At 40.7% G+C, this 288,358-nt stretch overlaps 4 protein-coding genes across 5 annotated transcripts; 1 reads left to right on the top strand and 3 right to left on the bottom strand.

Moving 5' to 3' along the window:
* Window positions 1-47,199: 47,199 nt before the first annotated feature.
* On the bottom strand, window positions 47,200-52,488 carry TRIB1 (tribbles pseudokinase 1). The gene is made up of 3 exons (XM_040086043.1): window positions 52,183-52,488; window positions 51,503-51,795; window positions 47,200-49,440 (listed from the first exon to the last, which is right to left on the bottom strand). The coding sequence occupies exons 1-3, from the start codon at window positions 52,486-52,488 to the stop codon at window positions 48,972-48,974; spliced, it is 1,068 nt and encodes a 355-aa protein (XP_039941977.1). The 3' UTR covers window positions 47,200-48,971.
* A 9,401-nt stretch (window positions 52,489-61,889) lies between these two features.
* On the bottom strand, window positions 61,890-191,390 carry NSMCE2 (NSE2 (MMS21) homolog, SMC5-SMC6 complex SUMO ligase). The gene is made up of 7 exons (XM_040060249.1): window positions 191,187-191,390; window positions 187,441-187,588; window positions 165,053-165,159; window positions 130,224-130,377; window positions 65,923-66,008; window positions 65,482-65,588; window positions 61,890-62,305 (listed from the first exon to the last, which is right to left on the bottom strand). Exons 1-7 carry the CDS (start codon window positions 191,388-191,390, stop codon window positions 62,185-62,187), a joined length of 927 nt encoding a protein of 308 aa, XP_039916183.1. The 3' UTR covers window positions 61,890-62,184.
* Window positions 191,391-191,418: 28 nt separating this feature from the next.
* Window positions 191,419-216,386, top strand: WASHC5 (WASH complex subunit 5). 2 transcript variants are annotated; one of them, XM_040060228.2, is made up of 29 exons: window positions 191,419-191,513; window positions 192,332-192,634; window positions 194,475-194,620; window positions 195,673-195,757; window positions 195,927-196,027; window positions 196,926-197,118; window positions 197,682-197,834; window positions 200,309-200,422; window positions 200,964-201,135; window positions 201,951-202,078; window positions 202,351-202,480; window positions 203,306-203,418; window positions 204,054-204,220; window positions 204,845-204,920; window positions 205,781-205,891; window positions 206,005-206,145; window positions 207,553-207,633; window positions 208,297-208,398; window positions 209,000-209,179; window positions 209,578-209,702; window positions 210,083-210,245; window positions 210,935-211,037; window positions 211,145-211,224; window positions 212,562-212,665; window positions 213,123-213,252; window positions 213,373-213,469; window positions 213,871-214,024; window positions 214,645-214,732; window positions 215,833-216,386. In XM_040060228.2, the coding sequence occupies exons 2-29, from the start codon at window positions 192,449-192,451 to the stop codon at window positions 215,887-215,889; spliced, it is 3,480 nt and encodes a 1,159-aa protein (XP_039916162.1). In that variant the 5' UTR covers window positions 191,419-191,513; window positions 192,332-192,448; the 3' UTR covers window positions 215,890-216,386. The 2 variants fall into 2 exon arrangements, with proteins under 2 accessions (XP_039916162.1, XP_039916170.1); XM_040060236.2 differs by having other exon boundaries at window positions 191,502-191,513; window positions 192,379-192,634.
* Window positions 216,387-230,405: 14,019 nt separating this feature from the next.
* SQLE (squalene epoxidase) lies at window positions 230,406-246,009 on the bottom strand. Its single transcript, XM_040062085.1, has 11 exons — window positions 245,311-246,009; window positions 243,359-243,611; window positions 242,886-243,066; window positions 240,155-240,251; window positions 236,867-236,980; window positions 235,062-235,233; window positions 234,165-234,260; window positions 233,468-233,610; window positions 232,235-232,331; window positions 231,671-231,758; window positions 230,406-230,940 (listed from the first exon to the last, which is right to left on the bottom strand). Exons 1-11 carry the CDS (start codon window positions 245,596-245,598, stop codon window positions 230,748-230,750), a joined length of 1,722 nt encoding a protein of 573 aa, XP_039918019.1. The 5' UTR covers window positions 245,599-246,009; the 3' UTR covers window positions 230,406-230,747.
* Window positions 246,010-288,358: the final 42,349 nt, after the last annotated feature.

Genomic DNA, 288,358 nt, shown 5'->3' on the forward strand with positions numbered 1-288,358 from the left:
GTCGCGGGTGTTGATTATTGGCACCCGCAGTGAGACAGCCACAGGAGGGAAGGCTTTCCCGTGAACCAGTAGCAGGCTGGTATGTCCTCTAAGCTGATTAAATAACACAGTATTGACTCTGCCCCTTGGCTGGGCATCTTAGGTAAGAGTGAATTGTGAAATCCCAGCCCAATATTACCCTCTGACACTTGCTTTTGAAGAAGTTACCACAGAAACCTCAAAAGCAGGTTTCAGTGAAACACATACAAGGCTTTGGTTCTGCACCGGCCCTGTGCAAGAAAGTGTATTTCATCCTTCCCAAGGCCCAGAACTCCTTGGGAACAGGGGTCCTTGTCCCAAAGTCAGAACTGCCTTGATCCCATAGAAATACCCATGGATGCAGTGAGACCATAAAACCCCAGAGGAGACTCAATGAATCTGAGAAAAGAGCTGGTTGAAAACACCAAGTAACTGCCATGCATTTTTACAAACCCCAGTCCAGGTCTGAGTATCTGGCTGATGAATAGGGATGTCAGCAAATGGCTGCAGGGGTTCCCATCTTCACCTTTGAGCCCTGCCCCTGCTTCGAGACAGCTCAGCTTCTGCTGTGGCAGTAATTGAACCACTTCAAATTACAGCTTGGTGTATTAAGGAGAACCAAAGCCAGTGCCAGTTTTTCTGTTAATATTACTGGTCTGAAAACTGTGCTGGTTCAACAGCTGCTTCCCAAAGAGCTGAGCCACCTCCACAGCGTGAACGAACACTTCCAAGAGAGAGGTGGGGCAGACAGCCGGCGGCAGGAATCACTGCAGCCATCCCCGGGTAAATCATCATTGCCCGTGAATCAAAGGACTTACAAACTGGATCCAAGACAGGATGTAAAATATTACACATAGCTCTAATAACTCTGGGGGTTTTTGAGCCTCATGATGTATGGCGTTCCCCTGTGGCACAGACTAAATCCATGACTGCATGCTTTCTAAGAAGCTTAGGAAATGATTGTATAAAATTAGTATTAACTAGTTTCACTATTATTAAATGGAAAATTAAAGCTTTCAACACTAAGCTATTCAAGGTGTTTGCTACACGAATGCTCCATAATGCCCTCATCAACAATAACCATCATTACGGTTGCTCCTTAAAAGCTGGGGAAAAATGCATAATCTCTTGTAGTATAATCCACTTTCCTAGAGCAGGCATGAATTTAAAAATCTATTAAGAATGGTGTGTACAGAAAGCAATTTCCTGTAAGATCACAGAATGGCTTAGCCATAAATAGAGCAAACTCCATCAGTTAAGTTGCAAAAGATAATCAGACATATCCTGTCCCAGATTTATAACTTTAATTTATCTGTTTGGCTGACTTTGCTTCACTTACCATATTAAAATTTGTGGTTCCAATGTACCAGGATACCTAAGGAAATAAAAAACCATGAATGATGTTTTCTTTGCACCACATTTTGGTAATCTTAAAAATAATTCGCTTTATTCTCCCCTTTTCTCTTATTTTTTTATGTCCTCAGCACTTACAGGCTTCAGATCCATTACGTTACCTTTAGCTAGGAAAACAAGCACAGATTCCTCCTCCTGGTCCTGCTAAGATAAAACAAAGGAGAGAGCTAATATCACAGCCAGCAGGATAAAGCACTGCTACCAGAATAAGGGGCAGCAACTGTTGCTGTGTCAGAGACTCAAAGTTGTCCATTTGCAAGAGGAGAAAAAGAAGGTAAAAATACCCCAGGGCTACAATGAAGCAGCAAGCTGCCAGGCAGACCAGAGAGCTTTATCTGAGCAGAGCACAATGGAGAGGGTCCCCGTATTTTCCCTATTTTGCAGATGAGAACATGGGGACCAAATTATTTAAGGCCATCCAGTGGGTCAGTGGTAGGGCCAGGACTAGTTTTCTCACAGCCTCTGATCTGTACACAGTCTTCTAGAATACCAAATTCTACATATGGCATTCAAAGTTAAATGATAAGGCCTGAGACACCAAGAACAAAGAACAGTTCAGATTTGCTGCTCTAATGGGTTCTTGATTGCCTTCTTTGCTAGTATTCATAAGAAAGGAACAAGAGGGAAAAGGGACAATCTAAAATGCCTCCAAAAGTTTCAGATTCTTGCAAATATTTGGGTGGGAAAAAAAATTTATTGGACAGCCCCATGTTCACTGAACACAGAGGCAGTAAGTTCTCAAAGGCAGAGCAGCCTGCCAGTGACCCAGGCAAGGTTTTAACAGATGAAGCTCTATGTTCAGCAGAAATTAACTGATTGTGAGATGTTTGAAGTGAGACACTTCTGTCTCAGTCAACATCAGAAGAACACACCTCTGTGCTCCCAGGATTGTCAGTCTTGAGTTGCTCCTGGAGTGAAGTTCCCAAACCAGCTTTTTCTTATTAAAACAGTAATTTAAAGAAAAAAACTTCATCGTATATTTATAGTTCTTGGGTTCAGATATCTGAAATTTCAGATTTTTGTTGGGGGGATGGAATGGCCTTAAATTTAGAGCTCCTTTGTGGCAAAGAAAAAATGTTGCACCATTGTATGTGCAATATTCACTAGCCAACCTTCTAGACAACACCAATAAGCTTTCTCCAAATTCACATTATAGGAGGCACAGTCCTTGAACTCTTCCTAAGATGCTGTGTAGCCAAATATACCCCAGGAATGCAAATCTGAGAATCCTGTGAAGTGCCAACGTGAGCAGAGGCTGTGACATACCCCGTATGTCAGCCCTCGGACACTTCTGCCTGTGTTCACCTGCGGAAACTGAGGCATCAGGAATTCTCACTGTCACCTCGGAACAGCCCTTCTCTCTCCCCCACACTCAGTGCAAAGCACTTTCCCTGAATATCCTGGCCTAGATTTCGCCATCAAATATCTTAGTGCCAACTTAATTTTGATGAAGCAGGGTCTGTTCTTTCATAAAAAGAGCTTTAAATAAATCTCCTATGTGAATACTCAGGGTACAACAAGCAGGAAAAATCGGATTTTTCAGGAGCTCTTACTGTTGTTTTTCATTAAAATTAGAAGCAAATGCTCCCATTAAACCTGAGGAGAACACTGGAACCAGTGCTAAGCTATTTTAAAATATCCTGTCTGTATTGACTAAAACCTACAGTCTTACTCCAAATGAAAATCAGTTCTGTGCAAGAGGCTTAAAGGAACTAGACTATGAAAAATCCATAAATTAGCTCATAGGCTAATCATCTTTTCAAAGTCCTTCTTATTTGTTTCCTTGGAAATGTAAATGCAGCCAGAAGAAAAAGTCCTCAAGCTCATGAAAATGTTCTCTCTATAACTACATGAAAAAGATCTGAGGATTTAAGCAAACGATGAGTGCTCAGTAATAACCTCTTCAAAGTGTGCCCTGTATACTAATGTCCTTGACTGTGATAGTCAGAGGAATAATAAAATTATACTGACTAAGATTTGCTCATTCAAGTGGTGCCTGCTTGAAGCTAATTCTTTGCATGGAAGTCAAATTCAAGCCACTATAAAACTAATAACCAGACAGTGCAGCAGTTGGTTGGAAACCCTGCCAATGTTTCTGAAATATATGGCTGATACCTTTCTCTTGGTTTCCACAGATCACTCTTTTTCCTGTTCAGATTGTAAATTAAGAGGATTTGGAGGATTGGAGCTTTAGTCTGCTAGATTTAATCCAGCATAAATCCCTGCTTCCTCAAGGAGATACCTAGTAAGTGGGCAGAGACCGCTGTGAAACAAGTTCGTGGGAACATCTGGGGGGAAATTTCTTAGAAGATCATTGTCTCAGAGGATTTTAAAAGGGCAAAGTATGATGAATTCCCTCACAATAGGCACCACTGAGAATAATGATATTCTGGTTTAAATCTATATGTCCCTTCATATTTCCACATTTTACAGAGCTTATACTATAACATATAACCTCAGGAACTGGCACAGAAGCTTTATATTTTTGTTTGGCTTTTTCTACATGACAGGCAGAAATTGAGCCCATTTTAAAAATAACAACACACCTTCTGTTATTTTGCTAATCAGTTATATTCTTGGGTTCCCTCGTAGTTCAAGAACCTGTTGATTTTACTGACATATGATTTTTTCACTCAATCAGCAAAGAACAACGTTTTAAAAACATGTAATTTTTAATGTTTTCAGTCCTCTCTGGTGAGGAAAGCAAAACTGCAGTTCTTATTCCCCCATCCCACCAAGACTGAGCTATTCCTAAAGAACCTTCTTCTATACAAGCATTTGTAAGTGGCTACCTCCTAACATCCCTAACCAAAACCTTACTTGAGAATTAGGCCACCCTACCACTCTACCCAACACTATACCAAGACATTCTAAAATTGCTTCTTCAGCAAATCTATCATATTACTTAACTCTTTTGTCAGACAAAAGGGAGCATGACTGCCCACTTAGATAGTCCTAACTACATCTTCCCAGAAAGTGAAATGTCCAAGCTTCCCTCTAGCAGCTGAGACTCCTGTGTCTCCTGAGCAAGAAAAAGGCAAAACCCCATACTAGAATGTCACTTGATCTCCAAAGGATTACTTATTGCCCACATCATGGAAGCATTTTCACAGTGCATTCCCCAAAGAAATTCCCTCTTTGGGACTTCTGATGCCTTTGCTCAGCCAACTCAGAGGTCCTTGTGGATAATAAAACAAAACTACAGTGTAACTCCTACCCCCGAGTGGCTCTAGGAGAGTAAAGCTAACCTCCCTAGGCACCTTTGCTGCCTCTCAAGAGGCTTCTAGGAATGTGGAGTCTCATGTACTTTTCTCTTTCATGGGAAAAGAATAACAAAACACCTAATGGTCCTCTGCTTACAAAGAAAGTAAGTTCAGTCTGTGTGTCAGGAATTTCGTCCACTCTCTTATTCCAGTTTTTTCCACTAAAGGGTTGGCTTGAGGAAGCTTGGCTATTGCCAGGGCACTTGAACTCTTCTGTTGGCTTCGCTGAGAGTCTGTCCTGCCCAGATGAGCTTCTCCCGCCCTGAGACAGCAGCAAGGACTGTCCCCCAGACCCACCGCCTGCAGCTCTGCACTGCCTTTGTGTGTCAGACCTCGCTCCACGCTCACGCCCATCCCGGCAGTGTCCACCCCAAACCAGGATGTTTCTGGAAGCCTCAGCCTCCTTCCAGTCAGGACCCTGAGTGCTGCTTGCGGAGGAGTTTCCCTGGCATCATGAGCACCCTCCCCATCCTTCAGAGACCACACGCAGCAGCAGCATGAAGAACGTCCCACCCTGAGATATCTCTTAACCCACTGACTGTGAGAGTCATACGGGAGATCTGGCTCAGATCTCCTCTGGTAAAGAGATGGCGGTTGTATGTCCCACACCGCAGGAATATCGGCGTGAAACTTTTAGAGGGAAGTTCTGGTTTCATATGTGTGCTCCATGATGTCTTCTGACTCAGGTCCTGAGCAACAAATAGGAGCAGGAGGAATTGTGGATCATGGAGGGTAGTAGGCACTCCTCTACTCAAAGCAAAGCAGAACCAAAAACAGAAACAAAGCAGACATGCCTAGAAGCAGAGATGTCGGGGACTGCTAGAACTTTGTTGGTAAAAACCTGATGCCTACTAGCTTTATATACCTCCTAATTTGTAGTAGATTCATTTGTTTAATGTCTGGGCTTGTTCTTCTCAAGGGCTGAGATTTCAATGCTGAAGTTGTTCTGTGAATTCATCTTGACTATAATTAAACGGCTGGTGTACTAAGAGCACCATTCCAACATCTGGGAGAGTCACGTTCCAGTCCCTGCTCCAAATAGTTGTGTTTTGGTTTTTTAATGTGAAACAGGAGCCCACCATCCAGGAGCACTCACAATGATTCCCAAAGTCCCAGCTGACATGGAGTTGCATGCATATCCCAGTGCTCCACCAACAGCCAAAAGCAGATCTGAGCCCTGGCTTTCCACATGCCATAAACACTTCCCAGCATTCTCATGCTCTCAGACATCAGTGGATTTTTTTCATATGCTGTTTTCTGGATCAGATGGCACCATCACAGACAAACAAGTAGAAGTATACTTACCTTGTAAATCACATCAATGAAGAAGCACACATTCTCCACAGAATAATCCAGAAATGCAAACATAGAAGAAATGAAGCAACAGAGACATTCCTGGAAGAAATGGTAGTCCTCAGATACAAAAAATGAGAGAGGTGCTTTGAGAGCTTAACTTGACAATTAGCCATTTAAATGTGCCTTTCAAGCTTATCTCCATGCTTCTAGTTCATGAGGATCTTTGGCATACTTCTACCTACAGTAGCTCAGCACTTTTCCACACTACCAGTGTTTGTTTAGTAGAAGAAATACTGATGTTGTTATCTCCATACATCACCTTTGCAAGGAATGGAGCTGAGTAGAAATGAGGTCATTAAAAACTGGTAAATAAGCTATTATATCCATTAAATGTGTGGATATAAATGCATGTAGTCAGGCAGGACAATTAGTTCAAGGCATCATTATATCCTGTACCTCAAACACAAATATAATGCTGGACCCTGCCTGGAAAAAGTAACAAGATGAAATAGAAAGTGGTTATTGGGTTGAGGGGTACTATTCCCCAACATATTACATAATTACTCTGTTTTCTGGTGCATTATAATTAACATCACAATCTTGCACACAGGTAAATACAGGGAGAATACTTTGTGCTATACTCCTTGGGGGATTTAAAGGCATTTTTTCATAAGCATTAGGTTTGACCTGTGCTTTCTGTCAAAATGCAGTGGATTTGGAGCAACACTGGGATAAGCGGAGTGTTCAGAAATGCTCAACAACAATTCAGCGTTCTTAATGCACTTCTGTTCTTCATAATGGGTAAAGGAGAGGAGGGAGAAGTAGTAAAACTACATTGTCATAATCCCTTTTTGATTTTTCCTCAGCTCCTAGAGATACAATCTTAACAGAAGGGTGGGCGAAAAAGAGAGCATGTGACATCTGGGTGAAAAGTTTCTTGCACTGTGGGCTGGTAAGGAGCAGGCTAAGTTTTGAAAGCAGACTCTTTGACACAGGGTCTTGCATTTCATCTTGCTGTCACGCTGTTACCACACCACATCACACTGTGTGACATAACCAACAAACCCTGTTGTAACCTGCCTTAGCATGTGTCACGGGAAGGCAACCTGCTGCTTGGTGCTTGTAAGGGTGCTTCAGGAAAAAGGCAATCCTGCTACTTCCCTGCATTCTGAAGTGTACCAGAAAGGAAGTCACACATAAAGAGCTGCTGTCCTGCTGCCCATCCACAGTCAGCTCCAAGCAGTCACCACTTGTCCCCCAGAACATTTCAGAAATTCCACCGTACACAGCAATATGATGCCGTTGAAATGGAGTAACGTCCAATGAAGAAAGAGGTCGCCTGTTGAAACCTACTATTTCATATTCAAGTAGGAGGTGGTATGGTAGAGTACACCACAGCAGTTCTGGAAATGCTCATCAGGAAGGACAAGTGAACTTTTTAGTGCTGACTCAAGGCATTTGAATGTTGTCTTCCACAGAAGTTTGCTGCACTAATACTCTTCACACCTTGCCCTCTTCACAGCAGTGCTATCAGAAAGCGAAACCAAGTAACTACTCAGAACCTGAGAAATTTACCCTTTCCTTTTTGCTACATTCCCCAGAAATTTCCACTTGCCTCACTTTCTGGATGTCCCCACAGACGACATTCAAACAAGGCACTCTCCTGATTTATCTTGCCCCTGGGGGATTTCCAACCTGTGTGGGCTGCATCTGTGGATAATGAAATACATTGTCATACCTCAAATTAAACACTTTAAACTAAATTACTGTCTCTCACACTCTTTCTCACTTTGTAAACTAGTCAATATGTATCATTGTTCTGACATCTTCAATATTACAGACTCACCTTTAAATTCAGAGAAGTAAATTCCATCCCACAGCTCAATAAGGTTTTTTTTATATTCACCAAGCAAGTCTTTTGCCTCTAGGTGCCAACTCATCCAAATGGTGAGACATCCCCTTGCACCTTAGCACAAGGGTGGATTTCATCCCACAAAAAAATTTTGCTTCTCCAGTGAACAGAATTTGACTATAAGCCATGTAAGTAAACAGTCAAATTATTTCTCTTCTCAACATCCTCCCAAAACAGTTTTGTGTGGTGTTTTTTTTGTTTGTTTGTTTGGGTTTTTTTTTTTTTTGTCAACATGCATCTGTAACACACTCATTGCAGAAGAACAGAATATTCACATCTTTGAATATTTATAGTTTAGAGTGAACAAGATGCAGGTCACATTCTCCCATCCAACCTGCATTGCAATGCACTGAGCTCAACTCACAGGGCCTTGTTCCTCCACTCCCTAGTTGAATTTCCTCAGGAGACTGTACAGCATGACCATGACAGAGCTGTTGGCAACCTGCCTGGGTCTCTGCCTCCAGCAGCACACAGGGACCATGCAAAGCCAACACATCCTTGGGTCCCTTCATCAAGTGCTGAGAGTCCTTCAGTGCATCGAGGCAGGAATTTCACTGCATGCAGGAGCAGCCCAGTGTGACATCAGTGCAAATGGCATGGGAAGGAGAGCAGCTCACCCCCTATGTGTGCAGCAGTCGCTGAAGCGAGCGGCTGTGGGCACTGGGATTAGTAAGGGCTGGGATGTGTGGCTGTCTAAGTGAGAGAAGCAGACTGGATTGCAGCTTGGGTTACTGTTCACATATTTGCAGGGAGAAAGAACAGTGTTAATGTTTCCAGGGACAAATGGAGAGGATCACAGCCCCAGCCCTATGACCAGACACCTTCAAGAGCCCCAGGATGCTGCAGCCATGGGCAGGTAATGAAGAAGAGTGGTACTGTGGGCTGAGGCCTGGGGGGAGCAGGACTGAAATCGCTGCTGGGCCAAAGGCCTGACAGTGGTGGAGGGACTCTACAGTCAACATCCTTCTTAGCTTTGAGGCTGCAATATGGGCCAGATGCTGCTGATACCATGGCCACAGACCTGAGGCAAGGCTGGGATGGTGGCTGGCACTTGGCCCACGGACTTGACAGAGCCCTGTGCTGGTGGCAGGTGTGGGATGCTAACACAGCCACTGTGGCCAAGCAGCCATCTGCCCTCAGGAGCAGGACTGGGACCAGCATCTACAGAAAACACAGTCCCAGCTGCTGGCAGGAGGCTTGCCCTGCTTGTGCTGCCATCTCATCGGATCACCTCAGAGAAAATGGCTGAGGGTCTTGGCCAGCGCCCAGGAGGGACAACAAAGGGCAAGTGCAGGTGACTCAGGCTGTGCCAGACACATCTCCCTTACCAGCTGTGCCCTCCTCGAGCTGCAGCGGCACCCACTCACCCCAGCCGTGGGCACTACTGCGCTCCACTCCACAGGGACCCCATGACAACATTTTTAAGGTTTTAGTGCCTGTAAACCATCTCAGCTCCATCCCCTCTCAGATGTTACAGGAGCTTCTCAGTGCCAAAGACTCCCACCTACCCAGAAGTGCTGGGCTTCATGCAGCCCCTCTCAGCCCTACTTTACTCTTCAGACTGTGGTTTCAATGCACGGTTTTGGTGAATGAAATGGAAGCAGATTGCTTTTAATTACACCACTAAATTTTGTTTCCCACAGTTTCTTCCATGTGTAGCTCCTACTGCAAATCTTCAGTCCCTACAGGGTCCAGGCTGCTATAATTAGTATTAGGCAAGATAAGATAAAGGATAGATGGCTGGCTAATTTATTAGGGATCCAAGAAGGAATGCACCCTGAATGTTGAGGCATGTGACAGTTAAGGTCTATTGTTTCTCACATCTTCACCATTTTGGGGATTCATTAGAGCAGCAATTGCATCAAACTCACTGGGTATTTGAGATGCTCATCTCTAAAAGCACTGAAACAACATTCATGATTTTCCATCCTATTTCTCAGCAGCCTTTATATACCAATTTCCCAGCTTTCAGAGTCAGCAAAGCATAGAGGAAAGGATTGCGGAGAAAGTTTACAACCTTTGTTTTCAAGGAAATTAAAAATCCTGTGGTTTCTTCAAAAAAAAAGAAATTAAAATTATTCAAGAAAATGTGCATATGATTGGAGGGGAGCAGAAGTCTCACAGCTGGAGAAATTTTATTGAATCAGATCATATCACATTCAATAAAATACAAACATCAATACATATCAATGCTTAGAGAGTCCCAGACATCCAGCCCTCTAACCCACAAGCCCATGTTTTGTTCACTGTGTGTCCACTGCTTTGAGATTAGTGCAGTTACATATTATAGTAAGCAGACATGTGCACCTCTATTGCATTGTAGTTATCATATTCCTATCTCATACATAGATTTTATATTTTGTGTTCCCTGTGGGTATGCTCGTTTTTAAAAGCAGAATATTTCACTACATTGCTATACAGTGTTTTTACAAATAGAAGCAGTATTAGTAATGGAATATCCTATTCCAATTTACATTCAAGCATCTTTTGCTTCTGGCTGAAAAAACGTTTGCAGTGACTTCACAGCCTCCTAAACTCTAACTACAGCTATACATCCTCTGTGAAAATATAAAAACAATTTGTCATGATTCATGGATAACTCTCTCTGTTAATCCTAATAATAGGGTTAGGAGAAGCAATTTACAACCTACTTTAACTTTTAGATTTAAGGATCTTCAAAGTGTGTCCTTCTGCTGCTCTTCAGCACAAAGGCAAATGGATAGTGAGAGAGAAGCAGCACACTTGGCCATCCAAAGCCAGAAGTGCCAGATGAAAACAGGAAACCAATCCAGTCTAAGAGCAGCAGCAAACTGTAAATATGCATCTCATTGGAAACAGGTTCTCAATCTGCAGTGTTCTGAGCACACACCCTTATGCTTCAGAAATGCCTGGAGGAGAACAGCAAAGCTATAAAACCAACTGCAAGCAATCTCATCTTCCAAGCTATGGTCTGGCAGTCGTATAAATGGCTCAAGAATGACATTCCTTTGTCACTTGCCACTGAGTCACTGATTCCCACATCTTAGCTGGGGAATGGAGACACAGTCTCTTCTGACCCTGTGTTCTATGGTTCCCTGACACCATTAATGCCTGCACAACCCTTGCAGTAATAAGAGAAGGGAACAAGCACAGCCTTTGCATGACAGCAAGTCTCATCCATCCCTGTACCTGTGTGTCCCAGCTAATGTCATTTCTGCTTCCCAGTCCCCATCATTTACTAGCCTCATGCCTGCTTCTTGCTACTTGAGCGAGACTCCCTGGCTGGAGCCCATCTCCGTAATGCACTGCAGTCATCAAATTGCCGTGATGCATCCTGTCAGTGCAGACAGCACGGAGACTACAGCACGGTAAGTAAGGGTAATGTAATGCGGCCACGGAGCCAAGAGGCACAAGAGGAGCCGGGACTGGAAGCACAGGAAGCCTTCTCCATGAGGCATTAGAGATACTCATGCAGCCACACTGATTAATGCTGCCTCTCCCAAAATGAAATATGCCATCTCAAGGTCAGCACATGAATGAAGAAGCACACCAGGATAAAACTCCCAGCTTGCTCATATTGAAAGAAGGAAAAAAGGAGTGCAGATCAGGAAAGCAAGCGGGAATAGCAATAAAGATTATAGAGGAACTTAATAGGCCTGTCATATAGTAAAAAGGGTAGCTTTTTCTCTCCCTTTTCCTCTTTTAATTCTTTCTAAATAAACAGCCTAGACTGATGATTGTGCAGATGGGCACTGAACAATAAGCCACTCTCAATTCAGGAAGAAGATCTCATTACAGTTGGCAAGGCATGCAGATGGAAGAAAGTTCAAAAACCTCCACAGGAAAATTGGACAAACAGTAAAATGTGTACAGCAGTTGCCTCAAATACAGACCTCTAAGGGTTTTAGCTGACCTTGAAGGCAAGTGGAAGGCACTTAAATAATGTGCAGATGAGGAAGGAAGGGAGTAATACAGCACGTTGTGATTTGAACAAGTTTTTGCCTCTAGACTCCTGGCAGGGATGTTTTTAATGGTCTGTGGGGGTGAGGTTTTTGCAGGAAATCCAAGGAGGCTACAGGAATTGGTAATTGCTTGCAGGAGATTTGCTTCAGCGAATGCTGTGGTTTCATTACACCTCTGTAGAATCACGCCCCATCATGTCTGTGAGTGACACCAGCTCACCGTGCTGTCTAAAGGCAGAGGTAATTATTAGCATCCATACACCATGGATGTACAAGCTTTAACCACTCAGGCCCAGCCTTTGGGAAGAAACTGACTGTGTTTAGCTGTGTGCATTTGCAATGATTCATGAGATTGTCTGCAATCACTGTAAAAATAGTACTTATGCAACTCAGGAGCTACTACTGAAATCCTGACATTATTGGGTCTTCCCCTCTTAGTCACACTCATTTCAATTAATTTCCATGCCACCAAGAGAACTTCATGAAGAAAAGGCATAAACCTGAAAGAGGAACTGGGGGAGTTAGGAAATGCAGCAAAAGGGGATGATCATTTCTTTGCAATTGTGATGAGGAAAGATTGCAGCTGTTATTCCCCTGTAGAAGTGAAATGTGCAAACTCAACGAAAAAAGGGAGACAAATTTGTAGAGAGTGTATTCCCTTTTTTTTTTTTTTTTTTTTTTTTTTTTTTTTTTTTTTTTTTTTTGCCAAGCTGACGTTTTTCTTTACTTTTAAGCTGAGCAGCTAAGACAAGGCTAGGAGGTATAAAGGAATCTGTGTTTTTCCATCTATTTTTTTCCACTCAGCACCTACTAGTACTGTCCAATCTCTTCTCCACTTCCATCCAGACCCAGCTCTGCACTTTTTGCTGCATTCACAACATAGGGTGTGCCATCTCAGCAATACCCTGGTGTGGATCACTTGAAGGATAGCTCAGAGCACCCATAGGCACATTAGGTTTATTCCAGTCACACATAAGGAACCTGCCAGACCTCATCCACTGAGCTGTGGTTCACACCTGTGGCCCTTGTCCCCCACACCTTGGAGATTTTCCCAGCCCAGACCTCATGTGTCCACCACAAAACCACAAACAGACAGAGAAGAGAAACGGGCTCCTTAGAGTCTTCACAGCTACTCTTAAAACTCTTTCAAAGTAGAACCTGTAGGACCTGAAGATGAGCCCCTTTCCTACACTGGCAAAATATCTACAACTGCTGATAAATCATTTAAACCCATGGGTATTTCATGCAGGAGCAACTCCCTACTGTGAAGAGCACCCAGAGCAGCTCACAGGCCCAGGCCATCAGGACAAGGGCACCTTTGGCACAAGAGCTCTGTGAATTCCTGTTCACTCCCGTGTTAGCTGAAGCCTGTGCTGTTACATATCCACACAATTACACTGGTGTGAAAGTTTAGCCTCAGCACTGCAGAGTGGACTGGATTTGTTCCTGGTTTCTTTTACAAGACAACTGAAATCCAGCCGGAAATTACACAGCTCTGTGCATTTGGCCCACTGGAAAACAAGGGCACTCTTTCAAAATGCCCATTGGCTGACTCTGGAGCAGAATATCATTTGTGTGTGAAGGAGATGTAGATCAAGGCCTTCAGAAAGTTCTTGCCAGAAAGTTTGTCATGGACAGTGAAATAAAGCCAGATGGCAAACTGCTATAGGGAAATCGGACCTCAGGGTGTACTCCTCAACTCCACAATCAGTAAAGCAGGGGCGCAAAATGGAATTGAAAAAGAAGGAGATGTACCTGGCCCAACTCATACAATAAAATGTGGTGCATAAACCAAATTTATGTTCTTTAGCACAGTAGGTGACAATAATCTGATGTCTGCTCGCATGTCACTGTAGTACTACTGTGGCTTCCAGATCATTTCTTCACTCTGGGATTCCTCCTAATTCTTCATCTTGGCATGGAAATGGGATTTCAGAATTCAAGGTGCCCTACACAAGCAAAAGCAGTGTTTCTGCTTCCTAATAGGTTAAATAAAACATACCTCACCAAGCCAAAATTTTACTCTTCAGGGCTACGTGGTAGAGGATTCAAAGAAAAATGGGGTTTTTAGAAAAATAAGAACATAGCAATCTAGCACATATACACAAGACACTGAAAGATCCTTTAATTGTACCCTGAGGTCTCCAACCTGTTAGACCTGCAGGTGTTGTGAAGAGGAGCATTTAAACAGAGATACACAGTCAGGACAAAGCTCTGACTTGAGCTCTGAAAGATTTTTAGGGCCATCACATTAGGCTGGATACCTTCTATATGAGCAGTGTTTCAAAAAAAAAGTACAAGATTACGAGATTAGATCACAGCCTGTCAGAATACTTGACCAGACAGCAGTGTAAAAAGCAGAGGCCCCAAAACCTGCTCAAACAATGAGCAACAGTAGAGATGTGAAAGAGCTAGATAGGACATGGAGAAAAAAGCTCTTCTCTAATGCTTCCTGTCCTTTCTAGCAGTTTGATACTAGTTAAGGACTTTGGTGTAATCTAGCTCCAAAATGCCTATTTCCAAGATGCTCTCCGCAAAGACAAGAGATGTAGCAGGTCAATGTTCTTGTTACTCATCTCTCTCCTGATACTGAGACAGACAAATGTCCTCCAGAGAGACATCCTCTGTACCAATTCCATCAGGTCTCTAATGCAAACAGAGGTGATGATTTACATATAAACAGTTTTCTACTGGAAAATTGCTCTTTTTTGAAGAGCTGAGAGCAGTCTTCCTTTGGTAATTAATGATCTGTGTTTGGTAGTCAGCCAGCATTCAATGCAGTGGTGCCATACTCACCACTCAGGTGTGGCACAACCATTTGGAGGTCATGTTTTTCTGTCCCACAACTGGACTTCTGCAAGCAGAGACCCCTCATTAAAAAAAAAAAAAAAAAAAAAAAAAAAAGCAGCTCAGGATTGCAGAAGAAAAAGAGAAGACCATGAAGAAGAACAGGAAGGATGACAGGGAACGATACAGATTAAGAAACATCTGGACAGTTTACTGTGAAAATATTCCCACATGTGAGACAAAATAACAGAAAGGGTAAATCTCGTTTGTGTTCCACCTGCTCCTCTGTGTAACAGCCTGACTTAGGTCTCTCTTGTCCAGAGTACAATCATGGACACCTAGTTCATGGCAATCAAAAAGCCAAAAGTATCCAAAAATAATCAAAACCTGAAGTAGCAGAAGGAAGTATGAGATACTGGATTTTCTCTGCACACAGGTAAGCTTAGGTAAGAAGCAGACACACATTGAAGCACCATATCTTAATAGCAAGTTCTTCCTTTCCAGTCTGCTCTCAAGAAGGGAGCTCCCACTGATTCAACACTCAGAAGTAAGCATGGAATTTCAGTGTGGTTTGGGTCCTCGTTGCATGAGCTTCTTGCTTCAAAACTCATTGTCAGAAAGCTTTTTCCTGAAATCCATCTTCATATACCCTTTCTCTAACTGTCTGCTGTCTTCCCATGCTGCATATTTTCCCTTAGTCAGAGGAACAAAAAACCTGTGTTTGCCCACCAACCATATTGGCTTTCCTTTAAAGTTGCAGTTACCACTCTCACCAAGCAGCACAGGCATGGGGAGCTCAGGGCAGTGGGAAAGAGAGCTGAGGTGTTCATGGCACAGCAGTGAGCAGTACCACTGGGAGCCACACAGTACTGGAGAGCCCTAATGAAATACATTGGCACCAGTATAAACCATTGTCTCTCTGATTACAAAATGGCTGTGTTGAAATGACTGCCAGCCCTGCTAAAACACCAAGCTCTTATATACCACTTGTCAGCCATCATTTTCAAAGCACTTTCAGAGGGTGGGAAATGATTTATGCAAGGTCACTGAATAGAAGCAAAATTAAACCCCTCTGTGTCTGAGTCATCTGCCAGCATCTTAACCACTGAGATACTCCAGGAAACCCTGGCTTCTTTGTCATGTTAGCCATCTACAGCACAGGATATAACAACAGCTAGCTATATAGCCAGAATATCCCCAGAGTTATCAGGACAGATTTAGTGGTGCAGCTATGAAGCACTACATGTGAGAAACAGATCTTCTTTTCATATGCAGCAAAGTAATGCAAATCACAGCATATTTTTTTCTCTGAAATCTATGCAACAGAGATTCTCAGTTAGGCCACATCAATATAACATTGACGCTTAAAGTCGTCAAAGCAGGAAACACATAATTTGTGAGGTAGAAGAAAAACTGCAAACTCTACAGTTCCATGTGGTTAATGATCCTTCTATGACCTTTCAGTTTTGCACCATATCTTTTATTGAAACTATTTATTTAGAGCCATAGGGTTTTATTTGAAGCATACACTTGTATCCCTTTTCTTAAAGCATTTCAAGATTAAAGTGAGATATTTTGGTAAGGAAGTTAGAGGAAGAGACAATGTTTTTCTCTAAGCAGTTTTACAAAGCTAAGCAGGGATTCTGCGCAGTAAGGCACATTGAAGCTGGGGAATAAGGCTGAAGTTTTGGGATCACCAAGTAATGTCCGGTTAGCCATATCCTCACTCAGCTTTTTGTACTTTGCTTGGCTGGGGAAATGGTTATCTCCTCGCCCTGTACTGTGAATGGAAAGAGGTAACAATGCCAAATTGCAGCCTAAACTCAGAGGCAGAGCTATGCAAAACTTAGGGTAATATGTCCATCAACTATAGCAACACTCACTGCTAAAGATGGGTGGCCTGGCTTCACTCTTTTATCCAAGGCCATCCGTCTTAAGTACCTCCATTTGTTTGACAGAAAAATTAGGAACCATATAATAGTTCTCAAGATACCAAAAGGTATTTTCTTAGAGGAATAGACTGAAAGACTGAATTGGACAGGATTAAAAAAAAAAAAAAAAAAAAAAACAACTAAACTTTCAATCAATACACACAGTATTCAGGAAGCTCTGGAAAGCTCACTTTAATCTGCAGGTTATTTGCACATCATGTCACCTAGCAGGAGCCAGAAACTCAGGCTGAGGACATCACTTTGAATATCTCCTTGGGAAGCACCTTCATCCAGCGTCTAACGCACTCCCACTGCACAGCCTCCACTGAAGGACTGTGTGTCACTCCCTCAGTTTGCTGAATCCATAAACTCATCCCATTCATTCTTCTGGGAACTGTTTTGATGTTAAAAAATATAAATAATAGTAGCTAAGAAACTAACCCATAAAAAGCTTTGAAGTTTGCTTATAAACAAAATGCCTTCATAAACTCTCCCAATCATGTTCATGCTGAAATATTGACTTTCAAGGGAGGTAAATATTTCCACGCTGCTTGTTGCATAGAAGCTCATTCATGCTGTTTATTCACATGCCAAGGCCAGTTAGTACCAGTGCAGAGCATAAAATCCCAGGCTAGAGGCTTCAGTACGGTTCCCAGCTTGTTCCCCCTGAAGTTAGCCAGTGGCAATACTTTCATTAACTTTGGGGAGAGACAGGTTTTATTTGCCCGCCTGTAGTCCTTCTCTGTGCCTTGCAGAGGCCTTCAAAGGCTGTTGTGGTCTTTAGAAAGACCTTTTGCAAGCAGAGTGCTGGTCTCTCTTGTGTCCTGTTGTGGTGCCTTGCACAAGCCATTCTACAAAGTTCCAATCATTTGTTTTTCCAGTGTAACAATCAATTATGGAGGATAGTTGCAGCTGAGTCACCTCTAGCAAGGGCAAAACGTAACGCCTGTTTGTGCAAGTGTAAGCCATATCCCTTCTTGGGGCCATGCCATTTGACAATGGAGGGTGATCATTTTGCCCATCCTCCTCTCCCTTATATCTTGTTCAGGTTTTATTTTTCATGTCTTATTTGCAGAGTAAGGGAATTTTGACTTCTTTTTTTTTACTTTTATTCCTGTGTCTACATCTCAGAGTGACCATCTCAGGCACTGGACAAGTTTTTATAAGGTGCAGCTATCAATGCAGAGGAATAACCTCTCCTATCTGCCCTGGCAGAAAAGAAAAAAATTTCCCAGAAACAGAAGAATGGACCAACCTATTGTCTTCCCCTGACCGAGTCACTTCCATATCCTCCAACTCACCTCACTCATTTCCAGCCTCCCAAACATCCTCCCTCTCTGCTAAGCCAGGAAAAGAAAGGCCACTAACAACACTGAACTCAGGCCATTCCCAGGCACGGAGAAGACGGACCAAAACCAGCATTTTCAATCCAGGGCTCAACCAGAAGACTGTTGGAGCCTGTGGTCACAGCCTTATTGCAAGAATGAGGAAAAGCTCCTGCAGCTGACGAGTTTTTGCATCACATAGAGGCAAGGAGGGAAGAGAGCTACACAGCCACGCAACTGCTGACCTCATGATGGGGGCACGTGCTTACTGTGTGCAGGCTTGGCAGAGAGGAGGCAGAGATAGATCTTCCTCAGCCAAACCCTTCCTTTTCCCTCTCTTGCCCTCAGCACTTCTGCAGCTGAAGGGAGGGGGTCAAACAGCCCGAAGAAACAACAGGACTTAACTAAAGATATATTGCAAGTCAGTAGTGGAGGTATGACTTGAATCAGCCTTCTGGATACCCTTGTTCTACACACAGAAAAGTTTTCTTGTCATGTTTTTTTCTTTCTTCTTTTTTTTTTTTTTCTTTTTACCTTCTTTTTGCCTGTTTTCTCTTATTCATATCCTTTGCAATCCCCATCCCCACCATCTAACCAGACATGCTACCTTCCCTCACAACCCCAGCAAGAGTTTCTGATGATTCTCCTTGCCAAGTTGAGATGGAGGATTTTGGGAAAGGTGAGTCAACTTGGCTGAACTCAAAAGTTCAATGCAACACTTGCCCAACCCTGCTGGCATTCCTGCCAGATAGAAACATTAAAAACATTAAGTCAGAGCTAACTCCTGTGCAAAGGCAGTGGCAAATACGTGGGATGGACAGATGGGCTGAAAATAAGGAGATCCATACCCTAATTCTCTATTTTTTTTCAGACCACAGTCAGGAAGTTATTCTGACTGCTGAATTTTCCCACATTGTGGTTTCCCCTTTCCCCACACACTGACACACCTTTGTGCAGCTTCAGGCTTCATGTTTGCAAACAGGGAAAGACTGACCTGGGATATGAAGATCAGGGGCAGTCTTGACTATAGTGAACATAAAATGATGGAGTACAGGATCACAACCTGGACTTTGGGGTTTCTGCAGTTATATAACTAGCAAAGGGAAAACCAGGGGAAAGGTACACCTGGTGCTGAATGGGGCAGAAGGCCTGGTGAAAAGGGCATGGAAAATACCAAGGTATTTGGTGCTCATTTCATCTCACTTTTTACTGGTGATACCTGCCACCAGGAATTGCAGGGCCCTGAGATTAGAGGGAAAGTCTGGACCACGAAAGACTTACCACTGGTGGGTGAGGACCAAGTTAAGGAGTTTAATGCAAACATGCACAAGTCCATAGAACCTGATCTTCAAGTACTGAGGGTGCTGGCCAGTGTCATTGTGAGGCCACTTGTAGTTATCTTTGAAAGGTCATGGTGAACTGGCATGTTTATGTGGGCTGGAAAAAAGTAAATGTCACTACTATCTTCAACAAGAGCAAGGAGGAAGAGCTGGGAAACTAAAGTCTCACTTCTGTCACTGGGGTGGTGATAAAACAAATAATCCTGGAAATCATTGCCAAAAATATGAAGAACAAGAAGATGACTAGACTTATTCAGCATGGATTTATGAAGGAGAAATCGAGCTTAAACCAGACTTCTGTGATGAGATACCTGGCTTGGCAGATGAAGGGACAGTAATGGATGTTGTTGATCTTCACTTTGGCAAGACTCTTGATACAACTTCATATGAAGTCCTCATAGATGAATTGATGAATCACAGATCAAACAAATGGATAGTGATACAGACTGACAGTTTGTTAAATTGCCAGATTTAATAAGTTGTGATTACTGTCACAAACCCAGCTGGAGGCCAGTCACTAGTGGTATGCCTCAGGGGTTGATACCGCAGCCAAAATGCCAAGATACTGGAATAGTCTGACTGGGGAGGTGGTGGAGTAACCATCCCTGGACGTGCTTCAAAAAAGATTGGATGTGGCACTCGATGCCATGATCTAGTTGAGGTGTTAGGGCATGGGTTGGACTCGATGACCTTGAAGGTCTCTTCCAACCTAGACATTCTGTGATTCTGTGATTCTGTGATATTCACTGATGACCTGGATGATGAAGCATCATCAGGAGTTGTTCCTATCCCTTTGCTCAACCACTGGTGGGACACAGTTGGAGTGTTGTGTCCAGTGCTGGGTACACACTGAAGTGAATCCAGAGAAAGGTTATGAGGTTGATTAAGGGATTGGAGCATATGCAGTATGAGAAGAGGCTGAGAGAACTGGGGCTGTTCAGCCTGGAGAAGAGAAGCCTCAGAAGCATCTTATCCATGTGAATGAATTCCTGATAAGGGATTGTAAGGAAGACAGAGCCAAACTCTTCTCAGTGGCATCCAAGGACAGCAGAAGAGGCAATGCAGTAAATTCCAATAAGTGAGAATAAAAAAGTGTGGTCAAACATCGGAGAAAGTTGTGCAGAGGCATTGTGGTGTCTAAACATCTGGAGGTGTTCAAAACCTGACTGGACTGTGAGCCACTGTTTCTAGTTTTCCCCACTTTGAGCAGAGGGTTGAGCTAAGCCATCTCTGGAGGCTCATTCCAGCCTCAACCATGACGTGGTGCTGTGATAATGGATTACCTTAAATATGCTGTTCCATACACCCCAAGTAAGGCAAAGCAGAAGGATCTCCAAAACTGATTCTTCTTGTTTCAAAACAAGGCCCTCTAAAAACAATAAATGGTATCTGTGTAATTCCTGTCCTGTGTTTCCCAGCTTGTCTTTCAAGCTCTGCTGTTGATTCTAGTGTTTCATTTTCTTTGTTCATATGGTTGCTTGGGTTTTTTTCCCAATGAGTAACCTGCATCTTTTCTAATGACATTTAAGCCACTCTTATATTGCACTATTAATTTAAGAAAGATTAACTACACTTTCTGTATTTGGGGAATGCTCTTTTGCTCTCTTTCAGTCTTCTCTAAGTTGAGTACAATTTTTTCAGTCTCAGCATGACAGTACAACTCTTTCCAGATCTCTGATCATTCCCATTTCCCTCTTCTGGCCTCTCCCCATCTGACCCAAATCTTTACTGGGGTGCCCCAGACTCGACATAATCCTGAAGCCAAGGCCTCACCAATGATAAGTGGAGCAGAAGGATGACTTCATCTGTCTCGCAAGCTGCATTCCTGTTACCAGAACCCAACACAATATCTGCCTTTTTTGCAATCCCATGACACAGCTGGTTCATGTTCAGCATGTGATCTACTATAACCCTAGAGTTTTCTCTAAAGAGAACTGCCAGCTAAACAATTGTTCCCTGTTCCAAATTGGTCTAGTTGCTCTGTTTCAGCTCGGATGTAGCATTTTGCACCTGCACCACTGAGCTCTGCCTTTTTTAACCAATTTCTCCTACTTGTCACAAACATTTTGAATTCTGACCATGGCGTCTGACATACACTCAGCCTTGTCATCACCAGCTGGTTATAGAAGAGGGTGAGCCAGCACAGGCCCTTGCAGAATTCCATCAGCTACAGTTTTCTATATAGATGGTGATTAATCTATAGTTAAACTAATAGTGTACTGCACAAGCACAAGCCAACAGTCACTATTACATAGTGACTTATTCTAGAGAGCATTTGTCTGCCATGTCAGACTACATCACAACAAAAACAAAATTCAAGATAGAAGTTCCTTACCTTCTCCCCATCCCCTAAACCATTTGCCCTACTATAAAAGGAAAGATCTGCTTTACATGACTTGCTTTTGATAAATCCGTGTTGACTGCAGCCCATCTTGGGCTTGCAAACAATTTGTTTAATACTTTTTTCAGAGTTTTCTAGGGTCTGGAAAGTGAACGTCAGTCTGCCTCTTCCTTCTCTTCTCCTCTGTTCCCCATTTTAAATAAATAACCAGTAATTATTGCTCAAGAATATTTACTGTATGGAAGAATCCAGAGGAAAAGTATTCAGGAATTCATGTCAGAGCTTCAAGCAGGAACCTTAGGCCTGGCCAGGTCTGTGAGACTTTTATTCCAGCTCCAGGTCTCTGATCCATGAGTTGACTCTCCTGTCTGGCATAAGACAGAGGACACTGATCTACTTATGCATGAGTAAGATTGAATAGGACTTTCAAAATTCCCACCTCTAAATGTCAGTTCTTAAAGAATGATATCTGACTAGTAGAAACTGATAGTTCCTGTGCCAAAACCAGGAAAGATCAAGAATTCTAATATGCAGGTATCTTACACTTATTACTAGAGAGTAATTAGGTTCAAAATAATATATCTATGTTCTGGCCTTTTATTATTAATCTTTTCCTTATTAGTGCTCTGCTTTATGGCTTTCTTGAGATAAACTGGTACATTTTATCAGAGGTCTCATTTATCAGATATAGTCTTAAAAGTAAATGATGCATGTCCTCGCAGAACTTGTGCACTTCCGTGCCAGGCTGCCTTAAGCAGTCAAACCAAATCAAGCTGCTCCAAGCTCTGCACTGGATGTAATCAGTTACAGAGAAGGGCAAAATCTCCCATTAAACTTTTCCCCTCTCTCACCTTTCCCCCAATTGGCAGGTTTTCTCTCCAGTTTTACACTTGATGGCTGCCTGTCAGGTTTTGTTTTCCAGCAACCCTACTGTCACTGTCCCTGTTTTCCCAGAGATAATGTTTCTGTACGTCAGTGTTCACTATCTATCCATGTCACATCCTTCCTTAGATTTTTGTTCCAGGCTTTTGCAGTCAGTACCTGTTGCAACGGGGGTCTTGCAAACTTAGTTAGGCAACCTGATTGTGTTTGATGGAAGTATCTTGAGTAAACAGCTCGTTATGTACATGGCCACTTGCTCAAGAGGTTGAACAGTTGCATTACCCATTTACACATGGGATGTTTTGAAAATAAAGCCCAAAACACTGCCTTCTTATCAGATAGTGTTTAACTCATTCATGTTTGCAAGGGATGATTCTGAAATTCCCTTTCTGTAGTTCCTTTCCTCTTATGACTGTTTATAAAATGTGACCAAGTTTATGGCTACTCCGGGGAGGTAGCTGTAATTAATAAAAGCACAATTGAGGTACTAACATCCCACCTACCTGAAATCTCCCTCTAGTTTCAATTGAACAAGGCTTTCCTTTCCACTTCCTAACCTAAATGGTTGCTCAGGAATGTTAAATATTTGCCACAGATCACTCCAAAGCTGGCAGTACTTCAGCAGGAGATAAAGTGGCCTCTGGGAACTATTTGCAACACTTTCAAGAGGTTCTGAAATCCTACAAGGAGGTTAAAAAAAGGATCTTTACACAGAATAAGCTTTTCTTCATGATTAATTAATAAGCATTATACTAATTTTGCAAACAGATAAACTGAATCATAAAACACTCAAACTTACCTGTATACCTAAACTAGAGCCTACTGGAACTGAAGAACACCTTCAAAAATTTGACACTAATATCATGATGCCCACTCAAAGGGCTCAAAACCCCAACTGAAGTGTCTACAATTGCAAGTGAGTCTGACAAAAACTCAGTTTCTGTCAATATATCCCACAAATCAGGATATATCTTGGTCCTGGGATTGTGCTGAATGACCAGCACAGAAGAGAGAGTTTGAAGAATATAGTCTCCAAGCAATCACGCTGATCAAGAGAGAGCATGCTAAAATGAATCGAGTTGCATTTGAAATCTTCCTTGTAATTAATATGACATGAATCTAAGGACAGCAGGGATGTAATAAGCTGAAAAATATGAAAAAGGCATATTTTCCTAACAGAAAAAGAATCCTATTGTGATACTCAGTGGGAAAAAATAAGGTTTTTGTTATAGTGCTAATTAGCATTTTTCAAATAAGCAGTTTAAATCACCTGCTGCTATTTTTTTAGTGGTTGGACCAGAGACCAGTAGCCCCAGTCCTCCATTTTTAACCATTCCCAGTTTTCTTCCCTCCTGGACTCTCAAGGATCACATTTTCTAGCTCAGCAATTTTCTGTGAAAAAAGAGTTGAGCAGCCAATTTTCTTTACTCTGACATCCATCTGGCCAGCCACAATAAGCCACAAATTTCAGAAACTGCAATAAATATTAAAAAAAAAAAAAAAAAAAAAAAAAAGGAAATAGCAAATTCAACTACTCCAATTGAATTCTGCCACTTTAAACAGACCCCTGGAGCCAGGTTTTCAAGTGTTTATTGTACTCATTTACTTTGGCTTTTGTGTTTTTTTTTAAAAAAAAGGTCCATATTGAGTGCTGAGCACCCATCCTCTTGTAAAGACCTGTCATATGCAATTAGACCAAGCAATAATTTCAAAATCCTAATTACCTGTTTACACGCATTTAAATAAGTGGTCACCACCAAAGGCCATGCCTATACTGGTGAAATAAATGTTCCTGGGACCATTTCTGGCCCTAAGGCCAACTGGCATGTCTGTACAGTTAAATTTCCTTATCCATCAAGACAGAGCAGCCATATCCAACTTTTTCATTGAGCGCTGAATAGCTTGTATGGACTTCCAATGCTTTGGAATTGTTTGGAAGCCTGCTGGTTAACACCATCCAGCATTGCACAATGGAACATTTTAACTATTCAATACCATGGATGATTGTGTATCAGAGGCCAGGAATGTGTGCTGCTTAATATACTAATATGGAAATAGCCTGAGAATCAACTATGACTTGAAAATTTCATGTTAGATTACAATTATTTTTTTATTCAGAACAAAAAAATGTCCCTCTCTAAAACAAATGCAGGCTGTCTATGCCTCTCTAAGGACTTAATTTAATTTTGGCTTGGCTGCTAGAAAATATATATATTTATAGTGCATATTGTTAATATTTATGTTGCAGATTGGCCAAAAAGTACCAGTAAGGGACAAGGACCTTTTCATGAGCTGCAAATGCAAAACAAGAAGTTTCTACTTCGAAGGTTGCAAACTCAGGATATATTATCGACATGTATGGGACTGACTGCCTTGGCTGGTGCAGGTGCTGATGCAGATAGATGGCAGCTCCCACTGCCCCTGCTAATCCCAGGGTTGGACACGTGGGAAGCACGGTGTTGAAAGATTCATTTGAGCTGGCCAGGAGCCAGCTCAAGTCCAGATGTAGTCTAGACAAATCAGGCTGTAGCTGCCAAGAGCCGGGGCTTGGGAGCTCGTAGGCAGCGCTGTGTAAATACAGCCTGGCTTCTCCAACCTGGAGCTAGACAGAATCTTAGCTGTGCCCTGTGGCTGTGCCCTGTGGCTGTGCCAGCTGGGTCTCAGCTACCTCGGGCAGCCCCACACTGAACCCTGTGACATGTCACAGATGTGCTCCCGCCCTGCATCGATCTCCTGCTGCAGCTCCCGACCACTGGGGGCTGGACATGTCCACATTAGAGCAGCTGGGTCAGTGTGTAACCACCTGCCTTCAGCCAGAGCTGGGTGCAGGCTGCCAGACTCACCTGTGGAGCTCCCCCAGCTATTTCTGTTCTATGGGCAGCACCACAGGACTGCCCAGGGCACAAAGACACGGCTCTGGTGGGGAGAGCCCTTAGCTAATGCATGTGGCTGAGGCAGAGGGTGACAAGTTAATGGATGCACAAACCTAAATTAATCTTAGTACTTGGGCGTAAATGAGGTTGATTTGTGCCTCACCCATGCATGAATGAGAATGATATTTTCCCATAGTCATTAGTTTTATTATTGAAAATTATATATTTTATAAAAGAAAAAAAGGGAAGGTATTTGCTTTTTGTCATGCCCTTTCAAAATTATTGATTTTCTCTCTCTCTCTATGACTAAAAAAAAAAAAACAAAAAAAAAAGCACACAACAAAAAAACAGCAGCAAGCAATCTGTAAAAATGACACAATTTGGTCATAGCAGGATTCAACATCACAGCCTTGGCTGCTGCTGGCCTATTCACACCCTCCCAAGGCACTGATTACATTCTCCATATCAATTCATGGGTTTCATTGAGCTACTGCTCCTGAGAAACTCCTGATCTTGTAGGTCCGCCGTGGAGCCACTGTACACCCACGTGAGCCCCTTCTTATGGCTGCAACGTTGGGAGCTGCTGTTGCCTCCAGGGCCGCTCATCCTGCAGCTCCCCAAGAGCCTCTGCTTCCTACTGCTTCTTCACTAGAAAAAGCCATTTAGTCTTAACTCCTCAGCTGATTTCAGAACTAGGCATTTTGATGTCCTCTACTGTAAAGGAGCTTTAGGAAGGTCTGAGCCCAGGTGAGGGCTGCCAGCTCTGTCCTCTTGGCACGGCTGCATTTTTTGTTCAGAGTTCTGTAGCACTGCTGCATCTGCTGAGTTTCTGTGCTCAGTAACACTGTGTGATGAACCCAGGCTTACAGTAGCTCAGAAGGACAGCTATAGAGTTGGTTCCTTATTCCCTCTAATTCTAGTGCTTCTGAAGGAGCTTGGAGTAATTAGTATTATTTACAAATATGGCAGGAGAAGTCTTAGCATGCAGCACACTGAGGTGTCTGTGTACCAGATGGAGACAGAGAAATGCTGCTGCACCAGGACTCTCACATCAACCTGTGCTCTTGAAATTTGTGTTAGACTCTACCTAGAGGAAAAATATTAGTCAGAACCCCCATTCACTCTCACAGTGAATGACCTCCATCAGGAGCAAGTACTGAGATAGACATTATTTTGTTTAAATTTAGTTTCAGGTTCAGTACCATACCAGGGACTTTCAGGAATGGGTAATTCCCACTCAGACAGGTACTTGAGAGGAAGGAGGAAGATTGACCATCCACATGTGAAGGACAGTATGTGAGTGTTCATCAGACAGGGACAGAGATGAGCCCCAAGGTGGTAAAGAGGGGCTTTATTCAACCAAGATCTATCAGACCAGAAGCAGCACATGTTCATGACGTCCAGGACAAATTCTGCAGTTTTGTCCTAATGTGAGCAAGGGTGGTCTCCATCTCCACCCCTTAGAAATGAGTCCTGGCTCTTTTTTCCCACTGTACATCTGTGCTTTTTTCCTGCATGTCCTGGAGCTCCAGTGGGGGTGATTTTGAGATAACTGGAAACAATAAGGCTTTCCTCACTCAAGGGTGTGGTGAGTGAACAAAGAGGGTATTGAGACACCTCAGCAAGTGCCCCGGTCCCCTGCACAATGCCAGCAAAGCCTCCTTGCCAAGCCACCCTGCCTCCACAGGGGTGTCTCCGATAACCAGGGGAACAGACTCACAGTGCAGCAGCAGCACTCCAGCCCAGGGTCCCCGGGGATCTCCCAGCCCTGCCACATCTCCTTCAGCTATCACCATGTTCAGGTGCCAGGGCCTCCTGAAAAGCTGATCATTGCCACTGTGAGAGATGTCCAGGGGCAGAGCCCTGTGCTGGGATCTCAGGAGGCTGCAGCAGGCTGTGCAGCTGCATACCTGGGCTTTGCTGCAGTCTGAGTTTCTGCTGGTTTTCCTGGCTGATTGGCTGTAATTACAGCATGGAGAGTTACTGATGAAAACAAATGCCAGGCACATGTTGCAGCAGGGCTGCAGGCAGGAAGGGCTTCCCGATTGGCATCCGAGATCGTCACCTCAGCCTCCATGCGGGCAAGCACTGAGTTCCAGCTCCCCAGCTCTTGAGGACCACTGCACCCAAGGGGAATTTCTATCCACATCTTCACCGCCTCTGCTCCTGCCATTGTCCCTGCCTCAGAGGTATTCGCCTTCCTCAGGGGTGGAAATGACCTTTTCATCACTGAAGTAGGCACAGGAGCCCAGTTCTGAGCCCTGTATTCCCAGAACATCCCCAGCATGACACTTTCTGCCCTCTGTTTTGGTTATTAATCACAAGTTTTCATGGTTTTGTTTCTTTTCTTTTTTTTTTTTTTTTTTTTTTTATGAAAGGCCCAAGCGGGTCCAGCTGTTGGCTATTCCTGTTCTCTGGGTTGTTGATCCTAAGGGAGATGTCATAGCTGGCAGCTCTCCTATGTCAAGCACAGACACTGCAAAGGAAATAAAATGAATCTTGCTGCTTTCCAACAGATAATTAAATATTTGCAATATTTCCAATTATTTTACCTCTTTTCCCATTTTTTTTTAATAAAGACTACTTCACCATCACCTTCAGAACAGTTATTGTTCCTCCCCTCGCCACGCACTAGCCTGGCAGAAAGCAGGATTTGGAAGGAGAGTGCAGAGCAGCTTTGCCATAAGAATCACATCCCTGAGAGATTTCTCATTTCCTCTCCAGCCTTCCCAGGACAATACAGGGTTCTGCTTGCAGCCTCACAGACAGCCTACAGCATTAAACCAGGTATCAGCTGCTGTTGACAGGGTACTGGGAAAGTCTGAGACACAAGCTTTCCTCTACCGACTGCAGAATTAACAAACTGATGCCTACAATAAACTTTACCTTATCGACCTTTTCCTTACAACTGTGTGTAACAGTCACATCATGATATCCTGCAAGGTGACACTTCCTGTGAATAGTCAAGGTGTCAGGAAAGACAACAAAGCAAGAGAAGTGATAAATTAGGAGCAAATACTTGATGAGCACATTAGCATACAAGAACTTGTTTCTTTAATCTTATATCAAACATTTAGTAACAGGGTGTGGGGAATGTTAAATGAAGTGCTGTTCCAGTTATTTGCTGGTGGAAGTTGATGCATGTGCTGGGAGGAGAGCAAACTGTCAGTGCTGGCCAGCGGGAGTAGATCTTTCTGGCCCTGCTGATGTCAATGCCTGCTCCCTGCATGGAAAAGATGCAACATGTGTTAGATAAGTGAGTCATCCCAGGTCAGGCCTGCAGCCAGCAACTGCTGAGCACTTTTCCAAGCTCTGCTACTGATTTGCTTGATGGCCTTTCTGGGTTTGTCAGGCCAGAAATTTGCTACTGCACTCTCAAACTGCCCCTTAAGACAGCAACTGGTTTCTTAGCATCCACTGCTTCTCACAGCTTCCTAAAATAGAAGCCTGTCTCTCTTACCTCCTTGCTTTCCTACCTGGATAATGGAGACAATTGTTCCAATGTATCCTAGCGGTGTGCAAACAGAAAAGATCTCGCCAAGACAAATGTGTAATGTCAGGGTCTCTAACCCTTTGCTGTAGGATGGAGATGTTTGAGTCACACAGATTGAAGCTACAGAAACACTGAACTCCATGTGGCTGACTCCACCTCCTTCAAGCATCCCTGGGCTGTTGTTTTGCCATTAATCCCCCATTAATAACTACTTTTTTACATCTGTCACTTGGCCAACTGTTAGCTTATACCCTATTCATCCTGTGTAATGTGAGCTCATTAATCAACTTGTCGTGTGGTGGAGAAAGCCAAGAATACTGTGTGAACCAGATCTCTAATCTTGTCCAAAGGAAAAGGCAACAGGTTTCTTTGACAAGACTTACCTTCCACAAAACCCTGCTGATTAGCATTGGTCTTATTCTTAATCTCTAGTGGCTTGTTGGAGGCCTGAATGAACTTCTGGTGATTGTGTTGAGGGATACTCACCAGCCTATTGCTCTCTGGAGTGCCCCTTTTACACCAATTAATTTTCAGGCCTACTCTGTCAGTTTCCCAAGTCTTTAGAATTCCCCCAGATCTGTAAATATAAAACTTTGCCAGGCATTTTAATCTTCTCCTTTAAGACACAAAGATAACCAGGCCAGATGATGCAAAAAATGTTTCATTTTAGCAGATGCTGCCTCACATCCTCCATTGTTCCAGATGGTAAATGATGTACTCACTCCATCGGCAATATCATAAGGGATGAACATCCATCCCCTTCCCAAAAGCAGAATGGAGATAGACTTTTTTTTTTTTTTTTTTTTTTTAAACAGTTTGTGATTTTAGCATCTGCATTTGGCACTTGATCTATACAGCCATGGGGGTGAGTTTGGGAGAAGAGGCAGCATTGTTCCTGATGTGATTATGTCGATGTTTCCGCATTTCTTTCGCTCTCTTGGCTGTTCATGGTCTATTAATCTTTTGGTTTCCTTTTATCAATCACTTACATTATTTTAACTTGTAATTTATCTTCATCGTTGTTGTATTTCCTGTGGGTTCTGCCTGATTTATACATCATTTCTTCATGTTATATTGCTCTTTCTACATCTCATATAAAACAGGCTATTTCTTACCCCACATATCTATTTTCCATCTCCATGATATCATGGTTTGTTGAACAACCAGTAGAATAGTCTTGGATATTTTTCAGTTTTCATTAACACTTCACATTTTATGTTTACGTTCCCAGTCAACTATGCCAGCAACAGCTTTAAATATGTGCAAACACACACATGCATGAACACATAAACACAGCACAACCTTGACACTCAGACATAAGGGGACCACCAAAAAAAGGTCACGTTAGCAATAATTTGTATTAAGTGGGAATGCTGAAGAAGAATAAACTTGGCAATGTGTTGTAATGAGATCAAAGTGAGAGACTGCATGTAACCCACCCTCAATATGGTGAACAGGCTTTCAGTCATGTCATTTCTAAAAAAAAAATTGTGATCTTTGTCTCTTGGATGGTGCTCTCTGCTGCTCCACAGAGTCCTCTGTGAAGTAATGTGCTGTACCAGCCCATGTCTCTTAGAAGTGACAGTCAGCATGTGCTTGGGCTTCTGACAATGACACATGTCCTTCAGGTCTGCTGATTTCACCAAGGGCACCAGCATCACTTAGATTTTCTCCTGAAGAGGCTACAGCTAGAATTTTGACCTCAAGGTCACAAGGGCTTAACTTGCCCCATAGCTACTAATGTTTCATTGGCAGAAACCCAATCTTCGATGCAATCTCTTCCAGTCTTACCGAGCCATGCTCTTGTCTATGGCTTAACTGTTGTTCCACCACAAGCTTTGCCAAATCCTACACCTCCAAGATACCATCTTCATGGACAAGCCCAGATGTCATGAGCATTAAAAGCCATTGATTGTCAAGTATCATAGATACAGATCCTCCTCCCCAGACAGGGCAGCAATAACATCCCATTGGGTTTTGGGTTCAACTTTGTTTCTATTTCTGAATATAGAAACATATGGGTATTTATGTTCACAGATATGTCTGTGCACACTACATACATAGGCTGATAATTAGTGCTCTAATCTACTCGAGTGAGATAAAACTAATTTGATTATGGTCTGTGGTACAAAAACAACTTCTAATTTTTAGATTGAGTGATTAGTCCTTCCATTTCTGTCAGAAGGAGTCTCTCTTTTGAGCTAGTCAGTGGTCTTTGAAGTTTAAGCAATGAACCCCTACTTTTTGAAACTCTGGGGAATTGCTGTTGGCTGTATGAAATGATCCAACTAAGAGTGAATTAAAATCCTAGTGTGGTTTCTGTCTCTGAGCTGTGAAGAGGTGACTGGAGGGCTGAATGCCCTGTTCTCTTGTGCAGTGTGGTGGTCTTTTCAGCCAGCCATCAGTATGTCATTTCCAGTTTTATTAAGTGGAACTTCACTCCATAAATCACATCTCATCAGTACCAGAAGGAAGACATTTCCTGCTGGTACTGGGCATAAATGTTGTGCAGGCTTTTAGAGCTTGGCAGCTGTACAGAGCCCATCCTGGTGCAGGAGGACAGAGGTCTTGGGTTTCTGAGAGCATCAAAATGCTTTTGACTCTGCCCATTTACAACTGACCTGAGTAGAACGCATGAGTCCATGTGGATGCTATTCAATAGATTCAAATCAGGAAGGTAGGATGAGCTAACAGCAGTATGAGAGGAGAACAGCAGACAAGCTGCTCCTCTGCTAGGCACCTGCCTCAGTGCCCAGAACACCTATGTGCAGTCTGGGGTTGAGTTTCTGTGTGCTTTTCAGGTTGAACATTTACCTGTACTTAACCACCCTGTGTCAGTATCTGCTGCATTTCCCCCTCAGTGTCCCAAAGAGTTCCCTCAATAGTACAGTAAACAGTTGCTTTGTCTTTTGTCTTTATTAGTCCCACGGGAGACAATATTGCCTTTGCTTATGACCCTGTGCTCTTGCTGGCACGCCTGTGTTCCTGCCAGGGCACGTATTAGTTCCTGAGCTCAGGGTGCTTACAATGTGTTTTGTTATGTGCTGACATGGACACACACACGCTGGCTTATCCCAGTGACGTGAGGCTCTCAGAAAACTGAGAGCTAAATTCCAGGTGGCCACAGGGGCTACACAGGATCCAAAATACTGTAGGATGTCTCCCGACATCTCAGAATTGATTTCAAAGGAACAGAGAGGCCAGAGCAGGGGTGGGAAGAAAGAAAATAGGAAAGGTGATTTACAGGCCTAAACAGTCTTCTGGCACTGGTCATCCTGGTCTGGCTTTCTCTTGCCAGAGAATGGTCTTTGCCTAGCTGAGCTGCCCATCCTGAGAGCACAAGGGTGTCTGAGGTGCTCTCGGGTGCTGCTCCAAATCCCCAGTCATGGTGACACAGGCCCTGCACTCCGCTAGCTTCGGTTTCATCATTCCACACGACTCCTGGCGCAGGCAGGCATGGGAAGCAATTCTTGGCAGCTGCCTCTGGAACCACATTAGTACTGTACTATAGGACTTACTGCCACCCAGATGTCCTCATCTTCATCTGGCTCTGTCAAAGGGAACCACTGCCCTTCCTCCAGGAGAGACCACAGTAGTCAGCAGCACAACAAGTACAGAAAGGGAAGCCCAGCATCAAGAAGGGATAGACAACTGCTTCATCTGGGAAGCCTGGCTGTCTACAAAGCAGCTTAAAAGGTTATCCTAGGTAAAAAAAGGCAAACAAAGCAAACTTGTGGGCTTGTTTCCGTGGATACTTGCCTGGAAGTGGAGGCATCCTTTAGAAGTCTTCATAGCCGCTGTGCCATGGATTGTTATGAATCACTTGGGACAAATACATCCTCAAAGCAACAATGACTTTTTAGTCCATTGTAAGTAGCTCATGTGTTGATGTTTTAGAGAATAACATTGCTTAATGTGTTTATACTTTCTGAAGGATGACGCAAGAATATCTCTTTATAAGGTAACTAGCTCTTGTGGAAAGATCCATATGGCAGGTACAGAATTCACAGCACTATTATCCAGAGCATCCTTTTGTCATATGCACAGTTTGGGGGTTTTTTCAGGTGTTTGGCCGTGTACTTTGTCACTGTTAATTTTTTTTACTCCAGCAGATGCATGCATGGCACTCTTTTATAGCTCCTTCCAATTTTGCTTGCCGCAGGGGTAAAACATTTTTCAGAACTTCCAAAAAAATTTATTAAGGGCCCTTATGTGTGTTTATGTAGCCTTTCATCAAAGACTATAGAAAGAGGCCATGTGGTCCTGTGGCTAGATCAAAGCTAGAAAACTCCTGAGATCTAATCTGGGCTGAGCCAGTGACTCACTGGGTGGTTTTGGCAAGTCACATGATCTGTTTGCTCAAGTTCTAGCCAGCTGAAAAAAGCAGGCAAGAAATACATGTGGAATCCAACCTGAGCTTTCCAGCACAGATGTATTTACAGGAAATCATCTAAATTGATATACCACACATGCAGGCTGCAGTTAATATTCTGTAACAAAGGTACCAGGCTTCTGCAAATACATACTGACTTTGGGCCTGTGCCTCTTTCTTTGCATCTGCAGTTCTCAAACAATCTCAATACCTGCAGGACTACCTGAACCAGAGCCTATATATATGGGTGAATACTTAGGATCTCACCCTGCAGACATGCTTTTAATTCCATTTTTAACCCAACTCCAGTAGTGGGTATCACACATTGTCCCCTGCACTGGCAAAGGAGTGTGCTCAGTTCTCTTTCCAGGCTGATGAGTTAAGAGAGTTGGGGCTGTTCAGCCTGGAGAAGAGAATACTCTGTGGAGACCCTGTAGCATCTACCAGCACCTAAAGGAGCTACAAGAGAGCTGGAGAGGAACTTCTTGCAATGGCACATAGTGATAGGATAAGGAGGGAATGGTTTTACACTGAAAGAGGGTTTGTTTAGATTGGACAGGAGGACGAAATTCTTTACTGTCAGGGTGGTGAGACAGTGGAACAGGCTGCTCAGAAATGTTGTGACTGTCCCACCCCTGGTAGTTTTTAAGGCCCGACTGGAGGGGCTTTGAGCCACCTGGTCTAGTGGGAGGTGTCCTTGCCCATGCTGGAACCAGATGATGTGTAAGGTGCCTTACAACCCAAACCATTCTGTGGTTCTGTGATTCTATTATTCTATTACCCTTTTACCATGCCTTCTTAGGACTGAGTGTGTGAGTGCACAGGTCCTTCATGCATGCATACAACAGCACTTTTCCTTTGCTTGTGCCTACAGCCTGTAATGCTGCTCTCAGGCTACCTCTGACTGGGGAAAGCCCAACCTAGCAGCTGCCTGATCCCAACCTCCAGTTAGTATTTATCCAACAATTCCTCCTGGAGAGATTCTCCACTGGCAAATAATTTCCCTCATGTCTTTTTCCCTTGCACCTGTTTGGAGGCTGAAAATGTTTGGAAGGCAATCCTGATCCTAATCTTTATTGTAATCCTTTTAGCCCAGCATAGGATGGTGTGAGCAATCTGTTTGCCTGACAGTCATAATACCTGGAGGATGATTGTGTGCCTGAGGTTACACTGTCATGTGCAGTGGTGTTGAGTCACAGGCCAGGGGGTAGGAAGGGGAGTAAAAGGCTAAAAGTAAAAAGTTCCTACACAAATCCAAGATTTTCACTATTACTGAAGACCTCCTGTTGTCTGCCCATGCTTGAAAGCCCAGTTAATGAGTCCTAGGGTGCTTCTTTGCTTTCATTAGGCTGGGTGCACCCTCAGGGTCATGCAAGCACATCCCTCGCCACCCCTTTCCTCCCTTCCCCAATCTGAATAATCCAGGAGGCTGAGCTGCAGGCACTTATTAAAACAAGGGGCAGCAGGAGCAAAGTGGCCAATGGCCAGCCATCACCCACACAATCATAAAATACAACCAGCATTCCAGGCACTCCTGGCATCATCTGGAAAATTCCCACCCTCAGTTGCTCCAGTCCCAAGTCTCCCCTCCACATCCTCACTCTTCCTCCCCTGTGGTGGTGCAGAACTGTTTTATTAGATTTTTGTAAGAAGTTTATGTTATGGTTCGTTTCACTGTATCCCCAATTCTGTATCCCTTTTGTGTTGTCTGTATATTAAGGTATTTTGTGTCAATCATCCCATACCTCACATGACATGTAACATCCCCTCTGCCCCAACCTCCCTCTCTGGGGCAGCTTGCCTATCACTCCCGGGGTCCCTCCCAGATTGTGAAATCTCCGGCAGAGGGCTTCAGGTGATAGGCAGCCTGGGGGGAATTCCTTTGGCTCTGGATTTTAGTGGTCTGAAGCTTGGGGGTGGGCACACCTTGTTACCCCCTGAAACCCCTGATTTGTGGTCTTTTTTGTATCCTCCCTGGGACCCTCCCCCGCTTATAGGGGGTCGGAGGGAGGAGCAAGCTCTCTCAGCCGCCAGGTTCTCAGCCTGGAAACTCTCTCAGCCGCGGGGTTCTCCACCTAGAAGCTCTCAGCCGCGGGGTTCTCAGCCTGGAAGCCCCGAGCCGCTCGCCTCGGAGCTTGGAGATCTCTGCTAATAAACATCCTTTAACCTGCTAAGCTGAGAGCCAGCCTTTTCTCTTCTGCTGCTGTTGACTGTCACCTTTGGGTCCAGCTGCCAAGCCGAGAAGCCAAAACGAACTGGAAACTTTGTGTCTGTGTTGACCCGAGCTAGCTGGAGGTCAGCTCCCACCCGGAGCGGGGACACAACCGGACATAATTGGCGCCCAACGTGGGGCGCCAATTATGTCCGGTTGTGTCCCCGCTCCGGGTGGGAGCTGACCTCCAGCTAGCTCGGGTCAACACAGACACAAAGTTTCCAGTTCGTTTTCTCTTCTGCTGCTGTTGACTGTCACCTTTGGGTCCAGCTGCCAAGCCGAGAAGCCAAAACGAACTGGAAACTTTGTGTCTGTGTTGACCCGAGCTAGCTGGAGGTCAGCTCCCACCCGGAGCGGGGACACAACCGGACATAATTGGCGCCCCACGTTGGGCGCCAATTATGTCCGGTTGTGTCCCCGCTCCGGGTGGGAGCTAACCCCCAGCTAGCTCGGGTCAACACGGACACAAAGTTTCCAGTTCGTTTTCTCTTCTGCTGCTGTTGACTGTCACCTTTGGGTCCAGCTGCCAAGCCGAGAAGCCAAAACGAACTGGAAACTTTGTGTCCGTGTTGACCCGAGCTAGCTGGGGGTTAGCTCCCACCCGGAGCGGGGACACAACCGGACATACTCCCCCTGCCAAAACACTGGTGGGTTCTCGAGCACGTCTTGTGCCGACACACACCCTAACACAATGCAACATTTCCAGTGCCAGAATATCTCATGGTGCTGAATATGGGTGTTCCCATGCCTCTTAAACCTCCATGGGCTGGTTTTACTTTCAAAAATGGCCATGGTTCTCTTGTTTTCACAGTCATTTGCAAGTGAAGCTGCAGCTGAAGAGCTGCAGCTGAAGAGCCCAGAGGATATCTCATTGCTGGGAGTAAGATTTGAAGATGTTTTAGGGAGCAAAAAGAGATTCAGACCCTAAGTCTAACCCTCAGAAGCTGTTTTGAAGCACTAAGGAGCCATCCAGATTCATCTGCAGTGAAGGGAAGGGAGTTTGAACCAAAACTAATCAAAGCTCTTAAAAGGATTAAAACCCACTCCTACTTAACACCCTGTCACTGGCCATCCTGCTGATTTTATTCTACACCCAAAAGAAAAGATTCATGTGCTTGCCCCAGGGGAAATAAAACCAGTTTTCCCTGAAAATATGCCTGGATTTTCTTAATGGGCTGTGAGGAGATTTTGGTAGTGGGAAGGCAGGCTTCAGGGATGGATGCTGTGATAGGTTACCAGAAGTTTTTCCAGTGTCAAGCAGAGCCAATGCCAGATGTCTCCAGGATGGACTCACTTCTGGCCAAGGCCAAGCCTTTCAGAAATGATAGTAACACCTCTGTGATAGCATTATTAAGAAAGAAAAAAAGTTATTGTGCGGGTGTAACTGCAGGCAGAGATGAGCAAGGCGAGAACACAAGAGAAACAGCCCTGCAGACACCCAGGTCAGTGCCCCCAGAAGGAGGGGCAGGAGGTGTTCCATGCACCAGAGCTGAGATTCTTCTGCAGCCCATGGTACAGCCCACGGTGAGGCAACTGTGCCCCTGCATCCCGTGGAGGACCACAAGTATGCAGAGAAGCACCTGCAGCCCGTGGAGAGACCTAGGCTGGAACAGGGAGATGCCTGAAAAAGGGCTGTGACCCTGTGGGAAGCCCGTGACCTCTGGGCAGGGACCTATGGAGCCACGGAGAGAAGAGTCATGCTGGAGCAGGTTTCCTGGTACAATTTGTGACCAGGTGGGGCCCCACGCTGGGGCAGCCTGTCCCTGAAGGACTGCACCCCTCGGAAGTGTGGCCACACCGCAGCAGTTCGTGGAGAGCTGCAACCCATGGGAAGGACTCACACTGGAGAAGTTCGAGGAGAACTGACTCCCATGGTAGGGACCCCATGCTGGAGCAGGGGAAGGACTCTCCCTGAGTAGTGTCAGAACCAACCTGTGATGAACTGACCATAATGCCCATTCCCATCTCTATGTGCCACTGAACACATGGGGGAAGGTAGAACTTGGGATGGAGGTAGGGGTGGAGGTAAGGTGTTTATTTCTCATTATCTTGCTCTGATTTTGTTAGTAGTTAATTCATTTAGTATCTCCAATTTGAGTCTGTTTTGCCCATGGCAGTATTTGGTGAGCGATCTCTCCCAGTACTTCCATGGGCACAACAGGGCTGCAGTCACTCCTCAGTGCTGGGCTCGTCCTGCCCGTCGCAGCAGCCACAGCCAGACACCCATCCCCACTGCCCAGGCTGGATCTGGAGCCACAGGGCTGCACAGTGCAGGTTTACAAGTCAGAGTCTGAAACTTGAAACAAAATATCATCAAACTCCAGTAGTTTTGGCATCCCCTGTGCTCTACTGAATATATTAACAAGTAGTAGCACAGTAAATTCCAAGATGCAGTGAAGTAATTAAAACAATAAAATCTTTAAGATTGAGGTGATGCCTTTTATTGTCCACGTACAAGGTGAACAGAAAAAAATATCTTTATATCTGTATTAGGTCTTCAAAAGAGATTCCTGAAAACAGCCTGGGAAACAGGACCTTTTCCCAGCATAGAAACAAGAAGGGACAGAAAGGACAGAAAGTTCAGTTCTCTGCAAGGGTGGAATCCTGTCCTGCTTCTTCCCATCTTATCAACCGGTTCCCCCAAAGCCTCTCCAATAAACCTTCCACACTGGGAATCATTTGATCTGAGATGAGCAATTCTTGCATTTTGCATGTGGCTGAATTTCAGTCCAATGAGTAAAAAACAAACACAGAAACAAAAGCAAAACAAAACAAAACAAAACAAAACAAACAAACAAACAAAAATCCCACCAGCAGTTGAATTTGATAAAAGGAGCTTCCTATCTGTGTGTCAAGTATGGAAAGAGTCACAACTTCTGCCCCCAGCTCATATGGCTCTGCCCTGGACAGAGAGCCCAGAGCAGTGCTTTACTTTGCACAAAATGCTGATGCCAACAAATACCATAGTAGTGGAAGTAACTTTAACAAAACCCTGCTGCCTAGCATAGCCCTTCTGAACTCCAGCTGCCTTTTTTTTTTTTTTTTTTTTTTTTTTTTTTTTTTTTAATTGTTTTGAAAGTTAATTGTTGAGCCTCACAAAAAAAAGTAAAAAATTGGAGTTGGGCAACTATGCCAAGGTTAAACTGGGTCAAATCCTGAAATCTTGACTTCAGGCCAGACTCGACAGTTTCCATTGATTTATACAGGAATGTTGCATACACTGGAGAATTTCTCCCTGGTTTGCTCCTCAGGCTCTTCTGGGTGAAGGCTGAGTTTGAATCTCTAGGTTGGACCCAGTAGAATGGCATCACAGAGTGCAGGCGAAGCCTGATTTGCTTCAGATTACAGTGGTTGTGTTAAAATTTATGCCAGAGCAAAACTCCTGAGTATAATACTGAATGTAGCTGCATTATAGTACATGTCAGAGCAAAATTTCTAGATACATCCCTACGATGTGGGTGGGGATTTTCTGCATGTGGAATCTGTGGAACAAGATACCCCAAGCATGGAAACTAGATCATCCCTGCAGAAGGCTTGGTGGAGCTGCCAGGGTTTAGCTGCAGCTCTCTGCTTGCTCAGAGACATCTGGTTTGAGTGAAGCCTCTCTAACTCCCACCAATGGGGTGGGACCCACACGGCCTCACAGCAGAGAGCTCAGGGCCCTGCTGGTCGCTCAATCCCTGTCTGCCTTTGCTTCCATAACTCCCTGGCATTTTCTGACACTTTGCCAGCCAAGGAGGAGAAACTGGGATTGGAGTTGTCTCCATTGGTACCATGCTGTGTGCTCTAGTCACCAGAAGCATCCTCAGCTGGCCCATAAAGGAAAGACCCAGCTCAGTTCCCTCAGGCTGCCCAGCATAAAAACAGATATGAGATTAAAAGCTCCTTTTGTGCGATTTCTGAGCATGTATTTTCTATACATACTCAGAGTGATTCCTTTCTCCTTCTTTTGAATGGCTGCAACAGTCCATATCAAGGCTGTATCACCATCCACATACTTTTTTTTTTTTTTTTTTTTTGGTTGGTTGATTGCTTCTCAATTTTACTCCTCCCTATTAGATCTTTAACTGAAAAAATTCTCCCATTGTTTTTGAGGACAAACTACATCCCTTGGTAGCTGCAAACATGTATAAGGAAAATGCATTATCCAGTTCATTGGTAGCTTATCCTGTTGGGTGTTTTATGTGATGATCACTGGAAGAATCACAGTGCTGTACTGTATGTTTTCTGTGTTTGGCATGTGGTGAGGCTTAATAATCCGATCTGTTACAGAGTCACTCATGCTAGTTGTTTCCAAATGAATCAATAACCCTTTTAAAGCCACAGCTCTGAGACCATCTACTGCTGTGATCCATCTACCACTGGCTTTTGAACTGCCTACAGTCATACCCAGAATCTGTTACTTTATGCAAGTCATCCCATTGACTCTGAGAAGAGCTGGGGGTGTTCAGGGCTTTGTGTTTAATTGGCAAACCATGGACACGCTTCCACTCCTGTGCTGCTGGGAGTCCATTGCAGCTGGTGTGCTTTCCAAAATGATTCATCCTGACCTTTGCTTGAGACATGCAATGGCTTCCTAGCAAAGATGAACCAGATTTCTGGAAGAAACACTATAAAACCATAGTGGAAATTTTCTAGAAATAATTAAATTCAATCATTTGCAAGGATCAAAATATCTGGACACCTGTTTCCTGGAAAAGCAGCGAGGAGGGAGGGGGCAGCTTGACCATTTCTCAGCTGCCCCAGTCCCCAAGGAAGATTAGCACCTGGGTAAAGGGCAGGTGGCAGGTGCTGAAGACAGCAAGACTGTGGTCAATCTGACGGGAAGAAGAGACATAAAGATGGTATTGCTTCTCTAGAGGCCTCTGCACAGCAATGACTTGTGTTGGTAGGGACCTTAAGCATCATCTTGTTCCAACCCCCCTGACATGGGCAGGGACACCTTACACCAGACCAGGTTGCTCAAAGCCCCATCCAACCTGGCCTTGAACACTGCCAGGGATGGGTCATCCACAGTTTCTCTGAGCAATCTGTTCCAGTGCTTCCTGAGCCTCACAGTAAAGGTTTTCTCCCTAATAGCTAATCTAAATCTGCCCTTCTTCAGTTTAGAACCTTTCCCCCCCGTCCTAGAACCATTCAAAGACAAAGAGTCCCTCCCCATTATTTCCTGTAAGGCCCCCTTTAGGCAGAGGAAGAGGCTGCAAGGTCTCTCCAGAGCCCTCTCTTCTCCAAGCTGAACAGCGCCAGCTCTTTCAGCCTGAAGTGCTCCAGCCCTCCGATCATTTTCACAGGAGCGGTGCCCCGGCCCTCTGGTCATTTTAAGGACTGTCCTCTGGAATTGCTCATCAGGTCCATGTCCTTCTTATGTTGGGGCCCCAAAGCTGAATATAGTATTTCAGGTGGGGTCTCACAAGAGCAGAGGGGAATGCATGAGGGTCTGATCAATCTCGCTGGGCCTTCATGTTGTGGAGAGACTGCCAGCAGCTTGGGGTGTGTGTGCTGGGAGTCCTCAGCAGCTCCTTCAGCTCTAAGATTGCAGATGCTGAAGGCAGCCACTGAGCCACCTCGACAAATCCAACCTGTAGAGGTTCCATTGAACCTCTGACCACGAGGTGGGAGACCTGGTTAGCATCAAACCCCTTTCCCAGTGTCACAGGTGCAGGGATTTCGCCGAGGGAGGCTGTCAGCTATAATAAGTAATCTCTTTTATCAGCGCACAGCCTGAGCTCCCTGCACCACTCTGCCTGTCACTGGGTGAGGCCTTTTCCTCTCAGGCTCTGACTCATGCCCACATGCGTGAGCAGGATGTGCATCACGGGCCAGTCCCAGGTCAGCAGCTCAGCCCACGGCGCCCTGCGGAGCAGCCCTGCCTGTGCTCAGCAGCCAGAATGCTGCCAGCCATCCAGAGCCATGCCCAGCGCTGGGGACGAGCTGCATGCCACTGCAGCATCTTCTCTCCAGCACACCCAGACGCCCCAGGATGGACCCTCTCCTGCCAGTGGCTAATACTGGCAGTACTGTCTGTCTGCAGGCAGCAAGGCTTGTCCGAGGAGCCTGCAGGCAGCGGGGTACCACCTACCTGGGGTACAGGCACCATCCTGACAAGACAAAAGCACTCTCCCTGCAAAGCTACCCCTGCCCCTCGCTGGAGAGAAATTGCTCAGGGCTTTGGCTGTGGTTGGCGCACACACATGTAGAGATTGGGCCACAGCACAGCTGATGCTCCCTCTCTGCCCAAAACACAAATCCTTTTCCCCATGTGCCCAGAAAGAAAGAAGAAGAGGAGATTGAGAAAAATCAGTCAGGAAACTAAGTCAGGAAATCATTCTGGAGGAGGGGCAGTAGTTCCTCTAACCTTGCACATGGGGAAAGGAAACTATTTGCTGACTTTGCCTTATTTTTTAATTTATTGTTTTGCCAGCTACTCAGATGAAAGGACAGGGCTGCCTGCTGTAATGAGGCAGCCAGTCAAGCATGTCTTTGCAGCACAAAGCATCAGACTGGGACACTAGTAACGAGCAGGGAATAGTCCAAAGGGCACATCCTTTCAAATTCCTCTTTGCAACAGAGAAACTGGACATTTGCTTGTTCTTCCTCACATGAAAATCCAAAATCTCCTGGAGATCATTGCCTTCAGCAGACAGGGCCCTTACATATCAAGGATCACAAGATGAGAAAAAATCCCATGAGTTTGCTGATTAAGCCTTTCTGTCCACTGGGCTCAAGTCTTCAGCACTGTGGGCACTGCAGCTGCCTCAGAAGGCTACTGACCTGCATAGAGCACAAGGTCACCTCCAGTCCCCATGGGGAGTGAGGGCAGCAAAAAGATCCTCCAAAGCTGGGCCAGCTGCTCCTCTTCATCATTCCTGTCATATTGCTGTCATTTGAAGCATATTCCCTCTCCAAGCAAGGTAATTTATTGAAGCAGCACCAAGCTCTGCTGTGGAATTCATTGCTGCAGGGTTTTGAGACCTCAAGGTACAGATAGAGTCAAAGCAAGGGCCAAGCAAGGCTTCCAGTCATAGGAAGGTCCTTGGAGGATGCTTAAATACCAAGGTGGGTATCAGTGGGCCACAGTGTCACAGAATGATGCAATGCTTTGGTTTGGAAGGGACTTTGAAGACAATCTAGTTCCAAACGCTGCACTGTGGGCAGGAACACCTTCCACTGGATCATGTGTCTCAAAGCCCAATCCAGCCTGGCCTTGGACACTTCCAGGGTTGGGGCATCCTCAGCTTCTCTGCGCAACCTGTTCCAGTGCCTCACTACGCTCACAGTCAAGAATTTCTTCCCAGCCTAAATCAACCCTCTTTCAGCTTAAAGCTGTTACTGCTTGTCCTGTCACTACAGTCCCTAATAACGAGTCCCTCTCCATCTTTCCTGTGGGTCCCCTTTAGGTACTGTGTCCCTGTGCTGCAGGGAAACACCACAGGAGGTGCCTGATGGGCACCTGCCATACTGCCACGCACAGCTGTAGGCATCAGGCAGGTGCAGGTGCTTCTCCTGGGGCCAGATGGACCTGTTGGCCTGACAGCATCCTGCCTTCCCCCAAATCCAGGCCGCTTGGGCACAGGCACGAGGGTGTGGAGGAGCAGGGCTCCCCACCATTCTTGTCAGCCAACAATTTCATCCATGCACCAGGTGGGTTTTACACTTTCGCCTGATGTTTGAGGGTCGCCGCCGCCCTGCTTAGCAACAGAGGCTGCTGGCTAAACTTTGTGAGCCTAAATCTGCTGCCATTAGTCACTGGAGGGAACACTTGCTCACACCAGGTATCCCACTGCCCATCTGCAAAGTCCTTCTCATTGGGTGTGTGAGCCTTGCACAGCCTTTTGCCCCGAATTATGTGGATATTTTGTCTCCAGCTGTGAGTACAGCAAAGGAAACTCGTGGTATTTGAGCCTCAGCGAGGCTATGAATCTGACAAGTTGAGACTCGACATGGATGTTATCACAGGGCCCAACACAGGGCTTTACACTCACTTACATTTATGGTTTCTGCGATTCATCTAAATGTTTTATGACTTTTTCACTACCAGGAAGTTAAGAAACATTAAAAAAAAAAAAAATCATGAAAAGAAAAATAAAGTTCTGTAATGAACAATTTGCTGATGCAAGGCTCTGTGTGAGACAGGAAAGAAACTGAGCAACTACCTTGGGTGGTGGGGAAGAGTCATTTTCTGTGGTGACCAGAGCTATATTTGATTTCTTAGGCAATGTCAGCTTTTGCATGCTACATTCCTTGGCTAATTGCCAGCACGATGTGTAATACTTTAGCCACACTGTTGTTACTTAATCCTTTCCTAATCTGCAATTTGCGCAAGAGGAGTAAAATCTAAGCAAAGCCACTAAGAACATCTCCACTAATAATTTATCAAACTCAACTTTTGTTGTTGGCAGGAGACGGTAGTTGATGGAGGTGAATGTTTTCCCACAACAGCGCCGTATCGTAAACACAGGGCAGCTGATTCATGCCACACTTATTTTCTGTCACCCACCCTTCATGTCACCCTGATATTTCTTCGAATGATAAGCCTGTGCGTGTGTGCTCACAACACACCGCCGAGGTCCCAGTTTCATCTCTTTCTGCAAATTACACATTAATTAACCATTAATAACAGTGGGAGTTGCATGCAGAAATCCACACCCGCCGTGATGAGACCGTGCCCTTGGTGAGCAAGTGCCTTATTAATCACCTCCACCTCAGAGCTGGAGCTGCCTCCACAGCCCTGCGAGACAAACGGCCCAGGCATTCGCCAGCCCTAATCCTGCCTTAAAGAAAAGCGTTACCTCTTGCTCTATGAATTTTATTTATTTTGGTCCTCTGGGCAGTGCTTGCTGTTGTTAGAAACATGATTGCTTCATACAGTTATGTTAATGTTTGCATTTGACAGAATGTAATTGATACTTCGGCTGCTCCAGTTTCAAAGCCAAATTAGGAAATGAAGTGCTGCACATTAGCTTGTTTAGCTGGTTAAATACTGTAAATAAATACATGCAGGGCAATGAAAACTAATGAGTTTTCTTTAAGGCATTTTCTAAATAGCTGGCTTCACAGAAAGAAGAAAAAGATGCTGCTGTGAACTCATATCCTGAAGGATTTCTCATTTTGCTGCAACAAAGTTGATCCTGTCTGAAATCTGAACTCTGGATTTCACTTGCAGAAAAGGATTTTGCAAGTTATGGAGGAATCATGGCAAGAACTGTTGCAAATTTCATGGTACTTTTATCAACAATATTTCTGAGACATTGCATTTAACAAAGCCATTTTTTGCAAGGGATTAATTCAGACTGTGGTTATATGTCAAGTTATTCTTCTCAATGCTCACTAGAAAAACATCTTTGTAAGAAGTATTTGCATAGGATATTTCTTTGTGCTGCTAAATCTGTGCACTTCCATAATGTTAAATATTTGGCTTTTTTCCCTGACAGAATGCAACAGCATGAAAAAAGTAGGGAAAAAATTTGGTTTTCTATAAAGAGATAATGTGTTGAGAATTTCTTGACAGAGTGCACTCAGCACTGCTGGAATAAAAAGTGTTTCTCAGGTTATCTGTCAGGCCTCAGTGCATTAAAGGAGAACTAGACGAGAGTATTGCACTGGCTTTGTGATCCAGCCAAGGGCAATGAATTTTCCTCTTGTACATCGGTAAAATAACCCTGTTCTTCCACCCCTTTGCTTTCATAAATACTACATTGATGCAGAAGTGCCTTTGCCTGACTTGAAGGTGTTCTACTAAAATTAGGGCACTATTTAGCATAGGTAGAGTTGAACCTCTACCAGTCCTTTTTGACTGCAAATAACCTCAGTATCACCTGCTTGGCAGAGATGTTGACCTTAAACCTGAGCTAGCTGAGCTGGCTGTTTTACCTGGCACTTTCAGAGGAAGCTGGTTTACAAATTCTGCTGTGCTACTTCAAAAGAAAAATATTGAACTGATGCCTAAAATGCAGCTGAAGTATTGAGAGTTGATAAAAATACATACTTAGGATGTAAGATCTATCCTGCCTGGGAGGTGGTTCGATGTCGGCTTAGGACGGAGACCAGGATGTTGTGAAAAACCTCAGCTTTTCCTGTGTTTTTAGCAACAACAGAGGACTGAAGTCTCCCAGCACTTTTCAGAGAGGTCAATTTGAAGGTGAAAATGGTGACCAGGTCTGCAAAATGAATAAAAGATTCATGTGGTCCTCAGCCAAAAGGACCATTTAAAAATAGACAAACTATGACTCTCTCAAAAAGAAATGTGTGCATTGCATAAATCAAAGTTCTCACACCCACCATCAAAGTTTAATCACTTAATATGCTGGTTCTTTCAACACGTTCTGAAACTTTGTATACAATAATACAAACGATGGGGTAACGAAGCAATAGCAATTTATTCTGCTGTACAAACGGATGTTGCATTATAATCCCTAAAGCAATACAGAGGCTGTTTGCAGATGTTACTACAATTTGGCATTTATTTTAATTGCTCTGCAGTGCAGCTCATGTGAAACAAAGTCACGGGATGACCTACACATTCACCTACTAAGGGTGACTTAACTGCAAGGGGGAGAAAAAAGCATTTTGAAAGTTTTCAAGGTTCCACTAAAATACAAATCTCCTGCAGTTGTTTTGAAAGGATGCATCAGGGCTTCTGTCCAAGCCTGAAAGCATGGTAGGGCAGGGGGTAATTTAATCAGCCAGGCTATGCAGCACGCACATATTTTTACAAGTCTTGCAAGAATGACATCAGTAAAGTAACTTGAGATATTTTGGTGTCTGACATTCACTCAGCAAGTGCTAAGAAAATATGCTTACTGCACAGATCACTGGCTTCTCAGAGTGGGAGTTGAGGTAACTCATGAAAGTCAGTGCACTTTGCTTTATCACTGACCAGGTCCCTCTTCCCTCCTTTTCACTTTCCACTCCCCTTCCTAAAGTAAAACTCTTTTTAAAGTTGCCCCTGCTCAAGGAGCTGCATAGATGCCGTTGCTCCACTGAACAGATTTCAAGCAAAAGGACAAAGTTAAACATGAGGCAAAGTATAAATAAAAATCAAGACTCTCTTCCTCCTCCTTTCCACTTGTGAGCGATGATCTCACCGCTCCGGGTGGATTGCAAGGGTGGCTTGATCTCTTTCAGGAAAGCACATTCTCTAACCTTGATACTGCAGCTATTTATACTTCTCTCTTCTCACCACAAAGAAAAGCAGCTCTAATAATCTTTCCCTTCATTTTAATGAGAGCGCTGTGCTGCCTCCCAGCAGCGGGGTCAAGCCTGTGCCCGCAAGTTCCAGCTCCCTGTAACACCAGTGCTCTTGGTTGCTGCCTCTCCTTGTGGCTGCTCACTTTTAGACATCTGAGATCGGATTTTCCACTGGCTGGAGCATCACATTGCCAGGCACACAGGTGCAGGATGACAGCCCTGCTATGCCACAGCATCTTCTGCTCACAGGGCATAGAGGGAAACAAATGCATGGGCTGAAAAGCAAGAGGGTTTCTAAAATTCAGAGGCAGAGCTTTAACTCCTCTCCTCCCCCTTGTTCGTCAGAGGAGTATGATACCCCATTTCTCAGAACGCTGGGAACATCTCAAGGCCTTTCCACCCCACAAGAGGCAGGATCCATCCCCTGTCCCCACTCTCCCTGGGGATTCAACCCCAGGCTCAGCTGGGAGAGTTCAGGATAAGGCATGATGGAATTCATATCGAGACGACAGAGGAGCTGATCGTCTCTGAGGCCAAACCCCAGTTTTTCAGATTAAACCAGACACACTGAGCTGCATTCCTCTTGAGACACCACAAGAAATGGGGACAAACATTAAGAAACCAAGTTTATTAAAACTTTCTACAAGTCAGACTTTATCATCCACGTTTCCACAGACATATACATATGTACAAATTGGACATAGTGTTTTTAGCTTTTCTGGCAGAATTTCCTACCAATATATACAAATGTACTGTTTTTCATAGAAGGGTTAAACTGTATCACAGATACAAATGTCAAGCAATCATGAGAGGTTTAGTGCAATGGAGAGCTTTAGTGCTCTGCTCTTAATGCTCATGATTCTGTCAAGTTAGTATTGCCAACAATAATTCACATTAAACTGCTCTTCGACACCTCCTATTAGGACAAAGTACAACAAAACAAGAAAACAAAACCCCAAACAGTAAGGTATGTACAAAGTACACAGTCCATGAGGTATACATGGTATTCTCACAACGTGTGGTGGGACTGCAGCTTGCCAGGGTTAACCTTTAAAATGACTCCACTCGAACTGGGTGGTGTTGGGAACATGCATCACCCACCTCACGGCCATTTCAGAAGCTGCACTCTTGCCTAAGGTGAATGGACATCTCTGCATAAACCACTGGACACATGTGAAACAAAGCAGAAATTTTAGGCAGGACTAAGGTTTACTTACCCCCAACCCAGGAAGCTAATGATTCAGATATATTCATTATCCACACATATTGGAAAGACTATGAATAATAATTAAAAAAAAAAAAAAAAAAAAAAAGTGGGGGGGGAAGGGAGGCTGGAGGCAAACAGCATACCTGAATAATCAGCTACGGGTGTACGGCGATTTTACTCTTAAGACTAAATTTTTGGGGGGATGGAGGGGGAAAGAGGAGGCGATGTGGTATTTTTAAGAGTTAAGCTGGTTGAAAAACATGGCCATGTTTACAGGTACTGTACAAGACACCACTCATCCTTTCGCAGGGAAAGGCGCCCCAGCGCAGATAGTGTTACGGTTTGGTAAACGGATACATTTTGGCACTCGGAGCTAACGAGACCTGCTACTTGACAAGCTCGCTGAGGGCACGACGTTATATAGGCTACACTGCGCTAACAGGAGGCTTAAGTCTATTTAAAATGCTTTCCTGGTCAGCAAATGGAATCAGAGGGGATCCAGCTGGGAGATCCACTGGTGTCTGCCTTAGAAAGAGCCACAGCAGTGATTTGTCTTACGGGTGGATCCAGGAGCTTCATGCCTCTGAAAGCAGGATCAGCTGGAGGAGCAGCAGCAAGCAGAGAGCTGGCCGTGGTGGGCGAAGGCCTCCTTCCCTCATTAACGTGTGCTTACAGTCAGAGAGCTGCTTTGTGAGCTGGCTGCTGGGGCACGCCGAGTCGATTCCCCTTTTAACCATTTCTGTCAGATTCGTTCAGATAGAGGTGCACCACGTGCCCCTCTACCCCGACACATCGTGGCCAGGGCTCCACACCGCTGCAGCCGCTGCAGGAAAGGAGAAGGAGCTGCCTTTCTATCCCACACCTTGCCAGATGTAAGACTCTGCAGCCAAGATGTGACCAGTTACAACGGAGGAGGATGTGGGAGGCAGAAGAGCCAGACAGTTCTAACAAAGCTGCACGGGTCCTCCGGGGCTGGAGGGACCAACCAGCAGAGCAAGAGCATGGAATTCTGAGTACACTTAGGGAGTGGAGATCTCCAGGTTGGCATTCATTTACACAAGGTCACTTTTCTGACCATACTGGCACTTTAAGATGCTGTTGAGTTTGCAGACATGGAAAAACAAAACTCTACGAAGATGCCGGAGGTAAGAACTGACGAGGTTTTTAAGATTTCAGGGTTAGCAGAAGAAGGAACTAATATCATCACTGTCTCCATGATATTCTGGGACAATCTGATCCGAAGTTCCCGTCTCCTGGTCTGTATATCCTGGCTCCAAGACTGCCTCAAACCAAGGGTGAAGCAAGATCTCTGGAGCAGTGAGTCTTTCAGAAGGCTCCCGCCGCAGGAGGCTGCGGATGAGGCAGCGGGCTTTGGGGGAGACGTGGTCAGGAATACAAAACTGTCCACGCCTGATTTTTGAAAACAGAGTGCTAGGGTCCGAGTCATGGAAGGGATAGCGTCCCACCAGCAGCGTATAGAGCATCACTCCCAAACTCCACACATCGGCCGATTTTCCAGAGTAAGTTCCCATCGTGTTTAGGATCTCGGGACTGACGTACGCCGGGCAGCCGTGCTTGTCTGAGAGCGCATCGTCTTCGCCTTTGATGATGTGCGTGTCTTCCAGGCTCTCTAGACGCAGCTGAGTCCTAGGGAGGCAGGAGAGGGTGCCACAGGTGAGAAATAGCAACACGCTGTCCATAAGCAAGCACAGCAAGCCCCTGCCATGGCCCCATTCCCTCTCACACTGGCCCTGAGAAAGGAAACACCTCTTAACTTGCAGCACAGAAGTTGCCCAGGCTCCTGGGAACTGGAGTGTAGTGGAAGTGCCGCTCTGTGCATCGGGCCAGCATTCAGTGACACTCATGTTTTTTTATTAACTGGGGATTTTAACAGCACAGAGGACTATTGAGGAACACCAAGTCACTGTCTACCCATGCAGGTGGCAGTGCCACTGCAGGGGATTAATTGGTGACGTGGCACCTTACAGCCACTATGTGCGATTCAGGCTTTGAGCAAACAGCACCCAGCTGTGTGATTCCACAAACCACAAAGCCCAGCTCCCCTCTGCATTGGTGAGAATCATTGCCTTTCCTGAGCTTTGTATTTGGTTGGTTTTGTCTTTTTGGTTTTTTGTTTTTTCATTTTAATTTGTAATCTATCCTCTTTGCCTTTTGGAGCATATCACCGCACCCACCATCTCCAGGTGGAGATGAGTCCACCCCACCCTCCTATTTTGGAGGATAAGGGGAGCTCCCGTTGGCAGGGAAGCAATCAGCCAGCCCTGGAAGGGCTCTGCACTGCCTGGCAGCCTGCTGGGGTGTAGATATGTTGGCTTCAGCCTGTCCTCAGCCTGACCTCGGCAAATACCCATTGGTTCTGCAAACGGAAAATATGACTCAACGAGAACCGTGGGCCCGGGATTGGCTGCGGGAGCCCTGAAACTGCACCTGTGCGAGAGCCCGCGTCGCCTGCCATTGCTTAACCCTCTTCTTGCCAAATGTGATGCACATGACATCGCCTGTGCAACACGTTATTTCCAAATGAGCGAGACTGTGTGCAACGTAACATTTCAACAAATGTTTCATCTTCTTAAGGGAGGGAAAAACTGCAATAGTTTCCTTCAAAGGAATGGCTTTCTTTACGTGTCAACATTTGGCTGTTTCTATTTCAGAGGAGCACTGTTGGTTAATTTCTTATCACATTCATAAAAGGTATCCTGAAGAATCATTAGCCTAGTTTAACAAAACAAACAAAATCTCTTTTCTTTTGCATCAGTAATATCACCTTATGTTTTTATGATATTAAGCACAACTCCATTACAGCTTTTTCTTAGTTTTTTAACATTCTTTGGGATAAACAGCTAGTGAAGAGTCAGTTTTGCTATATTTCTGACTCTGCCATGTGCAGTGAAGCACTGCAAGAACAGCAAACACTCTAGGGGAATACTGAATTATTTCCCTAATCTAAATTTAACAACTAGATTCTATGATCTCTATGAACCTAGGCTTTAGGCTAAGTTTTACTAAAGTGATTTTCTTTGACGCAGGATTCCCAAAGCATTATTTAACCATGTCCCACCTTCCGTCCTGTGTGTGCCAACAATCCACGGGCATAGGTGGCATGGAAAGCACAGCAGCTGAGGAGGGATAAAAGCCTCGAAGGGCACAGCAGCATCACTCTCATCAGCAGAGTGGTTCAGCAAGAAGACCCTTCCCAAGTGCTGTGGCTCCACCGTGGCTCACAAGGCAACTCTGCCGAGGAGGGATCAGAGCTCCAGCTCCTCTCACCTCCTGGTCTCCCAGCCGGGCTGCTCCCTCCTCCCGGCGCAACACCTCCGCCTCCCCCCTCTCCCTCTCTGCCTTTTAGTCATTTCACACTGAATGAGTGGCACACATGACATCTTCTGGCGCTAAGGAGCATCCGAACTAGCAGCCCTTTGTCTGCCAGAGGGTTTCACTGAACTTCTGCTGAATGAGAGGAAGCTCCCGGCGAGCTTCCTCCCTTTCATCAGTCAAGATCTAAGAGGGAGTGCGCACCAGTTAGATCCGTGACCTACTACACACACGTGATGAGGACCTACTCGGATTGCTCGCAGGTGATGCCCGGCTGACGGGGCTGTTTCCACTCCCTGGGACGCTTTTTGTGTCTCGGGATGTGGCATTCCTCCCTCCCCACTCACCCCAGGGCTGGCTGCTGACAGACACTTACCTTTCTTCATTAGAGAAGACAAATTTCCTGAGCTTGAGGTCACCAAGTACGATGGCTGACTGGTGGCAGTGAGCTACAGCGGAGACAATCTGCTTGAACAGCCGGGCAGCCTCTTCTTCTCTCAACCTCTTGCAGCTCCTCACGTAGGAGTGCATGTCCCCAAAGTCCTTTTCAAAAAACACGTAGGCCTTGGTGTCCCCGAGAATAACTTCGACAACCCCGGTGATGTTTCTATGTGACGGCAACTGAATGTAAGGTCGGATCTTGTCCTGGTAGTGTTTGAGGGGGAACACCTGTATAGAGGAAATTAAACCCAAATTCATTCTCAAGGGCGTTAAAAGCTACAGCTCGCGTAGCAACTCTCCCCAAACAATGACGAGGGAGCTGGAGGGGAGCCAGGGCTCGGCAGGACCGGCAGAAGCGGCTACCGAGACCCTTCCTGCTCGCTTTATATTAGGTTGGGGGGGGAAAACTAAAACAAACCACGGTTCCCACAGCCTTTAGGGGAAAGGCGCTCCGAGGTAAGCCGGAGTCCGGGCTCACTCGCAGGGCGTGCAAACGCCGCCGGGGGCCGGCCGGGCGTTCCCAGCCGGAGAGCAGCGGGAGGATGTTCGGCAGGGCTGTCCCCGGGCCGGGCGCGCCGGCAGCACCCGCTCCCCACCCGCGCAGCTCCCGCTCACCTTGCAGCGCAGCTCCCGGCCCGAGCTGACGCTCAGCGCCCTGGACACCTGCTCCCGCTCGGCCAGCGGCAGCAGCAGGTAGGAGGCGATCAGGCTGGGACCCGCCGCGCCGCCGCCGCCGCCGGGGCAAGCGGGGGCACACGGCGACCCGGGAGCGCTCAGGCAGTCGGGGGGGCCGCATTCGGCGAGCCGAGGGCACTTGGCGGCCGGCGCTTCCTCGGCGGGGCCGTCGTGCAGGGGCTGGAGGCGCTTGGCCGGGGCGCTGCGGCAGCGGGCGGCCGGCAGCAGGGACGCGGGGCGGCTCATGGGGAGCGCGGAGCGGGCGCGGAGCTACAGGCGGCCGCTGCGCGCTGGGCGCATCCCTTCGCTCTCCCCGCCGAAACCTCGGGCCGTGTCCACCATCTGCTGCCGAGTCCGCGCTAAAGTAGTTGGAGGCTTTTAAAAAAAAAAAAAAAAAAAAAAGGTGATTCTCCTCCTCCTCCCGGCCCTGACGCACGGGGAAATGGGAGGAGGGAGGCTGGGACACGCCCGCTCCGCTCGCTGCTCTCCGCGCCCCGGCCCTGCTGGCGCGCAGCCGGGCGGGGCGGCGGGGGAGTCACCGCGGGACTTGGCGGGGCCGGGCGGCGGGGACCCCGCTTCGACCTTAAATAATTGTGTCGAGAAAGCGAGGCCACCTTCCTTTCCAGCGTCTTGTCCATGCAATTGCAGGCTCCCAGCCCCAGTTCTTACTTTTCACTGATCACTAAAAAGCCATCCCTTACCCCAAGGTTTGCATCACGACGCTGTTGTGTGAGCCATAAGCGTTTGCTCATAAGCGTAGACGTAACGTGCACCATCAGGAATACTTGGTACTGGGTGTTTCCCATGTTAAAACTATCTGCTGTCCGAAAAAGGAATAGCTCGGAGATCCAGGCAGCAGCCAGCAGCTGAAGTGACCTGCGAGGAGCAGACTGAGAGGAGCTCCACAAGGCTCAGAAGTGTGGCTTTAAAGGAGTAATAAATAGAGGACAGCCAGGCAGTAAATGGGGGGGAAATCCCTGGGGAAAAAAAACCAAACAGCTGTCATTTGACAAGAATGTTTCAGAAGAAAACCCTCCAGTTTTCTGTTTATATATATGCAATTTTTCTGAAATTTAGTGCTGACACTTCCCTAATATTAACACAAGGGACCCTGTGTTTTTGTTATGCAGTAGAATCAATTCCCATTCTGTTTTGGTTTCCCCAACCCAGGTCTGTACAAGCAGCAAGAGAGCTGAGGATGGGCCCCCCAGCTCTGAAGCCCGTGATGCCACACATGCAGGTATTTGCTCAGATTCCTGATAGATAACTGCACAGCAAACCCATGAATGCCTTCAGCTACTTCTAGTGTATTTTAAGAAACACATGAAACTCTTGTGCGTGATGACTCATAGCATAGCAGTCCCATTAATGCATTTAAACATAAAACGCATATGCCATAAAGGGATATCCCAGGGCCTGCATTTATTTATTTATTTATTTATTTTTTCCCCACAGAAATACAATTCTGTTAATGCCTGCAGATTGTTTTCTATTGAGTGATTCTGCAGATTGAGTGATTCACCACAACTCTAAAAGCACGCTATTTTACTTGGTTCCTCTTATAGGTAAAACAAATGCAAGTATCTATCAGAGCTTTTGTTTTACTTTTCCCTTCCTGGAAGTTTAATGATTGGAATGCTGCTGCTGGGTGAGTGCCACACGTGTGGGTTGCTTCCTACATCTGAGACAGCACTAAGTGTGTGTGGGGAGGGAGGCTGTCAGTACCCTTGGGGGCAGGGGAAGGGTGCAGACTCATCAGAGCAGCAATGGACCTGCATAAAGGTACTCATGGGCATTAGTAGTGTGCACCAGTATACCCTGTAGCTCTCTCAGAACTGAGATGCAGTGTGAGCAAGAATGAAGGTGTCAGTGTCCTCACTCTCCCAAGGATCCCCCTCTCAGCTCCTGTGTCAGATTGCTGTCCCTTGCTGAGAAGAAGGGCCATACTGAGGATCTATTGCACATGTTGTTGGAAGCTGCATCCTTCACCTGCCCAGCCTTCCATCCATTTAAAACCTCTAGGTCCACATCATGGGTACACAGTGGCACCTGAGCAGAGTGCTTGGTTCAAGCTACTGGCAGACAAACAAGAGAAGGCACCTACTGGTCCTGAGGAAGGGAAAAAAGCACCTCTGGTCATCCTGGCTCTGCCAAAAACACCTGGCGTGTGAGGAGAGCAGAGATACACACAGCATTGTACCTCACAGTCCTGCCACATTCTCCTGGTGCTTGAGCAGCCTTTTCTCACAGGGATTACAGCAATTTCATGGTCTGTATGTGTGTCCGTGCTAACTGGAGCCCTAAACCTGGGCATGCAGTCCCCAAAGATAACCCCTGGGGCATTCATCCCAGAAGCACTGATGGGTGCCCTCCTCTAGTTGACTGTGTAGACTAAATTGCAGTTGACTGTCTACATGTGACTGAGACAAACCAAAGCCTAAATCTCGCACATCTTTGCAAAATGGGTGAAGTTCTTGACAGAAGGAAACCTCTGTTGCTTTTTTAAAATGACTGACAAGCTGTCAGGTACTCAAAGCATTAATGTTATGGCTAAACATATAAGAGCAATTATTACTCAAGTTAGTCTTATGTTTTGGGTACAGAACATAGGAAAAAGTCCACATCCAGATTCCCCTCCATCCCCACCAAATTAATTTCAAGATGCAGAACAGAGAAGTGATTCCTACTTTGGCTTTCCTAGTTTTTCTAATTTTGGCCAATCCCCAAAATGACAAAAAAAAAAAAAAAAAAGGATACCAAGGATGGTGTCCGATGACCTGCATGGCATGCCCTTTCTCAAACAGCTGAAGCTTGTCCTCCTTGCCCATCTCTGCCAGTGTTCACATGCAACTCTGGTTTGGTTAGGAAGCAGTGCTGAGAACAGGAGGAACTCCAGGAAGAGATTTGTGAAAAACTGTTGCAACATTTCACTATCAGAAGATTTTTGCAGAAAATGGGGCTCCCACACTTGCCATAGCAGTTTGTTGCAGGTCACACCACTAGCTTTTAAGCATCCAGGCTTATCTCCTGCATTAGTCTCCTCCTGAAATCAAAAGCTATCTTTTGGGGTCTTCCTTCTACTCCTTGCACAAGCCTTCATCATTCCATCTCCCTCTTCCCCAAAAAAGACTTTTCAGGGTCTGCCTGCTTAGCATATGTGATGAATACTATCACAGTAATTCCCAGTTGTGCCTGTGGTGAATTTGTGCCTGAATGGCTTTAGAGCCCTTCAGAGTGAATCAGGACAATGTTACACATCTCCAGTGAACAGCACTGAAAATCATTGTGGAGCACAGATCAATGCACAATTACAAACCTAACGCTGGGATAAAACACTGACTCTGCGGATGAGTCCTGCTATCCAAGCGTCAGGAAAAATAAACTGCTGTGAGCCAGCAGAATACAAGGAACCCTCACTCAGCCCTGATGTTCCAAAGGGACTTGGTACCTGTGAGGTGGGCAGGGATGACCTTTGGAAGTACAGTTCAGTAGTCTTTGTGCTTGGCAAAGGACAACAGTGTACAACAGGCACCTTCCCAGTACTACCAAAGTCTGAGGAGCTCTCAGTCAAAGGACATTGCAAAATTGTTACAAAAAGTAGATCCTGCCTTGGAAAAAGCCAGAGCAAGGAGGACTGCTCCCTGTCTCCTCACTTCCTGGAGTCCCAGCTGCTAGGCAAGGATGTGGGACTGCAGCAGAAAAAAGAGCCTGCGGGATGCGTATCACAGAACGGGCACGTCCTAGCAGAGGGAAAAGTCTTGCCCAGCACAGATTTTCCAGAACTGTGGTAAGGTGAATATCGCTTTTCATATATTTTTTCTCTTTTTTGAAACAGACAAGCAGTTTAGTGTATGTCAGGTGAAGACTGAAGAATCCAGAATTCCTGGTGCTCAGGCACTGATCTTCCCTTTCCTGTTATTTAAGGAAATTTTTGTTCCATGGTTTTCAAGCATCTACCTGCCTTGCCCTCAGTCAGTGCTTACACTCACCTGAACAGCTGCCTTTCCTTAGATACTCACAAAATTATCTCTGTTGCTCCAGTTCTCTGACCCTTTATCTCTATAACTAGAGCAGCCAGAGGCAATGAGAATTGTGTAACCATCTCCCCACTTCCCAAGTGCTTGGGACGGGTCTGGTAACTTTGATAGTACGTCTCATGAGACACACAGAATAAATCTCTATTAGATTAGGGCACTTATAAATAAACTGCCAGCTTGCTACAGGAAAAAAAATGAAAAGGTCTTTATTTTAGTTACTGGATGAGAGAGGCAAGACACACAAATATTTTGGCTAATATTAAACTATTTGCAAACTATGAAAAATAAATATATTTATTTTAAAAGTTATCTCAAGCCATGTAATGAAAATCAAACTACTGCTAGATTGAAAGCCAACAATTTAAAACCAGCATGTCATCTATAATCTACTGGTATACAGAATTACCCTGCACAGATGGGCCTCAAAGAGTAGTCGTATGGGCAGGTGATAAAGAACTCAAAGTAATGGTTTTTATAGCAGAACAGCATCTGTGATAACCCACAGCCATGCTCAGACACGGTGGAACTTGGCAGCAGATTCACCACTAAGATATAAAACACATGACAAGCACGTAGTGACATCAAAAGGAGTGCAATGGAATGGTGTTCAGATGTCTCCCCTCAAGCCCACACAAAAGCTGCTCTGAGGGCTGCTGTAGCACAGAACTCTCAGTGATCCCCTTTTGATAAGCCTGTTGTTATCAAATCCAAGGAGTCTTATGAGCAGCACCTCCTGACTTTGTTCCTTTGCTAACTGAAGAGCATGAAGGCTTCTTCTGTTGCCTGAAAGACGTGTGAAGGTTCAGGTTTTAGACCTCAAATCCTGTTTTTACTTCAGAAGTTGATTGCACAAGCGGACAGTGAATGAGTGTCTCCGTTTCCCTTGCGGTCAGAGAAGATCTATTCATACTGAGTTTACAAGCAAACACTTCCTTTGGTAAGCTTCCCATGCAATTCAATTCATGTGCGTGCTTTCAGGCTCTGTCTTTGGGTCTGGACTAACATCAGAACAAGCGAAAGAGGCAGGCTCTCCTCTCAGCCCACCACAGCCTTTTCTGCAGTGCTTTGAAATGATGAAACACACTGTGTTTTCTGCACGCTGCTGCAGTCCTGTCAAGCCACTGGGATTATTCATGCATCAAGAGGCTAAGCACATACACAGTATCTACTGGATGATGTACACCTGTTCCAGAATTTGACTTGCTTAATAATCAATCTAATGGTTTTGCTCTCTATAGTTACTGGCTGGGAGCCTAGAATCTGCTGGCACCTACACACAGGATTCTCCTCTGAGCATTCTGTGACCACGTCAGGTGTTTGAAATATTATGTATTAACAATAAGTACTTTATGACCAGCAAATAAATTATTGTTTATAGAAGACTTGGAATTTGCAGTCAGTACTAGTCTGTACCTGTAGTGAAGAGCCATCAGCTTCAGGCTTTGGCTGTAGTAACAGAAAGGAAGACCTGTCCTTGGGATATTCTAACATTTTCCACTCCAGGAAGCCCTTTTCTAAGTGCATCTTCTTCACTGTATAACAGAGCACTATCCATTAGGCAAATGTTTAGTTAATGGACAGAGCAGGAGCCATACATGAAGATTTTTAGGGAAGGTGAAGATTAAGATTCACTTGATATGCCAGTGAAACTTTATTAAGTTGCACAGTAAATTCTAAATTAGCTGTGGCCACAATACTTGAGAAAAATGTCATGAAGTACTTGTGACCACAGGTAGGTAAGACCTTTGTCATCAGCCACTCATGAGGAAACATGAGTATCCAAGAGGACATTGTCTAAAATAAGGCATTGTGTTGGCCTTGGCTGTTGAATCATCAGTATCACTTCCTGCAGCCCCTGCTTTTGCTCCGGGTATTTCTCAAGGGAGCACTGACTTAGTCTTTTTGATCCTTCTAGAATGAATAAGATCACAGCTCCAGAGCAGTAATGATGAATATATCCTTGATTCAGTGGAATGTGCACTCCTTTTAGCACAAGTGTGCTAAACCTTCCATGAGATGCTCCTGATTAGTTTTTATCTTTATTCGTCATGGCTTCACTGATTTGAAAACTTCAGACTCTCTTGTTGTAAAAGGGAGAATTCACAGGAAGAATCTGTTCAAGTGAGAGAGCAAGCCGTGTTAATGGCTTGTGCCTCAGAGTACCAGCTGAAAGCTGTTGTATGTGGATCTCTCTTGCCTTTTCTTTAATTCAGTATTTGCCTAGATACTTCTTTAAACCCTCAAAATACTATGTGGAACTTCTCTAGCAGAGACAGATGCTCACCAGTTTTCAGTGACAGATCCTTCTCAGCTACACTGAGGTTTGCTGCATTTGTAAAGCACACCTTAAGGAAAAAGAAAAAAAAAAAAGGAAAAAAAAACCCAAAAACAAACAAACAAACAAACAAACAAAAAAATAATAAAAAAAAAACCTGACCTCTGAATTTCTTTTTAAAAATATCATTGCAAAATTTCTGACGTCAGACAATGAGACACAAATTACCCTGTGAACTGTTAACATATGCCTGTTTACATATGATATCTTATAGCCAAAGCAGATTAAGATTTGAAGGTTTAACTGCTGTTGAGTTTCCACTTCTGTGAATCATACAGATCATACAGCTTATTCATCACAGGCACTTATTTTCATTCTTTAACTCTTTCAAGCTACTTCTTCCCAGAGCGGAGTTTAGAGGGAACGTGGGACACATGGGGACAGAGAGATCACAACAAACGCCAAATTTTGCAAATGAAAGAGCAAAGAGCTGCCATTAACTGCAGCCACCCCAGTGAATCAGTAGTGGTTTTATCTTGCACCAGGCGAGCTGACAGGCTCAGAAGCCTTTCCCAGTTGCCAACATGAGTCTGTCCTTCCACCTAGTTAGTGCCAGCTACAACGGATGCTGATGGCCAAACCTGGAATCTTTCAATTTAAGGAGGAAAATTACTTGTAAGAACCAACAAGAGAGAACCAGCCATGACAAAATCAACAGGATGGCTCAAGTTCCAGGTTCAAAGAAAAAAAAAAAAAAAATTCATCATACTAGGATTCCTTGGATGCTATGTTATAGTTTAAATTCATAAATGCCTAATGTTTTGGTGAGAAGTTCACTGATTTTAGTAAACACAGGCAGTTTATTCTAGCACTTGAATCTGTGTGGTGCATCACTGATTCTAATGGGACTCAAGTACTCTCTCACCAGCAATCCTGACACAAGTGAACGAGTATCCGTCTTTTTCTGGATAACATGGCCTTATTTTAAAAGAGACATCTCTGCTGATAAAAGAAAGAAACCTACCTCTATTTAAATACACATGGCTATTCACCTCAGATGTGATTGTTATTAAAGCTGGGCAGGTGAGTGCAGCCAAAAATCAGTCCATTTCTTTCAGGTGAAACTAAGAAAGATTTCAGAACTTTGGCTGCACTTCACTTGCTGTTCAGGTTCTCTGATTCACTGACACTGGCTGGCTCAGGCTAGCAAAGGAGAGAAGGAAGATGATGTACTTTGAAGCAGGAATATGAACATCCAAAAATACCTTTCCTCTTAGAGTGACCATAAGTGACTGACTATTTGTTCTTTTAATTTAAAGTGTTGCTTCAGATTTGTTTGGTTTTCTTCTCCCAGCTGCATCATCCTAAACAGAGAGTTCACCTTATAACCTGTGGATTAGCTAACAGAGGCTGAGTGCACCACTGTGATGGGTCAAGCCTCTTTTTCACGTAGGACAACAAGGTGTAACCAAGACAGCAATCTCCTCCCAGCATTACTCACTGGAACATGAGGGTAACGAACCGTATCAGGAACTGCAGCAATCTAAGGCTATACTGGTACAAATCCCACAGGTAGCAAACCAAACCTGCTGCCACCGGTTTGTTGGTAGGAATCTGGGTATAATTTACCATTTATAATGTTTTGTGTTATAAGAAGGCACACTCAAGCAACCTAGACACCTACACAAACTAAATTTGAGGTGCAACACTTGTGGCCACGGAAAATGTATGTACATCTTTGCATCTGAAAACTTGGGAGGCTGGTTATCACTAGGGATTGAATTAGATCCAAGGACAATGTTAATGCACCTCTGCCAGAAACTGCACAGCTTGTTTAACCAATGCAAGTTTCTGTTTCTAACTGTTCTGCTTAGAAATGGTTCAAGAATAAACTTAACCACAAACTTAAAGATGAAACAAAAAGGACATTCTCTCCCCATCCTTGTTGTTTGTTGTTGTTGTGTTTTTGGTTTTTTGTTGGGTTTTTTTGTTTTTTTTTTTGTGTTTGTTTTGTTTTGTTTTGGTTTTTTGTTTTTGTTTTAATGCTATTGTTAGCATCCTCCCTTGTGGTATTTAACTGAAAATCGGTGACCCACCTTAAAAACTATAGGTTTGAGCCCTGAGGTATCTTAAAAGGGACCTGATTTTACACATGAAAATACAGACAAGTACATACTGCTCAACGACCCCCAGTCCCTTTCAGCTATTTCAGCTGGGCTTCTGGGGCAGAAGCACCCACGCTCACTGCTGAGTTGGGAAAAGATGGACCTCGGGGGTTAGACCACAAAATGAAAATTAGCCAGCCAATTCCCATGAAGTGTTTTGAACACAAAAGCCTAGTGCAAGTAATAATGGTTCAGTTCTCTTTTTAAGCTATGAAATCAGCTTGCAGATTAATATTGTTCAATTACAAAATAACAGTTTTCAGCTTGAAGTGGTTTGTGTTCTTAAGTGCAATTGGGGTTAATAATGGTCTATGAAAGGAGAGCTGTTAGCAAACAGTAACCCAGAGTGAAAACTTTAGCATATGGGTACCTCAGCTACACTTTACATGAAAAGCCAGATTGTAAATTCAGAAAAATTACCACCTAGCCCACTAAGGATCCCAAAGCTCAAAGAAACCTGTATTTTGTGCTTACATATGCCAAGATATAATTGCCATCTGACTGCCAAGGCAGTTCTTTTCACCTGTGGCTATTTCTAACTCATGTATATATATGCTTCATCTGCCTGATGTGTTCAGATCAATTCAGGCAACAAATAGTGTCACAAAGTTTAAGGACTTTTATGGATCTGTGCCCAAAAGCATAGATATCTGAAGCTTAGACAAAATGAGATTAACTGCTTTTCAATCCAGGGCATATGGTTACAATGTGTTTGTACTATCCAAAATTTAGTTATTGAAATACCTCTGTAAATAATTGTAGTCTTCCAGCCTACAGTATTAAGTAAAGCCTTCTGGGACTCCCAAATGCAAAAAACCTGCATTAAATGCTTCTGAATTTCAAAAGAAAAGCGTAAGTCAGGGCAGAGAGTTCAAAAACTACAAAAACAAGGCCAAGGTCCTCAAAGCTGAGTGGTAGTTCTCTGTGGCCACAAACAAGGTGTAAGTTTGCAAAACCTTCTGAAAATTCATCTCCGAGGTTTGTGTTAAAACATGGGCATGGTCCCAAGCACTGAAAATCCTTGGTCACAGTGCCCTACTCCAAGCATTCCCAGTAGTTACAGAGACAGTAACAGAATCATCTGCAATACAGAGCAAAACATTCATTATTCTATGCTGGCTGGATCTGCATCTCTAATATGCTGAAGAAACTAGCACGCTGACAAGGAAGTTTAAATGCTGCAAAACATGCTTTATTTACCAAATGCAACCTTTTAGAAATTCAGGAAGGTAGAAAAAACCCAAACAAGTTTAACTGGAATTCCTTATATTCCTGAGTTCAAAAAGTACTTTCAGTTACAGCAGAGACCTTCAACTTCGGCTAAAAATGAAACATTTAACAATGATTTGCCTATAAATGAAAGACTTAACAAATAACAACCAGTTATCCAACCTATTTAGAATCAGCAATTTATCTCACAAGACCTCTAATAATAAATTTTCTTTGTGGCAGTAGCATATCCAGCTCATGTGTCCAGCGTTGACCAGCTTTGTTTATTCTGACTGTCAATCACTCTTTTAAGTGCTTCATCTGGTATAAGATCTGATCCTTTTACATCAACATGGCTACAGCCCATTTTAGGGCATCTGTTAGAAAGAAAAGAGAGACTCCATTAAATTAGAAGAATTGTATTTGTCAGATATAGGCTTTTGCATAGCATCTGCTAGTTGTTGTTTTTTTTTTTTTAATCTGGGATTCACTCTTTCTGTCAGTTCCTTGTTACCTCTTGTCCTCTTCACCAGCTCTAGTGGGAAAAAATAAATCTGTTTCAACTGATGAGAATCATCAGCTGAAGGAAGTGAAGAAGGAGCACAGTGAGAGATGGAGCCTTTCACCTGCAGATCACTCTCTTGCTTCAAGCACACAAGCTGCTTTCATCACCAATATCAGCACTGCATGGACACCTTTCTGCGTTGCTTTCTCTCTCTACAGTCCTCTACAAGCTGCAGGTAAATAACTCTTACCTTACTAATCTGCAGTGGAGAAGTATAATCTTCACTGGCAGATAAGTAGGGAAATTATTTTCTAGGGAAACAAATAAAAGGAAATGAGTCTGCCACGACTGACTGGTGAATCAGTGGACTATCTAGTTGGTGTAAAAATCAACCTGACCTTTTATGAGCTGTGAAAGCTGAGAAAGGAGAAATGGGGTAAAATTAACAGCTTCTAGATTATAATCAAATGTCTTACAACTACTTGCAACAGCCAGACAAAGACAACAAGGTGGAAGATATTTAGGGACCAAAGGTCATTTTCCTTTGGTGGTGGCCCAAACATACACAGATGGTACCTACAGTCAGAAGCAACACTTTTCCTGAACTTTTCCTGTCTTAGAGTAACTTTTGTCTGAGGTGTTGAACTTACTTACACTCAGTAGTCATAACTTTTACTCCAGATTTGTCCACAGCTTACTGTGTTTGTCATAGATCAGTCATTTAGTTGCCCTGTGCCTCAGTTTTCCCATTTATCACCTTAATACAGCAATAGCTTGCCAGATTAATGAATAACAAGTGTTCAGAAAGCTTTCCACATTTCCTGTAAGCATAAAGTATTAGTATGTCCTTCCAGGCAGTGGAAAATAGTGAGCAACCCAAGAGACGTAAGAGTTGCCTCAAGGAGTGTGTGACAAGTCTGTCAGCACGGGGCTGTGTGTACGTCAGCTGAAGGGCTGACAGCAGGCACTGCACTGCCAAGGGCACTGAAGGGATCCCGTGGAGTCAAACTGGGAAGTACTTGTAAGGAAACAGCCACTCCAGAGTGACCAACAGCTCTGATTCCAGAGTCAGGATAGCCAGGATCCTGTGGTCACACCCTGCTCTGCCAGGACACCTGCTCCCACAGGAAGATCCCTGGCACGAGCACAGCCCAGCAGCCACCATGAGATTGGGATACTGAAACAGGGAACTTGTTGTAACAGCTGGCCTGTCTTCCCACCACAGCTGATGATGGGTTTTCAAAGTACATGCATTTTCAAGAGAAAGTTTAAAATTACAGCAGGTTGGTCAGACTGGGCAGAGGAAATCAAGGAGTCCTTCTTAATTTAGTTACAGTGAAGCTGTGACATTGCTGTGTGTGTTCTTTTTTAGCACTGGAATAACTGCTGTAAAAATCGTAAGGTTGCAAGCTAAAAGCTCAATATTAAGAATTGCCAGTGTTCAGGCTGCACAAATAATTTTGTATAAATTTGGGTACAAGGTAACTTTTAAAGCTAGGTGTTGTACAGCTGTTGTACAGATTTTTTTAACTCCAGAGTTTCTTTAGTCTTCCATTTCTTAAAAGGTGAAATAAAATTCAATCGTGTGACCCTATTTGTTTTTCAGCAGAGCTGAAACTTTTGATCTACTACAACAATTTCTCCTAAATTGACATTATTCTGATGGATTTAACAACACAGAGAAATATTTAGATACAAACATCCTAAATTCAGTATCAGAGAAGGTATTCTTGTCATTGGGCTGTTGAGCACATGCTTTTTAGCGTCTCCCTATCCTCCAGAACACTCACTTTCCTCCAGCTTGAGAGCTATTACCCAATTCCTGTTCATTTTTCCAGCCAAGTTTGTGTCCATCCATGCTGCTGGTTTTGTTGTTATTCCCAGTATATTGCACCCATCCCAGATTTTTCCCTAGACTTCGTAACATAAACAACGTACTTCCATCTTGTTCTGCAAGCTGTCTTGACACTGAGATAGTGGCTGGGCATCCCAACTAATTCTTGGTTTTATAGCAGGGCTTTCCTGTAGCAGGGAAGGAGCATGGAATAAAAACTCCAGCTCCACCTTTGGAACCCCCATGGAGGACTGTGTAGAGCGTAACAGAAAGGCCAGAGCAACAGATGGAGGAAATAAGCTGCCTTTGGCATTATCTTCAGGGAAATCACGTTGCTGGTCTCTGACAGACCTTCCTGAGTAAACAGCATGTTCATTAAGAAGTCCACAACTGGTAAGTTTCCATAAAGTCATCAGCCCCAGAACAGGAGGGTCTAGCATAAATGGAGTTAAAACAAATGTGAAATCAATGATGAGATGATATGTCCTCTCAACTTGCTCCAAAAAGTGTTAGTGTTAGCCTCTTTTCATCTTTTTCCTTTTTTTTTTTAAATCATTCTCATTTTCAAATTTACTATGGAGAATTTAAGATTTAAAAATTTAACTGTTACATCTTTTCATTCAAAAAAATATGTCCTATGTGGAAAAGTGACAGACTATTTTGGTGATATAACAAAAAAATTATTTAACTGCATCATGGTAGGAACTGCACTACATTATCCGATCTCATTCATAAAATCTATTTTACCTAAAATGTTGTGGTTTAGTATTTCTCACTTTAACATCTAGTTGTTTTAATATTCTGAGCTCCCCTGGAATATAACTGCAAAAGAAGGTGCAAGGAGGAAATTGTTTTTCATTTACTTCAAGGCTTGCTACATAAGCAGTGGGAACAAATCAGCAGCTAAATCTTACGAAACAGAGGTCTCTCTTTGGTGGTCATGGCTATATGAAATCTCTTTATTTCTGTTGTGCAGCTATAAGTAGCTGTAACTTCCCCACATAATTCTGAATATTTCCTTACACATTGTTTTCATTAAAAAGAAAAGCACCTTCACGTGTCTAGTACTAATGAGGAGACTCTGACTTGGGCAGATGCTGAGGTTTTACTTCCTGCAGCCTTTCCAATCCAAATACATTTCCTAGAACAAGTGGAGTAAAAGTCCACCTACACAGCAAAGCAAACAACTTTTCCACGCATTCTTTTTAGCTTACCGGACTTTTTTCTTTTTCTGCTTTTGAGTCTGGATCATTTCTAGAATGGCATCTTCTTCATAACTGTGTCCACAGACTTTGTTCCTCACTGGCCTCTTCATTGTAATCTGTAATCAGTAAGGATTGATTTAAAGGAACTGATAATGCCCATGAAAATGCTTCTTCTGAATTTTATATGAAACAGCAGGAAGTGTGTTTGCCGCTCATACATGGCATTCCACTCAAATTACAGGATGAGGTCCTGCTTGGTAAACTACATTCCTACTTACATGAGTTTTCTTCCCAAGCAGTATTGCTCTTCTCCGATAATGCTTAAAATTTATACTATTTTGTTGTTAAATATAAGGTTGTTTACCAGCTATTGCAGATTTGTAATAAAGAAACCAATGAAGAATATGAAATAACTATTTCCCTGTCAATTACTGCAGCAGTGATACATACCTGTGTAATGGGACAAATAAAGTTCATCTGACTCCGAGTCACAGCTATATCTTCATCGATTTGTTCAATGGTGTCATTACCACGATCTGATTTATGAGAAAATAGAATGGGAAAAAAAGAAAAAAAATGTTTCTTATTTAATGTAGATTGCCAATACTTAAAATAAGCTAATAAAATCCAACATTTGCCAAGCACTCTCTCACAGTGATATCTAAAATACCACAGCATGTTTCTGCATCACTCCATGAACAAGACGCTGCAAAAATACTGTACTATAATATCTTTTAGAAAATGTGGATTTTTATATTGTAACGTGTGTGTGTGTGTGTGTGGCTGTTTACAGCCAATACTAAAAAGAAAGGCTGGGAAGGAGAGCAGGCTGGCCTGAAGATATGCAAAACCTTTGGTATTCACTATTCAAGTCCACCAAAACCCAGTAGCACAGATGAGTCCCCAGAACCTAACAAAAGATGAGGTGGAGCAGATCTGGCAGTCCTACCCTCAATATCAGTTGTGTCTAAGTGTCATTAATGAGCTTGCTCTATAGCCTATATATACTGTACACACTTGAGAAGGAATTTGTACTGTTTATCATAATGCATCATTTATAAAGTGATGCTGCTGTATTTTGATAAGACTATAATTAGTGAAAAACAAGAGCCAGAAAATGTCACCAAAAATAGAAATGTTATTGAAGTATCCTTACGAAGGAGGGGCAGAATGAAATACTGACAATTCCCAGAAAACACCCAATGGCCCAGTGCCAGGGAATGAAGGGCAGACAAATGAGAATAAATCCACCTAAAGCTAGTGGAGCTGCAGGTCCTCACCTTTAAGAGAAGAAGAAAGCAAGGTACAAGCAACTCTGTGCACCCAGGGGCACACCAACTAGTGTTGCATGCAGAAGTTAGATAGCCAAAGTCAAAAGCTGAGACACAGGAGCAGCTAAGGAAGAGACAAATATGTGTGTGTGTGTATATATATATGTACGTAGAGAGAGAGAGAGAGCGCGCGCACTAAGTATAGCCTTAATGAAATGCATACATGTTTTATCTTCTAGCTCCTCCTCTCTTATTGTAAAATCTAGGCTTTTAGTTGAATGCATTTGTTTATCTTTGAATCTTATCTGGTAATAACAGCAAACTTAACACCTGCCATGGTTTTCCATTCCTTTGGGGTAGTTCTGCAATCCTTTGCAGAGGCAGAAAAGGGCCCTGGGGTGCAGTCCTCAAGGTCTCCCAAGCAAAGAGAACATTTTTCTCTCCAGCTGCACAAACTGTACTCCAGGGTAAGAGTGGGAAACACAAGTGGACACAGAGAGTTTAGAATTACTTCATGATTTGCCTTCTATGGCATCTCAGTCTGGTTTCCCTGTGCTGCTGTTGCACACTATCAGCTAATCTTTGCATCCCTGGTATTCCACGTTTATTAAGGATCAGTGTTTCCTAACTTATGGTCAGTCCTGCGTGCCTGTGTGATACCATCACCTTCCGGATGATAGCAGCAGACATCACCCGTGGAGCAACCAAAACCTCTCACACCCAGCCCAGGCTGAGCTCGCTGCCCTGGCATTGATGTTGCAGCCATTACTCCACCACAGCACCTCTTGGTATGCCAGGCCCATTTTCAGACCATCCTCCTTAACAGAGCTTGCCCTTCTTTCCATTTCAATATTCCAAGCATTTAGGAATGTTTCTGAACCAAGTGTTCTAACCCCAGGTATTGGGGTTGGAACTAGATGACCTTTAAGGTCCCTTCCAACCCAAAGCATCTTATGATTCTACTCCTGTGAATACCACAGGAATACTCAGGCAAACATCAAGGATATTTCTGTGTCTGCTACTAAGTTCTCTTGCAATCAACAGGGTGTGGATCCTGGGGGAAAAGGAGCTCAAATGTCCGATGTCAATCATAACTTCAAAGCTTTAATTTCCAAGAATATTAACATACCTTCATCAGATACTGACCACCTAACAAAGGCAAACACTTGCAAATCAGAAGGAAAAAGTGGGCACAATTTATCTATAAATACCAAAACTGCAGTGATATGGACACCACAAATGCACCTGTTACTCACTAGTTTTCAGAAAGAAAACTGTCACATACTATTCTTAGAGTACTCATATATGTGGTTTATTCCATCATAAGCACATAGTATTTGAAGAAAGTACAACTTTTGGAAGAAAAAGGCTTTTTTTCATGAAGATTTTGAAATACAAAGCAATGGGTGAAATCCCACTTAAGACAGAAAGGCAAAGAGATATTGGAGTTATTGGCCGGTGGCAGCTTTGGCATGTGCTGTTTTACTTCAATATCATAATGATTTTTTTTTTTTTTTTTCTACAAGGAATACTAACAAAGAACAAAAGATTCTTTGTTAAGAATCTCAAACTCATGTATCTGCAAATTTTGACACACTGCAGCTCTAATCTTTCCAGCGGAAAACATCACCTTTTCCTATGTTGTACTTTGTTTCAACCCATGAACTTGGCATGTAATTCCAGCGTACCAGGGCATCATGTCAGTCAGTGACATCAGAAAGCATCAGTATTATCAAGGTTTAGGACAGGAGATTGCTTACAAAAGATGATTTTCTGAAAAAAAATCAGTATGTAGGTGCCAAGGAAAGTGGGTGAATTTTTAAAATGTGAGGCTTGTGCCTGTGACTTTAATTCTAACAGACAACAATATGAGATTGGAATGTAAGTGGCTTTTTCTGGAAGAGTATTCAGCTGTGCAGCACCTTCTGACTTTGCTAAAGAGTCATCACTTCCCTCATCACTTATGTGTATGCTTACTTAGGTACTGACACAAGAATTTAGGAAACTGTAGCGAAGCATATAAGTTCAAAAATACGAGCTCAAGGTTGGGTACTGGTACTTGAGCCTCCCCTGAAGGCCTCAGGTCCCTAAATTATGGGAGCTAAATCCCAGGCAGGGGTGATTTTTTTCCCATACTGGTTTTGGAGGTGATTCAGATGCCTCATGTTTAATGGTTGAAATTTCATGAGTTGAGACCTAATCCTTGTAGGTGGGGTATATTAATCTTGGATTCAGACTGTCCTCTTGCTGCAAGCTTATCGTAAACACTTCAGGTTGCACTTCATTTGCAATGATTTTGTATACAGCCTATCAGTGGGGCCCTGGCTTCAAGAGGTGATCACAGCCCAAATGAATCATTATTTAAAATATTTCTTTTTCATAAGCAGCTCATATTTTTAAAAACAAATATGCAAGACTGGGATGATGCAAGTAATACCTCAAGCGTGTCAATAGCAAATTAGCATAAATCAGATAAACCACCCACAGATTTGTTGTTATTGCTTGATGTTCTACATTACAGGAGAAGAAAGGAAAATAACTTTTTTCAGTGACAGTAAATTTTGCAGAGATTACACAAGACACACACATACATCCTAAGCTGGTCAGTAAGAGGCTCTAAAATGTAGATCTTTATCTGTACCTCATATTGGAAGATGTTTTCATTAAGGTCAAAGGGATTTTTTTACCAAATTAAATGTATAAAAAATTGGAGGATATAAATTGCAAGTCTGACTATTCTACAGAAAGAAATAAAAACACTGGATCATATGTATTTCAGCTAAATCAGGTTATATTTTTACAAAATTGAGTTTTCCTTGCAAATTAAAACCAGACGCAGAAAACACTAAGTTATTGTTCCCAAAATTCAGATGTTGCCTTAAGTAACAGAAGTGCATACATCTATTTTGGTAGTCTGAGAGATCACATATTAAGTGCCTTAACAGTTTCTAGTTTTCCATTCCAGCCAACTGAAACATGCTATGAGTATTAGTAACACATTTTCTATCTGGCTATCTCAGCAATGATGTTTACAGCTGTTGTAATAAAACTGCATTCTTATAAAGGTATCTATTTTTGGTAACACATCATAATGAATTTTGCAACTGCCAATTTCTTTTTTTTTTTTTTTTTTACTTATTCAATTTTAATTAAAAGCTGGTATTAATTCATATCTCTATCACTTTCATCTCTTGATAATATTGTGACTAACATGCCTTAGCTCAGTTTTTACTTACTCTGCTGAGAGAGACTGAGAACTTTTAAGCCAGCTTTTAAAAACAGGAAAACCACAGTGCAGAGACATTAACTTCTGGATTGTGAATTATACTAAGCACAGATAATATATATGTTAAAAAAAAATGAGAAGAAAAATCCTCTCCACTGTCATTGTTATTTCTGCGACCAAGACACTGCTGTCTGCTCACTACTTCCAGTGTCAGCAATGCCCTCTCCCCGGTTTCTGTTTCTCTAACCTGGTTCTCAGTGAGTACATGTTGCAATGTAAACTCAATTGATTTCTTTCCTTTTGTGCTGGGCTGTTCTGCCTTCTCACCTGCCACAGTCAGACACTAATCCTGAGAATCAAAGGGTAACGTTAAGCATGTGGGATTGAGTCTTTGTAAGCCTGAGCCACCAGACAGACAAGGTCTTGGCTCCCAAGAGGGTCTATTGTACTGCTGACTCCATAGAAATAACAGCAACTCATCCAGGCTGGGAAAAATCCTATCTCTGAGAGCTCCAAGAAAAACACGAATGTTACGAGGACAAGTCAATGCCAAGTGCTCCTGCCAACAGGGCACAGAAAATAATGAAAGGTGGGGGAGGTGAAGAACATTGTCACATCCAAGAGTTGTGCTCTAGGAGTCAGAAGGTATCTGGGGTGAAGAAGGGCCAGGACCAAGTCTAAAGGAAGGACCTGACACTGCTGAGACCACCAAGTAATGCTTCAACGTGGGTCAGCATGCCCATCACTGCTCTGAATTTGGGTTAGCCTTCAGTCCAGAGAAGCAGAGCAGAACAACTGTTCAGTGTCCTTCCTGAGGGATGGGTCTGCAGTAAATAATGCAGGAGTGAAAGAAGAGGGGAAGCAGAGAGTAATACCTTCCTGGCAAGCTCTCCCAGTCTCTAGCAATTTGTGGCCAAGGACTTCCTGAGTCAGAGGTAATATCTTCATATTTAATAAGCCCCTAGAGTTTTCCTTCAATGAATTTGTCTAAACTTGGAGAGGGGAATTTCGGCCTGAACCTTTCAGCTTGATTGGAGACAGTTATCTTTGCTAGAAAGGTTAGCAACAGTTTAATTTTCCTTGAAAATTACCGCAGAGGCTGCAGGTTACAGTTTAATTTGATTTTTAAGAGGGAAAATAAGGTGTGCAAGCTACAGCTGCAGTCAAACAGTTCAAAGGCTTTGTGCTTTTTGCCAGAGGCATGCGATAGCTTAATCTGCCAACCAAGCCAAACGAGGCTTTGCATTGAAGTACATTACAATTTGATTACTTGCTGGTGTTGCAATACAAAGTTGATCTAAGGAAGGTGGCCTCTAACACGTTGCTCCAGATTGCAACTGCAAATTTACATGCTCCTGCACAGGCCAAGCAACTTGCTGGTAATTTACTGCCAAGTGCTTTGTATGTGCCCTGTTTGACAGATACTTGTGTAAAAAGCACACAGAGGTGCATTTGGTAAATCCAAAATAAAATTACAATCCTGTAAATATAAGGCATTTTTATTTTCCTGGAGTGTGAAATACAAAAAGAAGATTAACATATTAGCAAATTTTTAGTTCCTTTACATAACAGTGGGGAAGGAAAGGATCATGTCTTGCACTTAACATCAATCCCCTAAAAACTCCTTTAGTGCCATCAGATTCACAGCACTTGTATATTTTACAGTATTTTGTCCCACTAAGCTACAGGTCTTTTAAAATACATTATTCTAAATGGAATTACTATTACCATTTTACCCTTTCACTACTGGATAGAGCTGCTTGATGCCAGTTTTCCAGAAAAGCCTTTTAATGAAGAGAAACTGTGATCTGAACGGAATGTTACTGGACAACTCTTACAGAACTAATGTAAATGAAGGAGACTGAAAGACACTTGCAGCTAGATACAAATTGCTGTTTAATATATTAATAATAAAATGTGACTACAAATCCTATGGGAAAAAACAAAAACAAAACAAAAACCAACAACAACCAAAAAACCAAACAAACAAACAAAAAACCCCCCCACAACACACCAGAAAACCCTTCAAAACCTTCAACTCACACACTAATCAATGTGAGATGAGACCAACTTTGCCTTTAGATTTTGGGAAATTCAGACAGTTGTGCAGTGGGAGCTGTGTCTAGAACAGAAAGGATATTTTTGATTATAAACCACACAACTCAAACAATTTGGTAGGCAAACACAGAGGCAGCTTTCTTGCTCCTTCTGTTCTTGCAAAAAACCATGAGAAATCCACACTTCAAAGTCCTTGGATGACATTTTAAACTGCTCTTTTCTCATTGCTGCTGACTGGATGGGATCTGAAGAAGCTGCTGGGGAGATGAAGATCACTTAAAGAAATACCATGAAGGCTCATCAGTAAGCTCAGAGGAGCTACTATTTCTGGAAAACTTAAGGTGGTCATATTTTTCCATCTTAACTACCATCACCCACAATGACATGTAAACTTAAGAAGCAGGTTAAGTAGCAGAGACCTGCTGAAAATAAACCAAACTGATAAACAGACTGCTTAAATGACCAGGAAACTATAGGTTTACATGAATGCATGCCAGGCACGTGACAATGGAGCACAAGCATTAAGGATGCCACAGCATGAGTGAAGCATGAAAACTGGAATATCATATGAGGAAAAAATATATCAGACACAAGCTACTAAATTGCAAATATATGTAAAGAACATTTTTATTACTTGGGCTTTCTCCTGCTCTTCAGAAGAAAAAAGGCTGAGCAATCACTGCTTCACGCAGTTTAAAGTATAAAGGCAACTGCCATGCTTAGAGAACATCATTTAAAGTATCAGAGATGAGAAGAATATCACACATTTAAAAAATGAAGAAAAGCACTCCAGGCACATGAAAGAAAAAGTTGCAAAAGATGCAACCAGGAAAAAAAAAAACAAACCTACCATTTCATTAGAAGATGAACCACTTTCCATTACTAACATTGTGGTCAGAATCTGGAATGTCACTGATGCAATGCTAATCATCAAATGACATGAACATGTAAGGCTTGCCTACACAGGGAAGTTGTTGCAAAATAAGTGAGGGTGTGAATACAGAATGCATTAACTACTTGGCACTAACTCAGTGTGTGGACACTCCTATTCTGCACTAGGAGTGCCTTTTGGCTGTTTAGCCTAATCCACTTCCACACTGGACTTGAGGAAGGCACTGTTAATCCTGCACTGGAATAGTGAGAGGACATTTGTTGGTATTGACAGCGAAGGGGAGCCCCATCCATTTCTGCAAAAATCCTTAGCAGCCCCTGGATGGGCTATTCTGTAAATTTAATTCCTGTTTTCTCAGAACAAAGCATTGGAAGTATTCTCTACAAGCAGAAATAATGTCTATGACATCTGTCAACACAAGGTAACATCATGTATCTTGTAACCCCTGTGGCTGGGGGTCACTTTGCCTGTTTCAGTATGTCATTTGTGCATTCTTGTAGACATTCACTTCTGAAAAGGTGAACTGATGACGGATCTTCAGGTGGAACAAGCTTCTGATAGAACATGCTCCTGAATAGGACAGTTCCAAGGTAATGGACAGAAAACAAAATGAGCAGTGATGGGGGCAAGCAAACCAGGTTATCAGTGGTCCCTAGCAGTCCATCCAACAGGCTGCTATAGAACCAGTGAGCAGAAAAACCCCCAGCTATACCAAATTATCATACCCTTAGGAAATTAGAACTCAGACTGCCATTTCAATCTGTCTCTTCACATCCTCCTCACAAGACTTTTTGACAAAAGACTTCACTGTTTTCCTATTCTAAACAGCTCTCTGAAAACACCTTAGAAAAATGTGCCTTGGTGCCGTGAGAGTTGTGAATACAGACACATGGAGTTTGTCATGTGTTGGGGGGCACAGGTAGGAATATTTCTAAGTTACACTGTGAGAGGGATGAAGCTCTAACCCCTGAACACTAACCTGTTGATTTTGTGATTGGCAAGAATGACACAGACTCAGCAGCTCTGAAACTGCAGAGAAAGCACAGGAAAGAGCTATCTGTCACCTTTGAGGATGGGCAGCTTTATAGGACAGAAAACCAGCTCCACTACCCCTTTTACCCAAAGGAAGGAGGGGAGAACAGATGTGCTTCACTTTACCAGAAGATTGATGTAAAATATTGCTCTTGAATAAAGACATAAATACAAATAAGAAAATGTGAAAACAAAATGGTAGGAACAAAATACCCTTTTTTCCACCCTGTAAATGCTGAAGCACTTGAAAGAAATTTTCAGATGTTATATTTTATTTTAAAATTAGTCTTAACTAATACAGCATTTGCAATTCTCTTCTTAAGGATGAATTTCAATATTTCACAATGCTTTCTAAAATTCTTACCTACTTTCAGAATGAATTTACTTAATTTTAAAATGTAACATCAAGTGAATATAATTCAATGTGGAGTGAAACTCTATGTATACCCACATAACCTTTTGAGCTTTATTATTAGCATGTATAAAAAGATAAGTTGTTTTCAACTCCCAAGTTTTTAATAGAAATAATATTTTTTCCATTATTTTGTGTATAAACTTTACCATTCCAGTTGTTCTGAATTCTGCAGCTTTGCGCTGCCTGCAATGCCTCTGGGGTGGACTGTCACTGCTTCAGACACTGGCTGGGTACTTGCTTGGGGCTGCATCTCCTGCTCTGCTCCTGCCTTGGTTACCAGCCCACAGTCCTGACAACCTCCTTAGAAGAGGAATTTTTCTCAAGCAACAAATCATTTGTAGAAGTACTAACACCCTTCTTCTCTTGAACACAAAGCACTATAGAAAGAGGTCAATTAAACTATTGTGACCATTTCATTGGTGGAAAACTGAGGCACAGGGCAGGAATACATCCAGAACCACCAGCATCCTGTGTGTTAGACCATTGTCTTTCCCATTAGACCACACTGTCTTACCCCTGAGTAACTAAGGCGAACAATTTCCAAATAGTCTTAGTGAATGCATCTGTTCCACACTAAAAGCAAAAAATACAACACAGAAAAAAACCCAGTATCTTCTAACAATTGCACAATATCTGGTTGTTTATTCAAAGTACACCAACACTTGCACTGAAGAACACATGGTAATTTTCTAGTAAGTCGTATTTATAAAATAATACATCTTTGCCAAGCTACATGAAAACGAAAAGAAAAAAATAATAATTCATATCAAAACAAAATAAGAAAACTGAGTTGTTGTTTAGGGGGGTTTTAAGAGGAACTTACAGATGGGCCATTGCTCAATCATAAAATTGCATGGTTTTCATTTAGATTAAAGCAGGGTGACATATTGCCTCTGTGTGTATGAAGACATTCTGCATGAGCTATGCTGTGCACACTGAGCAGATCTTCATTGTAATAGTTCTCAGTAAAATGTTCCCTAAAAGAAACAAAAAATGTTCCTAATCCCAGTATATAGAACATCCTCCAAAACAATGTCATGGTGGGCTTGTGCAGGAAAACATAATGCTGTCATTGGTTTGAGATGATTTTTCTCAACCTGTCCTGTGATGTAAGATTAGACTTCTTGAGTGGCAGTCAGTAGAAAAAAAATCTAATGCTAGAGCCCTGAGCTATAAATACTCATGGATTATAACTGCAGAAGCCTAGTAGCTTCTGATGGTAATTAGTAGTTAATTTTAAGTCTGATTGATATTTATTTTAAATCCCTTTCAGCAGATTCTCATTTGCCAAGAGTGTAACTGGCAAAGTGCATCTTCTTTAACGCTACATGCATCAGAAAATTCTTATCATTCTATCGTTGTCATTTATATCACAAAACATGCACTTCTGACTTCACCTTGACATTCTGTGTGGTGCAGATAACAGCCAATCTGGAAATGACTGTGCTTTATGGCAACATGCTGGGATGACTGTGAGGACCTTAACTGAGATCCATCACTAGGCAAAGTCTTTTAAACCCTCAAGGTCTCTCTATGCCTACACTTTCTTGTCCAGATCAGCTTTAATAGGGGAGTGAATCGGAACAGAGAAAGGACTTGAACAGCCTCAGCACAGATGCACAGAGCAGCAGAAACAAGAATGGCAGAGCAGGACAAGCAGAACAAGGGAAGCCAATGTTGAGCTGATGGGACAGCAGTTGCAGTGTCGCCGGTGCTTTGTAATAGTGATAACAAGCACACAGCTAAATCACAGGACATCCTGCACAGTCTTCGTCTTTCTAGCAAAGGAATTAATGTTACATTCATTATTCCAGTCTTACAGTTATTACCAGAATGGAATAACATTATACCTCTTAAGAGCTATTAACTTCCTTTGTACTCTTTGGTTGGCACATCAGCCCTTGCAGAAACATGTACAATCCCTACATGATGCTAAGGAAGTTTGAGGGTTTATGTCTCAAAATAAACAGTTTAATACAAGTGAAAAAATCAAACTGTGCTAATTAGAGAAGGAGACCAAAACTGAATACAAAAGAGCTATCCTAAGGAATCACCTTTTTCTCAGTGCTTCTTTCACATCAGAAACAAAGCACAGCCTTACAACCCAGAATTTAGGTCAGCTCAGTGGTACTGGGACTCTCTGGTTTGTAAAGGTAATTTAAGATTCCTCCTTTTCTACACATTTGGATATAGCTAGTAAAAATATGGGGAAACTGGGTTCAGTAACTGGAAAGAATGGAAAACTTTTAAGGATTAAATCAATGTATAAAGGAGCATTGGAAGAAAGTTGGAGAGAGACTTTTTACCAGGGCCTGCAGCAGCAGGACAAGGAACAGAGCTTCTAAACTGCAAGAGGACAGATTAGGTCGGGTGTGAGGAAGAGATTCTTCACTATGAGTGTGGTAAAACACTGGAACAGAGAAGCTGTGGACACCATCCCATGCCTGAAAGTGTTGGACGGGTCTTTGAGCAGCCTGATTTTATGGAATGTGTCCATGGGAGAGAGGGTGGAACTAGATGATCTCTAAAGGTCTCTTAAATCCAAACCGTCTATAGCATTTCCCTAATTCCAAGCTTTTATTTACAGATACCAGCCCTGGCAGAAAACAGCTCTTTGAAATCAAATGCCACCTTGGCATGGCATGCATGCCAATACTAGAACATGTAATACAATTTAGAATATTATTTGTTAGATCAAGAAAATGAAAAGCACTTTTAGTAAAGACCAAAAAGGGAGTCTCTCCTCTAAAAAATGCATCAATAGAAAATTCTAGTCACAGACAAATGGCACAGTTAAGCCCTCCCCATGACAAAACACACTGAGCTTTAACTGAAAAACAGCCAAGTTCATACACTGCCTAGAGGCGTTCGGCTAGATTTTTCATTGCAGAGCTAATCAAGGTACAGCATCCCATTTCAAGTAAAGGAAAAATAAAGTGTCAAAAGGACTCTTCAGAGGACACATACTTGAATAATAACTATTTCTAGCCAGGGAGTACAGGGAAATCTGGAAAAGAGCAGCAAGTGCATGCTGGTTTTGTAAACATAGGAAATGATCACTTCCAAACTTTCAGCTGCTTGAGGTGCTGGCCACCCATATGACAAACCTAGTAGGGAAGAGTCACTGTATTAGTGACACCCACAGGTATGTGGAAAGGGCAGTCATTTAGCAGTAAGCAGAGTTCCTTGGGAAGTGACAGTCTTTGCAATCACACATTCCTGGGTTACTACATTTGGCCTCTGGCTTGTACAGCACAGAGCTTGAAACCAGGAGCTCGATTATCACTGACAATGCTGATCTGGAATTTCAGGAATGGGTTGTAGTGGGTCCCAGGAAGCAAACAGCACTTATGAAGAGAAGAAGCACTCTATGCCTTTGCCAACACAGAATGTTATGTTGCTCTGAGATGTTGCAAGAGCATGAAAGCAGTGTGGGAAAAGTGCAAACAGAGCTGGTGCAGTAGGAACTACAAACAGAATCACATTATTAACCAGGGAGGCAGGAAGGTGTATGGAAATTCACACCACTTGGTGCCTGGAAATTTTCTTCAGCAAATTATTGAACAATTGGACTGTAAGCAGCTAAAGGTTAACAAGGCAGTAGGAGACAGTCAATTAGTTTCTTGACAAATCAAATCATGCCAAACCAACCTAACCAGATGCTCTGATAGATTAACTGTCCCTGCTGGACGACAGAAGTCAGCTAACCTACATACCCTGATCCTCCCAAGTAAACTAAAGAAATCAGTATAGATCTTCACCCAGATCCAAGAAACAACACAATAATTAGGCTTTCTTCTGATTACAGTTTCTTTCTTTGCTAAAACAGAACATTGGTGTAACAATCATTACAGTAATGCCTAAAAACCATAATAGAGATTAAACAAGATTGTACAAGACACTATACACATTCATGAAAAGACAATTCTGGCATTGCAGAGCTACAGTCTAAACAATCAGGACAGACAAGGGAAATATTTCACCAGCACTGTCAGAGATGGGAAACTGAGGCAGAAAAAGATTAAGAGCCTGATTTTCAAATGAGCTCAGCATATTTCTTGCTGAGCTTGCTTGAAATTCTGGCCACAATCAACATCATGGAAATCACTAGATACTGAGCTCCTTTGAAAACCAAACTTCAATATGAAAATCTGGCCCCAGAGGTCTTTTGAAAATCAACATCAAGAGGCTCACCCAAGGTCACCCAGGAAGTCAGTGGCAGGGCTGGGAACTGAACTCACATCTTCTGACTCCCACTCTGGTGCATAACTAATGTCGCCCTGTGTTCTTGTTTTAATTAGCTGTGGGGAGATCTCAAACCAGAGAATGCTTTTGAAATGAAAGAAAAGAAAACCCTCGCTAGTGCATTCAGTTCCCTTTCAGAAGCATCAGCACAATGGGCTTCCAGCAACTCACAAGCAGGAGGGATTTCTAGATTCTTTAACAAGTTTCTGTATTCCTCAGAGAACATACATAATTTGTTGTTTATTTTACATATATAAAGGGATCCACTGGCCAACATTTTTCTCTAATTTTTTTTTTTTTTTTTTTTTTTTTTTTTTTTTTTTTTTGAATTGTAGTATGCCTGTGACCCATACAAATATTTTTCCAGTGACAAATGAGGATGGAAAAAGGAAGCCTGCAGAGTGCAAAGGCTCCTAAGGATTAGTAGACAACCTCTGGGGCAAGGAGTGGAGACTTATGCTATTGCTTATTATTACTACATTTTTCCCTAGGTAGAGAGAGAGTTGTTTGAAGTGGTTTCCTTGTTAATGCAGTGGCAGAGCAAACTATTTACTTTGCATGTATATGTGGTTGCTCCAGTACCTCTCCTGCTGTTCCTGTGGAACACCTAAGATGCACTGCAGCAGTCCACAGGTTCTTTCTGCAACATCCAGATTTTCCATATTTTCCCCACCTTTGGCATCATCCATAGGTCTCTGAGAATCTTCCCTGACAAGATTTTGCTGCAGAACTACTGCATCCATCTCAAGAACAATGAAATACATAAAATTATTGCAAAGGTAGAAAAACAAGCCTAATTTCTAACAGCTCCTTTTAGTCCAACGCTTTAAGCTAAATCCTAGGTGTGGAACTATTTTATCAAAGACAGAATAACAGGTTAATATTTCTATTCTTATTTTTTTTCATCAAAAACTTTAGCCTACTTTTCTGCGAAAGACTATAGAGGTAGATCTCTCAGAAGAGCTCTTCAAAAGGAGGAACAGGACATTTCCTTAACTCTCTGACCTTGGTATGCTGTGATTACAGGTGGTCCTGCATTCACTGGGAATCTCACTGATAAAAGCCAATGAATTTTGCTCAGTTTTCCTCAGGCAGAAAGCTACTTGGTGAATAGAAATGGAAGCTGTGGCTCATGCTGATGGCTGGAGATTTCATAAAAGAAGAGATGTTGGGTTCATTATTCCCAGATTTCTGTCAAAAGATGAAAACTGTCCTTCTTCTTCCTGACTTTCAGTCTTCTTGTACATCTTTAGTGCCATTTTCAAATCTGCTGTCTCCTTTGGGATATATTTCACATAGGTTCAGAACAGAATCTTAATTCTCTGTCAAAAGCACCTTCTACTTTTCTTCTTCCTAATTTTCACTGCTACAAATTTATGTGTCCAGTTGCAAAGCTGTGCAAGTTTTAAAACAACTTTATCTAGAAAAGCCAAGAAACACTTCACTAAAGACAAAGCAATAGTTATGGGAAGCAAACAGATGGTGGAGTGAGAGTGATTGTGTACAAGCAGCATGTTTGTTTCTACAGATTAGCTGGGCATACAGCTTTTACTTACAGAGCATTTTCAGTTTCTTTTAATCAGTAAAAAGATATTATTAGGGTTAGTTTAGCACTGGTTCAGGGATTACTAGTGTTTCTACAACAGAAGTCATTGAAGGGGGAGTTTGAGGGAAGGCAAATTTATTTTGTATGGCTCCCTTTCTGCTGGGCAGTGTCTCATGACGGGGTGGCATGAGAAAAAGTAAAAGGACACTTTGGAGAAAACACGTGAAGCTGAGAACCAAGGTTGGCAGTGGTGCCCCAGCAGAGGGGAAGTGGGTGATTCCATGGAGCACCAGCACAGCTGGTCCTCGCAGGCAAAGTGCTCCCAGAGCCTGCTCCTGCCTATCTGTCAGGTTCTTTTTTGCCATCTTATCTGTCTCTTGTTTTACTCCACACCCTCCTCTTCTGGTATGGCTTTCTCATTGTCTCCTCTCACTTATCTTGGATCACAAGCATTCTGGGGGAGGGAACACATCTTTATATAGTAAACAGGCAGTGCTGTTATGGCACTATACACAGAATTAATAATAACTCGTGCAATATATAAAGTGAAACTTCTCAAATAAGCTCAATTGTCTAGAAGAGGGGATCTCTTCAGTTAATGGAAACTATTACCAAAAATCTTGGCATTTAAGGTTAAATTACACGCTTAAAAACAAACCACGACCACTGCTAAACACGCAGGTTGCACATTCTGGAATGCTGATTGAACAGGCTTATGTGGGATCATCCAAAACCTTTGCAAGCTGACAAATCTGAATAATTGAGCTCTCCCTCATTATAGATCTCCAAAGCACAATAATCAGGTCTCCACAAGAGCAAAGTTCACTCTGGAAACAGGAATGCATCTTGGACTAACTGGTTGTTTTGATTGGCTGGATTTGGTAAACTGAGGCTGCATTTGAGATATTGGTGTTGACCATATACACTGTTATATGCTGCCATATAAGATATGCATTCTGCTGTCTGCATACTGACCCAGCAATAGATCTAAGAATGTATATTACTTTAATCTCTTTTTGCTTTTGACAAGCGTGAATTTCCAAGAGCTTTATTAAATACTTTCTCCTCCTCCAACAGAATTACAAATAGAGAGGGTTCTTTTCATTTTGGTTTTGTTTTGAACTAGGGAATTTTACTCTATATTACAATCCTGACTATGAAGTGAGCTCCACATGGACAGCACCAGCAGTCTGGCTAATCGTGTTTCACACACATCTTGTCCCTAAACTCACTGAAGGATGGAAATCCCACTTTACATAAACTGCTGTCATGGCCAAAATCTTGAGCAAAATTGTTCTAGTCTGTTGATCATACAAAATTTAGAATTTAAGTAACACTTAGACAAAGCATATACATGCATGAAAAATCAAATACAATTAAAAATATCAAATAATACAATGCTTTTGAAGATGCAGGGGAGATTTTATTTGAAAGAGTATAATTAGAACCCTGCTCACCACTGACCTAAAACCCTGAAAAAAGGATAAAAAAACTGGTATAAACCAGTAGCATCAGCACCACCCTGCTGCACTCTCACTTTAATCCTGCAAACATGTCTGGCACAGGTAGCCACAGGCATCTTTTCTCAGATGCAACATCATAAAGATCTAGTTATTGGATGTTTGAATGTTTAAAGTGGGTTAAGGATTATACTATTGTAAAAGCAAGTCTCTAACTGAAACCTTAAGTTAGCAGTACAACATCACAAACTTCTTTCCAAAAGTAATTACCTGTCTTGAGATAATTCACAATTTTAATGTTATATGTAAATTTTTTTTGAAATTGAGTACTTAACGATATTAGAAACTTATATTCATATATGATTGGAAATGATGGAAACTTTCTTATCAGAGGCCAACAGAAGATTTAATCCACTGTCATTAATACACAAGTAGATGGGTGAAAATGCAGAGAGTTGTTAATAATGCAGAAGAGGAATATGTTCAGACAGGTCTTCTATTTCAAACATTTTATTTCCCTTTGAAACTTAAGAAAAAGAAGAAGCAAAAGAAGACAACAGACATGTCAATGGCTGAATGGGTGGGTCAGTCTTCCTGGGAAATGAATCATACTTTTCATTCAGTTTTATGAAAGCCTTGCTTCAAGCATGCCTGTAATTACTATTTGTAGCAGTGGCACACCAGTTAGCCACGCAGTCCAGTTTACAAGGATTAGGTAGTTTTCTGAGGGTTTTCTGACATTTTCTCCTTTAGGACATAAATTATAATGTGATTCCCTTCCTCAGCATGCAGAAGGCAGGGAGAGCTGATAAAGACATTTTAGTATAGGATGGTCAGGAAGATTCTTATATTAGAACCTATTATATTATTATAATAGAGTCCAACTTGCTAATTGAAAATGTACAGCAATCATCAGTATGGACTGAGATAACTAAATCCTGCAGCCAAAGTTACTTCTACCTTAGAATCAGTACTACAAGGACACACAAAATAACCCAGATTATGGCCTGTCTTTGTTGGTTTTGGTATTTGATACAAGTTTCTATTACTGCCTTGCTTGAGTACCTGTTATGTAAAACTGAAAGTGATTCTTCTGTGGGTGATTCCAGCAAGGGTGCCCAGCCACTGTGTTGGCAGAGAGAGCACCAAGTCAGGTGCTGAGGAGCCTTACATAGTGCCTCAGGAAAGTCAGCTAAGCAAATGGATCTATAAACTGCTGCTGACCTTGTAACTGCTAAAGATTTCACAGAGCAAATACTGATTACAGCACTTCAGATCTCTCATATTTGGGAGTTTGGTGCTTTCTTCTGCAAAAGCTTCCTACTATCAGAGGTTTAGAGTTCTAAGGCTTTTCTAGAGTCCAAAACTCTTTCAAAACACCAGGAGACAATATTGTTTCTTACAAAATATGCCAGGAAGGGAAAGCAATAGCAGCAGTCTTTCCCTTTCTTTAGTAACTAAGAAGTAAGAAAAAAGTTCAGCTGCTCTTGGATAGTTTGCAGCCCTACTAAGGAAAGAGACACTCTGACATCTTCTAAAGCCATATCACTGTGCAGCTGAAGAAACAGATTGAAAACAAGCCAAAAACCTTGAGAATGACTTTGCAGCTCCAAGAGCAGGGCGTTCAGTTGGGAGGGATAAAGTTTTAAGCTTTTCCCTTTGCTTCCAGGGTTATTTCTAGTCACATGCTGTCTAATGTAAGATGCAGTTCCTCAGTACCTTGAAAGCAGTACCAGTGCCAATACATGGCTGCAGATCATAACCACTAATCTTCTAGCACACATTTGTATATTCTATGACAATCTCATTTGAAGTGTAGACTTCTGTGCTCACTACAATGAAAAAAAAAAAAATTATAACGAGGGGGAAAAGTAAGAGCTACAAAAACTACACTTGCTTAGAAAGTAACCATGGAAAACATACAGCTGAACTATACCATGTTGGCCAATTCATTCAAGCACCCCTTTCTCCTTTCTGCAGCTACAAAGGCTGGAACACACTCATTAAAAAGATTTTTTTATTGTTGTTTTCAGTTTATCTGTGTTTTATACATTCAAAATATATGTCATTTAAGTAAAACTTGATTCACCATGTCATTTTAGGCTATTTCATTTGTATGCAAGCAATGATAGTTTCTTTAGAGGCAGCCTGAAAAACAAAATAACATAGAACTTTTCACAGACTATATTTACAGAATTCAGCTGATTCAACATTTTTGTGTCATAGAGACAATACATATATTTTATGGTGTCACTAGACATTTATCAGTGAGTGACTTCAACCAGTCACAGTTTGCAGTTTATACACATGTCTTTGCTTTTCTAACCTCCCTCTTTTCACCTGGTCATGTATTTCAACATACACAGGCTGGGTGGAGAGTGGGTTAAGAGCAGCCTTGTTGGGAAAGACGTGGGGGTGTTTGTTGATGTGAAGTTCAACATGACCCTGCAATGTGCTCTTGCAGCCCAGAAAGCCAAACATGTTCTGGGCTACAGCAAAAACCCTGTGGGCATCAGGTTGAGGGAGGTGATTCTGCCCCTCTGCTCTGCCCTTGTGAGACCCCCCCCCTTGTGAGCTGGGAGCATTCTGCCAGCTCTGGAGCCCATAGGATAAGGATATAGAACTGTTGGAGCAAGTCCAGAGGAGGTTATAAAGATGCTCAGAAGGCTGGAACAACTCCCATGAAGACAAGCTGAGAGACTTAAGGTTGTTCAGCCTGGAGAAGAGAAGGGTCAAGGGTGACTTCATAGCACCTTCCAGTATTAAACAGGCTACAAAAGGGCTGGAGAGGGAAGTTTTACAAGGGCATGGAGTGACAGGACAAGGAGTAAAGGCTTTAAAATGCAAGAAGGTAGGTTTAGATCAGATGTTATGAAGAAACACTTAACCATGAGGGTGATGAGTCACTGAAAGAGGTTGTCCAGAGAAGTTGCGGATGCTCCTTTTTAAGTATTCACAGCCAAGTTGGACGTGGCTTTGAGAACTTGGTCTAGTAGAAGGTGTCCCTGCCCGTGGTGGTGGAGTTGAAACTAGATGTTAAGGTCCCTTCCAACCCAAACCATTCTATGATTCTTCTCCTTTCACATATCTCATTAGTGAGAATGACACAGAAAGGACCCAAATACAATTTTTAGGCCAGAGTGTACCACTCAGATTTGCACAACAGCCTACAAAATCAGGAATCAGAAAGAAAAATATTTAAGCTCTCTAGAATTCAACACCAAACATGAATTTGAGAAATCACATTGCCTGCCTGAACCGGAAGGGCTATTTGGAACCTGGTGATGACAGTAAATCAGGGATGCCTTTAAAATGATGACCCTTACTTCCAAGAAAGCCACAGAATTATTTGTTTTGCTTTGTAGAACTGTGAGTTTAGTGAGGGAATACCTGTTTTACACAACTATTCAACAAACAGCTCTTGAATGTAAACTCATGAGAGTCAGAAGATGAAGTATATAAATAGAAAACCTATAGCAAAAAAGTGCAACAGCTTGAAATTTGTCAAATACATCACTTGCAAACTGACTTTTAAGCACCTGAACAAAAACGTCCTTATTTACAGGGTGCTCGTTACGCAGAATTTCTTTCATTTGTGCCTCTGTGTTTCTAAGAAATCAGGACACCTACTCCTGTGTCTAAACACCGTATCGGTTCATGCCAGTAAATGCCATAAGAGTGAATCGGTATCTCTTCTAAGAAATAGTACTGCTGGTTACCTCATGCATTGAATGAAATCTTATGGTGAAGCTGGCCCTCAGAGTAGAACATTAGTTATCTACAAGCTCAAAAGTATATCTACAAGCTCAAAAGTATCTAGCCATACATTATTTTTCTGTCTTCACACAAAATTTTCCAACGAATTCTACATAGGAATGCAATTATTTACACAGACTACTTCTGCAGATTTGTGTTAATGAAAACAAAATCTTTAAAAGTAAACAGTTACCGTTACCTAAGTATTTTTGGCATGCAAGAGCATATTAGCATAAACTCCTGATCTCAGATGGCTCAAGATCATTCCTGAAGTCCAAGGGAAAACTACAAAGAAAGTTAAGTATTACTGCTATATTTCTAAAAGCACAGTATAAAATGTTTGAACTTCTTCCTAGCTTTTAAATATTTTTGCTCACAACACAAATTAGCATTGTTTGCTCTTAATGATGTTCTCTCAGAGGATTTGCTCTCTGCATCCTGCCAATGGTCCCTGGCAAAGCTCAGTAAGGCCATGGAACAACCTCTCTGCCATTTGCAGAGGCCTGCCAGAAGTGGCCAAACAGAAGTCAAAACCTGATTTAAACAAGTCTCAGTTTCCGTACAGCTGTGATTAGATTCTTTGGTTAGTTACCACTGTCATTCATATCAGAGAATTACATTCTTGGGTGGGCAGAGTGAGAAAATGCGAGGAGGAAAGAATCACTATGTATTTTACCTGGTAGACTCATGAAGAATTTTAGGTGCAGGACAAGAAAAATGAATTCATCTGTCTTGCTCAATGGTGAAGGGCCACTTTTCTACAGTTCCAGCAAACACAAAGACCCTCTGATACTCTCTGCCCCTCTAAACTCTCTGCCCTTCCAAAACTACAGAAGTAACATAGGACTTTGTAATGATTTCTGGACCTCCCTTAGACCGGAATAATTTTCAAGAATGATGTTCATCTGAATTAATTAAACTTAATTAATTAATTAAATGTGAATTAGCGCCCTTTCTTCCCAAATTACGTTTCCAAAATTTCATACCATTAATCCTTTATATCACTTCCCAGCAAATTCATATTGTGAGCTTACCAGAAGAAATCACGCACAGCATTAGAGTAATTTTCAGAAGATACAATAGTGTAAAATTGTAGGGATTCAGACAGGAATTTTCTGAGCCAGCTGCCGGACTAGTATTTATGTTTTGATATCAAATCCAGAAAATGTGATACAAGTCTAATCTGATATTAAATTATGCCAAGACACACAGTAAGAATTGCAAAGTTAGCAAAACTGTGTTGTAAATGATGATTTAAAAAATATCCAATATCAGATATTTGGCAATGAAAGGGACACCATCATGTCATGGGTTTGACAATCAGCATCTCCACTCAAAACTGGACATGTTATGCTTACCATGAATAAAAACAAAAAAAAATTATTCATATCTTACTGAATTATTATTACTTAGGAAGTTGTCATGGGTTAACACAGTTTGGTTTTTAAAGAGGACTATAGAATATTGCCCTGTCACGACCTTGGAATTGTTTTGGAAAGGACAGGAACCTATCAGAAGTTAGTTTTAGATATTGACATCTGCTTTGACCACAGAGAATGTTGGATGTGACTTTGGGAAGTACCCATATAAATCCTGATTTTGTTCCAGTCAGCCCTTTTTCCTCCCGGCCAGTTGAACAGGTACCATCGAGTCAGGGTGTCCTGTTAGCCGGCTGGGGGGCAGCCGGCCCCGAGGCCTAGCCGGGCTCCATCAGCTCTGGGCAGGGAAGGAGAGGTTGAGAGGTTGCAGCTTAACATCAACTACTTTAAAACCTCCCTGGAGCCCCAGAGCAGGGAGGGATCTCTGCCGGGCCCCTGATAACAGCCGTGGGCCCGGCTGGGCCGGGGCCGCCCCGATTGTCACCGAGGGGTGGGCAGAGCTCTCCCCCCTCCTCCGGTGATTTCCAGGCAAAGAGGAAAAGAGTGAAGGAGGAGAAACCCGGCTGATCTGAGGTGCATCGAGGGAGAGACTGCTGCTGGCAGAGAGCACATGGCCACTGCAGGCTGGGGCAGATTTAACCATTTCCTGGCAACATGAAGCTTCCAAGGCCTAACCCTTATGTGAGATGGAGAAGAAAGAGACAGAGTGGATGTAGAAAAGGCACCGCATGAAGTCAGTGGAACAAGAGTGAAAGAACTGATAAAAATTATTGGAAGGAGGGATTGAGGATGTGGACATTTTTAACTGGACTTCTCTGGTGTAAACTATGGAGAAATGGACTGTTTCTTGTAAAAACTTAATATTGTTTAGGGAAATGCTGGTTCTAGTCTAAAGTTAAGGATTGATATAATTGAGATTTAAGTGAGAATATTAAAGCCCCTTGCTCCAAGGTTAAAAAGAGGTCTCAGCCTTTGAGATGAAAACGATTTTAGAGACAAAGTGATTTGAAGCCCTCGGCTCTTGGGGTAAAAGGAGGTCTCTATTTCTTTTGAGATAAAGACAATTTTAGAGATAGAAGAAGAGAATCCTTGTTTTATACTAGAGGAAGCATTCTTAAACAGTACCCCAGATACACTGAGAGGCACATGAGTAGCCAGGGGAAAGGCTGCTAATGGGTGGAACAGCACAGTCTGCAAAAACTCCACGCAGTTGTAGGTTTGTGACATTGAGAGCCACAAGACCGTTTTTGTCTTGTGAACGTCTCCATAAGACTCTAGAGAGACTCCTCTCCCAAAGTGATGAAAGATTATGTTTAAATGGTGAAACTGACTGAAAATCACAGGTTGTGTCTCTCTATGCTGTTTGTAAGAAAGTTAACAGTTTGTAAGGGGAGGGAAGAGTGTTTTGAAGTTTCATTTTGATTTTTTTTCCAACTTCTTTTTTCTTTCCATTCTTTTAGTGTGTGTTAGTAAAACTATTTGTTTATTTTAAGCTTGAGCCTGCTTTGCTTCTCCCGATCCTCTCCCACAGAGGAAAAAAGAGGGTAAACACTAAGACCACTAGACTAAATTTGTCAAGCAGAATTTGGCAAACGTGAAACCACTACAGAAGTTAATATTTCCAAGGATTTCCTCAAAAGCAGAAGCTGAAGTGTAGGAGGTTCCACTTCAAAGATTATGAAAAAAATTATTTCAGTGGGATTAGGGAAAGATGCTTTTATGTACTGAAAATTGGAAAAGAATGAGCAGTAGGGTCCGTGATCCCTTCTGGGGATCTTTGTTGGAACCAATTTTAGTCAATATTATCAGTAATGACAAAGAGAAATGAGGAGGTGGTGACATCCCCAAGTGTGAAAATTCCATTAAACTCAGGTAGCCAAGTGCAGTCCTGATAATGAGGAACTACATTAAGACTTTACAAAAGTAAGTGGTCAAAAAGATAGCAGAAGAGCTTCAATGCGGACAAATATAAAGTGATTAATCTAGGGGAAAATAATCTAAACCTGCACAGTGCTGAACTCAGACCTCATAATTACAAATTAGAAAAGAAATCCTGGAGCTGCAATTACCAGTCCTGAGGCAGCTCAATGCACAGGACTAGGAAGCCAAAAAGCCAATGTGCACCTCTGGAAATGACATTAGGCACCTTCCTGCCTGGACTTCAATCACTGGTGTCACCCAGGTAGGGAGCTATGTGCAGGTCTGGTTTTTGCAACTCAAACACGAAGTGAAGTTACAAAAGGTGTAGAAAAATCCCACTAAAAGAATGAAGGAGGGGGACAAAGTGTTTTATGGAGAGATTAAAAATGCTGAAACTTGTAGCCTAGGATTGAGTCTGTAGAGACTGTGAGTGAATGAAAATAGGGAACCAGGCATAGCAGAAGAAAGGGGAAGGGAAGCAGATTTGGGTAACAAGTCAAGAGACATATGGCAGATGAACTGGGCAAAAATTAGGATGGTAAGATGAAAAATACTGTAGCAGTTGGGTTGAAGAAAAGGTAGGAGTGACAGGCACAAGCACAGGCTGGGCAGGAGAATGTCAGGATAATCTGCAAAGGGCAGCCGGAAGAAATACTCAAGGCTGTAATAGAAGATTTTCTACAAATATAGTATGTTTTCTTTAAGTCTGAAATGAAACTTGAAATTCCAGAACCACAGCACTGGGAAAATCTCTTGCTAATGGTTGGTCAGAAAACAACCATAACCTGTTGTTTTGCTGGTATTTCCTAGTCTTAGTTGCAGGAAACATCCCCAAATGTTCCACATGAGATGATAATATGCAGGCTTGACACAAATATATTTTTCCAATCATTTCTGGATGGTTCTATGTGAATTAAATTGCGTGTAGTAACATACTGAAAAAAATTTCTTTGACAGTTCTTGACCCCACCCCTGATATGGGTTTGCAGGTATCTTCTCAAGAGGTAAGGAAGAGTCACCTGCACCATTCTGCTTTATTGCCTGGAATGGAATACAATTATTCAAACATTTCTGGCATTTCTTTTCACACACACATACCACCCTCCCACCCCCCTCCTGCATGAAAATAAGTCAAGTTTGTTAGTTTTCATTCTGAGTCAGAATGAAAAGATGGATTTTTTTTTCTCAACCAATTCTAATCTTAATATATCTGAGATCAAAATCAATAAAAACCCCACAAGACCCAACAAAACACCACATCAACAACAACCACCAAATTAAAAGTACTATCAGTTCTTCTGCTTTTTAAGTTTAAGCTCTAAAATTTTCCTCTTTCAAGTCTTGTACAAGTTTTGTCTGGTTCTGGCTCAACAATACATATGAAGTGGGGTAGTGGACTAGCAGAAGGTTGGTAGGTGGAAAAGAAGGGAGGAGTAAGGCATAACAATGAGACATATTTCTTAAGTTTTATAAGGCTATTTCTGTGACATTTCAATGAATCATGTTCTAAGACCAGTAAAACTTACAAAATACTCAAGCCTGTTTATTAGCCATTGCAATAATGGATAATAAACCAACAAGGGATTCCTTACATCCCTAGGAGAGAGTTGTCTAAGTCCACATATGCTACTTAGTATACAATCTTTGTGAAAATACAATAGCTTTTGTTCCATTTAAAAAATTAAAGTATTAAGACAAAAAATACCCCTCATTTTAAAAGTATCTCATTTTTTCAGTTGAAATACTCATACCATTTGTGGTGAACACTCCCTAACCCCTGTAGAAAAATGGGAAGCTCTGCATAATCCTGATAAGATCGGTTTTACAAAAGAATGTGTCTAAACACTGCTTACAAAAATTTCAGTTTACAGGAAAGAAAGGAAATCCCCACTGAAGGAATTGCACAAGATGTACCAATTACAAGGTATAACGTTATGACATAATATGTTTTTATTTTGATTTCTGATGACCCTATGAACTGCAAAGACAAGACTTCAGCAGGTTCCACCCTGAGCATGTAACTGGTGTCTTCAGCCACTTTATACACACAGGTAAGTTTATAATTTGTATCATTTGTATAAGAAGAAACGGGCATTGAAAAAGAGAAGTAACACTTGTACAAAACACAAAACTCCAGGCAGAACATTACAGAATTGATCACTTTTTTCTCTCATGAGAAAACCAGAAATTAGATTTATGCTGATGAAAACTGCAACAAATATAGTTTATGAGCTGCTTAAATATTCTTTAATAAAAAAAATATTCCTAAGTAGAAAATAGAACTTTTCTATAACATATATGGCTGATAATTTTACTGAAAGCAAAATAAAAAACCCATGATCACTAAAAATGTTGAACTATGTAAATATATTTGTGGTTTCTCTAGCAGTTAGAAGGTACCCTTTTGACCTCACATCTTCGTAAATAAACATCCTTCTTCAAGCTAATATCAAACCAAAAATCTTCTAAGTTGATTATCCGCATCTAAATATAATTCCATTCATACTTACTCATATCTATAGTTTTGCCTTGAATAACAAAATATTTCATAACAGCAAGTGTGATTAAACACTTCCACCTTGAAGTGCTTGAATTGTGTAATAGTCTTCTGAAACATCTTGCTAGAATACTGATACCACTTGTATGATTTCCTTTTTTAAAAAATTTGCAATTAAAAAAGTTTCATCAAAATCTGTTGCCAGTCCTAAGTGTCCCTGTATGTTCATTTAGAAAGACATTATTTACACCAAGTAACCAACATAAACTATTTTCTGTATTTATTTCTTTCTTCCTGAATTATGATTCATTATACTGGAGGCTTTTTGTTTTAATTTTTTGTAAGTCTTGATACCTAAAAAAGAGAGTAGAAGATGTCATATAAAAACTATTTTTTAACAGGATAACTTTCTAAAGAACATTATTTCTTTGTTACCAGTATTTCTACCATTTCATGTCATGAAACTCTTGGACAGCAAGAGAAATCTATCCAGTTGCTACAAAGAGAACTACAAACTCAATTAACTACATCTTCCTAAGATTTTAATGACTGCTCATTTAAAATTCAGTGATGTAAAACATCAAATAAATTTTAATAATAGCTGCACTGTATTCACTACATGAAAGTCCTCCAGCCCTCCATTCCCATTACCATCCAAATATTTCACAATCATTTTGAATAGATGAATGGGAAGAGCTATCTAACTTTAACAAGGCTATCATCTCCTAGGAGGATAGCTTAAGAGCTGTTTAATAGTTTTGACATTCTAGATGCCTTAGACATAACTTCATGCATCAGTTGTTTTCCAACTATCCTCCCAGGTTTTGTTTTAGCTTTTTTCATGTTAAAAGCTTCTATGAAAGCTTTTTTTTTTTTTCCTCTTTTTACTAAGGCAATAATTTAACTTCTAGGCTTATTTTCTGCCTTATTTTAGCTTATTCCTCTTATTTTATGTTTCTTATGTATCTATTCAGAAAAATATATTTGTGTTGTTCTTGTGCAATTATCTTGTATTTTTTATCTATTTCCTGCACCAACATTAAAAAAAACCAAAAAACAACACAATTAACATCAGACTACATTAACGCTATGGAAAATAAACTCACTATTTTTTTTCAGAATCTAAATTTGGGAGATTAGTGCTTGTCCATAAATTCTCCAGGAAGGTACAAAAAGAAAGAAAGCTAGTGAGTTTCTAATACACAGAAGTTATGGTTTTGCTTTTAAAAAGCAAGTGCATTTGACTTTTGTACTTGAAGCCAAATAAAATTTTTATATTGGTTTTACAAATTTTAATTTACTTGCATCTTTTGAATGACTACAGTGGAGCACATGAATATTTTAAAAACATCACCCTCTCCTGAAGATAACCTGTCACATGCATTATGCACAGTCCTTTAATTATACAGTTTCATACTTTTAAAAGAATACCATATAGCCTGTGTTATTGTCAGCACAAGAAGGCTGCAGAGCAATAAATAGATCAGTCTAACATTTCATTCTATCATTGTGACTCACTCAGTGTGCGGTTCAGTGTCTCATTCACTAGAGACACCAAAACTAGAATTACACAAAGACCCATTTCCTCCTAGGCTCTTCTATAGCATTAACCTGAATTCCAGATGCTGCACTGACTGCTGGGATGACCTTCAGAAAATCACTTTCCCTTCCAGTGTCTGAATTTTATCATTAATGATGCCTTTGCTGGTAAAACACACAAAGACCCAGTGATTAAAAACACGGTATATATGCAGTACTAATTAAGTAAAAGCCAGTTATCCTGTACTTATGGTGCCCATACAGCCATCAGCATACTCACCAGTCTGGGCACAAGGACCCATGACAGTGACTACTGGCTTTGGTATTACATGACTACCAAAGAAGTTATCTTCTGTATAGATGCTGACAAATACCAGATTAGAGTGAAGAAATTCAACATGAGGTAAAGAGGAACACTAAAAGCAATGGACTCCTGAATGTTCATTCATCCTTCACTTTGTCTTCTCAGTCAATCTGCTGACAAGGAACTAATTTTACTACAGCTTTTTTTCCGGTTTCCAGCTTCTAAAGAAACTCAAGAAGATACTCAACATATTTAATGGAGTTGTATGTATAACCTAAAGACAAAAATACAAACAGTAGCAGTAAAAGAAAATAACCAAGTAATGGGGCTTATTGCTGTTTCTCATCCAAAAAACCCCAGCTATGTGCGGACTCACAGTGGCAGCAGGGATGGACAAAGGTGCAAGAGGGAATGGAAGAGCAAGAACTTGTGCTGTTGCCACCCACTACACCCTTACAGAAGATGATCTTTTTGCATGAAAATTTATTATGTAGTGTTAATACTTCTGAATCATAAAATGACAAAAATGCTGCTAGAAAAAGGGACTGCTGGATATTTAAGGATATCAAAGAGAGCTGGTATTACAAAAGACTTGGAAAGGATGTGAAACCTCACTTCCAAATACTTATGAAATAAAGCATGCTTAGAGAAACTTCTGCTAAAAATGAGTAAATAGCACATGATTATGGTTTGCTTCTCTATTTTAATATAAACCTTCCAATCTAATAAATGGACTTCAATTGAGAAATTATTTCTGTGACGCTTACTGTTCTGCCTTACAATTTCTTACAGTATACCTTTGCTTATTTAATTTAGATTTGGAGCTTCCAGTCACTATTCTCCACCTTGTTTTCAGAATATGACCTCAAAATAAGACTGCAAGCGTGTAATAAAAATTACTTAAAAAACCAAATAAAGCCCCTTTATACCACACTCTCCTCCTTCAACCATTGCAATGTAATAATAATGAAAAAAAAAAACCAAAAAAAACCAACCCAAACATAAATTAGTAGAGGCTGTCAAGATTATTCCCAAGAAGTGTCTTGAAACAAGCATCAGTTTGCTTTTATTGCAAAGAAATAGGTTGGGACTTAGAAGATCTGGGCATTATCAAGTGTAACATTTGGGGTTGTGCTTTACAGAAATTAGGAAGATAACTGAATTTCTCACTGTTCTGTATCTAGACTATAGTTTATTCTGAGTAGAGATTATTTCTTACAAAACATTTGTGCAGCACCCAGTCTGATGGGATAAGCATCTTAATTAAGATGGATAGAACTTATTCCTGCGAAAACTGTGAATGCATACATAAATATGAATATCACAGCAATGGGAACAGATTGGTGGGTGGGGAGTAACTTGAAAATGTATGTAGTAAGAACAACAAAGCAATCACTCAAGAAATCCCTCCAAAAAATACTGATTTGCCTAACCACGCTGACAGCAGAATACAGGTAGGGGGCCTTAGTTTCTATAACTGGAAATACAAATAGGCACATGAACAGTGCTACTGACATTGGTCACAGCACTTCTATGGTACAAACATATGCAGCATTCATAGATTTGACAGTGGAAATCAAGATATTGAATTATTTTCCCTTACTTTTAATGTACATTACATTCAACTTGAAAAAGTACAGCATTGTTTTTCTCTCTGTAACCCTCCTGCTCTCTTACTGCAGCAAACATCTACAAATGTCAGTTAAAGGTTCATTTATTTCCTTGCTGATTTCCTGTAAAATTTGTGACTCAGCATGTCATCTGAACCTGTTACTCTGTGTACTGAGAGGACATTGAACACTTTTGCAACTGTGCTCCAACTGCACACTTTCCACCTCCTTTTTCTGTGAGCAATGCAGAAGTCATTGCTGAGCCTGGGCTGATCATTACCCTGTGACTAAATTGAGCCCTGCATGTGAGAGTGCACGCACACTCTCTGCTGGAGCTCTTGACCTTCTTTAGTCACTAGAAATGCAGCTACTTTTTCTCTGATCACTACAGTAGAATGCTTTCTTTTCTCACAATAGTTCTGATGTTCACTACACTCCTGAGTGATTCCCTTGCATCACTGTCCTGCAATAATTCTTTCTGAATGAGATCAACTTTTAAAAATGTAGATATCTTTTCAAATGCAGCCTGGAATGATTCAGATGTTAATTTTTGAGTATTTTTTAGAAATAAGATTCTCCTTTTCACATACTTATGATGAACCCCTTCAGTCTGAATAGCCGACTATTTAGCATCACAGACCTAGGACTAAAATAATTTCACTCAAAATGAACCTTTCTCACATGACTTCGTCCTATTTGGTCTTTGAATTTCTAAAAAGGTTTAGCTTCTGTGTTTTCAGAATATCTTTTTTTTCCTAATGTAACTATTTCTGGAAGCTACTCATAAAGTTTTTTGGGGTTTATTTGAGGAGGCATTCAAAAGACATACTTTAAATTTTGGGTTCAATATTGAATTACCCCAAGTTTCTGCATTTAGGATACAGAGAGTGCTTTACTCTGCAGGTTTAAACAGAATCTACTTGAATACTGTAGAGCATATCTCTATCCAAAATAAGAAGACTGTGCTCACTAATTTGTTTTCTTGGCATGATTTATCACTTTACAAGCCTTTCTTCTGTCTTTTCATTTTTAGTCTAGATTTCTTCATATGGGAAAGTATTTTTGTGCTTTTAATAGTTTTTCCTGCCTCTCTCTGAATTCTAACTGCTTTCTCTTTGAAAATAAAATCTCTCTAGAGGAATACAGCATTCATGGTGAGGATTCATAATTTGTATTTAATCTCTCAGCTTTCTCTATTAATTTTTAATATGATCCTTTTCTTCTCGCTGTACCGTGATAAGCCTGATTTTGGGGACACAGAAAAGAAAGCACTCATTATTTTGGGCCTTTCTTGTCCCTTTGTTAGTAACAAAACATCTTGCTGGAGAGGCTTAGGCTGAAATTATTTCTGCTTCTAAAGAGCTTGGGAGAACCAGCCTGTGATCAAGACAGCTTTATACAAGGACCTATGTGTATTGCTGGGTTCAGTTCTTGGGAAGGTCAGAGCTCTCCTCCACAGAGTTATTCTAAAGAACACAAGTGCAGAACAACAAAGCCATCTGACTGTAACATCTACTTGACCTCATGAGCTGACTCTCATGAAGTGCATTTTATACTGACTTAAGTAGAAAAATTTCTGGCAGAAATGAACTTAATTTCTCCTTTTGCACTGCCTTGATTTTCTGTACCACGTCCTTTGGAAGAGCAGACTGCTTGCTGCCAAGGAGAAGCCCCTTATTACACTCCTCGTGCTTGTGCCAGGCTGTGGGACCCAGCTGACACTTCCCAGATGTCCTGTGGGCAGACAGAAGGCTTTGAGTTTAATCACACCTTTACAGACTTAAAGTTCTCTTTTCTGTAGGCATTACCCCTAAACTTATCTGTGCCAGCTTGAATTGATCTATGGTGTGCTTACTATAGCTCTGCATTTCTTTTACTCTTGTCCAAGGTTTTTTTGTTTGGTTTTTTGTTTGTTTGTTTGTTTTGTTTTGTTTTTGTTTTTTCTGAATGGACCCCCCAAGCCACCACAAACTGACTCTCTTTCATGAGTGTGTTACTTATTTCCATTTAATTTATCCTCTCCTGGTACATATTTAATTGCTTTTTGAAATAAAACATTTCTGGTGTGGCATAGAAAGGGGCTTAATTTTTCCAAATCTGATAAAGACTTTATTAACCACAACAATTTCAGATTTTGTGCCATGGGTCAGGAGACCAGACTAATTCCATAGCTCAACAGCACTCTATTGAAATTATTCTCATGCTTAAAAAATTCAACAATGTTAACTTGTTCACCCCCTGAACAGAAATACTTTTAAGGCTTTCTAAAAGCTTTATGGATTCTGGCACCCTAATTCTGAAAATTATGTCCCTGTTCATTAGGGCTAAGTTTCACTTGCACAACTTTACTCCTGGTCAGCAGGCATTTTACTGTGGCTCCTTAAGGCCAAAGTTACTGTGCAGCAAGTACTCTCGAGGTTTATGCTCTGCTTTAAGGTGTGTAAAGAAACAGTCTAAAAGGGGAAATAAAGAAACACTGTGGTCAAAAAAAAAAAGGTGATTTGAAAGAAAAGGTATTAGCCTGTGACAGAAGTGGATTCTGACTCTGCTCAGACACACTTTCTGGAAGCTACTGTACAAGTCAACATACATCTACAAAGAGAATGATGTGCCTGACTTCCAGTGAAACTCCTGACAGTTAAGGCTCCCCAATTTTTTTTTTTTTTTTTTGAAAGTAAATCATCTTTTTCTGGATCTCCAGTATCCATCCACAAAACAGGCATTACTATAAAACAGTGTTTCTTCTGAAGCAGCTCACTTATTCCAATTAATATCTGCAGTATAGAAAAACCAAGACAGTACTGGCTGTGTGTCGTAACTCAAATAGAGAGGAATAAAAGAGACCTAGGGAAATACATTTCAGTCCCTAAGCCGCACTTGTCTTTAAAATAAACAGTGTCTCAGCAATCACAGTTTCTCTGACACACACTGCTGCACTAGGAAGATTCCAGAGGAACAAAAACCTTAGTGACTCTATTAGAATGGAAAAAAGACCACCAGCAAGGCTATAGGAATCTACTCTTCCTTTAAAAAATTTAATAGAAAGAAGAACCATTCTACATTTGAAACAGAATCAAAGATTTTCTGCCAAAATATTGCTGTCATTAAGTTTTATGCATTTGATTTACTGCTGCTTCCTGCTGCTCCTATTTAAACTCTCCTTTCCAGCAGGCATGTAATCAAAAACAAATTGTGTTCCAACAGCTTGCTTGTCATGGCTATTTATAGGAAATAATTACTGATAGAAACTTTAAGAGAAAAATAAAGTCCTACACATGCAATTATTTGGAAAATACTGATCAAATTCAGTTGGATCAACACTTCACTACAAGATCTGAAGTTCAAGGCAGAATTGAGTCACATTTTATTTATTTTTAGCACCTATTTCACATTGCCTTACAGAGTCTAGAGTGCAGTTGAATCCTAGCATGTCACAGAGATGTGTAGCTAAGCGACATTTTTGCAGCATAGGTTATCTCATTAGGTATGAAAAAAGTTTTCTCTTTATGAACTCTCACATTTGTGAGAGTAGTTATCATTTGCTCAATTTATTTACAATCTGTTCTAATAAACAGTGTAAAATGGATCTTAGGTTTGATGACAGCAAAAGTTTTTGAGAAGACATTCCTTGAAGTTCCAAGAGTTTAGAAATTTCATGTTCTGCTCGAAAATAAAATGTGCTTGTTAAAAAGTTCAGTAACATAAAATGGAACAAATCACCATGTATGGTTTTCAACAGTCTGCCGAACAGATGGAGATTTAAGGCTGCAAGACTGCAAATTAAAGAGCACCCAAACATTTTCAAGAAATATTAATACAGCAAGCTTTTGACAGCACCAAACCCCCTTATTTTTAAGGCTTTTCAAGACTTAAGCCTCTCGTTTCATGATGAAATTTTCAACTGTATTTTTTCAAGCTGTCTCAGTACACTAAAATTGTAATGAGAGACAGTGATTTAAGGAGACATGGCAACAGACTGCTGGAGGGCAGGTACCACAGTACATGTGCCTACAGATGGAGCTGATGAAGGTTTCCTGTATTCGATACCCTGATGTGAGGGAAATGGATACCAGCATGAAGAACTCCAAGGAAACAGGCTGCCAGAATCCATTTCATTATTGGGAGATGGTGTAACCCTATGGTTAACCTGTTCCTCTGGTAAGTTAGGAGAAGGAATGCAAACCCGAGTCATATCCATAAAGGTGCACAGAAACTGGAGAGCAGCTGTGTTGGTCAATCAACAAATTACAGGCAAAAGGAAATAGCTCCAATGCATAAGGTATATGCTGCTATTCTGTTACCAGCAAAATAAAACACGGAGTAAAAATTGAGTAGTGAGAAAAAACACATTTTAGCAATCCAATAGAATATTTTCTGTCAATAGGGCAAGGCCCTAAGAACTTCTGGGATTATTAGCTTGGCTTTTTTACTTCTGAATACATAATTATTAAGTAAACAGGGAGACAAAGAATAAACTTCCCTCTATCAATGACCTACGCTCAGCAGCATCACTTTAGTTTTTCCAGGGTTGAAAGTAAGGCAGCTTTAACACAGCTGGCAATATCCCCCAAGTATTACTTCATGGGAGATGCTCAACTTACAGGCTCTTCTGAGTAAAGAGAGATACATCTATATTCATCAGCATACTGATGAGCCTTCTTTCTAAGTTCTGAAGTGGTAGCTCTACAAAGCATCATAATAAACTACCTGTGAGACAGAATATGGCCTTAAGGACTGCTGCATTTCAAAACAGTTGATGATGACATGCAGTTGTCTGCCAGCACCTGTTAAGCCTTTCTCAGAAGTGCATGAAGAGCAAGAAGAATAGCCTCCAACGTATCAGCAATGTCCTGAAGTCACCAAAGCAATAAACCACAATCAAACGTTCTTTTAGCCATTCAGCAGAAATGTGATGATGAGGCAACCTAGATCTGAGAGTAAAGAAATTAAAGCAGACAAAGCACCTAGTACAAAATACACTGCAGAGCCAAACTTGGCCCACAGCCTTTCCAAATGCCCTTGACAGGAAAATTTAAACTATTCTTTACTCTTTTTTTCCAAATGGAAGAAATCTTAGTATTGCTGAAGTCAAAAGCAATACTCTCCATTTAACAGTGCTTGTAATTCATCTGCAGGAAATTAACTGCCAGGCTTTAAAGCATTTTTCCTCTTGGGTAATACTTGGAACAGTCATTGACTCTGTAGCAGGATCACAGCATTTCTGTTTAGTTTTCCTTTTCGTAGTTAAACATTGCAACAGCTTCTATGTTCCTACATTTATTTACATTTTTAATAACATTTTTAATTTTTCTACTTCCCCTATCTTGATGGCCTTTTTTCATTCTGAGCTCTTCACGTTTCCTTCGTGTTTCTGCAGCTGTTAGTGAGAAGCTGCTTTGGATCATTTTGAGTATTCTACCACTTTCTGCTTAAGAAACATGATTCTAGGAACAGACAAGGCAGCTGTCAGATTATTTCACAGATGCACTTGGCATAACGTGAAACCATTTTCAGCTGGCAATAGCTGGAATAATATGTAATACCACCACAGAAAAACAGTAGGCTTAGGAAAAAAATGATGATGAAATCAAGAGTAAGCAACGGCACTGCTCAGCTGTGTTTTGGTGCTCCTCATGCCCTTCCAGAACTCAGCACATATCTTAGTTCTGTTCATTTCTACAAGTCCACACTCCCTTTCATGAGGCACCAAACACAGAGGCTAAAGAAGACTCAATAGAACAAGACAGGGACTGACATAAGGCTATCGACAACCTAGGCCAGTGGCACATCAAGCTGTGCAGATTTAGTGCCTTGTTTTACCTATCAAACTCCACATTTCATAGGGCAATAAAAATATTTCCTTGATTGCACAATAGGTGGACATTCAGTTTTGCTGTTTATATCAGGAATTTGCTTACGCTCCAGTTTCTGTTGTGTTAACAATTATGAGACTCACAAGCCAAAGTGTAGGGAACTGAGATTTTGATGTTGAATACTCTCTTATCTTGAAATCCAGAGTCTACACTGCAGAGCGAGTTTGATAACAGACAGGTAACATTTCTCACAAGCATGTTTAATAAGATGAAATATTTCTGGATCACTTTGTGTAGCTGGAGGAGAGTGAGTTTATTATTTGTTACTTTCCAAGTTTATCTGTACTGAGGCAGCACCCAGCTGTGTATAGTGTTTTACCTGAAAGCTTTGCTCATGTTCTCCCAGAGTAATTCCTAATCAAAGGAAACACAGTAGAAAAAAGAGTCAGCTTATATAAAAATTAAATTAAGCACTTTTGCTTCAAATAAGAGGCTTATTCACAGAGCTGTAAGAGACTGAAAATGCATGCTGTATTGTGTGGATACGGACTCCATAGCTAATCCTATATAACTGCACTGAAGTGAAAATTCCAGAATTTACAAACAGTGTGTATTTTCTCTTGCACATTACATTCCATAAAGTATTTGTACTGTAAGCTTCTTGGAGCAGAGACCTGACGCTGTTAATTAGTCTATAAGAACCATGTACATTAGGGACCACATTTAAGACTTTTTCTTCGTTTCAAAGTTCAGAGGAACAGATTGGATTTTACAGTTCTGCTATGAATTAGAGGCTAAGGAACAGAAAGAAAAATCTCATTTTGAATAATTTAACTGATTACTTGGGTTTTGTTTTTGTGATTTTTTAAAAATTTGTGATTTACCTTAAATTATAGGAAAGCACATTTTGGGGTTTGGGTTTAATTTTCAAAAGGGTGTTCACATCTAAAAATCTCCAGTCTTTCCAGCTACACTACCTGCCTAGTATCTGGAAGAACATTCAGGATCACGTGTTGAGGATACATCCTGAGCTATATAGCCAACATTCACAATTTCTACAGTTATTAAGGGGTAAAAACATCTTCTAGAGAAAAAGCTTTTGTTAAATCAAACGCTTGGTTCGAGTCAACAGAAACAGTAATTACTGGAACACCACATTTTAGTGAACTTTGGACTATATATATTTCTTCTTAGAAAGAGAAGACAATATAATTGCAAACTTCCTTAAAACTCAAGAGGAGGAAATTAAAATCTTCCAGGTGCCCAAATTCATAACTAACTTTAAAAGTGATTTTTGAGAACAAATAATAGAAATCATGAACACATTATGCTTTTATTGTTCCTCCAATTCTGCTGACCACACTGGTTTTCAATATAACTCAAAAGGAGCCAATCCAAAAGGGCAAACAATTGAAATGCAATTGGGAAGAAAAAAAAGAAAAAAAAAAAAGAACCAGACTGGGCACACATATTTAAAAAGATCTGACATTGTGTAAGTTTATAAATCAAAATTAGTTGTTGTTTAATAGTTTTCACATGAGTTACTTCCATACCCAGAGCAGACCACCAGTTGAAATGTTCCAACTACAATATGCCTTTATCCAGATATTTTCTTCTAAGACTGTTAAGAGGATAAAATAGCAGCGACCAAATGTAAAATTCTTTGATGTAAAGGTACATCCATGATTGCTTATCTTTTGAAATATCCTTCTCCTAGAAATCTAGTTTCCATACAGATGCAGCTGCAGCAAATCAGACTCTGTTCTAATTTATGATTAGAAAGGGTTCCCACTCCTGCAGCTTTGACCACATTCCCTTTACACTTTCCAGTCCATTCCTTCTCAAGCCATTCCAGCACTATCTCTCCCCTGATACCACTTGTTTGTCAGAACTGCAGCATTTAAGATTCAAACCCAAACACTCCCTCAGGGAGCTGAATACCTTTTATTCCTATGAATATGTATCATTAGAAATACAAAACTATCATGAACAAAAGCATTTTTCAAGAGCAAGCTTTGAGTGTATTTTGCTACAGCAAATAGAGAGCTATTGCAAAGGCAAGTATTTTGAACAATACGTGTCTGCACACCTGGGAAGTTCACAGTCAAACCGCAGGCAATTAGCAAGCACAGAATGTAATGTTCCTTTAAAAATCTCAAAATATCAATCTGGACAATTAAATATAATGACCTTTTATGTAGATATATATGATCAGACTGTGTAAAACACTTGTGAATTTTTCAATTCTGAAAGTTCCATTTGTAGTTCCGTACCATTTATAACACTAGTTCTGAAATGCTATTTACTACTGTGGTGCTTTGTGCATACGTGCTGCTTAAAAAAAATATTTAAAACTAACATTTCTTTCTTAAAGGATTTACAAGGTAAGACTCCATTCATCAACGGGCTGTAAGTCAGTGGTTTTCTGTCTGTGGTCCGTGACGCTGTAGGGTTCAAGCAAACTTATCCTTGTGAGGCTTAGACTTGTTCTTGAAGGGCCAACACCTACAGTGTATGAAGCCTGCATTTGAAATTGTTAACTACTGCATCAGCAAAAGATAAATCACACCTCTGTTTGCAGGATGAGGATCTATAGACCAGCCCTCCCAAAAAAGGAGAACCTGTTTAAAAGATGCCAAGTATCCTGGATTTCCCTTAATACTCTCTTCATTATTTAGTCCATACCATCTACTGGATTTACTAGCTTGTCAGGCTGTCTTATGGGGTGGGTGTAGACTTTTGCTTGTTGAAAAAAAATGTTACTACCTTTGCCTTTTTCTGCTTCAAAAAATGGGAAGAGATCACTGTTCTCTGAAAAAGGACTAACTCTAACATTCTTTACTGTTAAAATATGGATAAACTCTGACCTCTAATCTTTCCAAAGTGCTACAAGAGGATCATCACTGATCATCACAACTGGATTCTGTACCAGCCCCCAAGCTTTGCCTGCAGATACTCAGGTTTTACTGCCTATTTTCTGTTGCATCTGTGAAGAAAAAACTAAAATACTATACTGTACAGTATACAATAAAATAGAAACATTTTAATAAAAAAAAATAAATTACTAAAGAAAAAGAGAGATTTAAATTTCTTTAATGTCCCCACAAGAAGCCATCTGACAAAGCTAGTATCAAATAAATTAAATTGATGGTACTTTGCTCTCAAACATATGCACAGACAGATCACATTCAGCAGTTTAATTAGAAATTGCAGTTTTAGTAATACAGTAAAATAGGGCTTACAGTTTTCCTAAATGGTACCAACATGGTCTGAAACTGACTGAATGTCAGTCAAAAAAGTACATCCAGGCACTAAATTGACAGAGACAAGAAAATTTATGCAATTTTTACCTCATAATTCTGACAGCTTGTTCTTTGGACAGCTCCATTACCCATTTGTGCTAAACCAGGGACCCGAAGTTGAGCCCAAGTGTAGGGAATAAATTTTTGTCTTCTCTATAAGGTCTGTCCATTTTACTCAACATTAACTTTCTGAATAGCCAACACATTTGCTTCTGGGCTTAGTAATATTGAGATGTAATCTAGACTGGGCATGAGTCCACAGAGGAGAAAGGAATATGATCATTCCCCTACCTAAACTAAGTGGACTAAGTGATGAAAGAAATTCTGATCAAAGCAGGATAAGATGGAAGCCTTGAGGAGGAAAGGGGAAGATTGGGAAAAGCAGGTTGAAGGGGATGGAAAGAATAGAAGACTGGTAGGGAAAGAAAAAGGGAAATTAGGAAGGGAGTTTCCTTATTCCAAATTTAGAAAAGGAGTGATTTGAGATGACCTATGAAACCTGACGCAAGTCTGCAGTCTGCTTTGCATAAACTCTGAAGTCAGTGGGAACTATGTGCCATGTAACAGCTCTGATACCATGTCCTAGGTTTCTTAAAAGCTACCAAAAACATTTATGTTAATCTCTCTGAGTTTCAGTTTCCCATCTGTCAAGTAGAAATAATAATAATCTTCTCATATGGATAATGTAAAAACAAATTCATTAATGCTTGCAGATTAATATAATAATGAGGATCATAAAAAAGCACAACAGAAATACTAACTCTGCATTAGGAACAGGGTTTAATTAGTCTGTAGTAAACAACAAATGGGACTTTTATTCTCCACGTTTATATCTTAGTGAAATGAAATCTTGGTACGCAATACCTCTAACATCAGTAAAAGGCACTGACTGCAGAGAATACAACATACCAAACCAGAATTAAGAGGAAAAAGTAACTTAAAGGATATCTGATTGCTTATGTGAGGGAGAAGTAGGACTGGTTAAAACAATAATTTAATTCAGACACTTTTTAAGATTGCCTTTGCAGCTTTCATAATGGTCTTTGAACTCCAATAATTGCCTTTTAACTCCACATTATGTGTGTGCTCATACTGACGTTCATTCAGGCACTCACGAATCTTCCACACTGTCACTGTGTGCACACCTGTATATACATATATTAAGTAATTTTCAGTTAAACCAATAAAACACATCTAGAACTAACATATGCAGTGCTACTATATAATGATGTTAACAAATTCACTTGTAGCATAAATTATTCATGTACAATAGCAGCTTGAAAATGTATTTTTCAGTTCTTTTGAACTTAGACTAATCTTAAAACAACAAATGATGAAAGTTCAAACAAAAGCTAATTTTATTTAATGAACTAAGGAGGTATTGTGAAAGTATTGTGCAACCAAATGCTAAGCTAATTATTGTGAGAACAAATAACTGTTGCCATAGTTACTGGACAGTGTTTTCCATAATCACTTTTATCTCTTCAATAAATCTTTGTGACGCAACAAATATAAAAAGTTGACTGTAAAATGACTATTATGTTTTGAACAGGCTTTAGTTGTGAGTGATCTGTCATTGTACTTGTGTTCCCATGTTTGTCAGAGAATAACAGGTATTTGCTCAAGTTAACAGGGAAACAATTACAGCTATAGCTTGGCTTCTGGACCACAGTTCAGGTTGTTGATTTTTAGCGTAGACATTTTCTTTCTTGTATCAACCACATCTGTGTTGATTTGTTTGTCTTTAGACTGTAAAGAATCAATGCTGGATTGTTCTCTCTTTTTCCCCTATTAGTGTGTTATACTTCTATGTTAGTTCACATTAGGTGATGCAGTGAACTCTACAGTAACTGGAGGCCAAAACCAAAATCTGGATCATACACAAGCGAACATCAAAAGCATGTATCACTGCTGAATGAAGCAAACTCCTCTGCTCTGACTGAATGCCCCTGTAAGGGTGCCCAGCCTGTATTATGCTATAGATTCCACAACTGGCTTCTGCAAAAAGTGTCCTGAACTAATAAATATTCTGTTATCCACATTTTTATGTCTACTGTTACACCAGTGGATTCATGACTAAATGTAATGCCTGAAATTAATCTCAGCTTAAAAGATCTTGAGCAAATACTAGTTTTGACTGACAAACTCCAGATAATAAAGACAAATAGGGATACCACAGGACAGGCTATCTATTTGGAATTTTCCAAATTCAACATTTGAGCATAGACATTTAAATGAAATCCCCAGTATTAGAAAATGAATGTCTTTTATATTTGTATTAAATGGCATTTCTCTGCTTCTCTGATACCTTGCAATTTCATATAACTCCTGCCATCTTACATAGGATGCTGCAGAAAGGATCACAAACCAGATGTGGCATCAAATATGTTTCTGTCTTAAATTTATGAGTAATTGATTATCAGCTAAATGTAGCCACAAATTCTAAAATGAAAAACATCATGTTGACTGATTTCATATGTTTAATAAAAACTCCTTGTGTATTCGTACACCTTCTTTTCATGTCACCAGTACATTTCCGATGAGTTCCTGGAGGGGAAAGGAACTTCTCAAGCACAAAACAATCTCATTGTATAAGGCGTTCTAAATTTTCAGCTCCAGAGGCAGGAAATCTGGCCACTGCAAGGTCCACAAGATTCAAAGCCATGTTACATGAGAGAGACTCTGTTGCCTTTATAGTTTCTCTGACTGTCACAACAACAGACTGTAGGTGTTCCAAGACTGGGAATATGGCAGCCCAGAGAGCCAAGGAGGAGGTCTCACAAGGAGAGGTTGTGCTAGACCAGTCTCAGGGTTCCTGAAGTTGAAAGTGCCATTCCTGACAGTTTCATAATGTTCACATAAACATCACAATTCTCATTTATGTAAACATTATGAAAGTCAATGCTGGAAGAATGTAGCATTTCAGTGCAACAACTTGTCCATTTTTTTACCAGCAAGTATTTTCACAATTTTAAATGCATAAGAAATTTTCTATTTTAATCCGTTCAGCAAACAAAAATCATATTTTTGGCTGTTTTCACAAAATAAATCAGGTAGAATTTACAACCTGAAGAAATTTCAGTTCTAAAATAAGCCGTACAAAAAGTTGCACTGGTTTCTATCAAGTTTAGATCTTGCAGATTCCACAATGTTCTTTAAACTTTGCAGGTCGAAACACCACAATTGCTCCCTGAGGAAGCAGCACAGCACACAGAGGGAACAACTGGCACAGGCCACCTCCACATGTCACTGATTTTTGCTGCTCCTATTGCCCTCCAAAAGTCCCATGGCACCTGTGCAACTCAGATCTGAGCCTAGAACTGGACATCAAAACTCTTCCTGCTTCTCAGCTGCATCAGAATCTAATGTATTGTATTAAGACAAGAAACAAGATGCATAAAAAAGCATGTAATCACATGGTTAACAGAGGAATCGGGTAACTGAGAAGGCTCAATGTAGAAAATAATCACTTATAAAATTTGAAAGCAGGGAAGAACAAAGAGGAAATCAGTTCTACAGTACTACAGTAAAGAATATTTTTAATAGTGCTAAAAGGGACTCTAAATGCTGAATTTTGCATCACATGTCAATGACTCATGCAGTCCTGGATAATTTTTTCCTCCTTTCTAATTTTTCCAGCCCAGTAAGAAGCTTCATTATTAATTTAACTAAGTTTGAATGTTCAATTTAAACTAACCTTTAACACACTTTTCAGTGTTCCTGTAACAAAGCCACCATCTCAACATCACTGCCTGCACTATCACTTACTAAACTATTTCCCAGATAGAAAATAAAGCACTGTATCTGTTGCAAGGATAACTGTTTAAAGAGACAAATGGGTTCATTACATTCATGTCACCTTGTAACAATGAAATTTTAGAAAGCTAAAAACCTTGAACAAATAACCAGTATTAGATGCTGCTAGTAACCTAAATAAATCCTCACAGCCCTTACTCATAGCAAATGTGTTTTGGTAGAGAAAGGAAGAATTGTATTGCAAGAATTGTATTCATAGGAATTACAGTATCAACTTACTTTACACCAATTCTATATAGTGATTGAGAACACTCATTGTTTTAGTCCAGGGTATGCTGAAGACAGAGACACTTACTGTAGCCAATAAAGCTTTTTGGGTTTTCTTTTAATATTCTTCTACTTGTTCATTTGACTACAAGACTGTGCAGATCTCATGCTCTGAAGGATTTTAGCTTTGCTGCTATTAAACTGCAAAGTTTGCAGTGTATTACACAGAAATTTCACAAGGTAAAAAAAATCCAGTCTGCACTCCCTGTGCACAGGAGCACATTTTGTGCTGTGAGCTGTGATGCACTTCTCAAAATATTTTGATTTTTTTTGCTTCTTAGGACACTTAAGTGCATAAAGTTACACAGACTTACACAGTGCATCTCAGAGATAGCATCTCTTTCTCCATACATCACACAGACCTTGATTAAACTTTGAGCACCAGCTTGTAGATCATTTTGAAACTTGTTTCTCCTGTAATCTGCCAGAACAAAATCCTCGTGAACCCAGGTGATAGGACTGGATAACCTCTGCCAATACAAACCATACCATGCTGCCAGACGGCCCTAGGAAGCAGAAAGCCCATTCAGTGAGCAAAAGAAGTGAAGTGAAGAAGAAAAGTTGAATAGTAACTGAAAGAAGGAATCAGACTTCAGTGGCTGAGGAGATTATGGGATTTAGGTCAACAGCCTCACTGGAATGATTCCTAAACTTTTCTTTTATACCCGCACTTCTTGGACTATAACCCTATTTTCACTGCAACTTTTAAGTGTTTATACTTACAAATCTTATCTCTTAATAGTAATTTTTAAGTTTTCATGAAAGTTTACAAACTTATTCCAAAGCATTAGACACAGAGAAACAAAATACACAACTCGTATCTCTGCACACACTTGCATCACTTGCTTAATGGAGTTTCCCTTTAATTCTGTCACTGTAAATGAAAAGGGGTACAAGGCTCTACATCTCTTAGATAAATAGAAAACATTCTTTGTACTATTGCATAAAACTCACTTTACAAAAGACTACTTCTAAAGCTTTTTACTATTTTACTAATTTCCTTGCCTGATTAGCTTTTAACCAAATGTAGATGTTTTCCTTGACCTATTTTCAAAGCTAACTAATCCCTAAATCCCCCAGTTACGCAATCCTGAAGGATTAAATGTTTGTCATTAAAGAGTCTGGATGTGTTTAGACTGAATAAATTTAAGTGGTTTACATATAGTTCATTGATTAAACTACATTCATAGAATGCTGGCTCTTGTCACAGGAAGTCTGCCAAAGTAGCTCTCTTTAGATGTACATAAGCTTCTGCTCATAGTTGAACACAAAATATTAGCATGTGGTGCACCTTGGAAGAGAATGAGGCTCTTTTTATATATAACATTTGTTCCACCTCTGCAGAAGTATTACCATAATATATATATTGCAATATCTATATTGCAGTACCACCTGAATGCCAGCTGGTCAGAAAACCCCTGTCTTATGTAAAATGACAATCTCTGCTCCAAAGCAATCAACCTAAAGGGCAAGACAAACCAAGCAGAGGAGATAAACAAGTGGGTTGGTCTGGGGATGGTGGCAAGGACAGGGTAACAAATAATAGGATGCACAGGATTTGCAGCCAGTGAGGAAGAGCAATCCCAACCTGCCATCTGCCAACCAAAATTAGATTAGAGTTCTCTCTACGCAGGGCAGCAGAGCAGTTTTGAAGAGACACTTGGAAGAGAACAGGACCTTCTCCTATGTCTTAGAACTTCTCCTGTGCCTAGTAAGGTATCATGAGACAACAAAGATGCCCAAGGAGATGCCCGTGTGTCAGGGACCTAGTGAGGTAACAGGTCACAGACAGAAAGGGCTAAATCATCACAAAGGTATATTCTGCTTGGGTTTTTTTGGGGGGGAGGCTGATACTTCTGGCCTAAGAGACTTTAGCCTGCTAAAAGTGCTAACTGTTTCCCAAGGGAAAAGTTCTCGAGAAAGCTTCTTCTCAAAACAATCTTGACAAAACAACTATCCTTTCCCCAAACAATCTTTCTCCAAGTGGTGTCTTGTTGTTTCTCTAGTTTAACCAATGGAATTAGAGAGGTGTCCCTCCTAGTCACCAATCATGTTAAGTCTGTATCAGAACACCTTATAAAAGGGAGTAAGAATTGGACAATAAAGCTTTTCTATACTCTTTGCCTTCTGAAATATTTGGAGTCTTTCATCTTTCTTTCGTATCCTACAGCGACACTTTTTAAATTTTGCTCACACGGTAAGAACATTCTTTACAAGTCACCTTCATGGTGATTTAAGCTAACTGGTTTTAATTCTCATTTACAATGAGCTGGGAACTGCTCTTTCCAGTTACACTATCTTAGTTAAAAAAGTAAAACCTCAATTTCTTGGCATTGAACAGCTGCTTTTTACTTCTTAGAACACACTGAGATCATCTGTAGAGAAATGAGGTTGTGTTTATTGTAAGTGTGAACACCAATAGAGTGATTTAGAAGAACTAAAACCATATTTTTTTAGGGTATACATGAACCTCTCTAAATGAGGAAGTCACTAATATTTTTCTCCCTTAGGCATAACAATCCCTGCTTGAGTTTCTACACTTTCTTCTAAAACAGTATGTCTGTCTCTCTTGGGACCTGCTTTCATCAATTGCTGCTTTCACCTCCTGTAGCAATTGTTGTTTTAAACAGCTGAAATAAAATGGTCATATACCGTTCACCTTCAAGCCTTCTAAATATGTAGAGTCAGAAATTATTTAATGCATCTAGATTAGTGCCCTTCAATTCTGAAGTGAAGAACTTGGGATTTCATTTTCATTTTATTCTGATAAATATATCACTCTATGATGTGAGCAGGAATTATGCAGTAAATAGCCATGAAATTCAGGTTTAGCAAAAACAGTTAGAGCATTGCAACATATCTACTGAGTATAAAATGCAAAGATAGTTCTTTCCATGTTCTGTAAATTTTCTGTAAATAGTGTTTTGCACAATTACATGCTCCATTCTTTCTGGAAATGTAAGTAATTTTCAGTTTCTACTAGGACAGGAAAAACAGCTCACTGAACTTGCAGCCTCAGTATTGCAAAATTCTGTACAGATAAGCCAGCTCTTAAAAAGAAAGTCACACTACTTGTACACATTATGGGTGGATACCCTGAGTGGCTGCAAAATATGACTGAAACCATCACCCTGCAGATAACCACAGCTTTACAATAGGTACTGACAGCTGCAGATTTGCTGTACTTAAGACAAATTCTGGGGGAAATTCATAGCTGTCACAGCTGTGTGCCTGTATTTGCAGCATCCCAAAACAAAAATACTGATCAAGGATGAAAAATAGCTGAGTAAAACTGAAAGCAGAAAACTAAAGACAGCAATTAATAATAATGGGAATTAAGGAAATGAAAATTAAGAGAAACTAAGCATGTCTAAGGCCTTGAGAAACAAAAGGAACTGTGCTAGTATGTGTGCCTTGTGCTGGGCATGCTTGTCATGCTAATATTCATCAGAATACAGCTTAATCAAAACAAGTTAAAAAAATCACAAGTGGTGGTGAGCAAGAAGATTAATACAAATCAATTTCCATTTCCTGGAAAATTAGTTCACCAAAGTAAACCAAGAACACAAGATTAATAAAAAAGTAGCAAAGGCTTGCTTTGTGTTTTACTTTCCTAATTTTTAAAGCAGGTATTTTGATCTTAAAAACTATGAGGTTTTTCCCTAAATACGTACAGTCACAATATACTATCAAACCAGTTAGATTTATTTACTATTACACAAACTAGACTGCACAGCAAACAGCTTTTACTGCAGGCTTCATACAGAAGAGTTAAAAAGCTTGCTGGAGTATCAGCAGAAATAGCAGAAATCACCTGGAGCACAATTCCTGTTGTTCCTACTTCAACAACAGGCAGGATTTAGGAGTACAGTTGCAGGATTTGTCATCAGGGATTTCTCAGTGCAACTCCAGGCTGAGGCATGACCCTTGCCATACCTGGGGACACACCACAGGGGCACTGGAGATCCAGGCCCTCAGCAAGGTCAAGCAAGACTGAATGTAGAGAGGGCTCTGGCGCCAGGCTGTTTCTCAAGGAAAGGATCTTCTATGAAGATCTCAAGCTGGGATCTAGGTAGAGAGCACTAACCACTGTGAGAGCTGAACTTCAGAACACATTCATCAGCCATTGACCAGAAGAGGAAAGATCACATGGTTTTAAAGCAAGGAAGTGAGATACAGGTACTGGAAGGAAGTGAATCCCTATGTTTGGGGGATTGGCACAGCACTCAACAGGAGCAGGTGGCAGACACAGCTACAGAAGGGGATGTAAACACAGCATATAACACACACACACACACACACACACACACACACACGTGGTATTTGAAAAACTTCAAGAAAGAGGGAAAATTCCTGCTTAGACTGCTCCTGCTATAAAAGATCATAAATGCAAGTTTCAAATATAATGGTACTGGGTCAAGTCCTGCAGTAGATGTGGGTACACGCTTAGCTCGTGTATTTTGCATTCTTCAGTGTTTCTGGATAGACTTTCAATTACTTGATAGTATACTCAAACTTAATGCATGTAACTCCTAACATTTCTAACAGCTTTTCAAATACACTGGTACTTCTTTTGATGTGTGCTAAAAATACTAATTTCTAAATGTAAAATTCATATATCTCATCCAAGAAAAGAAAGCCATGTCTACATTTACTCTCAAACCTCAGCAGAATATTGTACTTTGCTAGATTTTGGAGGAAGAGCAATCAAAGAGCTTCCAGTCCTACTTCTGAAAAAAGGTAAGTGAGAAGTAAAAATGACTGTCAATGTCAAGAGTTACAACAGGATCTGAGGAAATGACATTGTCAATGGTTACAAAAGAATGCCCACACACAATGTCTAACCAGATGGAAGCTGCAATTTCTCAAAAAAAAAAAAAAAAAAAAGAAAAAGAAAAGTGTTAACATTTCTTTGCCATGTTTAAGTCACCAGGCTTCACTTAAATATTAATTTCCACCAGAAATAATGTTGAAACCAAATATTAAACCAAACACACACGGAACTTTTGGAAGTTCACTGTAGAATAGGGATGGCATTTATTTCAGTGTTGACCAGCATAAAATCTTGGCATATGTTATGATGGTGTGAAGTGTTTGCTGTGGCATATATTTCCTGTACTCTCTCATAAGCTTTAGTCCATGCAATATGCAAGGTTTTCCAGATTAAATTCTAGTGTTCCACATATGAAACATCCCTTATTATTTAATAATTTTTGATGAATTAATTTCTAGAAGGCATTATGTTTTCAAATTACAACAGTATCCTCAATTCAAAAAGATTTTTAGAAAAATCACAGGACAGAAAACATTATTTCAAGTTAGCTCTTTTGTTCAAGACTTTGGTTGTTTATTTTAAAGGCAATATCTGAAAACAAATTTTTGCCTAATGACTGCTTTTCTATTTTAAATCTTAAACAATCTGTTCCATGAACTACCTGGAAAAAAATGTATTGAAAAATAGTTGAAAACATCTTTTCATTATAATTCCTGGAAAAATATGACAGTCATTATCTATAATGAGACTTTTTTTATTTACAAAGAGTTAATTTAAATATCGTGCTGATCTCCACTCTCTAAGGAGCACTGAACGATGAGAATTCATTATGTTGCCTGTTATAATGCTGTTATTTCTTGTTGTAATGAGGACAGCATAGAAACCACACAAGAACAGAGTAAAACTGAAATGTCATTTTACACAAAAATCTTTTTTCTATTCCTCATACTTGGGTCAGACCTGCACTACAAGACACTGGCTGAACACTGACCACAGCTTTCATGATCCACTCTCAGAGCTGACTGACCCACAGAGATAATATCGGAGGTTCTATTACTCAGCCACACATCCTAATGAGAAACTTTCCCATTTCTGCACCACAACCACTGACAGGTTGGCTCACAGACACACCTGTCTGTGCCTCACCCAGGCAGGTCAATGGTTTGTACGGATGGTCTGAGACTACCAAGGCAGAGCAGCCAGGGAATGCTGCAGTGCCTTATGTTTCAACATGGAGGTGTTACGGGCTTTTATGCAACTGCATCTAAGGAGGTTAAGGAGCTGTAATTAGCACACATCACCTCGCTGTCACTGCAGCTAATCAGGCTGAAAAATCCCAAGTGTCTCCACTCTTGAGCAGTGCTGCTTCTTGCAATGGAATTTTCGAGCTCTTCTTGCTAATTGCTTACATTGCTTTCAGACTCTCTGGCACCATGGAAAGCTTCCTTTTGGTGTGGAAACAGGGGGGTGCGGGGACGAGATTCTCACAACGGAAGTGACATTTTCTCTCTGCTAGGAATCTCAGCAGAGGCATGGACTCTTCTGAAGACATCCATTAATATCAACAATGCAGACCAATTTGAAGGTATATTCATTTTAATTCTCACTGAATTTAGGGGTAATCCTGGGCTCTGTCTACACTGTAAAGTGAACAGCTACTCAAAACAAAATATTCTAGGCGTCACATCTGGCACCATACTGCCAGCTGCCAGCACATCTTTGAGCTCAGGCTCAAAGCATCCAAATCATGATTAAAAATAGCCAAGGTTATGTGATCTGCTGGTGAGTTGTGGTTGTTAGATGCTCATATCTTACTTGCAACTGATCAGATCAGACCACATGATTGACAGCTTGGGGTCAGGATAGCAGCCTCAAGCTTTCCTCACTGAGAGATCTCCCAGAGTGAGGCCTAAGTGTGTACCTGAGAACACCCAACATACACAGGGTGGATGATGGGCTAGTCCATAGCTGAGAATGGGCTTAATAGTTCCCTTGTTATTCTGAACAGACATTTACTCAAACTTGAGAATCTATATCCTATTAAGTTGATGCCTGCTCAGTCTAAATGTGATGTACCCACACCACAGACACAGATTATCTAAGACCATCCAACCAGCTGCTCTTTCCTGGTTTGGCAAGTGTCTGTTGGGCTTCTCTCTACCTTCCCTTCCCAGGACCAATGGTAAAATATTTTTTGTTGCAGGTCTGGCCTTGTAAGCTTGCTCTCTTCAGACTGTAGAATATTGTCTTCATTTATCAGCTTCAGAGTAATTTCTTACTGAAGTAATTTTTAAGATTACATGCTGTTTCACAATATGAGGTACAAGTGTACTTGTAGCAGAGTCACTATTTAGGGAATGTCATAAGCATAAAACAAATTCTAACAGCCAAGAACTAAAAACTGATTTGATGTTTATATTCTTCTCATATCATGTTAACATGATTTTATTTTTGTTTTGTGGCTATTCTTGCAACCATGTAATTTTTAGAAATGAGGTTTCATGAGTTCACCTTGAAAAAAAAAGAACCCCTTATAAACTAAACAACAAATAATTCTGTTGTGTTGCTATGTCAGATAGATGATATGTAAGTTGCTAGAGGAAAACATATTTTTATTGTCAGTCACTCAATACCAGAAGTATTTTTTTTACAATTAGCTGTATTGCCAGCATAAATACAAACCTTAAGTAGATCTGCACATTAAAGATTAATAAAAAGGGAGAAAACACAAAAGCTTCTGAATGTTTTTCTAGAGAACATAGTTTAAAAATGTCAAGGACAAATTTGCTATGGAAAAATAGGGCAGTGCACTATACAGTCATTGAGATTTTAATTTTAAAAAAAAAAAAAAAAAAAAAAAAAAAAAAAAAAACCCACAAAACAGCTAGCAATCTCCCTTTTTATTGAAAGGTCACTGTAATGCAATAGGACACAGTAAGCAGTTGTGAAATTAAGCCCTCCAGAACCTGGTTGCAGCTTTGGAATGTGACCATTGTTGTGCAATGGAGTTTGTCACCATCATATGAAAACCCCATTGGGAAATACATCTTCTGTTTACCTGCTCATCACAGATAACCATCAACTGATTCACATTCTGTAGTATTTTACTAAGGTTTAAAACAATAACCAAACTGCAAACATGATCTCTTTCACTTAACATCTCTTTTCAAGAAATTTTAGAATATGTTTCATCCATCCTACATACAAAACGTTTTCTCTTTTTTTGTGTTTCTCTTTAAAGAGGAGGTAAGTCAACAGGCTCACAGCCTATTAAACACTTCTCTCTTCTTGCTATCTATTTTTACCCACCTAAAAAAATACAATAATGATGCTGAGCTAGATATTCAATGGAATACTAATCATGCTGATGTCTCAAGCAGAGGCTTGACCATTGCTCAGAAGGAACAAGCAGCAAAAGCAAATTAACCCATACATTGAGACATCTATACAAGCAGAAGTTTGAGCACATTGTTCTAATTACAATCTCAGGTCTCTGGAATTCTGGCGAATCTCAGGGCACATCTATAGAGGTGGGTGTAAACAGAGCTCCTCTGCCCATTCCCTTGGTTGAACTGATGGAGACTAGTGCTGATTCAGAATTTGTACAGCCACATTTGCATGGCACTGGCCTGACTAGATGTAGAGACAAGGCAGGCAGAGGAACTCTGTATGTCTGCACATGTCTTAGACACTCATCCTGAGGTGCAGACTTTCCCCATCATACAGAGGACAACATAACAAAGATGTTAATCAAACTTCTCAATGAGGGAGCTAAAGAGATACTCCGAGTTTATAGATAAACTAAAAATACGGCTCCAGACTTATATTCCTAAATGTGGATTTAGGAAATTAGCTTTGAAATATGCAGTGTTGATGCAGCAAATCAACCTTCAGTATATTAATTTCCTCAAATAGCACAATTGATCTGAAAGACACAAGCTACTTATGCCTTAAAGGAGCAGTTTTAAACTTGTTTAGTGAAAAGCCTGCGTCTTCATTCCCATAGTCTTTGGTGACTTGACTGCCCCAAGTCTAAGGACTCTCGTAACTTGGAAGATCTTTTCAATTGCAAACATCTGTCTGTCTTTTCTGGTCTGTAGTTAATCTCAAGGCAAATTTGTCCATTAACACATCACAGATACACCTGCCACCAGAAGCATAAAAGGCTTGCCATAGATTTTAAGTGTGTAAGAAACAAAAAACAGAGGTGATGAAATCTGCTAGACTAACAGCTTTTGAAAAAGGAAAGCACTTGGCAGCTGTTTAGAAATGAGCATTTTGACATTCAGACGCTTTTCAAAAGGTGACAGTGATTAACAATTCAGTGATGCCACTGGATCTTGTATGACTATGCTTGTGAATCAGCCTCATACAAACTGTAGCAAAAAAGGGCTATTTTTAAGATTAAAGGCTCACAGGACAATCTTAGTCAGAAAGGTTGGTTCTAATAGGGCACAGTTACATAAAAATAGTGCAACAGACAAAGAACAGTTTTTTCTGGCCCTCTGTAGTTCATGCTGTGCAAGTAATTTAATGGCAAATTTGTTTAGTAATAACTATATTATTCACAACTCCATGGGAATAACGAATTATACCCTAAGCATTCTATCCATTCATTACATATGAAAGAGTTCCTCAGGTTAGAGGTACCTGATAAAATCAATTTGAAGGGTGGGGGAAAAAAGCCTCTACTCTGCTGTTGAAAGCAGTGCAGAACCTGGATATATCCACAGAACCTATTTTGTTAGTCCAAAATTCCTGTCACTTTTCTGTTGACAACTCACAGACGCCATGGTGCCTATACTGCATCTCAAGCACACTTCAAGACTCAGGTAAAGAATGCAGCAAGATCTTCATCCTCATAGCTTGCAGTGGTTAAGTGGGTGCGAATTCTTACAGCACTCTGCATGATTTACAGCTTTCAATAATGTGTTCTGTTTGCTCTGTCATGTGAAAATATTAAAGAAAATCATCTTGGATTCATAACTGGAACAGCTAGTGATTTGAGAACTGAGAGCTTTCACCTGTCATTTTGAGATGCATACGTAACAGGATGTTGGTTTCACTTCAACAGAGTATTTCGTATGTATTTATGGGAAAAAAAAAAAAGTAAATACTTTGTAATAAAGTTCTCGTTAACTTCTAGACTATGCCTCTGTGTGTCAATCTAGAACTCAGCACAGTCTTCTGTCCTAGAGACTGCACTGCCTTGCCCTTACTCTGTCTATGTGTGAACATATACACGGAAACACAGCATACGTGAGGGGAATAATTTGCTATAGCTTAATAGAGACATTACTTACATGGCGTGTACAGAGATGCCCAAGAGATATTATGCCTTAGGCAGCTCCAATCTTTCTGATGATCCTCTGAGCAGAAAAACCTCCTACACAAAGCTGTCTTTTAAAAGGCATAGTCTTACTCCTATCATAAATTCTCATGTCTATATTCTGCCTAACATGCCTGGAGGTGGGGCTGAGGCACAGCCTATTCAGTAGTTATGAAGTGTTTGCTAAAGAGCATATACCCATGAGTAAGTACTGAAACCATTTTAATAACAAGGATTTGGGGGTCACTGTCAAAGAGGTAACACAGAAAAAAAATCAAAATCCTCTCCCGCTTTATACTGTTTGATATAAAACAATCATTTTTTTTTTAGTCTAGGTTTAGGAAAATAATGATATCATTTTTAGTATGATTGTTAGTCAGGAAAACAAAGAAAAAATACTTTAAACTTATTTAGTTAAATTTGCTGAACAATTTTAAATTTTAAAGAGAAGTCTTCAGTGCAGTGATCACAAATTCACATTGAAATGAGACAGGAGAGTGCATATCAGGACACCGCTTAGGATGTCACTGTTAAGCTTAATTAATCATTCTTATTTCTCTCTTGAGTCATCATAATGAGATTTTTTTAATAGGGAAACCACTTCAAGAGAAATTTTTGAAGTTGATGTTCTAAGAGATTAGACAGAGAAAATGCTTTAGCTTACAAAGATCCTACACAGCACATATTATTAAATGTACAGATTAATATAACTTCCAGTCTCGATTTCCATAATCTGTAGTTAAAGGAAGAGATACACAGGAAGCTTTTTCTCCATACCAAGGGGTGTGGGGTCTTACATTGGCAGCTGTTTTGAACCTACATTATTAATATTTTAGTTTGATTTTTGGCACCTCCTCTGAACACATGCAGAAGGTTGTATGCTGATAACATAAGATTTTTCTTCAATTATCATAGCAATATTTTTACGAAGGAAAAAAATATGGAAAATATCAAAGAATTTCCCTATCTATTGTTCTAAGAAGTGGCTTTTAGTTAGAAATAACATTTAGATGGAATCAAAATTTTAGCGCAATGAAGAGTGATATTTGGCTCTGCCAGTGTATTTCAGGATCTCATCACATGGTTGCCTCAGCAAGTTGCTTTTGGTTTCAGCCCTCTCTCATTACCTCTTCCCGTCTGAAATCAGCTGATCTTTTTAGGCATTCCCACAGTCAGCCAACAAGCTACTCACTGTCAGATACCCAGCACCATATTTAGGGTGTGCCTTCTACATGAAGAAGCCAATAGGAATGCAGTTGCCTCATTTTGTCTGCCCCTTCAGAGCTGTCTGCCCTCCCATCACACAACCCTTGCCAACTCAAGAGAAAACATTCTCAGCCTACAGGCTTAGCTTTCTGATTCCGCATATGCCTTTGCTGAAAATGCAAATCAAATATAACAATATGGGTATTTTAATATATATAAAATATATCTTACATAATCTGAATGAAATATAATTAACTTTTAACATGCATGCAATCATTTCATTATTGCAGTTAAAAAAATAGTTCTCAGAATCCATGTCTTCCAGAATCTCCAAGAAAAATACTCTTTGTTTCACCATTTTCTGATTCATTTGACTTTGGAAGAAAAATAAACACATTGCTGTGTTCAATATTGTTGCACAAGAGAATTCACAAGAATGAAATGTGTTCAAAGTTCCTAGAAAAAAATGCAGCAATGCTGGCTGCCAACTTGTTCAATGTCAAGCTCTAGGCAGTATAGCAGGACTAGCAGTAAATGACTCATAGTGAGTCACGCTTTAGCTATTTTTGCTTTTAAAGTAATGCCAGGCGCTGTGTTAATATTCAACCCTGAGTAAATTTAGCAATGCAAGAAAACAAGTGTTTCCATGGTTGCTCCTTCACAATGTTTATGGTATATACACAGCCATTAGGCACAGGAATTAAGCCAAATTAAGAATATGGAAATGTTCCTCTTTCATTTACAACTGAATTTTGCTACACTGGGTTTCATGACTCACTCAGCTACTAGTTCTTCCAACTCTAAAAAAAATGTAAAGCCATAGCTAGCACACCACTGTTACGTTAGTGGTCAATAGCCACTACTTTCTTTTAATTACAGCTTGTGCTGTGTACGCTGCTGAGCTGGAAGCATGATAATGAAATATTTTTTCAGGACAAAACAAGACTGGCAGCAAGGCTTCACTAGTGAATCTAAGTACATCCATCATGGATAAAATATTCAGTGACACTTCTAAGGAGGAGCTGGCACTTCTAAAGAGGAGGACTGAAAGGAGGAAGGAGGTCGTGGCACTACCTGAAAAGGGAAAGCAGCTCCAGAAAAAGGAGGAAGGATGCTGACTGAGGCTGGGGAGCAGTTGGGTAAAATGAGAGAAGTGGTGATGAGAGCACGACAGAGATGGAAAATATTTTTCATGACATAGCTGTGATGTGACAAAACCCATACGCAGGCACCAGGCACGATTTCAGTGCAGCAATTTACACAGCCATGTTTTCGTAGGTGAGCAGGTATTTGTGGAATTGCGGCATATGAGCTCAACTAATGTGGATATCTGACAAAACAGATGTAGACATCAAAACAAAACTCTTCTGGAGATCAGAAAAGAAGAATTCAATCTGCACTGTAGGGAAAAAAAAAAAAAAACAACCAAAAAAAAAAAAAGACCCACAAAAAAACCAAAGCAATGGATGCTGCAGCAAAGGTTAGGTGAATAGCTTACTTTGCCCACACTAGTAACAGAGCTGCCAAATGACTACATATGACTGCTAGTTAAAATTTTTTGTTCCCATTTTAATACACTGATTTATTCTTTAGTCTTAAATAGCAGTAGTCACTATTTTTATTGGAGAAGCTGATAAAGCAATCAGAAAGCTTTCACATTTTTTTCCCCTCGAAGGAAATTCTTTAGCTTTTCTGCATGAAGTCTTCCATCCTGCGATAAGCAAGGATTGGTTTTCTGCATGTTTTCCTATCTGACTATAAACTAGCCACTTAAGATTGTACTAGGAGCTTAGATAGATCCTGATGAACAGCCTTCCTGCACAAACTTCTTTTGATTTCACTAAGTCTCAGACTGACCCTTCAACTTTCAAATAGGAAGCGAGGGAGAATACCTAAGGGTGGGCCAGATCCAAAGAACTGAAGCAAACTACTAAAGTCCAAAATGAGAAAAGAAAAAGAAAAAGAAAAAGAAAAAGAAAAAGAAAAAGAAAAAGAAAAAGAAAAAGAAAAAAGAAAAAAGAAAAAATCTGTTCCATGGTCTCTTAACCCTGAAGGTATCTATCTCCAGTAAGTCTCTCCCAGGTTCTCCAGGGATCTGAAGATCTGAGTTCAGTACTTGTCCAAAGCTGCCCCAGTCTGAATATCTAAGAATACATTGTTTGTCTCACAACCTCTGGTCCTTGAAAGGAGGCACAACTTCATTCCAGTGAAAGAAGAGAAGGTCATGATGAGGTACAGAACCCAGATTTCTTTCCATTTCTTGCTGCAGGTTAACTGCTGGAGTACACAGTCATGCGCTCTCTTCCAGTCCTTCCCAGCCCCCTTCCACTTCCAGCTGCACATGGTGGCATTTTTCTTCAGCTGAAGGACTGCAGAGTGCCCTCTGCACACCTGCCTGCAGCCAAGGGGTTGCTGAAAAGCCTACAAGCCATGGTGTGATGTCAGATGTAAATTCCATCCCATCCAGCAGCCTAATTCTGATGATGAGTAATGAAAATTGCTAGAGGGCACGAGGCAGGGAAAGCCAACAGCAATGTTTTCCTGGTATCGTCCAGTCTCCAGTAATCTAGTCAGGGGAGGATCCAGAGAGGAGTCAAATATCTCATCTTCCTCATAAAGGCTTTTTTTTTTTTGGTGCTTATTTGTGAATTTATTGCCATCGCTTCCTGGGAAACTGCTGTAGTCACAAGGCTATTGTATAAAACATAAGCACTCTCACCCTCACTCCATTAACTGCTTCTCTCCCTCAACAGGTATGTTTAGTGCCTCTTGGAACACCTGTTAAGCAACTTGTCTTTAATCCTAAAATCATTCACTGCAAGCCTGGTAACACAAATCTACATCCACATTTGAGATGATAAGACACGATAAACCTATCCACACTTGTAAAGTCAGCTGCTATGTCTGAAATCAGAGCTAATACCTGCTGAAAGGTGACAACTTCAACCACTCCTCAGTTGTGACAAAACATACGAATGCTCCAAGCCTGTTTAAGGGTAAATGTAAATGCCAACAAAGGTGTTTGATTTCTTTGACTCTATGCTAATGGAGATTGAAAGCAACATCTCTTAGGTTACCCCTGAGAAACAATACATAGAATTAGCACTTCAGCTCATACCGATAACATCAGTAATCATTTGAGAGTCTGAAATTCTAAATCTACAGATTAGAGCCATGGTCCATTTCCTCTCCAGCTACATAATACAAGCACAGGTGCTCAGTCTCAGTCTCGAAGTAAAAAAGATTCATTACCTTTGTGTTACTTTAAAGTTGGCACATTTTTAGTCAACTTATGCAATACTGTGATTGACATACTGATGTAAAGCACTCTGTGCTGACAGAACAGATTTGTCACTGAACAAAGCTGTTCAAGCAGGTGTGCCACAGCTCTCTTTCTGGGAGCCAAGACACTTAACTCCAGGCTCTAGCATCTAGTCTGAGGTCCACAAACCTAAAGGATGGGCGTTGCAGTACTTTAATGCTTCTCTAGCTTTATTCCTCCATTTCAGCTCAAGATCTAACAGATTTGGGGGAGTGTGGAGAAGATCTCCAGTGTATTAATGACATAAAATTCAAGTTGGAAAAAAAATATTCTACTCTGAGTTTATCAATACCTATGGTTTTTAAGAGGGAAATGAAATAATATGGATGTCAAAAATTACAGTAAGCAGCCAATGTGCATGAACATCCGATATGGAATTAGAAGATGTTTATTAATCTTGCTGTACACTACTATTTTGCATGTTATTATATGTTGCCAGTATAGATCAGAGAAAAGGGAAATTCCACTGATTTCAGAGCTACACTGGCATTTACCAAAGCAAGGTCTACCTCAACCTGCCACAATTCTGAAGGAAACACCAAAGAGCCACACTGTAAATAGCTTCAGGACCCATAAAAACACCAAGAGTTTTACTTTCTCTGAACTGGAGTGTTCTGAAGTTACCATCCAGTGTGATATGCACTGATGGATTGTTATTTAGTCAGCATTGTCTCAGAACTACTTGCCTGTTTCTCCTCAAATGTGTTTTGTCCCAGCAGTCAATACAAATGCATTACTTGGAGAAGCAGAGTTCTACTTGAATTAGTATTTCCACTGATCCTCTTGCATACTGATGGCACAAAGTCCACCATATAAATGACATATAGAAAGAGTGAAAAAACCTACTGCCCCCCCCAGATAAAGATTCAAGTAACAGAAAAAAAAAAAAAAGAGTAAATAAAACAAAGTTCTCTAAATTTAAAGCTCCACTAAGCTTTATTTTTCTCCTTCCTCCTCAATATACTAACTTCAAAATGAGAGCATCTCATTTAAATATTTTAACACTGGGTTTTTCTCCCTTTCCTCTTTCTTTGATTTTTTTCTCCTTGGACTGTTCTTTTCCTGTTTTCTTGTGATCACACTTAAAATTTGGACTGTAAGCTCAAGCCAAAAGAATGGAATACCTGTATCATCTGACCTTTAAATCTTTCTGAATAGCAGGCAACAGATATAATGAAAAGTAAAATTGCACTTAGCTACAAGGACAGAGGCAGTCCTTGTATTTTCACAGCTCAGATTTGCAAAATAGTTATGTATTACTACACCAGGAAAGAAGTGAATGAAAACTCTAAGTGAAATCACTGGTGATTTATTACCAGAAAGCAGATTTCCAATAGGGTATAATACATCTATTTAACATTTCTGAATTTTAGATACAGTCAAGGTTTAGTACGTATGCTTCTCACTCATCTGAAATTTATAAAACATTTCTGATGAGTTCAAGTATAGTCACATGCCACAAGATTTTATAAGTTTCCATGTGGCATAACTGGATTACCATAGAGTCAAGAAATACAGGAACTGACTGAATCAAACTAAACTCCATTGAGGGAGAGCACCTCTATAAGTCAGGGTACAGTGCTGGATTAGGAACAATGAGCAAAAATTTGGTCACTGACTTATTTTGCTTGAAAATTTCTCACCATCTGAGCAAAGTTCTAAGGTTTTTCATCATCCTTCCAAGAGAAACAAAGGAGAAAAAATTAATGGTTTTTAAGATGCCATTTTATTAGATATTGTGATTGAATGCAACATCAAGGGAATAGAAGCAGCATCTAGAAGCTCCCTTCCTGACCTATATATTCATACAAACACTAAAAATGCCATGCTGGTAGCCATCAATGTGCTCAGTTAAGAGAGAATTATCCCATAGCAGTAGCAATAAATTAACCTAAGCATTATCCCTAAGTGTATAATAATAATAATTATTTCCATGTAACACTCTATTTCCTTTCTAAATTTTATAGACTTGGTGCTGACCTGAAAGCCAGGCTGATATAAAACCAAGAATTACATCCTGAAAAGACTTTTGCAATGGTATAAAATGCAGATCTTTAAAAAACATATGTATAAATTAGATGACAGACATAGAAAGAGAAGAACTTATCCTCAATCACCTGCTGATTAGAAGGGCAGATATTTATAACAGGAGAGACCTACATCTGATGCTCTTTCTGATTTAGATACATCCTACCTCAACTGAGTTTTTTACTATATGGCTAAAGAGTCATTGTCTCTCAGTAATTCTTTCTGCAGTTGTTGCCATTTTTATATACAGTTAAATACATTGTGGACAGAGAGAGAGGGAGACTATTGCAGTGTTACAGTCAACCACTTAGTAGGCCAAGTGTCAGTCAAGTTCTGATTTTAAATCACCAAGACTGAAACTCAGGTCTCTTATACTCCAAGTTACTCATAATGGAGAAGAGTCGTTGCAGGGGGTGGGTTGATTCCTCTTTCATTTTAACTCTGAATTACATGTCAGACCTCTAAATGCCACAGTAAGAAATTTCTTATTTCAATCAATTTAATTAGAAAGGCAATCATTTCACCAAAGAAACCCTCACCAGATCTATTGGCAATTGATGTTTTTCATTAATCCACTAACACAGTTCTTGCTAATGCAAGCTTCTGCATTTTTGGCAGGAAAAAAAACCACTAATTTTTACCCTGGAAAAGTCATTCCAGATTGCAGAAGGAAACTTCTGATGGTTTCATTCATTCAGAAGTTGTCACCCTAGGACAAAGGTCCAGACGCACAAAGTTTTTAGGAATCTAACTCCCAGTGATCTGTTCTGAAACTAAATGACTCCATCTAAGACAACAGGAGGGCAACAAAGCAAAGACCTAAACCGAGGTCCCCTAAACTTCAAATGACCTTCCCAAGTGCCGGATCCTCTTTCATTTCTTTACTAGCCAAGGCTGTCTGTAAGGCATTTTACGTAAATGAAAAGTGGGTATCTCACACACACCACTCATCTGTCATAACACAAATCCCACTTTCAGCTGGAATTTTCAACTCTTGTGCTAAAGTTGTTTTCTTATAATTAGTCAGTAAGGAGAATTTAAGTTATTTTTTACATTGAAAATATAAGGAAAAATACACTAACATTACTTTTCAGCTGAATCTCTGCCATCAGAGCTAAGTATAGGAACAAAAATAGGCCAACTAAGAAGTCAACTACAACTGAAGAGAAATCCAGATCTGTAAATCAATTATGTGAGTCCATACAAGTAACTTTGACTATTTCTTCAAATTTCACCACTGCTGTCTGCTAAGAAGTAAAATTAACTTGGCTACTTCAGTGTGATGTTGTGAGGATTAAATGGATGAAACTCGTCAAGCAATATAATACACAGTATCTTGATGCAGCTTGTTTTTGTATCCTACTAAAAGCAAATCAAAGGCCTTAGCCTTTCCTGGAATCTGTCATAGACTGTTTTAAGAATTTAAAGATAATTCCTTTCACAGTGACATTTTTTCTACTGCAAACTGTATCTAAAAAAAACATTTTTTCACATCATTATTTCTCAGCATATGCATAACTTAAAATACATGTATCGGCAGGACATACGGCATCTATTTGAACAATAATTAAAAATCTTCTCCTTTCAAAATATTTGCTTATTGATAACAACTATAAAACCATCCTAGCAAAATGATACACACTTTTTCCTTTCAAAAACTCACAGGCTTTCTTTTTTCTTCAGTGGAGAATGCAAGAAAGATCCTTACAACAGCAGTGTAGCTACTTTCCAAGCTACATTAGAATGACTGGTTTCCTGTGACAAAAACTTGCCTAAACTACTATTGAGTCTCAAAATGATTTGTCCCCCATTAAAAAAAAAAAATAATATTTCCTTCCTTTGCCAAATCAGTCCTTAAACTGTTTGGCATAACCAGCAATATTGTCATTCACTCAAATCTTAGCACTTTCCACAAAATCACTACTGAAGAGTGCATCTGCTGTGTGTTTGCAGAACCTGCAGTTATCAAGGATTCCAAAGTGCACGTTATCAGCTGCTACAAAAGGGCTATGAAATCTGTCATCCTTTGTGCACCAAACGTGACACTAAATAACCTTCAGCAAATACAGTAGTGGCAGCTAGGGTCACAGGAGTAAAGATTATACCTTCTGATTAGCTCTCCGTGCAGAGTATCATAAATTTAAACTGATATAGTTCATTTTGTAAAGACAAAATTTCTTCTCCTTTCTGCCAGAAGACAGACACCTTTGATATGTGTATATGTATGTGTGTATAAATACATATATGTATTCTGGCATGAAATAAAAAGACTCAGTAATACAACTTCAAACAGAAGGATTTTACACTTACAGAAGATACAAAATGCAAAGTTACAGTTCCTGCATGGTTTAGCTCCAATAGCAAGTGTCATAAAGTCACCCTAGGTCATATGGGCTCACTTTTGCAAGGCTCTGCACTGTGGTCATGCTCCAATAAGGAAGTGAAACATGCCAGAAATCTCACTCATTTCAAAGGATCTACTCATAAAATTTAATTTAAGCAACTTGCTTAAGCATTTCACTTAATCAAAAGGAGATCACTAAGCACTTTGCAGATCCAGGACCCTTATGTCTGAGGAGAGCATCAGTCAGGTAATGTTAAGGACACAAAAATTTTTCCTTACCACACCTGTAATCATTTAGAACTTTTAGGTATTATCAAATTTAGGGAATACTCCTCTAAGTACTCAGTTATTTAGAAAAGATAACATAGCCACTTGGGGGTACAAGAAATGGTTAAAAACAGGAAAAATCAAACAACACTCTTTTCTACTGCTTGCAGTCTAAGAAAGTTTGAGTAAAAAAATGAAAATGTTTTCCATTAAAAATAAGATGTGGGAATTTAGGAAACTAAGATAGTTCTGAAAACAGACTTCAGAAAAATCACTTGCTGTTCACATAAAACCTGTCTGACAGTGTTTTGACACATATCAGAGGTGAAGATTTTTCATTACTTCACAAACTCAGCTAAAGTAGCTGCATAATAAAGGCTCCCAGATTTAGAGAAAATGCCTGAAAACTGTCTGAAGGATGAGCAGAACAGAAACTGCTCTGAGGCATGATCTCATCCTTACTGCTACAGAGATGTATTTGCCCAATTTCATTTCTGCACCTTGGCTGCTGCTGAAATTCAAAGCTAAGAAGGCCTCCTTCACACAGAACTGCCAAGGGAAGACAAGCTGAAGGTGATACAGCACCGTTCTCCTCCCTGAGCATTCGAGCTACCTGTGGCACTGCCTGTCACCTGGCTGGGGATGGGGAACAACCATGCAGCTTCCTTTCATCCCAGTGGCAGCAAATATTGGAGAAGAAAATATATCAGCTTAATTTTCTGTTGAAATAAGGTTGTATTTAACTGCTTCACTCTTTGCACCATATCTAAAAACCATGTTGAGAAAGCTTTTCTCCTTCAAATCCTAGTTTATTTCTAAGTAGCAAAACAATATGAGAATATAATATTTCCTTGTTCATCTGTTCTAGAACAGAAATGTCAAACTCTGCATAAAAGATACATAATCATTAATGGTAACTCATCCTGGAAGGCAGATCATTGTAGTATCTACCCTGTCTGCTCCTTTGACATAGAAAAGATTGGGGAAAAAAAACAAACAAAACAAACAAACAAACAAAACCCCACAACAAACAAACAAACAAACAAACAAAACCTCCCCCCCAAAAAAACCACCAAAACAAAAAAGGAAACCCCCTGTGAGAAAACTCGGCAGAAGTTTTTATGTTTTATCTAATTGAGCAATAAAACCATATTCCAGAAAAAAGCTAAAAACTGAGCCTCAACTGTGTATGTGCTCTTGAAAACAAGTCAGGAATTGTGAACTAAGTTGCACCTGGCAAGGCTACTAGTTGAAAACAAAATACTAACCAGTAGTTGTTGATGAAGTTATTGATACATGTTAACTCACATCCAGCAGTTTTAAAGTGTGTCCCAAAATCTGCAGACACATTATGATATACTGTTAAAATGAGGCCAGAATTGGAGGACTCATGCTTTTGAAATCCCAACTTGTATAGGAGAAGGTAAGGCATACAGAGATAAGTTGGCTCAAGCATGAATGCTGAAGATTTAACAGGATGACTTTAATTTCTTCTTACAAAACAACCCCACCAAAACCACATGTACATATAGTATGTTTTAAGGTAAATCGCTAGCTTATGGAAACTAGTAATGTCTTTTACAGAATTTACTAATCTTCAGCTCAGCTGGTATTGCAAGTCAAGTGTTTAATAAGACAAATCTGGATTTCAAGCAGCAGTAGCAGAATTATGTCCTCATATTTTTTTAAGAATAATTTCTATTGTGTTTATTTAATTTGGTTTTTTTGCAACAGGTCGGCCAGTTAGAACTGAGTCCCATAACTTGAACTGAATGTATCACTAGAGCATACACCCCTTCCTCAGGCAATTACAAGGTGGAAAGTAAATCTAAAGTCAGTTATCAAGATTTTTATCTTCTTAGTTACAAACACCTGGAAATTAGAAATTACAACATAATGGTGGGGCAGTAATAATTTTACGGTTATGTAGGGAGTGAAAATTACACTGTTTTGTGGTCTCCAACTTAGTGTGTACATGCTTAGAGTGGTACCAAGAGCTCTATTAAACTCAGAGATCAGTGCAAAAATGCATAAAGATGGGAAACAAATATATCAAGCCTTCAAGCTCTAATCCTAGGGAGTCTTGAGATACCAGATCTGAAATTCACCTTGTCAAGCACATCCTATAAATCTTTATAGGGAAGCAATCCAAAGTCCAGTGGGAAAATTCTTTCCACTAGATCCACTGGGTTTTGGACAGGGCTCCTAAAAAACCCGTAACTCAAGGAGAGCTACAGGAGAGCACCCAGAATATCATTTTCCAATGGTATAAATCATTAATCTATGACTGCTGAAGTTCCTGAGATACCGGTTTATGTTGAAATCAAAATGTAGGATGGAAGGGAATAGGTACAGGGATCAAGGGACAGCAAGCAGAATAATATGATTTCAGAACACGGTCATGACTGGGGAAGAGCAACACAAATAGTGTCAGAGCCCATGAACTTTCCCAGCACCAGTAATCAGAGCGATATTTTAATGATTGCTATATCTGTGGGGCAATAAAAGCAGACAATTTTGTTGTGTTGCATAAATAACCAAACTGTTTACTCTCCAACTTTGCTGGTAATTTAAGCACAAATAACTTAAGATTTTAACACTTGAAAAATTACATTAATTAAAAAACCTTAGATTTTAGTAATCTGCAGTGTTGTACGGTGCGTGCACAGAAGCAGTAAACCTGAGAACATGTACAGTAAGCATTTTCCAACAATATAGTTCTACGATTAAAGCAAAGGTCTTCTTAGTGTTGCAACACATCCTATGTTGTGAAACAGGAGCAATTTGTTTAAGTGACAAATGAAAACAGCTTACCTAATCCTTTTAGAAGATCCTATCAATTAAGAAAATAAATGTGAAAGGTCTTCAAACGCACAAGCCCACCTTACAAAAAAAAGTGGTTTTCATGATATTTGTATTCAAACACAGCAGGTGCTGTGGGAGTCTAAATAAAACTACCAAGGTAATTACACTGGCTTTTTTCTACACAGATATAAATTCAAATAAGTTTTTGTGTTTTTAAGAGTACTCCCATCAGTTTGAGCCATAAGTGGCCATTCTATATTTCAGGGCAGTTAGTCAGATCTTACCGCTTAGCATTCAAAGAATCATTTTTAAAAAAAATCAGACTTACATTGTTTTTTCATCTCCTTAAGTTGATCCTTAAAATACATATATTTTTCATTCCTTTCAAAATCTGAGTCACTGTTCTTGCTCTCCATTTCAAGGAATTTTTCTTGCGCCAAGTTTTCTAAATCTGGTAAATTTTCTGGTTTTTCTCGTTTTACCTGTAAGGAAGAAGAAATAGAATGTATTCATTATGACACATTTTACAACAAAGCAAAAGACATCAAGCAAAAATTCATTAGCATAATCTCTAGTTTCTTTTGACTATAGTTAGGCTTCCTGCTCTGAAGCCATAATCTCCAAGTAATTCATTTCAGTAAAAGTAACTATGAAATGCAGATATTAGTTTCTCAATGTCATTTAACTCATTTTCTGGGTATTTCTCACACTAGCAAAGGGAAAACTGAAGTTTTTGCAGTCAAATTTACCTCTGTGAGTGGTGAAGGTAAACATGTTAACAGGAACCAGCATAACACTTCATGAGAATGAAACCAAAGTATACAACTCTGTCCAGAAAGCAAGAAGATAACAGAAAATCTGAGATAACTTTTATTAAGAGTTTTTTTTAAACCTCCACTCTCTAATCACTTCGGAATCAGGTTTACAGAAGCCTACAATCTACATGCAAGATTTGTGTGGTAACATCAGCAAGAACAGTACAGCTAACTTGAAAGGAAACCACCTCAATTTATTTGTGCTGTGTGAACAAGAAGCATTAAGCCATACAAGAAGGCAAAACCACAATTTCTTGAAAAGCACTTACTTACAGCAAATACATCTGGAATGATCTGAAGAAAAAATACCCAGAAAAGGGAAGTCATCACATAGACAATATTAAGATATTCTAAGAATGCAAAAAGAACTTTGGGAACCCCCTAAAATCAATAATTGGAGTTTTCTGTTTCTCAAGGCAACATTAAATTCCAGGGAACTGTAACTTCGATAGGTCTCGATAGGCGGTCGGGACTGTGCTGTGCAATGAGAATCAGCAACAGCACCAAGTCAGAAAGAAGGTGGACATCTGTCAAATCCTTAATGCTAAGCATTTTCTGAACCAGAAAAAGGCCACTACTATCCCAAAATCATGACAAAATATGACAATCTGAAAAAAGGAGACAAGCACCATTTCTGCTGAGCCACTCTTCCCCTGCCCCACACACTAAATTCTGCCCTTCACCAGACCATGACACTATTCATTGTGAAAGACAGGAAAAAAAGGAGCCTACTAAGAACAAAAACAAAACAGTCCACTTCATCAAATCATTTACAGGTTTAAAAGTTTACAGAGACCTTGGGAATCCTACAGAACATATTTTGTTTCAGGAGCCAAGTAAATAAGAAATGTTTCTGCAAAAATGGACTTAGCAGATACATAAAATGGAAAAAGAAAACTTTACTATCCCTTAAGCAAAGCAAAATTATCCATAGAACTATTACTTCTTCCAAGAGCAAAGCCAGTTTGACACATTTACTTTCAGCAGATGCAAGTTGTGGCAAGAAGAAAAATAAGAAAAAAACATGCACTGCCAGGTGATAGCATGAAGTTTTCAAAGGCACCTGGAGATAAATGATCACCTCCCACAACATCCAGCTGTAAATGGGAAAGAGTAATATTTTAGTACCAATCACAGAACCACAGAATTTTTAGGTTGGAAGAGACCTTCAAGATCATCGAGTCCAACCCATCTCTAATACTTCAACTAGACCATGACACCGAGTGCCACATCCAGTCTTTTTTTAAACACATCTAGGGATGGTGACTCCACCACCTCCCCAGGCAAGCCATTCCATACTTCATCACTCTTTCAGTGAAAAACCTTTTCCTAACATCCAGCCTATATCTCCCTTGTCATAGCTTGAGACTGTGTCCTCTTGTTCTGTCTGTTGCTGCCTGGAGAAAGAGACCAACCCCCAGCTGTCTACAACCACCCTTCAGGAAGTTGTAGCATGTGATAAGGTCACCTTTGCGTCTCCTTTTCTCCAGGCTAAACACCCCCAGCTCCCTCAGTCGTTCTTCATACAGCTTGTGCTCCAAGCCCCTCACCAGCCTCGTTGCCTCCTCTGGACACACTCAAGCATCTCAACGTCCTTCCCAAACTGAGGGGCTCAGAACTGGACACAGCACTCAAGGTGTGGCCTCACCAGTGCAGAGTACAGTGACTATGAAAGACCAACAGCATGTCATCAGAGATGCTTAGACTGCTGCAGGAGCCAGGCAGGAGTGCAGAGTCCTTATCCTATGAAATCTGACCAAAGGAGCAAAGGAAAACAGCATCCTGTGCCCAGTGCAGTGAGGACAATCACGGGCACTTGAATGGTTTGCCTGTGCCAGCATCACAGCACACTGCTTCAAAAGAAGGCCTATCACAACCTCAACCAGCATTGTTCAGAACTCAGCTGGAGAAGAAACTTGGCCATCAAGTGTATGCAAGAACAAAAAGGCAGTTACTAAATCAAATTTCATTTTAAATCCAAGACATTATAAAAGAATGCTTTGATCTGGACTCATGTAGTGCAAACATATTCCTTTCTGCAACATCACGCTGTTTTTACTGACATTCTCTCTTTAACATAAAAATAACATATAGACACACACAATAGTCCAAATAATAACCCACCACTAAGATCTGCCCTCATGACAAATGAGAGCACTATGGCCGGATCCCACCATATAGAAGGTCCAGCTGTGTATAGTAAAAATAACCCTGAAATGCTTCTAAGTCACTGAGCCTAACACGAAGAGTAAAATAAATTATGTGGACATTCATAACAGTCATCCATTAGTAGTAAAGACAATGTCAATAATATTTTCCTCTCCACAGGGACCACATTACACATTGATAGAGTTACATCAGGATCTCTTTATCTTTTTCTTGACTCATGGAAGATTTGAGTGCTGATATGCATCCACACAGCATCTTCAATCATACCCTCAGACTGAGAGGTGAAAAGAAGGGCACAGCCAATGCAGTTCAAACAGTGGTTCTCAACTCCAACTTCCAGAATTAAAGACTTCACATATGAGCAGAGAAAAAGGCAGGAACTGTAACTTACAGCATTATGCTACTGAAAAGGACATATGTTTGAGAAGGTACACTACACCACTCTGTGCTGGTGCTACCTCACCTCGAGTGCTGTGTGCAATTTTGGGCACCGCAATGTAAGAAAGACATAAATCTGTTAGCAAGCACCCAAAGGGGGGCCACAAAGATGGTAAACAGTTTAGAGGAGGGGCTGTATGAGAAATGGCTGAGGTCAGCCCAGAGAAGGGGAGACTGAGGGGAGAGAGAACCTCATTGTAGTCTGCAGCTTCCTCATGAGGGGAAACAGAGGGGCAAATACCAACCTCTGCTCTTTGGGGGCCAGCAATAGGACTCAAAGGAGCAGCATAAAGCTGTGTCAGGGAAATTTAGGTTGGGTATTAGGAAAAGGTTGTTCACCCAGAGGCTGGCCTGAGGAACAGGCTTCCAGGGAAGTGGTCACAGCACCAACCCTGACAGAGTTCGAGACGCGTTTGAACAATGCTCTCGACACATGGTGGGATTCTTGGGGGTGTCCTGTGCAGGGCCAGGAGCTGGACTCGATGGCCTTTGTGGCTCTCTTCTAACTATGCACACAAATAAACTTTGTTTGTGCCACTGTGGAGCTAGAAATATTTGCATGAAGACATCTTACTAACCTCAAGAGAATGCTTATATAAAACTCTCCTTCAGCACCTAACTAATCACACAGCTTGCTGCCATAGGTCTGCCAAAGTAAGAGCTAGCCTGCTATTTGCTAAGGGCAACATGAACAATTCCACCAGCTATCAAGAGAAAACAGTCATTCATACCAGCTATATTCCCAATAGCAATTGGGAACATTACTAGATTGTGAGGACAGCCCAGCAATGCGGCACATAGGACAAAGGCTCAGACAAGCACCTCATACAGAAACCTAGAGTCAGATGTGAGAGATGCTCAAAGAATGCACTTTCTTGTAGTTTAACTTCTTTCATGTTTACAATTTAAATTCAGTTTCTGTTCACCTCCACATGATTGCTTTCATTAAAATGATTAATAGAGACACCATTCCTGACCACACTCAGAACTGTACCTCACACATGCTATTACTGAAGTGCCAGGTAGACCTTCTGGAAGGTCAACACATCACAGGTGAATAATAAGGCATGTCCACCCACTATAATAACAAGCAAATACATTTTGCTGTGCACAGGCAATTTCTCTTTGGTGCTGCATATTCTATGCCTTTAAGAGGGTTGAAAATGGTCTACACAACAACATAAATTAAAACAAATGAAAGAAAATGTCCCATCAGTCCTAGATCCTCACAGTGGGACAGAATTACAACATCTTATATACTGCATCAGCACAACACCTTTACAGGTTCATTACAGTTTTCTTTATTTCTCTCCACCCACCCACTCCTACTCTACAGATTCTTGATAAATGTAGGAATTATGAGATCAGCATAACAAAATATTTGAAGACAATACAAACCTAAGGCATGGCTAAGGGACAAGGCAAAATTACCAGTGTTCAGGGCACCAAGTTGGGGTCATGCTCCTTCTTGGTCTCAGCAGCGTATCAGATAAATGCTTACGAGCAGACCTGAAGTCATTGACATATTCAGTTCCTCAGAATAAGTTACTTCACATGAGAACCATGAAAGACACATTAATCAAACAACTGTTCGTTTAGCAGCACTGTCAGCCAAAACCAGCATGGATAAGTAACACCTTGCAGTCATTAGTCAATCCATTGAGAGCTACATTGATTTTGAAATGGGGTGGAGGCACACACACCCTACAAAGCATCCTGGAAATTACATGTAACGATGAACTGGGAGTGTTCAGGACATATGGTGAAAAGAAGTATCAGTCACAACAGCTTGTTTACAGCAATAGAAAAAAGCAAAAGCATCTGCTGTGCCATACCGGCAAAGAAAAACACGGGTTTTTACATGGGGGCTCAGCAATAAGGAGAACAGACATGTTATATATAACATACATATACATACATGATCTACCAGCAGTCCTGATAGGAAAACACATTTGCAAACATAATTGCAAATCTAAACACATAATTGTTTAGAAAAACGTAGCTGTAGTTTAACTGTCAAAAGACAGATTTACTCATGGCCTTGCACCACACGACCTGGTCAGAGGGTATGTGCAAAGGGGATTCTGTGTTTGACAGGCAGTGCTTATGGAATGAACCACTTCATGACATGTCTTCTGTCAATATCTGGCTGTAAGGATACACTTTCCTCTTGTGGATTCTTCCACTGGGAGTGTGTCTATTCAATCCCTAAACTCTTAAAACTATGCCTCCAAAAATCATGCTTTTTGAACGGCCAGCTTGCAGAGCCTAAGGGAAGAGTAAATGCAGGGTATTCTAAGGGACAGTCTGGGGAATTTTTATTTCTTTAATTACCATAACCACCAAGTCAAAAATAAATTATTCTGTTCCAGACCAATCTCAGAACAGGTATGGTCAAAGGTACCATAGACTAAAATTGGACCAGTTTGCGGTATTAGTCTCCATACAGTAAGGGATCAGTGCCTGAAAAAGCACTAATTAGCATAACCCTGCATGCTGCACTGCACCATTTAATAATTGTCCTGCCCAGTCCCAAAACACTTCACAAGCATTAAATAATTTAGCCTCAAACACCCATTGTGACATGTACCATGTATTTTACAAATTGAGAGGCTGTGGCATTAAGAGATGAATAATTTGGCCTAAGGTTGCACAAGGAGACTGCGGCAGAACCAAGAATAAATAAATCCCAGTTCTGTGCTTTTGAGCACAAAGCCATCCTTTTACCTTCTGCTTTAGCTGAGAGAAAGTTCAAATTAACATGTGCATTTGGTTCAATAAAGAGGCCTGAAACAGCTTGTGGCTCCTTGGCAAACCTTGTTATAAAAGAACAGCATTCTGCCTGTCACAGAAATGCTCTACTGCTCTTTGCATCGCAGTGGTTCAGCATGTGACACTCCATGGTTATTTTTTAGCCTTTTTGTTCTTCTCTCTCTAGCACAGAAGTCCTTTAGCTGTGTATTTTTATCATGACACTGTTCCAAGGTACTGTTTCTCAGGGCTATCTTTTATGTCCCTGGTATCTGGAAGCTTGCTAGTACCATCCATTTTATTTCTCAGAAATTTCTTGCCATACCTGAACTATGTTGCAGTGTCCTCAAATCTGTGATGCAATCTACAAAAGAACTATCTTTTCAAAGAATTCAGAATTCTCACATAGACTTTCAAACCATGCATTATTTGTTCCCTGTAATTTAATTCCTGCAAAATATAGACTTTTGAAGTTTAATTTATGGATATTATTGACGTTTGAGTTTTGTGAAGTATTCCTTCTTGCTAATGAACTTTTAAAAGACCAGTCAGCTGACAGGGCAGAATTTCTTCATTTTCCAGATTCTTTGTAGTTTCATTTATGAAAGGGAGGGTGACTCAGTGCTATAAAGCTCAGAGGTATATAGTTATTTAGATATTTATATTCTTTGGGACAGCACAAAAAAAGGATATGGTGATGTTTCCACCTTATTCCAAAAGGAGTAATTTAGACTGAATTTACACTATAGCCATGTGCCTCTGCATGTGGTTGTGAAACACTGACAGCAGCTGCATCTTTTGAAGAAAAACTTCTTATAGTTCCTGCTGGGACAGAATTTGTTACCTTTGTGAATTTCATGTTGTGAAGGAACTCCATCGATTTTTCAGACAGCCTACTTCAAGTCCTTCAGGACTAGGTGTGCCAGCCTACTGCATCCTACAAAGATCCAGTTCAGAACCTCAGAACCTCACATTCTTTGAACTGACATTATTTTAAAATGTCTGAACCATACATGGACATATCCAAATCTGCTTATTTCAGAGGACAAATGCCAAGAACTGGCTGGCTGCAACATTAAGTATGGAATTGTCAAAACAGTCTCTCTGAGCATCTCATATCATGGAGAAAGTAACTATCCTTCCTTTATTTATCTCTGCTATGCAACAAAAGCAAACAGAAATGCATGTCACCTTTCTTTCTTGTTTAACATTATTTCATCCTTACCTCACTAAATAATCTATTATTACAAATATGCAGCCTTTCAACACACATATTTATTTTACCTCAGGGTAAGTCAAAGTTTGCTGTGATTATTTATTATAACCAATTTTTTTTTTCACTGTGAGGGAAAATAACATGGGAGCTAAGTAAATTTGTGGGTTGAGTCACCCATACACTTTGTGAATCATGTGAGAACCAACTCCATGTGAGTCACCACTGTAACTGAATCAGGCTGCAAAATTTCAGCTCAACCTAAACAGTCATTTATTATTCTTCAATAACTAGATTCAAACCCTTAGCAAATATCAGAACATTTGTTGATGCACAAATAAAACACTGCACATGGAAACATCTGCAAGGACAGTCAAAAAAGGATATCATAATTCAGCAGCAGGAGCTGCAGTATGAACACAGCTCAGCTGCAGCCAGGGTTGCCTAAGGGCCCACATCTGATTCAGGAGATTCAACACCTCTGTACATCATGGCTGCAGGGCTGGGACTCTGGTTGAGCAACACCTTCGCAGACTGTTGTGAAATACCAAGAGAGGCAGATTTGTAAGGGCTGACCCACACTTAATGACACATACTGCCTTAATAAACCAGGCCAGCACAACAGAAAATCACTGTCAGCACGATTCGAATATCCCAAAACTCTGCTAAAGTAACATTATGAAGGTGAGGCGGGGTTGCCGTGGTTCCAAAACAGCACATCAACGTAGTGGTTGTAGCTAAGATGTTCCCATAATAAAATTGCCTGTACCTTCCACAGTTTCCTTTCCCTGCTTTAAACACAGCTGCACACATTCAACCCTTAAAAAGAAAGTGAACACTGAGTGGCACACACTGCTTCCAGGTATACTGGGGTGTATCCAAGCGAACTCTCACAACTCCTGGCACTTGACAGTCATTTCAGTAAGGCTATTAATGCACTTTGGCCACCCTGGTTGCTTTCTGTCTCCTGTTTAGAAAGAATTCATATATATATATATATATATAGATAGGGTGAGTTTAATGTAAATGAGCACCAAATGAAGAAACAAAACTGCCTGTGTGCATGCAATGTTTACAGCCTCAACAGCATCTCTCGGGGCTCCCATATGTTAGAAGTTTCACCTCAAGCAAAATTCTCTACTCCACACACATTTTAACAGAAAAAAAAATCCACCTATTTCTATCTTCCCCCGTTACTGACTGTGGTAGAGAGAAGGTGGTGAACACCCTTTTGTTTTTCAAAGTGCAAAGTGGTGAAGGGGTAAAAATAAGCAACAAAAGGAGATCTTATTGAAATACCAGTATTAAAACTACCTATTACTAATAGTGTAAAAATGGCTCACAAAAACAGCAATAAATGTGAGTATTAAAGGTGGGGTTTTCCCAAGGTACCAAAGTGAAGAAAGCTCATGGGTATTTAGCACCTTAATGCGGTTAGCATTTCTGAAAGCCTATCGTTTGCTGTAAGGGTTGGACTAAATATTCTTAATGACCAACAAAACAGAAGTCTGTCTTCATCTTGTTTTCTGTATGTTTTTTTCTACATATGAAGTATGTATGTGACAAAGCAAAAACTTCTACAGTATTATGGTTCAACACATGGCGAAGGAGCAAGACTATCTTCTTCTCCTCATACCTAACAGTTCTGCCATAAACAGAGTTTATATGAAAGTTAATTTTGGTGCTCTAGAGATACATAGCATCTTTCTCTAAGCAGTTTTGCCTGAGCACAGGTGAAGGCATGTAACAACAAAAACCTATAACTTTATTCTTATAAAAATGTTGCGTTGTTTTAACAGTGTTTTAGAAACTCTGAGGCAGATGGTGCATCTGTTTTGGCAAGGTTGATTCAGCAAATGCATCAGGCTGTTGAACCAGTTTACCAAGCTGCTGATTAATACACATATTTAGCAAATACATTAACATGGATATTAGAGCTATTTTTCTTTCCTTAATATCCCACTCAAACTGATGGGAATTTAGACATTGATTTCAGTGGGAGCAGAAGGCCCTAAGGTGATTTCGGATTAACAACCTGTTTACTCTTGTACGGCTCTGCTTGTTTCACTAAGATCACTAAAACCCATGTTTTCTACAGTATGGTAATAAAGGGCTAAACCCTAAAACAACTAAAGTTCAGTATTATCTTCAAAAGCTCCTACAAAACCCTGATTTATGCCAGCTGTGTAGCTTATTCCTGTATAAATACAAAGTGTGACTTATCCTTTGAAGACCTTCATACAGCAACCATTGTTAAAAACTGCTGTTTTTCCAGAGGGATGTTTTCTATATTCTTTGGGTATACTTCCAGTGAAAGGCAAGCTTTTTCAATTTTCACCCCTCTTGGTTTTGGTTTTTTTTCAGTCATCTGATGAAATTCTTGTCCTCAAAAAGTTCTTAGCACTGACAGCATTTCTTCCTCATACTCTCCAAAACAGCAATGTGAATCATGTCGCCATTTTTCATTAGGAGTAAAAGTAACCTTTACACTTTCGGGGAACAGCAAGAGATATCTTAAGTACAGACCCATGCCTCATTTGAAATTACATTAGTTGAAAAACACAAATCCTGGATGAAACTTGCAGCCTAGACTCACCAAATTAACATATCTTTATTAATATACAGATCAGGATGGCAATGATTCCATCAGAGTGAGCCCCACCTTTAACACAGAACAGTGAATTCACTGATAGCGCAGGGCTGCACTAAGCAAAATAAGCAAAGAACACATTGAGTGCAACTTTACTAAGCCTCCCAATTTCCTTATAAACTGGGAATACCAACCTTACTTATACTCAGTGGGTACAAATACCTCACTTGTCCCAGTCTGTGAGTGGTGACAGAATTGCCCTTTATTTTGAACTTTATTGCAATTGCCATAGAGACAAGGCTCTCCTTTGAGCCTTTCTACATATCACATTCTTCCATGCATATTAGTGATGTTTACTTATCCACCTTCCTGTTGGGACAGCCCTCAATGGAGTTATTAGCCACTAAATCCCAGGCCTTACTTCCAGTCTTATCCTTCTTGATTTACCAGTTCTGATTGACAGCTTCCACCTCTTCCCTTGTCCTGCCAAACGTTACATGCTCTCCTAGTACATGCTCGAGTGATTATTTCCCCTTGCACTGCACATTCTGAAATGGTAACATACCCTTTTTGCTACATAGGTGTCACAGGATATCCCTGTTCCCCAATTTTTACAGGTTCCCTGCAGGCAGACAGAGAAGGACGTTTTCAATTGCAATTCTTTTCCTCCTCTTTGCTTATAGGTTCCATCTTTTTAATTTGGCTTCAGAAAAAGAACTGGATCAAAAAATGAGCATTTCAACTTAGCCTTTGCTTCAAGATGCTAGATAATGTTGCTGTTCCTCTGTAGTTACCAGTTTTTGCAAAGAGCAGGTGTGCTGTGTGACAGCCTGGATTAATCTTGTTTACATCACCACCCTACGCATCCTCCCCATTGACCTTCCAAAATCCTTGGAGTCCATCCATACCTTTCCTGTTATCTATCACAGTATCAAGAGGCTGGTTTATGCCATCAGATAGCTGATGATGCCAGTCTTTGTCACTCTACCTGTTTGATTTCCAAAACAAACGCATTTACACTCTCTCTCTCCTTGTCCTCCCGCTGTGGGAAAGCTCCTAATATACATTTGGGAATATATCTTTAAATCCTTCTTCAAAATCCTTGGTTTACACCATTTTCCTTTATTATTATGCCAACAAATGCTTTCAAAACTCTCTGATTGTTTCTGTGCCAGCTGTGTGTGCTGCATGACTGAGCCCAACTTCCTGATTTCCAGCCCATCCCTTTTGTACTGAGCCTCGCAAAACTAGGTCCTCAGAACTTTGACAAAACCTGAAAAGCTTTTTTGTTATAGATCATTACATTAATATCTGCATCTTAGTTAAAAGCCACCTTGCTTCATACTCTCCACAATAAAGGAAACCTGAAAAACTATCAACAGTGTAAGCAACTGCAATTAAGCACAAAAACAGCAATAGCAAAACCTATCTGTAAAGTGGACTGGATAAAATCTGGTAGCTGACTCTAAGACAGGAAGCATACACACAGTTTTGAAAAATTCAGGGATATTTGTTTTGCAATTCTCTTGCAATTCATATACAATGCCTTTTTAAAAAGCTAAAAGCAAGTTATCAATCCAGGTTTAAAATTATTACTAGAAATTAAATCACATTCCAGCTGTCCAGCATGTATAGCCTCCCCCATTACACACAAGCCCTTGATTTTCTTGTTGGAAATAATTAAAATCCAACTTTCATTTTTAAATAGTTCATATTTTAAATAAGAATTTCTGTAAATGAGACTGTGTGACTGCAGTAGCAATTTACTCATGTATACAAAATGTGACAGCAGGGTGAAAAGAAACAGGAAAAAAAGAGTCTTCATCTGCAGTTCTAAGGCGAAGAAAATAGTTCCTCCTGAGAGTCTGCAGGGCAATAGGAAAAACAGGAGCATGAACCAGAACAATTCCTAAGTGGAGTACTCTTCAGATACACTGTTAAAGTGCTATTGTAAAAGGAAAATAAATTCAAAATTTAAATACACTTTCCTTAATATTAATTTGGCTGACAAGAAAAAATGTTAAGAGTATAAATTTTATTTGTTTCTCCAAGAACTTACTGACACAGGAAACCACACCACTATGAGTTTGGACATAATACTGAAAAAATATCAGTACTTTTCTGACTATCAAAAACATTCTCATTATGCTGTCTGATAATCACAGAAATTTTATGCTGTCCATGATTAAAAACTGTCACTTACCATAAGATATAAAAGTAATTAGAAAGTAGTTTTCTTCTAAACTTATCCCTCTGTGCCTGCAGCTATTTTCTTTGTTATTTTTAAACTCACTAAATAGATTTTTTTCTTATTCCTCAGTTTCTGCAACACTATCACATTTGTCCTCCAAGTTCTTCCAGGCTGGTTGCACAAGCCTTATGCCAGTCAGCTCTCTTGGTAACACCTCTCTTGCCATTTGAACTTCTCCCTACATCTTCCTGAATTTACAACCTTCTTATATTTAGGTTTTGAACTCATTCTTCCTCTTTCTCATATATGCTTTCCCTTTTTAACTTCTTTTGAAGTTCATCTCATCACCATTCATCACAATTTTTAGTACTACACTTTCCTTCTTATAACCCTATCAAACTTGCTTTTCCTTTGTTTCTCTGAATCACTGTATATCACATGCTAAACTGATTCCTGTCTTATTACTAGCCGTAATTATGGGATGCCTCTATTATTCCTTTTGTATATTGTATTCCTAACGAACACCTGCTGAGTCACTGGCAAAGGATTTGGGGAGCAGATGAAGATGCAGGTTGCCTCCCCTGCACACAGGGGTCAGAAGTCTCACAAGAACAGCAGTCTACACTGACCTCTTCATGGGGTCCTCTAGTGCTTTCTCTCCCAAGTGCACCCACTGGTACCTAGGATTTTTTTGCCCTGAGTATTTCTGCTGCACAGTTTTCTCACTGTCAGTGACCTCCTCAAATTCTCCACATTATAAAATGAAAATACACTGTCCAAAGTGGAACAGTATAACCCAGTGAAAGTAATTAATCTTGTAATTGCATCTCCACTTCAACAGGAATCTTTCTTATGAGTACATGTCACAGCAAAATACTTGATCTGATTTTACCCAGTAGTTATTCATGATCAGATGAAATTTCAGCTACATCTCAGCCAATAACTTTATGTTTTGGTCAGTTTCTGTAGTTTAACTATTATCAATTCCCATCACAGAATCATTAAGGTTGGAAAAGACCTCCAAGATCATCAAGTCCAATTCCTGACAATCACCACCATATCAGGTACATCATGGCACTAAGTGCCACATCCAGTTTTCTTGAACACTTCCAAGGATGGCGACTCCATCGTCTCCCTGGGCAGCCTGTTCCAGGCCTTAACCACCCTTTCAGTGAAGAAATTATTCTTAATATTCAATCTGGACCTCCCCTGGTGCAGTTTGAGGCCATGTCCTCTTGTCCTGCCGTTGGCTGACTAGGAGAAGAAGCCAACCCCCACCTCGCTACAGACTTCTTTCAGAGAGTTATAGTGTGGCAAGGTCCTCTCTGAGCCTCCTTTTCTCCAAGCTAAACACTGCCAGCTCCCTCAGCCACTCCTCATATGACTCCTCATATCTCTACACCACTCACCAGCTCCCCTGACCTTCTCTGGACTTGCTCTAGCACCTCAATGTCCTTTCTGAATTGCGGGACCTAGAACTGGACAAAGTACTTGAGGTGTGGCCTCACCGGTGCAGGGGGACAATCCCATTCCCCTTAGTTTTTGTCTTCTACCATGCCATATAGAGTCATTTTAACATTTCTTGTTTCATGAATTTCTCTTCTTCCCCAATCTCAGCAGCCTATTCCTTTGTTCAAGGGATTTTAGTTTTGACAGGAGACACAGCTCACCTCTGAAAAATATAGGGCAGTTGATACATGACCTTGTTTGACAAGTTCATGACAGAATTCCTGTGACAAGCAATGGAGGAATCTCATCTTGTTATATAAAACACTACATGCAAAAGAACCCAAGAAGAACAGGACAAACAGCTCCCCGAGGAAGTTATGGATTGCAACCAGTAAACAAATGGATCATTAACTGGTCCACCATTTCATTGTTTGCATGACAGAATAAGACATGTCTACTGCAAAGCTAGGTAACAAATCTGAACAAAACAGAAACCCCAAAAAACCCCTCAACTCACTGGCAGAAGGAAAAAAAAACCCTCTTTTGCACAGTCACTAACTCAAAATGGAATAATTAAAACTCCCACTTCAGAAGCTGCCACTTTGAAGTGGAACTGCAGATCTCTATTTGCATATTAGGAACGCTTGTGTCAATTTCCATGCTCCATCTGGGCAAGAGATTGCAGATGAGGATTACAAGGCTCTGAATTAGGACAAATCAAATGGATGCAGACTCATGAAATCCTGTAGAGATAATTATCAGTCTCAAGATGATGTAATTGGTATATTAGCATGGTTTCCTCCTTTAGCAGTAAATACATTTTAACAATATGTAAAGTCTTTATGTCTGCTATTTAATATGTCAGCCTTGCTTAAACTCCTTTGCATCCTTCTGTTTGGTCTGTCACACGATTGTAACTCCCTAGTTTGTCACAGGCAATTAAATGCACAAAAAGACTATGTTGTAGCAAAGACGCAAATTGTAGTACCAAAGCTTTAGAGATCTGGCTATCCAAAGAAATTCCCTTCCTAAATTAGACATTCAGAGATTGTATAAAATAGATGGAGAAAGTCAGTGTCAAAAAACAGGAATCACAAAAGTCAGCTATCAAAGCAGACTGTCTACGAGACAGGAGTTCTACTCCTCTAATGGCAATGTGTGCCTCCTCCACAAACCCTTTCCTTTAGTCAGTTGCTTAAGCCAGGCAAATCCTTCCTCATAAACAACGATGAGAGAAATCCATATACTATCAGATTTAATATCTCAGTGGTTAAAACAGTCATCAGTTAGGTGAGTGACCCGTTTTCGAATCCCTGCTCATCCCGTATTAGCTGTCCTAGCCCAAAGGCTATTGGGTATTCAGGGGTAAGACATCTCCGATCTCTCCTGTTTGAAGTTGTTCCACTTTGTATAACTAATTAAAAGATAATTGCAGCAAGTATTTGAACCTGACTCTCCCACATCCCACGTTATTGCCTAACCATTCAGCTGTGAATTCGGTTTCTCATTTTGTTTCTTACATCATGTAAGCACTTTTGAAAATCCTGCTCTCTGTATTTTACATACAAATATTTACAGAGCAGAAAGTTATTTTCATTTCAGAATTACCACTACAAATATCTCCCATTCTTCTCCTATGCAGTCCCAGCTCTCTTGCTCAGTGGTGAAAACCAGGTGGTTTATTTGTTTGGTGGTGGTGGGTGTTCTTTTTCAAACCCTTTCTCACCATACAATCCTGTTGTGCAAGTACAAAACCAACTTTTTCTGTGGCTCTTAACTTTGATTCCTTGCTTGAAGTAGGCGATGAGAAGCCTCAAGCAGTATTCATAGATAGCAGAATAAAAGGATATTGATATTTCATAATGATTGATGATCACTCCTTGGAGTCTAAAAATACAGTATGTGCTGCAGCAAGCACATGAGGTGATGAGCAGCTCTCTGCCCTAAAGAGCTCACAGAATAAATGACAGACCTGGCACAAAAGCAAAGACACGGTATCAACCACACATTGGGAGAAATACAGATTACAAATCCAGCATAATGATGCACAAGTGAAAGCTTGCAAGGTTTTTCAAAATAAGGAGAGACTGGCAAAACAGGCATTTGTTCAAGGAATGTAAGGGCATTGTGAGCTGATATGAGAAAGACATCACACTAAGAAAAAATGTACTTCAAGAAGTAGTGCCCATGACAAAGTAATTCAAGGAAGGCTGTTCGACTGGTCTACGTGAGCAATGCATGCGTACATTTATTTTACAGTTATCCCAGTATAAAACTTGCAGATCCTTTTTATTTCAACTTATATGTCCACTATGAGACTTGAAAAAAACAAAATAAAGGAAAACAAACAAACAAACAAAAACAAAAAAACAAAAACAAAAAAATCATAAACACTAACAAGAAAAGCAAGACTGCAGAGACCACAGATATAACTATTTTAATTCTGTTACTGGCAAAATCTCCCTCATAAACAAAGCCAAAAAGTTTCAAAATGTGAAGTAAATGAAGTCTGAGATGAGGGAAAATTTTAGAAATGCTGGGTGAACACTGACTTAGGAAAAACTAAGACTGCAACAACAGTACTGTGAAATGTTAAATGCAACATTACACAGGAAGCAGATGAAGAACTGAGCTGAAAAAAAACCAAAACAAAACAAGCAAAACCAAACCAAACCAAACCAAAAACAACAACAACAAAAAACAAACAAACAAAAAACCCGAAACAAAACAAACAAAAAAAACCACCAAAAACCAACAAAATTTTGGCTGTGCAAAGACTCATGTATAGTAGCTCATGTATACTTTCCCAAAATGCAATACAGCATCCTGTTAGTTTTCGGTTCACAGTAGTTCTTCCCCTTAGCAGAAGCTTGTGGTGATACAGGCACAAACTCCTAGCACAAAATGTTAGTCTTTTACAATATTTAATTTTTGCAGAGACTTAAACATTTAAATATGTCATTACAAAATTAAATGACTCAGTACAGATGTAATTCAGATGTACCAAAATGCATTAGTCATTCAATAAAAGAGGCACTGAGGTTTTACTAAAAATACTTTACAGAACAAAATAACAACATGTATTTACTTTACTGAATGGCTGTTGTGAAAAGCACATAAACTAAATCCTGTATAAAGTACCCTAACTTGCCTACCCTGAACCTAGGATTGCTAGTTCCTGACTTGAAGCAGCACAACTAACTCACATCCATCTTCCAACCCATGTTTTGAACAGCAGAGTAAGAGGAAGTGTGATGTGATCCCAAGGCAAACAAACTGGGCAGGAATTCACTAACCAGCAGCAGGCAGCTCCCTGCTAGGTGGGAGTCTCACTAGAGGCAGAGTCAACCTCCATCAGCTTCCCATTCATCTAGAGGAGATGGTGTTCCTTAGGGAATCCTACCAACAAGGAGCCCTACCATCAAGGCACAAAACCAGAAACATTGTACTTAATATGCCAGATGGATTGCAGGGGGTGCAAAAGAAATCCCAGAGGTGTCACCAAGAGAAGCTGCTCCCAAACAGTGGTGAACACAGCACACGTCACCAGTGGTCACCATTGCAGCCTTCCTGGTACCCTGACAACTCAGCCTCCTTGGAAGTGGTGAGGGTACATTTTGCCATCCAAAGCTTGGACTGCTCAGCTGTCCAGTGCTCCTCCCAGCACAGGCAGTCATGGAGCCAATGCTCAGGTCAAATCACTGCTCTACTCAGCGAGGAACAGCCAAGAGAAGCCAGTGGGCTTCACTTCAGGGGTGCTGCTCAGCAGAGCAGTAGGGTCTTTGAAAAAATTTCTCCAAGATATAAACTTAAGCTCCATTGTAGTACAAATTACAGATGTCTGCTAGAAATACTACACAGAAAAGAAGTAACAGTCCAGCAGGTTCTCTGAGTGTGTGGAAGAGAACTTCCTGACAAAACTGGTGAGGGAAGGCAAGGAAAGGCACCTGCTTGGACCCGTGCTGTTGTGAACAGAGTGGGACTTCTGGGTGATGTCACAGTTGGAGGCTATCCTGGGCGTGGGCATCATGTGACATGGTGACAAAGGATAAAGAAAAGGGAGAAATAACTTCTTTGCTTCAGTCTTCAATAGTCAAGACTGCTTTTTCTCAGGGGACCCAGCTCCCTGAGCTGGAAGACAGGGACAGCGAGCACAATGAAGCCCCCATAATCCAAGGGCAATTGGTCAGTGATCTGCTACAGCACTCAGACACACCAGTCCATATTGCTAGATGGGATCCATCCAAGAGTACTGGGGGGAGCTGGTGGGAGGAGCTGACCAAGCCTCTCTCCACTGTTTATCTGCAGTCCTGGCTCAATGGGGAGGTCTCAGTTGACTGGAAGGCAGTCAATGTAACACCCACCTACAAGAAAGGCAGGAAGGAGGATCTGGGGAGCTACAGGCTTGTCAGCCTAACTTCAGTGCCAGTGAAGGTTACAGAGCTGATCACTTTGGTTGCCAACACATGGCACATACAGGACAACCAAGGCATCAGGCCCAGACAACATGGGTTTGTGGTGAAAGGAGTTAAATCCAACTGGCAGCTGCCCACAAGTGGTGTTCTCCAGAGCTTGGTATTGAGGCCAGTCCCATTTAATATCTTTATCTATGATCTGGGTGAGGGGATCAAGGGCACCTTCAGTCCATTTGCAAATGAATATTGACACTGAGGTGCTGGTACATGTCCAAAGAAGGGCAACAAAGCTGCTGGTGGAGCTGGGGGTGATTAGCCTGGAGAGGAGGCTCAGGGGGCACCTTATTGCTCTCTACACCTCTCTGAAAGGAGGTTGTAGCCAGATGGGAGTTGGTCTCTTCTTCCAAGTAAAAAGTGACAGGAGAAGACAAAACAGCCCAAAGTTGCTCCAGGGAAGGTTTCGATTGGATATTAGGAAAAAAATCTTCACCAAAAACATTATCAAGCATTGGAACAGGCTGCCTAGGGAAGTGGTTGAGTCACTGTTCCTGGAGGTATTTAAAAGATGCGTAGATATGGAACACATGAGTTAGTGGTTGAGTTAGCAGTGTGAGGTTTATGACTGGACTCCAAGCTCTTAAGGGTATTTTCCCACCTTAATAATTCTACGATTCTATTCTATGGTTCCAGGCAGAAAGGTATGACTGAAGGACCAAGAAGCAGATAAAAACTTGCACTGCTTGGAAGCTGGAATCCAACAACTTCATGTAACAGGAATACAGCTCTGCTTACTCTTCCAGCTGCACCTAGCTAACAGCTTCAGAAACAGTTGGGGATAAAATTCTGATGGGCTATCTCAAATCCTTGGACTAGTTTCAATACTAAAGAAAGCACTGGTGCTAGTGGCTTATGATGCTTCCCATGTGAAGCAGAAGAATCCACCCCTACTATCCATGTCAGTCTGCTGCTTGCCCAGAACCAGGATCACTGATGCTGCAAATTGCCAACACTTACCCAGCCCTCCATATTCTACCTCAAGCTGCCATCCCCTGTGGGACAGAAGTAACACATCCAATCGAAACCCTGAGCAGCTCAAATGGAAGAGAGAGCTCAGAGCATATATGAGATGGCAGAAATCCCAGTGGTGCTCTCCTCAACCTTTGTAGTCAATGGAGAAGCTTGGCTAGCAGATATAACCAGCAGACTGATGCCCGTCTGCACAGCTGCTGTCACCAGCAAGACTTTTGTTTCTTCGACTACAATACCCCATTCAATGCAGATGGAGTGTTAAGAAGATATTAAAGCCACCTGACAAAAATAGTTCTGTGAAGAGATTATGGTTCTAGTGAGGATGACTTTAAACTAAATTCATAGAACAATGGAGCCTTTGGTCAGAGGTAAAGAAAGGAAAAAATAAAGTTTGTGTAAGAAAAGGCCACATGGGAAAGTTAGGCATTTCTGCTTGGAGGGGGGGGCATGCACAGGCTAACCTTGGGTGTCTGGGTACTAACACACAGAGCTTGGCTTGCAAACAAGAAGAATTGGAAGTTTATGCACAGTCAAAGTGTTCTAATATCATCGGGATCACGAAGATTACATGGGATAGCATCCATGACTGGAAAAGTGTCATGGAGGCTATTCAAGGAGAAAATGGAGAAGAATGGCAGTTGCACTTTCTTACAAAGCATCTCCTTGTCTATGCTGAGGTCCAGTGTGAAACCAGAGATTTATCTGACAGGAAATTCCTGGTCAAAAGCAAAGGCAAAAGAAACAAGCCATAGAACCTGGGCCCGCCTCACACCGCCTGTTCAAGGGGATGATGAAGTGGATAATGCTGTATACAAACAATGACCAAAAACAACCCAGTTACCAGACTTGTTCCTCATTAGAGCCACATGGCACTGTGCAAACAATCCAGGGTATTTCTAGACAGGACGGGTGATAACTTTTATAATGCAAATGCTAGAGAGGACAAACAAAGGTAATATCCTATGTGACCTCTATACACAAACAGGGTAGAAAAGTGGCAAATGTGGTCACAGATAGTAGCTTGGGAGCAGTGACCACAAGCTGATTCAGGATCCAGAAGACTGGGAAGGTAAGAAATAGGACTGAAGATTTTATGCAAATGGCCTTTGGATTATGCAGGACAGGGCTCAGCAGAATCTCCTGGGACATTGAAACAAAAGGTGCTATCTTAGCTGATAAATTTTTGTAGTAAACTTACTTCCAACAGAGGAACTAATAACAATCCTATTTTACAAGAAGATTGGCACTTCAGTAGAAGATTCACTGACTAAGCAAGGAGGTTCTTAACTGCAATGCAAAAGGACAGCATAAAGCAAACAAAAATAAAGAGTACAAAACCACTACTTTGGTACTTAGGAACAACATTGAGAAAAACAAAATACATTTAGAATGAAAACAAGTGAGGGATGTAAATAGCAGCAAGACAGAGTTGCATAAATTCAGTGGAAATGTGAGAACGTTACTTAATGAAGGAGACAACCCAGTGGTTGTGCAGATGAAAGAGGCTTAAGTACTGGATACATTTTTGCCTCTGTCTTCACAGGCAAAGACTACTCCTAGATTTCCAGAGGTACCAGGATGATTAGAGAAGAAACATTTTAGGGACAAGTTAGGAATGATTCACAACAGCTGATGTATTCAAATCTATGCAGACAGACATGATTAATATGAAAATGTGGAAAGAGTCAGTTGATGGTCACTAGACCTGCCTCTCATCCCCAAAAAAACACAATCATTGAGGCAGACCTCTGAAAACTGGAGAAAGGCTAGCACTGTACCTGTCTTTAGCAAAGACATAAGAAAGGCAACTACAGGCCACTTAGCCTACCCCCAGCCTTACATACATAGCCTACCCCCAGGATTACATACCACATCCTTCTGGAATACACCTCCAAACATGCAGAGAACAAGAAGGCAATCCGCCACAATCAGCACAAACTCACAAAGGGCAATTAATGCTTGATGAAACTGATGAATGCTTTCTGTGATGAACTGACCTGAAATGAAGATGTGGGGAGAGCGGTGGATGTAATCAAATGGTCTGTTGGGTAGACTGAAAATTACTAGGCCAGCCAGCTGAGAGAGTAATGCTCACAGCAAACACCAGTTTGCCATCCAACCAGTAGCCTGCACCAACAGGTATATTGTAGTGCTGAACGGAAGAGCTGAGTAAGTTCAATATCCTCACCAAAGGCCTGGATGATGAAACCAAATGCACTCTCAGTAATCTTCTAGGCATAACCAATCTGGTGGCATTTGACACATCAAGCAGTAGAGCTTTAATCAAGAAGGACCTTGAGGAAAATCAGAACTGGTAATGCCAACTTCAAGAAGAGTTCTACAGCTTTTCTAGGGGCAGGATAACATCAGGCATCAGTAGATGCTAGGAACTGACTGGCCTTGTAGCAGCTCTGCTATGGCAGATGCCAAGTGAAATTTCAGGAAATGTTTTCACAGCTAATTAACAAATTGGATATGGCTACATTTGCAGCAGCATGGCCAGCAGGACAACAGAAGTTATTCTTCCCCTCTATGAAGCATTGATTAGGCAATAGGTGAAATTCTGCAACCCGTATCAGACTCCCCAGTTCAAGAGGCATGTGGAGAAACCCAAGTCTGGGAAGGGGCCATGGGCTCATGACTGACAGAAGCTGAAGAAGCTGGCTTTTTTTATATCCATAAACATAAGGCTAAGAGAGGCAAAAAACTATTTGAAGAAAAGTTTCAAAAATAGTGGGGCCAAGCTTTCTTCAAGTAATGAAAACACACACAAAATCGTGGGATTTTTTTCTGACAGTACTATCAACTTAATGCTTTCTTTTTTTAGGAAGTAAGACACGCTTTGTTGTCTCTTATCCAGTGGATATCTCCAGTAATAAGCAGCCCGCAATCACAACTTACTTGACCAAATTTATATATCCCAGTTGGATCACATATCTATTTTACAGCACTGTTGATGGGGATATAAAAGGCATTTTTACATTCACCAATCCAGGAATCTCAAAGACTGATCTTAAAACTTTCAGATTATGATCTATCAAAATAGTTTAAAAACCAACATTGTATTTTACTTAGGCATCCAGGAAAACATTTTATCCCATTTGGAGTGGTTGAGATCAGAGCAGGTACTTCAGCTGAAATTTCATCAAGTTTGTAAGAAGAGGTCCTAGCAGGTACTCAACCAGAGCTGTAGTTAACCTCCACCCATCAGTATTACAAGAAGATTTGTTATTTAGAACAAGTTATTAAGGGGTTTTTGGGCATTAAGGGAGAAAACTGACTGCAAGACAAGGATCTAGCTAAAGATTCCTCCCTTTTTTTTGCCCAAGTGGGTGTAGCTCCCCAAACTTCAAGCTGAATTTTATCTGTTAGTACTTCATTATTAAATGGTTTATGTGGTTTAATATTATATGGATTTGAAGCGAGCTTTCAGATTAAGAACTTTTCAATTATGTAACAATGCCCAAAGCAGGAGCTGTTCATTTACTTATTTTTTAAATCATCAAATATATGAGTAAGAATAGAGAGATAAATTACTAGATATCCTGAAAACTTTCCAAATATTAAAATTATGGAGGTGGAAGGCCATTTTTATATAGAATAGTATTCCAAAATAGGTTTGAAACAGAGAATAAATGTAATTTATCTAAAGCTCCATAGCCATAAATAATAAATTCAACATAAATTTCAACATAAATTTCAGGGTGCAGTAGTGCTTGTGGAGAATGGATTTTCTGTAGAGTTTATTTTCTGCTTCTTTCAGATATGGTATCTTAGATCAAAGACCCATTCAGTATATTCTCTTTCTAACATTCTCTTTAACAGTGGCAGAAGCAAAAGGCTGGAGTAGGAATCTAATGAGCACCAAAAAGTAAGACCTTTCCTTGTTTCTCACCATATACTTTCCCTACAACTAACAACTTGCAGTTTAGTCACCAAGACAGTGACTGTATTTGGATCTTTGCATCTAACAGATGTCAAGGATTTTTTTCTTCTATTAATTTGTCCAGTAGCTTTTTGAACTCATTAATGATTTTGGTCTCCATAACGTCCTGTGGCAACTAATTCCATAGTGTAATTATTCACTGTGTAAAAAGTTACTTCCTTTTGTTGATTTAAAACCTGCTGCTGCATAATTTCATTAAACGGCTCTTTATGTGACACATGGTGAACAAACACTTCTGTTCCATCCATGACTACACACTGCTGTTATAGTCACCTCTTACCTGAATTAACTGAGAGTTTCTCCTTGAGGAGAAGACACACCTCTAATCCTGTATAAGTGCTTTTTGCTTTAGCTGGATTTTCCTCTTACCATAAAACAATCTGTTTCTATTAAAAAAAATTACTAGGTAAATAACTGCTGAAAAGAACAAGTAAAAGGAAGGAATAACTTAAGGAGTTTGGGTCTGATTTTTGTGGGGCTTGAAAATAGCCAACTGTAAACTCAAGCTGAACTGTACAGCCATTACAACAATAACCTGTGCTGTGCACATAAACCTGGTTGATTTGTTTATAAACCTGACTGACAAAGGTGGCCAGGCATCTACCAACCTAACTGATCAATTAAGGAGGATGACTTGCTAAACTCAGGTCCAATTAGTCCACAGAGGTTGGTAGAGACACACATAACTGATGGGACAGCTCTTTGCAGATGCAACTGATGGCCCAGATTCTCCTAAGATACTGTTCAATGATGTTTCCATGTGCTCTGTCAGATTATACCTACCAAGACATATAAAACACTGCTGTCAGTGGGAGAAAAGGCCACACTGCTGAGTCTTCTTGAAGGGCAGGTGACCAACAACAGCCAGTTCCAGGTTAGGCCAAAAGAATGTAAGAAAGGGATTCCAAAGCCTAAACAGGATGTAAGAGGGAAGCAAGAAAAAAGGCAGAGAAGCTACCCACCAATCTGAACACCAGCATTCCACTGAGAGGAGATGGTGGTGATGGCTATGGCTCATTGTTAGTGGAATTTAGCAGAGAGCAGTGGGGAAAGGTGGGGTTGTTTTGTGAGGACTAAGGACATACAGCGGGGTGGTTAATAGCTTTTCCAGAAACTCCCTCTTTCAAGAGACAGTTTTACTGAATTGGACCAAACTGCCTCTAGCACAGCCCAGCCTTCACCTGCACCCCTTCATCACCTACAACTAAGCATAAAAATATCCATGGAGAAACATTTCATTTACAGCCCACACTTTGTATTACAACAATTATCACACCCCACAAAACCACACCCTGTAAGTTTTCCCTTACCAGAGTTGCGATCTTCCCAGCAACTCTTGTAAACTCACCATTGCATCCAAGCCCTCGCTATCCAATCTTCTCCCCACACAACAGACTGCAGGGGAAAAAACAGCATCATAACAGCTTTGAACAGTGGATGAGTACCCAGTTGAACAAACACCATGAATCGTTCACATGGAAGCAGTGGCAATGCAGCGAGGTGCTAACATTTGAAGAGTGCCAGAAGAGCTAAGAGTAGTGACATCACTGAGCTTTTAATTTCTTTAGTTTTGTAGAATTTACCAGTTGTGGTATGTGTGAGGTTCATGTAAACATGGGAACTTTACACTTTATGAGGAAGTCTGGAGCACATCTCATGTACACACATTTTCTTAAGTTTTCTATAATATTTTTCATTTACTGTCAGTGTTAACACACAAGTCTAAGGACAAAAGAAGTACTTCAGCTGGTTAAATCATCTTGCTCAGGCTATGCACATAGCTCCGATGAATGAGAGCCCAGAAATTAGCTCAACTTGCCAACCCTTATTACCAAGCAGACAAGTCTGTAACTCACAGTAGGTTATCAACAATGGGGCCACATTTGGGAGATACTGTCACATCTGGTATTGATTTCTGGCACGATTCAGGTATTTTTTGAAAGCTCTTCTTCAAATTGGAAAGATAATAACATGCACACATACTAGGTAGGTTGGGTTTTTTCAAATTTCAGTAGGCACTGAAATGGGCATAGTTACATACTGCAGCACATCACAAACACAAAGAAGTCATGCTGCTGCTTTTAAATCACAGCACTAACTTCCCTCAACAGGAGCAATGTGGCATGTGAGAAAGAAAACAATTTGACATTTGCAGAACAGGTTGAACACGTGTGTTAAAACTGTGAGAAACCTATTATTCAATTTAATAAAATTAATGTTAAAAAGCTGCTCTTAACTCCCAGCATCAAAAAATAAAGCAAAGAAATACTCTCCATTTTAACAAAGGCCCCAAGTACAGAGTTCTGCAAAAGTGAAAACATTCACAAGAAACCATACTACAAAGTCATATGACTTTGTTCCTTTCTAAATGACACCGCAACACATTGCATGCACACTCCTCTTTACACCCAGTATCGAACAGCTCAACAAGAAAAAATCCCAAATAATATAATTTATGAGGAAGCTAGGAATGAGAGTAGCAACTCCCACCACTAACTCCATCTCAGCTGAAATTCTTTAATGAAAATAAATTCATGGAAGTAGCTGCCAAAAAAAAAAAAAAAAAAAAAAAAAAAAAAAAAAAAAAAAAAGTGTCATCCAGTTAATGCTGTAAGCAACATTGTATCTGTGATTCATTATAAATCTGATCAGAATTTTGCTGAGGGAAAATCTGGGTAACAGTATGTCTATTGATAAGATCAGTTTAAAAATATACTAGGAGAAAAAGTTAATGTTTATAAACGAGTGACTTAACATTTAAAATTTTGGAGCAGGAATATTAAAGTATCCAACATATACATATAACTTCTGTAAACAATTACAGTAATTAAAACAACTCTCAGCCTTTGGAGGGAGACATTTTATGGAAGGCATTCCATAAACTGCACCCTCACCCCACCCAGACACTGATCAACTTGGGTGTCTTCAATTAATAGGAGAAACTAATTTAAAGCAAGAACTCCTACTGCTGAGAATCATCCAGGATTTAGTACTCAACCTTAACCCCTCGGCTCCAAGGATTTAAGTCATTGGACTGTCAGCAGGAGCTTTCTAGATGAGACAATTAATTTGAAATACTATTTTCACTACTGAGAAACTGAAACTACAACACCAGTGTTTCCAGTAAAAAAAATTTAATCTAAAAAAAAAAAAAAAAAAAAAAAAAAAAAATCTCCATTATTTGATATTAAGATAGCTTTTTAATCTGGCTATTTTATCTCAACACCTACCAGTTTCATTACATTTAAAAATTTTATCTTCTTTCTCTAGGCTAGGCTAAACCAGACAGAGTTAACTCAAATTGACTCTGAAATACAGACATTGCATAGAAAAGTAGAGATACAAATCACAGAGACTTTTAGTTGTTCCATGTATGACCTTCAGGAATTTCAGAAAAAGTTCAGACTGCCAGCTGCAATCTTCAGTGTTAAAATAAAATCATTAAAAACTGAGTTCAAATAGCTTTGAATTCTTCAGGTAGAAAAGAAAAATAAATCTCTTTACAGAGAGTGATATGGGATGCTGTCCACATGACTGAGATAGTGGTTGAGTGAGACAGTAAATTCAGTTTCAGGATGTCTCATATGAGATCAAAACCACCACAGCTGCATGACACACCGATTGAGAGTAACCCACTCTGCCAATTCTAATTTTACACAGTTATGCTCCATCAGGTAGTGTCTGTCCTGCAGCCAGAATACAGCCAGCATAAATAGTATCATGTGATCTGGCTTATTTGATGAGAATGTGCTACCAGGTGATTCGGTACTGCACAAATGCAACGTTAATTAACATGGGACCACAGCCCAAAGTACAGAGTGAAACTATTTGTCAAGGTCAACCACACAAGCCGCTAGTAGACCTGAAAATAGCATCCAGTCCTCCTTAATCCCAGGCTAGTTTGCTACCTACTGGGCAGCACGGCTGCCCAACATAGCAAAGACACTTTTCAAATTATGATGTGATTCCCAGGACTCCTTTGGCACATTTGCTCTTAATACTATCCCTGCTGCCGCCGTATCCACAGAGGTCCCAGTTTCACGTCATGGCCCTAGGTCCAGAACACTTCTTTTCACCCAAATCTCCACTGTAACCAAATGTGGCCCCTGCTGCCCAACTCCTACCCACACAAGCCAAGGGCCATTTCAGCAACTACAGTGTTGACACTGCAAATATTTAGGAAAATGTTTAGCTTGACCAATGTAAGCAACCACAGTGAAGTCAAACAAACCTATGACCATATGCAAGAGTTTCCGGGGTTTATTCACCAAAAAGCAGGACACATCTTTATGCTTGCTAGGAGACACTAAGACACACTACTGAGGATGTGCTATATAACCCACATAAAATAAAACACTATTCCTACTGCTTTATATGCTGCTCACTACAAAAATATTTTAATTGCAGCTCACCAAATGTTGACTCTAACCTATTACTGTAGAGAACTACCCACATAGATCACTAATTCTCGGAAAATAAAAAAGCGGCTTCCATCAAATGCTTAGCCCGACACATAGAGAGACACACAAAAAAGTAAAGCAAATATTATAGAGTAAATATTAAAAATGTGTTGAAATGCGTCTTTGTCCCAGTTTCTGCAGGAAGCAGAATACATGCCTACAATGGTGCTGTATTGTTTGAATTACTGTTTGGAGGTAGCAGTAGAACAGAGCAAGAAATATAGTATTAATTAGAAATTGAATAGAAGAAATTGTATTGAAGAAACTTTAAAATACTAAAAAACTCCATAGTTAGCTAATGCTAGAAATAAGCTTGCTTGTAAAAGTTTTAGTAAGTCCTGTGGCATTATGTATATATAGATGCAGAGGCATAATTGTAGAGTCACATATTAATTTCCTCTACTATCCTGCCCAAGTCATAACGATTGAATCCAATGTCCACATTTTGCTTATTCTGTAAGATAAATGATCAGTCTGAAGTGGCTTCATTAATAGACAGCAAGTAAACAAGCACTGAAGAGGAATTCCAATTAGAATTCAAGGTACCAAAATAATGACCAAGAGGACATCCGTTGTTAAAAAAAACTCTGAAGATAAAGCAAGTTCTCCAAAAATTTCCAAAGGCACTGGCATTGGTACAACATCTTTCACCAGGGAATTCACTTGTTGATGCTGATGGTGCACTTCAGTATGCTCTGAGCAAATTTCAAGATAGAATCACTTGCTTTTACAATTAGAGAGTCAGTATAAATGCAGAAAAAAACTACAAGAGTTCTTTTATTCTCCCTGCCAGCCCAAGAAAATATATATATCCATTCTCATGACTTAAGTTTTAGCTTTCATATTTTTTAGATTTTTTGTGTTGCTTAGGTGTGTAGCTCCAAGCTTCATATTAAGTGTTAATTCTCTTCACAGGGCAGGTAAACACAACAAATCCTTTTCCAGCCCAAGACCAAAGACAACATTTACAAGCTTCAGGCCCGAAAGTATAAACAACAGTGAACTGAAGAGAAAAAACACAAGAAGGATGGGACTTCATAACCTGAAGCTGTAATTGGACAATTAACCCAAATATGCAAATGGACCAAAACTTATAAAAGTGTGAAACGTCGTGACCATTCATCCATTTTTGTGACCATTTTGGGTCCATCTTGGGTGTAGCCCTGGCCAGGCACTTGTTCTGCTCAAGGTGTATCCTCAAAGGCCTTTTACTAAATACCTGCTTTACGCTTTTAGCTCTGTCTAGTCTCTGCTCCAGGTCAGCCTTCTCAAGGCATCAGGTCTAAACCCATTTTTCTGGTACTTCACAAAGACCTTCCTGAGCAATTTCTGTGCAACAAAGGACCTTTTTGATGAAAAGAAGGTCCCAAAATTTTCATGGCTAGCAGACAGTATTTCAGAATCAAGAAACACTGATGTCAGAGGAAATGCTCTGAGCTTAGCTGTACAGGGAAGGTCACAGTTTCAGATATGGATATCATCAGTGGATTTTGCCCTATAACATGTTGTCATGACAGTGCAGCAAGAGCAAAGAAGAGCAAAGTGCTTATTAAGAAAGTGTCAGCACCAAACAAGGCCATTTGTTCCATGAAACTAGAAAGTTCCACGTCCAAAATTGTTTCACTGACAACACTGTAATGGATATCACAGTGCCACTCACTGTCAGAGAGTCCCGAATCAGCTAAAACACGTGAATCCCTTGGGATTCACAGTCTTCTTGGTACTTATCTCTACAGAAAACTGAGTGACAATCTGATTATTAAGCACAGCCCTATCTCTAACAGGCAGCAGCAGTCACTGATGACCCTGCTGGCACTTGCCACATACACTGAACTTGATCATCACATTAGTTCTGCTGCCATAGCTATGCCAATGAGGATGGGAGCTGCTGGCTGGAATCACATCCTCTGCTTGACCGTGCTGTTCCTTCACAGACCACACTGCAAGTGGAGCTACCACTGCAGAAGTGTCTGGTTGCTTTAGTTTGTTTTGGCAAAAGATACCACTTGGACATACTGGCAGAACCTTCTCCAATAGGACTCCTGGCCTACAAAGCTATGCTGGCAGAGGCTGGGTAACAAAGATGTCAAGTCCCTTTCAGTTTTATGAGACCAAGGAAGACCATCCAAATCACTACAGCATTATACTGTGAGTTTTAAGTGAGGAAACTAGAATTCTGATACACAGGTTGCAAATCAGAGACCATGGATTAAACTGTACAGCAGTTTTAAACAGGATTCTTTACTTTTCTGCAGAGGCTTTTAAATCACTCACAAGCTGCACACTGGAATAAGACCTACATCACTGAAGGGAATTATCCCTCTGCAGGATTACAATTTACACAGTTTGCCACTAAGATAACAGACCCCAATACTAAGTAATCTGCTCTAAACTACTGACCTAGTGAACAAACATCTCCTCCTATTCACACTCCAATGACTTTACTTGCCTAAAGGGAAGAACTATTATCAAAAATACAAAACAATTCTACATGTAGTTCCTATATATCCTGTCAAGACAAAACCACTCTTGTTCACGGAACACGGCGCACTCCTCATCTTTGCAAAGGAAGAATGAACACTTGACAAGGTGTGAACTCACACGGGCATAACTGACCAACATGTCCAGACTTCAAATCCTCTCAAGACATACACTTACATCAGTTGTGTGTAGTAGTTTTACAGAAAAAAACCCCAAAAAGAACACTTTCATTTCCCTTCCTGGGTTCAAACTATAATTAACCTTGAATTAAATTACAATCAAATCAGTTTCCATGCAGGATAATCAGAAAACAAAGATGTCAGCAGCCACTGACACGGTAATAGACATGATTTACCAAGAACAATGTGGGAAAGCTTCAGCAGAAGTAGGAATAAGAGCCAAGCACCAATGCAACATCTAATATTTCCATCTTTTCTTCAGCTCAACACCACCTCCTTCCTTGCACTCTTTCAACCAGTCTCTTCCCCATATGTCTACATGATCTCAAGATTTCCCAAGCCCATGTCCTTTTACCTTTTTGTCTGCCTCTTCTCATTCTGAGTGCTCTTTCTCTTAGTTTTTTTCTTAAATATTTCTCCTGTGTTTTTCTTCCACCTCACTAAGGTTTGGATTTCATCCTGTCACAGTCCTCAGGTTTAGCAAAAAGCAGACGTGAATCAAGCATGAGAAACTGATGTTTGGCAAAGAAGTAACTTGTAAAAAGAAGCACTAAGCAATCCTTGCTAGAGATGCCATTACCTCATTCAACAATTTCCTGTCACCTGCAAAAGAAACAAAATAGCCCAGGTTCTCTTTCCCTAAAGGAGAAGAAAAGAGAGGTCGGAATAGAAGTTAGAAGTTAGTTTTATCTTCCTTGTTCTCTAGTTTGATCTACAACACGTTGTAATTCATTTTATCTAGAAAAGTCTGGGGACTTAAGAAAATTCCACCCCAGCTTTAACAGTCCCTAAGAAACCAAATGCTTGAAAAGCTGAGAGAGTGATCAGTCCACCACCACCATCCCTGCTAATCAAGAGTGCAGAGGGGGAGCAAGGGAGGAGGCACAATTGTTGAAATGAAGTACTATGAGAGAGTACAGGAAAGCTAAACCTACAGGAAGCAAGAAGCAAGAACATGACACAGTTAATCAAATGACAATGCCAAGCATAACTCTGCTTGAATGTTGTGCTCTTTAAATAACTTCAGCAAAACACTCATTTACAAGCTATGACCACCCCCTGCTCACATAAGGCACTTCCTCAGAGAGCATGCACAGTAAAATGAATGTGCACTGGGTCTTTACAGGCAGATAAGAGGATGCAAAGCCAATGACTACACAGTTAGGTTGTTACATATATGGGAAATATCAATTTTTTATTGCTCACAGCATATAAAAATGAGCACCTGGCATACTGAGTACATGTTAGCTTTATGGATTCACCATCTAGAACCTGTTCTCTGCACAGATAAGAAATAAAATCAAGTATCTTGACTCTGTGTGTGAATTGTGTTCCTGCACACTGGGTGAAAGAATCCATATTTGGGACAACACAATATGCTGGCATTCTGGGCACCTGAAAACTCTGTCAGAGCAGGGAACACTTGAGTCTGGGTTCCAATCATTTGGGTCCATTTCAAGAGTATAAAAAAATTCTGCAAGAGATACTGCAGCTCCATCAGTCTTTCATTGTTAAACCAAAAATAGTGCTGTCTGGACTTTGCATGGTAAGGACCTGAATATTGGCTAATTTCTTTTAAAAATACCCATTAAAAATGAAAGAATAAGCAGCAGCAGAAGTCCAGTCATTACACAGGTACAAGAAAATCCAGTGGCACAGGACAAACAAAGGATTTCCCATAGCCTATTGTTGGAAACACTGTGATTCAATTGCTCACTTCTTGCTCAACAGGCTGCTGATTCAACCAGAAGAGGATGCTGGTATGTCTCACCTTCTGCATTCCACCTACTGTAGCCTCAATCAACAAAAAAACTGGCTTTGAGAAAACATGTGACTATATCTCATGCTAGTTTCAAGTCATTTACATTACAATCCTTTGGTTGTACAATATCCTCTTTTGTCAATGCAATTTAAAGGTACACATAATAAAATCATATATGAGGAATTTTAACTGCTGCTGTCTCCTTATCTTGCTAAATTCCAGTTGGACATTTCACTAGAAGCAGCTGCTTAGAAGGTGAAACACAGACTGTAATATACTTTCAGATTCACTTCTGTATGAGGAAGTTACAGACCAGAAAAATCATCAACATAAAAACTTACAAAATAATCAGATAAAAATGCGTTTCACAGCTGGAGACAAATCCCGTCCATGAAGAACAGGCTGCTTGTGAAAATTAATGACGTGCTGCAACTCCCCAGAGAAAGGCCTCAGGTAAGGAATTCAGATGGAACCAGCGAGCAAGTCAGTGGGGGCTATTTTAAACCCAAGCCATTCTACAGCTACTTCCAGGTGCAGCCCTAAATTCAGCAACAGTATCTGTTTCCCAGAAGCAGATTTTAAGCTGTCTCTGACAGGTAACTGGAGATGGGCAGTGCAGCTCCAGAGGAATGGTATGCAGCTAGCCTCCAAAATAAAGCATGAGCTGTTATTTTTCAGAGAACATATTGTAACTCCGTTCTGCGACAGAAGTTATATACTTTTCTTTCTTATACTCACAAAGGTTTGTTCAGGATGCTGGCAGGGGAAAGTACAGACAATTCCCTAGAGTGAAGTAGGAAGCAGAGGAGAAGTGTGGCTAGAGGCTAACAGATTAGCCATTACCAAATTTATAATCCATGTAGACTCCAAAACATGTTAAATATCTCGGAGCTGTATTTTAAAAACCTTAGGACTGAAATAACAGGAAATGAGCTTTTTTTAATGACACCAAGAAGCTACATTAGAGAAAAAAAAAAAGGGGAGGGAAAGGAAAACCAACCCTTGCAGGTGTGGTTTTTTGCACACCAGCAAGGATATGCACACAACAGATACTGCTGAATTCAATCCTAAAAATCACAAATGTATCACTGCTCTGCTGAAACCAACAAAAATACCTTCACTTCAGTGAAGCACTTACACCTCTGCTCAATTTAAAATATCATGAGTGATGCATCTGAAGTAAAAAAGACTTGAGTGCTTTGTTGGTGAAGGCACAGACTTGCTCTTTGCAGTCCTAAACTTGAAAAAAAAGAGTGTTTTGCTGATAAATTAAAATAATGAAAGAAGTTAAAAAGTCATTGTTGAAAATTACTTGGAATTCCTATTATAACAATAAGGCATCGATTATTAATTGGCTTATAATCAAAATATAAACCAACTGTGTTTCACTCAAGTCTGGATATACATCATTAGCCTCCAACAATTAAGACTATGTTACAATTTCCTAGAAAAGCTTTAACAATCATGAATAGTCCTAATAAAAGGAAAAAGTTTTGAACCAACCAATATAAACCAGGAGGTCTGCAATTACAGTGACATCTGAAGTGAAATGTATATTTAAAGACTACATGGGGAACAGCGCCTGTATTTACTGCTGTCCAACATTTGCTGATGTAGACATAGTTTTGAACTCTTTTTAAACCTGTATATTTAAATATCTGAATGAAGATTTTTCAGTTAAGCATCTGATCAAATGATTCTCAAAAAACTAAAGGAAAACCTTTCTACAACAGGAAAACCATGTAGGCATCTCAACAGAACTAGTGGGAAATGCACTGCTCTCCTTTTACTGCTTTTAAAAGAACAAAAAGCAGTATCAAGGCAAGTTTAATGGAGAAGCTCGACTAAACATTTAGAAACAGATTTCCCACCTTGAAGGGAAATCAGGGACGTGCTTTTGCCTTTTCTAGAGAAATTCGTAGGAAACCGACACCGAGAAGTCTCTCTGCAGACACACAACTACAACAGGTCACTCAGGAAGTTGAGTTATCCCGGCACGACGCGGCCTGAAGCTGAGGTTCGGCCTCCCCGGAGCTGCCCCTTCCCGGCCCGGCCCGGCCCGGCTCTGCCGCGGAGCCGCCGCTCGCTGCCCGGGGACGCGCCGAGCCGGGCCGGGAACGCGCCGAACCCGGGACGGGAACGCGCCGAGCAGGGACTGGAACGTGCCGAGCCCGGGACCGGGAACGAGCCGGGCCGGGAATGCGCCGAACCCGGGACGGGAACGAGCCGGGCCGGGAACGCGCCGAACCCGGGACGGGAACGAGCCGGGCCGGGAACGCGCCGAACCCGGGACGGGAACGAGCCGGGCCGGGAACGCGCCGAACCCGGGACGGGAACGAGCCGGGCCGGGAACGCGCCGAACCCGGGACGGGAACGAGCCGGGCCGGGAACGCGCCGAACCCGGGACGGGAACGAGCCGGGCCGGGAACGCGCCGAACCCGGGACGGGAACGAGCCGGGCCGGGAACGCGCCGAACCCGGGACGGGAACGAGCCGGGCCGGGAACGCGCCGAACCCGGGACGGGAACGAGCCGGGCCGGGAACGCGCCGAACCCGGGACGGGAACGAGCCGGGCCGGGAACGCGCCGAACCCGGGACGGGAACGAGCCGGGCCGGGCCGTGCAGCGCGCGCGCGGCGTCCCCTGGCGGCCACTGCCAGCGGCGCCGCCGCGCCCGGAGTTTGTCCATCCTATGTCCGTCCTTTGTCCGTCATTTGTCCATCCTATGTCCGTCCTTTGTCCGTCATTTGTCCATCCTATGTCCGTCCTTTGTCCGTCATTTGTCCATCCTTTGTCCGTCCTTTGTCCAGGGGCAGAGCGAGGCCCTGGTTCACAGAGCGAGCAATCCGCCAGCTCACCCTTTCCACGCACCAACCAGAGGGAAGCAGGCTTTAAAACATCGGTTCTCTGCAGTCACAGCCATCAGTTTGTTCGTCACATCAGCTGTCTCACGCATCTGCGCTTCCATCTTCCACAATACATGAGGTGGTATCACCTGAGAGTAGGGTGTCTTAACTAGAGTGTCCTCAATCATTTCCAAAGTACTACTCAGCCCATATTCCCAAGGGTGCTAGTTTGGTGGGGAGAAGTTAAAAACTCTGCCACCCTGTAGCAAGCTGAGAAAAAAAAATAATAATTGTACTGGCAATTTCAGTACTTTATACCTGCCGAAGAGCTGTCTTTCCAATTGTGTATTGTTTAAATGTAATATCTGTGTATTTTAAAAGATAGTATTTAAATAAGGGTATGTTAATGAGAGGAGATAATTTACCTGATTTATGGTTTCTTCAAATGCTTTTATATAATGATTAAGTTCTCTGTCCATTGTAGCATATTCTAACATGACTTTTTCCATATTGTTAACATCTTCTTCATCATCTGCAAAATAAAATACGTGGAATATGGGTATCAATTGTATTATTTTCAGGCAGCATTTTTTCTTTACAAATATTTTATTTATAAGTATTCATGCTGTGAATATCTAACACACTTGTAAGTCTCAGATGTTTTCACACTACTCAAACATATACTTTTTTTGTCCCATTTTGCAACTGTAATCTGACATTTCTTGGGTAACTTGAAGAAACAGCTTACTCAGAAAGACACTTCCCTGGTTTCATGTGAACAAGAGAGAGTATGTGTAATTTCATCTACCAAAACCTAGTCATTAGGCAATCAGGATATTTTCTGCAAAAGTTGTATTTCATGACTCATCACATTGCCTCAGAAACAGTCAGAGGAAACTTAAATGCCCTCTCAGTACAATATAGTTCACAGCTATAAATAGACCCCTTATCCCCAATAAACAAGGCTACAGGAAAATCAAAACAAAGCCAGCATTTTATAACATGGGAAATAATGGAAGAATGAATAGCATTGATGATTCAAGCAGTAAAATTCTAATTGCCAGGGAAAATCAATTAACACAGGTCATGTGATTAGTAATTCATACCCACTTTTATTCTCTTCTGCACTCCTCCTAATTTCACTCCTTTCATTTCTAACTACACCTCTGCTTTCCCATTCTAACATTGCTGTGCATCTGCTTAGGTAAGGACCGTCTGTAGAAGCTGCAAGGCTGAACAGCCACAGCTGTATACTCCTGACACAGCTGCATGTACCACATCAAATGCTGCCAGCTGTGGGAAGAGAGCCAGCCACAACCCCTGAATCCATGCAGGAAATCAGGAAGTTAGGAAACCTAAGTTTCCACTAGTACTACCCCCATTTTTTCCTATCCTGAAGTTTCCAGGTATTGAGAAAGCAGCAGGAAGCAGCTACACTGTGAAAGAGCCCCAAAGTCTGCCCTCCAGCTCATTTGATGGAGCATTCTTTAAAAGCACTTAAGTAGCTAATCTGTGCTGCTACTTTTAGGAAGAAAACTGTAATACAGCTTTTTAAATTACTTTCTTTGTGAAGAGAAGAAAATGTCTTCTGATCTGGCAAGCTTAAGTTGCTAACTATATTATTATGTTAGAACACATAAATCTGTCTCTGCAGAAAGCTGACACTATTGCATACGGCCATCAGTGTGGGAGCAAAATCTGAAACCGCTCAGAAACAGAAACACCACACCATATTGAAACAGTAATGGATCAAGGAGACAAAGGAAAAGTGCTAAGATATATTTACACAAAAGAAGTTACATAATAAGCCATGCTATTTTGTGAACATGGCAATTACAGTCGTGATGTTTCCCTTAATTATATATAGGCTTGGTATGTATCCATTTTTCTTAAGTAAATGAATGGATACTGCAGACAGAATCTTGGCATTCCTGCAACTTTCTTCTGAATAATCAGCATTTCCCTCTCCCCTTTCCCTTCCCTCCCACCCAGCTTCCATGTACTATCTGGTAACTATGATCATACTATTTTTCCTTTCTGCTAGGAAACATATGAAATGCCTCCTTCAAGGCTGACACAAAGGACACTCCATGAATCACAGGAAAGGTTTATGTAGCAAATAACTGTCGTTCTCCTCCCATGGCCAAAATGAATCATATCCACAACATAAAGAAACTACAGCGGCCTAAATATTTTAAAGGGGTTTTTTTTTCGGAGAAAAGAAGTGCATCATTAAATAGCAAGAGAGCTGTACAAATGCTATCTTTCCTAATAGTTAAAAAATAATTTTAGGTGAAGAGTAATAATGTTGTATGCAACTTGAGAGATGTATTAAAATAAAGCTCAAAGAGGTGAAGCACATCTCAGCAAGAGGGACATTATCTCCAAATACATCCTGCTCTACATTCTTCCTCTACTGACTTCATCCACCAGCCTGCTTTAAGTCTCAGTACTGTTCACTGCTGTTTCCTTGTTGCTGCTCTTTCCCATGTTACAGATGCTGGGAAATTGTTGAACATGTCACTAACACACAATCATATCCAGCCCTTGGAGGCACTGTGGACATACAGATACATCTGAAGGACTGTGTACAGGTGAGTTGTTGTCCATACCCTATTTCTGCTCATTGACAGATATTTGAGTCCATTTGCTGTCTCAAGTTCAATCCACAGGGTGCTGAGCACTAAGAGGAAATCTCCTATGTTGCTCTCAGCCACTTACCTCCCCATCTCTTAAAACAAGATCTAAAGGAAACTTACGTTACAAGCTATTCTATTTGCCTTTTAAAAACTCTCATTGTTCTACATTACACACAGAATAACCTTCTGTGCAAGGCTCCTCTGCTTTCCCTTCCCCTGAAGAGCCAAGAGCATTTCTGTCCCTCCCTAGCAGGGAGCAGATGCAGGGCAGAGCTTGGATAAGAAACTGTGGGTGACTGTATGGGGGTGTAGGGATCCCAGCACCTTCAAGGTTTCTTTAAACAGACTCCACCATAGACTAATCAGACTACACCAGTTTACCTGATCTTACTAAGGAACAAGAAACTCAAAAATACTTCTCTCCTCAACACCATCCCACAATTCATTCTAACGAATCCCAACCACAGGTTTAACAGCACTACAGTATCAAAAATAATTAAAATTTAATAATTACATCAGGCTTTTGAAAGATTCAAAAGGCACTGCCTGTTATTCTTCCTGCAAGCCCTGCTGCTGCTTTTGCTTCCTACGTGAGGGTTACAGTGGAGATCCACAGTAAAGAGATTCATGGCACTGACTCTCTTCCAGCAGACCATGAGCACACTGACTGCTGAATACTCTCCAGCCAGACTCCAGCTACAAAGCCAGACAACTCTCCAAAGTACTCAAACTTTGCACTCTGCAGGCCAACAACCTTGCTTAACACCAAAATCAAACACTTTACAAGTGCTGGATGAGTGCCTTTCTGTTATCTAATCAAGTTATCCTAATCTTATTTCTAATTCATATCTAAGGAATGCATTCCAAACTCTCTGCATATTCTTTTAGCTACTGCCACAAAATACCATTGAAGTGCATATTGTAGTCTCCTTGTTATCTAGGCTAAATATGTTGAGTTTAGTAAGCATTTCTTCACAAGACATTTCCCTCACCACTCAGAGATTATACATTTTGCAATATTAAATTTTTTACTCACAGAAAACCCAGTTCAAGGCCATAATTTCATTTTCAAAGGCCCATGTGCATCATGTTAAAATTAGCTGGATGAATAAGCAGTTTGCAATTATGAATTCCAGCTCGCACGACTTTATGCTCTCTTATTATAATTGAAACAGGGGTATTGTTCTGAAAAGTCTCCCTAAATATTAAAGAAAAAAATTGCGTAGTGACTAGCAAGGGTTCAGTTTCTCACTTCTGAAGAGACCAATCACGCTTAGGAGCCTTAATGCTGTTTTAAACCATAATCAGTCAGGACTAAATTATGTATCATGAACCCAGTGTTAAAACAGAAGTTGCAACAACAAAATAGAGTTAAGTCAGCATTGATTTAATACATCCTATAGTAACACTCATCTAAAATTTATCCAAAACTTGCATTTCTTAATATCTGAGTTCACATTTACTTTAGATTCCTGTATATATCCACAAGTTAGCAACATTTCTAAAGATTTTTCACAACTACCTCTTTCTGTGCAAAAGTTACCACACACACATCAGTATTTGTTATTTAGGGTATTACAGCTGGCCTGCAGCCAGTACACACCAATCTAAATAAGCATTCACTTCACTGCAGACTATCTTAAACACAAAATAGTCTGGAATACCAGGAAATTACAGGAAGGCTCCAGACTTACAAATACAAATGTACTTAAAATGAATGCTTAAGCACAGACAATATGGATTAAGATGACTACATATATACTTTCGTATCTTTATAGTACTGGCTAACAAAAGTCAAAATTTCAATTTAAAGAACGCAGGACATGTCAGTTCTACCTCTGGCACCACATATTAGTTTGCTTTGAAATTCAAGGCTACACCCTGGTTTTCCCATGATTTAAGGCAGAAGAGGAATGGTATACCACTGCCCAGAAATTTTGACAGTAGATTTCAGACTTTTAAAACACTCGTAACACAAACACCCATCACTTCAGCCATTAGCAACAGTGGTAGTTGGCAGTTGTCTTCATATGCCCCAGCAGCAGATAAAATATACACTTTGCCAGCAGGTTTCAAGTTACTGCTGACAGCAGAGGAACACAAGCTCTCTCACTCCCTGATTTAGTTCCATAGTTTGGAGGAGAAAATACACTCTCAATTCAAAATAAAGCTAAGTCTTTTTGCTGTCATTTTTATTAAGTCCTTCATTTACAGATCTGAAAGTGTTAAGACTACCCTCTGCACCCCCAGTTCTGGTCTACTCAAAACTGTTGATAAATCAAGTTGGACAGCAGATCTTGAAAAAACTCTCAACCAACGCACACTCTTTAAGAACAGATTGACAGCACACTTTGAGAAGACAGCAGTGATGCTCAGCAATGAAAGGACACAGACTTATGTAGGAGAGCAGTCTCACTTCCCCCCTCAGTCTACAGAGGAGTGAAGCTTGCCACAGCACTCGAGACTATATAGACCAAGAGGAACTTAAGCAGGAGATTGATTGCTTCGGCAGCACTGAGCATACATCGTCACTTTTTCTCCTGCAGATACATGGACAGCTCCTCAGAAAACTTTCATCAAAGATTTCTTTCAAAATTCCACTTCCCTGGCATGCAACATACTTTACTTATTAAGCTGCAGAAAGACAAGAAGGTTAATACAGAAAATTCTAAACTAAAAGAAATGAGAAGCCATACAAAGGAACAGCAAAAAACTGGAGAAAGTCAAATTCATCTCCTGAACGCAGGTTTCTTCACACAGGGAAATGGTTGAAAGTAGAATGCCCAAAATATCCCCATGGAGCTGTCTGGATAGGACACTAACCACTGCAATTCGTAAGGGAAGAAAAATCACTGCTGATAAGAGGAGCAACAACCATACAGGGAATGGCAATTGGTGGAGTAAAAGGGAATGTGGGGCAATAATTGCGAAATTTCCCTCCATGTAATAGTCAGAAGCTACTTACTGCTGATGATAATGAAACCCCCAGCTTCTCAGGAAATGCCTTAACTAAGCTTTAGAATATTTGTAGCTGTGTTTCCCTCACTGGCCCCTAACAAAGCCACTCCTTTCGCATTGCAAGTTTGCACACACACAGAGTTAGAGACTGAGAGTGCATGATTTTAGAGATTAGTACTTTCACCTAGATACCAGACTCCAGTGAAAGGCAGGTATATCCCACAAAAGGAAATTACGTAAATGACAGAAAGAAAAAACCCATGCTAGATGGATGGGCCGGCTTGAGCAGGGGATTGGGCAAGATGACCTCCAGAGGTCCCTTCCAACCTCAGCCATTCTGGGTTTCCATGGCATTCTTCAACATTCAACAACCTCATCTCTAAGCCATTTTTCTGGAAGATTATTAAAGTGAGTTCAAGTCCTCTCAAGCAAAGAAGGAAGTGGAATGTGAGTTTCCAGTATTCTACCTCAGAAAAAATCTAAGCAGGAGGAGCAAAATTGAGAAGAGCATGTGAGGCAGGACTAACAGTACTTGTAAACGAAAGACCAGCACAGAGAACAAGAACAAAGGTAGCACCAGAACTATCACTTGTGAGTGATTTTTAAAGTTTCATCTTATTTTCTATTGGGCTTCTGTTAAGAAACTGCAAATTAAACTGCAACACTTGAATTTAGGTACCTGTACCTCAGTAAAGTCTTCTGAGGTTGTATTTTAGAAAAGCAAGGGTTGTGCTTTTCAGTCTGGATTTAAACATTTGCTTTATCTGGCAAGTAATGGGAAAAAAATCTTCAATTATCCATTTCTCTCTGCTTAAGGGTTTTTTTTAAAGTCAGTTGAGCCAATAGTGTCTGTTAGATTACAAACTGTGCCTGATGAAAAAACTCTTGTCTTGTATTACAAACCATTTCCCTGTAGGCTATGACTGTTTGAAATAGGAACAGTCAGTGGCCCAGGAGGCTCCTGCCAAGCCCATGGAAAAGAGACCCAAGTACATTATATTGCAGAGAATCAGAATTTTAATAGAAACAGACCATGCATGGTCTGAACACCCACCTTCAAACATCTCAATTGCTGAGTGTCCAGCTTGAAACATCTCAGGAGGCCAGTATTTCCTGTGAGAGGGTGTTGCACACATTCTGAAAACAATAATTTCAGAGTGGGCAGGGAAACTAAGGCACTTAGCATTCCTAACCATTTTTGAAAATAACTGTATTATTCTACAATAAGCACACTTTTCCTCAACCTGAAATTCCCTTAAACTCCATCACCAGCAGAACAAGGCCAACAGCGCTTTTGAAAGCAACTTCCTTACAGTACTTTTTTTTTTTCTCCAGACGACCAGGGAAGGCTAAAAAGCTATAATGATCTCAATTTAGACATGAGAGCAGTAGCAAAAATCTCTCTGATGAGGTACATCGACCACAGTGCCCAAACAGGCTGCAATGTAAAGAACAGTATTATCTCTGAACATCAAATAAATGGGTCTCATACAGAATTTGATGTAGCAAAACATTCCATGTGCTGACTTGCTTTGCTGTATAAAATCCAAAGTAAAATCTTATTCAACACAAATAGAGATGGCATAATTCAAGCTGAGGCACACAAGTAATACAAAGACATAAACTAAACTCTCATAGAAGTAAACATATTTTGCTATGAAAAGAAAAAGTTTTATAGATATCTACATATTTTTTGCTATCTATGTTTTTTTTCCTATACTTGATGCCATGTGCAGCACCAACACATGAAGACAGGTAGTATGCACACAATTTTCCCAAACAAAAATGGCCTTTTGCTTGACTAAACACTAAGGTGTGTACAATTCCCGGACTATTTCCTGCCCTTCAGACAAAAGAGACCTTTTTTCCTTACTAAATTCCAAGGTCATGGTGAGGTTAATCTTTATTTTACCAATACATGCCTACTTCATTTTGCAGAAAGACCAATTTAAAGTTAACGAAGACAACATAACTAATAAGCAGAAGCACTGAAAGGAGGATAAAGCATTTACAAGATCCAATAGTTTTGAGAAGCAACTCAAGCTCTGCACTATCATAATTCTACACCACTCTCCTGGCATTACTGTGATATCTATCCAGAATTACAGTTCTCTCTTCAGCACATGAGTAAATCAGCATTCCTCAACACTAGCATGACACAAGTGCAAGAACAGAAACACAAGTTATGTTGACAGACAAGCAGCAAGAAAACACCAAGGCTGAGATTCACATACATTTTCTTTGGCAACAAAGTGAATTTCACAGGTCCTCTCCCTAGGCACTCATCCCTGATGTTTCTCTTACGTTGCTCCTCTGCTGCCCATCAGCCAGGATAATATAGTCTTTCATAGGGCCATACTATAAATTGGATTAATGAAACAATTCAAGCTAAAAGTATCAGTTTGTCCTCCAAACCCATGCTATTCCAATAATGGAGTCTGAAATGCAGATATTCAAACAGCTATACCAGTACAATTACAGGAGTAGCAAGCAAACTGTAGCAGGATGAAGACTGGGGGAGGTGGGGAACTTCGTAAATCAACTTGTTTGCCAAGAAAAAGGTGAAGGAACCACACCTGTGTATTTTCAAATAGCACAAGGCATATGTTATCTTCTCAGAGAAATCTGACCAATCTTCCATAAAGCAAATAAAAAAACCTTCCCCATGTTTTCGTAAATATATATATATATATATATATATATATTTACTATATATAAAATACATACTTACAAACACACACATATCACTCTCTTCCCAGTGGATTTTAACATATGATGAAATTAAGGCTGAAAACAACATTTACAACTAATTTTAATGGGAAAGAATTTTCCTATGACTAACAAAATGTTTCTTGTCTCTGGAAGCATGGACATACCTGCACCACACAACAGAGCCTGGTTCAGTGCTTCGAGCTGCTGCTGACCTTGCCTTACCCAGAACGAGACATGTGAGGGCTCAGAATATTTAAAAATAAGGGGTTTTGTGCTGTCCTTCTTCCACCCAATTTTTCCTCTCAGAACTTGATAAGGTAACATTGGAATTTGGGAAAATTTTCTTGAAATATTCTCCCTTACAGGGAACAGCAAATATTTGTTAAAGCTACTCTTTGATCTTTCAGAATAGCTTGTAAAACTGATTTTTAAAATGAAGAATTTTTATTTAGAGACTTTTAATGGGTCTTTACCATTCTATAGAAGACTCACAGATTGCTTTATGTATGATTTCCCCTGGAAATGAATATCAGCAAAATATTTATATTATTATTCCAACATTCTAAATTGTTAGATCTTTCCTAAGCACAATGTCTTCTGTATTACTCAGATCTCTACTGGCACATTAAGAATCTCTACAGAGATAATCCATGCACTTTTTGTTTACAACTCAACTGTACTAATGCTTTCTCTTGCCAAAATCCAATTCTTCTCATATTTTAAATCGCACTGACAGGTGAAAAACAAATATTTTAGTGTGAAGTGCAAGTCTGTCTCTAATAAAAGGCATGATTGTTATGAGCCAGCAGTAAATAATACCATTAGGTTTTTCACAAGAAAAACTTCGCTTCTGTTAATGAACCAATTTTATTTCTCACCTTAGGGAAGCTCATTCAAAGAGTATCTTCATTAAAGTAAATGCAGTATTACTTAGAATTTCCTCCATTTAGGGGAAACAGGAAATAGGTTGGAAAGACTTTTCAGAAAAAAAAAACCAGTAAGATAGGAAAACAAGCCCTTTTCACCCAACACCTTCAAAATTCTCTGAAACATTACCTCTCTGGCCCAAAGCGGAGGCAGCCTAGCTCAGAGCTAACGAGCCCTCATCAGAGCTTATTTAATCACCGTAATGTTTCAGTAAATGTAGCTGTCTTTGTTCTGGACTTAAGCTACCCTAGTATCTGAGTCTGGTGCAGTTACATCCGAGCTGAAATCTATTTGCATGGGCAAGCCTTGTGGCACTACAGGAGCCCCATGGTGCATCAGCCCCGTCCTGGCCGGACACAGCGCCTGACCTGGGCCAGAGCACGCGACAGTCTCCTCCCCAAGTGGCCAAGGGCCGTGTCATGCACAGGTCTCGCCTTCAGTCCCCACTGCACACGAGTCAGTGCTGCTGCTGTGCACAAAGCGCTCAGCAAAGCTGAGTGACCACCAAAGTGCCCAGCAAAGCTCAGTGACCTGCTCTCTGCATGCACGCAAAGCCCCACGAGCAGGCTGCAGCGTGCACGAGCCCTAGCACAAGGGAAAGCAAAAGAACACATATCAAACAGGAAGGTAAGACCAAGACAATCCCCTGGCTCCAAGACAATCCATCGCTGTCTTATTTTAGTGCATTTCAATGGTCATAGTTACATTCACATACAAAAAACCCAAGGAATCCAAGCTAAGCTTCCACAACCAACTGCAACAGCTTCATGCAGACACAAACGAACAGTCATCAAGCACTTAAATGTTAACATTACCAACCCAAAATGAAACAGATGGGGGAGGAAAAATGCCAAAATATGTCTGGTTTTTCAATGCCCAGTATTTTGATCAGATGCTTAAAAACATTTTTTTTTTTCTCTCTCAGAACCCACACAGCCTCTCAATCTAAATTTTGACGTATCTGCTTCTACAACCCTTGGCATTCCTGACTTCAGAATTTAGAGGAAGTTTTTGGTAGCCCCAGACAGAGCATGGCTGCTCCTTTGCTAACCAGCTGGGGCATTGGCTGTACTGCAGCTGAGCAGCAAGCTCAGGGTGGGCAAACAACCCAGTTTTATAGGCAGCTTTTGAGACAAATCTGGCTGGCAGCAACTCCACATTTTACACCACTGTGAACAAAGCAGTGAAGTCTCTTAAAACAGAGCTGACACTGGTCCTCACACATAAATGAATAAACAAAAGACAAATCAGATTCATAACATACAGCTGACAACAGAAAGGTTGGGGGTTTAAAATCAGAAACATTCATCTGTAAGATTCTCAGAAATGTGAAGGTTAGTAGAAATTGATATGAGTATCATTTCCAAAGTTAATTTTTGAGAATGCAGCTACTTCCATGTGCTTTGGATATTTTCCAGTTTCTGCTAAAGAGAACTGACAGACAACACAATCAAGGTTAAACTAAATGAATCTAGAAAGCCAGTGTCCCATGCAAGCAAAGATCAGGTGATGTTCTCCACGCAAAGATCCAACTCAGCATGAATCACATATTGATACAGCTCTTGAAGTGCTAACCACGCCACAATACTAAAGCTAGTGCTTTCAGAGCCTCAAAATGACCAAAAAAACACCAAAAAACAACACACATACCAAAAAAAAACCCAAACAAACAAACAAACAGACAACCCCACCACATAATTCTCTTACACAGACAAGGCAAAGACTGCACACAAACTTTAAGAGTAATGAAAACCAGCATTTCTTTCTGCCTCTAGCAGGCTTCCTTTGCATAAAACCTCTTCTGTGAATTGGCATCTCCTCTTTTTGGCATGAATTGCTGGTATGTGGCGTTCATTCTGCTGCTTGAATGCTGGTAAGTGACAGAGCTAAATCTTTTCATTGCTAAAACTTCACTTCCCACAAAATTCATACAAAAAATGTGTCCTATTACAAGGAGCTGCTACTTTCTTAAGTGGAAAATGCATATCTCTGTGCAAAAAAAAGCAATGCAAGTCTGTATTGCCTAGGTCTCTTACACACACACAAATATTTATGATTTTGAGAGGAAACAGGAATTTGTTTGATGGCTTACAGGACACCACAAATGATAGTCTCTCAGCATGTTTTTCTACATAATGCTGTTATCTTTGTCCATAGTACGAAAAAAGGAGCTTTGGCGGGCCTCGTGGCTTCTCAAAGGGTACTTTTGAAAAAAACAGGAATATAAATTGAAACTGAATGTGGAGATGTTCTGTAACCAGAGAAGACATAAAAGGTTGCCTCTGTTTCAACTTAAACAGAGCTGGTAAACTAGGACATAGCTATCAGTCATTGTGTTATTAAAATAAATTAAATTCAGAACCATAGGACTATGGTTGAGATTTGTGTGGCTAACATGCACTAGTTGAGAGAATTTTCTCTCCTTTATACTTAAAAGCTTTTGAATTTTGTTCAATTTAAAATCTGTTTTTCTACAAAAGTGATTGGGCCAAGTCTGTACATGAAAATATATTCAGTGGAGAAGTCATGACTACCTTGACATCAGACCAAACTACATACCTTTAACAAAGCATGGATAAAATCAAAAAATACCAAGAAAATATAGAATTTGAATGAGTTACAGCATACCTAATTCTCTCAAAAACAGCTGTGAATTAGATCCACACCCACAAGTAATAAACTTCAAAAAATGAAGTCTTGTGAAAATGTCACATTAAACTACCCATGCAGTAAATGTCTACTCACCCACTACCTACTAAGATGATTAGTAAGGAAATCACAAGTTAAACTTTATTCATCTGAAGAAAAATAGGAAAGAGGTTGCAAGGTTGATTTAACTCAGAAGATATTATTGTCACTTGACATTTACATGCAATGCATAATCCCATTCCCACTTACAGTCTGGGGAAAGCCTGTTAAAATTACTTCCTTAATGTGTGAACACTTCTTTGAATTGTGTTCTTTTCATCTGCCACCTTCTCCTTAAGCCAGCTGGCTCCTTTTATTAAGTCTTTTTTAATAGGAAAGTTCATTATATGTAATTCAGGGAGCAGTTTGAGATTGTCACCTTCTACTGCATATGCATATTTCAGAACACTCTGTAGCATCTGTTGATAATGTCAAAAAGGCAAACGGTTCACACACATGGGCTGAACAGCTGTAACAAGGGACTAATCAGAATGACCACGCCTATCTTCTCATTTTCATCCACATGGATTAGTCCTTCCACTTACATGCCAGACTACTCTTCCCCTTTGTAAAAGCTAACACCTTTGTGGCAACTACAGAAGTTGCTTACATGGAAACATGTAAGGAACATGTAGGAAGGCATTCAAATATCTTTTGTCATCTAGAGACTGATGAGCATACTGTCCTGCTTAATCCTATTGCTGTGGCTTTCTTATTCCTTACTATTCCTTGTCCTTCATTACACATTCCTTTACCATTTACTCCTCTCCTCTTCTATTTCTTCTCATCCAGTTCCCCTGCTCTCACACTTTTTTCTTGAGCACTTGCTAGCCGACTTTTTGATTCCTTCTCTATGTGCAAGTGCCATCTTCCCATTGATCACAATCTTTGGGGGTCGCCTCTCACTTTCTCCCATCCTTTTATGTAATAACAGCTCTAACAGAGTCATAGCTTTTGGTTTTCTTTTATCGGCATAAAGGTCCACTAGCAAGGAAAAAAACCCTCAAATTGAAACAATGATAACAAGAAGGGCAAAAGTTCCCCAGTCATTAATAGTAACTGCTGTGTACTGCACAGTTTGGGAACTAACCTAACATAAACACTGCCTGAGGGTGGCTGGTCAGCGTGAGTGACAGCACTTGCTTACTATGCGCCCTACACAAAAGGCTGTGCTGTATGATTGATGCTCATCAGTAATGTCAGATCCTTGTTTAATGCCTAAGAGGGGTACAGGGATTGTTCTGGTTTTTAGGTTTTTGAAGAAGGGGCTGACTGTATGCTCATAATTTGTCAGATGCATCCCTATCTTTAACAGCACATAGTGGAGAATTCAGGCAAAGACTCTAAACAAACAAGCATGAGACTAAGTCCTGCTAATTGCATTTTCCTTCAATAAGCTCTCTCAGTATTCCAAAGAAAGAGCAACACAAATTACTCATGCTATGAAAGTGGGACTTAGACCAAGACTGACTAAAGCAGCTCAACTTGTGAAGTTAAAGATGCTGAAGGTGACTTGCTCATGATCCTACTACTATCATCCTGAAGATTACTGAACATAATTGGGGTTTCGATTATCAGATAGAAGATCCAGTGCCTGAAAGAAACACAAGGAAACACAAGGTTGAACTGTTTATTCAGAAATAGGATGGATTCTTCAGTTGACCTCTTGCTGAACTGTGTGTTTCACTGTAAATTTTCTTTCTGTAAGCAGTTCTAGTAGTACCTTTTTTGAATCTGTGTAAATTTCTCTTTCACATAGTATTATCCCACTAATAAACACCAGACTACCATCCTGTAGACATGGTTGTGAATCCACTCATGAACTTCATCAAAGTACAAATCTTTAGTTAATGCCCTGTGTGTATTTCAGTGGTTCAAACCATTTCATATCACCTATAATTGTGGGATCACACCTACAGTTGTTATACTTCCTATTTGTCAATTCACAAAAGGCAAGGATGGTATCTTTGCTGGTCTGTTGTCTTCTGCTGCCTTCTATTTCCCCTGTACACATATTTTTCCTGACTACCTATCCCCTACTTTTTCCAATCACCTACCACCATTACAGACAATTCACACTATTTTTAGATTCTTGTAACATAATTTCTCCAGGCACAGATGACATAAGCAAAACCAGAAGTGAATATCCACCTAGGAGTTTGAGATATTCATACATCCTCAGAAAAAATTCCTGACGTCGCTTTTTATAGAAGGCAAACTCATGTTTTGTGAACTCCAGTGACTTCCTCAAGGCCACAGTGTGATGCCAGTTTGAAAGCACAGTTAGTCCCAGCCTTGAGGACTCAGAAAAAATAGATTCAAGAGTACCTCAGTTATTTTATCTCATTCATATAATGCTATTTTGCATTCCTTGCTCTTCTTTAGAAAAAATGGTAAACAAAATGAGAAAGGAAACAAAATAATCGATGAAAATTGTAATTAAAAATATTTTACACCTCCAATTCAGACCACCAACCCCTGCCTATCCTCCCAAGGATGGTATTTTTCATGGGTTTCAGTGTCAGTAAGGAACACAAAAGTCTTGCATGCAATTCTAACTGAAAAAGCAAACATTCCCCTTTAAATTCCTGGAATTTAATCAGTACATATTACAATCTTCATTCTTTGGAGCATCAGTGTGCTATATAACATTGATGTAAATTTCATAAAACATGTCATAAAACCTGGATTTGAGTCAGAGTGTTTTTTTTGGGGTTTTTGTTTGTTTGTTTGTTTGTTTGGGTTTTGTTTGGAGGTTTTTTGGTGTTTTTTTTTTTTTACTGAAAGTATTACAAACTTCTAGTAATTAAGTCTATGTTCACTTACCAAAAAAAGTCATTTGAGTACCAAAAAACCAAGGTAAAACTAGTAACAAGTTATTGGATTCTTGAAAAGATGAACAAGGAGACAGGAAAAGAAAGGGAAAAAAAATTTTGAAAAGTATCCTGTGTCTATTTGTAGGGATCTGGATGAAGTTTCAGAATGATCACATCTATGTAAGGGCTTCTTTCATGTTTTGACCAAACGCTGAGAACATGTCATACCGTAAATTACCCAGATAAAATATTCCTCTTTGGCTTTTGTTCAAAAAGGTTGATTTATCTTTGTGCTGAAGAGCCCACACAAGACCTCTGCAGTACTTCATAGTATTTCTAAGCTGGAACAGACCATCAGCATCATTCTGTTCTGATCTCATGCATAGCAGAGGCCAAAGAACCTCACCCAGCAATTTCAAGCCTATAACTCACAGCCGTAAGCTCACTCACTCTCTCAAGGTTAACATCACTAGTACACAGAGGGTCTCCAAAAAGGTCTGTACAGCATTTAAATCCCACTTATGATCTATTTTGAAGACTACTGAGATTTTATGAGGTCTAGGACAGAGAAATTTATAGTAACTATGGGTACATGAGGTAACCCACCAGGTGACTGCAAATCTCTCTGACTCACAATGACCTTTGGGGGAGAAAACTACCCACTGCCTTAGAAAAATACATAAGAAAATGGAATAAATATTTACACATACATATGCATGTATTTGACATCAGACACTATCTAAATACCACCTACCAAAATCTGTGAAATAAAACTGTGCAGTTTTCATCTGAGCACTCATAAGAGTACTGACAAAATCCGTGACTGTTCAGCTCTGACCTTCTGCTCAGGTGCACACTGTCAACATTTCCATGAGAACACACTAAGGACAGTTATTCAGCAAGCTAAGCTTTAAATCAAGCCTGGATTTCACTCTGAATGATACTCTCTAGATCATAGCAGCTTCATGCAAGAATATATGTATAAAATGCAATTATCTGTATTGATCTGATAATATAAATTCATCTTATATTCATCTTAATTCTCCATTTATATTTGTCACTAAATGCAAGAGTGCAGTGAAAAGACACCAACACCTCTAGATCCATTACAGCAGTGAGCTCAAGAGTGCTACAGTAGGTGAAGTGAAAAGGAAAGCCTCTGCTGCCACCTAAAGGGTTTCTCTGTCCTTTGAAACTACTGAAGAAGAGGAAGATAGATACTTGGATGCACCCAGCTTAATGAGCACCCAAACCGAAAAAGAGCTATCAGAACAAAAGCTTGTTACAGCTTGATATAGCTGCTTTCCTCTCACTGCACTGCGTTCTTCTTGCAGTCAAAATTACAGCTAGGAAATAGTAACAACACTACATATTTGTTTCTTCCCACTTTGTAAATTAGAGACTACAGTAAGAGTGGTTTTGGATAAATATAAAAGAACAAAAATCTTTCATTATGAGCCATATTTTTCCAGATTTTGAAACAAGGCACATTTCAAAATTCTCCTTTTTTGGACTGCTTCTTTGAAGAACAGCTTCTAGAACCAACCAGCGTATTCCAGCAATGGGCTCATCAGTGCTAGATATAAACATTGTAAGTAGAGAGGTACAAAAAAAATTTAATCCAACTGTCTCTTCTCAAAATTTTTATATTGACCTCAGAGCATAGTGCAAAAAATGAAACTTTTTTGTTTTCAGAAAAGCATTTGACGAGAACTCAACCGGTCTTTCTTGTTTCAAATAATAAAACTACTTGAAGAAATACTCCAAGTGTAACCATTTACTTACCCACGTCAAGAAAACCTATCTTTCTCATTGTTAGCTAAAAGGTTAAATACCTGTAAAACAATACAAGAAGCACAGCACAAGAGAAGCATAAGTTAAGATTAGAAGCACATCTTTCCTAAAATGATTAATCTTAAGCGAGAGATTTGAAGGAAAGCAAAACTAGTATTTTTGAGAAAGGGAATCTGGAACATTTTATTTCCCATACCACAAAATACAAGCTTACTTTGGACAACAGGAAAAGAACTTTCCCAAGAAAGATGTAACTTTGGTGCCTACACTGAGTTTGTGCATGTCACAGATTAGCACCAGAGACATTGGTGCAGCAACAAAGCAGATCAGTGAACAAACAGCTTCTGACAGGGAAAAACCTGGGGTTAGAATAAAACCTCCTCCGTGAACAGCATGGTATCATGAGGGAATTCTTGCAGCTTCATAGGAAGCATCTAGCAGAGTCTAACACAGAAGGATAAACTTCATGCATCATTGGCTTCTCTTAATTTTCTACAGTACCTCCTCATAACTAGAAAGTATTTCTGTAGAGCAAGTGTCAGTGAAAAGCCATTTATCTCCAAGATGGACTTTGACATTCTACACTTACATCCTCCAACAAGAAAACAGAAAATCTACAGTTAGGTTCTCCAACAAGAAAAAACCTGTATTCCTACAGTGCATATAAAACTGGTTGCTACTTTCTTCTCACGGGCACCTTCACAGATACATGGACCTGTAGTGGTTTTAGGACCCAAGAGTGAAAACCAAGGTCTGATTTCTCATGAACAGTCCCTGTAACACAGACCACAGCTTTAACCATTATGAGGCCACTGTGAGGTGGTGACTTGGCCAAATCATGGTTCCTAAGTGATTCAAGGCAGGATGTGCAAGAAAACATCTTGACATGGTTTATCTTGCCTGGATAAGAACACGGCAGCAAGCAAAGTTCATCCTGCTCATTTCTTCAGTTAGAGGACCTTCATGCTCAAATTCAACTAAGTCACAAAGTGTCATTTCAGCCTATTTGATGGAATGTTCTCTGGACAAGTACCTTATGTTTGGATTATTTTTGTGAAGCACAATGATCTCTAAAACCATGGAAACTAAGAGACCATAAACATTTCAGAAGCAGGGGTGTGTCAGGAGGTTGATTTCTGGATCCCACAACAATTACATCGTAGTCATTTCATGCACAAGAACTTTGTCAATGTCAAGATTCATGCTATGGTACAACACTGCAGGAATCCTGCATTTGAATTTCCAAGGAAAATAAAGCTAGGGGGGGAAAAAAGAACAAAGAAAACAAATTAACCAAATCATTCGATATTCAGGCACAGGTACAGAATCCATTTTCATACTGGTGTTTATACCATTCCAGGTAGAAGCTTTACGTCAATGACAGAGAAAGTTAGATGGAAAGGGCCCCTCTCTCAGGGATGAACAAACTTAGAATGTTCAAGTCTGACTGGTTTTGGCTGCTGCAATGGGTTTAGAAAGTCACTGCAAAGAACAGTGGATATGCCATATAAAGTCATCCAAGTGTCTATCAAAAGGCTGGCAATAATTTCATAAAACAAGGCTAACTAAACTGCCATGTCTGTATGCTCCACACTTCTTCCTGTGTCAACAACCCTCTGCAACGTTTAGAGCTGTTCTAGTTAAAACCATTCTAAGTGAGCAGTGAGATAAGTCAAAGTAATGTGGGTTAAATCCACACAGAAAGAAATCCTACATCACTAGCGACTGTTTAACTAGTACTGAACAGACATGATGACACAAGTGGATCTCAATCAAATGGAGATGAGAAAGCAATCAGAAAAGGAGGACACTACACATGAGACGCAGTGCAGCACACACGAAGAAAAGCGCAGAGGCAGCCCTGGGACAAGGGGAACAGACAAATGAGGTAAGCAGACAGAACTGAGGTAAACTCTGCTGCCAGAAGGAGCAGGTTATGCAATGAGCAGACAAGAAAGAAAAGTCAGAGCTGTAACTCTAACTTAATCTGGGGAACATGCCACAGAATTGCATCAGTAACATTTTTAAGACCCCTGGGCCTGTTCTATACACAGTGGTAAGCAGAAAAACCCTTTAAAGGATGATAAGCAAAAAAGAGGAATTCTCAAGAAGATCCTGATAGTGCTACAGGAAGATCACTGCTATGTAATACAGATGGCAAACAGCCATGGGCAGCAGCTGACCATGACATTTTCAGCAAGTCTTTCATGAACAAGTAGCTTTTTTTTTTCCTCAAGTAAGATTACAATTCACCTGTAGTAACTGTTTCCCAAAAACAGCTATTCCACACTTATCGGCTCTGCACTTCACATTGGGAAAGGATGTGTGGTTGGAAGAATGTCCCAGACATCAAGGAAGCATCTTGCTTGCTTCTAGAAAACCCATTCAGCTAATTAGACAAAACCCTAACTGTTCATCTTTTAAATGCTTTTCAAAAGTTTTATGCTAATAAATTCTTATCTTGTCTGTAGTTAGTATACTCTCCAGACCTCCCAATTAGTTCCCATTTGTACTGGACATTCCTCCCACCTTGGATTCCAGCCAAGACAAAAATAAAGAGCAGCTGCTGGACTGGAAGCCTGGAGATGACCATGAGTTAGATTTCTTCACTTCAATAACCACAGCTCTCCACACTTTACAATCCCATATTCCTGAGAAAGTTCTGCCGAAGAAGTCACCTGAAACTGCCATCCTCAGCAAGCTGGCCAAATTTACATCCAAAAATTTTGAGCAAAGCTGGGAATGGATGTCTGTCATGGATATGCCATATTTGTCCTGAGCCAGTATATTCTTACCATAATCAGCACATCAGTCACCATGGAATTGCAGATTCCAAAAACAGATAATAAAACTTATCGTTCCAGTATTTGACATGGATGTCCATCAGTGCTTTCTAACTCTATAGAACTACTCCAACTAGATAAGTAAAGACAGTTCAACAACCAAGAGAGGATAAATTAGCAGTGCAAACACCTGTTCCTCTGTGTGCAGAGGTGTCAACACATGGTTTAATGCTCAATACTCAGAGCATCAAAATTCGGAGATGTTGCCAAAAAAGTATTTGTGACAAGTGACTTAATGAATTCTCTTTCTGCACTCACATTACTAAAGCTCAAAACCAGAATGAGGCAAGATTTAGGAAGACGCAAATTATAGCAGAACTGAGGTGATTTTACTTGCATTATAACTGATTTTGAACAGTGCCATCTTCAAATTCGCAAATCTATTAGGTCACCAATTCAGCAAAGGAAATAAGCATGTGCTTTAGCTTTAAAATATTCAGATCCTTGGAAGATTGGTGGACCACTCACGAATATCAACGTGTCCTTTCCTTCAGTATTTTACTAGGCTGAGCCACAAAATGCCCAAGAGTATTTTGAGCACAAGCAGGACAAACTGAAACCAAGGGTGCACAGTCTGTTTCTTTACTTATATCATTTATTTATATAGGAACTTTTCAAAAGACTTCTATACAAGTCTTTAAAGAAGAGAAAAATACAACCATTAGACAATGTCAGTATCTAAAAGATAATCAGCAGAAAGACTGAGAAGGACAAAAGATTTCTCTTTCTTTTTTACTCATTAAATAAAATGAGCTTTTAAATTGGCTGTTTCCCTTTCACATTCAGTTTGCTGAAAGTAATTTTCACCTCTAGATACAGATCCTTAACCCCTTCCAGGATCTTTTAAAACTCTGTCTCTTTGCCAGCAAATCATAAACACCAATGCTCAGTGCTAAAAGTCATCAGGTTCTCAACTGACAGGGAAATCTCAATCAACAATTTAATTTTGTGGGCATCAACAAAACCCTTTAAAAAGTAAGAGGTTTTTCATTATCAGATACATTAAAATTATTCTGCACACAGTTAGCTATTATTAATAATAGCCTTATTTTTATAGAGATTGTACAAGTTCATAAATGAGCAATGCTTGACCCAAATATTTAATATAAGTAATTTCTTTTCATAAAACTATACAGGAGTAGAAGAAAATAAACATTTAATAAATACATTTAACAGCATATGTTTTCAGGATTTTGTTTGAGGAAAAATTATTCACTGAACTAACTTTGCTGTCTTTTCAGTTATCTTAAGAAGCAAATATAATTTTTCTCATGTACTTGCTATGAAAAATTTTGTTACCATTCACAAAAAACAGCATTGTCCACTATGAAAGGCTAAAGGAACAAAATACATCCACAGAAAAAGTGCTTGTAAACTAAATAAACAGTTGCAACAGAATTCCTTGCTCCCACAAAGCCTGACAATAAAACCTGTCAGAAGCTGGACAGTCAAATTCTGCAAAGGAAATTAAAGCAAATTGCAAATGAGACAGGAAGAAGAACACAGAAATGTACTACCCAACTATCTCAAAATTAAATTAGTACTTTGCCTCAGAACATGAAGGCAAAGTCGTCTAGATGAGCAACAGCTCTAGAAACAGAAATTTGCCACGTATGAGCTGGAGGTAAGAGCTGAAGAGTCAAGTCCTGCAGATCAGACGATGCTAATTCTAAAACACTGAGAGTTTACCAAAGCACGTCAAGCCACAGAAACCCGTTATCTTTCCTGATGGCATTCTGTAAGAAGCAAAAGAACTTGAAGTTCAAGCAAAGTAGTCAGGAGAAGAATGAAAACCAAACCTTACAGAAGTGATAGCCTTCACTATTTGCTCATTCCATGTAAATACATCTGCAAGGAAAGGTGTAAGAGTGAAGAAGACAACTGCTGTAGGTAAAAATGTAATTTGGGAACACCAGACCAAAGAAGTATGACCTACAAAGCATACAAATCTGGAATACCTTCTCTGTGCAATGGGATGGATTATTTTAATAGAACATGCTTGATAATTCTATAACCATGATTCAACAGGAAAGTTTCCTCTGCTAGAATAAAATATGTTATGGTCTAGACAGGAGCTGTTTTCCAGTCACGTGATGTAACTTAATTGTAACCAGGTATTTCATCAGGTGTAATCTCCTCTCAGGATAGAATGCTAAAAATGGTCCTTTTGGTTACTGAGTTAAATGAACACAATAATTTCAGGCTTTTAATTAAAGATTAATGTGTCAGAAGCAGTTAAATGCGGAAGAGACATTTCCTAGGAGTACAAGGCACAGATTTACAGCTGCAGACCTGCACAGTTGAGCTTAAGTTGCCTTACACCCTTCCCTACAGGAATGCAACAGGGGCTTCTACTGAAAAGTGAAATTAATAAAAACTTTTAATTTTTGTATAATTAATTTCTGTGGTCTTGGGGATGAACGAATTCAATACATTCAATGTATTTCCATGCATTGTTTATGACAAAGTAGGAGTGATGGTGACTACTAAAGCAGAGGGGAAATGGAACTGGTGACTGCTCAGACAAGCTTTCCATTTCCTCTTCCCGCTAGAAATAACATGTCAATCATCTCTAATAGCAGTATGGATAAAAAGGTGAAAGGAGAGAGAACTATCCCACTAGACAATGAGAACAACATTAATCTTGATTTTATGTAGCTGAGTGCAAGATTTATAATGAACAGCAGAGCTTTTCTTTCAGAAGATTCTTGTTCTCCACTCTCCACTCTTTATTAAAACTATCAGGGGTTAGGAGCTTTAAAGTTTTTATTTTTGCCTAGTGAAAACCTTAACACAGATCTAAGATAGGGAAATGGGTCAGCTAATGTTTGTCTTTGAAAAGTAGCTCTGCAGCGCTCCTTTTATTGTAAAATAGCAATTACAGGACTGTCAGCAGTAATTAGAGACTTAAAGTACCCCATTTTGCAAATGTCCAAATTGAAGCACCCTAAAGGAGGCCTGATTTTCAGGAGAGACAGCATTTAAGAAAGCTGTATCCCCTAACAGGTGTCTCAAGCTTTGTATTCAAAATATTTAACATTATTTTAATATATGTTGCCCTGAATGTCAAATAAAACACACACAAAGAAGCAGTATGAGAATGAAAACTCATTTTATTCACTCACTTAAGGGGCCTTCTCCATCTCATTCAGCAACGTTGAAGTTTCTACAAAGCTGTAGGGTAACAATCACTGGAACACACTTAGTCCTGAGTGTCACAAAAGCAGGGACAATGGTTGCCAGGTATTTACATTTTAACTGAATTTATTTTTTAAATTAAATCTTTCATTTAAGTGAAATGATTGTAATGAAAACACTCTGGGCAAGCCAGAAGAGCTGTAATAAAGATTGATACTAACAGTAACTAAGTCAAAATACATAGGTCTGGGACTCATCTGTCAGATTCAGGACACAATACAAGAAAGAATATACTTACTGAAACTTTCCACAAGGTCAAGAGCAACCTGAGTAGCCACATCCATTCCAGAGTCGATGTAGGACTGGCAGTTTTTCAAAGAAGAAAGAGCAGAATCAATTGCATTGAATGATATTCTTGGACCACCTGACATCTTGAAACTGGTACTCTAGAAATAACAGGGAGAACATATTAAAAGCAGTGAGCACACAAAAAATTTGGGAGAGAAAACATAAGTTCTAATAGATAGCTAAATGCAAAGCAGTGTCAACAGAATCACTGAAGCCTTAGGGAGCAGGAATGAAAACTTAGCTCACAAGATGTCAGTAATTTCAGTTAAAGTGCAATTCATCACAGGTTTTCAATTCACCCCATATTCAGTATTAAGCAAAACTATACCACTAAAAGCACCTGGCAGTTTTCCTCTGCTCATTTCCACCACTAAAGCACTGTGAAGTTCAAACTCCATGATTATGTCTGCTTGAAAACTACTGCTCTGTTTCAGATCCAAAAGAAGATCCAAAAAAAGCCCACATGCCCAAAAACTTGGCTGGGTTATCTAGGCATATCATCAATTAGGCTAGGAAGAAATATAATTTCTCACATACATTTTAGTTTTACCAGCAGATGGCCCTTGGAAAAAATAATCTAAAAAGGGCCACTCTACTAAGAATGTACGTAAGAGTAAAACATCTAGCATCATTTTTAAATAAAAGCCCACCTTAAAAATGCTGCCTACTCCTGCCAAAGATGCTACAAACTTTTGGTACCCATGTTCCATTAGCACAAAATAAAGTCACCCAGGTACCATTGTTTATCTTCCTTACCTCCCTCTGGCTCTGCCATACACACCCACACCCACAGCCAACACCCTTGTGGGGATTAGCTTCTCTGTTATTAGTAGAACCTTCAAGTTCTACTTTTTGCCTATGCTGTGTCTATCCACACTTCTCACATCCAGCGGTTTCTTCTCAAAAATCCCTCCATTTCTGCTCTTCCTTCTTCATGTTTTGCCATAACCTACTCAGACAACACGTAGCTACTGTGAGAAACATGAACCTCGTGTGCAGAATTTTTTACTTCAAGTTACAGATTAGAAAAATTCTGCTTCAGCTTTAGATACACCCAGAAAGAAAGAAAGAAAGAAAGAAAGAAAGAAAGAAAGAAAGAAAGAAGACACAGCAAAGCAGAACTATTAGATAGACATAAATACTGCATCAGTCCATGTAAAGAATAACTAGCATGTTCAAGGACTATATTGAGGTGCCATTGGGGGAGACAGAAAGCAGAATCCACAAATTTGAGGTATACCAGAAGGGGAAGAGTTGTTCTATCAGTAACAGCCTTTAACAGGCTGTTATTGATACAACAGCAATCTGGAAAACATCTAAATAGAACATACAATGCTTTTCCCAAGCTTCGTATACCTAAGGCTGAATCTCTCTCTACTGCTCTCCCTGAGACTCCAGAACTACATCTTGCGCTCCTCCTAATCGGAACAACATTGCCACATTCCTCACAAGTACCATGCAGACCATGAGACCTGAATACCTGATGTCTCCTAATGTTTATTTCCTATAATTTTCCTTTTTTTTTCCATTTATAAAATGTGCTTGGCCAGTCAATACTATCTTTTAGTACACCATCTTTAAATCATGTGCTTCTGGCAACATTTTAGCAACAGTTCAACCTCACCACAAATTGGACTTCTTAATTACATGCAAATCTGTCTTCCTCTCTATCCTCTTCTAAAGGTGCATCGTTCCACAGATGCAGCAGGCTTCAACTACACCTCTTGTTATATCAGCTCATGCTCTCCCTGACAGAAGACCGTGACTGCTATCATTAGAGAACTTTAGAGACTGTCAAACTGACAACAGAAGACAACTGAAAAGCTCCTTATAGAACTCCCTGAAAGCAAAGAAAAATAACGCTCTTGAATATTTATTAAATCCTTCAGCTAGTATATTATTTAACTTTTTTTTAAGGTACTTGTTTGCCATCTTAGCAAGACTGTACAGAACCTTTGTGATCCCAACGTACACTATTGAATAGTCACATAAAATCATGTTAGCAGTTTTATCTTTCTGAGCCCATTTTGTGTATCAAACTAACAAAGAGAGACAATTTCCCTCTTGAACTTGGTAAATCTCTCTGAGAAAGCCTGCTGTTTTTCTGGAAATTTCACAGACATACTCTGTGAAAGCAGGAATCTGGGGAAAAAAAAAAAAAAACACAAAACAAAAAACAAAACAACAACAACAGTGAAAAGTTAAAAAGGCTCCTTCATTTTTGTGAACAAACTATACAGGAGCAGAAGTTACTGGTTATGATATTAAATCATATCACTGTAGTTGTAGGTTCATCTCAATCTGTCTTTCGGAAAGTAATTATTTCTTTTTGGGTGAATTTTCCTTTTTTGTTTTTGAATAAAAGATTATTTTTCTTAGAAACTGGTTACAATCCTGTAACGCACCAGCCTGCTTGATGATTTCAGGGGAAGGCAGTGGGATATACCCTGGGCAGTGCACGGAAAAAACAACCAAATTACCAGGAGACTCAATAACAACTTTTACTTGCAAACTTTAGAACATTCAAGTAGAATATGGCACTTGGCAAATTTTAAAACATCCAGACAAAATAAGGCACTTCCCAAACTTTAGCTCAGCAAACTTTAACTTCTCCAGACACAAGAAGACACTGGAATTTTTCAGTGCAGCTTACAACATATTTTGAGAGGAAGATGTAAGAACACCAGAGAGAGAAAGAAAAAGAAAACGAAGAGAGAGAAGGTAGATGGTCACCACCCCAGGATCCAGCAATGTCTCAGCAGCTTCTAAACCCCTGGCAGTGGAGTGTGTTTGGCACACACATTGCCTTCCTCTTATCTTCTATGCTCTGCCACCTCTGTGCTTACAGGCCCTGTTCCCCCACCACTTCTCAGCTGGCTGTTTTGAGTCAGTCAGCTGGTCCTCAGGTCTCTTATAGACAGATCCCAAGGCAAAAATTTCACTCTTTAACTTTCTAAGTGAATTCTTCAACTTCAGCTTGGAGCTGTCGATTCTGCCTTCCAAGGGAGGAGCACATTCCTCGCTGGAATTGGTTTCACTGCAGCATTTCCAACACACTCTTTTCTGCCAGGAAGGTCTTCAATGGATGCATCAAAGCACTTATCATTTGCAATCCCCAGCCCCCTCACTTCTGGAAAACACAACCTGCAAACTCCATGCTGAATGGGAGACTACTGAGGGCATTTTTTTTTTTTTTCAAGAAGTGATCAAATGGTCCAGACAGGATAAAGAACCAAAAACAACCCTACAGCTTCCATTCTCTTCCCTATTTTTAATATTTGAGGAAATGACCTAAACTTTCAATGCTTCAATATCTCAAACTGTGAAGCAGAGGTAAGAAAAAAGTATTATTTGCTTCTGTAACATCAACGCTACAGGTGTCAAGCGCTCTCCGAGCACCAGGGTCAGTGCCCGGCCCAAGCACACTCGGTGACGAGCTGCCGCAGGGAGCCCATACTTCCCCGTAGGGCGTGGGGAGCAGCGCCCGCCGAGCAGGCAGCTCCGCGCTCCCAGGCCCGCTCGCCGCCTCACCCGGTGCGGGGCAGGCCGGGCAGCGCGGGCAGTCCCGCACGGAGGGACACGGCCCCGCACCCGTGCCGCCGCCGCTCCCGCGCCCCGGCCGGGAGCACTGCCCTCGCCCGCGGAGGGGACGGGTCCGGCGGGGACAGCCAACCCTCGCCAGCGGCCGCTGCTCACCTCGTCCCCGCAGCTTGAGAGCGCGGCTGTCCCGGGGCCGCCCCCACACCGCCCTCCCGGCGGTAGAGGAAGGCGGGCGGTAGCGCCGGGTACCGGGGCAGGCGGAACCGCCTCATCAGCCGGCGCCGTCATGTGATGGGAGGGCTCGGCAGCGTCGTAGGGAGCGCCGCCGCCTCCCTTCCCTGCTTCCCACCCTCCCTCCATCCTCCTGTCCCCGCAGCCGCCGCCGTCCCTGCCCGCGGGCGCGGCCGGGGCAGGGTGAGCGCGCCGAGCGGGCCGGGCACCGGCGGGAGCCGTTGAGGGAGCGGGGCCGCCTGCGTGCGAACCGTGAGTTCGGCGGGGCCGGAGCGCGACGGGAAGGGACGGGACGGGACCGGGTTCGGAGCGCGTCCGGCCGCTGACGGCCTGGGGCCCGCTGTGCGCCGCGGAGCAGAGCCTGCGGCGGCACTGGGGACCCGGGAGGGCTCCGGGTGCTCGTTTTGGGTCAGAACTGTCTTGGGACAGCTCACTGTCATCTCAAACTTATCGCAGTGGTTCAGAAAGTGTTAGGTGAAAAGTCAAGCCTGCTCATAACTTCCCATAAATGTTTCCGAAGCACAGACGCTTATTTTTGGTGCTGCACGCTGTATCCGTTAGGAAACGTGTGAACGAATAAAACTGAGCAGGAAAGGCAGCCGCAGTACGGAAGCTCATCCTTCAGCAATAAGTATAGGAACGGAGCTGTGTCATTTCCGTTTGCTATGAAAGTTTTCCTTATTGCTAAAGCCCATTATGATCATTTGGGATGCATTTTTAAAGTGGCTCTTAAAAACACATTTTGTGAAGTGTTTTTGCTTTCCTTGCGGCCAGTCTCCTCACCTGGCCATAATTGCTTCAATATTTGTGATTGTTTCATTCTTCCATAGCGTTCTTAAACTGTTCTTCAGAAGATCACGCTTCCCCTGCCTGTTCTCACGGGTAGTTTCTCAGACTGGGTGTACGTGCTGAAAATGAATTCCATGCATTTCTTTTATGAAGCTTTACAAAGTGGATAATTTAAATTTCATCATTTGAAAGATTGGAGAGTGTGCTTAAATATCCACAAATTAAGCTATCAAAAACATGAACATAAACCGCCGTGGATGTGTGTGGGTTTGTTTTTACAGGTTATTAATGGCACAGCTGGTTTCTTCATCCGGCTTTCTGCTTCCAGTAACCCAAAGAGTAAGGATCGGAATCAGACTGCAGGACTTCTGCCTCTCTGTCACATCCACAGCTCCACAATGGTGGATTTTCTGGCTGAAAACAATCTCTGTGGTCAGGCAATTCTTCGGATTGTTTCCTGTGGAAATGCCATCATTGCAGAACTTCTGAGACTTTCCGAATTTATTCCTGGTGTTTTCAGGCTAAAGGACAAGGCTGATCAGCAGAAGTATGGAGATATCATATTTGATTTCAGTTATTTTAAGGTAAATTCTTTTACTGTTAAACTTCTCCTTAAAGCATTGATGTCCCACATGAGGATGTTTTGGGTTGTGAAACAGCCATTCCTGGCTACTGTGTTTATTACTGCTACATCTTCCAAAATGTTTGATGAGTTATCTGGCCTGTGAACTTTGACAGATGCCAATTATATAGAAAGTGAGTATTGGATTCTGGGGAGGTAGTAGTAGTAGTAGTAGTAGTAGTACTAGTACTAATTCCTGCAGGACCACTAAATTATGCTTCCACCAGCCGCTTCTGAACATGGTTGGTTGCTTTCCTTCAGAGCAGCACCGTGGGCAGTATGCCCATCTTTCTTCTCTGTAGCTTATTCTTTGCAGCCATGAAAACTGCTTTCTGCTTTCCTGTCTGACAGTGCTCTGATTGTTCTTTCACTGGACTTGGTCACATGTGCTGAATAAATAAATAAGTCGAGGAGAAGTGTCCATGGAAAGCCCTTATTTCTCTTTTGGAATTAAGCTTGCAGTACTAAGTTCCCTCTGTTATTTTCCAGCATGATTAAGAAGGAACTACAGAGTCCGTCTAATCTGACTTTATTTGGATTGTACAATAGAAGAAATGGTAATAATAAAGCAAGGGATGCACTTCTAAAATTTAATTCCATTTTATTGTAGTAGGAGTTGTAAATTTCAGGCAGTAACTGTGAGGCTTGGATACTGAAAATGCAGAGCATAACTGATTTCACAGTTACCTTTAGATCTGTGTGCTTGGTAGAAGTCTTTTTTACACAAATTACTTGAAAATTTAAAAGCAGATAGCTGTAATTGGTGAGAAATACAATAATCCTTAAAGCTGTAGTATTTTTGAATGTTAATAAAGCATAACAGTGTGCTGTTTTTCAAAGTTAAAACCAAAAAAATCCATAGAAGTCATACCTGTAATGCAGAGATTAGAGAATTTACAGATATTTTTACTGCAAATGCACCCCTTCTGTGTTCATGATTCTTAGAATTAATGAGATGTTTGAGATTTGAAAAGGTGAGACTATTTGTCCATTTGAGCTTCGTAGGCAGTTTGGCACCTGCTTTTATCCTTTATTTTATGTAGATATTTTGCACAAAAAGAGAAGTAGAAGAGTACTTTTTAAAACTCAAGTTTTCAGCTAAGTATTTTCAATTAAATTTTAATAATACTTTTAATCAAACTTTAACATAATTTTCATTTAGGTGGTGATAGTAAGACTGAATAGTTCTTATGAGAAACATGACAGTGGTAAAGGGTTAGAAAAGTTGTACTATTGCTTTAAGGAAGTCAGTTTCTTCATCCCAACTCTTTTTCCCCCATGATTGTTAATGACAAAGTTTCTACATCAATTCAGGAGATGAGTGCTGAGCTAGATGTAGAGTCTGTGGGAAAACAATGTCTAATATTTTCAAGGAGTTTGAATGTATGAGAAGGTATTAAGCTTTGTGAGATCTCGATGTTACGGTTTCTATCTGAGAAATCAACCAGGTGAAATGTGTAAAGGGAAAAATTCCATCAGGGAGATAGCACTACAAAAAGCACCCAATGCCTTCATATGTACTGGGGCTTTACTGAAAGCATTGGCCGTTCTTTTCCATTGGTTACATTGGATAAATCATATTTAAGTCATTGCAGATTGTAACAATGTGTAAAGCTCATCTTTATGGAATCAATATTTAACCATAAAGTAGGTTGGAAAACTGCAAATTCTTGTTTTGGTAAGAAATGTTAACTCTGGTTTGCAGACTGGGGTGGTTGTACATGGTCTGTGTCCTATTGTAGAGAAGTCAAGTAGAGATCAAAGTCAAGTATTGTCTCTAAAGATGAGTTTCTGTTTTTCAGGGGCCTGAGACATGTGAAGGCAAACTGGAAGCCAAACCTGACTTACTGGATTTAGATGAAGAATTTCGTGAAAACAACATTGAAATTTTGACGAGATTTTATTTAGCTTTTCAGAGTGTACATAAATACATTGTAGATTTAAACAGGTATGGTATCTTAAATACCTATGGATTTTCGAAGACTAGATTACTGTTTTGTCTTATTGATGAGAAGCTTTTTTAGAGACCCAGTATACCCATTGAAGCATATTCATGTGCACCAGGAAACCTGGATTGCTGGAGTGAACACTAACTTTTACTTCAACAGTTCCCTACCAGCTTAATATAGGACTTGAAAGCATTTAACTTTTCTACCTCATTTCCTCAATTTTAAATTTGAGTTATTTTTTCTTTATCTGGGAGATTGTCCTGAAGTTTTTTTCTTTTTAATAAAAGGAGAATCCATATTATTAAGCTAATTTTTTAGTCATGTTGCAAAACATATCTTGCAGAATATCAGGTAGTTTGGGTTTTTTTAACTTTCATTGGCATTATTTTCTTGAATTTAATTTTTCAGTCAAGTCACTGTATTCTCAAGTTTGCTACTCTGACGTGTAAAAAACAATATGAAAGTTTCATGAAATGCTCTAAGAAAATGTTACTGAAAATCTTAAACATGAGAATTGGTTTTATTATTTATGTTATATGAAAAGATTAAATGTTTGATATTACTTACTAAGTAGTGTTACTGGAGAATCCTTTAAGAGGAATAAATCTTCTGTTAATTAAGGTGAATATACTCTATTTCTAGCTCTACCTTCCAAACTGCAATTGAGATCAATTTATTGTATTTCCAGGAGGTATACTCAGGTAACTTGAAAGTATGACAACTTTACTACATTATTGTATGGCAGCGTTCCCAAGCTCTTACCCACCCATGACAAGATTAAGAGGAGGAGCTGTAAGCTGCCAGGTGTCCTGCAGTGTCTTTCCCATTCACCATCAGGATATGGAAGGAAACTTTTGCTAGCTGGTTGGCACTAGCTAAGGGTTCCAGTGTCTCATTTTATAGAAGAGCCTCTCTTCTTTGAAAAACACCATGCTGCTTGAACTAGGGAAGTGTTCTGATGTATCTGTTGGCTTTCGGAGAAAATGTAACTGATGAGTTCTAGTTTGAGAGGAAAACAGTCAATGACCAAAGTTTTTGTCTTCATTCCTAGATACTTAGAGGATCTCAATGAAGGAATTTACATTCAGCAAACATTAGAAACTGTCCTCCTTAATGAAGATGGAAAACAGCTTCTAGTGAGTATTGACTAGTTTTGTAATAGTAGAAAATTAACCCACTCCGTAAGTGCCAAACTAGACAAAAATTTAAGTTTATCAAATGCATGGAAGTGCTGTGACTCACTTCAAGGAGGACAGAATCATGTTTATGTGATTTTCTTTCTTTGTTCTTTCTCTTTCCAAACAGTGTGAAGCCCTGTATTTATATGGAGTCATGCTACTGGTCATTGACCAGAAGATTGAAGGAGAAGTCAGAGAAAGAATGTTGGTTTCCTACTACCGATACAGGTGGTGTATATAGCTTTACAGAAGCACTCAAGGCTGAGATATGTAACATGCAGTATATTCAGTAACCTAGGGCATTGAATTAAGATAAATTAAAATATTGACACCTTTTTCATCAACTGACTTTATACAGATAATTCAGCAAAGCTGTCTGAATATCGATAGAACTCTTTGCTTTTGCTTTAGCTTTGCAAAATGAGCAACAGATTTTTCATTCTGTTACAACAGACATTTGAAGTCCACAAATAAATTTTCAGCTAAAGCTTTTACGCTGCAAGTGCCAGCTATGAAAGTCCCACTGATTCCCAAACGTGCAAGGAAACTTTCTGAAAAGTCCTGACAATTGTATTGCAAGTGAGACTTCTTGTAGTTGCAGGGCTTTATTAGGTAAATCAGTAACACGTTTTACAGGGTAGGTTCTCAGCGTCAGGGTATAACAGCTGGCGTCTTAAAGAGTGTCAGTGCAAATCCTTCCATATATAAAATGCTGCTTTGACTATGTTTATACCTCCCAGTATATAATGAGGGATTCTTTAACTCTGGAATGCAGAAGTTAACTGACAAGGGAATTTCAGAAATGGGGAGAAAAAAAATGAAAATTTAAAAAAGGAGGAAAAAAAGGAACAAATTCTTCTCTGAATGTAAAGCTCCTTCTTTCTGTTCTGGAGTTCAATTTTCTGTTTGTGCTTTGTCTGCCTATCTGGAATTTCAATTTGTCCTATCTGGACATTCATCAGTGTCCTATAACATGATACTAATGGAATAAACAATCAAAAACCTGCTTTAGACTTCAGTGTTTGTTAATTTTCTTGTGAGAAGGGCGTGGTTATGAGGGGTTGGAAAAAAGGAAATTATTAGGTCACATAGCTCAATTTTTTGTTCCTCTTTTTTTGTAAAACAGTGCAGCCCGATCCTCTGCTGACTCCAATTTAGATGATATTTGTAAACTGCTTCGAAGCACTGGATACTCCAGCCAACCTGGAGCTAAAAGACCTCCAAACTACCCTGAGAGTTACTTCAGCAGGGTTCCTATAAGTGAAACGTTTGTCAGCATGGTTATCGGCCGCTTACGGTCAGATGACATTTACAACCAGGTAAGTCACCCTGAGATAAAAGAGAGCTTTAAAGTGGGGTATCAAATTGATTCTCAGGTTAATTATTCAACCATGAAGTGCAGAAAAAAAAAAATTACAGAAGTTTTAGGGACTCTTAAGGTCAGCTAGTCTGACCTGGCTCAAGCACAGTCAGTTGGAGCAGGTTGCACTGGGCTGCATCCAGTTGGATTTTGAGTATCTCCAGAGGTACAAACCACAGAACCTCTGTGGGCAATCTGCTGTAGTATGTAGCCAGCTCTGCAGTAAAAAGCAGTGGTTTTGTTTAATATCTTATGATTGAATGAATCTTACTTGACTCATTTACAGCATAGTAGAATCTTACTGTAGCCTGTTAAAAGTAGCACACATCTAGAAAGACAACTTTTACACTCTGGAAATACATCTGATAAATATGCTGCATGTGTAAGCATGTCCATCTTACCTCAGTAATCTTCTTACCTCATGGTATCTATGCACTGCATTCTTTAATATGTCCCAGAATATTTTCAGGTGGTTTATGATTCACTGTATTATGTTCAGCTTTGTTTTGTTACTTCTTCCAGGTTTCAGCATATCCATTACCAGAACACCGCAGCACTGCCCTGGCTACTCAAGCTGCTATGCTCTATGTGATACTGTATTTTGAGCCTTCTATTCTTCACACTCAACAAGCTAAAATGAGAGAGATTGTGGACAAATACTTTCCAGATAATTGGGTAAAAAATAATTCTGTTTTAAAACTGTTCCCTGGATTTAATGTTGTAAGAAGAATTGAAATTATTTTTACAGTATTTGTTACAGAAAAGTAATAATAACCTAAAACTAGAACAGATTTTTCTCTGTGGAAATTTTACTTTGTTCCAAAGGAAGCAGTCCAAGTCAAACCCTCTGGATAAGCATGGAAGGCTGTCCTTTGAAAGTGTAATTTATTGTCTTAAATGCTTTAGTCAACTAAACTCTAATACTATCAAGATAAAGTGAGTCCCAGGAAAATGTGTGATGGAAAGCATTTTAGGCGTCTTCCAGTCCAGCGTTCTCATTAATGCAGGATTAACTTCAAAGCTAAATCAGGCTGCTCAGGCCTTGCCCAGTGGTGAAGAGTTTCTTCCTTCTGTACCACTGGAATAGCTTGTGGCTATTGCTTCTTATCTTTTCACTGTGCACCTCTGCGATGGGTCTGGCTCTGTCTTAGTCATAACCTCCCTTTAGGTAGTGGAAGACCACAGTCAGATTCCTTTGACATCTTTCTTCCAGTTTAAGCAAATCCTACCCTTACGTACTTGGTCCCCGCAGGTGTGTTAGTGGTGTCCTGTTCACTTCATTCCAGTTTGTGCGTGTCTGTCTCATACTAAGGAGCCCAAATCAGGACCCATTTCTCTCAATGAGTCCTCATGAGAGCTGACTAGAAGGAAAGATTCACTTCCCTCAATCTGCTGGCTGCAGTCTGGCATAGCCCAGTGTCATTACGCTTTGGTGTCATACAGCTGCAGGTCTGATTCACGTTTGGTTTGTCCAGCAGGACACTTAGGTCCTTTTCTGCAGAATTGTGACACAGGCAGCCGGTCCCCAGATTGTGGTGTTGTGAGAGTTTGGGTTTTTCCTAAGTATAGGACTTTGTATTTGTCATTTCTGACCTTCATGTGGTTTCTGCTGGTGAATTCTACCAGCATGTCAGGAATGCTGTAGGGAACAGTCTTGGTCCCCAGTGAATCATCCCACACTGATGTTATTTGAAAACTTGTTTAAGGATTAGCTCTGTGCTGTTGTCCAAATAACATAGAAGCTAAAGCTATCACTACGTGTGCTTTTATAGACCTTTTCAGATGTAGTGATTAAAATGAAAATACTGCCTTTCAGTACTGAGATTTAGGATTTCCATCCAGAATCCCTACTCTGCAAAAACTGCTATGAAATAGGCTGTCATATGAGATTAGAGTCCCTAGGTAGTCTATGTCAAAGAGACTCAGACTTTACAAAGAAACTACATTAATTTGTGTATCTCTGTTGGTTTCAAGCTGTAGTCTTCTATGCCATAAGTGGAGCAGTGAAGCAGGAAGAGAAGAAACTGCAATAGCTGGCTATTTCAGTAGACATTAGAATCCCTCTGTTTCTGGAGAACTACAAGCTTATTTTTAGAAATGAGAACGTGACACTGAATTTTTGACTATGCCGGCATTTTTATTAACTTGAGTTCATAGTACAAATTGATATTTTTAGACAACACCTATCTTCTTGTGGTCAAGTGTGGGTAAGTTAGCTGCATCGTACAAAATACTCGACTCCTGGGTTGATTTCAAATTAGTTTTAGCAGCTGAAGTGTAGCCTTTTGAGGAACTGTGATCTACAGGAAATAATGAGCTTCACTTCAATAATATAAGAGAGATCTTCATATCAGCAGACTTGGGTCCCATTTGCCTTTACTTGACACTGCCAGAAGAGCTCAAAGGCTGACAGTGTCCCCCTCGATGATCGTGCCTGTATGGAGGAGTATTGGAGCATCAGTGTGACAAAGCTCATAATCCCACAGCTCTGTACATCCTTCATCTGCCAGTACACCAGGTCTTCCATTTTTAATCAATTATGTTAAAATACTTGTTACTTACTCAGAATTCTGTATTTTTACATCATTTAATCATTTTATTTTTAATCATGCATAAACTTTGTGCTAGGAGTCTGAAATCAGTTTCTCTTTGCTCCTTAAAAGTCACACTATTTAATCATAATTTCTTTCTGTTTGTGTCACCGTGAAAGATGCATTACAGTTCGATTTGGTCCTTTAGGCATCCTTACAGTAAGATTAATTAATCTCATTTTTCCTTCCCTGTCATAGTTTTTTTCCCCCAATTGCTTTTATCAATCTTGTTTAGAGCACCATGGAACTGAAAAATAAGTCATGAGTTCATGGAGAAAAAATTGAGTATCATATATAGTGACTGAAAGAACTGACATCTTGTTTTCAAAACTTAAGCTTGTTTTCAGAATTTAAAAAATTAAGCTTATAATTGTGTGCCTTTTGTTTCCAAGTCTTCTTAATTTCCAAAGTGGTACACTAAAAAGTACTGCTACCAAAAAGTTATCTCTTATTTATACCCACAGCATATCCCTTTCTCTCATACTGCTAAATGCAAACTTTGTGTTTTTCTTAATAATAACATAAATGCAACTTCTCGTTTACTGCTTCCCATTTTAGGTCATTAGCATTTACATGGGAATCACTGTCAATCTGGCAGAAGCATGGGAGCCCTACAAAGCTGCTAAAACTGCCCTCAACTACACGCTGGATCTTTCAAATGTCAAAGAGCAGGTACATAAGCCAGCATTAAGTATTTTTAGCAAGATGCAAGGGCATCTGAAGTAAATGACATCAATAATGCATGGGTCTTTTCTTCCTGCATACAATGTATGTACTATACTGTCTAACAAATGTAGGGAATAGAGAGTAGAAAATTTTCCTTCATCTTTAGGGAAGAAGTTCACCAAGCAGAACTCGTACTTAACTCATAAGTATCTTCATTCTGTGATAGGTTTTGTTGTTGTTCTTTCCCATTCGGCAATAAAATATTAGTACCATTTTTTAGGAACAATTCCTGGAGGGTATATAAGTGGCTATATAGAAGGGCTACAAGTCTGCATTTTTGAAACATTATGCTTCCTGCATAGCCTCTTAGCTTTAAAATTTATCTTGCATCCTTTGCCGTGCACTTGCAGTGTATAATATTACCTACTAGTAATGATAATAATGTTTATAGGACTTTTTTGATCTGTGTGCCCTCTAAGCTCTAGGGAGCGTGGCATATTCCATTTGAGGCAAGCATGTTACTGATGCAGGCTTTGTGTGTTTCAAGGCCAGCAGATACGCTGCAGTCAGCGAGCGAGTGCACACGCAGGTGCAGCAGTTCCTCAAGGAGGGCTGTCTGAGGGAAGAGCTGGTGCTGGACAACATTCCCAAGCTGCTCAATTGTCTGCGAGACTGCAACGTGGCGATTCGCTGGCTGATGCTGCACACTGCGGACACGAGTAAGACTTGGTGCTACACTCACTGCTGAGCTGTCAGTCCTGCTCTGCTGGGGCTGTGTTTTGGGGCCTGAGGGAAGTTCAGTTCTGCTGCTGTTGAAGTTAGCAGTTTCCTCTGCTGTTTGCCGGAGATTGTTGAGCTGTTGTTTTGCAAGTAGTCTCCTAAAGCCTTGTCTGAAATGGCACATGCATTTCTTCAGTTCTTGTGAGCCAAACACAGGTACAAAAATTAGTCAAGTCATGATCTTGTTGAATTATATTCTGAAGAAAAACGTAATTCTGAAAGTTTTAACTAGCTCCAAAAAGCAGTGGCCAACTTCTTAAGATCTTAGTTATTAACAGGTTGAAACCAAGGTTTTTGTTCTATTGAACTGAAATTCAGCTGAAACTGTTGAGTAATGTCTCTCATGTGGAGTCTGAATGTGTAAACTGGCCTGTTTAGACATTACCTTGTTTAAATGCTTGTGCTGTCTTTGAGGCTTCTTAATATGGAAGAGGGCTTCTGTTACACCTCCATACAATTTTTGTAATCGTTTTAGAAATACTGGTATCTGGGCTTCTCAGTCAGATGGACTAAATTCACATTTAGTTTCAGGAGCCTACAGAAATTTTAAGAAGGCTGAAGCACCACAGAAACCTTTATTATATCATATTCAAAGGAAGGGTTATTCCATATAAGTGGAAAACAAGTGGGGATTTACATACCAGAGCAAAATGGTTTTGCCTTCAAGCTATTAAAAAATAATGTATTTACAAAGAGTGAAAAGCTTGGCCAAATTCTGTGTAACAGTGGGGAAATGTTGTCTTTCCATTTTCAGCTTGTGATCCAAATAACAAACGTCTCCGCCAGATAAAGGATCAAATTTTAACAGACTCAAGGTACAATTCCAGGATCCTTTTCCAGCTTCTTCTGGATACAGCTCAATTTGAATTCATTTTAAAAGAGGTAATGTGCTACTAACCAGAGTCTTCTAAGATCTCTAAGCTGAAAAATGTGCATTGTACTGTTTTATAAATTCAGTAATCTTCTGTCACTGTATGTCCATCACACTGTCTGTATTTCTTAATATTTTTAATTTTGTTTTTAATATTCTGGCAAGATCTTGAATTTATGTAGTGATTACTAAGTCAGTTCCATCTGTTTTCAGTATTTTATTTCACCTATTGTGATATGCCTCCTTGCCAGCTTTGTAAACCAAATGCTTTGGGTTTCAATAGATGTTCAAGCAGATGCTGTCAGAAAAACAAGCAAAATGGGAGAACTATAAAAAAGAGGGATCTGAAAGGATGACTGAGCTTGCTGATGTTTTCTCAGGAGTAAAACCACTTACCAGAGTGGAGAAAAATGGTAATTATTAAAAACTATACTGTAGGGGAGAAAAGTTATTTTGATTTATATTTATAAAGTGATACCAAAAGAAAATACATTAATTTAATAGTGATAATGTAAGAATGATTTTCATGTCCCTCAGCTGCCAAAGAGGTCTCTTTAACTCTTGTCTCGTTTAGGTTTTCAGCACATATTCCATATGTAAGCAGTATTTACGTACCTAATATTTAGATGGCCGTATTTTAAAAGTATTTTTCATTCCTTTATTTAGAAGTGCTAGATCTATAAAATGTCAAGTCACTTTTGTATGCGTAATGGAGTTCACATTAGCATGTTCTATGTACAAAGGAATAAGAAGATCATGCCCAGTAAAACTAGAGGTGGTTTAACCTCTTCCCTTGTTCTTTTCCTGGTTGTAACCTGGATTTCAATTTTATGAGCATTTTTTCAAACCTTCTTTTACTTCTCCTCTACACTGAGTGGTATTCTCCAAATTCTCAAAGGACTTAAAAGTCAAATCTGTACTTCTTTCCAAATTCCTTGCACTTTTCTTTTTTTAACAGTTTTTTTTTCTCTTGAGCTGGTGTAAAAATAAGATTTTTTTAATCCCCATTTATGTTGGTAGGTGTTTTTAATGTTGCATCTGAAATTTACCTGAGCATTTGCCACTTTATCAAGTGGACATTTTGAATGACGAGAAATGTACCAGTGAAATAAAAACTTGTAAAAATAGTCTCCTGTGTGTATAGCTTGTTTGTTTCTTTTGATTAGCAAGTTCCCTGTATTTTTTCTGCCTATCATACATGCAGAGATTTCTTTAAATTTTTCCTAATTCTTTCTTAGAAAATCTCCAGGCTTGGTTCAGAGAAATCTCCAAGCAAATAATGTCTCTGAACTATGATGATTCCACTGCAGCAGGCAGAAAAACTGTACAGCTAATACAGGCTTTGGAAGAGGTATGGCAAAGACATTTTGAGATAAATTACCTTGTCCTTCTGGAACAGCATCATTTTTTACACATGTACTGACTTCTAATAGCAGAGATACAAAACAGATCTGCGGTTTAGCAATTGTTTAAATCTATTAGATATTTGCTGTTACATATCTAGAGTAAGCAGGAGTTTTATATAGACCTTGATATTGTAAAATAAGGGATATGGTATGAAAGGTCATGCCATCTGTAGCCTAGGATTTGTAAGTTTTTTCAAAGAAATTAATTTAGTATTTAACATTATTTGGCAACATTACTCATTTTTTAGAAATTCTGAAAATAAATTGAAACTATGAAGGGTAATTTGAAAGGCCAAAAAAAAAAAAAAAATCTTTGTTTTTTCTGTCTGTGCTTCTTCTGTTTCCAGAATATAAAAGAGTACTCAGATTGATGTTTCACAGTACACCTCCTTGAATAACTGTAAAATTTATTTTTAATATACTCTGTAACAGGCCAGGATTTAAGTGTCTTACTGGTGCTCACATCCAGAAGTAAAATGTCAGTTTACTGATTCTGTTTGTATTGCTGTGCTTAAAGAATAATAGAAAATAACAAAAAAGTCTTTTTATGAGTTGTGTTTGTTTGTTTTTTTAAATATAGGTCCAAGAGTTTCACCAGCTGGAAAGCAACCTGCAAGTTTGCCAGTTTCTGGCTGACACCCGCAAATTCCTCCATCAGATGATCCGAACTATCAACATTAAAGAGGAGGTTTTGATCACCATGCAGATAGTTGGGGATCTTTCCTATGCTTGGCAATTAATTGACAGGTATGTTAAGCAGGAACTTTTTCTTCCAGTCAGTAACCATTTGTATAACTTGTGGGAAATAACGTGCATAAATGTTGTTAAGACTATAAACATTCCAATTTAAAAACAGTCTTGAAGCATTGTTCTGTGAGTTGTTGAGTATACTGAATTCTAATTAGCTTAAATAGGAATTAACATCCATCCTTCTCAGGTTGTTAGCTGCAGGTTAAGTGATAGTGTGACTTTTTACTACCTATCCTGTTCTATCTATAACAACTTTGTTAACCTCCTGTCTCCAGCCTTCAGTCTTACTGAGGGTTCTCCAAAATACTGGAGTTCATTTTTCCACCAAAAACAAATGCTCAAGAATTCTGTTTCCATGGTGGGATTTTGCTGAACTGCTGCTTCATTGCTGTGGCTGTAAACACTCCCTGATGCCTCGTCTTTTGCCCCACCTACTCTTTGTCACATAGGGTTTTTCTAACCAGGATTACCTCAGACCTAAATCCTCCTTTAGTGAAGTTTGTTAGTGATCTCCTGTGCCATTTCCACATTACACTGGTGCTGTTGTCATACAATTAAATAGTTGAAAATAAAGAGTTTCAGGTGGAGAAGCTGATTTGTTTTGTTTGTTTCCTACCTTAGCTTTACATCTATTATGCAGGACAGCATAAGAGTCAGTCCATCTATGGTAACTAAACTCAGAGCCACTTTCCTAAAGGTAAGTTTGAACAACAGTGAATGTACTTTGAACACTGCAAGTTAATCCAAGCAGTTTGTTTAAAAGGCCTTAAGGCTCTGAAATCAGAAGAAATAAAACTTTGTTTTACCAGCATCTTCTATGTCCATTTTTTTTAGACAGTGCTGAATTAACTCAAGTTAGTTTTAAGGAAAATAAAATGAGGTTATGCATGTGGGTTTTTTTGGTTTTTTGTTTGGTGGTTTGTTGTTTTGGGGGTTTTTTTTGTGGTTTTTTGTTTGTTTGTTTGTTTGTTTTGGGTTTTTTCGTTGTTGTTTTGGGTTTTTTGTGTGGTTTTTTTGTTTGTTTGTTTGTTTTTGTTTGGTTTTGTTTTGTTTTGTTTTTTAATGCAACAATTACATTGCTGCTGTTAGGCAAATAATTCTCATCATCCAGCCTCTACTCATTACAGCTATTTTCTGGAGGCGCTGGTGCAGAGATGGGATGCTCTGCATATGGATCAGAGCAGGCTGAAGGAATTTAAAAAGTTATGTTCTCTGTGCCCTTTGTCTGTCAATGAAGCTCTGGCTTCAGATGAAAATATCTTCTGTAGAAATAAGAATGGGGATTAGTGTGAGTGACAGTATAAAATTACAACTGAAATGTCCCATGCAGCTGTTAAAGTTTTAACAATCTTAGGGAAGGTAGCCTTATGGACCATTGAATTTCTTTGACTTTTGACAATTTTTTTTTTTTCCTCTTGGAAAGCCTGGTATAACACTGCTCCTTAGGAAGAATCTAGTACTTTGAGATGTAGGACAAGAGCCTGAGCAAGAGAACTCAAGCATAAGATTTTCATCAGAAAAACAAACGTGAAGTTAAAACGCTAACTTTATTTCTAGCTTGCTTCTGCTCTTGATTTGCCCCTTCTCCGTATCAATCAAGCAAACAGTCCCGACCTTCTCAGTGTGTCCCAGTATTACTCTGGCGAGTTGGTTTCCTATGTGAGAAAGGTGGGTGCTTATAAGACATAATTGCCTTGTTCTCTAATTACTTTTTCTTAATTGAGGCTCGTTTTCTTAATGAGAATATACTGACTGGGGTGTTTCTTCTCTCATTTACAAAGGTTCTACAGATAATTCCAGAAAGCATGTTTACATCTCTTCTCAAAATCATAAAGCTTCAGACTCACGATATTATTGAAGTGCCAACTCGCCTTGATAAGGACAAGCTACGAGATTACGCTCAGCTTGGACCACGATATGAGGTGCAGTTAAAACAGGGAATTCTGAAAAAGCAAACCTTATAGGTGGCCAACTTTAACCTAAGTTTAAATCTATACAGCTCCACAGAGTTACCATTTAACAGTGAAGTTAGATTTTTTGACTTAAAGTTAAAACTGACTGGTGGTGTGAGCATACCTTAGGTTTCATGAGGACAGATGAGTAACTTTTGCACTTCTGTTCATAGAAGTTTAAACTTTCGATCTTGTAGAGAAGGAGAAAAAAACAAATCAATTCATAAATGAGCATAAAGATATTTTTATTTATTATAGAGGGTGGAACCCTGAGAACTGAGTCTGAAATGAAGCCCTCCACATTTGGCATTCTCCTTCCAAGAGGAGAAGGTCAAAGACTAAATAAGCCAGCAGGGTTAAGCTTTTTGCTGCTCTCAAATGAGGAGAGGATGGAGGTACACTGATTTGATCAGATAAAACTGCTGTTGCTCATTTTGTCTCTGGTTTTTCTTCTGCATTGTAATCAGTCTGGAAGAATGAGCAAACATTTAAATTACATGGTTTTATTTTCAGTAGAGGAAGATGAAACACAAAAACCTGAGTATATCAGTAAGTCTTTCCCCCAAAGAATCTAATAATCAGTTAAGATGCCAGCTTTTCCCTGGAGATTTTGCCAAAGTGCTCACTTGTTAGGTGTTTTCTGCAAACAAGTTGTGATCTCTGATTAAGCTGATGTTCAGACACGAACATTGGTTTTAGACCCGTGTGAGACTTTTTAAAGTCAGTCTGGCTTGTGTTTGGATAGGAGTGAAGGAGGGAGGCAGTGTTCAGTGATGTCTTATTTTGAGGAGGTAAAGGGTAAACAACTTATACTTTTCACTTCCAATTTCTATTTGACTGTAGATCTGAAGTGTGTCTTCTCTATTCTGTATTGTAAACACCTGAAAGGCAAAAGACTGGTTTGTCTGAACTCTGAGCGTAACGATAATAATAAATGTCAATAATTGTGAAACTTCAAGTGAATGTGCTACCATATTAGATCAGTGGAGATACTGAGGAGGACTCATGGTGGCAGCAGGCTTTATTATAGAATAACTACTGTGAGCTGTATTCCCAGCCTTTTCAAAAGTATCAGCTGAGAGTTTTGTCCATGATATTTGTGTACACAAGATATGGCTGGTTTTCCCTTCCATAATCCCCCTGAAGCCTGTGAGAGGTACCTGTTCTTTTCTACTGCTAACGCACCTCTGTTTATCTGACTAAAAGAAAGGTAATTATATAATTAAGTCTAGAACAAGATATAAAGCTGAAAGTATATCAGTGCAAATTATTTGAATCTAAAATAGGAAGCTACCACTGGGAAACATAGATTTTTTTTTTTTAAGAGTAATTGTTTATGTCTATTGAATTGCTTTAATGATTTTTTTCCTGTTACAGGTTGCCAAGCTAACCCATGCAATTTCAATCTTCACTGAAGGTATCCTCATGATGAAAACTACTTTAGTTGGTATCATCAAGGTAATGATCCATTATTTCAATAGCAAAAGACTGTTTGGTGGCAATTAGCACTTTAGCACAGATTTCAGCACAGTACATGAGACCTCAAGGAAAAATAAAAAGAGAAGAAAATATAAGTTTGCATACAAATTTTCAAACAGTGATGCCTAAATTGGCAGCTAGGTAAGAACTATTTCAGGTTCCTAGGAACCCACAGTCCCCATTGTAAATAGATTCATCCACCAGAGTTGGTGATCTTTGGTTTTTCCTGCTGGAAAAGTTTTCTGAAGAGCTGTTTCCTCCATTGGTATAAACTGTCCTGCAATTTTCCATTAAGGCTGCATTGATACCACTTTGGGAACTAGAAGCAAGTATTCTTGAAGAAACATACATTTCTTAATGCATTCTAGCTTCTTAGAATTGTACAACATTCTCAGTGGATCATGAACAAAAGTTGAATATGGGAACTAGAAACCTTTGCCATTCAACTTAAAGAAAACATTTATTCTCCAGCAGAAGTATGTAAATTTTTATTCTTTGGACAAGCTCTGGTGGTTAAGTGCATCTGTTAACAGTGTTTTCCTATTTATCAGGAGTATTTAATATCTTTCTTGGTACATAATAAATCCTTTATATTTTTTAAACCTTTCTGACTTTAAAGAAAAAAATGTTTCTTCTACTTAGGTGGACCCAAAACAATTACTAGAGGATGGAATAAGGAAGGAGCTGGTAAAACGGGTGGCCCTTGCTCTTCACAGGGGCCTCATCTTTAATCCTAGAGCCAAGGTTTGTTTTAATTTTTTATGTATCTTGGGTGTGCAGGGACCTCTTTCATTATACTGTTTTCTAAAAAATAATTTATGCTTTTATGTGAAGATCTCCTCTTTGTAAAAAAGTTTTGGACTAATGAAGGTTATTTGGAATGCTTTATTTGATGGTTCAAATGAGTTTATAAATTGCCAAAAGTACACAGAATTAAAAAACATATTTTTATTCTATTCCAAACTGTCCTATCAATTCTGAATTCACAGTACTGCCTTTGTCTGTGATGATTGACAGGTCACATAAGCCAAATAAACATAGATAGGCAATGATAAAATAAGGAGTGACTCCTTGTTTTGATCCTGTCCAGATTGTTTAATCTCCCAGATCAGTCAATAGTACCACTGAAGGCAAAAATAAATACAAGTGGGAGGAAAAAAATATTTAGTAAGAATTAATTCAGATATCAAACTTTGATAAATTTCTCAGTGATTTTCAGGTCTGGCTGGACCATAGTGAAATGCTCTAGAGGTTGTTCTGTAAGGGTATTTAGAAGCCTTTTACATTTTCTTTGAATTCTACCTGTTCACAGTTTTGGTTTTATCTTTTTGTTGTTTATCTCCAGCCAAGCGAACTCATGCCCAAACTGAAAGAAATGGCAGCTACAATGGATGGGTTCCATCGATCATTTGAATATATCCAGGATTATGTCAACATATATGGTTTAAAAATTTGGCAAGAGGAGGTGTCTCGTATTATTAACTACAACGTGGAACAGGAGTGCAATAACTTCTTAAGAACAAAGGTGCTACTCAAACCCCAAAACAACAAAAAAGTTGATGTCTTTATAGTTGACTGTTGAGCCTGTGACTGATGGAGCATGTGTACCCATTGTTCATACCACTGTGACTTCAACTGAATGTGCTAACTACTGTGTAAAACATCTGCTCCCTGCTTATTCTGAAATGTTTCAGCATCCCCCTACATTATTTGTGCATGACGAAAGTACTAGACTACTTTAATAGCTTTTTGTAATAAGAGTCATTCTTCTCTTTCCTTTGTTCTGTTTTTATAGTTGCTATGTGTAATTTACAATATTGTGTTACAGTGTGCTCCTTTTAAATCGAACAAAAGAAAAATTTCTAAGCAAATTAAAAAGGTGCAGTGGGAACACTGCAAATTACTGTAAAACTTATTTTTCAGATTCAAGACTGGCAGAGTATATACCAATCTACTCATATTCCTATACCAAAATTCACACCTGTGGATGAATCTGTAACATTTATTGGTCGTCTTTGCAGAGAAATCCTGAGGATTACAGACCCAAAGTAAGTACTGTGTGTCACAAGCACCATGCATTGGATAGCTCCAATTCCACCATACACTAACCTAAATACAAGAGAGAGTTTTTCCTTAGCTGCCATATCTGTCTAAAATCAGATTTACCCTGTCCATCCTGTACATTTTAAATATTAGTCTAGAAAAGTGGTGATTTTAGTCTAAGAAGGAAAACTATGTGTTAAACAAATGGAGGAGAGAGAAATCAGGGAAGGATGACAGAACCCTGGTGGAGAGAGGAGTAGCTAAACATCACCTGAGGCACTTGGAGAGTCTTTCTCATCTGTCTAAGAAAGGTAATTCATTACTGAGAGTACCACAGGAACTGTCTGCAGCTTTTTCTGAAGTTGTTTGCTGATTTTTTCCTCAGAATCACATGTTACATTGACCAGATGAATACCTGGTATGATATCAAAACTCATCAGGAAGTAACCAACAGTCGTCTCTTCTCAGAGATCCAAGATACTTTGGGTACCTTTGGTCTCAATGGCTTAGACAGGCTGCTGTGTTTCATGATTGTAAAGGAGTTACAGGTAATTTTTCAGCTTCAGTTTCTCAAGGCCACAATGCAAAAAAAATCTGTCAACTACTGAAATGGTAAAATTAAATCAAAAGCATTTGAAAAATGGTTGTTCAACCCCAAAAGTGAGAATTTCAGTTAAAGATGAAATTATAGAAGTTGGTGCTCTTTAGTAAGTGTGGCTGTGTAATTCCAGGTTGTGTAGGAATGCTTTCTGAAGATGTACACTCTGTGTGTACTTAAAAATTGATCCCAGGTCAACTTCTATTTTTCTGTCTAGATATCAACAAAGATTGTTTGGGTCTACCATGATACATAAGGTGTCAATTCTTTGTAATGACTGTTTCTCTAATACCTGTTACGTGAAACTAAGGGTTTTTATTTCCTGAGAAGAATCTAGTTCTAACCTGGTTAAAGATTTTAAGGGAAATAAGTGTCAATGAACACAGTTCTTCCTGAAAAATTGAATTAATACTTGTCCATAGTGGATATTAGATACTGACAAGGGGGAATTTTCTAAGGGTTCTAATATTGATTAACATAACTACAAAAAACAAAAACTGTAACTACAGAATTACTCAACTCTTCATCTAAGGAAATAGTCTTTCCCTGCTGTTAAAAAATGTGGCTCCAGTGCCATCAAAATTAATCATAGAGTGCGTGTGTGATAATTTTACTTACTTATTTCTTTCTTTTATTTAGAATTTCATCAGTATGTTTCAGAAAAATATATTGCGTGACAGGTCAGTACAGGATACCTTAAAAGCACTTATGAATGCTGTCAGCCCCCTCAAAGGAATCATAGGTAAGTGCTTACTGGTTAAGATGGAAGAAAGCAGTTGTCTTTGTACCCTTGCATTTATTTATCTTATTTGTTCTTTTTTTAATGCCTCACCCTTCTTCTTTTCTCAGCAAATTCAAACAAGGTTTATTCTGCAGCAATTGCAAAAACACAGAAGATCTGGACAGCTTATTTAGACTCCATAATGAAGGTAGGTTCGTGTGACTTACTGACTCAGAATTCACTTGAGGCTCTTTGGTTATATTGTCCCTCCATTCAGGAGGGACGTGAAGCATGTCCAGAGAAGGGCAGCAGAGCTGGTGAAGGGTCTAGAGGGGAAGTCCTGTGAGGTGCAACTCAGAGAGCTGGGAGTGTTTACTCTGGAGAAGTGGAGGCTCGGGAGAGACCTTACCACTCTCTACAACTCACTTAAAGGAGACTGTAGCCAGGTGAGGGTTGGCCTCTTCTCCCAGGCAGCCAGTGACAGGACAAGAGGAAATGGCCTCAAACTGTACCAAGGGAGGTTCAGGTTGGACATCAGGAGGAATTTCTTTACAGAAAAGGTTGTTAAGCATTGAAACAGGCTGCCCAGGGAAGTGCAGAGTCAGTCATTGTCAGGTGTGTAAGGACAGACTGGATGTGGCACTCAGTGTCAAGGTTTAGTTGATAAAATGCTGTTTGGTCAGAGGTTGGACTCAATGATCTCAGGGGTCTCTTCCAATCTTAATTGTTCTGTGATTCTGTAATATTTTAATCTGTTTATTTTACAGTGTTGTATTATATTGAATTGGAATTGTGTAGCATCACAAGTGAAGCAAGCCTGGGTTTGCAAGAGCTCCTGAGCTTTGGCTGTATGGACAGCTCACGCTCCACTAAGTCTTAGCACTGAGACTCATACCAAGTAGTTCACTAAAACCGGAGTCTGGCACTAGAGATCTGATCTGGGCAGTCTAAGTTAGTGTTCAGTATCAAGAACTGTTGAGATTCCTCACAGTGCCTTGTGACCGTGATATGCCCAAGGATAAAGTTTGGAGCAGTAGCATTTTCCAGACGTGCCTTGCCACAGAAGGCATTGTACTGTGATTTAAACAAGCTGTCCCATTGTCTTGGCTCTTTATCTTGTCTTTGCAATGATAACTTGGCACCAATGTTTTTCAGAGTGCTGTTTATGTTAATGGAGTGAAGTCTATGTTTGTTTATGTTAATGGAGTGAGGAGGAAAGGCCAGGGAAGGAGAAGGTTGACTGCAATGAGCCTCTCTGATGGTTTTTTCTCCTGCTGTGCTGACCCTAAGATTTACAGAGAGGTGGGAAACAGAGTACAGACATTTTTACTGACCAGTGTAAAGCTAGTTGTTTTATACGTGTTACCATTTTTGTGCTCTCTTCCCATGGCCTGTACCTGCAACCAGGAGCTGTGTGTAAACTTCAAGCACTGTGACCACATCTCTGCTCTGAGTGCGTGGTGCAGTTGCGGTCAGTCTTTGACTCCACTCTTCCTTTATTGCATTCAGTATAACACACCACCCTTCTTGTGTTTGTGTCAACAGGTTGGTCAGATGCAGATTTTAAGACGACAGATTACCAATGAATTAAATTATTCCTGCAGGTTTGACTCCAAGCATTTGGCTGCTGCTTTGGAAAATCTCAATAAGTAAGAAGCAAAATGTGCTGAAGAGCTGCATGTATCACTGTGATCTAATTGTTATCAGTTCAGCAATCCTTAAAATCTAAATTACAGCAAAATATGGAATCTGATTTGTGTGCAGGTTTTTGTTGATCAGTATTTGAGTTTTGGCCAAGCAAAAACATTAAAAATAAATATATGGCAAGTAATTAGTTTGAACATGCAGTTTCTAATAGAGTTTGGTTATACCTGGTTCTGAAGTCACATTTAAATGAGAAAAAGAAACAGAATATGTGTGGTGCTGATTTTGAATCAAATACAATGTTTGTGAGAAGATACTCCAGAAAAGGTGTTGTACCCTTGATTGCGGCCCTGTAGAGGTTTTGTATCTTTGAAATTTTTATGTGAGTATGACGTGGCATCATGTAAGGTTGATTTGGGGATATTTTTAAAAATTATTTAATATAATCTATTTTCCTTTTAGAGCAATACTGGCTGACATTGAGGCACATTATCAGAACCCAACACTACCTTATCCTAAAGAAGACAACACTCTTTTGTATGAAATCACAGCTTATCTGGAAGCTGCTGGCATTCACAATCCATTAAATAAGGTCAGGCATACATTCAGGTGTTCAGTGCAGTTTGTTTGTTTCTGTTTTTTATTAACTGAGAAAAAAATAATATGTAGAAGACCTGTACTACTCTTTTTTTTTTTTTTTTTTTCCCCTCAGATCTACATAACAACAAAACGTCTGCCATATTTTCCCACTGTCAACTTCCTATTCCTCATTTCCCAGTTTCCCAAACTTCAGTACAGCAGAAATTTAGGTAATGTGTAAGTTGCTGTGTGTCTAAATCTAATTAAAACCTATGTGAAATTATCTGTAGAGAAGATTGTAGAATTAACAGCATAGAAAATACACAGTTCCTGACTTTAGTCCATCACGTTCAGACAGTTTTGTTATCCTATTTAAGCCAAATACAGTAGAGTAGGAAACAGAATCCAGACTCCTGGATTTCTCATTCTATCCTATGCCTCATTTAATATCACTAAGCCATTCGCCATGGAAGACAAGCAGTTGTTACATTAGTTTTGAATTTTTTTGTCTGGGCAAGCAGAAGGGGAGACAGCAAAAAAACCATGAAGAGTATATTATATGAGCTAGCCTGTGCTATAAGAATATGTTCTGTTTTATAAACATGTGTTGGTTTGGGTTTCTTCTGTGCAGGAGTGGTGTGCAAGCGGCCAGCTGATCAAATTGACTGGCTTCCTTTGGTTCTGGGGCTCCTTACCCTGTTGAAACAGTTTCACTCAAGATACACAGAACAATTTTTGGCTCTGATCGGTCAGTTTATTCGTTCAACAATGGAGCAGTGCACAAGGTATCCATGTTTTACTTTTTACCCAGGTATCACCTCTGTGAAGAGGACTTCAGCAGTGAAAAAGCACTGCTTTTTCAGTATTTTTGTTTTAGGAGAGCGTGGTTGACATTTGCAGTCTTTCTGTACCGGAAGGGACCTTATAAAAAAAGATGAGAGGGTCTTTTTACATGGGCAGACAGGGACAGGAAAAGGGAGAACGATTTTAAACTAAGAGAGGGGGGAAATTGAGATTAATGTTTAGGAGGAAATTCTTTCCCATGGGGGTAGTGATGTACTGTAGCAGGTTTCACAGAGAAATTGTGGTTGCGCCATGCCTGGAGGTGTTCAAGATCAGGTTGGATGGGGCCCTGAGAAAACTGGTCCAGTGGAAATTGTCCCTGCCCATGGCATGTAACTATATGATCTTTCAGGTTCCTTCCAGCCCAAACCATTCCATGATTGATTACACAATAACAATGTATTTTACTAAATAGAAGATTAAAACACTATTTCTATTTGTAATGGAATCACATGGCACCTACTGGAAATGGTGTTATTTGAAGGCTGGCATTTTCAGGTAATTTAATCCAAGTAACTCATTGATTAATAAGAGTGTGATTTTCACGGTGGTTTAATTTTAGCCAGAAGATTCCAGAAATGCCTGCTGATGTAGTGGGTGCCCTCATGTTCCTGGAAGATTACATTCGGTACACCAAGTTACCAAGAAAGGTAAGAAAGAATTCCATGTCTCTAAATATGCCCCTAAACACCCCAACCATTTTCCCTGGAAAAAAGAACAGGGAATGTGTGCTCCTACTCCACCTTAGCCAATGAAGGGATCTGGCCATGGGGACACTGCCCACACCTTCCATTTGTACTACAAATGAGCCAACATAACAAATAACAGGTCAGGGTCCTGCTGGTGCAGAAGCCCTGATTTGTAGAGATCAGTCCCATTACCACAGGAATAAATAGATGAATACTAATAAATAAAGGATTTCACATTTGTGCCAATTTCAAACAAAATTAAATAAACTAAAATTAAATCCTCAGTGTATAAAAATCTGTTAAATTTAATATTCAGTGTATAATGCTAGGGGCTGTTGGGGAGGAAAGAAATAAAATAGAAGTTCCAAGATGTTTCCACATAATAATAAACTTAGCAGTATTCTAAACACAATGCAAAAAGCTAATTAGCAAGTCTAAATTTTGGTGAAACACTGTATCCAGTCTTTCATTCCCATCCTGCCAAAGCCTGATTTCCCAGGCAGCTTCCTTGTCTCACATGCAAGGGAAATGCTAAAAATCTACTTGCAGAGAGACTTTATTTCACATTTAAATGCAACTTAACTACATTTGAGGATGATATGTTATTTATACATAGTCTTAAAAATAAGTCATAATCCTGTTTGATATATACAGGCTATACCTCCATGGTTCCTGAATAAGCATTCAACAGCCATTTCCCAGCTAATATTCACAATGAGGAAAGTGAGATTCTTCCAGTCTTGTCTTCCCAACCCACAGTTCTGTGTGGTAGAAAGTCCCTGTGTCAGTCCTGCAGCTGTAGCTGATGCTGTGTGGAGGCACAGCAGAGAGGACAGCAGCATTCCTCCTGTCCTAGACAGTACCTACCTGTGCTCCTGGCATCTCCTCCCAGCCCTGGCTGTGCTCTTCCTTCCTTGCTTTGTGCACATCCAGGAGCACATCCTGCTGCCAAGGTCAATAGTGTGTGTGCTCGACTCACAGATCAGATATGCTTGTTAATGGATGAATGGATAACAAATGGATGATGCAAATGCCTGACTGTGCCTTCCTGTGTCCCTCAGGTTGTTGAAGCACATGTGCCAAGCTTCATTTTTGATGAATTCAGAACTGTTCTATGAATATGGAAAGGGACCAAGGCTTTTCCTCAAACTTGAAATGAGGAGTTGAGGGCTGAGGATGAGGCAAGTACCACTGTTCAGAACTGTGTCTTTTCTGTGCTTGAAGGCAGTGCCTGCAGCTGTCTCTGAAATGTAACCATCAGCACTAGTCCATATAACCCTTGTTTAAATCTTGGCATGATACGCAGCGTGTATCTCCTCTAAACAGAGTACATTTTGTACTGCACATTATAAATGTTGCATGTAATAGTTTAGGTATAAATTGTCTAGGTTTTTTGTTCTGAAGAACTATTTGTGGACGTTTCACTTTTGTATCAGAAATGAACAATGAAGTTGGAAATAAAGGTGTTGGATTGTTTGCCAGAACTGATGATTTCAAATACAGTTTTCTTTTTAAAAGAACCATGACTGAGAATGCATAGACATTCTCATGCATTGATGTCTGCCTGTGTACTACAGTTAGTGTAATTCTATAGAGGACATAATAAAATATTTACAGCTGAAAAGTCCTGTTAGGCTAATTAAAAGCACAAATATTAGTGTAACTGTAACATGACTAATGTCGGGAACAAGGTGTTTAGTCACATAATTTTCATTCATGGTACATGCAATGTCCCAACATTAAGGGGAAGGGAGCACCCAAGATTTGTAGAGTCTTGTGGTCAAAAGGAATGACAGAAGTAAGCGGATCCACAAAAGCTCACAAAGTTTTATTAGTAAATTACACACTTGGCATGGAAATTGATATGTTAGTCCCTGACCTCCTACCTAAGCATACAGCAGTGGGGTTTGGAAAAGAAGTGGGATGAAAGGTGGGGTGACAGAGGGATAGAGAAAGAGAGATGGATCAAAGAGGGGGAGAGAGAAAGAAAGGAAGAAAGAGAGAAACAGAGATCACCAGTCCTGGCTCCAGCACTGAGGAGGTGTCCAGGCCTTGTGGGGGTACTTTTTTTATAGATAAGTTTTTCCTGCCCTAGAGATAAGTTTCTTGGCTGTCTTGTGCTTATCTCCAGGAGCCAGAACAAGGACGTTTGTTTCAGACATCACTTCCGTCCCTCCTATGGCCTCTTTTCCAGCCACAACAATCTTTGGCTGTTATTACCAGTAATCTTTGATTGGCTCAGCTTTTGGAGTTGCTGCATACACGAGCCTCCTTATCTTCCAGGCTTCCACAGTATGGAACATTTTACACCTGGCTTAATTATCTTGCTTGGTTCTGCTGCAGAATTGCCAGCAGGGGATGTTACCCTATCACAGTGGCAGCCTGGTGATTATCAGACTGAAAAAGAGGAGGCAGATGCCACAGCTAAAGGAAAAGTCCCATGTTGGGGGCCTGTCCAGCCCACACTCCTGCTTAGAGCAGGGCAGCTGCCACAGGGTGCTCAAGGACAGAGCCAGTTGAGTTTTGAGTATTCCTGGGATGGACACTCCACAGGCCCTCTGGGTGACCTGCCCAGGTGTTTGACTACCTAAACAGAGAAAGAAGTTTTTTCATATGTTAAAATAGAGTTTCACGTGTCTCAGTTCTTCCCCATTGACTCCTGTCAACGTGGACCACTGACTGTCACTGTCACTCTTCTTTACTCCCTCCATCCATTGAATATTTATCCACACAAATAAGATCCCTTTTAGCCCTTCTTCTCCAGGCTAAGCAGTCCCAGCTCTCAGCCTCTCCTCATATGACAAGTGCTACAAGCTGTTAATCATCTCCATGGCCCTTCAGTGTGTCCTTGTCTGTCATACTGGGGAATCCAGCACTGAGCTCAGCACCCAGGTGTCTCTTGCCAGGGCTGAGCCAATGGAAGGGCCATCTCCTCCACCTGCTGGCAGATGTGCCAGCAGCTCTACCTGATGCAGCCCAGAAGGGTGGTGGTCATCGCTGCAGGAGTGAACTGATTTTTCCCAGGATTCCAGGGAAATCTGGTGGAAACTACTTTTTCCCAGGAACAACTTTTCTGTCAAGCTGTTTTCCAGCAGTTGCTGGACTTCGTGAACTTTCTGTTGCACCACTTCTCCAGCCTACCAAGGCCCCCTGAATGGCAGCACAACCCTCAGCTCTGTAGCCGCTCCCTGTGGGTTTGTATCACCTTCAAACTGCTGCAGGTCTGTTGCCCTGGGCATTAGCAAAGACACTGAGCAGTACTGACCACAGTATCAACCCCTGACTGCACTAGGAACAGGCCTCTGATGCTGATTGTGATCCTGGGCCCCACTGTTGAGCCAGTGCATTAAGTTTGGGTTTCCCTTAGTAAATCCATTCTGAGTCATCCCAAGCATGTTCTTTGTATGTTTGGGAATGGTTTCCAGGTCTATTTGTCTCATCACCTTCCCAAGGTTTGTGTGAGACTGGCTATCCTACAGCTTTCCTCATCCTCCTCCTTGCTGTTCCTGAAGACAGGAGTGATGTTCAGGCCTCAGGATCACCACCACCGTTCACAGGGCATTGAGAGTAGCCTCTCTCTGACACATGCCAGCTCTCCCGGCATCCAGGAATGGATGCCAGCCACTCCCATGGAGTCCTGTATGCCCACAATGTTTAAATATGTTCCCCAGCCTGGTCCTCCTCTGCTGAACGACTGAGTTCTGATCTGTGAGGTTCAGCACCACTGAGTGTTGTTTCACCTATTACCAAATCAGCCTTTGCAAAAGCTGAACCCATGCCACAGTAACCTGTTTTTCAGGGTGGGATGCCAGCAGCTGTGCTGGGAGTACAGCTCTTCTCTCTCCTGCAGGCAGGGGCTTGCCCAGCACGCAGCTCCCTGCCCACGCAAGAGCTTTGATGCCATCTGAGACACAGCAGCTTCCCCTGGCAGGCAGTGCCCTCCTGGCCTCCACATCTCCCTCCAGGTGTGCTCTAGGTGGATGAACAGCACAGTGGCTCAGGCGACTAACAAGAGCCCTGATGTCAGCCCTGCTGTACAGATCTGGAGAGTTGTGCTGGGTTACACATTTCCAGGAGTGGAGGAGCCTGGGCTCTGTCTTACCAGGAGTGAAGAGTATCGGCTGAGCTGAGGGTGGACACGATTAACACAGCAATGGCTGCGCTCCTGCACGTACAGCAGAGGTGGGGCAGGCTATGAGTCAATCACTTCATAAAAATCTGTACAGCCCATTGTGCTCTCCTGAAGGGTGGCATGGCAGTGATCTTCCCTAAAGCACAGAATCACAGGATCAGTTGGGCTGGAGACCTCCAGGATTACTGAGTCCAACCTTTGACTGAACATGACCATGTCAACTAGACCATGTCACTGAGTTCCATGTCCAGTCTTTTCTTAAACACCTCCAGGAATGGTGACTCCACCACCTGTTCCAATGTTTAATCACCCTTTCTTTGAAGAAATTCCTGCTGATGTCCAAGACTTGAACCTCCCCTGGCACAGCTTGAGACTTGATGCAGTCTGAGCAGGGACATCTCTCAAAGGTTACTCCTCAAGACTGAGACCCCTCACCCAGCATCTGATGTTCCCAGCAAGTGTTCCTTAGGCCCAGAGTTATACCATATTCTAGTGACATTATCCAGCTGTTGTTACAAGTGTAAGTAGCAGTGTATTATTGTATGAATCATCATTTAAGTCATCATCAAGTCAAAAATTCAGCTGTTGCCCTGTGGTGGAGTTGACTTTGGCTGGAGGCCAGGGCCCCATTGATCTTCTTTATCACTCCCTTCTTCAGCTGGAAAGGGAGAGAAAATAGGATGGAAAATTACTCACAGATTGAGATAAGTCAGTTTGCCAAAGCAAAAGCAGAGTTTGCACGTGCACAAGCAAAAAAAAAAAAAAAAAAAATTATTCTCTACTTCCTATCAGCTGCTTCCTGGGAAGCAGGCCCTCAGCAACAGAGCAGTTGATATGGAAGGCAAACATTGTGAAAAACAAATGCGCTCTCTTCCTCCTCATTTTTGTAGTTTTTCTATCTGAGCTGATGTCATATGGTATGGAATACTCCTGTGGTCAGTCTGAGTCAGCTGTCCTAGCTTTGTGCCCTCGCAGGATCTGGGCCACCTCCAGCCCCTTGATGGGCAGGGAATGTTGGAGAGGCGGTGCTGGTGCTGTGCCAGCCCTGCTCAGCAAACTCTGGGGAGTTATCACCACCTTTCAGCTACCAATGTAGAGCACAGTCCTGTGAGGGCTGCTGTGAGGAAAATGAGCTCCATCTCAGCCAGACCCGATACATACCAAACTACCCTTTGATTACCATTTGATTTTCATTCAGGTATCAATTAATCATCATTTGTTCATCATTTGATCACTAATAAAAGCCTTTTAGTTAATCCCATGATGATTGCTCTTAATGCAGTGAGAGGTGAAAGGAAACAGCAAATCCTGACACTGCAGAAAATACCTAGGAAGTATGGAAGAACCTGGATTACACACTGAGAACAGGAAAAGTGTCTTGTTTCTTTGAAAGTCTGCAAACCTTGAGGAAACTGACAAACTGTCAGGCTGATGGATTTATTACAGGCCTGCAGCTGGGTTGCATGTGAAGGACTGAACAAGGATTCTCACACTAAGTGTGTAAGTGCTGTCTTAACTCTGCAATAAACACTCATTTTGCTCTCAGCTTGTGAGTCTCGTTTTCATACGCTACAGACAGCTGCTGTGTGTAGGTACTGTATGGTGCAGAGTGATGCTGATACGATCTGACAAATGAAAACAAGAGAGCTCCGATTTAATTATCACACGCTGGGCTTGCAAATAACATCTATATGCACTGTCTGTTTCCAGATGTCATTTGCAGGAGAAACTAACCTGTATGGGATAGAAAATGTAATCACCAAATGCATTCCAGAGAGACAGAGCAGCTCCACATATACCCTGCAGCAACCAGCAAGTGCCCTTTGTGTACAAAGGTGTGCTGCTTTTGGCGGGGTAGAGGTAATGTTTTTTTCCCAGTGGCTGGTCAGAGGCTGTGTTTTGGATTTGTGCTGAACACAAGGTTGATAATGCAGAGGTGTTTTTCTTACTGCTGAGCAGGGCTGTGCACAGAGCCAAGGCATTTTCTTCTTGTCCTACAGCCGTGCTGATGAGGAAGCTGGGTGTGCAGGGGAGGCTGGGAGGAGACACAGCCAGGACAGGTGACCCAAACTGACCAAAGGGGTATTCCAGAGCATGTGACATCATTCTCAGTAATGTGGGGAAAAGTAAGTGGGGAAAAGGAGAAAGGAGGGGATGTTTGGAGTGATGGTGTTTGTCTTCCCAAGTCACTGTTATATGTGATGGGGCCCTGCTCTCTGGGAGATGGCTGAACACCTGCCTGCCCATGGGAAACAGGGAATTAATTCTTTGTTTTGCTTTGCTTGTGTGCATGGCTTTTGCTTTCCCTATTAAGCAGTGTCTGTCTCAACCCATGAGTCTTCTAGCCTTTATCCTTCCAATCCTCTGCCTTCCAACCCCTCCAGTGATCTCACTGGTGGAGAAGTGAGTGAGCAGCTGCCTGGGGCTTGGCTGGGGTTAAACCATGGATGACAGGAAATGGTAGTAAGTCAATACCCAGTTTCCACCCCTCTGTAAATACCTGTGATTGCTGAGTTTGTATGGCCAAACCCAAGCCATGGATGTGCCACTTTCCAACTCACCTTTGGCACAGAAAAACTCGGGTACTGGATCTGCTTCCTGCCTGGTGATGTCAGTAGAGATGGAGACCTTGGAGCAGAATAGGGAGCATTAGACAGGAAAGTTTTCTAGCATCAGAAAATACACGAGGGAGCACAAGTACCCCAGCATCCCAAGAGAGGTTGTTGCAAAAGTTTCTCTTGCTTCCTATTGATTCCAAGTTGAAAGAGAAAACTTGCCTAGAAAAAGCAGTGTAAGGCTCAAGGTTAACAGAATCACTTCCAGCCACTGAAGGTGTTATTAAGGACTCAAGAGCAGATGGAAGCAGGGGCTCTGGAGAAGGTTTTCTGCAGGTGACCCTATCTTATCTCATCTCGAAGAGATTTATGTGTCTGCAACAGGTTGTGCATCAAGATGGGATCCTCATCATCAAAATATATTTCAATCCACATTTTAAAAAGCAAAGCAAAAATTAGCCAAAGTCTATGCACATCCATTACATTCCCAAAATAGCAAACAATTTCTTGTTAACAATGTCCTCCTCTGCAGGAGTTTCCTCCAGCAGACACAAGAGCAAAGCACTTGATAAAATGACCACTGTTCTGGCACAGGAAATGCTGAGGCAGCAAATAGATCCAGTCACAAGGAAGGTGGTAAAATTTAAAGCCTTAATAGCAGGGTTTTATTTATGTTGAAATATAGGTGAGGGGTACATTTATGCCATACATAAAAAGTATATAAACCAGTGCTCAGCACTGTGCCCAAGAGCCCCACATCAACCTTTGGGTCCAGGATTCACAACTTGATTCATAACTGCATAAAACATGTCAGGACCCATCCTGTGGCACAGCATGGCCCACACCCAAAATACAGCAGCCTGGTTCACCCAGTGTTGGCAATGATCCCTTCTCCAGGCTATTCCCCTTTCCCTGCAGTCATACCCAGGATGAACCTCTGGCAAGGCCATCACAGGCAGAGCAGCACCACTGAGGGGCAGGGGCAACCATTGTCCTTGGGTGTCCCAGTGTAGGTGAAGCCTTCATGCCAACAAGCTGCAGCAGGGACCATGGACCCGCATCCTTCTGAAAGCTTCCCCTGCCCGTCCTGCCCTTAGAGAATCCACCCTCATAGCCGAGAAGCAGCCATGAAGTCAAACTCACACCATCAGTACTGCCATGAGTGTAATGACACCAGTTAGAAGTTAATGCTTCTACATCCAGTTCTGTATACTTTTACTAGGCAAGACAAATTTTCAGGACCATATAAGTATCAACCCCTACATCAGGGCTATCAGAAACCACACCAAGGAAGAGAGTGTTAAGAGGCCCTTGCCTGAATGATGTGAATCTGCATCTGAAGGAAACCAGCTGCATTACAGAAACCTGAAAAAGCTGCAGTTACGTAAGAATGGCTCACAGGTAAACAAGGTGTTGAGCCAAAGAAAACTTGTATGTGCCCATGAAAAAACAAATTAGCCACTCTAATAGCATAGGTGGAACCCTCTAAAATTGGATGACTATTCAACACACCCCACTGGGTGCTTCTCAAGAACTGCTGACTATCTGTGTTCCTATTGCCTTAACATTAACGAGTATTTCAGTATTTGAGCTATGGTTCTGCTGTTTGTCATTGCTGGATTGGTAACCTGTCCTTGAAGATGGTTTTAAGCTCTAAAACCTGGATGCAATACCAGAAGTCCCTTCTTCCACGGCCCTTCACTATCTCTGCCTTCTGAAAATTATACCAGCAAAAGCCAAACACTTCACTGCAGCTTCTCTTGCCTCCGCCTGAAGCTCCTGCTCTGCCATACACCAGTCAGTGCAAAGGCCCATTTCAAGCAGAACTGTCATTTGTTTGCTTTAGCCCTTCACTAACAATTTCCACAATTTCCAACATCCTGTTTACCTTTTTATCTGGTGCTGCCAAGTGGGTGGAAGCATGGAGAGGACCATGGTGATTCCAGGACACTCTCAGTTGGGTTCCACCCATCACTGGTATAGGACAGCAGCACAAACAACACCTGTGTGACCAGGCGGATGATTTTCTCAGCCTGGTGGCACAGCTAAAGAGAGGAAGCAGGATGGTTAAAGAGCATCAGGGAATCTGAGAAGGAGACAGGCTGGTAGAACTTACCTCCCTGAGGCAGGAACAACCACCAGAAAAAACACATGATCAAGGGTCTCCTGTATCTTCTCCCTAGCAGGCAGAACAGAGTCGTTCCAAAGAAAGGAGTAAATGGATAAAAAGTAAAGTCCTCACTTGGGCAGCAGATGAAATCCCCCACTGTCCACCTCACTCTCCTATGTGCCTTTGTACAGTATTTGTGAGGCTCTGGAGGTGGAATACCAGTCACCATGTGATAAGGATGAAGGTCCAGCTACACCAGAGGTGTTGACAGGGTCAGAAAGGCCTAAACAAGACATCACAACCACTTCTGTGAGGAAGAAAAGATAGGTTGTAGTTGTAAGTGATTCCTTTCTGAGGGGAACAGAGGGTCTAATATGCTGGATAAATGCTCCTCTTAGTAAAGTATGATGCCTTCCTGGGGTCCATGTTCAGGACAACTCCGGGAAACTTCCTAGCCTGGCATAGCTCTATTACCCATTACTGGTGTTCCATGTGGGTGGCAGTGGAGCCCAACATCCCAGTCCAAGGGTCATCCAAAGAGACTTCAGCACCTTGGCTTGCTTGGGAAGGGAATGTGAGCACATAATTTTTCCTCTATCCTTCCAGGTGCTGGCAAAAACAAGAAGTAAGAAACAGGTGGACCAGTCTAGTTCATGGCTCTGTGGCTGGTGTCACTGCCAGAATTTTGGTTTCTTTGGCAATGGGATGGGCTACATGGCACCAGGCTTGCTGCCATCAGATGAGATTCACCTTTCCCAGAAGGAAAAGGGGTTCTTTGCTCAGGAGCAGGGTTTATTGACAGAGCTTTAATCTAGACATGCCAGGGAAGAGGAATAAAATCAGGCTTGCCCATGATGAGCTGTGGGAGGATGCACCAAGGTTAAAGGGACAGAGTGCTAGTGGGGGCCCTCAGAAAAGTGACTCTGGAGGTGTTGACCACATTGGAGAATATTGTAAATCTTATGGAGATGAGCCAGGGACACCTGGGATAATAGAAGCAATCAGGGAAACACCACTGAAATACCTCAAGGGAATTAAGGGGTGCCCCTCTAAGAAGGTGACACAGCTGACAGCCCAGCTGAAGGGCCTCCACACCAAAGCACACAACATGCTGCTAGAAAGCTGTGACCCACTTGCCATTGCTGAAACTTGGTGGGACAGATCCAATGACTGCAGTGTGGCCATCAAAATTGAAACCTTGTGGTTGGTGTCACCACAGTCCCCTGCTGGAGGACTTCAACCACCCTGACATCTACTGGGAAAGTAGCACAGCAAGCTGTAGCAGTGCAGGAGAATCCTGGAATGCATGGAGGGGACACGATGCTGGACCTGATGGGCATGAATGCAGTGAGCTAATCTGGGACAGCAAGATTGGAGGCAGCCTGGGCTGCAGTGATTATGGACTGGTGGAGTTCACACTCCTGCAGAATATGGGTCAGGCAAACAGTAAAATCAGGACCCTGAATATTAGGGACAATAGGACCCCCTGGAAACTGCCCTCTGGAACAAGGCAGCAGAAGAGAGCTGGTGGATATTTAAGGATGCTTTCCATAGAGTGTGAGAGCTCTTGATCCCCAGGAGCAAGAAATCAGGCAAGGAGGGCAAGAGACTGGCATGGCTGAGTAGGGGCCTGCTGGTCAAACAACAGGGCAAGAAGCAAATGAACAGGCAGTGGAAACAAGGACAGGTAACCTGGGGAAAGTACAGGGACAAGGTTTGGTTGTGTAGGCATGGTGTGAGGAAGGCCAAGGCACAGCTGGAACTGAACCTGGCAAGACTCAGAGAATAACAAGGATTTTACAGGTTTGTTAATTGGAAAAGAAGGGTCAAAGAAAGAAGCAAGGCCATGAAGCTGGTAACAAGGGATGAGGAAAAGGCCAAAGTACTCAGCAAATTTTGCCACAGTCTTCAAAGGAAACCTCTCTTCCGTGCCTCTCAAGTGGATGGACAGCAGGATGGAAACTGAGGGAATAAAGTGATTCCCACTATAAGAAAAGATCAGGTTTGTGAGGAATCTGAAGAGCCTGAACATACAGAAGTCTATGGGACCCAAGTTGCGTGCCAGAGTCCTGAGGGAGTTAGCTGACGTAGTTGCCAACCCACTCGCCATGACATCCAAAAAGTCATGGCAGTCAGGTCCAAATAAATGAAAAAGGGGAAAGGTACCCATCTTTAAAAAGGGCAAAAAGGAGGACTCAGGGAACTACTGACCTGTCAGCCTGAGGACACCATGGAGCAGATCTTTATATAAGCTGTGTTAAAGCACATGGAGAACAGGGAGGTGATTGAACAGCCAAAACAGCTTCACCAAGGAAAAGTCCTACCTGAGCAACCCAGTGGCCTTCTGTGATGGGGTGCATTCATCTGTGGACAAGGGAACAGCTATAAATGTCAGCTCTCTGGACTTGTGTAAGGCCTTTGACAAGGTACCCCACAACATCCTTTCTAAATTGGAGAGATATGGATTTGGTAGGTGGACTGTACTGTGAATGAGGGTACTGGCCAATGGCTCAGTGTCCAGAGAGAGATAGTGATGAGTGGTATCTCTCAGGGGACTGTGTTGGTACCAATAATGCTTAATATCTTTATCAATGACAAAGACACTAGAATTGAGTGCACCCTCAATAAGTTTGCACGAGACCAAGCTGAGTGGTGCAGTTGATACACCTAAGGGACAGGATCCCATCCAGAGGGACTCTGACAGACTTGAGAACTGGGCCCATGGGAACCTCATGAGGTTCAATGAGGACAAATGTAAGGTCCTGCATATGTGAGGAAAATCCCAATATTTATAAAGTCTGGGGAACAAATGGCTCAAGAACAGCCCTGCCAAGGCCTTGGGGTGCTGGTAGATGGGAGTCCGGCCATGACACAGCAGTGTGCATTCACAGACAGAAAGCCAGTTGTATCCTGGGTTGCATCAAAAGCAGCAGGGCCAGCAGGGCAAGGGAGGTGATTGTCCCCCTTTGCTCTGCTCTTGTGAGAGCCTCCCTGGAGAACTGCATCCAGCTCTGGGGTGCCCAGCACAGGAAGGACAACACAGACCTGTTAATGCAGGGCTGGAGGAGGGTCTGGAAGACAATTAGAGTATGAAGCCACTCTCCTAAGGAAACAGGCTAAGAAAGTTGTTCAGGCTGGAAAAGAGAAGGCTCCAGGGAGATCTTATTGAGACCTTCCAGGACTTGATGTTGTTCTATAAAGAAGGATGGGGAGAAAATTTTCAGCAGGAGCTGTTGCAATAGGACAAGGAATAATGGTTTTTAACTGAAAAAGGGTTGACTTATGCTAGCAGTAAGAAGCTCTTACAGTGAGGGTGTTGAAACACTGGAACAGGGTGCCCACAGAGATAGAGGGTAGGTACACAACCCTGCAAAATTTCAGGATCAGACTGGACAGGGCTACAGGCAATCTCATGTAGCTGAAAATGTCCTTGGTCATTGCAGTGGCATTGGAGTAGATGAGATTTACACATCCCTTCAAAAAAAAAAAATATTCTATGATCAAGATTATTTTTCCTATTTATGTTACTTTGCTTATATTAACAGTGCATTTCAGTTACCATTTAAAATACCCTGTTGGCTTTTATTGTCAGTACCTTGAATAATTTTTGTCTCAGGAAACTGTGTCATGCCTCTGTTCGCTCTGCACAGGACAGGAGCTTGTGCAGCTCTTTGGAGCTTCACAGGGAACAATTTCAGAACTGCTGACACTATTTTCCATGTAGTAATGTCATGCTGAGCAAGCCAGAATTTCAGGATGAATAATTTATCAGCTGCTCATATTTATTCTGGATTGAATGGATTTCACTTTTGTCCAGAATACACAAGCTGGTTTCAGAGAGCAGTACGTACAGGGACTACGACCCAACAATAAATTAATGCCCTACTGACACAAAACAACCCATGAGCATCAACAGTATTTCAGCAAACACCAACACAAAGGGATGTGGAGCAGCCTTTGAAGTAGCAAAGGTCACAGTTTACACATAGAAAGCCAGTACAGGCAGCATGCTCCACACACCTTTCCCATCTACCCCTTCTGCAGTGCAGCAGCTGAATCCTGTGTCCAGTCTCACTACAAGAAGGACACTCAGGTGCTAGAGCAGGCCCAGAAAAGAGGAATGGAGCTGGGGAAAGGTCTGGAACGCAAATCTTATGAGGAGCTGCTGAGGGAGCAAGGGTTGTTTAGTGTGGAGAAAAGGAGGTTGTAGCCAGGTCGGGGTCCATCTCCTCTCCCAAGCAATCAGCGCCAGGATAAGAGGAAATGGCTTCAGGCTGTGCCAGGTGTGGTTCATGTTGTACATCAGGCAGCGTTTCTTCACTGAAAGGGTGGTTATACACTGGAATGGGCTGCTCAGGCAAGTGTGGACTCACCATTCCTGGAAGTGCTCAAGAAACAACAGGACATGGCATTTAGTGCTATGGCAATGTTGACATGGTGGTGTTCAGTCAAAGCTTGGACTTGATGATCTTGGTGGTCTTTTCCAGAGTTTATGATTCTATCTATTATGATACTGTCTCCTCTTTCCACTACAAGCAAGTTTTCATACTCCTGCACTATGTGAACATCTACAAACTCACCACTATGTAGCTACTTCTCTTCCTCCCTCTACTCTGTCCAGCAGCTGCAGCTGCCCTGGAACAGAGGGATAACCTTATCACACAACTCCTATCTCCTTGTGCCAACAACACATTATTGCCATTAAAGGTTACAGTGTAGAAATCCTTTGAATTAACCTCTTCAGAGTGAGAAAATAGACAACTCAAAAGTTGCATCAAATATGCCTGCATTCTGCTCCTCTCAGATTCTGAATCACATCTGCGACAAAACCTTCCAGGAATGTTGCTTTATTTGCACATACAGGTGTAGAGAATGAAAATCAGGATTCTTACAGACCATCTGCTGCATGCTGTGGCTTAGCTCTAGGTGCACTTGGATTCCATTTTTGGCCATTTTACCTACGGACATTACTCACTCACTGCCAGCTTTACTCTTCTTAGTCTCAGCTGACTCAAGAACTGCTTTTTTCATGATTTCTTCTCCACCACCCAACATCCCTCTGCATCCATGACAAAATAACTGCAGACAGGGACCACAGAAAACAGCTTGAAATTCTGCCCTGCAACTCTTCTCTGGGGCAGAGCCATGGGCCACCCCCAGCCAACACTGCTAAAGACCAGCTCATCAGTAATCTCAGCCAGAAACCCAATCCTGTGTTGTCCTGCGTCGCAACGATCCCACTCTGATATTTCAAAGCCCTTCCTTATCCTGAGGACAGGGCATGTAGCCATCTCATGGTCATATTTTCAGGTTAACACTTCTTACACACACACAAAACATTTGTCTCTCCCCCCGCAATTTCCAGTAAGTGACTGCTACCTCAATCATCAAGACACTTAACCAGGCAATGAATTCAGGACAAGAAAGGAAAAAACTCCTTACATATAAGAAGTAAGTTTAAGCAGATAAATCAGAATTTAACAAAACTCTTTAACCAGAGACACACAACAAAAATAATCTACAGATATAACTTTTTATTTACGTAAGCTGAGGATGTGTATTTGGCTCAGGACTTTTTATCCATGATTTTAAAGAGACTGACTGCAAATAATATAAAAAAATAAAAAATGTTAAATTAATCAATATTTTCAAAATTGTCACAAATTTTGAAAACACTTGTATAAATTCTGCAAACTTTGTGTACCCTTAAAGGGGCATAATTTAGTTACCATATATAATGATATTTGAAAATATTAGTAAACCCTAAAGTTTCAACATAGACATATTCATGGTGAGTGTAATTTCAAGAGGGTATCAAAAGTGATCATGGTTAGAAAAATATACATACTTTTGCTTCTGGAAAAGAAAAGGTCATTTGAAATATCCATCAAATAAAATACTAAATAAAGTCTCTCCACAGATTTTTTTCACAGTCCAAGATAAAATGTATGTTTATACACAGCTTATGCAATCTGTCATTTTCAAGGTAGAGTCACAGTTTCACCAGTACAGAAGAACAAAACCTGTTACTACTCTCCAGACTGTTGGCTGCACCCATGTGTGATTGTTTAGGCAAGCCAAAAGAGCAGAGCCATACAGTGATACCCAAACCAATCATAAGAAAGGTAAAGAAAATGCAGATGCACAAGAGCAAAGGAAATCACACCGATAACGAGAACATTGAGAGGAATAGTGACCAATAGGAATAGACATGAACTCTTTAGTAGCATGCAGTAATTCCTACAGGAAAAATAATCCCACCACACTCCAAGTATTAAAAGGACACTTTCATGGTGCTTTTCATTAAATTTCAGAAGTATTATTAAAGATTACTGTCTACTGGAAATAGCCTGGACTTAATACGTTTCAGTGGATACAGTTTGTTGCTGTGCTTCAGTTCATGGCAGTGCTAAACTTCAGTTGCACACACACTAATCAAAACAACCCCAAACTCTCAAGGTTTTAAAAGGAAATGAGATAGGAAGAAATTTTCGAATACATGTGCTTTCACTAGCTGAGTGCATTGCAATAGCCAAAAAAGCAAGTTTTGGTTATTACTTGTTAAAATGAATTGTGGTGTAAAGAAGGAACTCAGAAGAGCAACATGGCACTTGCAACAGTAACTGAAATTCAAGATATAGTGACACATCAAGATCTGACATCCTTTACAGTGTCCTTTTAAGTGTGAGCAGACCAGTATCTTAGCCGCAACTGAAACAGAACAGATGCAAATCCTAATGAAATAACCAAATCAAGAATGTTACAATATTTCACAGTAATAAAGTCTATGGAACTACTGAACAGAAAAAAAGCATGAAGGATAATAGCAGCATATGGTTTACAGTTTTCACTTCTCAGTTTATTAATATTAGTGGTGCACTCAGCAACACATAAAGCAAGGAAAGAAATTCTGTCAAAACTGGCAATTATCTACCATGTCAACACTTAATTATGGTCCTTGTAAACAGCTAACTCCTTTTTGAACTTAAATTGCAAAGAAAAGAATATTTACATATAATATATATGTATATAACCACAAAACCAAAATTAAGTTAAAACCTTATCAAGGAAATTGCATTTTGAGGAGACCATAATACAATATTAAATAGTACATGTCCAAAGATTTTGAAGGCATTGTGATTTTCATGCTTTCTTCCTCCAGTCATTCTCCCCTGGATTTTAATAGACTAAATACTTCATTTCAGAGTAAATAAGTGGAAATATTATAGAGCAGCTCCGGTAAAGAATAGCTCCACTACTGAAAATTGCTCGAGGGGTGGTGATCCAGGACTCTGACTTAAAGCAAAAATAAACAGCATACAAGGCCACAGCAAAGAAGTGGCCAATCAGTACCATTGGTTTAGGAGACAACCTGCATTAAAAATAAACAGATAAAACTAGTAAATAAACAGAATCAGAAAGGATTGAAAATTTTCCATTTTACGAATACAGACCTCCATTCAAGATCACACACCCCCTTCTGATTTAGGCAGATCTGGTCCTGCCAGCTTAACTGAAAAATCCAAACTTGGTTCTCTTGGGCTGCTCCACACTGTGCATTCCTTTCTACAGTACAGCCAACATACACTGCTGCTTTCTCTTTATTTCTAGTACTCTTTGTCTACCTCATCTTCCCCCAGAGGAGTATTTTAAACAGGCTTTTCAGTTTTAGCTCTCAGTCCAAAAGGAGAGAAATATAAAAGCACACATTCTCCTATGTTCAGAGTAGTAGGATTTACTGTGCATTCACAAGTTTCAGAGGGGTCATTCAAACACCTTCATAGCTGGAGATTTCCCTGTTCCTTACAGCTTTTTATGGGGGGCCTCACCCAACACTACTCTCAGCTTGCCAAGTAGGAAACATCACCAGCTGCTCTGCTGGTCTGGACTCCTCTACCTTATTCAAATTCTTGTGCCATCTACACTAGGGGCCACCAGCTTTTAGTGGCCTTTTTTATGCAGGGAAAGAAATCCCCAACCTTCAGTATAAACTTAAAATCTAGACTCATGTGGGCCATCCAGCCTGCGTTGAGCCACCTGATGGGGAACAAAGCAGATCTCTCAGGGGCCCACAATAACCACGGCCAGCACAGTGAACTTACACTGAGAGCAATCCAACGGGACCTGAGACACATTCTCCTCCAAGTCTGAAGTAATGGAAACAGGCTTTCTTTAGCTGATGCAAGGAATCTACAAAATTAATTCAAATTAATGAATCAAAGATAGTCAACACGTACTGAAAAATTTTTCTGCATACCTAATACAGATATTAAATCTAGGACTTTGTTATCTATTGTTCTGTTCATTTGAAGCTGGACTTCAAGCTGTTTTTATTTACACAAAGGATAGTCTTACAAAATATCTACATATTTTTGTATTAACTGACTATTGTTTTGTTTATTTTGGAGTTTTTCTTTGGTTTGTTATTTAGCCCTAACTCGAGACTTGCCTTCACACTGCTAAAACTGTCTAAAAAAACTAGGCAGAGAACACAAAAATGAAAATTCTTTGATTGATATATTTTAATATATACATACACACACAAACACATATATGTATGTATGTGTGTACATATATATATACACAAAGAGACATGAACAACTCCTTCCCGGTCATTTTTATCTACCAAATTTATAAATCAGAGGTTATATTTAAGATGTATTTACCATCTGTGGCAGCAAAGAGTTCATAAAGTGCCTGAGCAAGAACATTCACTACAAAGGAATGAGATTTTTTTCTTGACCAGTAAAATGTTCTTTTTGCCTAAAAAAAAAAAAAAAAAAAAAAAAAAAAAAAAAAAAAAAAAATTTCTGTCAGTAAAAACAATGGAACAGTCAAAAGATCCCCAAAGAGGTGAGGTGGCAAGAGTCATGCTCATGGACACATAGAAGGGATTTAGTGATATGCTAGATTGATTCCAAGCTAGGTCATTAAGGAATTTCTGCAACTTGTTGAACCAGTTATCCAGGCTCCCCTTACCTTAAATATAGGGAAAAAAAGGTAGTTCCAGAGCATGTCTCATCTCATCCTACCGAAGGTGTCTGGGATACAGCTGAAACTTCAAGGATAACGCTCAGCTAGTTCCCTCAATTGACTGGTTAATAAATAGGAAAAGACTGGAAGTCTGAGGTGACTAGATGAGACGAAAGCATCTGCATGTGGTCAGGTAAGTCCTGAACTGTCCTGACATCCAGGATTCCTCTAAGTGTTTATCAGTGTTCAATTACACTTTTTAATCATCTACTTGTAGTCTACAATTATACTACCTGTAATTTAGCCAAGACAATATGCCTAATCCCATTAAAAGCAGTAAACAAATTAAAAAAAAAATCTTACTATCTACTCATCAGAATGTTGGGACTAAGTATCACTGAAAAAAGAAACCTTGCATGAACACTGATGGTGCAGATCCTGGGAAGGAAGGATCCCTTCTAACTTACTACCCAGATTAATGCAGCAGGCAAGAGCCCAGAGGAGGCTGAGATGTCTCTTGCAAGACTGGGTACATAAACTCATTATTGTACAACTTCCACTCACACAAGTGTAATGACTCATACCCTCCACATTTAGGTTCAATCTGGCTAAAAATACTCCATTAAAATGGGAATATCAGGTTATCCTAGCAAAGCATCCTGAGTAGACACAGCACACCAGTCTCCCTAAGTAAAGCACAGCAGGTCAGTGTGCAAAGTCCTGAAATGGCCTCGTGCCACACAGCACAGCAGTTTCAGGCCGCAGCTCCACTGGTGAATGCCTGATATCTGATTATCGTAGACAAAACTTTGCAAACTGCTCTGCCTCACCAAGAACTTACTTGTCCCTGAGTTGCATAAAACTTAGAAGTGTGTCACTAAATTGCAGCAGAAGCTGTCTAAAATAAATTCAAAATAAAGAATCACCTTAAGAACATCAGAATCTTCATAAAGGTCTGGGATATCCTGGAGCAAATTTCTCCATATTTTAACATCATTTAAAATAACACTCATTCCTCCACCAGTTAGAGGGTGTCTTATATTATATGCATCTCCTAAAAGAAGAACACCTAGGTAGAAGAGACAAAACAATAGGATAATGCACAATCATTTTGGAAACTTAAAATTCAAATCATCTATTAAAAAAAAAAAAAAAATCAAACTTACTAAGAATTCATTCTCACCAGAAAATAATACGCATAACAACTAGAAATTAAAAAACAAGCCCCACAAAGTGTGTCTTTAAATTAAAAGGCTTAAAACAGCTTTAAGATAATTAAGGTCAACCTATTTTTTCCCTATAGGTATGCGTGTTCATGTGTCAAAGAACACAGTTTTTAAGTTAATTTCTTTAATTTTTTTAATAATTTTTTTCTTAGAAAGGCCACACTTGTATAAGCTTGAGCAACTGAGTAAATTAAAGCAGGTATTGATTTAACATCTGGTGTCAATGTAAACATCCCAGTTAAATTTTGCCCAAGGTACACATTTTCAAAGTATTACTTTTTATAGAAGATTTATGAGACAGTTGTACTGAACAACAAATACACATCTAAGATGACAAAGAATGACCCAGAAGATGCTTATAATGCCTTTTTTCTTCCTTTTATTTCATAATACCCACCTTTCTTGTTTACAGCTGAAGGAGGCAAGAAGCTGGCTGGCATAGTCCTTAAACGATCATTCTGAACTGCTATTAAGAATGGTTCCTTTAAGTGATCTGCAACAACCAAATATTTTAGTTACAGTGGTTAGACAATGACACAAGTAATTTGTACACAATCCATTTTAATCTCTCTCTAGAGATATCACAGAGTCATAGAATAGTGTGGCTTGGAATGGGACCTTGAAGATCATGTAGGGCCAACCCCCCTGCCAAGGGCAGAGACACTTCCCTTACACCAGACTACTCAGAGCCCCATCCAACCTGGCCTTGAACATCTCCAAGGACACGGCAGACACAACTTCCCTGAGCAACCTGTTTAAATGCCTCACCACCCTCACAGTAAATAATTTGTTCCTAGTATCTCATCTAAACCTACTCTCGAATTGAACCCATTCCCCCTTGTCCTATCATTGATGCTCCTGTCAGCAGTCCTGCCTGTGGTGGTGCCCCATCTTTCTTGTGGATTCCCTCCAGGTATTGGAAGGGCATGATCAGGTCCCCCCAAAGCCTTCTCTTTTCCCAACTGAACAAAGCCAACTGTCACAAACTCTCCTCACAGGTGGGGCCCTCCATCCCTCTGGTGAACTTGGCAGCCTCCTCTGGACACATTCCAACAAGTCAATCTCCTTCCTGTGCTGGGGACCTTCCTGTGCTGAATTGCTGACCTCACAGATCTGAGCTGAACAAACTTGTGTATGTTGTTGTGTGGTGCGGAACCAAAGGAGGGTCAATGGTTCCTGAAACAGTCACCATGCATATGGAAAAAGCCACACAGGTCTATGAATCCAAGGAAATGTGTCTCTTTTCTTTGGATATTTAAATGTGACAATTCTGTAGAAGTTTTTCCAGACTTACCAGGTAGTTGTGGATGAATGGTCTCAATCATGTACTCTTTTAAATTTTTTGGCATTTCCCCTCGAATGTCAACAAGGACCCGAGTTTCAGTTGAAGAAATCTTATAGATTAGCACTGGACTCGTTTTAGCTAAAACAAGTTCAGCATAATTAGCTTTAAACTGTGATGCATCCTTAAAAAGGAAAGAAGGAGAAGAAAGATTGAGACTGATTAATGAAAGAGTATTAAACATCAGACATGCAAAATAACTTTCTAAAATACTTTAAAATAAAATCTTGTAATATATTACGCTTGTGTTATAATTCTCTTAAATTAAGAAGTGTTTTCAAAAACAAAGTTCTGAATTTCAGTGTAGCAACAATTATTTTGCCAATACATTTTAGTATTTACTATAATCACTAACTTATCCATTTCCTTTGAATACCTCAACAATATTTAATATATGCCATTGAAAACCAGTAATGTAATCAATGTAGCAGTTTTCAGTAAGACCATTTTGTTTTCTTTTCATAAAGAAAATGGTGGGAGGGAAACAAATCCACTAGTCTAAATATAATTACTTGGCGACACTGACTGAAGAATCATAAGGCCTTATATAATGAGGTCTTAAAGGAGATTCCAAAAGTAGACAAACTTGGGCAGTGATAACTGGATTAGAGACCCAAACAATACTGAAGTTCCCACCAGTCAGTTTTTCCAGTCTAATGAAAATTCTGTTAGCTTCAGTTCATTCTCTCTTAATTATTTTTGCTGTTAATGTATCACTTAATGCAGCAGCCACAGAGTGAAAGATCCAGATAGAATTTCTACCTGGATTCTCCAACCACTCATCTACTAACCCAGATTCCCAGTCCAAAACCAGAACACCACCTTGTCTCTTGAAATTTATAGTTCCTGAAGGCAATATGTACCTGATTACAAGGTACCCCACCCTCAGGCAGCAGCACAGTTTGGGCACCCTTCTGGATTAGAAAACATAGGTGGTTTGACTCACAGCTTCTTCTAGAATGATCTAAAACTCAAGATTTTTACTCCCTGAACAAATACTGTAACTATTTAAAAAAAAAAAAAAAAAAAAGAGTGTCACCAACTTAGGCGCCAGTATCTTAACACAAACCTACGTTCAAAACACCTACATCCAGGGAAACAATTTTACAAGTTGGGTTCCAGGTTTACAATGGTGCCTACTTCTGATCCAGAGCTTAGTGCTAAATAAGACATAGCACTAATATAAAGTAGTACTATGTGAGCTGTAAAATGCTGAAACAGCTTTTCTCAAAAAAAAAAAATTCTGTGCACTGGTTTAGTGAGTTTGGAGCTCAGTTTAACGTAGTTAGGCTGAATCGCAGTCCATTTTCTAAAACACTCCCTTGTTCAACTGTATGCTTAAGGTTAACCCTGTACTCCTAAAATCAGAAATCTAACTTTTAACAACAATATCCACTTTAAAAAACAAAGCCAAAGCAGGCTCAGAGATACATAATTATTTTAAGAGTTGAAAATCTGATCTGTAACTGTACCTAGTATGACAAGGCTGACATAGTAAGAAGTTCCACTGTCCTAGAGCTGGGACTGATCATGCATCAACACTTTAAGAGTTAAAAACATAGAACAAAATTTCAAAGCACTTCGAGCACTTCAAAGCGACACAGAAACTGACAGAACAGCAGGATAAATACTTAAAAGCACAGTTCTAATTGATTCTGTTGGAAAAGGAAATGAACAGCAACATACTTAGTGAAATTCAGACTCACATTACGAAGCAGCAGCATAGTGGCTTATGTAGTATTATACATAAAAGTTACCTTCAGAATGCAACCAACAAAATGAGATGAAACAGTAACTTTGTTGGATATCAAGTTTTTCCTGAATTTGGAGAAAAGTCCATCAGCTACAACTGTAAGTGGAGCATGAAGTTCCTGCAGCATAAATTAAAAATAAAGATAATGCACTGTTAATTTTGCTCCAGAACAGTGAAAAGCAATTCCCAAGTTCTCCTTTGCAATTGTAAATTAGATGCTTTAAAAACAATAAACATCTGAGAAGATCACAGGCCATAATAACAACATATGTATTAAGAAATACTGTGGGGCTTGCCTTCCTTGTATTCATACTTACCTATTTGGTACACAAGCTGATCTAACAATATACTCCAGCTTTTTTAGACATGCATTCAGAAAACACAGCTATGGGAGCTGTGCATAAACTTGGATTAAAAAAAAACAATAAAGAGGAGTATTTGCTCCCTTCAGGCTGTAAGGCTCTTCAGAAGGAAAAAACAAAAAAACAAACCAAACCAAACCAAGATTTCCAAATTAAAGAACGATGCACAAGCAACTAAAAAAACCCAAATCAAAGTATAATAAACTGGCAAGTTGTAACCACATACGAAGACATATTTGAAAGACCAAGCAGGGAACTCTGAATAGCTCCAAGTCTACTTAGGAACTATAACAAATAGTATATATATGGACAAAATACAAATCTGAGTAAACTGATCAGGTTCAGCCTGAAGGTCTGTGCAAATTCTTAATGTTTAACACATACATTGTTCTTGAACATAAGCAAATAATTCCAATTACTAAAATGTATTTTTATGCCTTTTATGGTCATATAAACAACATTATTATATTAGGAAGCATTTAAAGGTTGGTGTTTCCTTCTACCTACAGCTTTCTCAGTGTCAATATGTTTAGTGATTGAACTTCAAATGACAACAGATTTAAACAAGCATTAGTCCTTATCTTTCAGTGATTCCATATGCTTGGCATAAGCATATGGAAAAAAGTATTTCTCCTTTTAAGCTTTCAGTTTGTAAGGCAAAAAAAGCACAGTGTTTCATTAGTACTCCTAGGAAATCTTACTATTGTATGGATCAGTCACTCTTTGAGTGAGTTCCTCTGTGAGAAATTGCCACCAATATTGGAGTGAGTTCATAAAATCATAGAATATTCTGAACTGGAGGACTCACAACGATCATCAAGTCTGACTCGACTTGGTCACACAAACCTTAACATCTTTTGCTGTGTGAAGGGAAGTTGGACAAAATCAGAGAGTAGATATGAGTTAAGTAAAACACGTTTTATGGTGTCTGTGCTCACAGAAGTGAGCTCCTGAGTAGAGTCAACAAAACCTCTTTCCTATGGATTCCTAGCTTGGATGATTGCAAGCTGTAATTATTCCTGCAATTAGACCAAAGTCACCTGTCTATATCAGTTTGCTGCTGTCTAATGAGTGGAACATTCATGATACAATTCTTCCACAGTCAACACAATAAACCTTGAGTCTATTTAGTTGCCTAGTTTTGAAAAATTTTTAAGTTGATGTTTAGCACACTGGCTATTTTGAACGTCATTTAAGAGAATAAAAACCTCACAGGTAATGTGGTAGAGAATGCAGGATGGAAAGAACAGAAAAACACAAACACACAACACAGATCAGCCTCCTTTCTTTATAAAGGCAGGCTAAGGAATGTACACAGGCTTGAGTTTGGGGTTTTTATTCAGCTAAGAGCTTCCTAGCTGCGAAAAATCACAGGTAGGGAAACATAATAAATAGAAATGTTTAATGGAAATTTCTCATATACTAGATTTCTAAAATCAAAGGAGATCTAAGCCAGCAAATGAAACAGCTCTTTCCAGCCACAGAACTTCAGCATTCAGAGCAAAACATGAATTTGTTTACCCCCAGCATACAGACAGGAAACCTAAGGCCTTTAGAACAATATCCAGACTTTCAGGAAAGATGCAGGCTAGAACACTGCTCACCCTACTGCTGGGTCAAATAAGTCACATTTAAAATTATGACAACAACATCCATAAGTGTGTGAAGCTTAAAAACAGAACTCAAACCAAAATATGCACGTTCCCCTTCTACCCCTCTAACAAAATAAAACAAAAACACCCTTCCATGTTGCTGGATGATAAAGCAAATTGAATTTGGGAAATAAACCCCAACAAACACCCTTCCCCCTGCAAAAAATCCTCCTCCTCTCCAAACTCCCTGTCTTTCCCATATGCATGATTCAGTGGTTTATTCTCCTAGAGCAGATTTCCTAATACAGTTTCATTCATATTACATGAGAGGTTAAGACAGACCAAGGAACATGACTTGGAACTCACTCCTTCTCCAGCTGCCTCAAGAGGGGTTCAAGGATGTTGTTACTTCTCTGCTCTCTTGCAGCACTTAGCCATCAAGTGGGCTGAAATGGCATTTGCCTGAGGACAGTCTAAAACCAGTTTGCTCTCCTACAGCATTGGCAAGTACTGTTTAAAAGTTCTCTCCTATATGGTTCTATACTCACCAGTCCCATTTCTAAGTGACTTAGAGATGGAAAGATATTGTTAATAATCGTTAGAGCAGGATCTTACAGCTACTCAGGAACTTCCTCCATCTAGGATGGAGGGGAGCAGGGCATAGGCAGGAGATTCCCATCTTTACCATCAGAGTACATCTACATAAATATAGGCAACAAAGGAACTTCAAAGAAGATTACAAATTTGGTTTTCCTGGAGAATAGGCAGCATATCCAGAACTTCAGTACAGGGGTTCTACTCAGACTGGTCTTTCCTAAACTCTTTAAGTTCACACAGTTTCACAGCATTTAGCCAGCAGTTTAGCATTAAAATATGCCAAAATTATCTTTCTGTCATCCAAGAAATGACAAGACAGAGCTTTCACTATGAGTAGGTAACTTTTTCATTTTCAGTCCCTCACTAAATGGTGAAAGTATATGTGGAAATGCAGACCACTACACGCAGCTGAAGCACAAATCTTAATATATTGGGTTTTTTTACCAGGAACTCTGGAAAGATTTTAATCTCCAGATATATGAATAATGAAACAAATAATGAACTGAATTCTCCAGAGAAACTGAAAGCAGAAGCTTCATAAGAAGTTTTAACAAGAATTCCTATATTCCCAGACTGTATGCCCTAGAAAATAACCTCCCTTTCTTAAATCTTTTGCTTTCTTGATAACTATATTATTTCTGTACCAGTGCTCTGAAATACAAGCTTTAACAAAGTTATATATATAGAGCAACCCTCAATTTTCTCAACAGTTTAAGAAAGATTGTAACAGAAAACTCTCACCTTAGTGTCTCCAGTTTCTTTGTCCTTGTACTGAACACCCACAACGCAGTCATCTTCCTCGAGTAACTGTAACACAGTCCCTTCAATGAATTTTGCACTGACATGAAACAGAGGGGTTAAAACAGATGAGGATTAATGATGCCAGCATTTCGAGGCACTAGACACAGAAAGAAAACAGTATTTTCAACAATGTTGTCTCCACCAACATGGTTTAAATTTTGAAAAAAAAGGGTTCTTGAACACTTTCTGAAGCCACATTAAATGTCAAAAAATGTTGGTCATAAATTTGACTTTGACACTGCATTTGGTTTGATACCTGAATATTCTAAAAACCTGTACTGTTTATCATAAATACCCTGCCACTTAGTAGAGTCCCCCATATGTGCCCCATGGCCCCGTGAGAGATGCTGAGAGGAGTTTCACACCTAATAATGGTCAGAAATTAGGGAGATGACAGAGTCATCCCTGCTAAAAGCTAGGAATCACTGACAGTGCAAGTGAGACCTAACTCCAAGATGAATTAGAGCACAGGATCAAGAGCACTTAACATTTAACATGAACACTAGATAAAAGTCAGCCACATAATTCTCAGAGCAGTCCAAACTAACCCAGTCTGTTTAGGACACTGATATCTAGCTTGTCACCTCAGGAATTCAGAATAGAGTTTTGGTTTTTTTCTATTTCTGCTTTTAAAGTTCTGCTAACACTTAGGTTTGAGTGGAGCATCTCTTGCTTCTATCTGCCAACCAGAGCTATTTTGAGTTCAGAAATTAAATCTGTAAACTTATAATCTCTGTGGGGTCTGAGCTGTCAGACCTGATCACAGCACTTCAGACTTAGCAGCTTGAAATGGGACACCCTGTCTTCCTCACAAATATTCCATATCCAGATGGAATTCCACAACTTTAAGAACTGAGTTGAAGGCGCACCTGAGAATACAACAGCTTGCTATTTTAGACTATTAGAAGGAATAGAAGCAGTTCAATCAATGTGTTTTTTCCTGCATCCAGCGCAGACATTTCAGAGCAGATTGTGACTGGCTTAATTTGCCAGGCAACAGGCATGTTGGCTGTATCAAAATATGAATGGTTATGAGTGAGCACACAACATAAACCTCAACAGCAAGGGACTGCAGCAGCAGGCCAGGGAATCCAAGTCCTGCAAATCCTATTAGCTCTAGGTTTCTTTTAAGCTGTCATTTTAGTTACCTGTCTAAGTGCTCACTTTTTCTTCTCATTCTCATCCACTGTAAGTGAGTTTATAATTATATATAATTAGTCTATTACTATAAACTAATGATACCCTACCTCTTTCTGCTGTAAAAAGAACTTATCTGAAATACATTCATATTGCCTGGTGCTTATAAAAAGGATATACTAATCAGTAATAATTAACCCCTATATCTTCAAAAGCTTTGAATTAAAACCCAAAATCTCCTGACACTATTAAGAGTTCTTGCTCTTTTCACTGCACATAAACATGCAGTTTTCTATGCCACAAATTAAATGGCAAGCAAGCATATACAAAATAAACATTCAAGAGTGCATGGAAAATGGGAAAGAATTTAATTCAAGTCACAAACATGATTTTTGCAAGTTTTGGCTTCAAGGACTGTGTCCAGATACTGGAGTTTTTCCCACAAGCTGAGCACATAGATGCCCAAATTTCATTGCACTTAAGAGCCTCAACAAGGCTTTAGTTTTCAGAGCTAGTGAACACAGTCACCATTAATTTTAACTGTACTACAGAGCAGCTATCTTTGGTGCCACTTTTAGTAATTCATATGATATAATAAATCTGAAAGGAGAAAGCAATTTTCCAGCTCAGAATAAAGATGTTAGATGAAAAATACGATAATGCCATATGTCCCTTTTAAAGGGGCATATGGCATTATGATACTCTTACGGGAAAAAATATTTAGGAGGGAAAAAAGACAACACAAAAAAAATGCCACACAGAAAGCAGCACCTAGAATCTATTCTATTTCAATAAAACTTTGCTTCTCATCTCTTTTATAGAAGAAAGAAAACAGTGAAGAGAAAACACCAGATTTTTCTTTCCATTATGAAAAGAAGTTGTCTTCAAGATTCTCAAACATACAAGTTATTAACTGGAAATAGTGCTCCTTTTTAGTTATTTTGGCTCACTTTTTGTTGTCAAAAAAGAAAGCAAAACAACACACAAATGTAAACGTTTGATTTCTATCATCACTGATAAAATCAGTGGGAAAGCTACATGCTACTGCCCAGTGCAGGTGGGTTGGACTATGTGGTCAACCCCTTCTAACCCAAACTATTCTGTGATTAAGAAATCATGCCAGATTTGCCACTCATGCCTTGTCCAAAGAAGTTCTGTGCACTGCCCACCAAGAAGAGGTCACTACTTCTGGTAAAATGCCAAACTCAAGAATCAGCAGAAGAGAATCAACCTGTGAACTGTTCCCTCACAGAGATGGGCAAATACCTTGCCTAATATTTAAAGATCATACTCCCTTAAAGATTAAGTTGTCCCAAAGGGTGAGATAGATATATATATATGATATATATGATGGGTATGTAACTTATGAGCTTGTCTACAGAGAGCAGAATGAAAAACTACAGCTGTTACTTTCTCTCACTCTTGTTCATCCCAGCCCTCTTGATGGGAAACGGTAAAGGAATCTCATGGAAATGATAGGAACAATGCTTCTGAATCTCAGGATCCCAACTGTGCTGCCCACAACGTGACTCACTTGGGCTCTGCCATAGCTGCCCTTCGGAGACCCATGATAAACTGGCCATGATGAAAAGATCTTCCACTGGCCACGCATCCATCTTCAGATGTTGGATAAGGAATCTCAACCTCCAACTTGCTCTCTATGTCATGAATTATGTAACCATTTACTATTTGTGAATCAATACCTTCTACCGTATCTGCAAGATATAAGCCAACAGATGGATTAAAACAAGTCTTTTAGAAAGCCTAATTATTTATTAAAGGCATTTTTTTACATATGGTCCAATTTTCTTCAGCAAAATATGCACGTTGAAAGAAGAGTATTTTCAAAATAGCAAACTGGAAATACACAAGTGATTTTAATTAAAATGTTAAGTGCAGATAACGCTTTTCTTATTTTTTCCCATAGGCAGGTTTTTCCTAAATACATTGTTGAGTGTAGTAGCACTTGTGTAATACAGATCTATTTACATTTTGAAATGTACCCACCTTCAAGACCCAAGTCTCGAAGAGCATTAAATCCTCCAGGTTGCAGCAATTCTCCAACTATCCTGTCAGGTTCTTTCAGATCCCTCTCTATCACAGTCACCTTCCTTCCATCTCTTGAAAGCACTGTCGCCAAGGAAGAACCAAGGACACCTGATCCCACAATGATAATTTCTGGATCATATTGGGGTGACAATGCTGCATTTGGAGCGGTCTCAGTCAGGTATACATCTGAGAAGTTCACTTCTCTTTTACCCTTTAGAAAACAAAGCCAACAGAGTTACACATGCCAATGGATCTGTACCATAACCTTGTCAAGAGGGCTGACTTTGGAGGAGATCTACTCTGAGCCAGGGTACTGAGGCTGCATTGGTAGCTGGAAGGCATCTTGCAGTTTAGTTTTGTCCAAAATTGAACCTGTCATACTCTACAAGGCAACAAAAGCACAACAAGCAGAGAAAAGAAAAATCAACATCACTGCAAACAAAATCAAGATCCTGGCTTAAACCTGCCCTGCTGATCAAAGACAAACCACAGACAAAACTGTCAAGAGAGATTGAAAGCTGCTATAAAAGGTAGTAAGAAATGGCAGTCCCATATTCTTGTCCTATAAAGTAAGACTGATACCTTTGTGCCAGTGAACCCCTCCAGCACAAAGGCTTTAGCAATTAAAAAGGTATTAGATGTACTGGAAAATGTATTTCTCTGGAAAACATACTCCTTTTTAATTATACTCTAAGTGAACTTACCTAACTAACAAAATAGCAACTTACAGTAATATTCACTATCTATGTTTTTATCTACAATATAGCAAGAGAGGGCAAAACTTAACTATCTGAATTCAGGTAATGCAAGAAATTGGCAAAAGCTAGCTTTAAGAGAAAAACAAAATAAAAATCAAAAACCTTTGCCTTGCAGCCAAAACCAGTTTCATGTTCTTCTGTGGGAGGGGTCAGTGTTCATGTGGAAATGCCCAGAAGTACAGAGGAAAGCAGGCAAATAGTGCTGACCACAGATGTACTGGATATCTATGTCCAGTTCATAGCCTTGGATGGCAGGACTCCAGCTAAGCTCCAGACACCACCTACAGTTCTCCTCTTGTCCCACAGCAAGGCTCATGCAGGGCTCAAGGGAACAGACTAGCTGAGCAGATCCTGTTCCTATTGTACAAGCGATGGGTCAGCAATCATTTCCCAGTCACTCTACCTGCAGTTGTATAAACAAATGTGTTTTATCCATAAATATTAGTAAGCTCATCAAAGAATTCCAGAATGGCAGAGGTTGGAAAACGTTTCTGGACATCGTGGTGTCCAAAGCCCCTGTTCAAGCAGCGTCAGAGCAGACTGGCCTGGGCCCTGTTTTGGATACCTCCAAGGATGGAGACTCTTCCACCTCTCTGGGAAACGCTGCAGTGCTCAGTCACTCTGACAGCAAATAGTGCTTCCTGGCACTCAGAGCAAACATCTTCTGCTTCAGTCTGTGCTCATCACCTTTCATCCTGTGACCAGGCACTGATAGAAAATGCCTTGGCGCAGCCTTCTTTGCACTCTCTCTTCAGGTATTTATTTACAAACAGCCTTCTCTTCTCCCGGCTGGACAGTCACTCAGACTTTCCTCAAAGGAGAGACTCTCCAAGTCTGGAGAATCTCTACAACAGACTGGGAACAACTGGCAAGATATCTTTCTGCTACTATAATAATTCTTTACTCCAAATCTTTCTTAAAACATATTTGTTTTGATGCTATAAAACCCCTGGTCTACCACTTAAGTAAGTTTCACTCTTTCTTTTGCCAACCAAAAATAACACAATATATGACAAATCAAATAGCCACCATCTAAAGACACCCCCTGTCCACCCCTTTTAGCTCTTTTCCCTCACCAGGGCAGAGGGTCAGTGGCCAGAGGGAAGAGCAGCAGGACCTTGCACCCCATGTGCCACATCGAATCCAACTTACCTTTCTGGATTTGGGTTGTTCGACTTGTTGAGATCCCGAGGTGGGTTTGGCCCAGAAGAATCCAACCAGCGGCAAAGCGGAGAGCACATCAGAGAGCACCCCCAGGTGTGACTTCTGCTTTTGCTGCTGCCTCGGGCCCCTGAAGTGGTACCTGTAGGACAGCACCAAGCCGAGCGAGAAAAACACCAGTACGGAGAGCAACACCTCCTTATTAGCGTAAGTCATGAGGTCCCCACACTTTTTATACACGTAAATGAAGGAGGCGATACCCAGAAAGGTCCACATCATGAGCCTCACTGATCCCGGTTGTTGCTCCAAAGCTTCACCGCAGATGGATGCTGAAGAAAATAGGGTTTCGTGGAAGGGATGAAAAAATCTATCTATAGAAAAGCGACGATTTCCTCTCCAATGGAAGGGGGAGATTTCAATGGAAAAACAACGAGCCCTAGAAGAGGAACAAGCCCCACCTCGCCAGGCTGCCACAGGAGCCTGGGCAGGGGTTCCAACACCGGAAAAAAAAAGAATATATAAAACGTCTTCTCAAGAATCCCCTCCCGGACACGCGATGCCGGAGGAACTGGAACTCGTCCCACGGCCCCCCGGGTCACCCCTCCGCCGTGCCCAGCCCCGTTCGGTGCCGGGACTGTCCTACGCTGGCGGCGGCGAGCCGGCCGGAGCCCTCACGCCTGGGGATGAGGCGGCGGCGCCGCGCGGGGCGGGGGGAGGACGGTGCACGCCCAGGGGGGCGCGGCTGATGCTCAGCTCTACCTGCCCGCACCAGGGCACCCCGCAGCCGCCTCACGGAGAGAAGATGCGGTACCGCCGCCTTCCCTCCTTGACCCGGTCCCGGCGGCACCCCGCGACAGGAACGGGGGGCGCGGCAGGGAACGAGGGGCAAAGGCGCGAATGGCGAGGGCGGCCCGCGGGAGGGGGGGCACGGCGGCCATGCTAATGAGTAACGGCCGCCGCCGCCCCGCGGGCACCGCGCGCCCGTGCCTCAGCGGCGCCGGCCAATCGGCGGCGCTATGCCGAGATGGCGCTATGGCCGCCAACCAATCGGAGCGCTGGGAGGGCGGGGCTTGGGCCCGCCGGGCGATGTGACGCCAAGGGCGGGGCGGGGTTGCCGTGGAGACGGGGCGGGGCCGGGCCGCTGAGGGGCGCTGGTAGGCTGAGGGCCGCGGGTGGCGGCCGTGCCGCGACCCCTGCTCGGGGAACACGAAAGAAAACAATGTCCATCGGAGAAATCACAGAATCGTGGAAGGGTTTGGGTTGGAAGCGATATTGGAAGGTTGGGCAGCGACACCTTTTACTAGACCAGGTTGCTCAAAGCCCCATCTAGCCCAGCCTTGAACACTCTCAGGAACCAGGCATCGACGGCTTCTCTGGGCAGCCTGTTCCCGTGCCTCACCACTCTCACAGTAAAGAATTTCTTACTAATATCTAGTCTAAACCTACTCACCTTCAGTTTGAAGCCATTCGTCCTTGTCCTATCACTCCATGCTCTTACGAAAGGTCGTTGTAGCCACTTTACGTACTGGGAGGTGCTGTAAGCTCTCCACAGGCTTCTCCGGGCTGAACAACCCCATCGCTCTTAGCCTGTCTTCATTAGAGAGCTGCTGCATCTCCTATGATCATCTTTGTGGCTCTCGTCTGGACTCATTCCAATGGATCCATGTGTGTCTTGTGTTGGGCTCCCCACAGCACTCCATGTATGGTCTCACCAGAGCAGGGCAGAGGAGCAGCGTCCCTTCCCTCATCCTTGCTGGCCGCACTGCTTTTGATGCAGCCCAGGATTATCCTGAGCTTCCTCTTTCAGTGTTGAACTCTTCAAGGACATTAACCTGTGGTTCTCCCATTTCTCCAAGAGGGACTTTTCTTGGGCTGTGTACTTGTTGCAATTCAACAATATCAAACATGTCTATCTATCACAGCATAACAATATTTAAAAGTGAGAAACCTGTGGAACATGACAGGACTTCAGCAGGAACTGGTGAAAGGTTAATCAAAACCAATTATGTCCACGTGGAGCTAAAAGAAATGAGATCTTTGCAGTGTTAAAACTGAGTAGATTCTGAAGAGGGGAAAAACCTCTGGTAGCTTCTCAGTAAAATGAGATTAAACCACTTTGGCACTTTTGAAAAAATCCAGGTGAAACTGGAAGCCATTAAGAGATGGGGCTTTGGTTCATTCATCACATCACATTAGCAGTTCAGGCTAAAAGTGAAGATCCTGTGAGCTAAAGAGATCAAACACAGGTTTTTCTAGTTGGCAATCATATAGGCCTCATCCAATAATGTTGGTTATTCCCTTGACAATGAAACAAATTCTGGTGCAGCAGTAGCATCTAAAATCATAGACATTTATTGTTCTGGAAAAAAAAAGGAGAGAGAGACTTGCTCTTTTTGTATGTTGCTTTATTATCAAGCTTGGCCTTGGGGGAGAGCTTGCTTGCTCTCTTGGCAACGCGGAGGAGGAGGTACACACAGCTTCGCTTCACAGCAAAGCTGGGGACTCCCACCCCCCCTCACGGGCTTTTTCCCCTTGCCGGGGAGTCCATTTCGCGTCGCTGATCAGGGGTCATCCAGCGATGGGGGACTCCTTCTCAGGTCACGGCGACTAAATAGAGCTGCTTCGGCGGACACCCGTACCTTTTGCACTAGTCTAAAGTGCGACTTCAGTCCTGGATTTTACTTTGGTTCTCTGCTTTTTAGAGTCTCTTGTTCTTGAGTTGTTCCCAGAATTCCAGTGTTCTTTTTATTTGCATATTCAGACACTATCTGGCGAATGGGAGCAGAGATACAGGTAATAAGGTGAATTCTTAATTAACAAACAAGTAAATAAGGTGATAAATCAATATTAAAACAGGAATAAGGCAAATTCTTTATACAGAACTAGCATTAACAATCTTAATGAAATTACTTAACAATTAAGTAACTAAAACATAGATTATTCAAATAGAACTTATTTATAACATTTATCTATAAAAACGTTCACAGCAGGAGCTGCTTTTGAACAATTGTTATTACAGCTGTCTAGTTTGAAACCACTGGAGACTGAATTTCTTAAATACATCTGCACTTGATTTCCTATATTCAGTTTATAAATATTCCTTGTGCCTGCTAAAAATGCCTTTTCCTTATGGGCCAATCTCCACAGATTGAGTTAAACTGTTTTTAATCCTTCCAGGTTTTTTATGCTAGAGACCAAACACAAGAAGAGCCATAGCCTTCAAGTTATTGGAACCAACACAAACCTTCAGAAGGTTTGTAAAGGCTTCTAAAGAAATGTGAATTGATATACATGAACCAACAATTGCTGAAAATTAATACCAGACTAATGCAAGTGCATAGTCAGAACTGTACCAAGGAGCAGAACAAAATGAAGTGACCAATAGAAAGAAGAATGGTAGATAAGGAAACAGACGAAAGCAGAGTCCTGTGAATGAAGATGTGATAATTTTAAGACTAGATTTTAAGAGCAGAATTTCTTCTTCCCCTTTAGTGCCAACTACACTAAACCCTTCACCCCATGAGGATCCTGCTTGATGCAGCTGTAAGGTTATTTTGGTCACAACAGGTATGTGTAACCCACTGCAGAGCATGAACTTTTTGTATTGTCCAAGTCACCTGTAGCCACTGTGCTTGAGCCAGAGCAGAGGGCAGCAATCTATAGAAGGTATGAGAAAGAGTAAGTGTAGGTGTTTCTCTGGCTGGAAGCTATAATTAAGTCTTACTAGATGATCAACAAAACTGCATGCTTATTCTCCTTCCACCCCAAGAAATTGCCTTCTCTATATGAAGCACCTATGCAAAATTTCTTTCAAGATTATGTAATTTGTGAGTCATTTTTCTTGATACTTCTGTTTGGAGTGGTTACTGCTGGGAACTGAAGCAATTGCAGAATTCTTCAATTGCAGAACAGATGCATCTGTTTGAGGCTCAGATGCTACCAGAATATTTCTGTATTTCCAGCCACTGAAAATGGGTGGAACCCTGCTCCTTCTTCATTTACGCTCACTCTCCTGGCTGTGGTGAAGAGCTTGGCATATTTGCTTTTCTTGAAAAGTAAGTTCACTGTAAGAGCTACCTTTTTTTGCTTATGTTATTGTAAATAAGGTGGATAGCTAGATAAAGCTACTGATTTTATTGTTGTTAAATACCATGAACTTATTTTTCAACTTTACAATTTATGTGCATTCCTGAACATTTTAAATTTTTTTTTCTAGAATGAGGAGCTTCTTGTTTCATTTGCATTACCCTGCCAAAATGACTACTGTGAAACATATTTTAATGGTTTAAATCTCACAGTGGCAAATATGAAAAGGCTGAAGCAGGAATTTCTAAAACTTTATGACAACTTTACAACCAGGAAATAAAGGCTCCCAAGAAGAGGTTGGAGTTGTGCAGTCTTTTATTTTAACCCTTCTCAAGATGCAGCTTCTCTCAGCAAAATGCTGTTTTCAGACTTAGACAATAAGTAATTGACAGGGCAGTGGTGTGATGTTGGAATAACCAGAAATGGTTGGCTGAACTCCAGGGTATAAAAAATAAATCACTTGATGAAGCCTGCCTCCTGTGCAGAAGTAGGTATCATTCTGAGCCATCTTAAGCTGCAGAGCCATAAAACACATGTCCCTGGTTCCTGGTCACAACTTCCCCCAGGAGCACATGCACGTGTGCTACAGACCAATGTCTGCAGTGTCACTGACAGTGTGTGCAGCATCCATGGATGTGCTACACGTGACAAAAAGCCTGGTCTCACTATGCCTCCTTGTCATTAATTAATTAGTAATGGCCTTCTACCTGCACAGGTGGATAGATGGAGCAAGTTTGGTGTGTAGACTGAAAGACAAAAGAAAAAGTTCTATTCTTGTGTTTCACTCATCATCATGAGAAGCATCAGAGCCCGGTAAATGTTTGGATGAGGCGTGGTAGGGATCCTGAAGAACTAGAAGGATAACTTCATGAAACTGCAGTTACTCAGAATCAGAGATGCTTCAAGCTCTGAAGCAAGAGGCCACTTACATAAAAAGTCGTAATCATTATGTTTATATCAGTGGGTGTGTCAAGGAATAATAAAACTGCTGTCCTTTATGTTGACATTTATTCAGAAGCTTGGTGGTTAAATTAATTTTTTAAAAGAGGTAGTGGAGTGAAGCTGGAAGGCTGATCACAATGAACTCTGCAAATGTTTTCAGAATTATTTTAATGAATGTCAAAAAAACAGCTTAGTGTCTGAACAACAGCAAAAACATTATCAAATATACATGTAAAGCATGAACTGGAATTATATTAAGAAGTTAAAAATATTATGCAACACACGATGAAAGTTCATCCTGATGATATATTGTATTTTTAAAGTGTACCAGGGGATGTTTAGCAATATTTTTGCTCTATTCCAGCAGGAACATTGTGAAATAATTTGTCTCTTATTAATGCATAATTATAATTAAAGCCATAGCTATTATGTTCTTTGCAGTTAGATAGTAAGACTATTTTAAAAGGTACCTATCTGAGGGCAAAGCTGCAATTCCTGGGGAATCTGGGCAGTAATATAAAGTTATTTGGGTTTGAGGGATACAGGCAACACACAGGCGGTGGTGTAGCCAGTGGCTATATATCCTATGGCAGCCCTGACAACTATGCCTATAAGCATTTATCCCCTTCTTGGTTCTGTTTTCTTTGTAAGGCTGGGATTATGCTGTCCATTTTTCTATCATTTTGTCTCAGATTTCACATGGTGATTTTTTAATATACTATCAATATGTTTACCTATTTTTCTTACTCTGTAGAGTCAGTGAGTGTTCAGCCAATGATATCAATAATCCCAAATCAGATGACTAGGTTGGAAGGATGGGAAGGGAGAGGCTAACTCCTTATTTTAAAAATGACAATTCTCACACCAGTTTGTCACAGTGTTTTATTTTTTTCTCTGATTTTGATGATATGTTTCACAGACATTTCCTAGTTTTTCCTTGCTGAAGACAGCAAAGTGTTTTCACAATGCACTACAATCTTCAGGCTTATGGTGAGAAGATGGTGATGTAGGAGTATGGTTAATAGATAGCAGATAGGCTACAGATCATGATTAAGGAAAAAAGGGTTGAAGAACCAGAAGACAGAGTTAGGGTGGAGAATCATTTCAGCATTGCAGCGGCGTTTTTAAAAAATGTTTTCCTTTTGAGCAGTTAAGCAGCACTGAACAGAAACGCAGCCTCTGTACTGCTTGATCTCCACATGCAATCCAAACACATTCTCTTTATGGACCCCAGAGGCTGCTCCACTCCATTGTTTGCTTGGCAAGTAATTTTTTTCTACATAGGTGGAGCTCAGGTTCACCCAGATGACAATCACGTATTCAAGTTCAATATGCTGCAATGCTGAAGCAAGAGGTGCACTAGCTCTATGAACAGAAGAGCTGGGCATATTTGTGAATTCCTATGCAGTGGAATTGCAAATTAAACATCTACAGCAATCCATCCATGCTCTGGAAATTCAGAAACAGGTGAGCTCTGGAGGGCAGATAGGAAGGACAAGCCAGAAAACTAGAAGGGAACATGAGAGAGCTTAGAAAATACTTTAAAAACCCAAACAAACAAACTTACAGGAATTAATCCACTTCAACGCTGCTTTGAGTAACTTTATCCTGCTGCTGAGCAAACTTACTGGAGTACAAGTCTGATGAAGGAGCTAGGGGAGTTTAGCCTGAAAAAAAGGAGGCTCAGGGGAGACCTTATGGGTCTCTACAACTCCCTGAAAGGAGGTTTTAATTAGATGGGAGCTGGTCTCTTCTCCCAGGTAACAAGTGACAGGATGAAAGGAAATGGTCTCTAGTTGTACTAGGGGAGGTTTGGATTGATTATTAGGAAAAAATTTCTTCATGGAATGGGTTGTCAGGCTGGAACAGGCTACCCAGGGAAGTGATGGAGTCACCAAATATGGAAGTATGTAAAAGAAGAGTAGATGTGGTGCCTAGAGACATGGCTTAGTGGTGAACTTGGCAGTGCTGTGTTAATGGTTGGATTTGATGAACTTAAAGGTATTTTCCAATCTCAGTGATTCTGTTCTGTGAATCTCAGGAGGGTTAATTGCTACATACCAAATCCCACATGACTTCATAACAATTAATACTAATAAATGCCAATAAAAGCCCAAATCATTTGGCATCTAAGATGGGTGAAATTTATAACTGAATATTATAGGTTGGAAATGTCAATAAGAATGAGGACGGTCTGTAATTGTACACTGTAGAGGAGCACATTACAGCAAGATGTCTGACATACAAAACAAGGAGAGGATCCACACAGCTAGCAAATTCCTTTTAGCAGGGTGTTTTGTTTCTTGCTTGCTTGCTTTGTAAACTAAACATTGTCTCTTTAGACTGTAGGAGCATGTGATAAAGCCTTCTGATAATACATCATTTCAAGTTGCAGATAAGTTCTGCCACTCAGTTATGTGTATTTTCTCTGTCATCCATCTTCCCTGTTTCTTTTCAGTCTCTTTTGCATCTACTCTAATTTCTCATTAGGGAGTGCAATTGCTTCTTAATCTTCAAAAACTGGAAAAGTACTCCTAAACAAAATGCAGTTTTGGATTTAACTCTGAAGTCCAAGCCTAGTTTAGTGAAACTTAACATCCCTCCTTTCAATTTCTTGAAGATACTGATCTTTACAGTGATTCACCCTGACCAGATGAGGTGGTGAAACACAGAAGCCACTGGGTTCAGGTAACTTATTTTCTAAGCAAAAATTCTTAAGGCAGGATAAACACTATTAAAAAGCCAACCACCAAACCTGAAGATGTTTTTTATGAGAATGCATAACAAATATAGAGCTAGAACTAATAAACTACTGGGCTCACTGGCCATAGTAAAATGTCCTAAGGCTCTTTGCTTGTCAGAAAAGAACATGAGTCAGATGGGGAGGAGCTGACTTCCATTGCTCTGTGGGGCAGAGACGTCCTCAGTACTGCTGAGTTGCTCTCTTCTGATCTCCTGATTTGTTTTTTGTCTTTCATATCAGAATTCTCTTCTAATCTTTATTCTCCTACATGTTAGTATTTCAACTGCTTCACTTAACACTACTTGTCTTACCTGGTGAGGCTTTCATATATTTTTTTCACACTCTAATACTTTTCTCAATAAAAGTGACTGAAATTAACTCACCTATATCAAACTTTGCTTTGAATAAGAGGCAGTGGAAATGGAATGAGAGCCCCTGTATGAAAGGCTGCTCTGCCTTCTCACATGCTGTTCCTTCACCAGAGGAATATAACCTGTACCTCAGATGAAGCTCAGTCTCTTTACTCAGGTGCCAGAACCATGGCTCAAGCCCATTTCACCCCTGCAATTATAGTCACCTGCCCAAACTGCTGCTGTCTCCCTTCATCCCTTCATCTCTAGGTGGTGACTGCTGAATGCCCTTTCCTAGTTTTGTCCCAGCTCAAGCATCTTCCACATGTTTTTGTCAATGCCAAGTCCATGTCCCATAGATTCTGCTTTCCCTGGCTTAGGGCAATTCCCTGGCTCACAGTTCTGTCCTTTTGTGTACAAGACTGGGTTGGTTTTCAACAATGCTGATGAGCTAGAATCAGGCTTGCTGATGGTCATTCCTGGCTTCCTTTCTTCCTCTGAGGAGCAGCTGGGTCCCTCAGAAGTGATGTCCAGGACAGGCAATGGACATGGTCCATACAGTCATTGAAGAAGTCAAGCTTTGTAGGGCTACTTCCTACTACAACCTGTCACAAGCACCCATCCTGTTGAAAGGCCAAGAGGATTCACACTTAAGTTGGGTTATCTCCCTTCCCTGACTTAGTCACTAAGAGTGAGGGCAAAACATGGAGGTACACAGCCAGGACTGGTGGGATAAATATTGTCTCCAAGACTGCTCTGCCCATGGTAGAGTGCGGTCACTCTTTAGATGCTCCAGAGCCCCAGTGTCAAAATGTAGATGAATATTCCTACATTAAACCCTTGTAGGAAGTGCTTTAACAGTATTTATGGCCTCCTATAGGACTTTGTACTTGTGTGTAATGAGCTAATAATCACCTCTAGTGGGAAAAGAACCCATGTCCCTTTCCTCCAGACCTGGAGTTTCAGCTACAATTAATTAATTTCCATTGCACCCTGTTGTAAAAGATCTAAGTTACAACAGCTCCAGGATGGCAGCAGAAGTAACCAGCAATCATCTACCTTTCAAAAGGAAAAAGGAGTACATAATGACTACAAATGCATTTCAGGGGAAATGTAAATGTCAGGAAACATAAACACTGTATTTACCTGAAACTACACACATTTACCTAAAGTTACCCAAGTTTTCTTAGCTAAAAGTAAAATTTACACAATGGATTTTCAAGAACACTTGTTGCCTTCAGCTTTCATCAAGGCTGGAGAAATTCATGCTGTATTGTTTGGAAATGTCAGGATCCTCAGGTTGAGCTTTTGATTCTTCAGGCAAACAGCAATCACAGTGCCCTGATTACAGAAGTATTTCTCTACATAGCATTCACCATTGAGAAAAAGAGAATGGAGCTGCATTGAAAATCAAGATCTAAAACAAATTTTGTAAGACTTGTACTTTAGACTTTTGTGCTTCAAGCTCTCAAAATTGGAAAAAGAGCCCCACACAAAGTATCTAGGGCCAAAATGTAAGAAAAAGGGTTAAATGGGGATTTAAGTACTGCTCTGTATGGTGCAGTCATATATGAGCAGTGCTGGCCTAAGTGAGATCTGCAGTTTTGACTCAGTAACCTCCCCTGTAAAAAAGGGATATCTGGGGGTTTTACCTTTCCTATAAAGGCATGGGAACAAATTCTATTGTTAGGTGCTGCTATACTACTTTCTACAATGAGACTTTGTTTTCTAGTATCTCAAAAGTTGAAGTAACTGATAGGATATTTTCAATTGTTTACTTCAATACATGTTATTATCAACTATTTTATATAGACACTATTTCAGTTACTTTAGAATCCTAAAAAACAACCGAGGTTGGGCTGACTAAGTAAAAAATACTCTGGGGCTGGGTGCTCTTCTCCAAAAGGTCCCCAGAATTGCTGCCATGTAAGTGAAACCTTGCTGCAAAACCCTCTGCAGATCTACCCAGGCACATCCCATCTCCAGGGCAGGCTTTGCTTGCGGCTGGTACCCCCCTCTTGTGGACTTTTGCTCAATTACACACCAGAACTCCTATATTTTGTCTCTGCATCAGTCTCAGCCGCACTTCTGCCATGTCTGCGAGTTTGCGATAGAAATGCACCAAAGCTAGATGGGAGAATTTCAGCGGAGAAATTTAACTTATTTTAAACTTAATTACTAATTTCTGTTTACTTGGACTTCTCAGTCTGTGCCTTCAGCTTTAATGCCTTTTCAGTTTTATTTTAACTGGTTAATGCAGCATTTTTTGAAAAACTTACAGGTACTTGAGGTTCAACTCACACTTTATATATTTTTAACATCACAGATCTTCAAAGCTCTCTTGAAACTTCAGTCAATACAAAAGGAGGGGCTGGTATGGGAAGCAGCAACAGTGAAATTCACTAAACATGCATATCCATGAAAGTGGTATAGCAAGAGGTATAAAAGCAGTAATTTTTGGATGTATAAATGGGCACAGCAAGTAGGAAAAGTAAAATTATTTCACTGTAGTATATGGTATTGATGATGATGATGCCAGAATGGCCTGTGGGAATTTGTGCTCTCAAGAACAAAAATCAACCTTTATAATTGAAGAAAATATGAGAAAAAGAGGTCGATACCTGATTTCTTAGACTTGAGAAAATGCATTTCACTACAGTATTGAGGATATTGATTGTGTTGAATTTGTGAAATAAATGACTGAGAAGTGACTGGATTCTAGCAAAGAAACACCTCTGGAAAAAAAAGTTATGTGTGCAAATGGGTTTTTTACTCAAACAACAGTGGCTCAAAAGGAGTGGCTGCCAACAGATCCAGAGTCATTCAAATGAAGAATAAGGCCCAAATATTTAGTGCTGAGTGTGATTAATGCCCAGAACTGATCTCTGATGAGATGATAGAGACATGAATTTATGTGTGTAAATCAAGTGTCATGTACATATTTTAGTCAACCACAAGCTATGCTTTTGTTCAACACAAGTAATTGGGTTAAATACAGAGGTAACTGATTGACATAAGACGGTTTGCATTAAATATGACAATTTAAATTAATGTGTCCCCTCCTGGAACTCAGTTCTATGAATTTGTATTGTCTTGTGGTTTCAAAACCAGCTGTTTAACAGCTGGAAATTTGTGTGAGGAAAGTAGAGCTAATGAATGAAGTAGTCTCCTGGGATACCCTGTGAGCATCTATAAAATGCCAAGGGAAGCTAATGAAATGAAATATTAGGAAAAATCCCAAACAGAAAACCAAAGGACTTGACTGTAGCAGAGTCAACTGTAGATGTCATAAGCAGACTGGCATGTGAGTGTTACAACAGCCTATTTGAAAATGCTAGTTGAAGACCTTAAAGCAGTATGCAACTTTGCCTTGCAGAGGGAAAAATTTGTTTGTTACTTCTTGATAACTGACATATTGAAATTAAGATTAATATGACTCTACCAGTGGAATGATTGGGAAAGGGAAGGGACTGCTTCTTTCATGAGCAAGTACCTGAGCTGAGCTTGTAAAGAGAATTCCCAAAAATACAGTGACTGAAAGAAGTAAAAAAAAGGCAAGTCTGAAGTGTCTGAAGCAAATGCATCAGAGTGTGGTGGTACATCCCACTTTCTCCCCCACAGTCTCAGTATCATCTGAGAAACGTTCCTTAGGCCTTGACCTTGATGAGCAGCACCTGGGCTCAGCTTCTCTTGAGCTTGTTAGAAACACTGTCTGCTCCCAGGAACTAATGCTGTCTAATGAGCTCCTGCTTTTTTAACAAACAGCATTGGAAATTTATTTTTCTTGCCTGAACAGCAACCCAAGGGTTCATTGTCAAACTTACAAAGAAAATTACTGGCCAGAATTGCAGCCAGGATGGAAAATTACTCTGACTAAAGACAACTCTCTTGCAAGCCCATACACAGCAGTCCGAAGTGAGACCCTTGGAGCACTCCTGGACTGCAGCAGCTGCAAACATCAAAATCCCTCTGAGTGGGGCCTCTAAGAGCCAGCAAATTTTGGAGTTTGCTAAACCTGAAGATTGCTAAGCTTGGAGCACAGCTGAACAGTGTGGCTGATATCCACACACCTTAAGGTTCAACCCTTCACCCACTAAGAAGATGCAAAGGCAGACATGACTAATTCACTGAATTCAAGAGGAATTTTTCACAGCTATACCTTGTACCAACTCCTTCATGTCTGTGTGCATGCAAGGTGAATATGCTATAGCAAATGTACTAGGAATGTTGCTCTCCTAGATTCTGAAGTACTTCAGATAAGTAAGCAAGTGAGGCCTGTAAATAAGCTACTGTTGTGGTATTGTAAATTATATATGAATCTTTTGTCAAGTAGTTTAACATATCAATTAAGTGATGTTAAGTGCTGTTAACTGCTGTTAAGGTTATGTGCTCTTAAGATTAAGTGCTGTTGGGCCCTTAGGCTTTACCTGTTGGTGAAGTCCGGGCTCTGTTTAGTTCGGGGACAGGAAGGTCTTCTGTATTCTTCTTTATCCTCACCCCTCCCTCAGCCTGTACATAGATAGTTTTGGGTTTATATCAGTTTGGACTGATTGATTGATCGATTTTTGGTTGCTGTTTTGCTGTGTGCTCTAACCACCTGGTAAGTGGTTAAACAGAGCGAAAACTTGCCAACAAACATTGTTACAAAGCTTTTGCTTTTATATTAAACCTGGTTTTACCAATATTTCTCCTTTGAAGGTGATGCTTTCAGTAACCTTAAAACAGTTATTTGCAACACAGAGGGACAAAGAAGAGCCTGGAAAAGGAGGCCTCTTCTGTTTTATCACCTACAGCAACCTTTCCATCTGTTCTCTATTTCAACAGTCTGAGTTTTGATGTGAAGAATTGTAAAATCAAACTGTTTGGGTTGTAAGGGACTTTGAAAGATATCTAGTCTAACATCTCCTCTTGCACTGGGTCAGGTTGATCAAAGACCCATCTAATCTGAATTTAAATGCTTTCTGTGATGGAGCATCCACAGCTTCTCTGGATAACTTGTTGTTCCAGCATCTCACCATCACTGTAAAATAATTTCTTCCTTATGTCTAATCTAAATTTACCATTTTTTGGTTTAAAACCCTTGCCTTTTGTTCTGTCACTAAACTCCTAGTAAAAAGCCCATCTCCCTTTTTCATACAAGCCCTCTTTAAGTATGAAAATGCTGCAGTGAGATCTCCTCAGAGTTTTTAGGCTGAATAATCTCAACTTTCTCAGCTTTTCTTCAGAGCAGAGGTGCTCCAGCCCCCTGACCACCCGTCTTGGTTTGAAAAGACAGGTATCTGCTAGGGAGAGGTGAGGCCTCTCTAGGAATGGGGAATTCCAATCCCTTCCCTCCAAGTTATTATAATTTAGAAGATTAAAAAGGCTTTTCAGTCAGAGCTATGGGGAAAGAAATAACAGTCCTTTACTAGTAAATATAGCAGGACAAACAAACAACAACAACAGCAATAACAATAATAACAAACAGAACCAAGAACCCCGAGGGCCTTTGTCTCACAAGCCCTGGGCAGTCTGATCCCTTGGGACCCCAAGAGCACCAAGCCAAAACGGTGGAAACTCGGGGCTGATGGCTGGAAACGGTGGGTTGTCCCGGCAGGCAGGGGGGTGTCACGGCAGGCAAAGTGAGCAGTGCTGAAGAAGCTGTGACGGCTGGACCGAGGCTGACCCAGCTCCAGCAGGGCAGGCGAGGGGCCCTGAATTCCTGAGCTCTCCAGCAGATGATATAATTCCCAGGACCAGACCCTCCATCAACAGTGGACTTCACACAGCCAGCAGTCGCCCGACCGTCTTCTCCGATGCTGAGAGCAGGAAGAAGGCACCCTCAGCTCCCAGAGCCCCTGAGCCTTTCTCTCCCCCCAAACTTAAGTGATCTTCCCCCACCCTCGACACTTCTTTTTTGTGGGTCAAGCATCCTTTAAGCATCAGTATTTAGTCTATTAGCAACTTATGGGGGGGAAAAATTCTATAGGGAAAGAAAAAACAAAACGAAACTGAACCTAACCCCCAACACCACCCTTGCTACCCTCCTCCTGACTTGTTCCAACAATTTCATGTCTTTCTTGTACTTTGTTGTACATCCAGAGCTGGATGCAGCTGGAGGTGGGACCTCACCAGAGTGGAGGTAGGAATCAGAATCTGCAGGGCACACTTCCTTTTTATACAGACCAGGATACTGTTGGCTTTCTGGGCTGCAAGTGCATAGTGCCGATTCATTCAGAATTTTTTGTCTGCCAGTATCTCGAAGTGCTTTTCCATAGGACTGCTCTCAATCTCTTCACCTCCAGGTTGTGTTGATGTTGGGGATTGCTGCAATCCCTGTGAGGGTCCTTGGTCTTTGCCATGTTGAACTTCATGGGCCCACTCCTCAAGGCTGCCAAAGTCAAGAAGATCTTCAGACCCAGTTGGACCAAATGATATATTCTATATTTTATTTTTAATATTTTGTTATGCACATCACCTCTATTCCTATTGGCTGGTAGCTGGGATGGTTCAGGAGTGAAAGCAAATGATGTGTTGTTAGATAACAGTTTCCTCAGCCAAAGCTAAAGTGCTTCTGCTGAAAGTGATTATCAATCACATAATCCTCATTCTTCACTATTTATCAGAGAACCGCACACAGGCATCAGGAGGGACTGAGAGATGAGCTCATCGTGCTCTGACAGAAGACCCAGTGGTAGCAGGACTGGACAAATACCCTGCTCCTCAGAGAATTGGACACAGAATACTCCCTGCTGCCCAAGAACCCCCTCCATTTTCAGCCTACTGTACTCCTGACTCAGCTTTCCTTATAGTCTTAGTTGTTCCTTGGTCTTGCCAGACCTAGATAAGTCTGAACACAGACCATGTTCTGGCATTTGAGGAATCCTGGTCTGTAATTACCTAATGGGCGGTAGCCATTCAAATATTCCTGGGAGATCTGGTCTGAGAAAAGAGTGCTGGGACTTTACTGAGAGTAACAAAGACAAAACAAGTTTACTAGAATCGTGTCAAGTGAGGTCTGTCCATCCACTTTCTCTGTGTGGGATTCCAGAAGACATTCTTGTTATTTGGTGCCAGATCCAAAGAAAAGATACCAGAGAAGTCCTGATTTCACACTCAAAACCATTCAAGGATTGTTATGACAAGTAGACCGTGCAAGGAGCATTTGAATTAGTGGGTAGTTCTGCTGTGAAAGAATTCATTAGCTAAGGTCAAAGTGGTTTGGGGCATATCCATGCTACTGTACTACAAAGAAAAAGAGTGAGTTGGCTACATAAATAAGGGTATTTTTTTGTCTCTTCTAAATCCTGTTCCCAAATACAGTTGATGAGCTAAATATTTAAAGATGAGCTAATACCTTTAATAGAACTGATCTCACCCACAAAACTTCAGTTTCTCTGGATTTCAGTATGTTTTTTTCTCTCATAGATCAGACTGAACATTTTTGCTCAAGTTTGTCTTGTCCAATGACATTTCTTGGCTAAAGTTTCCTTTCCTCTGGCAGCAGCAGAACTGTACTTAATACTTAAACATAATGTGATGGCATATTAAAATTGATGGCAGATTCAGCCCTCCCCATATGTGCCTCACCCTTCCGTAGAATAAATACTGTGATAAGGCAAGTTGTATTTAGGGTCAGTCCATATTTGGATTTTTGATTTAAAACACTCTGGCATTAGCTGTGCCTTAAAGGTTTGGTGGATAGCCAGAGTCAGAACAATTTCAGCCAACCAGATTTAATCTGTCACTGCGTATGTGTCAAGGACCTAAAGGTGAATCTGCAGCTTCAGGAAAATTCTGTTTTAATCTGATTTATTGTCATCTATGAAAACTTAGTATCACTCCTTTTTTTTCTGAAGTAAAATGATGTTTTCTTTTGTTAGCTTCTCACTCTTTGAAATTTTCCATCTAAAATAAACCATACAAATATATTATCTCCTCAAAAAAAACAAAGAAATCTCTCACCTCACAAATGTCAAATACTCCTATTTGTCAAGAATTCTGATTTTTTTTTTCCTAATATTTTCTTTTGCATTTCCAACCAGCTCTGTAGAAGTTTCCATTGTGTGAAGTCCGGCCTTTACTGTAGCAGTACCAAACATGTTTGAGATTTCTGGTCCATTTCAGACTTTCTGGTGATTTGCATTTACTTCTTTTCCAAACCTTTTCAGTTTCCTTACTTATCTGCTGTGTCCAGATTTGCCTGCTCTGAAGATCAGGTTGAGCAATTTTCCTTTTAGTCTTGTTTTATACATCAGAATCAGACATATTGTACTTCAGAACTCGAGAAAAACTAGAAATGTAATGTGATGGGGTTTTTTGAGACCTACCACAGAGCAAAATGCTAACAAAAAGTAAACGTAAACTCTTTAAAGCCTTTCAAAGTTCACTGAAAAGTTTTGTATTTGAAATACTATTGACTAGTGTTGCCCTTCCCACTCAAGTAGATCATCAAACTGCAAGGCCTTGCAAGGAGTTTTTTTCTACTGGAATAAAAATTGCTGGTACAAATTGGATAAGTTCTTAGTATAATATTGTTTATTTGCAAACAATGTACATAGATCCTCTTTGTACACAGGCAGAAGCAGCAAACTCTGGTGGGATGTTTCATTGCCTGTAAAAGAGGTATGCATGACTCCAGGGCCTGGTCCCAGGAAGGCCAATTCTCAGCTTCTCCTCAAGGTCACGTCTGTAACTCTTCCCTCTGCCTTTCTGCAGTTCGAATTCACAGCTTTCAGGCTATACCACAGCCTGTCTTTTTTCAACCACTTAAACCTTTCTGAATTTATCTTCCTTAGTTCTGGGTATTCACATTCCTGTTCATTTGAAAATAAGTCTGAACTGAGAGTCTATTGCTCTGATTTTCTCAGGGAGCTAATTCTCTGGGAATTTCTGATGCTTTAAATTCAAAACAGCATGGCAAAAACACTATTTGGGCTTATCTTAGGAATTTTATAATCACAAATTAATATTATTCAGAATTTTGCATTTGTACCCATTGTGTTTTGATAAAACTTAACTTGGAGAGGTCAAATTTCCAAAATAACCATTGTACAGTTTGGTAAATATATCAGGAAGGTCAAAAGATTCAGTCTCTGGCTCTTACATAAATCCAAAAGCTACCACCAGAAAGACAACTTTTTCATTAGACTTCTACTTGCTTTTCTGACTAACAGTCTTTTTAATCCTTAGATGAAAAATTAAAGCAAGTGTTGTAACACTTCATGAGCCAGTAGAATAGCTGGCAGATCCTAAAAATTTCATCACCAATGCATCAGACCCAAATAATGAAACATGCACAGTCAATAAGGCTGGGGTTCAAAACAGAAAGCAAACATTTGGGAGAAAAATAAGAAGAAAATGTAATAAGAAATCAAGCAACCACAAAGTTTCATATGATTAAGTAAGATTCCTGATTTTTTAAATGTTGAGGCTTTTTGTACAGGTTGTAGGGAAAAATACAAGTTATTCTATAAGAATCTTTATAATTTTTTCCCTAGCTGTCAAACTACCCCAGTCTCAACTGCAAAAATAGCAACATTCTCAGTGTGGAAATAGTAGAAACCAAAATCCAGTTCTGAAAATTCCTGGAAGTATTGAGTACCGTTTTTTCCATCATAACAGCTGAGGTAGCCTTTTCTTGCTGTATAGAGGCAACCTGAAAATCGTCTGAGATGGCAGAGCCCTGCTGAACAAGGTCAGCTCCCACAAGAACTTCACTTGCCTTTGATTCACACCCTCAACATGAGTTGCATGAACAGCAGTGGGCAGAGCTGTAACGAGGTCGAATGCTTTCTGGATAAAATCCCTAGGTTATGACCCTTTCTAGGAGTGGGAATAAAGTAATACTGCCTGGGTTTAATAAATGTGATGCAGAGCAGTGTAAATATGGGCCAGGAGACAAGCAGGAAGTGCTGCACTTCACTACATGGGGGTGTTTGTGGCTGTAGTGCTGCTGCTTAGCCCAGCCAGCTCTCAGCACCACATTGGTACAGCGTGGCTGCTCTTCCTGCACGTTTGTGCCTTACCCCCAGCAGCCTGAGGCAGGTGTGTCCTCTGAGCCACTTCTGCAGTGGTCCCTAAGTGAGCCAGAGAGAAGATACATCATAAACAAATCGTTAGGTAAGACCTAGCTGCTACTTAGAACATTCATGGCTGACATGAATCAGATTTTTTAAATTTATTTTATTTATTCCGGGATGAAACAGCAAAGAACCACCCTTAACTTTGTCTTTTATAGCTAATTACATCTCCCTCCCTTGCTCAAGCATTTCCCGTTTGGTGTTTTGTAAACACTACAGTGTTCCCTCCAGGCACTGGGGAAGGTAACTTTGAATTTGGCCCAGGTTCGTTGGAGGAGTTGAACCAACCTACCTCCAGAGGTCCTTCAAAACTGAATTATCATATGACTTTAGATTTCTTACCTGCTGAAAAATCACTGTTGCATCAGTTATACTTTAGCAGTTATTATCTCACCAGGATGATTATCCTCTTGTTCTTAACCTTGCACTTGCTCATTGACACAAATTTTAGTCAACAAGGTTAACTTAGGAAAAATATGTCAGTATTTTCTCTGCTAATCAGCAAATAAGATCACTATGCCTTTCCCAGTTAATTAGGTCCTTAATGAATATTAATGTGCATTCAATTATTAATGTCAAGCAGTTTTCTCACACCAAAACTTTCCTGCTTGTATTTTTGCAGAGCTTTTAAAGCACCATGAGAAAAACTCTCCAGCTGAGCAACAGAGGCAATAACACACTGCCCACTCAATTTAACAGGCTTTTTATTATATTGTGAACAAAAACTGTGTAAGAAAAAGATGCAATACATAATAAGCCATAGGTAACTTCACAGATAAATACTACACTTAGGCTGATGCTGGAAAAACCAATGAATTTTTATATCTGCCAAATTTACTACTGAAATCAGTATAACTTGCATGTTTAAGTATCTCCCCTAAAGTCCTTGCTGGATAGTTCTACGGAGATAAAGGGAATAGGTCTTCTCTGCAGCTTAATGACGAGGTGAGGTATTTCTTTATGAGACCAGTCGACCACCAATGGCAAAAGGAAAGAGCCTGCTCTCTCTCACTGGGGGAATATTGGCTTTATTCTGGAGTCCTGCCCTTCCTTGGCTGGAGCTCTTTCCCGGTGGCTCACCGGTGCCAGAGAAAGCTAGCCTCTGCCCGTCCCAGGGCTTTTTCCCAGGGGTCAGGGCCCAGAGACAGGGACAAGCCACTGCCCAGTCAGGGATAAGGTGGGAGTGGAACAGAGATGGGTTACATTCCAGTGTGGGGGATGAGCGCAGCCGATCAGGGACAAACCACGTGATACAGAGAAAAAACATTACAAATCCGATGAAACACAATATAAACCCAATTAATGCATTACAACAACGAGGGTTTCATGAAGGGCTAAGGGCAAGACAGAAGGGGAGGTTTTTGCAGTTATCCATGAAAGATGATTATCTATTTACAAGATTTTGTCCATGGGAGCTTTACTGTACTTCCTGCTTTCTAATCATTTGCATTTGGGGTTCTGATTCTGCAGTTACTGAGTTGTAATTGTCCTCTTATGAAGAAAAGTAGAATGAAGGTCAAGAGCCCTTTGCAAGGATAGCCAGGTCTTGACCAGTTATCTAAATGCTCAAGGCAATTCTCTGGCTGCCCAGTTAAGGCACCCAGGATGTGGGCAAACAAAGTTCAAGTGCCATTACTCTGGAGAAGGTGTTAGTCCAGAGCTCTCTCCTCTTTGCTATCACTCTATCCATCTGCTGCAGGATATTCTGGGAGGTTCTGCTTGATATGACACATGTGAATATTCAGTAGGACAAGGAAAGCAAGTAAGTATACTATGATATGGTCATTAAAGCATCCAAGAAGTGGGTGCTTTACCCAACTCTTTCTGGTATTTCACCATTTTATGGAATCCACAGTTTAGTACTTCTCCCCTCGACAGCTGGGTGACTACAGCACTCACCTAGCCAATTCCAATGTCCTGAGATAAAAACTGGAGATGTTTTAGGTCTAGGCGAATGCTTCACTTCTGAGCTATCATGGATAAAATGCAGACACCTCGAGCTATGAGTGTATAGAATTACATATCAGCATAAAACCTGTATTAAATCCTGCAGATGAAATAGGAGGGGGGAAAACATTCCCCCTGAATCTGGGGTTTTTTTCTAAATCAAAGTATCTGGGCCATATAAAAATATAGATGTTAGTATTGCCAGGTTATGGCAACATCTAAGTAACTTCACATCTCACTAATTTTTTCTTTTTAAAAATATATATTTACTGATATATTACAACTAATAGCACCTATATTTTGATCAAAACCACCTAAAATGACATAGAATCACTTGAATCCTAGTTGTGTAACTTCATTCTGTAATGCTTTAAAAATTTACAGATTTGAATACTAATAAACTCAGAGTACTCAGCAGACCCTCTCAAAAGAGAAACTAGGAATCTTAATGAAGAAGAATTTGTAACTTAAGAAATATATGAAGGTAATTCTCGCACAACTCTGAAGTGTTGAAGTTTTCTGAAATAAGCCATGAACTAATATAGTTAAAGGATCCTTCTGAGTCTAGCTGCCAGGCAACTTATTTCCTTTCTCTTGTTAAACCAAGACATTCAATGTGTGGAAAAACTATGTCAAATCTAGGACCTAGAAATACAACATTCTCAGTCAGATAATGTATTTGCTTCTGCTACCACATACCAGCTGCAGCTCTATAATCATACTGTACCATTACTAAACTACTTTTTTACTGCCTTGCAATTCTATTAAAAAAACAAAAACTAACAAATAAACAAAACCAAAACCAAACCAAACCAAAACAAAACTTGTAAAAACACATATTGATTTCCCAAGAAACCTTAAGGTATGTAATTGTCCTTGGCTTGTAAAAATGTAAAAACATTCCTTGGCTTGAAGATTTGGTACAGCATACAAAAATACAGAGGGCAGAAAGAAGAGAGTGAAAACAAGAAAATCATCCCATTAGCCAATTAGGATAGCATTGATAATTTACTCCTACCTTTTTTTTCATTCAAAAATATGAATTCCTGGGTAGTTTTGAGTGTAGCACAGTGATGTCTGGTGAATAGCTTTGGGAATAGTATTGTAAGCACACCTGCCAAGTGATATCAGCAGCAAGAGGGAGCTAAATTTAAATATCAAAGGCATTCAAATTGACACACTCTGGCTGCTGGCCAGAGACCTAAGGAAAGCTGTGTTGTTGGGTTTGTTTTTTACTGAGTTCCTTTTTTGGATCTCAGGGAACTTGGTAGCAAGCTGTCTGTCAGGATGTAGCACTACAGAGGCAGTAAGATGCGAAACCAATGTGTGGAAGATCAACAGTAGATAAGTATTTTAAACGTAGTTGGATAGAGGTAATAATTACATAAACATCAGCAGGAGAGATCACCCAAGGACAGAGGACTGAGGATGGGGGGGAAGCAACACCTTCTGAGAAGGCTACACCTTGAGGTAAGAGGAAAAGCTTTGGGGAAAGACGCTTGAGGGAAAGTCTAGACTGAAACAAAAAGACCATAGAAAACTCCTTATGCCCAATGCTACAAGGTATCAAAGGACAGACATTTAATAGTGGTGTCACGGGGCAACAAATGCATCAGAGAGGATGAGGATCGTTCAAGAATGTGTAGGCTTGAACCTTGGTTAGGTCGAGTGAGGTAAGTTAGACTTTCAGTGATGGTACAAGGAGAATGTCTGTGAAGAGGAGCCATCAGGAATGGACTGAAACTAAGACTCTAAGACTCAGTTCACAGCTATTTATTTCCTTATTGCCACCACAGTCACTTTATTCATCTGCTTTGTTTTTTGTAACAGTTGTAAACATCAAGAGCTGTAGAATCAAGTGTTCTGTTTTTATTCATTTGGACAGCACCAAAGGTCAGATATGAAGAGATGACCAATGGGCCAGGAAGATTTTTGTTTCCCAGGAAAAAATAAATCAACAGGGTAACTGAAGGATTAATGCACTGAACAGGAGAATAGGGGGGAAAAAATGGCACAGTCAGCAAAACAAGAATGGAAATAACAAAAGCTGTTGATTATCGTGTTACATTGCGGTTAGTGGGTCCAATTAACATTTGCTGCCTTTGCTGTGTTTGTTTATGAAACCTGCAACTAGTACAGAAAGTTGCATGTTAATTTAAAAGAAATCAAGAAACAGAGATAATATTGTTTATTGTTAAAATCAAAGTAGTCACTTAGTAGCTTATCTTGATAAGGCCTTGTTGAAATGTGGTGGCATCTTCTCCACCGACACTGAGATGAAGAAACCTCTCACAAACCACTTCCTTAAGCATACCTTCCACTGCCTTATTTTATTTAGTTCGTATATAATTTTCTAAGCACTTCTTAATTGATTAACATATTTTTAAGTACATTAGGATATAGCTAATACTGGCTATGCAAATTTGCTAAATCAAAGTACAACCCGCAGCTCATCTGCAATACATTGAATTTGCATTGTGTTTTTCAGGTCTGCCTTTTCCTGCTTGCACTCTGCAAAGCTAAACTCAGCAGCAGGGAAGGACAGAGGGTGAAAAGATTTCTAGGGACTCCTCATGTATCTTCTAACAAGGTGCACCAGATCTTATTTCCCAGTCTCTTCTTCCTTGGGGACAGCTTCTCAAGAAACACCAGCAAGTATCAAACTCTGCAGGCAGGAATGGTCAGACAAAGGCCCCAACCAATGATGCCTCTGAGAGACCTTGGAGCTTCACCTGGCTTAATTCTCAGTACTCTCTGGTGCAAAATGGGTATAATTATACTCATCTGCCATGCAAAACTGCAATGTTTTCATTAGCTAAGATGTGCTAAGTGTCTGGAAGAATCTTGGCTCATGTAAAATGATTAAAAGGGAACACAAAGGCAGTAAAAGTTCTTAATAGGTCTTTTCAGAACCAGAAGCTATGCACAGATTAAATAGGTGATATTTGTTTAAAAAGACATTCGTAGTATGAAATACTGACACCCCATCTTCTCATGCCTTGCAGGAGCTTGTGTAGAACATTCAGGATGCAGGGATAAGCCAGCAGGTGGCTGTAGATGGCCTGGGATGGGGTAGGTCCCAGGATGCCGGAGGAAACCTGGAGTGGGCTCACCGGAGTGATTAGTACCAGGTACCTTTACAAGCAGTCTTTCAGAAGAGTCCAGTCCTTAGTTCTCCACGCTCCAAATAGGCTCAGCCAAAATCAATGTCCCCTGTTCCCAGTGTTTTGAAGTCAAACCACTCACACCAGGGAATTTCTACTTCAGAAGTGCCTACTACTGAATAAATGGTTGCTTTGCACTAAGTAAAAAAAAAAGTAGTGGCAAATCATAAATATATTAATCAAAGCATTTCTCAACTCAACAAGCCAGTGTACCTCACTTCTGAACTCTCCTGAACACTTTCACTTACACCACTCCTTGATACTTTAATTTTGTCAGGCTCTTTATCAGAAATTTGGATCCTGCAGTCTATCAATCACACTCATCTCATTATGGCAAGTGTGACTTTAAGGAGAAGAAAAGTGGCTTGCAAAATATTCTCTCTGGTCTCACCAAGAGAGTATCAAATGCAGGAATCTTTCATATTTTCCTTGAAAGAGATTGGGAAAGATTTTGTACTGGTCTTCCTGCTGCACTCCCGTGTTCCGGGATTTCAAAACACAGTAGTGCTTTTGGGGTGTCTGTCTGTCAGAACATTCCCCATGTCAAAGGATGAAGAAATCACCGGGGCCAGTGGAGGCATCGGAGAGGGGAACAGTCTGGATCCTATCGTAGCTGCACAAACCACCACTAAACCATGAGAATTACACAAGCATTGCACAAGAGAGGCTTCACTGGAAGTGTTGCCTCTGGCTCGCATTCCTTTTAAGTTGTTATAAAACTTTAAATATAATTAATAAATAACGAGGCCTCTCAAGCAGAGATGCGTCCAAAGCTCTGCCCCCTGCACGAACCGAGTTTGTTATTTCAGCTCTGGATATGAAAGTCCAGCGTATCCCTGCTCCCCGCTGCGGGGCTGCCGCTGAGGTCAGCCGGACTGGCCCGGCCGCATTGCTGCTGCCAAGGAAACAAACCGCGGCGGCTCCAAAGGTGGGGCAGGCGAAATCACTGCCTTCATTGCAGGGCAGGATGGAGGTAGCTCCTTCAAACCGCCGTTCGGATGAAGGGCGAGGAAGATTATCTCTTCCCTGACATGGGGGGATTTCCTGCTCCTCGTCTCCTCCCCTTCCCTTCCCTTGCAGTATCAGCAGTGGCCTGAGCCGCTCTGGTCACAGGGCCGAGAGCTCAGGACTGTGTTTGCAGCCTTCATTTCGGTGCCCCTTCAGGAAGGAGGGGCAGGGTGGCAGGAAACGCCAAGGAGTCACTGGATTGAAGGAAGAAACCTTTGCCTTGTAGCTGCCTGACAGGAATCTTCACCTCTCCCACCGTGCCCTCAAGGCAATTCTCTAGGGGAGAACACTCCTCCTCCTCCTCTTTCGTTTATCAGCCTAATCAAAGCTATTGATTAGCTCTGGAATTAAAACATTCTCAGATTCTTTAAGTATGTAAAGACAAGTTTTTATACCCATGTTACACTTTGTTATTTTTATCCTCCCACAGTAATTTCTAAACTATTAGAAATCTGCTCTCTGAGACACTGGTTGCAATTAATGTATTGGTATCACCTGTGTTATGGGGTCCTTTTGTGCCACAGCCGCTACTGTGAAACATTAATATTAAATTTAGGAACTACTTTTCTAATATAACAGGCTGTTTAATGGGAGTGTCTCAGCTAAAGCGGTAGAAGGGTATGATTAGACACAAACACATGAGAATCAGTATAGACTATTGCTAATTAGAAATACTAATAATTACACTTCATTGATTTCAGCTGGGATTTTATTGGAGTTTTTATGTTTCTAAAAATCTGATCACTATTATCTAAGGGTATAAAAAATTATAGCATCTGAAAGCTTTGAAAACAGCTGTGGTTGCTGGTCTGAGACAACACTTACTTGATTTCTAGAGCTGAGAAAATCTCTGTGCATGTCAAATACCACACAGAAGGTTAAAAATGAATACTATAATCTCATGCTTTATGTTGTAGTATTTTTCCTAGTAGGTGCAAATTCAATGCATGAAACAAAATAAGCACTGAGTACCAAATAGTCAGCAGCCAGATGCTTGTAGGTAGAGATTAAGAACAAGAATATTACTGCAGCTTTATAAAATGTTCAGCTACTACATAGCAATAATTAATACCAGGTCTTGTTTAGACTTTTAAATTAATGATGCATGACAAATTGCAACTCAAAATTGACCTAAGGAGGGCATTAAAATTCACCATAAAATATTTTCCAGGGTTGTCACAGAAGATAAAGCCTGGAGTACATTAGATGGCTAATTTGTCCCTTGGTTGATGATCCATGATTTCAAGACTAACTCTTGTAGCAGTATATTCTTACAATAAATCAATGTAATATTTTACCATTTGTAATATGGTGAAATGCGCCTTATAGTCTGCTAAGGACCTACTCACAAACTCTGGCTTTGAATTTGGACACATGAGTATACTAAAAGAATCCATGAATTTTACTGAAATACAGTAAAAGTAAAGAATATTAAATAAAGAGGAGTTGGGATCAACAAGCAGGTTTTATGCCAAGGATGATGGTATATTCAGGTAATGCATTTACATATCATGAGACAATAGGGTTGTTGGTTGCTGCAGATTTCCCTTCTCTTTAAGTGTCATTCTTGACTCATATCCTGGAACATCCAAGAACTGAAACAGAGGTTGGAAAAGGGACAAAGAGAGGACGCTGGTTTAGGAGCTTCATGTACTTCTTACAGACTGATTTTAAAAGTATTGTTTTATCAAAAATAGAGCACTTAAAAAAAATCTGCTGTGTAGCTATGTCCTATGGGTGATATGCAAATGCCTTCTCTGCTGTTCTCCATATTTAATAAGCAGCTCTGTGACGTTTGGATGACCCCAGGTTTTGTAACATGGTTGATAATCCCCACTGTGTTATTGTGCCCAGGAAACATGAAAAAAATTCACATAGAAATATTGGGAGAGGAGAGGATTTTTTTTTCACATATTATTTGAACATCGTAAAACACTGTTCTCCCATGTGTTCCAGAAGTCTGAACTGGTGATATGGAGGGTGTTGGGATTTAGTGGACAAACTCCCATTACAGTATTGTAATAATTTTAAAGAATAGTTAAGGTGGTTTTGGCTGGGATAGAGTTAATCTTCACAGCAGCTGCATGGGGCTGTGTTTTGGATTTGTGCTCGAAACAGTGTGTAATATAGGGATGCTTTGTTATTCCTGAGCAAGGCTCACACAGAGTCAAGGGCTTTTCTGCTCCTCACCCCACCAGCAAGGAGGCTGGGGGTGCACAAGGAGCTGGGAGGGGACACAGCCAGGACAGCTGACCTCAGCTGACCCAAGGAATATCCCACACCACATGGCATCATGCTCAGCTCATAAAGCTGGGAAAGAAGGAGGAAGGGAGGACATTCCAAGTGATGGCATTTGTTTTCCAAAGTCACTGTTATGTGTGATAGAGGCCTGCTTTCCTGGGGGTGGCTGAACACCTGCTTGCCCATGGAAAGTGGTGAATGAATTCCTTGCTTTGCTTCACTCGTGTACACAGCTTTTGCTTTGCCTATTAAACTGTCTCTATCTCAGCCCACAAGTTTTCTCACTTTTACCATTTCCTTTTTCTCCCCCATCCCACCACAGGGGAGTGAGTGAGTAGCTATGTAGGACTGAGTTGCCAGCTGGGGTTAAATTACAACAATGGTTCACAAAAACTGTTTTTCTCTTGGTCTTTTTGCACACATTTTTATAATGCATATCTTAAAATAACACAATAGCTATCTGCAGAGAAATGAGTCTGATCATGGAATAGAGAGACGAGGACTTTCTTCCCTCTACTCCCACTGTCGTCTTGGCTGGCAGAATTTGTTCCTCATTCACTCTGTTGGCATCCCAATATGTTTTCCTGTAGTATTGATTTTCCTTTAAGTATGCTTTACAACCTGAACCTACCAGCTAAAAACACTTCATAAGAGCAAGATCTTATCACTTGATGACTTGTGATATCATTCATGTGTTTTAACTTTGGTGTCTATCCAACCAGGTGTTTTATCTTTCTTATGAAGCTTTCATGATTAGAATTCATGCCCTGTTTGCATGTCAGTAATAATATATATATAAAAAAAGCCTCTTCTTCTACTTAATAGTTGGATACTGATCCCTGGAGAGTGAATATTGTAGATACGATTACCAAATCAAAGAAATATTTTTTTTTTCCCTTTTAAATCATCACAGACATCAACACTGAGTTGTACTACAAGTATTCTATCTCTAACTCAGACATAGAAATGTATTGAATGACAAAACCTTCACCACAACCATAAAAAAATCAAAATAGTTAAGTAGGACATAAAGCAATTTGTCCACCTTATGTTATATCTGGTGTCAGAAAAGCAGATGATGTAACCTCAGGCATTTTCACTCACACCTCAGCTGTTGATCACTACTAAACACAGAAAACTGGCTTTAATACACCAAGAAGCTGATCTAACACTGCAGCACCTAATCTCTCTGGCTAATTAGAAACACTTGAAATTGATTCTTTCTGAGGGCCAGCAACAGCTGGTACATTCAAATTGGCAGAAGCAGCTCTCTGCTCCAACTGAGAACTGTCAACCTCCCATAGAAAAATGAGTCTTTAGGTGTTAGTTCTTTCTCAACTGATGCAGTATTGTGCTCTTTTAGGGGAGCCTCTGCATGTTACTGGGAATAGTGAAAAAAGGGTAATAATAATTTATGCAGAAAATAACCATAGCTACCCTGATGAAGCTTCACTGCTTAGAGGGGCATGTTTTGCTCAGCAGCTACTCAGGGAATCTGATTCTCTTCTGCCTTGTACTTAGGTTGGGGCAAATTGTCAGCCTGCCCTTTGTACAAGAGTGCCATTAAGAAAAACAAAGGAAAAAATATTTTTTCATTCCCTCCACCCTTCTTCAGTGTTTGTTCTGCCTGTGCTGTGCTACTGCATAATCTTGCCTACTGCTGGTTACTTGGGTAATGTAGACAATTACAGTTTGTCATTACAGCGGTACAAGATTAGATATTGTAAAGACTTAACTTTTCTTATATTACCAAATACTGATTTGTAGCAGCCTTATTGCTTTCCATTGCTGATTAGCCTTTAATGAGGTCTGGTAGCAGTGCTGGCTTACGTAACCTACCTGAACCCTCTTGCCTTTGCTCTGAGATTTGCCTGTTTGTTTGACAGAAGAACTAGGCCTCTAATTCTAAGAGAAGCTTTTCTTCTCTTAGAAATGAAAGAAACAGCATGAGAAAATGGGAGATTTATAAATCATTAGAATTTGCTCAGAGGCTAAATTTAATTTAATTTCGGCTTGAGTTTGGCTTGGGTTATTACTTCTGTTGTTTGTATCAGCCCAAAGCACTGACTACTCCTGTGATACCCTGTCTCTGTAAATGAAAAGGCAAAAAAAATTTACTAGTATAACTGTGCTTTAGTGAAGGTAACGTGTTAAGAAGTTTATCTCAAAACATTTTTTTTAATTTACATCTATCTTAAAATGCAGTCATTTTAACTATTAAGATATATTTGAGTTCACAGTGAAAAACAGTGTGAAGAACATAATTATGTGTTCATCCTTAACCCAGATCTTAACTTTAAGGGAAAAAAAGATTCTTATATAAGAAATAGAGGAACAAAAAACACTACTGGGTTTATTATATTAAAGCTCACTCCATTCAGAAAACATTTCCCTGCGGTCAAAATCTAATTGCTTTCTGAATAACCATTATATATTTGCCTTTGCCCACTGGGCCATTCCAAACGTGACATTCCTTAGAGGGGAAAAATGACATCCAGCTGTTGTGTTTGAATTTCTTTTTTGCTAGAAAATACCAATATTTCATCCAAAAAGCTGTATTCAGGGGAAAAAAAAAAAAAAAAAAAAAAAGTTACCAATGCAGTAACTATGATGATAAATTAAACTATGATGCTAAAATTAATATTTGCCATATGCCTTAGTTTATTACCTGTGTGTTATGATACAGGTTTTCATTGCATCACTCTGTGCCATGTGTTCCATATGATGCTTTCTTTGCTTAGTGCTAAGGAGGGGTGATTTGTGCTGAATGATCAGCTTCAACAGTTTCACTGTGGAGCTTCAGACAATGTTCAAATGTGTTCTGTTTAATTTAACCCCATTCACAAATGTTAATTTCCTCGCAGCCTCCTCTGTGGTTCTTGGAACTATGATCAACCTTGAATTAATTTTCATACCATTTTGGAAATGAATATAATTCCTTGTTTTACTAAGGCAGAGCTGAAGCCCAGTTAAGCAAATATCAAAGATATCCAGTTGTTTTGGATTTCCATTTTGGAGTCATTCGAATACTAAGTTTATTTGGATTATTTTACATGTGTTTTAGGTAAGAACATTATTGCCCCAGAGAGAAAACACAGATGAACTGAAAAGCAGTAAATTGTTCATCCAAACACAACTGCTTTTCTTTATGTAGTTCCATTCTGTTGGAACCCTCCATCCACTGTCCTAGTCACCTGAATACTATTTTCCTTGACTGTCAAGGTCAAGTCATGCCACTGGTGTTCTGATCTTCCTTCTGCTCAGTCTCCTCTAATTCAACATCACAGGATATGTCCAAAGTAATTGCCATGAAAAACTATGCTGCTAACATTGTGCAAAAGGGAAGTATCCCAATAACAAGGTTGTAGCTGTGGCAGTCTTTTAATACCCTGATGTTTTCATGGTTACTAGTGTCATTTCTATGGAAGGCATGATAGGGACATGCAGTTCCAGCAGAAATAGCAAATACAAAGTGAAGAGGTCACTGGTGGATGAGTCAGACCGAGAGTGGTGCTGGAAGAAAGCAAGGACTGCAATGTTTGGTTTTGTTTGGTTTTATACTAATGAAATAGCAGTGATGGAGAAGGACGGGCAGGCAGGTGATAGCAGCAATCCCAAAGGTAAGCAGATATGGCTAAGTCATCAGTAGCTGGGCTGACACCCGGGACCCACACTTGGATGTTCAGCAGTTCTTGTGTAACCCCTGTTCCATTGCACCTTGGGTCAGCACAGCCTTGCTGGGGTCATAGACCTCACCCATGGGAACAAGCAAGTCTTCAGGTGCCAAGGTTGGTGTCATCAGATCATCCAGAGTCCAGCTGGATATCTCAGACAGGTTTTACTGGGAAGGAAGGAATGACATCCTTGGAATCACTCACTTCTTTTTCTGGCAAAATCTGTTGGAGTTCGCCATCCGTCATCTCTCTGTAGCATCTTCATACCCTTGCTGGAGACAACTTCCCAGGAGATACATGGACTGGAAGGGAGGCTGTGGAGGAGATAGCTGGAGCTTTCTTAAAGGCGAGCTCATCTGAGTGTTAGGCTTGATTGATGTGTTCCAATGAATCCTCTGGTCTGGGACCTGTGAGATGAGAGGCTGTCTTAGCATTTCTAGTCCTGAGTATCTGGGTACTGTGTACACTCTGACAGCTGCTGATATCAGTTGGTTTTCATCTCCATGTACCTCCTAAGGCTGTGGTTCCCCACTTATAAGCAGAACCTAAGTCCTGTTGGATGAAATCAGTGTGTGGGCTGCAAGTGTGCTTTTGTTCAGCTCACAAAGACTGCTGAGAAGAGGTTTATGCTGGTTTTGGCCATCTACAGGAGAACAGACAGCATACAACACAGCAATACAATACTGGCTGCCCTGCTTAATCTACAAAAATGGTTTTGGTAAAAAAAGAACTAGCAAACGTAGAAGGTATTAATTGAACCAGTCCTTGTGTGCATGATGTGTGAGATGCAGTACAAGGGCCTCGAACACAGACTTTGGCATCTCATCAAAATGTTGTCTAGGTTGTACTAGAGCAGCCTCACTGATCTAACCTGAGAAGTAAAGGTAAATAAATAAAAGCCTACATTCTATGACAGAATTTATGACCTCTTTTTCTTTCCCATGAAACATATGTTTCTTTACAATGCACAGGGTTTTTTATCTGAAATATAGGCAGCTAGAAAAATAAGGCATGTAAAAGTGTCAGCAGGAGATTAACCTTTTTGAAACTTCTAAATAGCCATTCTAACTTTTAATCTATTTTTTTTTTTTCTGAAAATACAGGTCTAAGTTTAAATGCTGCCTCCAGGCAAACTGTTTGAATTGTTCAACTGTCTGAAAATATACTTAAAAGCTGCATATGAGGAGACAAGATGCTGATGTAGAAGCAAAGGAAAAGACAGAAAGTCAGAGCCTTCAGGGAGCTGTAGCACAAAGACTCCACAGAAGTTCCTTTCAAATTATCCCTCATCTGCCTGCTCTTAGTGCAGATATTCATGTTCAGGAAGGAGCATGCTGAATTCTTCCATGGAAGTTATGTAAAAAGAAGTAATCTAAAAATAACATTTTTTGACCTGGAGACCTAGAGGCAATGAAGAACAGAAAGATACAAAATATTAGAATTAAAGAAGGTAATTTGCTTCCGACACTCTTTCTAGTAAGCAAGTAGGGACAAAAAAAGTAATGCTGTTTGACATAGCCTCTAAACACAGTAGACCTTGCAAGCTCCTTAGATTTTTCCTTGCTAACATTTCCTTCCTTGCAAGGCTTTTTTTCTTGGGAACGGAGGAATATAAAAGCAGAAGATTTCAACAGTGACCAAAGGAGTAAGGCTGATGAAATTGGCTCTTGGATTTTGTCCTCTGAAGCAAAGAAAATTTTGCAAGGCAGATCACCTGATTCCTTGCTCCATGCAACCTCTTTACATTCAGTCACTGGAGGTTGAAGATAGTATCTTTCTTTATAAACAGCTTTGAAAGATTTCTGATCTGCCTTTAATTGGGTTACCATCCTGTCTTTCCCTGCTGTTCTGCGTGAAATGTTGCTTTGTGACATACATTTCCTCTTCCTTTCTGTACAAAAGCAAAAGATGAAGATCAAGTTATTTCTGAATAACAATGTCTAGACACTATTGCTGGACTCCATCCAAAAATGTTTAAACAGGTCATAGCTTAAGCGGGTGTAAACTGGCACAGCTGCACTGGCTTTGTTCTAGTTATCCTGACTAAGGCAGGTGGGGATGTAGCACATGTTAACCATGCCCTTCTTGTTCCCAGTGCTCTGACAAAGACTTTTCTGAGTTTTACTCAGGCTAATTCATTTTTGGGTAGTCTGAGTGATAGTTTAATGTAAGAAATCATGAATGGGATTTAAGTGCATGAGCCAGTGTCTAGACTATTGCTGGTACTTAATCTTCTGCCTTCCATGTAGACATTGCTTTTGTACATTGTTTAATGTTTTACTGCTGTTCCTGCGTGTGTGTTGGACTGTGTGCTCATTTGTGTGTGCAAGTTAAGGAATGCACAGAGGGGTGGCTGAGGATTGCAGAGAGATTGCTCTAAGTGCACTGTATTACTTCTTTGTGTCTTCCTTCCTCCTCTCACCATTCTCAACCCTTGGCTGATAGCAGCTTCAAAAAGTAATTATGAATCATCCAATCTGGGAAGAAATACTTCAATTGCTTTTCATAATCACCTTTCTGTCATCACCAACTACAGAAAAAACAAAATATTGTCAAGATTGACCTCCACACTCTTGTAAACAATCTGGTCTTGCTGCTTTGCTTGCTGTTGAAACGATGGTTCATAGACAAATAGGCCCAACCCCTTTGCCCAGAGTTTTACAATGACTCCTCTCATCTCAATACGTGTTCATTGCTGGCATCGTACAGGTCTCAGCACGCTGTGCTTCTTGACAATCTTACTAACTCAGCTTCAATCAGAGGAAGAAATCCTTTCCTTGTTAGCTTTGGAAAGATTTGGGTTCTGTTTCAACGCATTTTATATTAAAACAAACAACAACAAAAAAAAACCCAACCCAAAACCAAAAAATGAAGTGAGACAAAATTGTTGCTGACACAGAGCGGGAAATGAGTGTGTTATATCTCACCTGGAGGCACTTTGTTCAGAAAGACTCAAAATGCAAATTTTGTAATCTTGATCGTGTTCCAGGTGATGGCCCTGGTTAAGCAAATGAATATGTTTTAACTTTGCAAACTGCTGAAAATGCATGAAATAGAGAAAACAGCATGAGCCAGCAGTTGCCTTGTTGCATGGGGTATGAAGTAGGAAAGGCTCCCTGTGGCCTCACTGCTTGGGAGCTGGAAGCGGAATGCAGCGCTCTGGCAGGTGCGGACTTCAGGGGTCACAAAAGTGGCTGTGCTGTCCTGGTGGCAGGGGCTTGCTGCTGCTGGGCAGCACAGGTGTGAGGCAGAGAAGGACACAGCCATGTTACCGTTGTCTGGGCAGTTTCAGTTTGGTAGGTTTCTCTCTCATATTAATGTCTAATTTCGTGGAACAGCTGAGGGCCAAGGCACCCCCTGAAAAGCTTGCTTCTATATTAATGGATTTCAGGGGTTTGCCATTTGACTGCCTAACTTTTATTGGAGGGAGAAATATTCTTTGGAGTCTCAGGGATCATTTAGACAGATTGAGTTAATACTTCTGCTCTCAGGCAAGCCTTGTGTAGGCAGGGAAATGATGGATCCCTCTCTGTGCTTCCTTAGAGTCTAATAGATAATGTGATGGAACGTGAGGGTATTTTTTTTTAATGTCTATAAATGATAATGCCTGGGAAGAGGCATCTGAGACATGGTCTGCTGATACTTTTATGGCAATATATAAAAAAAAGACCTCTAGTCTACTTTGCTCCCCATCAACCACTGCTGCCAGGTTACCCTCCTCCTGTCAAGGCGCAAATTTTTACAATGCATTTGCTCTCATTTGATTTGGCTCTTCTCCCTGTGCTGTATCTCAAGAGGCCTCGCTCTTCCCTGGTGCCATCACACAGTGTGTATAGGAGACCAGAACCTGCATCTCTCTGTTCATCACCCTATTTGAACTTCACACCCCTACTGCAGCAGGGACTGTCCTGTCTTGCTGCTGCCAGCCTCCTCACCTGGCCTTTGTTCCAGTCCCCCCCTCCCCTGTCTCCGAGCTGCCTTCTCCTGTCAAACATACACCCACTCAGGTGTGCTGGATGCCTCAATCCCTATTTTATAGTCAAGAGGTAGAGATTTGCTTTCTTCAGGCCTTTCCTGCTTCACAAAGGGGACAGGAAAAAAGGATTGCATGGGACTTCCTGGTGACATGGGAGGAGGAGGAGGAGGAAGTTCCTGGACCTTCTCCAGCAGGCAGAAGCCCTCTGCATCCTGGCTTTCAGGAGAGGGCAACTCGTGGGGCTTCAGTTCAGTGGCTGCTGCATGTGACTTTGGGCCAGCAGCTTGCAAATGGACGGGAGGAAATGAACCAAAACTTTGAATTCTCTGCTTCTCTTGCAGTCTCTAATTTTTCCGGATGGTACAGGAAAAATTCTTCTACTTACAGAGCACCCCCATGTCTCTTTGCATTAAAGGAGCAGGGAGGACTTTACTGTAGCTGGGAAAAAAAAAAATCAAGCATTTGAGGGCATGTTTGGCATAATTCAAGCTTTGGCTCCTGCTAAAGATTTTACAGAACAACTTTACTTCTTGTAAGTTGTTCATGAGTAGACTACATTTTTATGCACTTGGTTTATAGGTTGTTATTTAGGGGGTTGGGGTTGTTTTGTTGGGTATTTTTTACGTTTTCGTTTGCGTATTTCCTGCCAATTCTCTTCTTGATGTTTGTGAAAGATTGATTACAAACATTTAGCAGCTAACATTTGAGCTGCTCCTATTGAATATACAGAGATACATGAGATTTAAATTTCACTTAGTCATGACTTGAGACACTTAATTTGATTCTTTATTAAGGCTGATCATGCAGCCTAAGAAGTTTAAGCAAACCTTAAAATCAATTGATGGTTGAAAATAGAGGCATTAGGTTGCCTGGGAGTCTAGGTCAGTGCCCCTGTTCAGTTCCCAGAGGTATTGATAGGAAGCCAAATACATTCAAATCTGTCTCATGAACCTGGGAAGCAGTGAAATCTAGAGAGAGGAGGAAGGTTCTCCCCTTTAGCCTAATGACAGCCTGAGAGGGCATGAGACTGTTGTTTCCACTTCCTCAAAGAGTATCTTAACTATCCACATGTAAATGCAGAGAACAACATTTTCCGGTGTCTGCTTTGGCAGGGTGCTGGCTTTTGGTTTTGTAGCACTCTGCGATATATGCAGAAAACTTTTTGTGCACGTTCCCGACAAACAAATCCATGAGCAAGAATATCCTTAGCAAGTAAGTTGTAGTTCTTTCTACTCTTCGTGCAGGTCCTGGCATGATGGGATGTGGGGCTGTGATCAATACTCCAAGTCAATATAACACTAGGTATGTACCAGTGATATATCTTCTCATCATCTTGCAGCAGGAATTGCTGTTACTGCGCTGACATGCTGTGTCTGTTGAAGAATGAGAGAACTGGATCTGAGAAATATTTCTGTTGGATGCTAAATGAGTTTGTATGAGAATTTTATAACAAGGTCTTTAAAGCATAGCAAAAAAACAAACAAAAAAAGCGGTAATAATTTGAACTATATTCACAGTATTTTCCTATGTTTTATATAGAATTTTATATGGTACGTTCAAAGTGTAATTGCTTTTGCTTCAGTTTCTTAAGCTTCATTTCTCCTTGTACGGTCTCAGCAAATTAATTGCCTCAACACTCTTCCCCCACTGACAGGAAACATGGTTTTATAGGCACTGTCCTTCAGTAACTAAGAGCCAGGGTATGGGGCAGTGGTGCTTAGTAAGATTTTTGAAAGGTGACTGACATGGCATTGCCATGGAAATCCGTGGGATTTAACCAACTGTAAAATCTCTGCTCAAGATCTGTCTACCTATGCAATGTGCTCAATGCTTTGTAAAACTTGGCCAATCATCTCTGCTCAGGGCCGTCATATTCTTCTATAAGGGTATTTCAATTTGGGCACAGGGCAGGTTTCTGGCCACAACAGAAAAGCACTGCAGTAAGAGGGAGCTGCACTGGATTATGTTATTTCCAAGTTTCCAGTTAGGAGGCACTGGCAGGATGAAAGGCACTGAAGCTTCTCCCTGGCACTCACTCCCTGATCGTAATGATAAGGCTTCAGATTTCGAGGGAAGTGGGATGGTTTCACAGGGGGAAACTGCTGTGCTTAAGGTGCCTCCAACCCCTCTGCTCTCTGCAAGTTTGGGACTTCCTATAGTAGGAAGATGATGATGACATTCCCTCCAAGGTCAACCATCACAGTGGCAGCACGTGGGAGTAGGAGGTGTAGTTTTGGCTGGTGTCCTTTAGCAAGTCCCTCTACAAGACCTCCCACTGCAGCAGGCAAAGGCTGGAAACAACCCATTAGCCTCTCGATAATGCTGGAGTGCAAATTCCTTTTGCCTCGACCCGGGATAAACACACCTGAGTCCTCTTCTTGCTTTAGCATTTATTTTGCCCCAGTGAATAACAGCAAAACAGAAGAGAGATTTGTGGTTCAGGAAGCTGACAGTTATTAAAAGTAAATTCTACAAGGAGGCAAGATGGAGGAAGGGGAATTCTGACAAATCCCTGCTATGTACGGAATGTTTTTTTGTTTTGTTGTGGGTTTTTTTACATGGGAATAAAACAGAGTTCTGAGTTTCTTCAATTACCTTTTGGGAGTTCTGTTATTTGAAAATAATTGTTTGTAGTTGCTTTATTTTTCCTGAGCCAGGGCAACTTTGATTGATGTAACTGGAACAAACAGGATTGCATAAGTCTACAGAGGTTTCCTGGTATGCTGGCCAGGCTTTGTAGTGATTTTTATCTTAGCTGTGAAATTCTCACCTGACATCTGTACTAGCATATCATGTCATTTGCAGTAATGCTAACATAAGGCATTTCCACAGAACGGTCTCCAGCATGTCACTGTGGAGGGATGGAATGCAGACTCCGTAAGTTTCTGCTGGACATGGACACAGCAGCAATAAAAATAACAGCACTGATTTAGCAAAAGAAACCACAAAGGCTAGGTCAGCTTTGCATCTACTAGAAATGGTCCAATGTAATGACATTTTTTTATTTCACTTTTGTATTTAATTTTACAATCTTGTCATCTGGAAGCAGCATGGGCAGGTGCAAGTGAAAGAAATAACAGCTCCAGGGGGGTTTCCCAATTTATCTTTTTAAATATTGCCTGCCATTTGTATTTATAACTAATTCAAGAACTTCTGGTTTTACAGTCAAGGCCTGGTTCTGGGATTTCATATCAAAAGAACTCTTTGAAGGACAAAATGCAATATTCTACTGGAGACAAAGTTATTACCTGAAAGTGTTTGTCTGCAGGTGAGAGAAAAACAGGTGTATAGAAACACAAAATAGACTGACATCCTGAATGTCAGCAGTAAGAAGAGAAAGGACATCTGTGCTTCAGACATCCTGAGACTGTAGTGGCAATAATTCATTACACACAATTGAGAGCTGCAGAAAATCACCTGAGGACAATCTGTGATGACCAAACTCTCCTGACACTGACGCCAGAGTGATTCCCCTGCAGGTAATATAAAAGTCCTTTGGGACACCAACTTGCATCTACAAGACAGATTTACAAAACCTAGAAGACTGTTTTTCATCATCTATCTGACATACTCTTATTTCTGCCTGCAATGATATTTAGTGCTGGTCGCGCAGTAATGGAGAGGGGTGAGCCCACATGGTTCTGCAGGACTGCCCCTCTGCAACCTCACTTCATCCTGTGCCCTTCTGGCATCCAGACACTCAGTGATGCCCAGATCATCTTCAGGGTGGAACTGACAGCAGATCTTTCTCAAGAATGGTTGGGCTTTTAGACAGGTGGGCAAGTAACTTTGGGGTCGGGGTAAACTTTTCAAAAGCAGCAAAAGCCAGACAAGAAAAGTTCTTAATTGTTCTTTGGTCCTGCTCATGTGTTTCACAAGGCCATATTAGGACAGCAAAGTACTCCAAAAACCCAGCACTTTGGAGTCTTTGTTCCATTTCTTGTTTGTGAAACTCAAGCTCTTGGCGCAGAGTCCCAAAAGTAATTGGGCATGTTGAATCCTATGGATTGCTATGATCAGGTAACTCGGCTGCAGCTGCCTCGGAGACTCGAGCTCAAGGGCTTCCTATCACTTCTGAGAAGAAGATTTGCACTTTTAAGAATTTTACCCATTATTTATGGAAACAAAGAACCCTTTCAAAGAGAAACTTCTAATTCCATAGCACGAGGCCAGCTGTGCCATCATTCCCTGGGGCGAGGGCTGCTCTTGCTTCACTGGGAGCAGCACCAAGCTCCATTCAGCAGGATGCTAAATTAAGGTTGGACTTTGGCACTAGAGTAGCCCTGTTGAAGGATATACCTGCCTGAGGTAACAACTGATGTTTTTGTTCCTCATTCCTGCTTATTTAGAAAGCAGGCTAATAATGATAAGCTTTAAAACAATTCCAAGAAGTCTGTAATCGCAAACAAGCTGTGGGAACTCTGATTTAAATACATTTTTTTGTTTTTCCACAGAACATATATCTTTTTACACCAGGAAACTAATAAACATAGTGTCAACAAGAGCCATCAGATTAATCCTTCAGGATTTGAAGGGCAGTTTGTTCCCTGAGTGAATGGCTTCATTCCCTCTCCCTTCTGTGTAAATCTGAGAAACAAAGGACTCTGAAACAGCAAATGGGACCTGGGTCTGCATTTGAAGTCTTAAGGATTTTAATTTCATTCTTCTCTATGATCTTTGTATAAGCCTGTCACTGGCCTCCAGTAAAGGCCAAATAAGCAGCAATAGCTTGTGTGGTGCCAAAACTATAACACAACTGACATTAGTGGGAGCTTCCAATGCTTGTGAGATACTTAGAAATGTGAGCCCCAATGTGAATGACCCACGGAATAATATTTCATATTTTCCCTGGTAGTACAAAATTCTTAAGTTGATACATTATTTTTAAGAGGCTGTAACTAAGTTAAAATTCTTGAGGAAAGTACAAGCAGTGATAGGGCTGGATAATGACTTTGTGATCTGGACTCCTGCTGTGTAAGGATGATCTCACATAGAGTGTCCTATGATGTAGCTGTTCCTTTTTTGTGAGAATGACATTAAGATTTTTTTTTCTATTTTAGAAAGTCCAAAGCCTTGCAATACTTCTATAAAAAAATACAGAATTGCTCATGCACAGTAGAAATGTAGCCTGATTTTCCCCTTTATTTGAGTCCTATAACTGGATTTCCGTTGTTTAAGAAGGGTTGAGTTGTTCTTGCATCCTATTGTCCTGTCATGTGTCTGTCCATTCACTCTGCTCCCCTCATGGAGACATTTTTCCATAAAAAATGTAGTAGGAACTTTGCATGCTTGAGATAGATATGTCTCTGAAACCATCTAGAAGATTCAGAAGAGAGCTTCCTGAGAAAGCGCAGTGGCAGTGCCTGTAGCTTTGCCTAGGGAGGGGTGATGAGCAAGCTGGGAGTTTATGGGTGGGGATTAAAGGGCAGACCAGTGTGAGCAACAGTGGTGGGTCAGATCATCCGATTGGGAAGAAGCAGCAGGCAGCTGGGAGAAGTGTCATGTTTGCAGGTCTGGTTCTTGAACCACCCTGGTAGCTACTGGGAGAACAACACAGCAGGGCACAAGCAACCAAGGCTGTTTCTGGAGTGCATTGGGGAAAACTCTCTTCCAGACACAGGTGACAGAGAAGTCAGCAAAAAGAATCTGCTCTGCCTGATACTTAATGTGGAAAAACTGGTCAGCAGTAGGAAAGTCAAGGGTAGCCTTGGTTGCAGTGATGATGAGACAAGACTGGGGCAGGGAAAGTGACAAAGAACATGGAAAAGATCAAACTCAGTGCCTTCTTTGCCTTGTTTATTCAGGCAAGATTTGTCTACAGGAATCCCTGGCACATGAAACCAGTAGGAAAGCTTGAAGTAAGGAAGACTTGCTCTTGATGGATAAGGATTAATTTAAGGAACATTTATCCAGACTAGGCCTATAAAGTCCCTGGAATCTGATGGAATGCACCCATTAGTATTGAGGGACCTGGGCAATGTCATTGTAAGGCCACCCACAGTTATCTTTGAAAGATTGTGGTAACTTAATGAAGTTCCTGAGGCCTGGTAGAAAGTAAATGTTGCTTCTGTCTTCAACACAGGCAAGAATTTGAAGAACTACAGGCTGATTAGCCTCACCACGATCCCTCAGAAATGAAGGAAATAGTCCCAATTACACAAATTTATGAAAGTAAAATCATACTTCACTAACCCAACAGCTTTTCACAATGAGATGTCTGGCTTAGTGGATGAAGGGAGAGCAGTGGATGCTGTTTATTTTGCAAGGCTCTTGACATTGTCTCCTCAAGATACCTTGTCAACACCCTCAAGACAAAATGTTGAAATACAGACTGGATAAATGGACAGTGAGATGGACTGAAACTGGCTGAACTGCTGGGCTCAGAGGGTGAAGATCAGCAGCTCAAAGTCCATCTGGAGGCCAGTTACCACTGAAGTATCCCAGAGATTGATATTTGGCCAGTACTGTTAATTCTCTTCATTAGTTACCTGGAAAATGGGGCCAAATGCACCCTCAGCATGTTTGCAGATGATAAAGAACTGGGAGGAGTGATGCAAGAGCCACATTGTCTCCTTGTGGCAAAGGTGGCCAGCAGCCTCCTGGGCTGCATCAGGCTGAGTGTAGCCAGCAGGTCAGAGCAGGTGACTCTGTCCCTCTGTTCAGCCCTGGTGAGACAACTCTGGAGTGCTGTGTTCAGGTCTGGGCTCCCCAGTGCAAGATAGACATGGACCTGCTGGGAGGAATCCAAGAAAAAGGTCACAAAGATGGCTCAGGGCCATATAAGCAAAGGTTGAGTTGTGATTATTCTGCCTGTGGAAGAAAAGACTGCAGGGGACTTTATCAATGTTTTAAAATATCTGACTGGAGAAGAGAGGGGAGTAAGGAAGATGGGCCAGATGCTGCCTATGGTGGTGGCCCGTGACACCACCAGAGGGGCAATGTGCACAGAGAAATATAGGAAAGTCTGTGTGAACCAAAGAAGTAACTTTTTTACTGTTCAGTGGTCAAACACTGGAGTAGGTTGCCCAAAAACGTTGCAGACACTCCATCCTTGGAGATCTTAAAAGCCTGGCTAGATGCAGCCTTAAGCAAGCTGTTTTAATTGCCCCTGCTTTGACTAGGGATCAGACCAGATGGTCCCCAAAAATGCTGAACTGTTTTGTGGTTCTGTGAGATGGGCACATCTGTACATTTACACATGTGTGAACACATAATGTGACTGCAAAAACTCTTCAGAAAATGAGACTTACAAAGATAACAAATTCTGTGAAGTTTGTTTCAGGAAGAGTTAAAAAGTTTGGTGCTTATATGCAGAGCACTGTATTAATCAGTCTGTGTTTACATTTGGGTCTTTTGTACAATACAGAGCACAGACTTTTTAGCATATAATATCCAGAAGCGTATTTAATGTATTTTGATGTAAATCCTTTAAAACTAGTGTAAAATGCATATTAAATGCAAAACCTTGTGTGTCAGCTAAGCATGTTGGACCAGGTTTTGGTTGCCTTACAATGTCCCTCACCAACTCATGTTGTTCTAGCTCTGTGGGGTCTTGAGGTGCCTAGTCTGCCTAGCCTGTACAGGGAACCACACATCAATTTGGGACCACCCACAACTGCCACAGAAATATTGGGAAGGATCTTTCTGCTTAATATCTATCCAGTGCTATAATTAAAAACACCCAAAATTCTACATTTTGTTCCTTCCTCAGGTGGGCAGGCACCAGCATCTTGGTTCCATCACTTCTCTCCTCTGACAGCATTTAAGCCCTTTTGAACAGCAGCCCATGGAAGGCAATGGGTGGGCAGATTGTCTACTAAAACAGGTAAGTTATTTATTGTGCAATAAATAATTCAGCACAAATCATAAAGTCTAGCTAGTCTGTAACTTTGAATGTCTTTAAATCAACACATTCTACATTTTTTTTTTTTCAATCAGCTGCAAAGATGATGCAGAACACCAGCAAAGCAAGATCAAAGGCTGCATATTATTACACTGTGTAAGTCTATAATAGAGATACAAAGTAAAACAATTTCTCCTCTTCGATCTATCATGTATGTCAAGGATAGTAAATGAACGCTCTTCCCTGATGCTGAGTAAAAGATTTAACAGGAAATCCTTAAGCTGAGGACAAGGCAGAACAGTTCTGGGGAAGTGCTCTTGCCCTCCATCACCTGCCAGAGTCTGCTGTCAATCTCCAGGAGGAACTTGGATGTTGAATCCAGTCTTGTTTTGAACCAGTTCGTGCAGCTGAGCCAGATAGGCTTGGTCAGTCAGGGGAAACGTGGATGTTATAATTGTTCTCCTGAGGAGTTCCTATTATGTGTAGTATGCTAGTTAGGGTCTGAGTCAAGAAAACATATGACCCTGAGCTTTGTTCACTCAAATTCAGAAGGGCATTTTGAAGCTTTGTGCACTTAAACATTTTTCTAGAGTGTGGTGGTTTTCTGAGGTAATGTCTGTAGCCATCCCAGTGGAGCTAATGGAGAAAGATACTATTGTCTCTTGGAATCAACTTTCTCTTTAGTAATGCTGACAATGCTGAAAAAAGCCAGGGATCGTCCATTGTAGCTCTAGAAGGGGATAGGTTGAGTAAAGCCACTGCTGTTTCTTAACTTGGACTGTCCTGGATGGGATGAGACTATCTGAATGTTTCAGAGGACCAATAGTGAAGATTCAATGACAGTTCAGACACTTGTGGAGGCTCTCTTTCTCTCTGCCTTCTTAGAGAGAGCTTATATTACAGTGGTCTGGGTGACTTTATGTGACTGTGGAGACTAAACCAATGAGACTGGAAGAGATGAGATCGTTAGAACAGTCATTTCTTCACCCCTATTTCCCTCTAGC

The sequence above is a fragment of the Hirundo rustica genome, chromosome 1 (assembly GCF_015227805.2).
Source record: "Hirundo rustica isolate bHirRus1 chromosome 1, bHirRus1.pri.v3, whole genome shotgun sequence".
In the NCBI taxonomy this organism is placed as follows: Eukaryota; Metazoa; Chordata; class Aves; order Passeriformes; family Hirundinidae; genus Hirundo; species Hirundo rustica.

Coding starts and splice junctions, on each gene's coding strand:
- TRIB1 (XM_040086043.1), bottom strand. CDS start 52,488: ATGAGCCGCCCCGCGTCCCTGCTGCCGGCCGCCCGCTGCCGCAGCGCC. Junction 51,796..52,182: donor GCCGGGAGCTGCGCTGCAAG/GTGAGCGGGAGC, acceptor TCCTCTATACAG/GTGTTCCCCCTCAAACACTA. Junction 49,441..51,502: donor GTCTTCTCTAATGAAGAAAG/GTAAGTGTCTGT, acceptor CTGCCTCCCTAG/GACTCAGCTGCGTCTAGAGA.
- NSMCE2 (XM_040060249.1), bottom strand. CDS start 191,390: ATGGAGGGAGGGTGGGAAGCAGGGAAGGGAGGCGGCGGCGCTCCCTAC. Junction 187,589..191,186: donor TCTCAAGCTGCGGGGACGAG/GTGAGCAGCGGC, acceptor TGTTATTTCTAG/AGTACCAGTTTCAAGATGTC. Junction 62,306..65,481: donor CAGAAAAAGAAAAAAGTCCG/GTAAGCTAAAAA, acceptor TCTTTCTAACAG/ATGCCCTAAAATGGGCTGTA.
- WASHC5 (XM_040060228.2), top strand. CDS start 192,449: ATGGTGGATTTTCTGGCTGAAAACAATCTCTGTGGTCAGGCAATTCTT. Junction 201,136..201,950: donor GCTGCACACTGCGGACACGA/GTAAGACTTGGT, acceptor TTCCATTTTCAG/CTTGTGATCCAAATAACAAA. Junction 205,892..206,004: donor TGGTTTCCTATGTGAGAAAG/GTGGGTGCTTAT, acceptor TCATTTACAAAG/GTTCTACAGATAATTCCAGA.
- SQLE (XM_040062085.1), bottom strand. CDS start 245,598: ATGATGTGGACCTTTCTGGGTATCGCCTCCTTCATTTACGTGTATAAA. Junction 243,612..245,310: donor AACAACCCAAATCCAGAAAG/GTAAGTTGGATT, acceptor TGTTTTCTAAAG/GGTAAAAGAGAAGTGAACTT. Junction 232,332..233,467: donor AAGATTCTGATGTTCTTAAG/GTGATTCTTTAT, acceptor TTTTTTTTTTAG/GCAAAAAGAACATTTTACTG.